Raw genomic sequence first — 204,577 nt, forward strand, 5'->3', positions numbered from 1 at the left:
ACTCTGAATTCCAGTAATAAAACGAGGAACAACAGCTTCAAAATACCAACACTGACTGTAGCAAATCTTTCCTGTTTGACTATAACAAACATATAACACTTAAAATCACCATTGTGCCTCTACAGGACATTTCTAAAAGCAGATCGTGGGCCATTTACAGTATAGTAATAAGGCTAAGCTGGTCACAGTTTTTATATTCTACTCTACACAAAAACACTTTGCCATTTTACATTGAAAAGAATCTCAGCGGCGGGTGGATTCATTAAGGAGAGCACTTATTCAGCATAATCGATCTCACTTGTTTGTGGTTGTTTCATCTCCGAAAAAAGGAGATGTTGTTCTTGACCATCTATTCCCATAAAACAAAAGATCCAAATTATGACAAATGACTGTGTGAAGCAGGACGGCGGGTAGTTTGGCATAGAACCTGAGCAAATTGGCTTGATAGCGTTCAAAAACATTAGAAAAGAAATTAGCAATAAGAACATCCTCTGAAAAATGAAAAAAAGTAAAAGTTACAAAACAAAAACAAGGAAATAACCTCAGAAAAGTGCTTAAAAATTATTATAAGAATAATGAATTCTGATAATTCTAGATATAGTTTTTCCCTAGAATTTCTATTTTTTCCTTTAGATGAAAAAAGATTTTCTAAAAAAATCTTCTAAAAATCTTCTTGTTCTACTTCTTGCAATTTGTGGAGCGTTTCTTACAAAGTTGCTCATTGCCTTTTTTCTCCATGTTTTTGAAAGTAATTGCACCAGTTTGCTCAGGATTTCTCAAGTTTCTTCTGTTTAACCCTTTGAAACCTGGATCAACGTCATTTTTTGTGCTGCTATCAGAAAATTGAAAAAAAGTATTTTTGAAAAAGCAAGGTAAAAATATCTAGGGGAAAAAGGAATAAAGCTGGCCGTAAAGCATATTTTTATCATAATTATCATAATTAAATATTTCCAATTATGCTCCAAAGTCAATATAATTTTTAAGCATTTTTCCAACGTGATTTCGTGATTTTCTTGTTTTCTTTTTCTTTTCTTTGGCTTTTTTTTTTTTTTTTACTTTTACTTCTACTTTTGCTAATTTCTTGCTAATTTTGGGGTAATTTCTTCTTTCATTAAAAAATTATTTTTAAAAATCAAGGGGAAAGATGTCCAGAAAACCATATTTATTTTTATCTCAATTATATATATATTTAAAATTGTGCCACAATATTATTATTACATTTAAGCACTTTGTCGCTTTGTCACTTCTCAGGTCTTTTTTAAATTTAACTTTATGTTTTTTATTTGTTTTTATTTTTTAACCAGTTTCTTACAAATTTCTGGGTCATATCTTCTTTAGTTGCCCGCCCCGGTATTTTGCTAATTTGCTCAGGTTGTAAAGGTTTAAATACCTGTGAAAGGAGTCTGAAAGCAGCACAAGTTAAGTTAAGTCGCTTCAGGTTTCAAAGTCCTTGATTGGCCAAAGGTTTCAGTGAATGTTTTCAGACGTGTGTGAAATATCTTTGCAAGAATTTTTGACACCTCCTCCTCAGTGCAAAAATGATCCCCAATGACATCAGCGTAAAATCTGAAGGCTATTTCCTCGCCCCGCCGTCAATACATCCCCCAATAAGTGACCTCCATTATAAATGCATGATTCCTGACAGATACCCCACTGACAAAACCCATTAGTGAGCTAATGAGAGCTCTGCACCGTGAACGTCGCCACCTTCCCACCTCCCCCCATCCCCCCTTTTTAAAATGGAAAGCTACACGATGCCATGAAACAGCACATTATGACTCGGTTATTGTCAGAAATGATGTCTGGAAAGAGGTGCTTAAAGAGCTGGAGGTAAAATAATGGAGGAAATCTCAACAGGGGAATGTGGAACGCAAACGGCCGTTACTTTAAATGAGCCTATTCATTTCTTTTATTCGACTCTCTTCGGCACTGTGGTCTCTCTTTTGCTCTCTTTCCGTGTCTCTCTCTGTCAATCTCCAGCTTTGGTCTTCGTAAACAGCGAGTCTCGGCCCTGACCACACAGCTTAACCTTGTCTCCGCGCTGATGAGAGCTTTTGTTTGCGGTCGTTCATTGGAAATGTAATTAAAAATGCAACTTTGTGCAGAAATAAATCCTCACCTCCCTGTATGTGAAAGCTAACTAGGTGCATCTAAAAATGAGTTCTGCCCCTCCGAGCTGCAAACATTCAGCTGAATTTCACATCCTTATCTGACTCGGCTTTGAATATGGAACATTCTGTATGCAAGGTGAGCTTAGCGCACCACACCAAAGAGTGATTATCGGCTCTCTTTGAAGCACTTGACGGCTTAGAGCTCTGCGTAAACAATTATCTCTTCACCATACTTTGGATTGCCTGTCGCAACAAATGCCTTTCCCATCACCTCTGCCGGCGTTCTCCTCCAAGTTACCTCCACATCGCAACTTACTGTGGTACACAGAACGAAGGAAATAGTGATGCAGCCTCAGATCACGTTAAGATGCTTTTCTGAGCACGCCTGCCTGCCCTTATATTGTCAGTCGTGTGGATGAGCACTGTGACCTGTCAAGATTCTGCCTCTTGGATTTTCGGAGCTGTCTTGTCTTTTCTCAGCTTCACAAACTGAGAAAAGCTGCTCAGTAAAAGTACCTCTTGTAACAGGTGCTATATCTGGGTGCGACTATGAGGACTGTCTCAAACTATTCTTTAAAAGCGAGCAGAGAACTTTCTTCGGTCCATGATCACTGCTGTTCTGTCAGTTTTTCTAACCCCTCAATTCATTGCAATGAGAATCATATAACGCTCCTCACTCCCTTAAACGCCCGGTCACACCAGCAGATTTATTCCCATACTTTGGTGAAATTTGTTGTTATAGAGGCTTGGTGACGTAGGGACTATTAGCCAGTTGGCAAAGTATAAGTGCTAACAAGCATGTGTGTTTCCATTAACCCTCAAATTGCACAAATTGAAATTGCAAATGTAAAATACGCCTATTGCAAAGACATCAATTTTGAAAAAAACCCCCAACTCATTTATAGCAAAATAGTTTTTACCCTCACATGAGGTCCTTTTTCAGGCGATTTGAAACAGTCGTATTTCGCAATGCTGCAATGGGAACACATTTTCCGCTTTTATAGGGCACATGATGTACAACAAAGCAATGTACCGCCTCATCAGTTTTGTGCATATAGCCTGGCAAACACCATACACACACCTGTGGACAGTGGTGTTGCTAACGCCAAACATCTCAGCCACTACCCTGTACTCTGCACAGGTAGCCAGTTTATAAATAGCTATGGCTATGTGCTTGTCCGTAACTGGCTCCCTCAGGCGTGATGCAGCAGGTGCTAAAAGAGGTGTTATTGCATTGCAAAACTTTTCAAAAGTTGAGCGGATCATCCGAAAGTTTTAAATCCACAATTCCTCTGTGAAGTCATGGATTATCACCTCCCAGAAATCCCTCATACGTGGCTGTTCCAACATAATAATACAGCCTACATGGCTGATGTTTTGACATCCATCGCCATGCTTCTTGGTATGTTATCGCGAGGGGAGAGGTCGCTTAACATCACTTGTTTCAACGACATTTCAAAAATATTGCTTAAGTTTTGCACAAATTTGTAGCTCTTCTAGTTTTTTTCTATTTTCTCCCTATTGGGCTAATTATGAAATTATGACTGTGAACTAGCAGTTACTCAATCACTAACAGGAACAATACGTTCACACAGTTCTTGCTAATTCCAGTGCAGGTGTGACCAGGCCTTTAAAGTGTTTCCTATTCTTCTCAAACAAAAGAAAAACGCTCCTAATCTGATCATAAGAAAAATCTAGATATTCACCCTCCTGCTGATCCTCATCCAGTGATTCCAGTGTCTCCACATTGACTTTCCTGCACTATCGGCTTCTGTTTTGGATATATACATTCAGTATGTGTGGTTATACAGTAGGGCTGATGTCTGCGGTTACATGAAATCGCTCTGAAGCTACACTGTGGCAGGTTGCGGGGGAATAGTCTATGAAAGATGGTCGGTTTGGAGAATGCTGCAGCGATGGGGATCAATGCCCCTTTAATTTGGATCAGGGACAACACTGTGAACCAGTTCTTTAGATGGGGACTTTGAGAGGTAGGGCAGGGGAAAACCTTGACTTGGACCACTTGGGACTACTCTTGAGTCTCCTCTGGGCTTTGTGCGGCCTGCGAATCCATCACGATCTCCTTGGCGATGACCTCCACGCCTGCTTGTTCCTCTGCCTTGCGTTTGATCCCGATCTCGTCACCCTCGTCTTTCTCGTCATCCGTCTCCACCCCGTTTTCGATCACAGCCTCCACTTCCATGTCCTCCTTTTCTTTGGTCTCGCTCTGTGTTTCGACTACGATTTCCGTCACCTCCTGGATCTCTCCGTTTTCTAAAGGCTCTCCGTTCTCTTTTGATCTCTCTTCATCCAGTGCTACCTTTTCCTCTCCCTCTTCCTCTGTGCTGTTTTCTGCTCCCTTTTCTTCTGTTTCTGCTCCTCCATGGTTCTTTTCATCAGTCTCTATGCTGATTTCAATGCCCTCTTCATCACACCTCACCTCCTTCGATGTCTCACTTTCTCTTGCTGCCTCCACACCTGTTGCGTTCACCCTTTCATTCCTAATCTTGCCTTCCTCTTTCTCCACCTTTTCTCTTTCATCGAGAATCTTGGGATCCTCTGCCTCCCTCTCAGTTTTTGTTTTTTTCTTCTTCTTGTTCTTCGCCGCATCTTTGATGCAGTTCTTGTTGGACTTGCCTCGGGGCTTGAAGATCAATTTCTGAAAGTTTACATTAGCATGTTAGTGGAATGCATTGCAGCTCTTTAAATATGCTTTTGGGCACAAAGCAGGGCGCACAGACTTAATTAAGAATGGATCACAGTGGATCTAATATTGCATTGGGATAACGAGCTAATTCAAATGAGTCTCATTGATGCCGAGACGGAAATTGAAGCCATTTTGAGGGGACTTATTGGTGGCCTCCAGGCCTGCAGTCTGACCAAACAAACAGGCAAAAAATTTAATGCAATATGTCCTCAATTACTTGAACAACTTCTGCAGGGTTCAACACACTGCAGGGATATAGAGAGCTCGGATAGACTGCAAAGAAACGGCCAAGAAAATCTTGTTAACGCTAGCAATTCCCTGAGTCTTAAGGCCTATTAAATTTGTTGTTGTGATGGCAGTTTAAATTCGGGTCACAGAAAGCGACAACATGGATTCATTCCACTGCGGACAAAGGTTAGCTTTAGAGGTTATCGCCACTATTCAGGGTCGCCAAAAAAGCATTACCAACCCTGCTTCTCTAAACAACACATTTGTCTGTTGCTGAAGAATTCCTGATATCTCAAAGAGAAAAGACTTGGACCAAATTTGTCCAGCACTGTGTGTGTTTGTCTACTTAAAACAAAAGCAGCTGTGGAATTGGAGGTGGCAAAAGGTGATGTTGGCCTTGGATATATGGTGAGCTGGTGATGCAGCGACTGGTGGGAGACCCCACATCCACTTTAGCCAAGAAATACAAAGAGGAATGCGAGGTCGTGTACCTTAGATTCCCTCCTCTTTCGGCCCAAGACGGGTCTCTGCAGGAAAACAATCTGTTTGGTGGACAAACTTCCATCACTGAAAGAGGAGGACAGAGAGAAAGAGAGAAAGGGAAAGAAAGAAAGGAGAGGACATCAGCTGAAAATGCTTGCAGTTCACCAAGAAAGTTTATTTCTTTAACTAAACATTTTTTACATTTTTGGTACTAGTTTATTTAAAGGTTCAGTGTGTAACATTTAGAGATATTTAGTGACATCTAGCAGTGATTATTACAGGTTGCAAACAGCTGAAACTTCTCAGAATTTCTACAGCGTTAATTCTTTAGGAGCTACTTTATCGGCTGAGGTTTCATGTTACAAATCAGTGTTTTTCTAAAGCTTTTTGGCATATTGGAGATGGTCAGTTTGCCCTTGACATTCTAATGTGTACTCATCTTTTTTCTCTTATAACTCATTTTCACTGGGAGCTGAATGATCCAGAGGTCTCTTACTCTCCCAAACAAACGGGACCCGGTGATTTAAACCAATAAAATCACTGAATAAAGCAGTTTCATGTTACAAATCAGTGCATGCAGTTGGGCTTCCAACAATGGTACAAATGCAAATTGCTTTTCCTCGAGCCAGTGATTGGTATGTCTATATATGGGCTCCTGTAGAAACATGGCGTTGCAACATGGAAATCTTCATAGAATATATAGATATAAACAGCTCATTCTAAGGTTATTTTCAGGTAATTATGCATTAAAGAAAACATTATATTATATTTTTTTTTGCCAGTAACCCCAGTGAACACTGAACCTTGAAGAAATGCTTCAACATAAAATGAGAATACGAGATGGAAATAAGCTTTTCTCTCTTGTTTTTCAACATTTTAACATTTAAAGAACAATGTTACAAACAATGACAGATTCTTCATAATTTATGAATTTCTTTTGCTTGAAAAATTGCTGCCGAACTCCAAGATAAATATGTATAATTCATCTGAGCTGGGATAACACAGATTGATCCCCACTCTGTCTGACCTTCCATCAAGATAGTCGAACGATTGCTGCTCACCGCTCATGCTTCACACTCTTATCTGACAGTTTAAGGATATGGGCTCGCATTTGTGGCCCATCCTCTTCACTGCTGTCGTCTGTCAGTGTCATTTCCTCCCTTATGTTTGAGCCGTGCAAAGAAAGATTACACATGCAAAGAAGTCGATTTGAAGTTCGCCTGAATGTCTGTGTGCGACTTGTGAGCATCTTTAACTTCTCAGAACATGTATTTTTATTCTCTTCCTCAATGCTCCCCCAAACATAATCCCCCATCCCATGCACATGTCACACTCCTGTGTTCTGAGAAGGATAATCTGCACAAGGACTTGTGCTGACAGATTAATCATGGTAAGAAATGCAGATTCATTTCTGAGTGGGCTTCTTGTCTCTCACACTCGCTCCCGCTCCTTCGTCTGCTCGTCTTCGTCATTCACAGCTCTTTTTATAGTCCAGCATTCGCTTTCCAACTCGGTTTTACCTCTCTGCCTTTATCTCCTGTGGCAGCCACATTTTTGACAGTTTTATTGTTTGTTTCTGCTTTATTCCTCCTATTTATCTTTTGCTATTATTGGACACGACTTAAAAGGAGATATGTTGTCCTGTACTGCTATCTGACACAAGTCCAATAACACATGCACACGCGCGCACACACAAATGTTAGGTGCTGTCTAAAGTTAAGCTGCCAGCTCAACCTTGCACATGAGGAAAGATGGCAGGTTTATGATTGCTGCAGAACCCTAAAAGCCTGCTACAAATCTCGCCTTTCTCAACATCAAATGGACTTGAGACTCCTCCAGCAGAAGGCTTACTATCTAAACCATCCAAAGCCCACCACAACTTCTTTTTTTTCCATTACCTTCTTCCTTCCACCATTTATCCATAAGCTATTTTCGAGGCTGTCAAGAATGCTGGACAGCTTCCTGGCAAATCAAAGCTGAAAACTAACCCGAATTCCCAGCAAAAGCCCCAACCCATTAAGCCAGAGAGGAGTGGATGGCTTAGAAAATTACAGGCCTTTACTGAACCTGCTCTTGGCTGTCAGTGTCAGGCGCACTTTTATAACTAGAAGCCACATATAACAGCACTGACCCGTGTCTGTCTGTGGGTGAATGTACCTGTTGGCAGCTTCATCAATAGAGAATAAAAGTCTACTGCACACCTCTGCTGCAAACTACCACCTCCAATAAAAAACAACAACTTGACAAATAAAATGCTGCGCTCAAAAAACACAAATCTTCCTTCCAAAAATAGTAAGATTAAAGGTTCCTTATCTTAAACATTTAAATCTTAAATCTTTTTTTTATTATAAAGCGGGTGTTGGTGTTATATGAGCAGGGCTGGCCGATAAAACAATAACTGTCTGAATATAATTTTCGTCGATAGTGATATAATAAATGTTTGATAAATTAAACCACCCGTACGTCCATAGAGCGGAGCGAAAATGCATCCAAAATGCCAGTTAACACCCGCCATTAATCAGGAGGAAGAGGAAGGAAAAGGAGTAGTAGAAGAAGAAGAAGACCAGGAGACGTCACGTAACACTGAATCCATTAAATATACACCTCTGACTGAGTGTATGCAGATATATTCAGGCAGACCATGTGAGAAAAATCATTATCTTTATCACATTATCTTTAGCTTATTTTTCATGAAATAAATATTGCTCTATATGTGATTAAAAAGTGACTTTGAAAAATTGCACAGATTTAAATTTATGTTTTAGAGCTAAATGTGGAGAAATGTTGCTGTTACTTTCAGAGTGCACAATTTTACAATCTGCACTCCATAATAAAATGATACCTTTGAGACGCTAATGCAGTGTTAATCAACCTGCAGTCGAATCTGGCCCCCAATAGGGTGCCAGGTGAGCCCCCAGCAATTTTCAAATTCACAGTAAAAATAAATTGATTCACACTGGAATTTTTTGTTGTAATTTTTACATACATAAGATGCCAGAGTGCATAAAAAAGCATCAAAATACAGCTAAAAGTGTTAGCAGAGGATCCTGCATCCCTTAAATCCTAGAAATGCCCTTGCATATATGCACGGGGCTGCTGGGAATGGCCCCTTGTCTCCTGTCATTTTGTAAAAGTGGCCCCCAGGCAAGGCAAGTTAAGTATCCCTGCTCTAATGTATATTTTGATCACTATTTAGCAAATTTAGATAATTAACTAATTAATCTGAACCTTCTTGTTTCCCTGTCGTTTGTTCACTCGTTCCATTGTTAATGTAGAGAAATTCACATTTACTGTAGTTAATGGCTCTAAAATGTAATTACCGTCTACATTAATTGAATGCAGCGAACAGGAATGCATGCTCCGAGACAACTACATGAATTAATGTTGTGTGGAGAAGCTGCCGAGCACCAGTTAGCATTAATTTCAGACGCGGCTGAGATCACTGACACTTATCCGACCCCTCCAGATGAAGTGCAGTCTGCAAGCCCCTCAGACTACAAAAAAGGGCGCATTTGCAAATTTGCTGTTTAAAAATGAAGGAGTTAACAGCACAAAAACAAGTGTAATGAGTATTGCTAATCTGAAATAGATCATCAACCATTATTTCGGCGCGCGAAATGTTTTCAAGGCAGGGAGAGAAATGAGCTCCGTGTTGTACTGTATCTAGGCCGACTCTGATTAATTAGCCATGTTGGGCTGTTGTGTTGTGGCATTTTGAGGGAGAGGAAAGAGGGAGGGAAGGTAGGAAAAAAAACACAAAGGATGAAAATAGAGAGGTAATTAATCAGCTATGCTGTGAAAGAGCAGTAAACATGACCAGCAGAGGTGGGGGCAGAGCAAACAATCGGTCAGTGCACTGATGGAAATACTGCATGTGCACTTCATCAGTTTGACACCACGTTATATTAAAGAATAGCTTCACATTTTTCAAGTCTGTCTTAAAACAATACGTATATGCCTGTATTTATATACAAATTGCCATTGGCTGCTGTAATCATTTGTCCAGTCCAGACAGGCAGCATAGAAATCTCTTGGGACAGCGATTTTATTGTTTGGATGGGGGACAAAATTCTCGTTATGTCCAAAAATGCATTAAATTAAGCAACAAACCAGGTAGGGATCCTCCAAATTTATGCCCTTTTTAATGTGAAATTCCTTCTTTGTTGTTTCTTTTCTAGACTGTCTCCTGTAGAGGGGCAGGAATTCGGCATTAATATGTCAGATCCTCCTGAACTGAAGTTATTCTTGCGTCATTTTGACCGACAGTATCATAAATATTCTGTCCTAACCTTTCATGACCCGCCGTTTTAATTTGAATTTTTTAATTATCATACATTATAGGAAACTGTATTTCCCTGTCAACAATACGTGAAGCAGATGATTTTTAACCCTCTCTTGACTCCTTGCTGCCACTTGCTTGCCCCAGCGTTAAGTGTCTGATGAACATTATCACAATTTTACAGCTGGTCTGTACTTTAGTGAATCCAGTTTCACACTCGCTTCAACCGAATATACATATGTTTATACCGTGATAACTAATATACTCAATCAGATCATTAGTGTCAAACATAATTTGATGGCATTTAAAGCACAAACATCTCTATTCAATGTTGAAGGCTATTGAAATATTGCCTTTTTTTATTCAGCATGAGAGGTTTCTAAGACTGGTCTGAGGAGACTCAGCCTCACTGGAGAGACGTATTCAACTGATACGTTATCAACATGTTGAAGAACAAGTTGTGTCTTGGAGTGAAGCTCATTGAGGGAGCCTGAAGAACATGCAAGGCCTTTGACCATAAGCGGATGTACACTCATTCAGCAGCCATGAGTGATGAGTCAGCACAGGCTTAGCTGAGGAACCGTTAAATTTAAGTGGAGAGATTTTCCACCAACAATCAGAGCTGCTGCTTTTAAACTTTCCCAGCTGCATGCTCGCCTCGAAGCTCAGCTTTAAATTGGCTCAGATTTAGGTCAATTTTTTTGAAAAGCCGTCATATTTCTTTGAACAATAACTTGAAAAGACGAGGTGTGTGTGTTGTAACTTCTACGGTTTTCACAGGGATACTGTGGCATACACAGTCTGGGTGTCTGCTACAAGTTTATAATATCTGTGGATTTTAAGTTGTACAATAACTTTTCACACACACAAGTTTTTCAGCCTCACATTTCTTAAGAAACACTTTGTAGTTCTTGTGTGAACTTCAGAGCCGCCTCCTTACAACAAAACTAAAAGATGGCTGTAGTGACCTAATTTTTATTCACAGAACTTTTGACAAAAAGAAATGTATATGTATTCTTTGTTAACAATGCAGTGACACCCATGAGACCACTATCTCTGGTCCCTTTGAAACGAGAAGTCAACTAAGTGATGTTAATAGCAACATATTGTGCTAGTATGTGTGGCATACTACACAGTGAACTATGACTCATGACCTGACATTATCAGTAACGAACACACTTTTTTAAAGCCAAATCATGATGCTTTTTTCTAAACCTCACCAAGTATATCTGTTGCCTAACGCTAAAGAAGTAAACCTAAACCTAAAGTTATTCAGTTCGGGTGTGGGTTCTCGCAAATTTAACTGTGTATTTTATTTTATTTTATTTTATTTTTTATAAATGAAACTGGCATCTCTTTTGTGTAAATGGCAGGAGTTTTATTGGCTTCATGAGAGGTGATATAGGGATGGGGAGGCCGTGTGACAAAAGGAGAGGGGCTGTAAAGAAACATGTCAGCTTTTAGCTTCTAATAAATGTTTAATGTATAAAAATATGTACTGAAATAAACAAAATATAGCATTTTTTTTTTCTCTTACAGTAGAAATTCCTGTTTTTATGAAGGCTCGGGCCCCAAACTGCTGCCTTGGTTCGGGCTCGGACAGAAACTGTGCGGGTTCATGTAGAATCGGGCTGATCAGAGCTCTAATCTTTATGAAATAATAAAGTAAACTTTATATCTACAGTAAACGTAACTAAAGTCTATTAGTTACATTTATCTTCTTTTTTAAATGCAGTTGGTTCTCTAGATTTTTTTCAGCAAGATCGCTTTGTCAGATTTTTGTGTATGTCTTACTGTATTCTATTTCATTCACTCTTGTAAATTGTAGCAGATTTTTTAATCTTTTCTAATCTAATCATGTTTACTTTTTAAAATCCTATTTACATGTATCTTTTTAATGAAGACATCTAAATGAGTTACATATATAAGATAAAAAGTACATGTGTACATAAGTATTACCCTGCAGGAAATAGGAGACACATGAACCATCTGTGGTCAGCTAAAATTAATCAGAAGCCACATGATAAGTTGAATGGAGATTTTTTATGTGCTCTAATTGTTGTTTGTAAGCACTTTGGTAAAAAGTAAGACAACAGCTTGCAGTTGCTGCTGTTGCAATTCCACCCGATTGCCAACAGGTGTCGTTAGAGGTCAGATTACATTACGTCCCTTTAGTAGTCAGATGAGGGTCATTACCTGTTAGTCTTGATTACAGGAGTTGGCAGCACACAGGTGAGCCTCCATCCATACGTGGCCAGGGACTGTAGCAGAGGAACATAATCCGCCTTTACCTGCAAACCCTGTGGAGAAAATAAGATGTCCATGACAACCTGCAATCAACCCAAACAACCTGGAACCTACACAAAATCCCCCTCCTGCTCAGCTTGAGCACCACGCACACAGCACAATGGACAGTATGCATTCATATTATGTAGCTGAGTGCATTCACTGCTCTGATTACAGCTGTGAAGCATCAAGGTATGGGACGCAATCAAGCGCTGTTAGCATCACTTCAAATCTCAGTTAAGAAAATAACCTCCCCTCTCAGAAATGATGGCTTTAACAGGATGAATGTGCGCTGACTGAGAGGCGGTTTTCTAAAGCAAAGTACACAGGAAAGAATACAAACTAAGACATAAATCAACTGCTGCAGAAGCTCCCTGGTTGCTATGAGTCAACATGGCAACCATCTCTGTTCATGACAAGCATTTGTCAGAGCAGTAAGTCCTTGAGCAAATAGACTGCTCATGTGAAACTGCTCACTTTGTAAACATTTTACTGCTGTTTGCGCTATTAAAATACCATCATTGTCTCAATGACAGATTTAAATTCGAGAATGGACAAAACACAAACATTTATATGCTTATTTTGACTCAGGGACAAGGAGCCTGTTGGTGATTCAAACTGAAATACACACAGATTACTGAGTGTTCTTTCAAAACACACACACACGCTCCGTTTGGAAAGGAAGTGTGCGTGTGGTTTGCTGTTATTGTCATGATAGGCACCTGCTGAAAATGAGAAACCTCAACACGTGCCAGTCAGAATGCTAGTACCAACGGCAATGTAGGCATTTGCATGCACACACACACACACACACACACACACACACACACACACACACACACACACACACACACACACACACACCACACACACATGCACAGAGCTGCCGGTTATTAAGAGACATAAAGGGACAGCTCCATATTCTCCAAAACAATTCTGAAGTTTTGGACTGTGCAAAAATAAAAATAATGTGAAAGACAAAGAAATAAATTGGTCAATTGCAGAAGTGGGACCAAGTTATGTTTTGCAAGTCACAAGTCTTTGCACTTAAGTCCCAAGTCCTGGTCCCAAACAAGTCATAATGCACTCCTCACCAAATTTAATGCCATCAACGGAGTAATAACATTAGCTAAGCATTAGCTTGCTAAAATTAGCCTCAACTTATTATGTTTTGGGTTTTTTTGCAGCTTCATGAAGTTTTTGCAGCTCCAACTGCAGTTTTTGACCTGCGCGTTTTGCATGCTGCAAATCTTTTCTCTTTTTTTGACCACAGCACAGTTTTTCTACGCAAACAAAATCATCTTTGGTATTATTTTTGTCCAACTGACATTCAGTAAAGTTATTTCAGTTTTTCATATTTCTCTTCTGTAGCTTAACTGGATGCTGTAGCATTGGTTCAAACAATCAGGAAAATAAGTCTGGACTCATCGTTAGTTAACCCAAGAAATTAAGTGAAATTAATATAATAATTCGTTGTACACATAAAATTAAATAACATATTTTTTCATCCAAGTCGAACTGCAAGTCTTTTTAACTTTGTTGAGTCAAAAGTAATCAAGTTGTGACTCAAGTCCACACTGCTGGTCTTACACATATTTCATTTACAAAATTCCATCCAAATGAATCAATTAATTCTAACTTAAACCAAAAAATACCATTAACAAATACAATCATATGTTGTAACTGGCAATGTCATGTTATGTACTTAATGTATAGTTATGTGGGTTAGTTTAGGACGGTAAAGTTATGTATATCAGGTTCAGGAAAAGAAACATGGTTGGGCGTTGTCACATTCAATGTAAAGTTATGGACGTAACATGACAATATGAAGATGTACCTTAAAATAACTCAAAGATACTTAAGAGTCACTTTGTTTCACACAGTAATTCAAAGTTCACTTGGTTTAAAATGTGTTAGGGTTATGTTAGTCTTTTGGACTTAAGCTCTTTCTGTTCTTTCTTCACTACTTTAAGCGCATTGGTCACTGATCACAGCTGTCGCAATTATGTTTGAATTACCAGCTCATGATTATGTGGGTGATATACAAATTCTGGTGTATTACATTTGGCAGATATATTTACAAACAGTGGTGAGAACAGCCTGCATCAACATATTTGTAATGCATAGAATTTATATTCAGTAAAAAGTAAATTCAATTAAATCTATGAACTATAGTCACACACATTATCATTATCTATTCATCTCAGATGTATTTGATTTAATTATATAAATGGTACATTGTTGATTTATATTTGAATTACCTGATTTGATCTGATGGAATTTACATGTAATTGAAATATGTAAACCTGACGCAAGAGGCCAAATGATTTCATTGAGTGCAAGAGTAAAATAAAAGCCGTTACATATATTTACATAAATTCCAGACCGTTACACACAGCAGTGCGGTATGAGTGCAGCTATGAGTCAGTAAGGCAGTGAACATGAAGACAACTTTAGTCTATTCATAGTACACCGATCAACTGTACAAGAAACGAGACCTGAGAATACATCACACCTACACACGCCACATTAGCCTTCACTGTACTGTGAACTGTGAAAACCTTCTTCTAATCTAATTAAAGCTGCACCAGCCCAGGTTTTCATGCAGATGTACACGCACCTTCGTCAGCTAACAGAGAGGCCGCCGTAGAAAACTGTCCCCTTTTGTCCCTGAGGGAGCCACACCACACATTCATGGAAATCCAGTGACACATAAAAATACAAAAGCAAAGCCTTGAAACCTTTGGTATCCTCTCTTTTTTTCTTTTTAATGTAGAAAGTGCAGACCAGAAAAGCTTTTATTATAGTAACCAGGGTGCTTGGTGATCTTGTCTTGTTTTATGCTCTTACCAGTTTTCTAAGTTATGTGTGTAATGTTTCTTCACGCTCAGCTCTACACAGAATTATCAACTCTCTGAAAATTTCTATATTTACTGTATTTTTAAAGCATTTATGTTATTGGAAATAACATTTTAAAGGGTCAGTTTCCTCACATCGCATGATATTGTAACACATTTTGTGGGAGGGGGATAAATTATTGTGGTATAAATATGAAGCTGTTGAGATGGATGACTTGTGACAATGTGTGGCAGAATTGGTTCTGTTTGTTTGACATATAAAAGAAGAAAAGGAGGTTATTGTACATGCTGCTTATAGTGCTGTGTTTCTGTGTCGTGTAAAGTGCAGTTATAAATGACTGTACACTTTATATCTGGGGTATAATATCAGTTAATTCCAGTAAAATAAAGACGTAGGTTATCACGTGTGAATGCACTTGCAGCTGCAGGGGTTAATTCCTAAATTATGAGCACTGGACCTGTGCGAATAGGGCTACGTTTTCTTTTTAAGATGTTTTCCTTGTTTTTCTTTAGAATATTATTTTATTTTTTTTGCATTTTCGCTAAAATTGATTGGATTGTTTGTATCAGCAAACGTCCCTTCTTTATCAAAAAAATGTAAGTGAAGGATCCCTCCAACCCCCGACAAAGGTCTTTCCAAAGCCTCGAATGTCCTAAAGTCCCCCAAATGTCTTAAAATTGTAGAAATGTCCTAAAATCCCAGAAATGTCCCAAAATCCTAGAAACATTCCAAATACCCAAAATGTCCTGAAATCCTAAAAATGTCCTAAAATCCTAGAAACATCCCAAATCCTCAAAATGTCCTTAAATCCTAGAAGCTTCCTAAAATCCTAGAAATGTCCCAAAATCCTAGGATTGACTTAAAATCCTAAAAACAGCCTAAAAATCCAAGAAATGTCCTTAAATCCTAGAAACAAATGTGGGGCTGCTGCGACTGGCCCCTGGCCTCCTGTCATTTTGCAAAGGTGGCCCCTAAGCAAAACAAGTTGAGTATCCCTAACAGTAGTATTACAATAACTACAGCTGTTGCTGTAACTCCTGCAATCGTTGTAACTACCACAGAAGCTACTACTATAAAAACTGCAAATAGTATAACTGTAAATACTGCTTTTCCTTGAGCTGTAACTGCTCAATCGATTGCAGATTCTGCTGTGACTATAAAGTACTTTTCTTCTACTAAAACCTTTAAAACCCCGAAAACTTCTGCATCAGGGTCCAGTGGGTGGTCACAGAGAGAATAAAGAGTGAGAGCATTTCTGAGACAGTGAGAGGTTGATCAGCATGCAGTGCTCATTGTCTGCCATGAGACAGACCTCAAGTCAAAACACTTAAACCCACTCCACCACACAACGCCTCATTTTTCTTCCACAGAGCCGTATTGACCGGGATGACAGAACACGCACAAACAGACCTAAAGCAGTCACATATCAAGTTGTAGGTTGCAAAGAGCTAATCGTTAGAATACAAGACACTGCTCCAGACATTATTTACACAAGCATTACTTTCTAAATTCCTACAGGGAGCAGCGCATCTACATTTTTTCGGGGGTTTATGTTGGAACCACTCCCAGAAACAAGCTCTCGTTCAAAGCCTGCCCTGAAAGTAAATTGAGAAATAATTTTTCTGTAATGGCTTGCTGTTCTTTGGAGTAGGTGAGAGTTAATCACAGTCCCCGGAGTCTGGCTCCCCTCTCTGCCTGACTTATTATGCAGGGCCACCTCGCTGCATCAGCACTCTGGCACCAACCTGTGAGCCTAAAAAACAAAGTAATCACGACACCATCTTTGTCTGTGATGCTATCTGAGTGACTATAAAGAAGGACCACACGGTACGAGGAGCTGCAGTTTAACCGCCTCGGTTAAAGCTGCTTTAAATTAAATCCAGGTTTTTCCTGAGATCATCTCGTCACACCGATAAACACATTTGTAGCTCGGAGCGGCGTAGTCCAACCACCTTGCTAAAGGGCATCTTAGCAGGAAGAGGAGAATATGTCAGGCACCTTCACTATCACAGTTTCCAGCTGATAACGCGAGCTGAAACAACTGCTGAGGCAACGACACACATCTTACCTGAACGTTTCTGATGCTAAACCTCTCTATCATATTTTAGAGTAGGCATGAAGGGTGTTTGGGAGCTTGAGCCCACACTCTTAGAAAAAAAGGTTTCAAAAACGTTCATCCTAAAGGGCTGAGGTTCTACACAGAAACGTTTTAATAAATCATTTTTTGAAGAAAGGGCTCTCTGTAAGACTAAGTCCCATTAAGAACTAAAAACATAATTAGTGGGGGGGTATCTATAGATAATGTTATCAATAACTATTTTTAGAGCCCCCCTGGGTTAGTTCTAGATGAAACCTTTGGAAAAGAAAGTCTTCTCTGTAAACTTCCTGGGTGCACTCTAGTTGAAACTATAGAATAAAAATGATTCTCAGTAGAACCCCTTTGGTGGGCTTTGAAACCCTTGTTAATTTGAAAGGGTTTTCAGTAGAACTCCTGGGTGTGTTTCCGATGAAACCTTTGGAATATGAAAAGGTTCTCGGTAGAATCTCCTTGGAGGGTTCTAGATGAAACCCTTTGGATTATAAATGGGTTTTAAGTAGAACCGCCGGGTGTGTTCTTGTTAGCACTCATAAAAGATGGAAATTTTCTGGCTAGCACTCCCAGAAAGGGTTCTGTGTGGAACCATTAAACTGTAGAAGGTTTCTCTGTAAATCACTCACAGGGGGTTCTGGGTAGAACCTCACTAGTGGCTCTAGGTATGTTTATGTAAGGTTTTTATAATATCCTTCTGGAAGGGCTCCATAATAAAAGGTTCTACATGAACCAACAAGGCTTTTCTCACGGGAACAAGCCGAAGAACCCTACATGGTTCCAGTTAGCACCTTTATTTCTGTGAGTGTAGGACAGTTTGTTTTGAGGCGGAGGAGGGTGCAGCTGCAGGTCAGCTGGAGGTTCAGAGTGCACTCTGAGAGAAACACCAGTGTATTGTTTTTCTTCAAACCCCCTCCACCAACTCTGCAGGGTAGACATAACAAACCATAATTTCTGTTTTGCAGCAGCTCTGAATGCAGCTGTAATTTTGCAGACCACCGGGGTCAACAGGTTCTGCAGACACAGTCCAGTAATGATGAAGCAAATACCTTTAAAAAAGGGCATTCAGATGCTCCTGATAGGCACGCTCAACCTGGAGCGTTGTCACAGCAACAGAAAACTCAGCATCCTCTGTGTTGCAAAGCCTAGAATAACCTCTTCGGCTGTTTCAAAAGCATTCAAAAATAAATACCTAATATTTGTGTTATTTTGTGACACATTTTTCTCACTGTTACATCTGATCGTACCTTTTCTTGCTTTAGACAATATATTGGCTTATTGATCAGAAATGATCCATGCCTCCTGTGTGCTCGATGTTTCCTTCCCTCCCAAGGACATCTACTCACCATCGTTTTCTTGCTTAAAATGTTATTGTTTCAGCGGTAATACAGCCAATTTAAGAGATCCAAACTTTCGACTTTTACGAGGCATTAGTCTACCATCCAGTCAAGACTAAACTATGCAGCCTGATAACAAAGGATGAGGTAGTTAGAAAAACAAAAGCTCAGCCAGTCGTTTCTGTTCCTCCTGTTCTGTCAGTGAAAACTTTTATCATCGACTTTTTAAGGGGGAAGAAAAATATTAGTATGTGATGATTGAGACTGATGACTGAGATGGGGGTTCTGAGACAGATCACTAGACAAATCAACTTAAAAACAGCAGCCATAATTACTTTAATTTAGAAAAGAAGAGAGGGCTCAGAGCCAAATCCTGACAGTGGAGCCCAGAGGTCCTCCCTCCGCTGCAGCTTTGTTAAATTAGCCTGCTGGCTAGTTAAGAAGAAACATCTATGTTTTTTTTTTTTTTTTACTGAGCTGCCTCTTCTAACCACAACCTACTTTAGAGAGGAGAGGAACACGAGATGAAGACAAGCCAGTTTCTGTGTCATGCTAACCTCAATTTGGGCTCAAATCTGCGTCCTTACACAGTTCACTTTTGCTCATTACTCAAATTCAGATACTTAACTTAAGTAAAAGTGCCAGTACAACAATGTAAAATGCTCTTTTACTTGTGAAAAATAAAGTTAACATATTATTATTATTACTACTACAATGTACTCAAAGGCTTAAAAGTAAAAGTACTAGTTGTACAGAAAAGGGACCCTGTGACTGATATATTTTTATGTATTACCTCATAAGATTGTTATGAGTTTGTAAGCAGAACTTTTCAGGACCTGAAGCTCCAAAAGGTCACGAGACACCCCTAGATTTTTATTTTTATTTTTTTTTAGAAAAGCTGTAAAAGTGAAAGTCTAATACACATTTGTATTTATTTATTTCACTTTTATATAATCCATTTTTTGTGAATTATTAGAAACATTTGACCTCTTGAGGCCTCAGACTGTTTTATAATTGAAACTTGAAGCGTGTTGTCATCTGACGCCGTCCGGTCATGTTGCGGTTGGACGCGGAAGGTGGCTTTTGGTGTCATGCTCGTACGCCGAAATCACTGATAGAGCAGAGCTATTTAACAAGTTGAGAGTGAGAACAGGCTGGATCAACAGATCAAATATCCGCCTCAGGACTCAAACTCTAACTAAAAACTAACTTATATTATAAAGTAATATTTCCCTCTGGAGTAGAAGTAAAACGTAGGATAAAAGGATAAAAGGAATTTTACTTCTACTATACTTGTGTAAATGTTATTATCTGCTAAGCCTCTCCTCTTTCAGGTGCATGTTATTACTTGTTTCCTATACCTTACTACGCCCGATAAACAACTACCCCCTCCAAACCAAAACCTCTCCCTCCACCCCGGATCTATCAGCATCATCGTCACGTTGTCTGACAGAGCGGGCGCGATCTCTCACTCGCAGGGACAGTGCAAATTACTCTGCCTCTATCTAGGTCACCTCTTCTTTCACCTCAGTCAGAGAGGATAGAGATATCATGGACAGGCGATACATGTTAACCACCGGCGCTCTGCACAGCACGGCAGGCCACACTGCTTACACAGACACAAAAAAACACATCAGAAATCATGTACTGTACGTTGCATAATGCACCAGGTTTGATGTTAGGAAAAAAAAACACAAATCTGCATCCTGTTGTTCTTTGCATCAACCGCTGAAGTGATTCCAGTGAACCCAGAGGAAGACGCTCTGTTGGTGGCTTTTGTATGAACCTGATTTCAAGATGATAGAAGCGACTGAACACACACATGCGATGCGTTCACGTGCGTGTGCCACTGTCCTTGTCTACGTCTTAAACTATTTCTTCAAAGCGTCCTCCCTGCCATACCGATGCTGTGATGTGAGGCCTTAATCCCATTTCTTTAGTTTGTGAAGACTGTGAAGTGCCGCTCTTCAAAGCCGAGGATGCAAGTGAATTCTGGGAATGAGTGACAACAGTGTCAGCGCTGTTAAGCTCCTTTCACTTGCTTTGACTTTGGACTGCCATTTTTTAAATTTGAACTCCACTGATATTAACTTTTCAGGTGTCTTTCTGCAGACACTCACCCACTCTCTAAACTCTCCATGCAGTTTTTCTGGTTTGTCTTTCGGGTTACGAGTTGTCGAGATCAAGGAGCGAACAAGTGTGTGACATCAAACTGCAGGGCTTGAAGTGGTTGAGAGAACGTTTTACTTCCTGACAATCACGTTCTTGTATCTATGTGCAGACAGTACATGCTCAAAAAGCTATAAATTTGAGAAAATAAAGCATACAGCTCCTTATTAAATCTGCTACTCAACTGAAGCCGGAGAGAAAACAGTTATTTCAACTTTAAATCATTTTGTGAACAGCAAACTCATAAAACAACAGTTATTTTTTATGTTCAATCTGCGCTAATAATATCCATAAACAGCTTTTCTTTTGGTAACCAGGGAGTTACTTCGCAATCTGTCTTGCTTTCTGCTCTTACCATTCTTCTAAGTTATGCATAAAGCACTGCAGTCTTTTTCTTCTGGATTTTTTTTTCTTTCTGGAGTTTTTTTTCAGTAGTACAGCAGTAGAGCTTAGCTGCATCTCTGCTGTACCTAATTAGAGTAACAAACACCCATGCCAGTATTATTGCTCTGGTAAGGAATATTTTAAAGGGTCAGTAAGTAAAAGAAAAACAAACAAACAGAAAGCTTTTTCCTCCAGTGGCCTTGCAGGATAATTTTAGTTTTATGTGCTGAGGTTTGGACATTTGTGCTGCCACCCAGAAATGGAGGTTAAATCCATGAAATCCATTCACCTTCTTTTTGCATAGGGGAAATATTTAATACACCAAGATTATATGCATGGCTACATGCCACTGTAGGTGTAAGTGTAAGGATCTGTTTAAACCAAAGCATTTTTTCTGAGGTCTTTCTGAGGTTTTTAAAATTCTTTGCAATGGTAGTAGTGCTACGGATTTTTTTGCTATACAAGGGCATAAGTTTGTTTCAAATTAGGAGGCTTGGATACAAATAAAAATTTAAAAAAACATAATCAAACCCTCATTTTCCTGTATTCTGGGTCAGTTTTATGCAGTAATTAGTGTCTTTTCTGGATTAATTTATTGTGCTAATGGCTTTAATTTTGACGAAGTAAAAGTCCAGTGCTAGCTTTCATATTTTTATTGGGGTTGGAGGACGAATGCACATCCTCTATAGTAAATACCTATATATCAGTAATACTGAGGGGAGGGGGGGCATGTGTCACCCTTGAAATCAACATCTATGATGCTATGCTACTATAGACTATATAGACAATTATTTTGGCTTGGTTTTTTGGGTCTTAGGAATTTACATCCATGTCCATTCCTAAATTATGTATTTACATACATAATTTAGGAATTACACCCCCACGGTTGTCTTTCATGGTGTGTATTTACATGCGATAAGCAAAGTCTGTATTTTACTTGAATTTACAGACGTTATGCTTCAGTTTCAGCCCTGGAGGTTTCCTCTTGTACACTACAGACACCAACAGCATAATGTATATTTTGTGCCTAAAGCTGCATGTTTGGATTTTTTTTTCTTCTGATTGCCAAGGGTTAAAAAATGTTCAACTTTGCAAAATCTGTCTTCCAACTTAGCTATATAGAAGTATAATCACTACGGTGCTCATTTAAAAGAGTACTTTACCTATTTAGCATTGCACTATCACTGTCACACTCACAATGAACATTTTAAAGAGCAGCAGAACCAGTGATACTGCTGTTTTTTTTCCTCTCATTGCTTCTTTTCACATTGTGGCACCAAGATTACCCACAATGCAACTTATCTGCAGACAGCTTGGTATGTTATGCTAGTAGTGAGTATTGTAGCCTCAAGCGGCGGCTAGCCTCCAGCAGAAATGAAGAGCGGGCTGCAGAGGTCTGTTAAACTCTTTGAAGCTTATACTTACATAAAGTAAAATATTCAAACTGGGGATGTTTTTGAAAGCTGCACCGTGACATCAGATAGAGATATTCTACATGTCTGTGCACAGTTTAATAAACATTTCCCCTTTGGCATGACATGTTAGATATATTTGTAAGATTTTAGTGTGATCTTGGGAATTCAAAATAAACCTTGTTGCAATGCATTCAATTGTGATAATGGACCAACTGCTGTGTCGGGCAGAGTTGAAGTGGCTAATGGTGCTATAAACAACATATTAGGAGGAAGGTATGAAAAAGAGCTTCTAAGAAACATCAGGCTCCTCAAAGACATCAGCTGTGCTCAGGTGAATATCTGTTCATCTTTTAATAAAATACATGGATGTTTTTGTGACTTGGATGCTCCTTCACTGTTTTATCAGGATACACAAAGACAAAACAAACACCCTCCTGCTAATGCACTTTGTTCCACTTGATAAAGAAATTCTGCTGCTGCAGCTCATGGCGAGCAAACATATTAAGACCAACCCTCGCTGAGGTCTCAAGGAGACCATGTTTTGTTTGCTCCTTAAAACTCTGCGATTGGAGAGAGGGCTTTCAGTACATTAGTTTCAAGGCAGCTCCTGTATTGATTTCCCCACAGGACACGAGAGATGCGAAGCTGGTCCTAATTGGAGTTTCATAGCAGAGACCCTTGATGAGTTATTCATTTGGAGCTCTCCACCACCTTCCATATGGTTCCTATTCAGGTCATTGTCACATTCAGGCGACTGCTGAATCAAATGTATTCAGCACATCTGTTAAAAATCTTAGTTGTTTTGCTTTTCATGATAAAGCTGTAAAAAATGTCCGTATCAGCTCTTCAGCACTGATGGCATTATGGAGCCTAATCCATGCGGAGCAGCTTGCACATACATATGCTTATTTCTATTGATTGTCATTTTTTTCATTTCATTGTTGTTGTGCTGTTTTTCTTCCTCTTTGTTCTGCTGTCATTTAGTAGAAGTGGTTTTCTTGGCACTTAGATCTTAGTTTGTCAGTTTGGCATTTATTTTTGTTTCTTGTTTTCTTGTTCAATTTCTCTCTATGATTTCTTCTGAAGTCAAATTTTTGACCCATGGGATTTTGTTTGTCTCATGCAACATCTGATTTGTTGGCTTTTTATCATGATACTTCAATGCTTTTTAAAAATAATTCCTGTCCTATTACACTTGGGTGGTATGACAGTATTACAATTTAGCAGGGTATTTAGAAATCCTGATGTTTGACAATACTGTCATAAATACAGGAGCTCCTCTTTCTATTAAAGTCATTGTATGTAGTGCACAGCACGCACCACCAGAGCTCAGTCTCTGGTCTCTACTGGTGGAACAGTCAGCTGAGCTGAAAGACACAGCGACACCAAGTGGTGGAAGGAGAAGTTACAGGACTGTAAACAGCCGGTGGCCAGCAATGGTAGTGAGAGGATGTGGGGAATAATAGCATGTTTTTTACATCTTATTCCATAAATTAAGGATTGATTTAATCCAATCCAGAGCTGGTGATTGTTTGAACAGTGGATTTACTTACTGGGTTACAAACAAAAATAAACAAAGATGGTTTGGTTGAGATTTATTCTGTGTCTATGTCAGATTTGAATGAAGTGTGTTTTATGATGCAGTTGAATTTCTCTATTTGATAAGGTAAACTGGTCTGAGTATATTACTTTTCTTATCATTTTGTGGGTTTCTTTTGCATATTCATTAGTCCGAAAGTAGAAAGAAAGTAGTGCATTCGTGGTCGGGTAGGGGTGGGGTTAGCTGCCTAACCCCCCCCAAGAACTCCAGAGCTTTCAAACACCACATATATTCTGTATTTAACATATCATTATAAAGTAAAATAGTTTCTCAGTTTTATAAACGGTATTATGCATCTGTATTCACAAATAAACTGCTGTGCTGCAGCTCATCACCATGCACTCTGCTGCTTCGCAAACACCTGTAGATCTGACGCCATTTGAAACTCATCACTTTTCACATGCAAATCTTCTGATTAGTTGTTACTCATTTATAAATGGAACAATTAGAAACTACTTTTTTCCCACTTCAGTGATGAATAGCCACCGTCCCTGAGATGATACACCCCCACTTGACGACAATATAAATGATTGCTTGCCCTCAGTGAAACAGCTTGTTTTCCTCTTCTTCTCTGAGCGTCATACATCCAAACCACCTGTTAGACTTTTAGATAAATACAACTGTAAAGCACCAGGGGGAAAAGAGGATGACGCATATGAAGAAGAAGAAGAAGAAGAAGAAGAAGAAGAAAAAAACTCATGCAATCAATATTCTGCCTTATTTTTCATTGTAATTATCCTGGCACAGAAACAATAATGAGCTGTGAGGATACTTTGCATATCAATTTTAGGTAGTTATCACAATGAATGGGGATGATGTGGGGCCCTGATCACCCTTTGTGAAAGAGTGTGTTGTCAATCTGATTTGGCATGGTGCAGATTGCTCGGGTGAAACGGTTTTTGATAAAGTCCCAGTGGAAGAGTTGATTGGATCTCCTGGAACGCTGGGTGTCGGTTCAGCGTCATTCTCTGTTGACGTTTCTGAGGAAGCCTTGAGATCCATTAAGCTGTAACACTATTACCATTCATCTCAGAGGAGGGCCGGCTCTGCTGCTGCTGTCAGACAACCACGGGAGGCTTTTTTTTATTGGCACATGTGGCCATCAGCAGTGGGCTGGACAATCAGAGAGCCACATTTGGGGGACAAAAGTCTCCTTTCACACTTGGACAGCCACAGGCCGCAAAAAAGTCTAAATTCAATTACGGAGATAGCATCGACAAACACGCACAGACACACAAACTCATCCACACATGCACATACGGCTGCATGCACAAACATGTATACACGCAGACACACATGAATGGCAACGAAATGGCCGCAAACCCTTCAACTCTAGACAGAAATCAATTTCCAACTTGGAACTTGTGCTGAGGAGAGACGCTAATCGGTGGGCAGATAAGGGCTTGTTTGCTCCTGATAAGACAAGCAGCCACGACACATGTCCCATAAATTGAGATTTGCCAGATTTGCCTTTGGGGTTGTGGGGGGAAAGGGTGCCTGTAGAGTGAGGAGGGGCTGTAAGGGCACAATGTACGAGTGACAACTGATTTCAGTGCAAGACAAACGACTCTGCAAGAGGATTTTGGCTCATAGCAGGATTGGGCAACATGGATTACATAGATCATTAAATACAACAATATCAGTAGGTGGGTTTCCGTTACAGAGTTGCACAAAACTTCAGCGATATTTTTTGAAATGTGGATGAAACAATATTGCGAGATGACTGCGTTTCCATTGAGTGAGGTTATGGGACTTTTCTTGCGATGTTATGCGCCTTTTCTCCTCTTGTGATAACATCATTGTTTATATTTGACATGTGCTCTCTGTTTAGCAATATTTTCTCAGAAATGCGAATATATTTCCACACTGCAGATTAATTTCCGAGTAAATAATGTTATCATCGTCATTTTTCCGCATGATTGGCCGTTTAGGTAAGCACACGAGAACACAAACATAAGGAAGTAAACTAACAGCTGAAGGTAAGAGGGAGGTCTAAACAAACTTGTTATATAAGGTAAGTTTGTTTTTATTTATACATTGAGCTTTAAACAAAAATGTTTCCTAAGGGCTTGTGTTGTTGACTGGTGCACAGTTAATATGTTTTGTTCTTTCAGTATAAGGTTTGGTTGTTAATGTGCTTACTAGCGCCGTGGCGGTCTTCCAATCCCCTTTCTGAATGATGATTACAGACCTCTCATGCAGATGCAGAACATACGTGCTTGTTGGCTGTCTGTTTGGTGTGTTTTTTTTTAAAAACTTTCTGGCTGAGACACGAAAATGTGAGGGCGACGCAGCAGGGGGCTTTCATCGCCGCCTCTACAGTCATTATTTGCTCCTTGAAAAGTTGTCGCATTGGTGTACACTAACCGGTTTTCAGAACGTTGCAGAGTTTTAACTCGTCTCGTTGTGACTCTTTGGTCTGAACAGGGCTTTTGTCTCTGAACTTCGCTGGAGGGATAAACACTATTCTTCTAAAAGATATTACCTCATTTGGTGTGTTGATGTGGTGGAGAGCGCTGTTTAACACGTCATTTCGTTTAGCGTCGTCTCTCCTTCGTGTTTATTTGGGTTGAGATGTGGTGACTGCGAAGGCCACAGCTTATGATTCACATCATTTTCATTCTCATCAAACCATTCAGTGAGCCCTTGTGCCCTGTACAAAAGCATCTGCCTTTCTGCTAATTAATTCAGGTTTAACTTTTAATTAACAACTGGTAGATCAAGATATGGCTGCTGATTTTAGGTCTGTAGTGAGACACTCTGGTCTCTTGTCTCCTGCATGGTACTACACACTTATTCACCACCCCAAACTCTACACGCTTGACTTTACTCCTCATCCACATAGGTCACTCCGCTCCTCTCACTGGAACTGAACGCTGTAAATCCTGAGGTGTATAATCGTCTAATACGTAATTTGGATGTGTAATTCCTTGGATACTAAGCTGCTTTAATTACAAATAGCCTGGAATCAGTCATTTGGACTGCAGAATTATTTTATGCAACCTTTTAGACAAGAGTACAAAAGCCCATGACACTTTAAGGAAAAGACAAATTTCTCCACTCACGTTAATGACGGTCCACTGCTCCACTACGATGGCATCGTATGTCGGGGTGGCAGCGTTTTGCTCGCCCTCGCTCGCCTCCTGAAAGATGAAGACACTTTCCACCGACTTAGGCAGCATATCTGCGGAAAAGGAGAGAAAAAACCCAGCCGTGAAAAGAGTATTTACTGGATGGAGCATGTCTGTCTTGTCTCTGCGGCTCCGTTAGGCCCTCCAGGCCAGAGGAAATGGAATGATATCACTCAGCCACATTCACACACAACCCCTTTATTACATAGCCAGTGGTGTGGGCCATTTGTATGAGCAATGTGTGCTTATACATTATGCAGGGAGACAGTGTAAAAGAAAAGGAGCAGGTATTCCCCTTCTGGGATGTTAAAAAAGAAGAGGAGACATTATGCGCTACATCAGTGGGTTTTCAAGACCCGCAGCCCTGCTGGTTTTCATGCTCGACAGCTAAACAAAGGCTAATTACAGCTGGGAAACAAGGCGAGTGCAGTAGCTGATAGGACTCAGAGAACCAGGAGTGAATGCCACCACTTAAAAAAAAAGATGGACAGATTTTAGTGAGGGCAAAATGTAGCCACTGATTAAAAGTTAGTCGATATGGCATTAAAGCATTAAAGCAGTGTGCTCACGGCCCACAGGCCAAATCTGGTCCCTTATAGGATGCCGGGTGCTCCCCCAACCATTTTCCAATTCACAGTAAAACATAAAATGATTCACATAGGGAACTTCTACTTCTACTTTTAGTACACACAAGGTGCTAAAGTGCATAAAACAGCATCAAACTAGAGCTTGCTTATCAAAAAGAGGTGCCAGTGGAAGATCCCTGCACCCCACAACAGGCCCTAAATAAACCACTAATGTCCTGAAATCCTAGATATGTCCTAAATTACTAAAAGTGTCCTAAAATTCTGGAAATACTCCAAAATTTGTGAAATGTCCTAAAATCCTAAACACATCCTAAAACCAGAGAAATGGTTAAAATCTTAGAAACATCCTGAAGTCCAAGAAATGGCCCTAAAATCCTAGAAATGTCCTAGACATGTCCTAAAATTCAAAAATGTTCTAAAATCCAAGAAATGTCCTTAAATCTCAAAAACTTCTCAACCCGAGAAATGTCCTAAAATCCTAGAAAAATCCCTAAAATCCTATAAACATCCTACAATCTTAGAAGTGTCCTAGAATCCTAGAAATGTCTTAAAACGTAGAAATGTCTAAAAATCCTAGAAATGTCCTAAATCTTAGATGTCCTAGAAAAATAGAAAAATCCTACAAATGTCCAAAAATCCTAGAAATGTCCTAAATCTTAGATATCCTAGAAAAATAGAAAAATCCTACAAATGTCCTAAAATCCTAGAAACGTCTTTAAACCTTTGAAATGCCATGAAATTCTAAAAACATCTTAAATTCCTAGATATGTCCTGAAATCCTAGAAACATGTATAGGGCTGTTACAACTGGACAGTGGCCTTCTGTCATTTTCCAAAAGTATCCTTCAAGCAAAGCAGGTTGAGTATCCCTGCACTAAAGCATAAATCCTTTTGATAAGCCTGCATAATTCACCTTAAAAAGACTCAAATTAAGTGAGCCACACAGAGACGTTGACGTTGATGCTTCAGGCCACTGGTGAGATTGTGTGCTGCTGACCAAATAGATTTTCTAAGCTTCTCTTCTGTTGGAAGCTAACAATCGCAGGATTGGCATCCGAGACATAACACCACACCGGCCCCTGTGAGCGGGGACCCCTCTCCACCCAACGTCTCTTGTTATTCATTTGATGCCGTGCACATTACGTGCAGTCACACACACACACACAAACACATGGACACAATACGCGCCCCGTGGTCCAGTCTTCCCGGCTGGCCTGAGTGCTTTCTCATTACTCCCACACCATTTACACACTAATGCAGTTTGCCGAGGCCCAGGCAGCAATACGAGACACTCCACATTTCATTACTGGGCCCTAATAATAGGGGGATGAGAGGCGGCTGGAGAGCCCGTGGAGAGAGGGAGGGAGAGGAAAGATAGAAAGAGAAGGAGGGAGTGAGCAAGACAGTAGGAGAGATGGAGCAGAGGGATGACAGGCTCTTTTATTTCCCCTCCCTGAAAACCTATTTAGGACCCGTGCACGCTCAATTGAAGACATCTCTCAGACATCTACTCTCTCAATACAGACATTGTCGTTGTTCACCCCCATCCACCCTTTCCTCTACCTCCGCTCCCTCCATCCTCCCCCAGTTCAACGCTTCTCCGTCTCATTCGTCAGCCCCTTGGCACATAATTGGAAAGAAGCCTTTCCGGAAAATGCGAGGCGCCGAGGCCCACCATCGGTTCCCTGCCGGCGCGACAGGGATCACTCAGGTGAGATCGACACAGGGTTTCTGTCTCGGTGCTCTAGAGGGAGCAGCCTGTCTCTGGTGATAATGCAGACAGAGGCAGAGCCGAGCAGAGAGAGAGAGAGACAGGGAGAAGTGGATGAGAAGGAGTTGGTTGCTGGGGGCGTCAAGTCCGTCAGGGGAATGCACCGGTTGCGTGCACGAATAAACATTATCTTGCGCCTATTGACTGAGAGCTGAGCCGAGCAGCCGGCGGGCCGACTGAGAATAAGTTGTTTACACTTGCAAAAACCACCGTGCGCCCTCAGTAAAATTGCTCTCCATCCCCCCGTGACTCACACAGTCAAGGTCGCAGGGCGAGGCATGCAAATACAGTCGCACTAAAAACAGGGAGTGACAGCGCTGGGACTGAAAGACACAGAAGCAAACCAAAGGGAGAGAGTCAGATAGCTGGAGTGGCAGGGTGACAGAAAAGTGACACACAGCAGCTGAAATCAGCACCAAAATGACAGAGGAGAGGATCAGCGACAGACAGCCGGTGCACAGTGCTGACACACAGAGACTGAAACTTAAAGTGTCGAGTTTGTAGTAGTTTTTGGTGTGTTGGTGTTTGAATGTAGATCTGAGTTCTTTGGCTGCACATATCAAGTCAGTTTGGAAGCGGTTTGTTCCTAATATTCACGGACATGTTCGCAAACCTGCTGTTGTTCATGGATTTCTCGCACACAGTGTTTGAAAGGAAGTTGTTAGCTTGAAGCTGTCAGCCTGGCCTCAGTATAGTTATTATTTCAGCTAAGGCTTCAACTGGTAATTATTTTCACAGTTATAATTCATCAATGAGGTACAGATTATTTTCTTTGTTAATTGTTTGCTCTGGTAATGATCAGAAAACTGAAAAGTGCTCATCACACTGAAGGTGATGTCTTAACATGTTTTGTTTTGTTCAAGCACCTGTCAAAAATGTCATTTACCGTCATGAAGCTAGAACCGTGAAGTGTTTGGTAGTTTTCATTGGAAAGTTGACTTCAATGATTAAAGGGAAAGCTCACCCAAAAAATGAAAATTCTGTCATTATCTACTCTCCCTCATGCCGATGAATAGTTGGATAAAGTTTTAAAGTTCACAAGAGACATTTCGTGGTTTTATTATGTATTTTTTTAACGTTTGAATCCAGGTAACTGTTGCTTCATTTTTTTGGGAGATGAGTGCAATGCCTGTTCCTCATGAAAATTTGGAAGTGTTTTGTGGACTTTAAAACTTCACCTGACTTCCCATCAGCATGAGGGTGAGTAGATAATGACTGAATTTTCATTTTTGGGTGAACTATCCTTTAAATTGATCTTCCAATCTAGTAACTGATTCATTTTCTGTCGATTGATGGTTGTTTTAAGTAGCTAAATCCCGTGAAACCACTGCCATGGCCCTTTAAATAACCATTCAGAGCATAAAGTTGTGTTACAATAAGCTATTTTTTTGGCTTTTTTCACCTTTATTTGAAAGGACAGAGTATACGTGTGAAAGGGGGAGAGAGAGGGGACGACATGCATGAAGGGCTGAGTTATAAATAATAATAACTTGGTTATTATTTCCATATTATTGAGTATGTAGCCCCTGTTCATGGGTGGTTTTACGATAAAGGAAAGCCCCAATAGTTAACTCTTCAATATTGATATCAAGGTCTTTGGTCAAAAATATTAATATAAATTGACCATCCCAAATTCACAATGTGAGCATTTTTGTGCTCACTGCACTTTCACAGATCAGTGTATACTGTATGTGTTCACGTCCAGCTGTCGGCTGCCGAGCCGAAAAGTGACCCAGCCCAAGGTCACGTCTGCTGACATGATTTAAACATGTGTGCCAGGCGCTGCCTCAGAGAGCTGGAGACAGGCTGCTGACAGCTTATCTATATTTCAAACAGAATGAGTGGACACCCAGAGAGAGGGACAGAGAGAGACAGAGAAACAGAGACCAGGGCGTTTAATGTGTGTGCGTGTGGATTGGATGTGGCTCTTCCCTGCGGAGCCAAAGGTTTGGCAGCTGGCAGGCTCGTACCTGCAGGTTACCAGGCAGACTGTTGCTGGTAGAGAGGGAGCAGAGGATTGGTTACCGGAGGGTGTTTGCAAATGTGTATCATGTTTGTTGTGGTTTAAATTAGAGGTGAGCGATATATCAAATATACATCGAGGTATCACGGCTTGTTCAATGTGCGATATAACAATTGTCACATGGTTTTTATGAGCCACCAGCATTTAAGTTCCCTCACTCGCCACCTCTCACAGACACACAAACCAAGCAGCGCTTTTGCAGGGCTCCAGATAGTGACTATTTAGTCACATTTGCCACCACATTTTCAAAGTCACTGCTCATATGTTACAAGTCCAGCCATGTGCACAGCCCAGAGTGAACCAGGAGGTTGAGTGTGAAAAAATTTGCCTTCTTACAGCTGAGGAAGGGATTTGTCCTCCATCCGTGATAGGAATTACATGCACCGACAATTACACAGTGTTTTAACTTTTTAAAGTTTTTTACTCTTTTTAACATTGTGAAACTTAAAAGTAATTGCATTTTTGTGACTAAAGCCTATGTGGGAGTAATCATTTCCTCCACTAGACACAAAGGACTGAATTTCAGTGTGAAGAAAACAAAAACAAAATTCAACATCAGTAACTTTTGTGGATCATCGCCAACGCTGTCAAACTCTATGTTGGACTTGTGCCTGTTGATTTACCAATGTATAAGGATTATCCCAGAGCTCGTACGAATCTCACTAAACAAAAGGCACCCTTTCACTTTACAGACATTTGAACGCAGCAACTGTGAGCATGATGTACTTTTATATTCACTGAACTGCACTGTTTGAACTACCTGAGCTAAGTGAACACAGACCTGTCTTCTGACTGAATCCCAGAGACGGAGGAGACACATGCTGTGCTGTCAAAACCTGTCGTCACATAGAAACACATGCATGCATCCTGAAGACATGCACATACACAAACATGCACAAACATTGCAGTTCTAATTCCACCTCTCGTCAGCTTTTGTCTCAGAGAAACGCATGTGGTTTCCCTTCCCCAAATTTCTTTTCACAGAAAAAAAACCTTATTGGAATTTCATATCCCCTGTATATCTCTTGCTCTCTCTCTCCCTTGCTCTTTTTTCCTCCATTGGCTTTGCCCAAATTTAGAAACCAGTGAGGGCTGACTGTCATGCATATGAATAGCTCAATGTCTCACAACGGGGCTACAAATCCTCATTGTGGCTCTGGAGATAGCTTAAGCTATACAAGTAACAAAGGCAAACTCCCCGTCAACACCATTACTGTCAGTTCTCCAGTAAACAAACTGAACCCCCCACGCTGCTCCAGACTCCAGGGAGGGAGCGCCAACTTAACGTGTATTTTGTGCATGCGTGTAAATGGGTGTATGTGCGTGTCTTTTAAGGAAAACTGTACGTCGATGCATGTAGGCCTACTGTGCGTGTGTGTGTGTGTGTTTGCAGGCAGTGCCACAGTTAATATGAATCTTTAATGCGTGTCTTATGACAGTGGGGCCTGCGTGCAGCTCGGGATCAGTAAATTCAATATTACTATTGCACAGGCGAGGTCTCCACTCACTCACACCAGACAGGACCATCTGAGCGATCCGTCGAACACACACGCAGATACACACATGCAAACAATGCCCCCTAATGCTTTCTCATCCAGCTTCACCATGGAAACCCATCTTTAGAAGGAGCACAGGGACACGGTGCGTTTTTGTGTGTAAATGTGCATCCCCCTGGACCATGCCAAACAGCCGACTGTCAGAGACGACAGAAAGGTAGCACAGTATTTCGGAAAAGGCTAGAACTGGTGGGCAGTGATGCACATAAAACAGAAGGCTCAAACAATCAGCAATATAAACAAAAACCTCCTCACCCCTTGCATTAAATGCAAGATATTTAGCTCTGAAAAATATATTTTAGGTTTTCAAAAGTCTTTAAAAGGTTAATAAATTCCCTTAATAATGCAAATTATTAAGGGAATAATTTGCATACAAGTAAAAGGAGGTGTTAACTCCATATCTAGTTCATGTATAAATACAAGTAGAGTAAAAACATAGAGATCAGAGACATTGAATTATACAGAAGCAGCAAACAATTCAGGACAATAAAGCACTTTATATGAGGGTCACATACTGATCTATGACCATGGTAATAGGCAGATTGGCTTGATCTCTTTCAAAACTACAGGGAAAAGGCAATGAGCAACCTACAGTAAGAAGAAATGACCCAGAAATAAGTAAGAAAAAAAAAAACAACTCCAAACCCCACAAACAAACAAACAAACAAAATAATGGCAAAGTGTGTGTTTAAAAAAAACCTCGATACACAAAAGAACAATGCCATGACTTGAAACAAAATGCTTGAAAATTAAATTTTGTAAAATAATTTAAAATATATAATCATGATAATTATGGCAATTATAAATATAGTTCTCTGAACATTTTTTCAAGATAAACAATGCATTTCAAGTTGCTCATGAGCTTTTGTCACATTTTTAGAGATCAATTCGCTCAGGGTTCAAAGGTTTAAATATTTGTGAAAGGCATCTAAATGCAGCACAAACAAGTGAGTCAACTGAGTTTTCAAAGGGTTAAAGGGGCAGTTCATGTCCGAATCAAAAATAAATGTTTTCTTCTTACGTGTAAAGCTATTTATCAGTCTAGATTGTGTTGGTGTGAGTTGTCAATAGTTTGAGATATAGGCTGTAGAGATGTATTGGAACTATTTTCTTTCTGCTGATCTGCTAACTTTATCACCATGCAGAAGAAAATTAGTGTGCACCTTCTCACGGACAAGAGGCTCGTACTCGTTACAGCGCGACATGTAAACATCAATGGCGTTAGCGAGCTCAGGGTGCTAGGTGAGCTAGCAGTAGATGCACACTTTGTTTTGCTCGGTATTGTGGTCGGCAGGCGTAATTCAGTAGAGAGAAAATAGTTCCCACATGAAACTTCACAACAAGGTCTGTGAATTACCTTGAGTAAGCAGGTCATGATTTGTGTAAAGAGACATTGCTGTTGAGTTTTCCAAATGTATTTTTTTTCATGCTTAGAGCACCTCAAGCCGAGTACCATCTAGTTCAATTATATTGGAGAGAAAGCAGACATCTCTACGGCTGATATCTCAAAAACTCGACAGCTCACACCAGAACAATCTAGACTGATATGGAGGCTGAGTTGTTCCGTTAAGGTACCATGCAACTCTTTAAGTGCCTGCAAGTGGATTATAAATTATGTTATTATTTGAAATGGTGGCATTAGGTGCAATGAGCTGCATGGATAATTAATTTCAATCAGTTACTGAATGATGGCTTTTGCATAAAAACAGTGTAGTTATGAATACTTATGGTTCACTTTTAGTGGTTAATGCTGACTCACAGTAAAAATGCTCTTGGCACTGAAGTAGATCTTTATTGTATTTGGGTGGATGACTGATGGAAAATCTGTTGTATTTACAAAGATGCCAAATTTTATAATCTGTCTCAGATTATACGGCATTACAACTGCTTAAAACTTTCCAATCAGGGAAGCTTGTGGGATTTTTCTGATGAGAGTCTGTGGTTCAAATAAGGACCAGCATCTCTCAGATCTCTTCCATCCTTCAGGCTATTTTCCTGTGAGCAAGGCACTTCAGAGGCTCTTAGAAGTAGAGGGTTGAAGTTATACCAGCCAGCTCTCAGATATAATAAAGTGTGAAGCAACACATTGCTAAAGAATTGAGAAAAAGCAAGAACTGAGAGTCTACAGCCATGCCAGCAACTCTTTGAGGCTGCACTTCACTTCAGGTGCCTTCAGCTAAATGCCAATGTCAGCATGCTAACATGCCCACAAGATCATGAAACTATATACAAAATGTGAAGGGATTAAACAAAGATAGTAAAATTTATCTTGAGGGCAACATGAATACTGAATTTCATTGCCATCCATCCAATAGATGTGGAGACATTTCACTCAAAACCACAAATGTCAACCCTCTGGTGGTGCAGGAGGAAATGTCAGAGGATGACAAAGATCATTAGGACTCGCTCTTTTGTTACTATTTATATCTATACCAAATTTCATAGCAATCCATCCATCAGTTATTGAGATATTTCTATCAGAACCAAAGTGGTTTACTAACTGATTATTTCCATACATAATAAAAAGCAGGCGTGCTCTACAACCATTCATCTAAGGGATAAAAGAGTGTATCAACAATATTAGTAGAGCAGAATAAAAGTTAAAAAAAAAGGACAGAAGAAGGTCAGCCTTTGAAAAAAACCCTATTGCACTCATTAGACTGTGCGTGTATCTGTCAGTACATGAAAGCTGAAGTCCGCTGGTTTGCTCTGTGTCTCAAAACAATGCTGTCACTGTCTCTGCCATCACCCATCCAACTGCCTCCGTCAGCCCATGTCCTTTCGTGTGCTCTTTTGCTGTCATGCGCGTCCTTGATGTTTATGAAGTGGAGATGGTCTCCTGCTTCGTGTCGAGCGTCTCCTCATGAATTTAGAAACTCAAAGAAGCTGCTAAATATGGAAATGGCAGGAATGGATGCTGATTCTAAAGCCGAGCTGCACGGCTGTTTGATGTAATTAGCTGCGAACAACAAACGGGGTGCCGCTTTGATGTCACACTGCCAGCTACTCCCAAGAGACCAAAATCCACAAAGTGCAGCGTTCACCTCTGTAAAGTTGTCTGTTTTCTAAAGTGGCTGAGCTTAAGCTGTGAGCTGAGTCCTACAAGTCAGCGAAAGCAGAGACGGTTTCACAATGCAGCTGCTTTCAGTCCTACCCAGTAATTTCACTGTTCAAGAGACGCATATCTTAGCAGCGCATGAAAAATGCAAAATATGTTAGAGGACCCTAATAAGCAGAAAAAAATTGAATCATAATAATACACTTCATTACTCCATTCTCAGGAATAAAATATGCAAGGAGGCACTAATTTGTTATCAGGTTAATTATCTATGTTTCAGAGCTGCTGAGGCGTTCACTTTCCCAGATTAATGAATTATGACTCTTATTTACTCTGGCTGGCTGATTTCTCCAGTGTCAGAGAGAAGCACAGAGCTGCCGCCGGGGTCTGATGGAAGAGGAAAACCCAAACAGGAAATAGTTTAAAAGAGGATACCAAATGGCTCCATGAACTCGAGCTTCTAAAGCATCCGCCATAAAGAAAGAATGTCAGCCGCACAGCGCCGGTGAAAACAGACTCCATCCTTCTGTCGATTTGTAAGACACCACTGCAGCGTCTCAGCTTTCTTTAAAGCAGAGTGCCAACATTTTACCTTTGTGGAAGACTCTGAATAACTTCACATGTTACCCACGTATTTGATGTTGCCTTCATCCAGTCTTATAGCAACTGAACTGAAACGGGGCTTTTTTTATGAGTGAAAATACCACACCACGATGGTGGTAGGTTTGCAACTTTGTCAGCAACATGCTCGCAATGACACGTTGGTGTGAAAGGTTCTGTGCGTGACATTCAGAGCACTATTAAGATAAGATAAACCAAGCTTAGCTAAGATGAGATAAGACACGTTACAGCAGCTCAAGAGTCAGAAACAAAAGAAAAATGCAAATGATGAAATGAATTGATTTTAGAGCTCAAAAATGATGAAAATATCACAAAAACATAAATTTGATCAGATAAAAAAATTATAGAAAATCTATATACCTTATTTACACCTTTCACTTATACAGATATTGTATATATTATACAGATGATTGATAGTTGTTCAGGATTATTGTAATACACACATGGTGTGTAAGTATATTTTACTGTAAAAGTATAAAAATATAGTCTATAAAAATTATTGCACACTCAGATGTTTGTTACAACACTTAAGTATTTTTGGGAGTATCTATACTGGAGTTTTTATATGTCTGTCAACTTTCACTTTTACTCCACTACATTGACCCTGAGCATCTTAGTTACTGACTGCAAAGAAGACAGATTCCTGATCATTTTCTGTGAAAAAAGTAAGCTTACACAGGTTTTTATCATCAACACAGCTGTTTTACCATTGTTTTAAAAATAATATTAATAAATTTGCCTGTGTGGTGCTATTACACAGGATATAACTTGGTTACAGTCATACTGCTTGGTTGGGAAATAGTGGCACTTGTGTGAAGAGTCTAAAAAGCAATACATTTTTACAGATATTACAATCAGCACTGTTGTCATCTTTGTTTGTCAAATGAAGTCATGCTTCTGATCATTTCTTCCTCTCCACTGTGAGCTTAGAAGCATGACTTTTGTGTCATTGTTTTGCACTGCGCAACTGTCGGGAAAACATGCCATCATGAATAAAAGGAGGTGATAACCTCAGAGGCATACGATTCTGAGAGATCAGACAATTTGGAACCAATTCCTATTCCTATCCGATAGCTTTTGAGACACTTAAAGCCACAAATGTAAACCTCAACTGCTAGAGGAAAGGAAATCAGTCAAATTCATCCTCAAAGTTGACCCTGTGTTCATGTGGTTACGGAATAAGTTCCCAGCTGGGAAAAATTAACTTCGGAAAGTCTATGAAAATTTTGGTACACCAGTTGCCGTGCTTACATCATATATGCAGAAAAAAGGCGGATGAGTAAAGGAAAGTTAATGTTAACTTGAAGGCAATAAACTTCAGTTAAGCAGTATTGCAGTAATTTTAGGGGATGTAGTGGTGCAGCAACAAATCTGGGACAATATCACTGTGTAATACAGAGCTTCAGTTTTTTTCACGGTACTTAGATGGCAACATGAATCTTCACTGGGACACTGAGCAATGAAATGCAGCACATCTTCATAGCTTCTGTTTTTTTCCACATTATGACTTAAAAGATCATGAACACACTGAAGTCAGAAAAATGATTGCCGAACTCAGGAAATGGGACCACCCGAAGAGCACACAATGCAGCATAATATTGATGATATTGTTTGTTGTAGGCTACAAAATCCTGCAGAATTACACCACTACCTGACAGTGAAGGAGGAAGTATTATCATATACAAGTGCTATTCAATATATTCTGATTGTTTCCTGGTAGAAAATGAATGCCAGTTAATGCATAATTAATGCCACACAGGCTAAGGTGCATCATTATCTGCTCCGGGCTTTTTATTTTATAGATGCTGATGAGATTTTGGCTTCTGCTTGACAGTTTTTACTGTGAATGAGGGGAAAAGGAGGCAATTTGGGAACCTTTTTGAGAATTCTTAACTATAATTGTCTGAGCTTTAAGAATACCTGCAGTGGAAGACCAGAGGTGAAGGCTTTTTTCAGTATTTAAGGGACTAAAACTATATTATTTGAATTGTTTGTTCTTTTGAACCTCTCATTCTGGTTCTTTTATTGTGTGTGAGATGTAACCTAAAAACAGCATGTGTGGTTATTAAAATTGCAGCAAGTTTTATTTCTCATGAGACATTTTGTCCCACATCTTTTTCCTGGTAAAACTCTGTGTTTGTGCAGAAACAGCAAGTCTTGCTGCCTTACCATTGACGTTCCCCAGGTGGAAGTATCCATCGACCAGCGAGGCTCCGTTGTTGAAGTGCTGGGTCATGTGATCCAGCCAGTTGGCCTCCACGCCTTTGACCCCCTCGTCACAGTTTTGAACTCGCAGTGGCACCTTGACAGTGTAGTACTTCACTTGTCCCTCTCGGACCGGCGGGTGGTTGTACAAAGCGAGCAGTTCCACCCCTGTAGAGACACGGTAGAAAACAAACCCTCCGCTATTGATTTAGCTCAGTATGGGTTGTGACAATACAGATGTAGCCCCTGTGGAAGTCCCACGTTTTACTGCACGATTATTGAACTACTGCTGTACATTGGCCACAATCCAAAGTGCAATTTGGCAACGTCTGTCGAGCACTTTCTCTCTTCGGCTGCCAGAAGTTATAAGAAATGGCTCGGTAAACGGTTGGCGGAGACACAGCAGAGTTCTAGTTTGAAACATAAAACTTTTGTTGCAATGCAAACAACTATCTGCAGTATTAATTTATGAACCACTTCTTTACAATCATCTTGATTTGGGAGAATTTAGATTCCTGTGACTTTAGGACACTAAAAACACAACCACATTGTAAGCAATGTGGTAATAACCAATTGGAAGGACATTTATTTCCTATGAGAAAAGCAAACAAGGAAACTGAGCCAACATGAGGACACTCAAAAAGCTTGTTTGGCCAAGAGAAGTTGGCCACCGTGTTCCTGGTCGTCAGCAGCAAATAACAATTTGTGTGCTTTCTTGTTTCTCAACCAGTTTTTCTTGTCCTGTGAAAAATGTGTCATTGTTGGAAATAAAATTTATCCAAAAAGAATGAATGATGTAAAAAACCAGCTAAGTAAAGTGAATGGTCTGCTTGTGTCCTTGGAAACAGATACGAAAGCTGAGCTCCAGAAATTGGCTGTAGAAAAACAGGCCGGCATTGACATGGAAATTAGTCCACTAAAATTGGAGGGACTTAAAGCAAAATACAGAAAAACAGAAAAAGGAAAGCTGAGGCCCTCCAACAAATTTAACCCTGACTTGTCAGCTGTCTAATTGTGTTTAATGTAATTGGTACCTTTCTCTGAAAATTTCAAGTTTTGGACTGTTTTTCTGATCTTTTTAATCTTGAATTTTCTTGTATATAATTACTACAGGATACATATCCAGTTATGTGTTTGTGTGAAACTTGTGTTCTTTAAATTTTTGAACTTTTTGTATTATTTGAAGTAGGGATTCACAGATTTATCAGCCGCGAATTGGTATCAGTGGATATTCGTCTTGTTGACTGTCATTAGCCGAACAGCAAATAAGATGACATTCAACGATGGCAGTGGCCGATGTTTTTCTGCTGTAAAAAGCAGAACTTGGGACAAAAGGATGCTGTCAACTTACGTTTGAACGGTCAAGGGATGCACCCTTTTGTTTCAGTGATAATGCTACATTGTGAACAACATATCCATGTTGAAATCTGCAGGAAGAGCGCTAGTTAACATTAGCACCCGATGGCCAGAGCTAACAGCTGGCAGAGTTTGCATTGAGATACATTGTGATGAGTTCGAGCTTTATTCAGTAAAAAGTAAAAATTGGGTGAAGGTGAATTATTACGTTCTTACAGAGTGTTTAAATGTTATCTTGTATATTTGGTGAGAAACTTGAATGCATACAGTTTTTTGAAGGAGAAAGGGAATTATGACATATATATTTAGTAAAAAAGGCATTTTAAGCAATTATTTTTTATGTTTGTCATGTGAAAGGAGGTTATTTTAAATATTATATTTTTACCTGACACAAAAGGGTTACAAAATAAACAACAGCACCAACAAAAACATTGGTATCAGCTCTCTGCTCATTTTTTATTTTAGATATCCATATTGGTATCGGCCCAGAATTTCGGTTCATCCCTAATTTGCAAAAGTATGCTGCACTCTGCAGCTGCTTTAGCTTAACTTCTGGGGTCTTGTGAGCTCACGCACACAGAACAAATTTGTATGCAAGATACTGTAATACAAACTTCAACATCATTATCATATCCTGAACAAAAGTTGCACCTGGCAGGTGCAAAATAGACGAGAAATGAAAAAGTAATACAAGATGAGATTTGTGTTGCCCCGAGCTGGACTCACAAATGCGCTGAAAATCTTTTCCAAGGCTGTTGCCTCTTTTTTTTTTTCACTTGGTGCTTTTTTAACAACAAACGTGAAGTGAATCAAAAGCAATTTGATCGTATTCATGCTACAAGTCATCCTCATATTCCTTTTAATGTTTTCCAGAAGTGATGTTACCCTGCTGATGCTGAACTTAAAAGGGACCATTTCATTGTAACTGAGTTAATTCATAGTATAACCTTGAATAATGCATTAAAAGCTCTCCGGATAGCTGTTGTTTACATCAAGCAGAAATATACATAATGCAGAGGGCCTCAGGAGAGAGAAACGAGCTTGGAAATCTGCCCACAGTACGTATGTCGCTGCTCCTCGCTCATATCATCCTAAATCAAAGTGGAAAGAGTTTTATTTGTTGTGATGTGAGTGAGTGAAATATTTGCTCTGCTTAGCTTTGAAGAGGAAAAAAAACAACAACTCAAAACGTGAGATGTGAGCGAGTTCAAATCGGGCAGAGAGCGATTCAAATCCGGTCTGGTAACATTTTCCCCTTTCTTTCGAATGCAAATGTCGGACTGTCATTCCACAAGTGAACCAGATGGATGAGCAGAATGTGTGGCACTGCCACCCACCCGTCCACGCACACACTTTGACGTGGAGTGGTGGCGGTTGGGGGTGGGGGGGGGGGACATGGCTGAGTCGCTTCGGTTCCTCCGACCATCCATCCGTCCGGCAGACACCCAGAAAGAATGAATCATTTATAACCATTTCTCGTCTGGCTCGTCTGACTGATGTGACAGCTGGCCACCAAATTCCCTAAATCTTGTCATTTGTCACTCTTGAGAAAAGTCGAATCACAGCAGAATATTCGCACACCCTCCCCTCGTCCCTGCCTATGTTAGCCATGTTACAATGAGGACAATATGGCAAACAAATCTTGGACGTCGCACAACAACGAAATGACTTCCCATTCAACATGCCCTCGACTTGCCAAAACGCCACATTTTTCCTCACCGCGAATGATTTTGTAGCGATCTGTATCATATAAACTGGTTTACAGTTTATGTGCACAAGCCTGAGATGATTTATCGCAGCGGTTCGTCCCATGAATCCTCTCTGTGTCTCTGTAAGCTCGGGGCAGGTCATGAAGAAGACTGCTTTTGAAAAATTGTGTCATGTATACTAACGGATTTAGAGACGCAGTAAAGCTTTGGGGTCACAGCTCTTATGTTCTGTAATCACGGTGTAATTAGATAACTAAAACATGGTCAACACAGATGATTCCATTGCTGCTGATGGGATTGTTATAGACAGAGGTCAGATTTGTTCCATTTATAACAGCTTGACATAAAAAAAACAGCCAGTAGCAAGAAACATGCTACTCTGCCTCTGTTTTTCTCATAATATTCAATGTTTTCTGAGAGTTTTCTATGAGTTATATTTCATTGCAGTCTAATTACGCTGTGATTACAGCACCAGGGCGACTGTAATTCAGATGGAGGGGTAGGTAGCTCATTTTCTAACCTTTATATTCTCAGGAAAGACTTTCTGGGTGTGTAAACATCTTTTCAGCAGTGCTCTGTTCACAGGAGATACTGTATGCCGGAGCATCAGAGGGATTAAGTACCATGCCTAAAGGGAGACTTCAGCAGGGCAAAACGGGGTGGGGGGGTTACCAGAAGCTATGAGGACTATCTTAGGGAATTTATATATAGGTTTTAAAGAATCCGTCTTTCTGATATCGATCACTCTGGTCTGCAGGATAATAGTAAGTCAAACTGCAGCCGTGCTTTCATCTGGCATTCTGGAGTATTTCAGAAATCATTTTTGATAGAAATCTGTAGAGCTGCCCTCTAAACGTCCATGATTTATATAATCAGTCAGGAAGCGCCCGTGTCGACTCGCAGTTTGTCAGTCAAATCACTGTCAAAGCCTGTTTTTTTTGCTGCACTCTTTTGCACAAACCCTGATTTAGCCCCAGAAATGTGATTCTCTATGTGCAGACTTTTTGCAGCTGAAACAGAAGTCACTGCATTCAAATCGCTGAATTTCACTTGTATTTGAGGAACAGCATGGTGTTTTGTTTGAGGCTATGTTGTGATCGACTAGTTGCATTGCTGTAATGTATTGTAGAAATAATTAACATAACAAAATTGTGCATCAGAATTGGTAATATTATATAAAATTACAAGATAACAGATGATTGCATACCTCATCATTTTCTCTGTCAGCTCCCTTTTCCACCAACATGGAATGGGTTCTGTTCCAGTTGCTGCACCTAATTTTGAACCTCTTAGAGCATTATGACCAAAATTAAGTTGGTTTAGAACCCAAAAAGTTGTTTTTCAGTATGGTTGGGTGATAAATTGGTTTTATTGACTAATGCAAGTTTGTGTTTTAGGATGATTTTTAATATGAAAATCTAGGTTTTCTCTTCACTGCTCTCTCTGGGCTTCCGTAGTTCATATTTGGATATCTGTAGTAGCAGAACAAAAGTTTGCAGTTAACCAATTCGATCCATGATTTTGCTGTTACAGTTTTCTTCTGTTTGTTATTAGTTCTGCTTAAAACTGATGGAAAATGCAGATTTGTTTGCTAAATAGCACCAAGTTTCCAGGAATACCGAACCAAACCAGTTAAAGAACCAAAGCTAATATAGTAGAACTAAAAAAGAGGTATGTGTGGTTTTACCAGCCGGGACTTGACCCACCTGCAACATGTTCACAATGATATCTTATATTTTCTGTGAGAAATCCAGTGCAGCCTGCAGAGGAGCAGATACTTTATTATTATAAAGTACATGAGGTTAAGGTTCTGTGATCTTTGAGAAACTCCATTAGTAACCAACATAAATCTGTAAAACGCACTCTTGGCCAGCTCGATACTCCCCCTGTCCCCTTGTGCTTCAGTGGCCTGTAAATGACACCAGCAAACATTACTGTGTAATAGAAGCGGAGCAAAGATCTGCTGGAGGTGATATTTTACCAGACACAGTGGTAATACTACTGCAGTGTCATTTCCTTTTTGGCTGTGTAACAACAATAAGATGTGAAAGCCAGAGACTGATCAATAACCTTATTAATCTTTTAGGGAATTATTATGGTCATTATGTGCTATAGGGCAGTGAGATCTTACATAATGCCCCAATAATTTGATATTTATAGCTATACTTGTGCATCACAAACACACAGCCACCACAGTCTAAGTCCTGTGAACCTAATCTCTGGAAGTCATTACCTCAACAGACGACCGCTAAGCCGTTCAGAATAAAGTCTGCACAGCTAACCTGGATGCTGTTGCCCGCAGTTCGGCTAACAAGAAAATGAGCGTCTGAGTGTTGTTAGGACGTTGAAAGCATGTAGCTTCAAAGGCTTATCTGATGGCAGCCCGGCTGTCCAAATGACGAGGTCGGCAGGCAGCAAGTGATCTTAGCAGCGTGGCTTTCCAACATGACATGTCATCATTTCTACGTCTGTTTCCATAATCTGAGAAGCTGGACACTGATCCCATCAGAGCAGAGCGAACACTGATCTCAAGGATAAAACCCGGCAGCTGAAAAGACTCCCTCTGCACATTGACTAAGACGCTGATGATTTCCGACTGATATTCCTCAGATTACACCTCTGATAAAGCTCTTAATTTAAGCTCTTTGCTTCATTTTATGCTGTTTGTTATGTTTGTAGCTTTGATAAACTTCTCAAGCAATTTAATCAATGCATTCAGCATCAGAGGGAGAGATATCTCAGGCAGTTAAAACACCTGCTTATTACATGTTGACAATGCAATAATATCTTTATCAAGTCTTTTTGAGTGTGTGTGTGTGTGTGTGTGTGTGTGTGTGTGTGTGTGAGTGTGTGTGTGTGTGTGTGAGTGAGTGTGTGAGTGTGTGAGTGAGTGTGTGAGTGAGTGAAAGTGATTCCTCATTGGCCGTGGCACCTTTACTGCTTTACTCATTTTCTGTGACCAGCAGAGGCAAAGACGTGTAACTTCCACTAGAGGCACAGATTTGAGGACTTTAGACTTGACAAAATAAAAAAAGACTTACAACTTGACTTGGACTTTATCAACAATCACTCTTGACTTCAATCAGACTTGAGCCTTTTGACTTGAAAGTATGCCTTCTTGATACCTTTAACCCAAGCCCAAAGATTAAAAAGCAGCCTATGTTATTTAGAAAGAGCGCCATAAATCAGTTAATTTCCCCTCATTTCCTGAATCAACTAACATAAAGGCTATTCGCTGTCAGCAGGTCTATACTGCACGTCCCTCATCCACTTTGTTTGAATCAATTCATCCAAATATAATTAATGTGCAGGAAACAACCATGAAGAACTAACCTACTTTACAGAGCACCAGATGGAAAAAAATGACACCACAGATCATTTGGTTCAAAAACTACACGCAGTAAATTACAGATAACGACACAGCAATTCTGAATTTGTTCAGTATTTACAGCTGTACAAAGAACGGCCTATTTAGGAAGAGTGAATGCTTTTTTTTAAAAGCATTCTCGATTTTTGTGAATTTAATGTTGGCATTATGTTTATTTATGAGCAAATTATGACTTTTTGACGATTAGAAATTAAAACTTTAAGACTTGTAACTTGACTTGGGACTCGTCAGTTGTGACTTTGAACTTGACTCATCACTTGATTCTGAATTGGGTACATCCCTAGTTTCATACATAGTCCAGCCATATACTGGGTTTGCACCTAGTCTGGTTTTCAGTTTTATTTTATTTTATTATTTTTTGGGGGAGGTTGGTGTTTCACGATCTCCCCTGTATACTGTCTTCCCAACTCTCTTACAGAATATATTCATACTCTATGTATAGTAAGTATTTATGCCAAAGGGGTCTTTGATAATCATTTTTCAATTCACTGTTTTCGTCATATAAAAAAATTCTCTTTATCCCATGACAGCAGACTTAACTGGTTTATACCCTTTGCTTTTCATACTCCCCCTCATGACACTGTTATTTTCCACACTCAAGGACATGGATTTGGTTTCAGTTTTACAGGAACTTCAGCGGATAAACCAGCTAGACTGACCATCACAAGCTGGTATGACCTGCTAAACCATCAAAAACGGTGCCAAAACATACTTTAAATTGGTCAAACAAGCTGGTCAAGCTGTTTTTTTTCAGCAGGGAGGTTTTGACGTCTTGTTTTCTGCTCTTATGTGTGGGCTTCTTTAGTTTCATTACATCCCCTGCACACCCTTTTATCACTACTTTCACAAAATACCTCCATACTGTAAACCACTGATTTGCATTGAAGGTAATGTTTTTCAAACACAGGAAAGGTGACATTGTTGTAGTGCACAGACGTTGTTGGGAGGAAGTAAGGCTAAAATATGTTAAAATATTAATGTTTTCTCAATATGTTCATAAAAAGTAACCCAGGTGGCATTTAATTCCCTACAAAACGTTATAGCTCATGCAAATCGTTCTATCTGAAAGTGATTTTTAGGATGCACGGTTGTCTTATTCAGACTTAATTGTGCAGCTGTCACTACCATGTTACGCTTCCCGTTTGTCTTTCCACCAGAATCCCTTCCCTTCAAACCATCCAAGCATTTCAATCTCCAAACTTATGGGCTCAGTATCTATCCAGAGCTCCAGTCTCGGAGACGGTGATCATCTTTCAATCGTAAGCCCCAGACTCCCGCCAGCTCCACTGCCAACACTTGCACGGCGCTCACCTCGAGATCTGAGGATTAGCGAGGACAAGCCAGCAGCAGCCGAGACTCTCCGGCCTCTTCGGCAGACTGGGCATTAGTAGAGAGGGACATGGGAGTTTGGCAGGCTCCCCTACCACCCCGGCTGGCTGCTACACCAGCGCTGCTGGCGTTGTCGCAGGGATTCAGGGGTATGGAGGTGGGGGTAGAGAGAGAGCTGTGAAGCTGAGGGAGGTAGAGGACGAGGCAGTGGGGGATTATCTCGCTGCGAAATGCACTGTAGGGAAGCCCAGATGGACCAGTGGGCTGTGGTCTGCTGTGGTGCCAAGAATGTGTTACTGCTCACAAATATACAGAAAGACACAAATAAAAGCTCGATGTATGAGCGCACCGGATTCACTATGCAACACCCACTATTAGGTGCTTTGAACCTAAACGCTTTGTACACTGTACATTCAAATATACAGTACACACACACACGTTAACACTCCCACTGAGATGTGTTGCCAATGCACAGTTTGCACATTGCACCGGCACATATCACAAATAAGTTCGGTGAGAGGCGGAGAGACTGTGGGAGGGAGGATGAATGTGGTGGGTGTCTCCATCTGTCAATCCAAAATGCTCAAATAAAGCAGAAACTATAAATGTCTGTGCTAATTTTTAACAGCGTTCCCACAGAAAAAAGGGGGGCTACCATCATGAATAACTCAGAGAGGTGCAGCTCACGCGCCTCACTTTCTGGAAAGACAGAAAGCCATGAAATATTCAGTTTCCCAAAAACCCGGCAAAACGGTTGTGGTGAATTTCACAGACTTGGCGTCATCGGCTAAGTGTGAGTGTGAATTCGTATGCACCACAGCTATAAGACGAGTCCCTTTGTGTAACAGATAGAGAGGATTATATCCCAAGGCAGCACATTGTTGTGTAACATTGAGGCAATAGCACGAAATGACACCTCCGCAGTTGCCAAGTGTTTCGAGAGGGATCTGCGGCACCACGCTGTTCTTTCGTTAAACAGCCAAAAGGTATGGCTTCAAATGAAACCACAACACAAAATTACACAGACACCCAGAGAGATACTGGCTGCAGATTAGAAGCTGCCAGTTTGTAAATCTGAGACACAAGAGGCTGCAGTTAAGAGTGAGCGCAGGTTTTAACCCCGGCTGCTCCAACAGCTCTGCACGCAGAAAAAAAGATGCTAACTAGAACCATATAGGCTTCATCTGCTTGCTCCTGCAGGAGAATCCTTTGTTCTGCAGATGGATATGCTCAATTTAAGGGGTAATAGCTAGAACCATCTGTGAATGGTTCCACCCAGAACTCCTGTCTGGAGGTTATATCCAGAATCTTTCTACCTCCTAAGGTTGCTATCAAGAACCCACTCACTTTATATTCCAAGGATTTTACCTAGAACTCACCCAGGGGATTTTTATTGAGAACCCATTTATAGTCCAAGGGTTTCATCTAGATCCCACACAGGTGGTTCTGCAGAAAACCCATTTATGTTCCAAAGATTTCATCTAGAACCAATCCGAGAGGTTCTAGAGAGGAGCCGTTTATATTCCAAGGGTGTTATCTTGACCCCACCCAGGGTGGTTCTACAGAGAATCTATTGTGCTGTTGAGAACTCATCCAAGTGATTCTTCCAAGAACCCTTTCATATTCTAAAGGTTTTATCGAGAACCCACCCAGGTGGCTTTACCAAGAACCCATTTATTTTTTGAGGATTTCATCTAGAACACATCTGGAGGATTCTACCAAGAACCCATGTATTTTCCAAGTGTGTCATCCAGAACCCATCAAGGAGATTCTATTGAGAACCCTCCCTTCCTTCCTTATGGATGTCTTTGTCTTACAAAGAACCTTTTAAGAACCTTATTTTCAAAACAGTATTTTTCAAAAAGCAAATGGTTCTGGGTGGAACCTCAGCCCTCCGGGATGAAGCCTTTTAGAAGCGTTATTTCTAAGAGTGTGGGAGCAGTGTGATGAGGGAGCTCACAGGTGTAAATTTGTATCAACATGCAACATAAAAAACATTTTGAAATGATAAAACGCTCCGACAACATTCATCTGATGTCCATAAATGGTGCAGAAACCAGCCTCATCAACACGGAGCCGCTCACAGTTTGAAGTTTTGACCTTTAATTATCTTAATTATCATCCCTCATTAGGCCTTTCTGTGTAATTTGTACGGATAGCTGTGCGGCAGGCCTCGTGTCATTTGGAATAAAGACTCTTGTCAAGTTTTAAAGCTTTGTTAAGATTTCAGATTTTGACATTTAATTATGGAGCCCCTGTTGGGCCAATTAGTGCAATTTTCTTTTAAGGGTCTGTTCATTCAAATAACAACATAGCATTTCCTTACTCACCTGATATTTAGCCATGCAAATACTTTAGGTTTTATACGCTGATATTTACCTCTGAGGTTTCTGCCCCCACCCCAGTACAATGTCAGGGAATAGAGGGTTTTTTTGTGGTTTTTACTTTGTTGTCATGGTACTGAATTAGTTCAGGAAAGGAGCAAAATTATCTTTGCTACATGTACATTAGAGGTGGGAATCACCAGCGTCCATGTTTTCACAGACATGGATGGAAACTGAAAGTGCAACTCGAGTGGTGTGCGGAGGATTACAACAACGTAGCGATGGCTCTAGTTTAATTCCCCCCTTTATGCCCTACCATTTGTGCAGTGTTGGTAGTTTTTGCCTCCAGTTGTCCGCCCTCCATCGTGACAGCGGAACAATGATGTATGATTTTATATGTAAATAAGCTATTTATTTATTGATTTATTTATTGTTTATTCAGTATTCTGCAGTACACGACTTTTTTTTCCTTGGCCGTCCATAACACAGAATAGGAATCATCCATTAAAAACATAACGTTACTCAGCTATTACCTCATTACGTCATTTAGCCCTCTCCCCCTCAGATTCATTCATTTTTCGCAGCATGTAGGAGTTCTCCAGACCTAATTTGCATGTTTTTTTTGCTTGAGACATCATTTTCTTTTAGTTTGAATTCATGATGGCAACCATAGAGACCACTCACCGTCGCCCCTCCGCAGGCGGTATCTCAGCCGCTCCTTTGTGTCTCTGCCGCTGTCTTTGTTGTTATTGTGACATGACGACGACTCCTCCGTCAGCTCCTCCGTCAGCTCCTCCGTCAGCTCCTCACTGTGTTCCAGATCTGGTACTGGAGATGCCACAGACGAGACCTCGCCCTGGCTGCCCTCCACCCCGCTCCCTGAATGGTTCCCAGTATTCTCACTTTGATTCTTCTCCCCATTTGGCGCTCCTTCTCCGGCCTCCTCATTTCCCACTTTGTCCAAAGCGTCAGCTTCAGCTCCAGGTTCTGCGTGGTTTATGGGGCTTGAGGGGTTTGAGGGGCTGCAGCTGCCCAGGGAACCGAGCACAGAGCTGGGGCTGGAGTGCAGGGAGAGGGAGGGGGTGTCTGGTTCTCGAATCCTGGTACAGGGGGCCCCGTAGGGTTCCTGGACGAATCCCACGAACATCACCCCCTGGTCAGCTGCATCTTGGATTTGCTGTTGAGAGTGTCAACAAAAAATTCAGTAATCAGTTAATCATTTCAGTCACTTTTTAAGCAAAAAAGCCAAACATTCTCTGATGCCAGCTTCTCAGATATGAATTTTTTCTTATTTTCCTTGTGATACATAATCGTAAATGAATTATCTTTGGACAAAATGTCCCCTGCTGCTCTGAGAAATTCTAACAGGCAGTTTTCATTATTGTTTTGTACAATTTACAGACTAAATGATTTAATTCATCGCTCACTGGACAAAAATCACATAATAAACTTTGAACAATAGACGTAAATCCAGCCAATCCCCATGAATTCTGTGCAAATTTGCATTTTTTTCCCATTCACTGCAACTTAACAGGAAATTTTGCCATTTAAAATGTGTAAAATCTAATTTTATGTAGAACTGTAGGCAGCGTATTACTGTCCAGGCATATGATAACACTGTGGCTGGTTCTGTCTGGCCATGTTCTCAGCTGAGGCTAGTCAGCAAAATATCATGCATATGGGAAAGGTGGCTTTTGGCTTCAAGATCTTATGCAGAAAGCACTGACAAAGTGGTGGTATTTGATAACTTCAGAATGAGAACGGGCTGATCAAAGATCCCATAATAAACTTTCAGCATATTGCAGCCCCACCAGGATGTTGTGATGTTGCGATTGCAACGGTTAATGCAAATTAACTGCAAATTTGACTGAAGTAAAATCTAATTTCATTGCTGGATGTGGGCAATATATCGCTTCTTAATTATGAAACTGCTGCTGCAGGAGTGTGAGCTCCACGCCTGTTGCTCACACAGTGGCAGGGCTAAGAAAGTGGCATGTGTGCTTACAGTCACACACGCCAAATGTTACCCAAAGGTTATTAACAGCAGAGTCAAGCTGTTTTGGTGTGTTCGTGAGATTGTTGGGATTGTTTAACGGGCCGGTGTTCAATCAGCAGGAGGAGAGTGACTCATGGAGACAGTCAATCGGGCTGTGTTGAATGGCAACAGCACTCAATGTTTATAATAATAGGCTTCAAATCCGAAACAGCAACGTAACTATTTTTATAATTTTCACTTGCCCTGGCAACTTCATGCAAAAAAAGATGCCTATGAACATTTCAGCATGCATATTTTTGCAATTTTTCATTTAAAAACCTGCTGGGAAATCAGGCACTTCAGGCTGCAACAATCTCAAAAAAACAGGCTGCAAAATCCTGAAGGGACTGATAATGTAATTTCAGTGAACTGAGAGAAAACTAGACTCCTGCACCTCCTCTTGGCTCTATCTTCAGGCTTTAGAAAATTTAACCCATGTTGGGAGACTTTGGCCGATCACAGGAGGGCGTTCCTATTGACTGTTCTACAAATGTAGATGCGTGTGCATGTCCTTTCGATGAAAGCCTGATTCAGCGGCGCTAAATCCTGCAGAGGAAGTTGCTACTTAAATATCTAATAATAACTGCCTTTAAAACAATCCGAAAAAGAAAGATGAACTTACGAAAAAGACTGTACAACACAGTCTGACATTAAACAAAATAAAACGTGTCAGTATTACCGAAGCGTTTCAGAGATGGAGTGAAAATATCACTTATATTTTAGGTTTCTGCTAAGAAATTTTGAATTTTTTCAATTTTTTGTGTTTTCCAGATTTCTGCCTACCTCAGCTTCAATCGATTAATGATCTTAATAAATGACCATGATTGGCAGACTAATCAATGATAAAAAATAATCCGTAGTTGCAGCCAGGATTTGAATGCATCTCCAGGCTGAGATCTTAGATGTTAAGCTGCTTTTGCACTCATTAGTTTAAGATTTTGGTGTATCAGAAAAAATGCCCAAAAACGTGAATTTAAGTTGCAAAATCAGAGCGACCTATGAAGCAGAACATATACAAAAAGTTATTTCCCAAGAGACCTCAAACTGAAACCAAACTTTCAAAATTAGTTTGAGATCAATTATCTTGAAATTGCATTGTTTTCCCCCACAATACTTTTTGGGGAGTCCCCTGCATCTGTTGGATCTTTGTTTATTCTTCCCCCTCTGTTTCTGCTCACCCCAACAGCTTCTCCAATCACTCAGATGTTGATTAGATTGGAGCGGCCACAACCCTAGTCAGGCACGGGCCGCATCACAAATCCAGTGCTCCACTTCTTTTTTTTTTCTCTCTCTCTCTCTTTCTCTGTCTGTTATTGTCATCTGGCATTTTATGTCAATATTGGGTTTCTGCCACGGAGCGAGATTGAAACTTTAACTGTCAGAGAATGTTAATGATGCCATTCTCCATCTCTGCACCCCCTCCGCCCCTCCGCACTCCCCAAGCAAAGGCAGTGCCCGTCTCTATCTCGAGCCACAGTGAGGGAAGAGAATGGAAATCAAATCAAATCGCAGGTTATTCACTATGAAATTAAATTGGAAAACAGTCACATTGTTTCCAGCCATATTGTTTAATAACAGTGAACGCTCTCTGGGTGCTTCCACATCATATTCCCCATACCAATATGTTGAAATGGAATTGCTGAGATAAAAGGGAACTGTTGTATCTCATTTAATGGTAATGCAGGCAGTCAGAGAGAGAGAGAGAGATGAATGGCTTTGACTGTCTAATGTTGGTGCAGTTGATCGCAAAGTAGATTCCAAGAGTGCGCTGTAATGATTGAATTTATTTTTAGTACCATTATCATTATAATTTTATCAAACCCTGTGTTTGACAAAGTGGAGCGGTTCAGATTAGATTTCTTGCCAACAGTCCAATATCATCACTAAGATTGCAGATAACTATAAATATACTGTAACATTTTAGTGAAAAGTCAAATGTAGCGCCTATTTTTCTTTAAGAAGAATTCAGTGTAAATCAGTAAATAACCAGCTGGTTAAATAGTGCTGAAATGATGATTTTATTAGCTGACTAAGAGAAAATTAATTGACAACAATTTTGATTTTTTATAAGCCATTTGAGAAATCTGGAGAGAAGAAAATTCAAACATTTGCTGGTTCAGGTATCCTAAATGTGAGTATTTGCAGCTTTTCTCAGTTTTGTAAAATAATTAGTATTTCAATTTAATGTAATGATGCAACCTTTAAACACTTTTGGTCTTAGATTTTTAGAGTTTTTCCCTAAGTATAAACATCATATAGCTTTAATTAAAATGTGGATCAAGAAGAAAAACAATATATATTTTATATTCTTTTGGACAGTATTGAATAAGACAATTTTAATAACCTTAAAAGCTAAAGGGGAAAACTGGATGCTATTTTTGTCTCCTAGAAGTTTTTATCCCACTAATTTGAAACAGCAAGTACATTTTTGAGTGAAAGGTACTTGCGATAGGATCACTCAATCTGCAATACAGCCATCCGCATCTTTAAATGCATGTCCGCCAGGGACATTAAATGTGATCCTATCCTCCTACTTCTGATTTTTTTTTAAAAAATCTTTCCGTTTTCTATAATTCTGTGTCCACTCTCTTAATTTGGATCTTTTTATAATTCTGTGAACACTGAGCATGCTTTTTTTCTCCCCAGCAGCAGTTTGAGTTGCAGGATGAACGACTGATCTGTCGATCTGGCCAGAGCTGATCAGACTGATGGATGAAAGGAGCAGCTAGTAGACCTAGTGCTATAAACAGTTATGTATCACTGCGTCTGGTGTTATGCTGCTCTGTCTGTGCCCAGAATGGGCTCTGCACCACAAAAGTGTGGTGCAATAAAAAAAAGGCACATATGTTCCAACAGTGCTCCTAATGAACGTTCCAGTTTCAAAAATATAAAATCAATACATGGTCGCAGATGTTTTAATCGTGGTGTGCCACCAAAAAAACAGAATGTCTGGGAAACGGATATATTTAATTGGTTTTCCACCAAAACAGGCATTATTGCAGTACATTATCCAGTCGTAGTGACCACAGCATTATCTTTTTTTTTATTATTATACCCTTTTTAATGAACATTTAAGCTAATTTGCAATCTTAACCAAATATTTTTTTTGCCCAACCCCAACCACAGACAGGAGTCTGGGTGTGAGCAGGGATTCTGGTGTCACCGCCCTGCACTTTGCACGTCTGCAATCCATGCTGACCTCCTCCCTGTAAATCCAGCGCGATAAATAAATGTAGTATTCAGTAACTCAAAGACATGCTGTCCCTGAACATAATATAGACAGAGATTAGGCCTACGTTAACAAATGTAATTTTTCGGAGACAGAATTGCTTCATGATTCCGGTTTACACTATTGGGATCTACTGTAATTCACTTTCTGCAGCAAAAGAACAGAAAACATGGAGGGAGGACAAAATCAAAAATTAGCATTCTTCTAAACATCTTCATCTAAATGAACAGATGTTGCATGGGCTCAGATGGAAGCACCTCAGGTCAAGGAAATGAGGTTTCGAGGTCAAAGAGGAAACTTTGCATCGCATCATTTCTCTTCATTAACCAAAATGATGCCGAGCGCGAACTTGATGAAAAATATTCTGGAAGCAGCTTCCCTTATTCTGCCACCAGAATATCAACAGCCTGCAGTGAAAAACCCATTTCAATTTTGACTTGAGACCACATTTCCTATTTCCCCCCGTAAGTTATTAAAGTGGCACCAGGAGGAGGTGTCTGAAGGTCAAGATGAAAACCCCGGATAGAGCGAGAGAGAGAGATTGAGCGGGGCGGAGAGAGTGAGCGGAGAGATAATGGAGAGAGAGACCGAGGGATAACGACAGAGATTGAGACGGTGAGGAGGAGAGAGAAGGAAAAAAAGAACATGAAAAGAGAGAAAAATAGAAGGAAACAGAGAGGGAATGGACTTCTCCGCTGACTCCTCTACCACTCATCCATGTCCACTTCCCTTTTAATAGATTTCAAGCGTGGCCTCCTCCTCCAGCAAGCCTGTAGCAGCTCAGTAGATTAAAATGATAACCAACAGTAATGAGGTCCTACAGGACTGCGGTTGCATGACTAATCGAAGGGCAAAACGCACAGAAAGGTTCAGGAGCGAGGCTTCAAAGGCCGACATAACGGTCGGTAATATACAGATTAGGCAGGGAGGGTTGAATCATGATGACGCAGCATAACCAGCTCACAGGAGAGGAGGGTGCGTTCGTATATATCATCTGAAGTGCCATTTCAAACAGGCTTTCCACAGCAGTGCATTCATAACTGTGACATATGCTTCAGAACCAATTCATTATCAGATCAGTGGATGGGACTCTCGCTCTTTCTTCACTGCTCGCCTCTGCGAAAAAAAGGCAGAAATGTCAAGTTATTTAGTTTGCTAATTAACATTAGCCTTAGACTGTTATGGAAACACAGCTTTTAGTATATTACATACTGCCTGAACTGGACTCATGATAAACTGCAGCATGGCGAAACTATCTATCATGTTTTTTAGATGGCTGTGTTGGTACTTTGGGGCTGGAAAATGAAGCCAATAGCAGCTTTTACACAGATCGCACTATAGTTCCCCCCTTCATATCGTCCCTGCACTTTTACACAAAACCAACCGACGGTGGCATCATTCTGCTCCAGTGTGTGATTTTGAACTGCATTACATCTGTTATCAAAGGAGGCATGACAGGCATGACGTTTAACATACAAGCGTCCGCCTCTAGTGTGACATAAAACGTGTCAGCAGCACTTTCTAAACAATAGCAAAAGTATACCATGTCAATTACAATCATTTACCATCTCTGTTCTATGGAGGCTGATCACGTCCTCTGCTCGGAGGGTAAGGAGCGGACATTTATGGCCGCTTTTCTTCTTAGCAGAATTAGCAGATGCTTTTCATATCTCTCCCGCATACATAACACACTGTCAAAACGTCACTCACGTCTCTTTGGCTTTATGTTTTACACAGACCTTGTTTTGGGGCTGTTACAGCCTCTGAGGCGAGACCACTCTGTCCTCCCTTTCTGTGATCGGATGATTTTACAGAACGGCGAGGAGGCATAAAGGCGTAATATTCCTGCCTTGAGCTGGCAGTGTAAATGCGGCTAATGCATAAGTGTCAGAAGCTGCAGTTCCTCTAGCGGCCACTTGAGGCTGCCTCCAAGAGCGAGTAAATCATGACAGAAAACCTCAGGAGTACTTTAGCACCTGCGGTTCCTTCGTCTCAGAGTCAGTGGGTTTTTGGTTAGATGCCTGAGATAAGGCCTGTGGTTAACACAAGATGAAGAAACTTTCACGTTTTGTTCTACAACGTCAAATATGTCATCAAATACCCCACTGTGAACTTTAAAGCTTTTATGTGTCTTAAAAAAGGCGTAGCTAAGTGAGATGACAAAACATCATCACAACAAGCTGTGCTGAACACGGCTTGGCGGGACTGTAGCGACTGAATAGTTGTGTGGATTATTTATAGCCTGAGAATAGCTTTTTACTTCAGGTGATTACATTTAGGCTTTAAAAATCCTAAAAGTGGTGTTCATTTGTGAAGATTAACTTGCTGAACAAAGCGTGAATCAAATGTTTGTTTGATTCTTACACGTCGTCAAGGTGCATTTATAAAAGTTCATCCAACCAAATGGGACTTTTGGACTAGCTAGCCACACCAGTGATATAAAACCGCACATTATGGTGTGTGTGTGTTGTATTATGTAACAGAGCCATATGGAGAGATACAGGAAGAGATGTGAGTTTGGATATCAGTGAGATTTTCATTTCCAAAACAATGTAGCGGAGGTCTAATTCATTTATCTCTCCCTTAGTGAAGTGAAGGAGGTGCATGTGGAGCCAACAGACCGCTGCTGTAGCTTCAAATTACACTAAACTCTAAGCCTGCCCACTTTTTAGAGGTACAATCAAATGCAAATGATTTGTTTAAATTCTTCTTGTGACTCCTTCAAATATTAAGTTTCACAGGAAAATACATGACAGTACACACGCTATAGACGCTCTGACTAACATAGCGGAAGTCAGCAAACCAATGGGTGAAGTAACAGTGTCTGTTATTCTGTGTTTGAGACTCTTTTGGCCACTTGGGCTTAAACTGTAACTTTTAAGATGATGTTTGAATGTCTGATGCTTTATAATCCACCTCCAGCTGTAGTAGTAGTAGTAGAAACCTGTCAACACGTCTCATATTTGAGGAGACGCAACACAATCAAAGTTGTAAAGTTACCACTAATTCATACCTGACAACTCCTGAAATACACACATGCGTCACCACCCCTGTGTTTTCTTTATCTTTTTTTGAAGCAGCAATTACATAAAATAAGCAACCCTTTTTAGTGTCACTCCTCCGGCATGGTGTGCTTCATTGGCAGCTGCCTCTGAGCGTTCTGTGACAGGCTGCAGTTAAAAGCCTTCAGCCTGACAGCAGCGTGCTTACAGGCAGGTTTAGCCATGTGGTTGATCCAATAAAATACCGTTGTAAACATACAAACACGGCATCCTCTGAACCTTCAGACAGGGTGACATGCTCAACAAAGTAATTTGAGTTTTGTCAGCAGGCTGAGTTTTTGAGATTTTTTGTTTCACATGCGCCTCTACTGTACGTCTGCTTGGAATCTGTTGATGCTAGAATATGCTAGAATATGAATATGAATATGGATTTTAGGAAATTAAGGACTTAGATAGGACCTCTGTTGGGGGTACAGGGTATCCTCCACTTAAACTTGCGTGATAAACAAGCTCTATTTTGATGGACTTTGGCAACTTATGAATACTAGAAGTACCAAAACAATTCTCTATTATTTTTTTGTGAGTTAGAAAATGGTTGGGGGGCTGCCCGGCACCCTATCGGGGCCAAATTTGGCCCACAGGCTGTGAGTTAAATATCACTACACTACGATTCCTCTGCATTCGTCCCTCCCTTTCTCTTGCTCCCATCCTTCCTTCCCTGCATGAGTCCTTCCAGCTGGGAACAACCTGACAAACCCCTTCAGCTTGGCATTTATAAAGCAGACCTACCTTCTTGACGTAGCCCTGGATGAGCTCTGGGGTGGGCACCTGCTCGGCAGACAGACACTCCTCCAGCTGTAGTTTGTACGGTGCGCAGACAGACTGGCTCCTTTCCACCCTGCAGGCAGGCGACACAGTGGGGAAGAGAGAGGACAATGAGTTTCAGCCTTTCAGCAAAACCAGCCTGCTGGTCAAATGCTCCCGGCACACGAGCGTACCCATGCATTCAACCTACATTTTAAAACATTACATCCATAAAACATCCACAAACAGGCATGCTTTTCGCAAACATCAAATCTATAATACAGAAATAACCCCCTATCAACAAATTACACTGCATCAAGAAGCTTTGCTAATGTTATTGTTGCCCTGTGGGGGGCGAGAAAAAATACAATAAAACACTTAAGTGAGACAAAGATCCACATGGATGAAAGAAAACACACGGGGAGCGCAGAACGCAGGAAATTCAATGCAAATCTCGTCCTGCCCCCCTGCCTGCAGCCCTCCCTGCCGAGGCCATATCTGTATTTTGAGCGGGGAGAATCTATTTATATGGTGTTGTATTTTCCTTTTCTGTCCTCTGGAGGAAATCCCAGAGCTAGCCCCGAGGAGACGAATGCCCCAGCTTCCACCTCCGCGCTTCTCATCCTGTTGACAAGGGGAAGAAGCCCCACCCGCCCTTTTCCTCAGTGTGCTTTGTGCATATACAGCAGGTGTGTGTGTGTGTGTGTGAGGGCTGTGTGTGCGCTCTGCGAGGGCTCTGGCTTTACACGGACACCTGATGTGTGGGAGGGTAAAAGATGCGTGCATGCTGGTGTGTCTTTTAAAGGCTGTGCTTGCAGCTTCCCAGTTCATGCAAAGACTCCCAGTGAGTGCACATACATGTCAGTGTGTGCATGTCAGCGCCTGTGTGTGTCTTCTTGATGCTTTATCACTGTGATTTTTCCGTCATTCCCGCCATGATGAGTTGTTTGGATGAGCTATTTCATGTATCAAGTAATAACAATACTTTGGAAAATAGTAGCAAGCCAACAGTTTAAAGTAGGGATGCAGGTTAAAATTGGCACATCAGCAAACAACGGCAATTTCGGCACTGGTTGTATATGAACTTTTCTGCACTTACGACAGTGATTATATGAGTTTAATTTGTTAAAATAGGTCAAACTTGCCCTGGTTTTGGCCATTGTCTGGATTATCTCATCATCCAAACCTGTTAAAGTGGGAGGAATGTTACACTTTTTCTTCAAAATTTGTTGCATAAGAATGAATATGGCATGATTTACATGTAGCCTAGTTTAGAGTAGCTGTCTTGTTTTGCCCAGTGAATGTGTACATTTTAAAGAACATTATATTTTATGTCCGCAGCCAGTGGGCCATCAGGGTAAGAGTAGGCATAATATGTTAATTCCACTACAGAAGACACTTGAGGTTGTCTGCAAATTGGTGGAAAAACATACGTGCGTCTATCGGTATTGGCAGTCAGAATTTGGCCAATATGAGTACGAAAATATCGAAATATTGGAAATCAGCAAAAATCCAACACCCTGTAGTCGTAGTTTAAAAGAATTCTTTTTGGGAAATATGCTTTCTTGTCTTGCAGCTGTCCAAAAAATTGTTCAGGGCATAACTGCCCTTTTTACATTTGGATTGTGTCAGTAAGTGAACTTAAGAGGTTCTGTTACTGAAAGCTGATATTACAATCCAGGTAGGGAGGGTCTAACTAAAGAGGTTTTTGAGCTGCATTATAGGAAGTATAGGATCCAGTGTCTTTGGATCTTGGCCCATCAGGATGGATCGTCCCTTTAATTTGCATTTTTCATGAGAACAGCAATAACACAAGTGAAGATAATATGAAAAAATAAAGTTGTAAACAGTGTTTGGGTTTTTTTCCCAGGAAAATAACACTGAAGGAAACATTTGGCATTTTTCATTTGCTCTCTTGCTGTTAAGTGACAAGACTTTCATATCTGTGTGCCAAGTATGAAAAGCTGGAACCAACAGCGGGTTAGCTCAGCATAAAGACTGGAAACATGGGGAGAAAAGCTAACCAAGCTCTACAAGCATAGGCAGTTTTATTTTGGTGTCACTGAGCAAAAATACCATAATAAACTTTGCCCATATTATAATTCCTCTTGGCTGTTTTCAGACTTTAGAAAATGTAGCTTGTGATGAGACATTGTGGCCAGTCACAGGTCATTTCAAAGAAAGGGCGTTTCTATTGGTTGATAGAAAATGCAGATGCATGTGCATTGATAATAGTTTAGCCTAACAAAGACTCACTGCTGCAGCTAAAATTCACATTTTTTATAGCTGACGCTGACTAACGTTGAGCCTCAAATCACAGTGTGTCCTCTGTCTGTCCCCTCTCCTACAGACCACCTTGCCGGGAGGAGAATGGGCAGCAGCTCCGGAGACGGACCCCCAGTCAGTGGCCGCAGCAACCTGAATCCGGCCAGCACAAACCCCCCGGACAGCCTCGAGTCCCTGCTGGGTCAGCCAACAGGTTAGTCCCAGTCCTGCTGCTGGCCACCACTTTGCTGTTTGAGTTTTTATACATAAAAGACACCAGCCTCTCCTAGTTTGTCCTCAGAGAACCTGATAGCAAGATAAGCTTTTTCTGATGTTCTCAAAGCTTGATGAGCTTCACCGACTTCTCTTTTCTGCCTTGTCTAAAATATGCCAACATTTCAGTTTGTGTGTCAATTTCCTATCTGAGTAAATGTTGCTAACCTGAATGATTATGTCTTGTTAAAGTGCGAGCAGTCTTTAGTTTTCCCACGTGAATCAGAGTCCCACAGTTTGAAAATCACTGCATTATCACTTTAAACCGTGGACTAAGTCTTTCTGTTAGACTTAACAGTATAACCAAAAGCCCTCAATTATGTCATCCATTCAAACAACAGCAACAAAAAACGCCACAGTCACCACACATCTACTCTGCTGTCACTGACACCCGTCGCTATGCGTGTATCGCTGTCGCAGCACACAGCGGAGCAGAAACTGGGCCGAGTGACTCGTTAAGAGCAAACTTCACACACTCTGTGAAACATTCATTACAACGAGCTGAGAGCTACGCAAGTGTCGTTTTTTCGCAGCGTCATAACATTCAAAGGCAGAAGCCTGGTGGCACTGTCAGAAAAAGGTGGATGTTTCCCCTGTTAGTTACGAAACAGATCAGAACCAACCAGCTTTGTGCTTCAGGCAGAACCTCAGGAACGAAACAGAGACAGAGATACAGACAAACAGCAGGGTTTGTGCAGTATAGTCAAGTGCAAACCATTTGCTGTCTTTCTTTTATTGCATTTTGAATTATCATACTTGCACTACAGACCTTATACATCATGTTGCTGGTAATATTGTACGGAGAGGTCTGCAGATTCCCTTGGTGCTGCGAGTTAAAGGGTAACTGGTATTTTCCCATGTTTTTGTGTCTTAAGTGATTAAAAGTAGCTGTAATTTTCTGAGCTGGTCCAGTATTTAGCGAGAGGGCTACAGCCGGCAGTGACAAAATAGGCTGCAATGTAACTACTTGGGGCATTTGAGCACACTCAGTTAACATTCACAAAAAATGCCACTGACAGGCTCATAATGTTATTCTAAGAGTCTGACAACATTATGCAAAGGATCCTTAAGAGACAGACCTTTTTATAAACTCTTTGAAACCTGAAGCAACATCAGTGTCCACTAGTATTAAAACCTTTTAACCCTGAGCACATTAGTGTTATTTCTTTTAAATACATGGGTGAAAAGTTAATAAGCAACTTGGTAGGAAATGTTACACAAATTGAAAGAAATTAGTAGATTTAGAAAATTATTTAAAAGAAAAAAGCAAGGTAAAAACATATTTATAATTATTATAATTACATCTTTAAACATTGTAATGCAGAATTATTCTAATTTTCTTAAGCACTTTTTATACTTTAATTTTCATGATTTTTTTGTTCCGTTTTGGTGTTGTTTTTTTTTTGTTTTTTTTGTTTTTTTTCTTTACAAATTTCTTGCAAATGTTTGGGTCATTACTTCTGTCCTTGCTCTTTGCCTTCCTCCTTTTTAAGAAATCATGCCAGTTTATTGAGGTGTCTCAATCCAATCCTTTCCATAATATTGTAAGACACTTATCATAACCTGAGCCTGTCGGTGGCGAAAACAGCCACTTTAAGTGTACGTACATTGATGGTGCACAGTGCCCTGAATATTTACATTGCAGCCTGTTTTGCTGCTGCCAGCTGCAGCGTCTTGATCAATACCGGACCAATTTCAAAAATTGTTGTTCCCATTAGTCACTTAGACACAAAAACATGTGAAAATAGGGCCCAGGTTGAAAAATACCAAAGTTAACCTTTAAAAAACAGCTTCGGAGGATTAAAAATGAAAAGCCCTTTTTTCATAGTGTTATAAATCCATTTTAGAGATAAATTAATACTTCAGTTTATCAATAAAATAAAAATGACTCAACTCTTATAAGGGTTTTTTTATAGGCCAAGAACTCTCACTTAAGCACAAGAATTTCAGTCCATTTTGTGCTATCAAATGTTTTGCACCGAGGTGTCACTTCTTTTTAAGCGGCAAATAACTCATTTTGGAATAAAACCCTGAATGGAAGGAGACTTCTGCAGACAGAGGAGTCAGAGAGGGAGAGAGGTGTGTGTGTGTGTGTGTGTGTGTGTGTGTGTGTGTGTGTGTGTGTGTGAGAGAGAGAGAGAGAGAGAGAGAGAGAGAACAACAATTCGAACAGTGCACTCAGTCCTGGAGGGAGGCCTCAGGTTAAAAATAGCAGCTGCATCACCTGCAGTCCATCTTCTCTGTGTGAAACGATGACTTTTCATGCAGCGTGCAGCACCGGCTGTCAACCTCTGAGGTCTCGTGTGGTTAGACTGGTGTCAAATGCCTGCTTGCCTGAGCGCTCGCCCACCTACCTTGAGCTCCCTCCTGGGTGAATACACCTGCTAACCCCCTCCTCCTCCCCCTCCCTCTTCCTTGTCTGCCCCACAGATGGGTCACATGCTTTGTTTCGCCATAGAACATCTTGTGTTGGACTAATCACTCCCACTGGAGCTGAACGTTCACATGGTAACTAATTGCGAATTACCTGTTAATGGCTTGCTTTGGGATTTGTTTTAGCAGTGTAGCGGCTACATCATTTGTAAATGTGCGGTTTCCAATTACCCTGTGTTCACTGGGGTATGGAAAGGGACTGTGTTGACATATTATTGTTTTTCAGTGGAAGTCAAACTGTAAAAAATGTCTACGACCAGTTCAGTGTTTCTTTGTTTAAACTTGAAAGACTGAACTGAACAAACAGGGAGCTCTAAGTGCTCATTGCTTTTGTGTTTCTGTTAATGGAGTTTGTCTGCTCAACCGTAGTCACTATCAACGTTCACAGCAACATACCAGGGATACAGATCTGATACTTAAAAGCCACAGTAATGAGGACTTTTAAGGACTTTACTTGAGACCTGTACTACTTAAAATGAAGCAGCTCTGTAAACTCCGTTCTCATGTGCTGATGTCAGACTGTGCTTATTCACAGTTCCTACCTATACATATGAAAAATAATACATTTTATTTTGTATATAATGTACGTAATTGTGAGCAGGTTGGCTGTGATCATGTAACCTATTCACTGCAGGCTGAGCTATAAAAGTGGCAAAGTTGACATTGGCAGTCTGCGTGGTGGAAGGGTCAAACAAACACAGGACTTCGACCGAGGAAAAAAGCCTCTCGTGTCTCGTATGAAACAAAAAGTCAATGTAGAGTTCACCTTAAATTGACATAATGTGGTGACGCCAAAGTATGATTTTGTGCTAATTTGTAAGATATCAAACCAACTGTTTTGTGAGGATATGTTTCTGAAGTTTAGCTCATAGGTTTGAAAGATAATTGACCTGAGTAATTTAAAATGGACTTGCGATTTGCATATGACCCTACTCCAGGTCTCTGCTAACTATACGTGCCATCTTGTCTGTGTAGCCTTTACTGCTGACACAGTCTTAACTGAATCACTTTTTGGGCTGTATTCTTCAGTAAAGATGTAGCTGAATCAAGAACTCAGATCAGGTTCTATATATTGTTTAAAGCGATCCTCGCCATAGAGTGACAAAGTATGCCTTCAGTAAAACGTTTTAAATTATTACTTTAATGTTACCTGTTTCATGAAATTGCCTGAGAGGAGCTGAATGGCACAATAAAAGCTTTCTCTCATGCAACAGAAAGATAGTCAAGGCTGAATAAAAACCATTTTCACATCATTGTCAGTGAATATGAGTGAAAATGTGAATTCACTCCTGTTTTTCGTGCATCAGGAGCACAGCCGTGTCAGACCTCTCACCCACCTCCATCACCCACCGCCCATCTATTGCTATGACGACACAGTCAGGGGGCAACTGAACCCGTGTTTAGCACTCTGCTACTGCGGAGCTTTAATAATAGAGCATACCTCTCCTAATGTCACATTTTCACACATTTGTGAATAATTTCACCGGAGCGAATCCCCCTCTAATGGTTTTCTAGTCCGCACCTCTTTATTTTCCTTTTTCTCCATCTCCCTCTCTCACGCTCTCCACCTTCTCCTCCCCTCTCGGCCCATCTCTCTCTTTCAATCCCTCTTTTTTCTCTGCCTGAGCATGCGGGCGCTCCTTGCAATTACCCAATAATGATGAATATATCCCATCAGACATTGCCTGCTGAACTGTAACCCTATTCCATCGCAATCAAATTGAACACCGGGAAATTTGACAGTTGACATTTTAAATTTTCAAACGGTCCAATCCATTCTGTCTGCATTGCAGGTTTTTTTTTCTTCTTCTGCTGTGCAGCAGGTTGTAACGGGGGAGGGGGGACCGCCGCCGGTGACAAATTGCCTTCTGAGGTTGCTAAAGTTATAACCCACTTAACCAGACATGTCAGTCAGGTGAAAGTGTTTTAACATTTACAGATGACATGCCACTGTGTGTACACAGCCTCTGTGTACTTCCTGACTGTGCACTGGATTCCTGCAGCGTCACCCCTTCCATGTAAAGTACCTTGTTGTTGGCTGAGCCTTTCACACTGAGGCTAATACTGTAGAGACTTGACTGTGATTGTGTCCGCAGACGTAGCGTGCATGCTAAATAAAGACGCCTGTGTAGCTGCTGTGTAGCTGCTGTGCAGCTGCTGTGCAGCAGTCAGCTCCTCTACCTTGACTTTTGCTTTGTTTTCAGTGCAGTCGCAAAAAGCTGTTCGTTTTGGAGCGACATATGAATGGCTGCTCGCTGTCATGCTTTCAGTCCCATTCACTGTATTCACCCCCCCCCTTCCCTTCCCTCCCCCCTGTCTTCTTCTTCTTTTGATTTCTGGGTCTGACAGCAAAAGAGAACTGAAGAAGAGATGCTTTTTTTGGTTTCTCTTATTTCTCTTCCCTCATTTTCCCCTGGTGGAGATTTGGATTCCCCTGGGCTGGTGCTGATGTGAGCAGCTGTCTCCACGGTGACAGACACTGGAGATAAAGCCTGGGCTCCGCTTTCGGCCGAGGCCATCAAAGGATGGTAGACTCCTATGCCCTTTTCACTCAATATATCTCTCTTTCTTCTCCTCTTTTTTTCATCCCATTCAGCCTCCTTCTGTCTTTCTCTCTCTACTTCTTCAAACTACAGCTGTGATTTTCTTTTCCTCCACTCTCCACCGTCATGGTGTCTTTTTCTCCAGAGCTAGGCAAGCATGTCTTCTTTAAAAAAAAAAAGAGAGAGAGAGAGAGAGAGAGAGAGAGAGAGAGACACAGAGACACAGAGAGACACAGAGAGACGGAGAGATGCAGTCCATTCAGCTGTAGCATTTTCATACAGAATCAATATTTCTGTTGTCCAGTTTTGCAGCCAGCGAGGAGCCGCTGGACTGTTTGTGTGAGTGTCTGAGCATGCCGAAAGTGAACCTGAGGTGTTTTACACAACAGCATGGGAGGTGATTACTAATGCCCACAATCTGCAGGAAAGAAGGGCAGATAAGGTGCCATGCATTTTAACTATATGACCTTCTAGAATGTGGCTGACAGCCATATTTTTGCCCCACAATATGCCTTAGAGTTTTGTGTTTTTATGGGCATTTACAAAATAGGTGTAATATGAGTTGTTTTTAGGGATTTAGCTTTCCAGAAGTAAAAGTCGTGTTCATTTCAGTTAAAAAAAACATCAAGTTTTGTGATTTAAGGTAAAAGGTACGAGCCTGTGTTCATAAAAAGGAGACATGTCAACTATGTCTCCTCTCTGAGCCTAAAACTCTGTTCCACTAATGCTGAGCTGATAAAACATTTAGCAGTTTAAATGAGACTTTGCTCCTCCAAAATACGTCCATGTAGCTCGTTTGTACAAGCTGCTATATTGCAATATTTATGTAATTGTTAGGCCGTGACCTCTTGTTGCCTTAGTAATTATGACAGGAGCAAAGGAGGAAGTCAGGTAACGTAGCAGAAAGATGAGACAATCCTTTATTAGTCCCACAGCAGGGAAACATGCATCGTTATAGCAGCAAAGGGGATTGTGCAAAAACAAGAAGCATCACTAAAGAAAGCCCTCAAAGCTTTATAAGAAGTGTACTGTATTAAAAAATAACACAATATAATTATTAGACAAGCAGAATGGCTTAATTTAAAAAGAGCTCATTGTGTCAGAGTGATAGTCTCTGCAGGAAAGAGGTCGGGGGGTAAAAAAACACAGGACTTTTGTTCATTAAAGCTGTGACCATTAATGACCATATATGAGCTATTTTGACGTGTAGGTATGACACTGTTATGTGTGATATTTTAGGAAATGCTTCTGTATTCACGGGTGGGAACCAAGGACTTCGGTGGTTGTGTGTGTTGGAGGAGTTGTTTCTTTAAATCCTTTCCTGGGCTGTATCTGACTCTGAATTATGCCTGTTAAATTAGTTTTGTCATCAAATACAAATATTTGGCAATTATTTTTTTCCATGTAAGTTTAAAAGTTTGAAGAGGACTCAGTGGGACATTCAGTGTGGCAGTGGCATTCATGTGATACAGTAAACAAGCTAACAGCGCTAACAAAGGGTCGGCAATGTCCAAGAACAGTTTTCGCAGACAATATATAGATAGAGATATCAAACAAAAACGAAAAAAAGAGACTGTCATATTAAGTTGCTGTGACCTGTAAATTCACCACTTCTAAGCCGGAGAGAGAAGATAATATTTTCTCAGAGCGTTACAGTGCAGAGTCTCTCCTCATCTGTGCTGCTGCCGGCATGGCCGAACCTCCCTGTACCAAAGAGTAACGTGAAAGTCACGAGCGCTCACTCTGTAGTAAAATCTTGGGACCAAAATGTCCAGGAAGTGTGCTGCACACCAAACTGACTACCAAAAAACAAAATGGAAAAAAAAAAAAAATCTTGATTTGAAGCAGTCTAACTCTACTGAGGGGTCTCTGACTGATGAGTTGAATCTCTGACTTCCAGGGGGCAGCCCTAATCCTAATCCTGTCACTTTTGGGATACTGGGTCTGTTTTGGATGAATTCAATTGTTGGGCTGTATTTTTTGTCCCAATTTCAGTCAGTGCATTTACATGGACACGATTAACACTTTTATTAGGTTTTCGGAGTACTCCTTTTATGTGTTTGAGAACGTAAACAGCATTTTTCTCTTTATGAGAAACCTGAATATGTTAGCTGGAGTACTCTGAAAGACATACGCAGAATGGGATAACCCGATTTCTCTGTGCTCATGTAAACACCATATGGGGTTATGTAACTACAGTCAGTGATGAAGAGTTCTGAATTTGTGCTCAACGTCTCCCTTAAACACCCAATCTGTGTGGACAGATTGGGTGTGGACTGTTTTTTACTAATAACTTTCTTATTCTTTTAACCTTCTTGTTTTTATAGTGCACTTGCACACATTATTTTGCAAATAAATTGGGGATGTCACCTTTCTGGTCCATTTAATTGGGATGTAAACTGCTCCGATCCTCTGAATCTAATCCTGCAACTCCACTGGGTCCCCCTGCGCCTCTCAGGCTCCACCTGCCTGGCCTCTTCACCTGGCCTTGCCGCCGTGTCTCCTCCTTCCCTCTCCCTTGACCCCCCCCCGCCGCCAGCGGCCTGCTCTCCAGCTCTCCAAGGTCGTGTACACTTCCTGGCTTCTCAGACTCTCACCTGCCCGCCTGGTGGCCTCTCCATCTGAGCCCTCTGCCATATCTCCTCCTCCCCTCCCCTCCGTCTCTTTATTTCTCTCACTGACATATGCTTGTGAATTGGATTTTGTCTCCCTTTATGTCTTTGTCTACAACTTTGTGTTTTTCACTTCTTAATCTCAATGGAATCAACCGCGTTAAACAGACGTTTAAAAAAAAAAAATCTTAAACGTAACCAGACCTTAACCAAAGATGTGACATATCAGAAAACAGTGAAGCATTTTTTCTGTGGCAGTCGGTCGTTTTGTGATAAACTGACAGGATGATTTTTCTGACATTAAGGTCTGAGGACTTGATTTAAGGGAAACATGACTTAATGTGAGATACTCTTTTAACATTTACCTTTTTAATGAAAAACTTCATCTCGAAAGAAACACAATCTTAAAGAACCGAGACGCCTCAGATAAGACGACCTGGACATGAGGAGTAAGACTATGAGGCAACAATTTTTTAAAGAAAATGTCTTTCTGTCAAAGACTTCAGTTTCTTCCTGCAGCTGTCAGGTGATTGACAGTAAGGGAGGCGTACTCTTAACACCTTGCACCTCGCAACTCTGGCAAAATTACAGTAAATAATGATAAAAACAGAAATTCTGACAAACCCAAATGAAGTTGTCATGTTTGCTGTGAGGAATTATCTCACGCTGTTGTAGGTTGCTTCTCATACTGTACGACAAGAAAAAGCAAGAAATGTTTTCTCCCTGATATCTCCAACAAACACCAGCAGGGATGAGAGAGGAGAGAGGCGCGTTGGCACTAACTGACTTGGAAACAGTTTTTCCTCGGGACACAATTTCTGAACGCTTTCACTGCACTTAAAACTTTAAATTATCATCAGCATACATTTGCACGAAGCAATTAATTGCTTTCCTTTTAATTTATTCCATTATGATTGTATTATTTTTACTGCTCTTATCTTGTGTTATGTTTCTGTTTATTGCTTACTTTGTATTATATTTTTCTATTGCTCTGTCGAATCCTCACGTTTTCAGTTTAGTTCTCCCATGAGGATCCACAGAGTTCTGTCTTATTTTATCTTAAATTCATCTTTTCACCAAATTCCCCCCGGTCATTCTCCATCTCCCTTCTGAATCGCATCCTCTATTCATTAATTTTTTCTGAAAACAACAACAACAAAAGCCTCTCACAGCGAGTCTCTCTTTAGTTTTTGTTTTATGTCCTCCGATTCGTTTTTCTTACATGATCAGTTTGTGGTTGCAGCAGAACTGTCAGGGCACAGCAGCTCTGATTATTACACTCCTTACTCTTGGTTGCTTGTAATATTGGGTATTGGTTTTTCTGCAGTTATTGTACTGTCGCTGTGGGTGAGAGCGTTAGCTAAATGACTGAAATGTCAATGTAGATTAGTTGCAGTGGAGTTGTGTTTGTGCACTGCAGTGGAGAAATTACAGAAATGGTTTGTCGGTGTTCAGAAATGTGTTTTAAGCTGTGAGGAGTCTGTGGGGGAATCCACTGGCGAACACCAGAATAGGGAGATTTATCTTGAACAATGTCCTGATTCACATAAAGCTTCAAATACAACCCGATCCCCAGAATAAACGCTGGCATCGTGTCACAGATACGTCACATTTGAACATCATTATAATGTCATTATACAGATATGTTAAAATATAGCGACAAGTGCATAGCCATAGCATCATGTGACCGGTAAAAGCCAAAAAAGTGTTTCAGTTTTGTGAAATATTACTTTTTTCGAATCGCCTTAAATACCACCTCATGCAAATGTAAAAGCGTTTTTTGGCATAAATAGTAGTATTTCAAAATAGACATCTTCCCATTAGACATATTTTATATTTGCAATTTCAATTTGTGCAATTTGAGGGTTAATGGAGATCCGCCTTCTGTATCCGTGGTTTGCGGCAACATCCAATGCCAACATTTTCTTCTGGCAATTGTCCTGACACAGTACATGCGCGAGATGAATTTAAAAGCAACACGAAAAAGTATGTGAGCTCATGAAACACTCCAAAGAAGAAGGATGAGGTGCTGTGCTCTAACCTCCTCAGAAAGGGGTAAGATGCACACACACACAAACACACACACAGAGCAAAAACACACCCTCAGACACATCCATGCCCTGCAGCCAGGAAACAGTGTTTTGGTAAACAGGACTGGATGTTTGCTGGTCTTGAGAGCCAGACAGAGCAGCCACTGGGGCTTCAGCTGCCGGACTCCGCCTGTCTGGATGTCACGGCTGCCAGGAAGAAAAATACAAGAAAAAAAAACTTTTCCTCACAGCTTCAGTCTTTGATTGTCATGTTTTTACTTTAACTGACTTTACAGTACGTGGTCTTGAATAAGCTGATCAGGTTTCATGACCCCCGGGACTGTCAGACCCTTTCAAAACTGAATTTTCCCAAAAGCTACAGCAGAGTTTTTATACAAAAGTCTACAGAAAGTGATTTTTATAGGAGGCGAAAAGCCACCACCACTCACACCCGTCCATCACTCCCCTTACATGCCCTTCAACCACCCTTGGAGCCGCTCACTGGCGTCCTGCCCTCACCGTAACATGTGCCCACCCCCATATTTCCCAGGACAGAGGGGCTCAGAAACAGGGCTGCAGGGCAGATGTAGGGGGCGGCGGTGACTTTGGGCCATGCAGCCGGTTTTTGGCCGGAGCATTGAAAGAGCTGGAGATGGAGGATTGAGATTATTGCTGACTCAGGTCCAAATGCAGCTGCCCACATGACAGCTTGCTGAGCTACAAACAGATGTTGTGATGCTCTGGTGTAGATACTGAAGAAACACCGAAAGGTTGTGCGACTGATAAAAAACACAGCATAAATCTCCACTTGGTTATTTTTTTAAGTGGTAGCCATCGTGGACATCTCTGCTCGCATGTAACCCAGATTATTGAGATAAAAAAATAATAATAAATTCTGAAACATAAAACAGTTATAAACATGTATAATCATTATATAAATCATAACTACCCAGCCTACCACTTTTGATCCATTCAACATATGAAAATGAAGCAAAATCTGATTCCCTTCAAGTGTTTTTCTGCATAATGACACCAATTAAGGTGCATTAGCGTTTGCAACATATTTTCTTAAGTGACTGTAATGGCTGCATTATTTTGTGATAGCGGAGGTCTTATTCTCAGGGGTGTAGCTAAGAAGTCTGAGGCCCCTGAAAGATGATTTCCTCATGGCCAATCCCCCCGCCTTTGTTTGGTAAAATACATTTATTTTAATGAGGACCCTTTCCTTGAATTGTTTCAACTTTTCACCCCACGAATGACAGTGAGGAATATTACAGTAAAAATGCACCTTTGTGTGTACTTGTGGACATGGAAAAGTTGTCTGCAATACATGAATTTATTTTTTGCATTTCACTTTTGGTTACTTTTGAGTTGTTTTTTAATTTGTTTTGTTTTGTTTTTTTTTTACTGCATTTCAATAAAAGACAAAAACAATTAGCCTTAAATACCAGTGCATATATTTATACTGTGTGGTGGAAGAAGTATGCAATTCCTTTACTTGAAACTGAAAATACTGTGTTACAAGTAAAAGTCCTGCACTGAAACTTTACTTACTAAAAGTAAATATAATCAGAAAAAAATGTACTGGAAGTATTAAAAGTAAAAGTGCCCAATGCAAAAAAAATTAAATAAAGCAAAAACAACAAAACAACAACCCTATAATAAATAGAATATAAATGAAATAGTAAATGTCTATTAAAATGGTTGGCAATTAATTTTCTGTCAGTTGGCTAATTGATTAATAAACTAATCAATTACTTGAGTAAATACACTTGGTTACATTCCACCACTAGTTATACTGTATATAACCTTTACCCTCTTTGAGCAGACAACATAATAGAAATACTTTACTATTAATTCCCTACATACATTATCTCACCGGAAACCTTTAATGGCTCAGTTGTCTACAGAAACTGTAGGTGGATGTTGAGTTTCCATTAGCTCAGGCTGTATGGAAAGTAATGTTTAACCCTTTAACCTTCTTTCCATGGTCAAATACTTACATATTTAAGTCAAGATTCAAATGAAAAATGCCTTTTTTTCACCCTTTTAGATAACATCCCCGCACTTTTGTGCACCTATTTAATGTATGCCAAAGAAATTTTTTTAAAAAAATGGATCTCTTCATATTCTAATGACAAAATCTAATTGTGTTTTCTATCATTTTTTTCCCCATTTTCAGTTTTTTGTGGGGAGTTTTTCCTTTCCTGCTGTTAAGGTCAAAAGACAGAGTGATGTCATATGCTTTAAAGTCCTCTGAGGCAAATTGTGATTTGTGATTTTTTTGGCTTTATAAATAAAATTGAATGGAAGGTTTTCTTCCTGTAAAACAAAATATAATGTGTTCAAACGGAAGCAAGTACCGACCAGTTGCTACCAACAATATCACAACATCCATCCCTCAGTCAACCTGCAGCCGGGGCTGCTTAGCTAACTGGCAACAGCATGCAATGTCAGTGTGTTTTTGTATTCCCAAAATGCCTTTTTCCACAGGCCGCAAGCTAAAATTATTCACGTGAAGAAATGTTATCTGTATTTAACAGTTGACTGCTTCAACAAGTAACGTTACATGGACCACAGGGTCCCTCCATCACATCTGCTTATATCATGGGGGCCTGTCATGCCCACCTTTCAACAATCGAACCTTTGTTTTCATTTTCATAACAGTGCGGCTGAGGTCTTATTTATTCATTCATTCATATCTCTTTTGTCCTCATCCTGATCTAATGCTCAGGGTGCTTTAAGTGGAGCCTGTTGTAGCCGTTTGTAGTTTGTAATCAAATGTAAAAGATATGATTTAAATCCCTCCTGTAACTTTGCACCGATGAAATATTACATTTCATTGGGAAATATCTTACAGTACAGAAGCCAAAGACGCTCTAACTTCCATTTCACTTGGACTTAAATGGTTAAAAATTGCTCTCATGGCTCTTACCCATCGTTGAGTCGGACCAGTATGGCCCGGTAGAGCTGGTGCTGTGGGCTGTTGGACTCTGGGCCACAGGGGTGGATGAATGGGTGAACAGATGCCAGAATGAAGCCCTGCTGGTAAAGTTCATGCAGCTGTCCGGGCAGCTCTCGCACTGACGAGAGACGGAGCGTGGACGTCCCACCTGAGAGACACCAAAGGGGGAAAGAATATGTTAGATAAAAGAGTTTGCATGTAGAATGACTGAAATCTTGTGGAATTTATTTGGACACATTTGCTGCTGATATCTCTTTTTCACCAACATGGGACCGGTTCCATTCTGGTTCATGCAACAAATGTCATACCTTTTTTGAAACATAAATAGGTTCAGAACCCAAAATGTTGGCTCCTATATGGAACCAAAACTTGATAGGTTTTCCTTGACGCGAAGTGCAAACCATGATAGCATCAGTGGGCGTGTTGTTTTCTATAGATTAGAAAGATAAAACTGGGTATTGCATTTAATACTTTACTACATCTTCTTGCTAATAATAGTTGGACCAGTGTGATAAGCTGTGTTGATACTGCTGTTTACCTCCATCGTGTATTGTGTAATGTCCTCTGTTGATGATGTGTCCTTAATTACGATGGTTCAGTTTAAAACTGGTGGATACGTTTTGCAGTTGTACATTTTCTTATGAAAAGTAATACACCCAAATTCGTACTTAACCCACGTAATCATGAGCTAGTAATTTGTGCATAACCCATATATTTTAGAAGGCTGCAATCACCATGTTTCATTTCCCTAAACCTAACCTCCGTTACTTTATGTTTATGACGTTAAGGACGTAACATCATACATGAGGCGTTAATTCATAGGACATCATACAGGTCGTTCTATGGCGATACGTTGCTGGATAACGCCAAGAATCCTGAACAGAATTGGTTCAAGAAGCATAGCTGTACCTGTTTTTGCATCAAACTTTCTGGACACAGTTTCCTGCTCGCACTCTGTTTATGAAATTTGAGTTCTCTGGTTCCTTGTCAGTCTGCAATAGTGGCGGCCACTGCTCATGTTCTCAATGTACTTAATCCTCTGTTTATTCTAAACAAATCCATACTGAATCTGAAAAGCACACTCTTTAGTTACAAGAAAGATTTTTTTCGTCTGTAGAAAAAGACACATTTGCTTTTCTTGTTGAACTTCCTGCAGTGCAAATCACTCAATTTGCAATAGCAAGTATTTAAATGAACATTTCTTGTCACTATGTCTTTTTTGTTGTCTACTTTTCTTCTCCTTTGGCCTCACAACCTCCATCTATACCCTCCTTCCTTTTCATGGACCTCTCCAGACCTCATCTTTCCCCACCTGTCCACCAGATGCCCTCAGATTTTCCTGCCATTTGCCAATCACCTGATCCCGCTCCTCTCCTCGCACCTGCCCTCTGCTGCCTCACACACTCTGTCCTTTGTTTCTTGACATGGCACCAACATCCAGTTAGTTTATATAAAGGGAGCACTCTCCAGCCTTCTTGTTGCAGAGGAGTTTTTTTTTCTGCTCTGCCAGTGTCTGAATTTGTGTTTTCTCCGCTGTTGCACCTGGTTTGTGACATTTACTGTATGTACAAAAACATTAGTGAGAACAATTTAGCACCGATTTAGTTGTTCCAGCTTTCATGCAGCTCAGTGAGAAATACCCAGTGCACACAGTTTCAGGTGCCTCTAAAGCAAAGTGAAGAAAGGGAGGCACGCGGTGATGATGTTCCCCTGCAGTTCTGGGTATCCGGACTATTTTTGTCACACTAATTATGTAAATGACAGTCCTTTTTTTCATAGCAGTTAGCCTCTTTTTGATTTCTTCCGTTTAGTTTATGTGTGAGGTCTGTATTATTGTGGAAAGGCTCTGGTACAGACAGAAGTGATTTTCCACATTCTTTAACGAGAATACCAAACAAAGATGATGAGGCGGAGCGAAGGAAAATTGCCTGATACAAAAATAAAAAAAAAAAACACCACATGAAGATTTGCAATTCAGATCCCAGCACTGATTTTAGAGTCATTCCCGGTTTGTTTTGGCAATTAACATCACGCTTTTCGCTCCATCCCCTCAATCTGGGAGTTAATAAGAGTGGCTCAAAATCCAATCAGAGCTGATTGCTTCGGCTCTGTATCACGGCAGCTCTCTATATTCTGACACTTGCTTTGATTCCCTCTCAGCTCAACTTAACTGTCCAAGTACAGTGTGCAGGGGCCTGACATTAATGAGGTGCAATCAGCGAGTGGCCAGCTGCTTAAAACAAATAAAAGTTAGTTGCGTAAAGCCCTTTCTCAGCATTATTTTCTCCTGGCGGCCTCCTCACACGCCCCCGAGGGATGAAAACGTGCAGCAGACAGCCGCTGGTGATGGCCTGTTTTGGGGAGCAACCAGCTGTGTTACAACAAGCCACACGCAGCTTCTGTCAGGCAACATCAGCCAATCAGGATGTATGGTAATGAGTACAGGAAGGCAGAGTGGTTCAGGTTCAGGAATGGGTGCAATTAGATTAGAAAATAAAGAGCTTGATGGAGGGAAACAGAGGAGGATGAGCAGGAAAGACTGAGGAAGGGAGGTTAAAACAGAAAGTTAGAGAGACCACCATGGAGGCAGCGCTTGGCCCCAGTTGCACGACTGCTAGGATCCCAGCAGCACGTTGTACGAGGCGACATTTACTGCAGGCCAAACAGCTGGGGCGCGTGGGAGAGCGCCAACACAAAGAGCTGGATGCAGAATGAGAGACCGGGGAGAGGAGAGGAGAGGAGAGGGGGGAGGGAGAGAGGGGAGCGAGCGGAGGTCTGGTTGTCTGTATGAGCTGTCACAAGACGTGGGAAATGCAGCTATGGTTAATTAGAGTCAATGAGACTATACAGAAAGAAACGTACGGATCCATGGGAAAAGTCAAAGTACAGAAGTTCAATGGGAGGTCAGAGAGAGGGGCAGTGTGGGAGGAGCGGCTGTTCTTTGTGTGTCTGGTCTCAGGTAGAGTCAGAAACACTGACCAGCATTACAGATAACTGCAGTAAAGTCCAGGACGAGGCTCGAAAAGCTGCCTTCAAGATGCTTTTGAATGCAGATGACTCAATATTCTGATTGTGGATCAGGGTTAATTTTAGCAGCTATTTTAGATTTAGTCTTAGTCTTTAGACGAAAATACTTTTGGTTACATTTTTGTCATTTTTTATCCTTCACAGTTTTAGTCTAAGATTGTCTGATTTAATCCATAAAAAGTGCTGGCATTTTAGTTAACTTGTATTTTATTTTTTATTAATTTTTCTTTTTAAATATATTGGTGAAATAATGTGATAAAATAAGTGACATATATAGAAAAGGTGAATAGGACAAATGCAATAGACATACATACATACATACATACATACTGCACACATACATACTGCACACATACATACATACATACATGCAATAACATGAAGCAGTTATGATGTAGGATGTGTTTTGGCAGGAGTCCAGGAGTAGAGATTATAAATTAGATTATATTAGATTATATCTATTAGGGTATATGTGGGTAATGCATGTGTGCATGGTTTGATGTTTGTGAGACTGTTGTAGACATAATTTTTTCTACAACTACAAATAATTTCTAACACTTGCAAACTTGCATTTCTTTAGCTGAGTTTTTGACAGGTTTAAGGCATGATTAGTGAGTACACTGATGTCAAAATCTCTATTTATGGCCCCAAAAACGTATCTGAATTATCAGTCTCATCGTTGAGAAGCAGTAAAAATAACCTTATATCAGCCTGAATTCTTTCTAAATCTGCAACATGTTAGCCTGGAGGTTTAAACTCATGTCCCCTCAAAGAGTTGCTGATTAAAACTTTTAGCTCTGTCAAAGAAAACTGCTCTGAGTTCAGACTGTTAGCTACTACACACAGAGCCTCATACCTGCCTGCCAAACAGCAAATAAACCTCAAACTGTCTTGAGACTGTTCTGGACGTGCCTCAAAAATCTGCAAAATCTAAATGTAATAGTTTAGTACTACAACTTCCTATCATTGCACTGTATAAATAAAATTATTTAAAATTGTTTGTCTTGACACCATACAGTGCAGCTATTCTTCCCCACAATGCAAATGCAGGCATTTAGGGCCATATTCAGGTCAGTCTGTCATCTCACATTAAACTCCTGACACCAAACGGCACACACTCACACATACTGAGTGTTAACGTCTTGTTAATGTCTGCAAAGCAGCTCTGCACAACATCTGTGCCATTTGTTCATTTGGACAGTGCAAACAAGCTCCTGTGTTACTGTGATATAACACGTGGATCTGTTGTTCTGTTCATATACATGCAGTGCTGCTAATGTATAATTTCTGCTGTCTACTGGTCTGCATGTGTTGACATTCATAGTGGCATTTCATACATAATTTATCTAAGAAGCCATCGAAGCATTTTATTGCAAATGTGTACTTGGTATCACCGTGGATGTGACAGAAAATAATTAGAATTTTTTGTGTTGGATGCATAATTGTATGCACATCACTTACAGGGCCAAGACTACGGGAAACCAACATTAAACAGAAAATACTGCATGCTCATTTTCTCCAGTTGAGTCACTAGTATTTGTATATGTAATGGGTGTTATGCAAGAAGCGTTATTCAAAGTTTGTTTAGTTTTTGTTTGTATCACAGTTTAAATTATAGTCCCCGTTGATTTCTGGTATTCACCAATGTTTTCATAGTTTTGCACTTTTAGGACATTTTTTTTTAGTGGTTGAGAGCACTCAACCCAAGATAAGTCCCAAAATTGTTTGTCCAGGGCAAAGAAACATAACTTTTATAGTAGAAAAAGATCATTTTAACACAGTGTGAGGTACTTTTACTTTACTTGAGTATATTAACCCTTTGAAACCTGGAGCCACATCACTTTGCTTGTGCTGCTTTCATTTGCCTTTCACAAGTATTTCACCTTTGAACTCTGAGCAATTTGATTTCTGTCTAAAACATGTAAAAAAGGCAATGAGCAGCTTGGTAAGAAATGTACCACAAACTGCAAAAAATGGAAAATTAAATGTAGAAAGAGAGAAAAGAAAAAGCTGGGGAAAAACTATATTTATCATTATTACATATTTAAAATTATGCTATTTTTAAGCACTTTCCCAGGTAATTTATATTTTTCTTTCTTTTGTTTTAATCATTTTTTGTACCAGGCTGTAGACGTATTTCTGCTTTAAAGTTGGACATTTTAATACAGGGATCTATGAGGATCAACTCGCTCTTAGAGCCAGCCTCAAGTGGTCATTAGAGGAACTGCAGTTTTTGGCACGTCTGCATTGTCTTCATTTTTCATCCTCGGAGGTTGTCGCTTGACTCCGCACACGTATATCATTCTTGTATATATTGCTGGATATCTACAGCTGACGTCCGTACAGTCGGTACATAGGCTGCTTGTGGCAAATAATTTTATGAATAAAGAGATGACAAATGTTTATAACAGTTGATACAATCAGTAATGCCAGTTTCCTGACCTTTCCTTTTAATGTCTTTTGTTTAAAAGAAAGGATGCATCAGGTTGTATCTCTAATCTGATTTCTGTCTTTTCAATATCTGTAATGGATTCTGTGCTTCTTTCAGAGTCAGATCATTATAATCCTTTTGCTGTGAGTCTGCCTTTACACGTCGACTAACCACGCTTTCTCTGGCAAACAAATTCAACCAACACTCATACGTGTTACATTGTTCAACCATTTTTGTGCCGGCTGTGTAACACAATGGTGTGGCGTGCTTTCAGGGTGCGTCACTGCATCATCAGAACAGCAATAGAGGACGAAAAAAAAAAAGAATTTCTGGAAGAAGCCTGCTAGCGCCAATCAGGAGGCGGCTCCTGTGATGTAGCTAGAGAGCTGATTCAGTTCGGATCCCATCTCTTCCTCCCGGGCACAAATCCAGAGGTTCATTGTGAAACCACGAAAGAAGCAGGAGAGGAAGGAGGGGAGGGGAGGAGGGAAAAAAATCATGTGCTGTCCCCTCGGGGCAAGTGAGTGCTTTGGCTAAAAATACTTCCCCAAATTTCTCAATCACACTCTGTCCTACTGCGCCACAATGCAGGAGCTTTAGAAGTTAAAAGGCGTGGAGGAATTAACACAAAGAAATAGGCCGCCATTGCACGTTACGTGAAACGTATCCCCCCCCACCCCCCACCCACCTCTGCTCCTAATCTCTCCCTTCCTCCACCGCTGGCTGCCTTTAGAAATGGAATTAATCCTTCTGTGATCTGTGATTTTGTTTTTCTTCTCCCCCCATCTTCATTTTGGTGCGACACGAACACCCTGTCCTCTCCCCAGAGGGATGCTATTGCGTGTGCGTATGGTTCACGAGGCGGTAGATATTAAGTAGAAAATGAAACCGTCTTTGCTTGCTCTCTGATCCCCTTAGTTAAGATGAGTAAATAAGGAATGGTTTCAATTAGGCGGTGGGAACACAGCCGCTGGCGACTTCTTAAGTTGCCTTTAATCGCTGTGTGAGCTGCTAATAATCTCATCCAGAGGCCTTTAAATACACAGGCTCTACATTTATTTATCAGACCAATTTTTATTTATCGCGCCGTCCCCAGAGCAAAGTGTTGCCCCGTGCTAAGTTTCTCCTCATGCTGTTGTAAGGATGTTTACTATGCCCTGAAATCGTGTTATCCAAGGAGAATCTCTTTGTTTGCGCGGATGAGAGCAAATGAGCTGCCATATAAGCAAGTGTCAGCGTTGATGTTTTATGCTGCGAATATTTAGGCCTTTGAAGGGGAGTCTGTGGTCGATCACGAAGGCAATCTGGTAAACCTTACATGGCAAACTGGCAGCCAATTACTTCACTCAGTCTTTTTGTTTACCCTGGAAGAAAATTCTCTCTCATATCAACAGAGAAGAGCCCTAAACTCACAGAAACAAATCGCTTCGTGACAAATAATGAGAAAAAAGGGGCTTCTGGCTGACAACCAACAAATTGGTTTTCTGGAAAATTGTGTTAGCGCCGAGCCGTCAAACAGACACTGCCATTAAACACAGAGGAGGAAACAACGGAGGGGGAGATGTATGTATGAATGTATGAAGAGGGAGTGATAGCTGTGTCTTCAGGCTAATGGAAAGATCAGGGGACAGAGTAACTTTTATGTTTTGTGTGTATCAAGAGTTGTTTAAATGTTGTAAAGCCCTGCTGTTGTGTAGTCAGTGCCATTTAAAGAGAACACAACACAGCATCCAAAAAATGTAGAAGAAATGCTGATGCTGCAGTGATGTAGCTCAGCCTACAGACGACTTGTTGATCAAGTACATAGACTGTATAAAAATAATAGTCATGAGAATTTCACCCTTTGGTTTGTGCACTTCTGTTTTGTGCCTCAAGTTTGGCGTTGTTGCCATTGCCAACTTGGATTTTTGGAGACAGAAATGGTCACATTTTAGCAAGAGAGTGGAGACAACCCTAATGCTAGCTGCTAGCTTTGTTAGCACGGTGCATTACAGTTTATGGTTAACTGCAATAATGCTAATTCAGCATATTGAAAATGAAATAGAGGCTTAAAAGTGTAGTGTGTAGGATTTAGTGGCATCTAATGGTGAGGTTGCAGATTGCAACCAGCCAACACTTCTCCTGTGTGCCAAACGTGTAGGAGAACTACAGCGGCCGATGTGAAATTGCAAATGGTCCTGTCTAGAGCCAATGTTTGGTTTGTCCATTCTAGGCTACTGTAGAAACAACATGGAGGAATACATAGGGATCTGCACTCTGTGTAGGAACGGATCGTTCTAAGGTAACAAAAACACAAAGATGCTTAGATTCAGGTGATTTTTTTAGGCAAACAAACTGTTACTAAACTAAAAATGCACTAAAATAGCCACTGCTACTGCTTTATCCAGCTGATAACATGTGAATTTGGGGTTAAGCCATGGTTACATCACCTAACCAGTGTTGTCACCATAGTGGTAACTTGTCAACAGATGGCATCCACCTACTGTTCAAAGCAGGAACTCCCTTGATAACGCAGAACTTAGAGCCGTTGTAAAACACTATCTTTGTACAGTTGTCAAAAATGGGGAAAATAGCTATACAGATGGAAACAGTGTTTTTGTACCAGACTGTTAATGTTTATTTCTGCTGTAAAGTTGGTTATTTTAACATGGGGTTCTATGGAGATTGACCATAGATTTATGATATAAAAAATAATGGCAACATTTTTTTTAGCGTCTTGGTTTACTTCCACGATATGCGGCCCACTGAATATGCACAGTAATGTTTACCACACTGACCTGGCCCGCGACTTCATAGACTTTACATTGGGATGACTTCAAAGACTTTTAAATGGCTTTCTCAGCTTGAGAAAAGATTTATTAAAACCTACATGGGTCAGAAAACTCATAACAGAAAGAGTCATAATTGAAGTTGTTTGCAGTTCAAGGCATTCTTTCCATTTTTTTACAGTGCTGGCTAAGGGGAAAATGCTTATTAGGCTGCAGGGGATTTTTTCGCAGCAATACCATGAGAAGCCTCTGAAATAAATCATGTGCAAGGATGAGCTGCTTTCCTGGGAATCTCAGATTGACTCCCTTTTATTGCCAAGAGATTCAAAAAAAGACACACATCCTGTAGTGGGTGCTGCATCCAAGATAAACCAAAATGTGAAAAAAACAGAGGTCCACACACTGCGGACCTCCCCTTAAAGGATTTATTCTGCAAAAATAAGTGAAATTTCAAGCCAAAATGCTCTTCCTCAGACTATTATAGCCAACCTTAAGTGGCCGGTTAATGAACTGCAGTTTTTGGCACTTCTGCGTTAACTTATTTTTTCAGATGTTGCTGCTTGATCAAATAGTGTAAAGTCTTTTTTATGTCCTCCTAATTCTTACAGCTCAAAATGTTTGCTGTCTTTTCCTAGTAGAAGTACAACCAGGATGTGTTTTTTTATGGATGTGTTTATTAAATCAACATGCACATTTGTGTTTAAGATCCTTGATCGTGGAGTCAGAAACTTCATCACATGGTCCTCTTTAATGTCGTCGTGAAGCTTTTCATCACATCCCATGATCTTCATCAGAACATGGGGATGTCTCCAAGGTCAAGATTTAATTTCAGCTTTTAAGCCAGCATGGACAAGAAGTCCTTGAAGTTCTGAGTGGGAAAAATGTTAACATCCATGACAACTGAGCAAACTCCATCTACTGATCATGAGATATGATCAACAGCTCCAGAGCAGTGCGTGCTGAGATTATTTTCTTATCAATGCTCAGATTGAACAATTTTATTATCTGACTGTAAAAATTTAGAAAATGTGACGTTAACATCTGAGCCCAAACTAAAAAAGCAATTCAAGAAAAAGATGACAAAGCAGAATAAGGTCATTTACTTGAAGAATTTACAAAGAACACCAAGGAATTAAAATCATTTAAATAGTCTTGATTTACTGAAAGAGTTTAGTACTAACAGACAGGTGGTTGTGTGTGTGTGTTCAAAGAGAAAGCAGGAGGGAATGTATGTGTGAACGAGCCCTCGCCCGGCTCTGCATTCAGTTCAGAGTGAAGATGTAAACATGCATTTTGAATATGCATGCATGAGAGAGTTCATCTGAGGAGCAGAATAAATAATAAACACCCGTTCATTTTGTTCCTCTGACGCCGTCCTTCCACACATGGCCACACATATTTCACTGACTCATCACTGGGAATTAGCAGCAGCTCTAATTTCACGTGTCTCATATCTGGATAAAATCCAAAGATGATTAATTACACATAAAGAGAAGGAGATGAAGAAAATTATATAGGAGGGGAGGAAATGAGCACGGAGACAGACAAGAACAAGAAGAAAAAGGACAAGAAGAAAAGTAACAAAAGAGGAGAACAAGGAGATAATAAAGGAGGCGGTTATATCATGATATTTTCAGGCTGTATTGCGATACATGATATTTATCTTGATATTTTGAAATCTCCTGCAAACTACTAAAATGCAAAATTATAAAATCAACTACAATTATACAAATAAAGTAGCTACTATTATAAAGTTACAGAAACTACTGTTACAGTAAAGTTTAATAAAATACCGTTATAATGTTAAGTAAAGTATAGAGTTAAATAAAATGCTGTTATAGTAATATTAAATAAATTAGTGTTATACTTAAATAAATCAAAGCAGAACCCATAGTGCATTTATGAATTTTTCAAAAAGCGGATAGAAAAAGCTAATTCTATAATGGATGGATACCAAGACTGCATTTCAGCCAATGCATTCATCTCCCCACGCGGCTACTTACCTGCTACTCAAACACGATCGGTCGATACTGCTCGGATCAAAATGGACTACAAATTCGAAACAATGCTTGCGATACCAAAATCTTACGCTGTCACCTGTAGATTCTGCATACATTTGCAGAATTTGTGATTATAGAGATTGACATTTGGCAAAAATGCCTCTCCAACAACCTCTTGAACATTTTGATCATCTGTAACGCTCCTTGGTTGCATTTACGCTCGGATAGTTAGCTGATCTAAGATGCATGAAGTAAATAGAGGCACAATAAAGACTTTGCTACTGTAAAGCTGCCATTTTGAAACCTTCAGAAAGCTTGAAAAAGACACACATTGGAAACATTTTCCCTCTCTTAAAAGATGTTGTCAGTATGCCTTTGAGCAGGGCATTTGAGGTCCATACTAATCAAGTGTAGCATTTGTACTGAAAAACGAGCACAGTAAGACGGCATGTACGCCCAGTCAACTTTCCACTGATAATTCTCCCTTTCCATGAATAATAAAAGAAAAAAGATCCGTCAACTTTGAATTGAAAACCTTGCCTCTGACACTGGCTCACTTCCCCTTTTAAACCCATCTGCCATGTAAGCACCTCTGAGCTGCAGTCTGCCGCATTTCCATCACTCAACACATTTAAAAATAAATGAGTAAATATGAAATTAATAAGCTGAAAGATTGGAGCGCCGAGGCTCTGCACACACGCGCGCCATGCACCGCCTCTGGGAGAAATGGTTCGAGCACATTTGCATCGGGGAGAAAATAGCCCAGCATATATTATCCACCCGCTGCAACTGATTTCTGATCCTGCTGCTCCTATCCGCCACATCTCTCGTTGGGTGATATTGCCTCGCCTTATCATGATTAGAGAATTGTTTGTTTCTGCTAATAGTAATGGCTCAATTAGAGGTTGACATGTTCATATTAACACATGACATCTTAGAGGACAGAGTGTTTTTGTTTTCTGTCGGATGAAAATACGGCTGTGTCACCGGAGGCGGGAGGAATTTATTTATTTTATTTATTTTCACTTTTAGTACATGGCAACACGGGAACTGATATAGTCAAGTTCAGTATTTAATCTCTGAGATACATCAATGTTTTGCTTAACTCAAAATCAAATTCTACATTAAAAATGGATTTCAGGGATGCTTGTATGTGAAAGGGGTTGATCATAGTGATGAATCTACAGGGATTTATCCGCCGATGCTGCAGTTTTCCTCAGCTCTACGCCAACACACTCTACCTCTCAACTCATCAAATACAACGCTCTCTCATACCTAAACAACAGAACAGGTCGGATCGACTGACTTCCAAAACAACTTAAATGACTGGCCCCAAAATGACATATATTACCGTTATAATAGTCACAGTTTTAAACATGTCAGTTCTGCTTTAAAACTATGTGGTTAGATTTAGGCAACAAAACAATGTAATGAGTTTTAGGTAACATAATTATGTGCATGAAGCAAAAAATGCTGTATTTTCACAGTATGAAAGTAGTGATATTAATGAAATGAGTCATTACGTGAGAGTTTTGACGCTAACAAAAAATGATCCAGATGACCTGAAGTTAATGCTAATGTTGCTCCATTTCTTGTATACAGATTAAATAGAGAAAAGTGTTGAAAGTGAACTAAAACAAAAAAAGCTGAGGCCAAAACAATACACTTAAAGACAGTGAGAACTGAGGGGAACTCAAGATTCAGCTGATTCCCATTATTGTTCCTCACATTACAAATGTAACCAAAAAATGATTGATTTGTGCATCTTTAATACATATTTTTACTAAAGACGACTGGTCTTTTTCTTCAGCATGACCTGCATGTACCACATAATTGCAGTACTCTCTCTGCTCTCAGCAGCAATTGTGTATTTTGTGTGCTTGTGCATGTGTATGTGCGTCCTAATGTTCATGCTAGAAGTCAGTTCCCCCACTTGGAGCTGGCTATTTATAATTTTAATGTCCTTATAATTGTTTTCCATCTCAAAGCAATCACTACAACATATATATATATATATATATTTCCCCTGAGCAGAAGTGGTCATAAAACCCGAACACAAACCTGTGCATCTTCACAAAGTCTTGATAAAAGCAATGCAACATGAATATGCTGTAATTGGCCTTTTGGAACTGAAAGCACCACCCCACTATTTCTCTCTGTGAAGTAGTCATATCGTTATTCAGTGTCCAATTAAAATGGCCTTAGTCTCGTCAGGAGCTCTCCACTCCTGTGAGGACCACCTGCAGAACGCTCGCTCGGTCTCAGCAGCCCGCCTCGAGTCATTAGCCTTCATACAGGCTCAAAATGGAAATGCCAGTAACTCCTCCGTCCTCCCCGCTGCCGCCTCCTTTATTTTTTTGTTCCTCTCCCTCAGCTCAGATTTCTCTCACCCCTTTGCCACAGAAGGGGGAAGTTTCTCAGCTTGGCTCCTCTGCACATTTAGCCTATTTTTCTGCCTCTGCTCTCTGCAGGGAATCTGCCCCACTCTCTTCAACTCTCCTCTCTCTGTCTCGCTTTTACCACTACTGCTCTCTGCTACCACCCCTCCCCTACCCTGCCTCCATTTATTCCCTACACTGTGTAGAGAAGAGCAAAATCTTTGAAGGGTCTCTTGTGCTCTTAACCTCTTTCTCTGCCTCTACATGTTAGTGTCTATTTTCTGTATTTTTCTGTCATCTCTTCTCCTCAGTGTCAAGACAGTGGAGCAGGCCAGGGCAAGGTATCAGTGGTGAGATGGTGAAATGAAAGAAAAAAGAGTGAGCCAAGTTCCCCAGTTGGTCACACACTGGCTCTTGTAAACAAAACCAACATTTTCTGTATATTTTCAGAATTTGTGTTGATTCAGTTCTTGCTGTTATTAAACAAAAGTCTCTTGTGCCATAAAGTAATAATGCATTTCCTGCAGAATACATACCAGGCTGTACACAGTGTAACAGACTGTACACAGTGTAACAGACTGTAAGTCGACAGCCATGCTGTCTGTCAGGATGTACTAACAGAGATTTCGACTAAAGGCAAACACCAGGGGTCAGAAGCATAAACAATGTTTACGCACAAAAACCATGCGTACCAAACATAAACTGTTATTGAGAAAGGAGGAGTGTGTGATGAGAATGTGCGCAGTTCATCAGAGCAGATGTACACACAGTTTTAGCTGAAATAGCAGCAGGTAATATGACAAGAAGGAGATTAAATATAAGTTGAGGTCTTTTTTGCAGTCCTTTTTGGTCGATTTCGATGTCATTTGAACATTTTGGCCAAGGATATATGAAAAATTCAAAGGATAAAATCGTGTTACGTTTTATTGTAAATAAAGAAAACGTTTTTAAATCAAGTTGTAGATGAAATGCTGCGGGAGCCTGAGGACCATGCGTCTGTTTCATTCGTGATCCGGAAGTCCCTTCTAAATATAAGTTGGCAGATGAAAAATAATCTCTTAAGGTTGTTTGCCAGTTTCACAGACTGTTTTCTTTATTTTGCAGCTTACATTGTGCTCTGTAAAATGTCAGTCAATCAAAGGCGCATTTATAAAGTTAATCTTAAATTATTTATGAGTGATACATTTCAGCATTATTTTTATGTACATTTATCTCCCTGTTAGAGATCGTTTATTTTGTAATGGGGAGCATGTTATACAGTTAGTTTCCACGAGTGCTCTGAATGAAACATTGATCCCTCTGACATTTAATAATAATAACGATTGAGATTTCGCCACAACAATGATTAGCAGAAATGTGATGAATTGGTGTTATGAACGCTACAAATATCCACAGCTGTGCGTAATGACAGGTGCTCTGGCAGCGCTTTGGAAAACCTCGCCGATGCAACATGGTTGGTAAAATTGCATGTTACTTACTGTATTTTACACTGACAGGTCTGATGAGTGGTGAAAGGGAAAGTGTCAATATGAAAATGGGTGTTTAAGGACATTTCTACGTCCATTTATGGTGAACTGTCGGTGCGGAAATGAGGCTTGTGCCAGCGCACCCATCCGCACAATGATTGAGATTTATAAAACACAATCAGATGTACACACGGCTTTATAAATCTGATGAAAAGAATGCGTTAAAATGCATCATGAATGTAAAAAGAGTTTCATGCTCTGGCCCCAGCGTGCCTGCATGCTAACGGCTGTGACATGGTGTTGTTTAGCAGGTGTAATGTTTTGCAGTGCAATCAGATTAGGAAAACACTAAAATAATCTGAAAAAAATCAATCACTTAACAAATTTAAAAACCTGCAAAAAGGCACAATTGTAGATATATCTTGATATTGCAAGGAGCCAAACAATAAACTTTAAATATTCAGTATAAATTTGTTCTGTAAGATGAAATTCCACCCAAAAGTCAACAGCATAGAGCAGCTGAACCAAGAACAGCAAGTAGGAGAAGAGAAAGTCATTTATGCAATAAGGACAACACACGTCTTTAACAATAATTATTGTAATTGCACCAATTTAGCGTGATAGAAAACATGCAGCAAGTAGCACATCTCAAAGAACCTAACCACGTTACATCTGGGTAAAGTACAAGCCATAAAGATTTATGTTTCATTTCATTGATAAGGTTACGAAGTTGAGTGAACTCTCCATTATTCTGCAGATAAAGACAGAGTTTATGTGGGTTTACTGTCCATTACTTCCCAGCAGGCTGTGAGCGGTATCGACCTGTCCGTCTTTTCTCGTCTCTGTGTGAGGAGCAGTCGGGGGCAACCACAGTGCGCACTAATCTATGTCTCTCAGCCTATATCTTCCTTTCTCTCTCTTCCTCCATCTCTCTGAGGTCCAGGACGGCGTCATTAGCAGTCGGGGCTCAGAGTGCAGCTCGGTGGAGCCCTGGGGCCGAAGCTTTGTGCCTTAATTACCCACCTAATGAGTCACTGGGAAAGTCACTGGGTCTGCTGGTGCTTCCCTCCCTCTTTTTTCCCTTTCTCTCTCTCACACACACACGTACTGTTTTCACTTCATTCTCTTTGACTTGTATGCTAATTACTCAGTCACTCATTAGCGCACACACACATTTACACACATTTTCACACTTGCACTTGGCCACATTCACCTAATGACTGCTGTTGTACTCACTCGCTTACTTTCGCTTGCCTCCTCTCTCTCTCTCTCTCTCTCACACACACACACACACACACACACACACACACATTTATTAGCTCACTCAGTTGCTTATTTGGACCCTCAGACTGTATTCACACTAAAGGCTGATCTATAGTTTTACCTATGCTATTGGAATCATTTATACGATACGATACGATACGATATGATACAATATTAAATAAGACGATGTGATACAATGTGATATTATATGGTACGATACGATACGGTGCGGTACGCTGCGATTCGATTTGATACGACATAAGGTACAACGTGATTGTCAGTTTAAACTGAGATTAATTTTGCATGAAACTACAGAACGTCATCATTCCGAGCCGAGCGAGACAAAACTTTACAGCCTCGTAGCAGCGGCGGCCAGATGGTAGTGTATTTTGTTATAGCCTAACGTTAGCTTTTTACTTCTGGCGATTGCATTGAGGTTTCTAAAATCAGTGTTGTTCTTTTGTGAGGATTATCTTGCTGAACAAAACGTGTAAGTATGATAAACATCTTGGTACTGTGTCAATTTATTGCAGTAATCTCACTTGTACTGACTGAATCTAGTGAAGCTGTTTAAGTGTGAAAATGATAAGTCGATAGTATTTTCCACACCAAAACACTTAAACAATAACTGCAGAAAAACTATTTTCTTCTTCTTCTTCCTTACTTATTTGGCAAACAGCAAAACTGCATCACAGCCAACATATGGTAAAGAGCTGGACAAACAGTTACTCAGCTGGATAAACTTCTGTTCTCTCTCTGATCACCTGCAGTTTTTTTAAAACAGCCAACTCATGATATAATTGTTCTCATACGTTTTTTTCCTGCTTCTGTTGTCAGACAGTGGGAGAAGCATAAAATAGTCGTTTGATTGCAGCTCACAGATGCTACCTGTTAATCAGGCAAACAGTTTAATATCAACACCTGTATCAAGTGATAAACTACTCTGACATTTATCCTAAAATGTGCTGCGGGTTGCGTTTACATGTGCATGACATGGGTGAAACACAAGCCATTAAGCAGCCTCTGCAGACAGCTGGGTTGACTAAAATAGATGTGTATCTGTTACCGGACGCTTGAGATGGAAAACGGAAAAACCTCCTGTATAATGGAGCTGTTACTTGCTGTGCACCAAAGGGAACATATAATTCATTTCAATTTAACTCCCTTCAAAAAACTTTATTAACCTTTAGGAACTTCATTTGTGAAAAACAAACACAGTGTCTGTGCGACTCACACACCCAACAACAAGCACAACACGCCACACACACATATCACACACAACATACCACGGAGCAATCAACAAGTGTCTGACGGATGACGGATCAGTCATTATTTTTGTTATAAAAGAGGTAACCTTCCATGTGTTATTTCTACAACCCTGATTTATCATTATTTTAATAGTAACTTTAAATACAAATCACACAAGATGCCCATTTTAAGATATATTAGTATTTCATAACTTTTATTCATAAAAAGAACACTTGTTCATTGGCGTTACTGTAATTTTAACCACATGCTACTTTGTATATTAATGTAGTAGTCATGTGGCAGGAGAGTACATGGTGCGAGGACAGGTAGCTCCATGGAGGAACTGGAATAAGAAGAAATTAAACCAAGTTTAGTTAAATCCAGAATATGTTTTTTGGCTGTCATTTCCAAGTAGCTCATATTTCCTTTCAGTTACAAATTAAAAGAGAAACATTTTACATTGTGTATTTTAAGTGTATTTAATGCAATAATACAAGTCATTCCCACCACTTTGTTTACAGTAATGGAAAAGACTTATGGAGTGGAAATAGCAATGCTCTTACCACCACAGCGGCATACGTGGATGACGCACTCTGACGACGTTTTGTTCTTGCGTATTGATGTCAATGGATGTACGTTGTGGCCTGCAGTTCAGTATGTGACGTCATGTGACGCAGAGTGTAGCTTGCACTAAATTTATAAGATTGCAGAAATCTGACAGTCTGCAGGAAGCTTTAATGTGTACATTAACAGCAAAGTTTGTGAGAAAGCTGCCAAACTCCAAATATACCTAGAACTCTATTTTTGGCCAAATCTTAAGGTGTCAATATCTTGAATAATTTAAGACTGATATGAAAACCAACACTACTCTTAAACCATGATTAATTTGTGTTTGTTGTCAGTGTAACATTCATGGCTGAACCTGTTCAGTAGAAGCACTTTGTGGCTGTGGGATCTGACCCCTGCCAGCAGTTCAGTTCCACATTATTAGCGCCGCAAGTGTCATCATGTCCACTCGCAGCATCTGGGAAGTGAACAGGAGCAGACTGTTCTGCTCTACATGCAGGTGTGATCCCATCGGTCTGAGTGATACTGTGTGAAATCGAGGTGGGAGAGCGCAGGAGGTGTGAAGGCACAGGGAGAGTGTGTGTCTCTGCTCTGTGTATGTGTGTGTGTGCGGGAAACTGTGCTCTATAATGTAATATTATTTCATTTGAATTACTGCACTCTAATGTACATTATTTGTTTTGTGGATATGGTGCATGCGATTGCTTCTCTGCATGAAGTGAGCGAGTGATTAAGTGAGAGAGAGCGATACAAAGAAGGTAAAATAAACTGAGCAAATGCATGGATGTGAATGAGTGTTCAGACCGAAAATAGAGCCCTGTGTTTAAAAAAACTGCGTGGGTGAGGATGTTTTGTTTGAAGACAATGAAACAAGATCCAGGAAGGCCAGTTTGTGTTATAAATGTATGAGTTTTGAAGGCTTATCAGACCACAAATAATACTGAACATCGCCTTATAATATTAACAGGAAGGATTTTACAACTAAGTTATCACAGAGACAATTTTATCTTATTTGCAGTGACAGCAACGCAGAAAGTGCTTTTTGTGAGACAACTATGGGACAGTCGGCCCCTGAGCACAGATGTGTAAAGGGCCCCTCCATTAAACATAGCCAGAGGGATTAGTGTTGTGTCTACTGGTAACAGAAAGAAAAAATAGGAAATGCAGGGACATCAAAATCATTAAAGTCACCTTTATATCTTTTAGAGTGATGGCGACTAATTTCTCCCATAAATTTACACTGATGTAAAATTTGATGTGAACTCTCTTTACAAAATAGTCAAGTCTAGGGATGGATACTGAAAACTGGTATTTAACGGGCTCCTGTGCTAAATTATTTGAGACCAGAGAATCGATAAGCTCTGACGTTAATGGTTCTGCCATCTGTATCGGAGATTTTAGGAAATCATATTTCTTGTTTATTTAGGTAACATCCGCTTCATCTTTTATTGTTTTTATCTCAAAAACTCCATTTCTAATATGCAACGAGATTAAAACATTCATCTGTGATCCATTTTCCCTCTTCAGTCCAGTAGACTTAAGGACTCAGCTCATAGGGAGGTCCATAGACATTAAAACAAAACTATAGAAATAATAATAATAATAATAAATAATGATTATTATTGTGTTTGAGCCTGCAGCCTGATACATGTAAAAGGGGCGTGGTCGGCTTCAACACACACACACACACACACACACACACACACACACACACACACACACACACACACACACACACACACACACACACACACACACACACAGGTGCCCTGTTCTCATTGACATGCTCCAAAGTCTAGTTATACTTCTTAAAAGTTGATGGCGACACTTCTCATACAATAAACTCTTTTGCCCGTAAGGGCAAAAACATGAGCAATCTTTCAAAACATTGAGCAACATCTAGTGCATCACAAGTGTCAAAATGCACCATTTTTGACTGCTTAGCTCATAGTTCATATGCCCTTAAGTTAACCGTTTGTTAAGTTAATCAACCGAAGTGTTATGTTAAAGTCTGACAGTGATTTACTCAATTCAGCGCTGTTGCAGAATGTTAACTTATATAATGTTCTCACATACAGTACTGTGCAAAAGTCTTGGGCCACCTTAAACTTTGTTATTTTAGTGAGGTTATAACAAAGATACATATTTATTGCTCAGTAGTCTCTTTGCTAAAATACAACCAAAATATACAGGAAATATGTATAAATACACAATTACTTCAGAATAAATAAATTTCAACAGACCAAAGTTGCAAGTATTTAGTCTGACCTTCCTTTCCACTAAGCATGTCTTGGGCTCTCTTGGAGAGGCAATATGAGATTAACAATAGTAATCTTCTGGTGTATTTACACCAGATTGCAGTCAAGACATGTCAAAACTCAATATTGATCGTTTGAGCTACCTTTTGTCATGATTGTGCGATTCCATGTTTCACACTAAAGATTGACTTCAGTCTAAAACAACAAATCTAAGGTGGCCCGAGACTTTTGCGAACTACTGTACATAGAAAATAAAGCAATGTTGATTCTGTTCTTAATTTTTTTTGTTTTTTTAAATCTAATCCCCCCAAAAAAGAACCAATTAGACTCCAGTTAAAGTACCACATTGATGAGCAGTATCAGTAAGAGTAGTAGTAATGGTAAAATCTTAATGATACCCATCTGAAGCAAAGTTTGTTCTCTTTTTGCAAATGTACTTTAGCAGTTGGTGATGTTGACAACTCACACATTCACATCGCCAGCTTACCATTAGGGTAATGGCCACCAAAGGATGGTTCAGAGTAAAAAAAAAAACAAAAAACAAAAAAAAAAACAGGAGGGAAATGGGAACTGGAAAATTGGTGGAGCATCTGCCCTGAGGCAAACATCCGAAAAGCAAATTTGTGACCGGAGGAGCGAGGAAAATCTGGACGCGGGGAGTGAATGAGACACGCTTCTATGCTCCTTCAACAACTCCTGTTAAGATGCCCTTGAGCAAGGTGCTTAACAGCCGACTGCTCAGATGGAGCTGCTGACTGGCATCAGACTGCGGTCGTACTGGGCAGCTCCCAGGTCTTAATGTCTGTAACTGAGCGAGTGTGAAGGGCGTTGCTGAATAAGAGCGCACAGCAGAGCTTTGCTGGGTAAATAAAGATAAAAACAAATAGACTGGATGGCCGGCTAAATGCTAATGCAATTGCCTTGTCTTTGTCTAGACGGAGCATTTAAGGCTGCCTGGGCAAATCTCTAAATACATATGTGTCTCTCAATCTGTGTCCAGAGCTCCGGCGGAAGCTTTTACTGGAGATGGGGAGAAAAGGGAGCCAAATAAATCTACTGTTCCCCTCGCTAAATGGCTGGAACACTGTATTATGAAGGCACACGGCTAAATGAAAAGGCGCCGTGTGTCTTGATGGGAGAAAACTACCTGTAATTTGTTCAGTTGGTAAAAAGGTTACATATATATATAGAAAGAAAAAAGCTTTGTGTCTTTTCCTTCTGTTTCATTCTCTCTCTCTCTCTTTCTCTCAGGGATTTAAGTGTGCCTCCATCACCAGTCTTCAGGCTGACAGGAGGCCTCCAGAGTGCGTTTTGTCCGCTCGACGCCATCTCCTCCGCTGACAGCCCTCAGTTGCCTGGAGACGCGGCTTGAGAGACAAGCTGTGGTAAATGAGCAGGTTGGTGATCAAAGCCCACGACGGCTGCACTGCTGCGTTTGTAGCAGCGCGCCACTCGGGCACCGCACACAACTTTGACTTCCTGTTCTCTGCAAAGTACAAGTTGTGGGCTGTTTTTTCAGCACAGTGCACCCTGACATTAGCCTCCTGTCGAAAATCGCATTCGGAGCCTTTTTTTTGCCGAGACGTGCCGGCTTGATTGGGGGGGTTTCTGCCATTAGCATTGCAAAAGAGCGCAAATTTGAATTTTAAAATACGGGTTCTGCGATGATTAAGTTCTCTGACAGGCGCGGGATGTTTTGGTGGCACCGTGGGTCTGCCATTAGATGCTTTGTGCTGTTGATTGTGGTGCATAATTTGCTGAAGACTGCAACCAGAGCAAACAGCCGGTGTTGTTATTGTTGTTACCTTTCAGGCAAAAAGCTAAGTTCAGTGTAAGAGAGGGGGGAAAAAAATCCCAAATTAGTTCATGAGTGTTTTACATATGTAGAAATGTTTTGAGAACTTTGTTTGCTGGTTGATGCTAAGGAAGATAATTTAAAGTGGTGTCTGTTATTGCAGGTATGCTTTTTGGAAAGAAGCAGGGGCGTAGCAGCTTATTCTGGGCTCTGCATATGCAGTCTCTGTCCCCTCATCTCTGAAACTGAAGGTCATATGCTTTATGATGTTAAGTTCTGACATACATGATATGACATTAGCCGTGATGCTCATTAATGATACTGATTGATTTATGTTATTGAAAGCAAATATTCTGTAATCAAGATTTCTGCTGCTTTTTAATCTCAACAACTGCTGATACTGGCCAAATCCTTCTTAAAGCGTGTTTCATTGTGCTCACCTTTTTTTGGTAAGAAAAAAGTCAAAAGCTTTTGTCTTTTCCTTTGCTTTCTTTTCCTTTTTTTGGAGCCCCAATTTCCCTTTCTTTGGGAAAGACATGACAGTGCACGCTGGTTATTGAGTAACATAATCTCCCTTGACCTAAACTATGTTTAGAGACGGATCATTTATTCCACACTTCAGTCCAGTACATAACACTGCTGTCAACACAGGGGCTTCACCATGGTTAAGTTTGTTTTAAGCTGGATATTCGACAGACTGTCACTCACGACCCAGCAGCATCGTTTAGTTTCACTTTCACACCATGTTGGCAATAGTAGGACGGTAAGCTCATCTCCCAGCCTTCCCATTTACTGCCAGGGGCTGACGTGGACCGTCAGTTGTACTATAAATAGAACTGCGTGAGTGTGACTGTGAGCGTGATCATGAGCGTGACTGTGATCGCAGATGTCCGCAGACCTTTAATGCGAAAAGTATGTCCGAGCCTTAATCAGCCCCACTTTCTCGCCCTCTACAATGCTCCTTCCAAAAAGTATTCAGCTCCTTTAGCTGACTAAAGTGTAGGGTGGGAGAAAAAATCGATGCAGCATAGTATTGTGATCTTTCGCATGGCACTATTGTATGGAGTCATGGATGCCAAGTATCAATTTTGTAATTGTATTATTGCAAATATGAATTAAACTTTTTGTATACTACCAGAATAATGAAATTAGTTTCTTTTTCCAGTCCATTAGATGTATTTTGCTGCAAAAAAAAGACTTAAAGTGAGAACAGACTGAAAAATGTTACGTTTTTTGATAAAACAGATGAAAAAAAAAGGCCCTTTTTGGAGACATAATTTGCAGCTGAAAAAGGTAACTCAATATATGTTATTACAATGTTACAATAATATGGCATTGTGGAGCCTCTAGTCATCCCTACATAGTGAAGGTGCTTTTAGAAACAAAGTGTGTCTGTGGCACAGCGATGTCTGTGTTATATTTTGAATAGTGTTTGCTACATTCAACCAGTGCAATACACAAAGGCTGTTGCTATCCTCCTCTAATCTCATCACAAAGCCAAATAGAGCAGGTTAAAGCTTAACATAGAGAAAACTGTTAGCAATAGATAAGTTAAACCATTATGAACTCATAATCAGAGATAATTAGCTGTGCACATTCATAAGAGCAGCAGCAACCCTTTTTCTTCCCTTGATGCTGCCACCTACCTTCGTGGAACTGGTGCCATTGTGTTTGTTTACACTGCAAACAATGAGGGAAACAACAACCTCACTGTCTGAAAGTAGGTTAAAAGTACATGATTTTGTAGCCTGCATATCTCTGCTTTAGTAGTTACTACAGCTGACAAATTAATGTTGTGGAGTAAAAGTGCAATGTAGCATCGAAGTGAAGTACAAGACTTGAGTAACTGCACTTAGTTACTGTCATCGCTGTGTGTCGGTGTGCAGCGATTTGATTGTGTGCATATTCAGGTTTGCATGTCTTAAAGGCAACACCTGCACTGAAAAACAACCAAGCAATGCAGAGTTGGACACACACACGCATTTAAAAACACTCTCCAGTCAGCCCCGAGCCCTTGACATTTCTCCAGTCGGCCCGTTGAAATGTCTGCAGTGAGAGCTGTGCTTGCCTCCTCAATTACTTCAGGAGCCCTGACGGGAGAAGATCCCAACATGTCACTTGAGATACTCTGCTAGCGGAAAGCTTGTCCAAACTACCTGGCTGGGAGAAGTTCAGCGTCGGTGTCGAGTGACGGCGAGCGTGGGCGTGCTCGGGAGTGTCAAAGGTAGCTTTGGGACATCACGATTTACTGCTGGATGTGTTGTGATCTAGATTCAAGGAAACATCTGGGAACTTGTACATGGAGGAGCTCACTTGTCACATTACCTGCTTTCCTCTGACATCTGAGCCAGACTTTTACAACATGGGATGGTTTGTACCTCAGATGCTGATGCTTTACTGAGGAGTATGTGGGCAATGAAAATACAAAAAAAGAGTTCTTTATAGGTAAAGAATGTGGTGCAAAATTAGAAATGTGAATGGTTATAACTTGTCAATTTTATATCGATCAAGTGGTCAAATTTTCAAGTGGCATTGTGACGTCTGTCCTAAAAAGCCAAGTGTTCTTTGATGAAGAGTTCTGCAAAATTTTGGCATGTTGACAGCGGAAGAAAAAAAATGCCAACACTCCCAAACAATTGTTCAGAAAAGTAATCCAACCATCATTTTAAAAGGTGGTTTGGCTGGTGTAAACGTTTTTAAACCAATATGAATTTAAGCCAAATACCAAACAGACCATTATACCGAATTTTACCACTAGGTGTCACACTTGACTCTGCAGCCGCTCCCGAGTGGAATATAATGATACCACGTCCCAACAGTTTTAGTTTTGTAGTGCAATAGTTGACATCATGTAGACATAGATAAATTCCTAATTTCAGCTTCAATCAGCCGTTCCTTGTCAATGATCGCACTTTCAAAGCGAGCGACAGGAATAAATACAAAACAGGGTGTCTGACCAAATTTTAGCTCAAAATGGTAAAACGTGTCGTTCTTTCATTAGCTTCAAATCCAAAATGTTGCAATTTTGGTGCAGTTGTAGTTTTCTAAAGAGACAAACTCTGCCATGTGTCATCTATTGACACCAAAAAACACACAAACATTTTAGTAAACAAACACGTGTGTCACTGTCTCCTCACTTTACCCCTTTTACTGAAATTTGATTTCCTTAATGTTTCTGGTGCTCGGCTAATGGGCTGTCAGACTCATGGATTTGGCGCCGTGACACCATCAGCAAAGGTTGCTGATATAGGCTACTTTTACAACTACGTTTTGGCAGAACATTTCACGCTGACAAATGCTGGCTCAACTGATTTGCATGAAATTAAATCAGTTTAAGCTTGTACACCAGGTCCGTCCGGCAAAATCGGAAATTAAACTAACTCTTATGTGGTGGACAGAGAGTAGTAAGTTTATTAAGTGTGAAGAGGTCAATCGAAATTCATAAAACAGTGTTACTGAAAATCAGATTTAAAGCCTTAATATGACTCTAGATATACTTTCTCTTTTAAATCCTCCACCAGCCAACTGTTTGCCAGCCTGTTCCAAACTCACAAGATGAGGAGTCGACCTAAAAATAACAACAAAGTGTGAAATGGTTTGAGGCTTGCAAATTGCTCTTGACTGTGAAACTGTACAGGGGCCCTGGTGACCTGTTTGTTGCAGAGCAGAGCAGTTTAAAGTTGGTATCTGGGTGTGTTGTGCCCGGAGTCTCTAAACATCATCCCTAGACGAAGCTCAGGATTATAATCTTCTTTCATTCCACATTTTCAGAAGGGTTCTACTGTGAAATAGTGAGGGTTTCCTTGTTATTCAGGCTACCTCTGATCTATCATTGTATTTAATTTAAATAACATACAGTTAAAATGCTTCTGTTGTGTACAGCAGTGGAGGGGAGTGTGCAAGGTAGAGATCAGTCAGACGGTTTCAGCAGATGGTCTGTTGATATGCCAACAAATAGCTGTTGCTCATTACTACAAAGTATTAACTGCTTAAGCATGTCGTCATAATTTGAATTAAATTTTTGTTTACAATGAGCTGTAGCAATTAGAAAGTCATTTTTTTTCAAATGACACATTAGCGTTCTAGCAGTTTTTGTACGCATTTCCTCTTGCAGTAACATAGTAGTAACCAGTAACCATAGCGATGGATGTCCAAAACATTAGCAGGTTTATTTCTATTGCAGCCACTCAATAAAGCCAATCTAATATCGCCCTTATTTCTTTGTCTCATATAAGACTTAGAAAGATCTCGGTCTCTTCCTCCGTCCACACATACCAAGTCATGTTTTGTAAAATGTCATGTGAATTTGCTGTACTTTTTCTTCTTCTTTTGGTTTAGAGGCAGTTGTCATCTATAAAGTCACATTAGCGCAACCTGGTGTTACACATCATATGAGCTATAAAAGTGAAAAAGGTGCTTCCATTGCAGTTTTGCGAAATATGGCTTATTTGTATTGCCTGAAATGCCACCAAATTGACGTGTTTCCATCAGGCATATTTAGTATTCGCAATTTCATTTTGCGCAATTTGAGATGTAATGGAAATGCGCCTACTACAGCTCGTGACGAAATAAAATGGACAAATTACGGACAAATGGGCCCACACTAAAGTCAAGACTTTACTGATTATATGTGCAACTATGGGAATACTGTATGATTTTGATTCGTCAAAGCAAAAGTGACAATGCTATACCAACCTCTGGCTGACTTACAGTACTTAAACATTACTTTTGGCAGTGCAAATGCAAACAGTGAAAAAAACCCTTGAGGATATGCAGTTCTCTGGGCAGCTCCCCAGAGGGCAGTTCCTCTCAGGGAGTCCCCAGAACTGTTGCAGTTGCAGTGGTTTGGGTTCCTTCCATTTGAAACCAATTAAATTACATCTTACAGGCTCAGTTCAGGTGTTGCTTTAGAATCAATAAAGTCGTTGTAAAGTCAGCACCATAAGCTACAGGACCAGTCAAGGTTCGAGCACCAAATCGCTGTTAGACTGATCAAGGCTGGGTGTTAGTGAAGCCAACTTTCATTTGTGAGAGACGCAGATCATGTAATTTGTTCTTTCAAATGTTAGATAATCTCACTTTAACCTTGAAATGTAACAAAAACTCTACAGTTTAAAACCAAAGCTGATTAAATTCTCATAGCGTTAGAATCTCATTAAAGTCAGGGACACTTATCCAGCGGTAACCTTGAGATACGCTTGGCATTTAAATACTAAATATAATAAAATATATTTTGGAGAAATTCAATAATTGAATATGATGGTGAATTTTCCTGAACACTGTAGTTTTAATGTCTTTGTTGTCTGAGAAAAACATCCATCACGTTAGGTATGGATGACATCAAGTGGTCAATATCAAGTAGTTAAAGGCAGACTAAGGAGGATGTGCTGGTTGCAGTTTATAAATATGACATTCAAAGTTGGCTTCTCCTTCTCGGCTCAATGGCTCCTCTTAGATGCGTGTTTATGATCTGTAATGTTATCTGTTATGTAATTAAATAAAACAAAGTTGGACGCATGGTGCTTTTATTTTGAGGGATCTGGCTCATCTCAGGCAGGAAATGTTTTTGATTTGGACTTGAAGCTTCTGACCTTGAAGGTCAACAGTAACATGTTAGCATCAGCAGACAGTTAAACAGAGAGTGTGGCGCCTTTAACTGTGAGGATTCATTCACTGTGAGCGAGCAACAAACAAACAGCTCTCCATTTCTGATATTACTAATATTTTCAATATTTTTGTGCTCCGTGGTCACAAAATGTGACTAAATAGTCGCGATCAGAGCTCTGCAAATACAAACACATGCCTCACCTGCTCCCATAGGCTTTTTGACGAGGGATCTAGGGCGACGATAACGTCTGCCTCAGCCTACAGAAAAATATCATCCTTGTGGCACTTTTATCGTTGTTGAGCCATTTCACCCAAAACTACAAACCTCAACTTCATGGTTATGCTACAGAGGAAAAGTCAGGAAATTACCAAAGTCATCAGGTTTCATCCTCTGGGGACCATGACAGCCTGAACAAACTTTAATGGAATTTCATCCAGTAATTGGTGAGATATTTCAGTCTTTACCAAAGTGGAGGACCAACAAACAGCCATCCTTAGAGCCCTGCTGCTAGAACAGCAAAAGAAAAACTTAATTTCAGCCTCACATAGGAGCAAAACAATATATCATCTAATCCTGATTCAGACTTCGAGTTGGAGGAATATGGATGGATGCTTTTAGACAACTGAGGCGGCAGTGGAGGACCATTGGGAACCAGAGACCGAGCGTATGCTAATAGAAACAAAGTACTAATCCATCACCCAGTCTCTTCAGAAGTAATTAAGTCAAATTATAGACGCCCCCCACACCCGCACTTTAATCTCCCGCCAGATGGGGACCCTGCTGAGCAACAGGTGGCCTCTCTTCATACGAACCTGCATCCCACCACTCTCATATGACTCCTCGGAAACAATAGTGGACCTAAAGAGAGCCAGACACCCGCGTGAAATATGAGACGAATGTGTAATTATGACAGAGTGAGTGCTTGTGCTTGATATCTATTTCATAATTGACTACCCGCTGTGCCTCTGTGACACCTGTCTCTGTCTTTTGTCCATAATTATAACAATGGACTGAAAAAGAGATGCACACAGTTATTACACACAAATAGCTGCCCCACATATTTTATAGTTTGAACTACATCATGTACTTTTCAGGAGCGTAACAAAGCAAAGATGGCACCTGCAAATGAGTGAACGCGGGTTTTGAAAGCACCCTTTAAGCCAGCATTTTTCAATTTTTATTACTAAAAATTCTGGGAATTAAATAGTAGCTCATTTTTATTTCCACTGAAAATATTTTTTCAGTTGTGCTCTTTGCAAATAGCCTTGAAAAAAATCTGTAAAAACTCATTAAATATACAACATGTAATTTTCTGCTGCCAGGAGTCTCTCAGCCAAAACAATAACAAAAGACAGAGCAATGCCATCATTGCAGTCAGCTCCTTCCAGGTTAGGATTCCTTTAATGTTCATTTTTCAGGAAGTTTTTACTAATGAAGACACAGTTAAAAAAAAACATGGAAAACAAAAACACTTTTTTGGGCATTATAAGACGTGATGCTGTGGCTATGATCTTGTCGGTAGGAACTGGCTTCCTCGGGCATGATGCAGCACGCACTTCAAGAGGTATTATTACATCGCATAACTCTTCAAAAGTTGAGCGGATCATCCCGAAATTTTAAATCCACAATTCCTCTGTGGATTCGTGGACTATCACCTCCCAGAAATCTCTCATTCGTGGCCGCTGCCATGTTTAACGGGCTTACCTTTCCTTTATTGCTCGCATAACACGCCTACATCACCTTCAGTTGGAAATAATGATGGCTAGTGCAGTGGCTGCAATAAAAATAAACCTGCTAATGTTTTGAACATCCATCGCCATGCTTCTTCAAATGTTATTGCAAGAGGAGAAGTTGAAAATATCGCTCAAGTTTTGTGCAAATTTGTAATGGAAACCTGCCTATGGACTTTCTCTCTGATTAAAAACAACACGTTTCTCTGAGTTTGAATATTGTTGCAAACATTTTAGATGATGCAAAGACCCAACTCAAAAAATGATATAACATTGTTTTAGTCGTTTTAATACAGAAAATGCAGAAAAGTTACACATTATGTCTGTAAACACACTGCAGTTAGAGCTACATGTATGTGACCAGTGCACTTTATATTGTTCCACAGCATGTGATATGTTCTGCACAGTGTTTCACATGTCATCACGCAGTATGAACTCTATCAAGGTGCTATCACAAGTCGTCACACTACAATAGAGAATTATATGTTCACGCTGCAGCTGTGGACGCTGAACTCTGATTGCTTTTCCCTCATCTCTCCTCCATGACTGCAAATTCATCACACCGGCAAACCGCTGAGCATCCCACGTGGGTGTAAGTGCAATCAAACCATAGCGCGCACGCAAATTGACCCCAATCAGCGCGCTATTTTTCGAATGCCACCCCTTGATGTGATGGGTTGAAAACACAAGCAGCTTTAAAGCGTCTCTATTCCCGTTTGACAATGGCTCCGGGCAAATTGTTAGTCCGCGCTCACAAGAATGAAATCACATTAAAGGTCTGCAGGGCCACTGTGTATGCGGCTAGTTGAAGCATTACTCACAGCACCCTCTGAAGATGCTGCTCTCATCAGCGCAGCTTCAGAAAGAGTTAATTCAGCTTTGCTCAACAAACATTTTCCATGAATTTTCTAACCCCATTTGTCAAATGCACTTAAATAAAACAGCTGCGTTTTTCAGTTATTGATGCCGCAAGTTCTCGAAGCCTCGCTAGAGAGCCGCTTTCTGAGTGAGGAGGGTGTAGCAGGCGGTGGGAGTGGAGGGCGGTGCAGCAGAAAGAGGCACACTGCTTCTTCCATTTCATAATAACTAGAGGAAACTTCAAATGTGCGTTTGAAAAATGCCCGGTTCCAAACTCCCTAACATGTCCAGAGTGGTGGGAGGGGTTCGCATAACTTCAGAAGCTCTTGGAGTCTCAGCTGGAGCTGGTTAATGGGAGTGGGAATAGATTTGGCACAAGGAGAGAGACAACCACAACTGTCTGGAAAAAGGACTATTTGGATATCTCTAAATCGCTGTTTCATGGTCTATGTACGAGATCCAACACTCACAGAAACTGACAAAGTGTGAAAACAAAATCATTCAGTGAAAGAGGAGAAGAATTCTGCCATCTCAGATCAATGCAAAAATCATTTATCACTTGTATGTATCATTTCGTGCCAATTCCAGAGATGTAGAAGCGATGCCTCTTAATTACACTTTTGTCAAACTTTTCTTTTAAACATGATGTTGTCCACACTGAAGACACAGCCTGAAAAGCCAAAAACTCACATGAGCACTTTTATATTTTCCCAGTGTTAATGGAAAAGCTTCTCCACAAACACTAAAGCTCATCTAAGCAGACACTTGTTTTGTTTTCAGAGTCCATTATAATCAGGGTTCTTACAGTTATGGAAAACCTGGAAAAGTCAAAGAGTTTGCAAAAAGTAATTCCCAGGCCTGCAAAAGTTTTAGAAAACATAATATACCGTGAAAGTTTTGGGAAAGCCATGGAATTTTGTTTCACAAACCTGTATGGTAACACGATGTATTCAAGGACGGTCAGAAATTTTATAATCCAAAGATAATTTCTGTTTTTACAGTTTCTGGATGTGATAAATTCTGTAATTTTTGGTGATTTTTAAAGAAAACATTCCTTCCAAACCCTCTGGAAAAAAAAAAAAAAAAACTCGGCAAAAGTTTTTAAAGAAAAAAAGGCCATTAGAAACATGTTCTCTTTAAATATCGGCATCAAAATAAATAGAAAATGTACATATGCCCTTCCCCTAAAGCCAAAATAAAAAACGTAAGCCCCTCCCCAGTGCTTAAAAAAATAATTTGACACCCCCCCCTTTTTGCATCAACCCCTCTCCCTCATAAATAACAAACAGTCCCTAAGTTATATTTAAATATACAACTCCAAACCTGTTCTGAATTCAGTATTTTTTGAAAAATAATATATATTTCAAAAAGCTATTACATAGTAATGAAAAAGAGTCGATAAGGAATATTGATGGCCATTTCAGAGAATGTCTGGTCTTTAAAGTTTGCATTAAAGTCATGGAAATTCATAGGTAAAAATATGCATGAACCCTGTATAATGACAAACCTGAAGACTTTCATTTCACATTCAGATAACTGCCTCTGAAAAAATGACACCTATTCCAAAAGGTGATTGATAGCGGCTATTTAAAAAAAAGTGAAAAGCAAACTTTTTAATATTATTGGCCATCCATGCTAACACACTGTTGTGTTTTTGAGGACGGAAAGACTGTTTTTGGGTAACTGCTGCATTTCAGGTAGGGACATGTTTCCCGAAATGAATTCACAGCATTTTAAGACAAATATCTACCACTTTATTAAAAATTGCAGCCTCTCCTTCCTCTGTCGTAAATTGATTTGAAGAGGACACAGACTTTCACAAGAAGTGCAATTTATAACTTTGAGTGGTGGGGGGGCGGCACAGAATTTCATTATCAAGCTGACAAATCATAGTTATTCACAGTGTTCACACGGTTTTCTTCCTCGCAAGAAAAAGTATGGAGATGTTGAGAGTGTGTCGTCTAATGTCATTGTGTGAATACTTTTCGCTGCTGGAAGAAAACTCATAACTCAGATTCTGATGATTCTCGGTTTTCACTTGAGCTGATCGAGACCACATTGTTCCTCTATAAGCTGAGAAAACTGTCCGACCTTTTGAGCAGTGGTGCCCCAACAGGGGGCCAGGGAGGACATGGCCCCCCCGATAATTTGAGGCCATCATTACCGCCTTTAGGAGGGTGTGATTCTATCATTTTTAAGCTAGTGTTAAGGCATGGCAAATTTATTTATAATGCACACTTTATACCCAGAGGTGCATTCATCACTGCACTGTTGTAAGATTGTTGTCAACTGTGTAGTCAGCCCTTTGTTTGTTGTTAGCCTACCAGCTTATGTTAATATTGAGATATTGTTGTCATAGAAAAAAAACCTGTGTGCACGTCATATGAAAAGAAGCGCTTTTTTATGAAGTCCTATGAAGTTCTGCCAAAGAAAAACGCCATGTGGACACAGGGCCTAACGTGCATACAGATACATAATATATTAAAACGGGTTTATCGTGTAACATAAAATGTGAACTTTACTGGTATTGGTTAGTTGATGCTGATCATAGCATTAGTAAAAAAAAAAAAAAATCCTTCAGGGGTTATGAAATTATTAGACAGTGAAGTAAATGCTGGACTAATAATAAATAAACAAGAAATTAAAAAAATAAATAAGAAATTAAATAAGAAACTGAAGTATGTCAGTGCTTTTCCTCAACTATCCATATTGACATAGTTTTCAAATTGTCATAGACTTCAACAGCCAGAGTGAAAATGTCTAATAATTTCATAACCCCTGAAGGAATGCAAAGTATGTGTTTTCCCAAAGCTCAAATCAGCCTTTTTGTACTTAAGGTCACCAAACAGTGGCTGTTTGCACACGAGTTTCATTTTAGACAGTTTGTCCGCTAACTGACTTCTGTTTTGCTTTGACAACATGCTGCAAACGCCTGCATGTCAGGAAGTGAGGTCAAGGCTGAGGTCACTTCCTGCACTTTCTGCTTGTGCGGCCTCACAGGCTTCTTAAAGAGAGCATCTAACAATAGCAACGGCGGCATGGAGGATCCTCTTTTTTCTCTCCACACACATAAATACATTTGTTCCTCTTCGTGAGGTGCTCTCAGGGCCGGGCTGAAGGCCGGCGGAGGTGTTTTGTTAAATTTAGATTGTTTGCTCCTCTGCTATGGAGACCCTGATTGCATTTCAACACAATCAATACTGGCATATTGGATCTGAGTGCGATGGCAATAAGAGCCAATAAGGCTTTGAGGGGGCGCTCGGGCATATTGTCTGTCAGGCGAGCAGGAAAACAGCAGAGGCCGCGGTACAAGAGGCAATAAGCAGGCAGGCTGGATCAAACACAGCTGTGTGCAAACACACCTAAACACAAGACAAACCAACACAGAGCCAGACACAGAGGTTCTGAGACTTTAAAAAGGACATTTCAGCCGACTACATGTGTACACATACGAACCGTGTGCACCACACACAGACTTTATCTGGCTTCTATCTTTCTCCCCTCATTTCCTCTTTCTTCAAGACACTCACACTCACTTACTCATCTAATGACGCACACAGGTTCCTCACCCAATGCAGGATCTCAGAAATACAAGCCCAAAGCAGTGATACTCAACTCAAGGCCTGCGGGACACATCTGGCCCCTGATAGGGGCACAATAAAAACTAAAGTGATTCATTCATTATTTTTAAAAAAAAAAAGTGCAAGTCCTTGAATCCTAGAAATGTTCTTAAATCCAACAATTTTAGAAACATGTATTGACCTGCTGCGACTGGCCCCCGGCCTCCTGTCTTTTTGCAAAGGTGGCCCCCATGCAAAGGAAGTGGAGTATCCCTGTTCTGTGGATCTTTTGCTGAAGCGCTGGGACGGCTGACGACAAGGTCGTTTGGGAAAGTGCAGTCATGATTGGAAATTGAGGAATCTTGAGGGATTTGAAATTAAAATCCAAGTGCCCTTCCTGATTTAGCAAAATATCTTTGAATCTTGTTGTTGCACGTCTGCTGTTTGTTTTTCTCTCATTCCCTGACCCGCTGACCCTCCGTCTTATATTCATAACACCCAATGTAACACCCTCGTGGTGCAGGCCTGAACATCCTGAATCAAATCATGAGCAGAATATTTCTGCGAGTGAGCGAGGGGAAATTGCATTTGCTGCAACAGCATTCACACACAAACACAGCGTGTATGGAAACAGAGTTCAGTTCGCTGCAATAACAAAGCCTTCAGACACAGGAAATAGTCTGCACAGAATATGAAGCATTACAAGGAAAGCTAATCTTGAACATACTGCTGAGCGAGAGACAGTGAGGAGGGGGAGGGAGAAAGAGGAAGGAGCCGAGCAGAAATCTGCGTTTCCTGTTGCTGAAAACTTTGTCAGCAGTTGCAGCCGTTTGAAGCTTAACGAATGGAACCTGCTGAGCTCTGGCTCTGTCACCCGCCTAAAATGCTGCTCTGACATCTTTGTCTCAGCAAACGATGGCTTGGCATTTTGCTGCCTGACTGGCTCGAAACAATGCGAGGAGCATCCACTTAGTATGCCGCTAACTACGGACGGAGGCAGAAACAGGAAGCAGCGACACGAGTCTGAATTTGTACTGTCGGGTTTCAGACGGCGGCTGATGTATATTTCATGCCAGTTTCTCAAGCGATTCCACAATTTGCCGGTAATTACATTGAATAACTTCATCAGGAGCGAGCGCAGACTGGCCTGAACCGAAAAGAGGGCCGGATTATTAATTCAGTGTTTTCCGATACATAATCACCGCTTTTGATTTCTCAAACACATTTCCCATTCATCTCACCTCTGTGGTGCATCTAATTTACAATCATGTTGTGATTTTAAGCGGCACGGACACACCCTGGGCAGCGGGGATATAATGGAAATATAATGTAAAAACCAGATGACCGTGAATTTAGTCCTCAATGTCATTCTCCCCTTCAATAACTGCGATTCAATTCCACCTCTCAAGCTGAGGAGCCAGGGGATAAATCCCGGCTCCCCCGCCATCCAAGGACTAATCTCCCTTCGGAAAGCCACTCCGGCGTGCGGCGTTCCTGCTGACCTCTCCTGCAGCTCTGTCTTGTATCTGAGTGGAGTGACGGAGGAGGGGGATGGCTGCTCCTGCGTGTCACTCACCTGCCGCCACAGCTACAGCTCATATTAACAAGGGGACTCGGGGCTCTGGGGGTTTTGCATATAAATGATGTGTCTAGCTCCTGAGATGATATCAAACGCTGTGTGTCTGGGCCTCTGTGTGTGTGTGTGTGTGTGTGTGTGTGTGTGCAGGCCTCACACGTCTGCTTGCTGGCTTTGATGTCAAGGGCGACATCTTTATATTTCCAGTATTTCCCGCACCTGCCTGCCTGAGAGGACGCGACGCATTGAGCATGTTTTCAATTTCTCATTTCTCCTGGCGTTTTTAACATTTCAAAATCACATTTCGGAGGAAATAAGATTCATGCCACACACACACACACACACACACACGAGTCTGTTGTGCTTGTGTTTATGATGAAATGGCTTCTTTCCACACCATCTAACACAGCAACAGCAAGGCGCTTTCTCAGCTCCCTTTAGGGTCATGATCTCAATATCAAACAGACTCTCCGTTTTGTTTTTCTGCAGCTCTTTCAGAGGCGAATGAATGGTAGCAGAGTGACCATGAAGCTGAATGCGTGCTCCAAAATGATACAGCAACATGAGGCAACAACTCATTGGTGGGCTGACGCTGATGTTCGGTGCAGAGGAGGTTTATTACCTACAGCTTTCCACCGATTTACTCTTCCTTTCATCACTGTTTCTGCAGTGAAAGCTGTTATTTTTGTACACTTGGTGGCTGGTTAGTAGCTTGAGGGGCCATTGTGGTGGCGGTTGCAGAAAGCTATGATCTAACACTGTGGCAACAAATTATTGCAAACATTATTCACAATGCTGTAGTCACAGTGAAGTGAACTCAGCGACATGAGGGCATATTTCCCGAGAACAGAGGGCTGAAGGGGAAGCAAAGAGTCAGCCTTAATTTTGTCCCCAGCTAAAAATGCTGATGTAGAACATTTTTCTGCTGCTTCTGTACATTAACTTTTTTACAGAGAGGCTTTCTTTTGTTATGCATAATGAGACAGTGACAGTGATAATGGTTCCTGAATAGAAGTGAACAAGGAAAACGATTTCCCGCTGCAGTTGCTCCTGTTTTTCGTGTGACAGTGTAATTGTTTCTGATGCTGCCTACAGGATCAAACAGACATGGATCTTTTTTTTATGTGTCACGACACACTACAAAGTAATTAATAAATGTAATCATATTACCTATTCCTGTAACATAATGAAATATGCTGCCTGTTCTCACTCCCAATATGTCAAAAATAGACAATTTTGCATGTTATATTGATGCCAAAGGCACCCTTACAGGGTTAGTTAACTCAAAAATGACAATTCAGTCATTAGATACAAGGTTTTGTAGTCCACAAAACACTGCCGTGGGAAAGTGCATTGCACTCATCTCCCAAACAATTGAAGCAAATGGTGACCAGGAATCAAACGTTAAAAAAATACATAATAAAACTAAAAAATGTCTCAACACTGCTTGTCCAATGTAATACAAGTGTCCTGAAGCCCCAATGTGCCAAGTTGTTTTGAAAAACTTAACTAGTGTCATGTTTTTAGCCTTGTTGTAGCCTGTTGCTCCTAGTGTTGAGGCTGCATTCATGTATGCCTGCTGATGCAAGACCAGCGAGAGCTTGTGCTATCTGCACACCAGTGTTTACATGCTACCCAGAAGCATTTAAGTTTGTGTCCCGTGTGAAAAGTTTTTGCGGTGTGTCCCACAGCATTGGCATTAGTCAGCCCTTGTCGGCTTTTTTTTTTTCCCTTATTCAGTATGTTGAATTGATGTTGGAGACGGTGGAGCCAGTTGGTGAATAAATCACTCTGAGTTGCCGATCGGCTCAATTCACAGGAGGAAAAAACGGACGTGGGTAAAGCACAGAAATAGCTAAAGTAAAGAGGGCATGACATGAAAATAAAACTTGTTATATAAAGCAAGATACATGTTTTGGCTGTAGTCTTGGCGGAGTGTTCAGGTGCCACTTTTGAGATACACTGGTTCTTTCATGTTGATTTGGTTTGTCTTGGCCTTAAGGGGAAGATCTTGTTCCTTTTCTTTCCGTTTCATAGCCTTGCTTAAAAGGTACTTCATTGAGTTTTCAGTAATACTATGGTGCAACATTTGTTTTTTGTATCTTGTGCACATGTATGACAGTGCAAATGATAATGCAAAAATGACAATACACATTGCTGCCGATAGCTTCAAACTATTCTACTGATCAACAGGTAACATGCCAAAAAAAGTAGTGATGTAGCTACAAAAGACAGGGAAGGTGTAGACCTCTTATAAGCAATTGTGAAAAATGCAGGTTTCAAATATTTGAAAAAGACAGCTTTGTGAGGGTTTTATGAGGATAGAAACGCTACAACAGAACTTGTTTTGGTGACAGTTAATGTCCAGAACGAGAACAAGTTAATTGTCATAATTCACTATTTTTGAGAAATGTATGGGACTGTCAGTAAGTATGCCAGTTTCAGCTGTGAGCCAATTGTCTTGTAAAAAATGATCCCTGATTTTTGAAGCAGCTCTCACTGTGAGTATCTGTATTTATGTTCAGGGCTATTCAGCTCCAGAGACCTTTTCCATATTCATAATCTTTGCCTGAGTCTTAAATATTTCACAGGTTTCCTGTAGAAAAAAGGCCAGACACATGAATCATTACCTACACTTACATACCTGGTACAAGGTAATTACAGTCATGAGTAACACGCTAACCCTTCAACCCGAAAATCTGCTGATGTAGTGAAATGATTCAGCCATTGGGGCTGCGCTGACAGACTCTGATTTCTCATACTTAATGTGCTCCTATGGGAAACAGGCTCACACACACACACACATTTTTTAAAGATATGAACAATAGAGAAGCAGACAGAGGCGTACTGACAGTGACAGAGTGACAGAAAGAGGAAACTGATTACAGTAAGTACCAGCCCCCACCATTAAAGGCAATAGTAGAAGATAATAATGTGGCCGTGAGCCAAAGCAACACACACAGTTCAACAAAAGGGAGGCACCCGTCCACCTCCGGCCTCTTCTTCCAGCCCCGCCCGTATGTCAGAATCCTGTACGAAGGGGGACAAAAAAGCCCGCCTGGCCCCCAGACGCCCACGTTCCCCGGCTCCTTCATCCATCCAGCCGAGTCAGCCTGACAAACTAATGGAGACTAATCAACTGTCAGGACGAACACTCTGCGCACTACATCTCCCGGCTTCCCGTACCATCCCCCTCTCCGCCTCCTCCTCCTCCTCAGCGCCCTCCCACCGCCGCCTCCAAACTCCCCTCCCACCATCATTTTAAACTATAACTGTCATGAGCAGAAATAACAGAGTGATGGCTATATATAGCACCCCCCATCTCCTCCCCGTACTACAACACACACACAAACACACACAAACGCTCCAGAGCACATTAATTTCCCATTTGCACCTTCACCTTAATGACCTCCATTATATATTTAGCCTCTATTCTTAATTCTGCACCTAATCTTTAATTTACTTTGACCTCGGGTACCCCAGTGCTGATGTCTGTCTTCTAAGCAGCTATCAAAAGTTTGCAGATGACATTACACTCTACTTAAATCAATATCTTTGACAGCTTCCTGCTCCGCGCTGAAGGACTCAAGTCAGTGTGTTTACAGGCAGTCTCATAATTTTATCATAATCAGCGTAAGCACAATACTTTCGATTATTGCAGCTGTCATTTAAACATCAGGCTATCTTACCAACACTCAAATAATGGAGTCGGATTACTTTTTAAAATGGCTCGATATTGTTATGCTTTAGTCTTTTCTCTTTTTTTGTTTTGCATGTAATTGGGAAAATGTCACGGGAGGCACAGCAGTGTGTCTGAATAATGAGTCCAGCAGTATAAGAAGACTAAGAGGGTCTGTACTTTACGGGGAGATTAGTTGAATTACTTTGCTGTTACGGCTATCGTCAGGCATATCAGACCTGTTAAAGTGCTTTGTGACTTCATCAAAATTACACACTTAATCTGAATATTCAAGGCAAGCAACCTTTTTCTCCTTATTTCTTTATTTGACTTCTTTGAGAGTCAATGTATAACCGTAGTGCTTGACTGTCCCATAGTCTCACAATAGCTGCATTGTTTTTGTTGTTGTCTTTGGCCTCTTAGAGGCAACATATCACCTTTTTCATTCTTACGGTGAACTTGTAAGCAAACAGTTGCTCATTTAAACATCCAGCAGTTGTGGATGTACCATATCTTATGTTTCGAGTCACGTTTCTGGCCAGCTCATGTATCTGAGATCTTTTAGCTATGTTTTTGGTCTGGAACCAACTCCTGAGGGACATATCTCTTTAGTTGCTAAATGCCCCACTATACTCAATAGCAAGTCTCTAACTGTGTCTGTCTGAAATTTGGTGCTGAGCAGGTAGTGTTCAGTGTATTTTTAGCACTTTGTCAGTAAAAACATGTCATTTCTGTTGCTAAAAACCATGACATGAGGGCAGTCAAAGTGAAAAAAGTTGCGATCAGATAGCTAAACAATGAGCAGAAACCAACATCTGAACACTACCTTTTGCATCGCCTCCTGTTACCTGATTCCAGGCCAAAAAGTTGCAAAAAAAAAAACACTGCAAAGACTACAGGGCTGTATGGCCAACTAGTACATACGCTCTATGCATACATAAGAGGAGATAAGTGCTCATATCAGCAGACAGTGGTGATTTGTATTTGTCATTCAAAAAGGGAAACCAAAAAACCAACAGGATGGATTCAACACGCTAGTTAGTCAGTTAACAAATTGACAACAAAACCTGATGTTGAAATAACAAAGCACGTTTACTGTGTGCTAGTGAACGATGAACAATTTTAAACCATTTCTGCTAAAAAGCTTGATGACTAAAAGGCATAATGTTAGCTAATGTAAAAAGTTTGTTTAGATTTATTTCTGGTGTCACTAGGTCTTTAAATAAAGTATCTAGAACTAGATTTTAAAAAGCTGTAAAACATAAAGAAATGTAAGCAGTAGCTTCCTTGAGTGCAGTTTATTAGCACATTTACATGTGACATTCAGTGCAAAATCTGTTTTTAAATGGATTTTACCTAAATTAACATAACTCTACCCTATCCTAATTTAGCTTTTCATGTCCTTATCTAACCTTATTTAACCTGTTACCACCTAATCAAATTTCTTCATCTAAATTTAGAACATAACAACACCAGAATACTCATCACATTATCAGACACACACACACACACACACACACACACACACACACACACACACAAAACAAAGACCCCTAAGCCGGTACTTTAGTTCTCGGCATCTCAGGAAGCAACACCCACCTCCTCTCTCAGAAACACCTCAGACTGAGGAAAGGAAGGAGAGGAAGGGACTCTACTGGCCTTGTCTCTCTCTCTTTATCTGTGTGCGTGTGTGTCTGTATGTGTGTGTGTGTGTGTGTGTGTGTGTCTGTGTGTGTGTGTGTGTGTGTGTGTGTGTGTGTGTGCCTCAGTGGAGGGATGCTATCTTCTATGAAAAGGAAAGTGATTAATCTCCATATTTTCATGCACAGCACAGGGAGCCTCAGATTCTGTTTGACTGTCAGAGCAACATCTTCATAGTAAACTTGTTTACATATTTGCAGCTCAGCAGGCTTTTCAGAGCGCAGATTCAGTCAGACCAACATTTCCTTAAGTGAAACTACCTGAAACATTTTTTTGTGAGCTTTACAGAATAATAAATACATAACAGAAAGCCACAAAATGTAAAAAAAATTCTCACACCTATTTTTCTTATTAAACAGAGAAATGCAACTGTGCACCTTTTAAATGCAACTTTCTCTCAGTCATGGAAAAGTAACTAAACGCTGAATTGCCTCATTAACTCATCCTAAAACACACTTAATTCAGACTCAATGGAAACAAAATAACACTCACCCAAACCATCTTGGTTACTCTTGTTAGTAACGTAGTTAGTAAGTCCACTGTTACAGCGATCACCAGCTCTGGTTTTGTTGAAATAAATCCTTTATTCACAAAGTTAGATATAAAAAACATGTTGCTTTTCCCTCCACTGACCACCAGCTGTTTACAGTCCTGTAACTTATTCCTCTACCACAGGGTGTCGAGGTGTCTTTCAGCTTAGCTACCTGTTTGACCATCAGAGACTGGAAACTAAACTCTGGTGGTGCATGCTGTGCACTACATGCAGTGAGTATAATAGAAAGAGCACCACCTGTATTTATGAAAGTATTAGAAACAAAATCAACAACACCTTTGGGATTTCTAAAATACCCTGGTATACCATAATACCATGATACCGCCCAAGCCTAGTGAGACTCCAACCTGTGACTTTGAACAAAACTGTCTCCAGCCAGCAGGCCAAACTTTACTTTGGTTGCATCCCCCTGCTAGTGATTAGGACTCGTCGCTATGTATATAACTGATTGCCGCCAGCAAGATGTTTGCCGTGAATTGGTTCTGAAAAAATTCTCTATCATTAGCAGAACGTGAAAGCGTGACTGACTAATTGTGAGAAAAGAAATTACAACAGTGGCTGCTGTACAGGGAGCAGGCGCTAATTAACACTCCATCATTCCAAGAAATACTGATGAAAATTAAAGCCAGTGTGCTGTTATTCCATTTACATGATAGATTTATCTTGCATCTGAATCCTTGATGTTTTTATTCTGGGGACACGCAGGTATAATGGCATTTTCAGACAGATTAATCACACTGGAGGCAGCATTATTCAGTAAAATACTACACACAGCAAAGAGTTGTAGATTGCACATCAGCCCCTCGCAAAACTTGTGAGGCATATTGCCTTCTCATCCCGCTGAGGTATGATGCAGCAAAATGCCAAAGGCCTTGAGCTATTCATATAATTTCAACTGTGCATGTGGAATGGGCAATAATTTAGATTTTTATGACCCAGGAGCACAAAATGACCATAACATCGCTGCAAAAGGGGGCTGTGGGGATTATTGATAAATAGGAACTACTGCTATGCTGAGATTTCAGGCTTTTAGTGCTCACATAATTGTAGGTAAGTTGAATATGTCAAAAACAATAAAGGTCACATATTATGAAACGCCACTTTTAAAGGGAGAGTTTAAAATTACACATCTTCCTCTTACTTATAAGGAAATTAATTGGAATGGTGGATGGCGTGACACTTGGGCAACCTGCCAAACTGCAGACCACTGTTTGAGGAAAACAAATAACAAAACCATTTGTTTGTTGACGAGTCGTCCTTGTGTTTCCAGCTGCTGTTTTGCCTCCACACGTGGGTTTATTTAGCGGCCTGTGGCTGTTTTTACACTAAGCATAGTGCCATGAAAAGAGATTGTTCTTTAACGAGACATTGCTGCGTCCCTACTTGGATAGTGCTTCAAATACTGGTTGTTATTTTGCCGAGACATTGCTGAGTTTCTAGTCAGGATAGTGCCACAAAAAGCAGTTGATTTTTTACCAAGCATTGAGTTTTTAGCAAGTCATTGAGAATAACCCACTTTTTGACTGCGACCCACCAGTCAGGAACCACTGTGCTGCATAAGAACATACCAATGGCCTCCTGTGCTTTGCAGAAAAATACAATTCCAACATTTTTTTTCTGGCGATTGGGTTAATTCTCTTTTTACTGAACTACACCCACCAATCGTATCATCACACAAAAGGAAAAATGCATTTATATTATATTTGAGCGAAGGCAGACATTTCTGCAACACTCGGCAACTCACACCAAAACTGTGTAGTTTGATAAATAGCACTACAGGTAAGGGAAAGAACATGTGTTTTTGATTTTCGGGCAAACTGTTCCTTTAAGCGGTTTGATAAAAAATCATGTCTTACCATCTTTGCCGATGAGGAAGTCCAGGTAGCGGTAGGTGTAGGCCACGCCCACCTTAGTCTCCACCTGTGGTCTCTTCAGGGTGGAGTAAATCTTTCCCGGACTGTTCTCGTCCGACGTCGGCTTCATCTTGCGCAGCCCGCAGCCCATGGCTCCACAGTGTGTCTGTCTCTCTGTGTACGGATCCTACCAAGCAGACAAAACAGAAGGAGACAGTGTTTCATTGTCACTTGTGTGTCTGTGTGTGGTGAGTAAATGACTAAGTGCACATGTGTTAGTGTTTGTGTGGGTGTGTGGTGTTAAAAATTGGAGGTCACCTGTGGTGGAATAAATGCTCAGATCCTTTAAGTAAAAGTAGCCACACCACAATGTACAATTGATTCCTTGCGGATATAAAAATACTTACTTGATCAGTTTTAGCTCTTACTATAAATCATTTGTAGAAATTTTATCAATCAATTTAAATATTTCTTAATCAAATTATCTGCATTTTTTAATATCTACCATCCCCCGCAACCACGGGTTTCCATTCATATCTTTATGATATGAAAATCAATTAGACTCTTGAAACTTGCTTAAGATGCATAATTCTTCACATTGAGCAACAAGTCTGCATTGCAACATTAATTGCATGGTAATGAGGTTTAAGAGCATATTAATCTTTATCTTATGATTTTAATTATCATCATTGCCTCACAATAATTATAAAACTTTTAAAAATATCACTCTACATTATTCTCTGAGGTATGTTGGCAAGATAGCAATGGCTGAAATGCTGAACTCAGGACTTCAAAACGGCAGTCTACAAACCTGTTTATACAATCTATAGTTTATATCAGGGGTTCTCGAACTTATTATTCAAAGGTCAGGATCTGATTTCTATTCAAGGCCAAAGGTCCAGAATGACAAGTTTTCGCCTGGCACCCAGGCCACTCGAAGAGAGGCTTCAGTGTCATAGATTCACAACTTGTTTGTTGATTCATAGGAAGATTTTAACTGTCAAAGTTTTGTTGTCCTCACCTCTATATTCTCAGGATATTGCTGTTCAAAATGGGCTTTGTGTCAAAGCTGCGTTCAACATTTCCACTCAGGTGTCTCTGTGCAATCAAACACATGGGCTTCGTGTTGTTTTGGGGCAAAATGACCGCATGTTTCTCTGTCCACTTGTCTTTGAAAACTTGTTTTTCTTGGTCAGCTTTTCTTTTCTTAGTACATTTGGACAGTGATGTAATGTACAATGACAGAAGACAGAATGTGAATCCTTGTTAGTTGTTAACTAACTTTTCAACGGACACCTGTTAGCCAACCTTCGAACTCTAACACGCGATGACTTAAATGTCATAAACTTGCCGGCTGTGGACGTTGCCATGACGACAATGTCAAACAGGGAAGCTATTACGTTTAAGGCGTAATCTCAGGCTAGAATCGCTGTAACGTTCTCCAAATAGACTATATTCTTCAAAACTAACAATTTATTGATAAGTGTAAAAAAACATAATCTTCATTATATTGTATTATTGCATTCCTACTACAACGTGTGGGCTGGGATTGACTTGCTGAGTCCGAACTTTGAGAAACTCCGGCCTTAGATTTGTTTCGCCTTTTTCCTTTTTGCCTTTTTGCCTTTTTGCCCTTTTATGTTGGCCACCAGATCTCCTACATGTTTGGCACACAGGAAAAGACTCAGTTTTGCAGCCTCACAGCTAGATGCCACAAAATCCTACACACTGAACCTGTAAGTACAGTATTTGAGTAAATGTTCCTATTTCCTTTGTCCCCACTGGGTATAGCTGACCCTGGTCAATCTGGATATGATTGAGGGCCAGATTAAGCTCTCTGTGAGATGCTGTACACACACACACACACACACACACACACACACACACACAGAGACATGTACAACAATACGGTGTATGAAAGCAAACATTCATGCTCTCTGATATCCATGATTCCTCCGGGATTTCAAAAGGAAAACCAATAAAGAAGAACATGCCGGATAAGCATCCGTAAATAAATAAATAAAAATGACTAAATGAGCTTGATTTTTCACGGGTTCCCTCTCCCTCGTTCCCAGGGAGACCAAATTAACAGAGACAACCGTGGAGGAAGAGGAGGCCTTAAAGAGCCGGCGCCATGGGCGCCGCTTCACCCCAAATGGTTTGTGACAGCATCACTGCCTCTCTCTAGCGACCGTGTCTGGGAGCAGGTGACATCCTATTGTGTGCCACTGATTAAACTCAAGGATGGATGGATGGATGGGTAGATGGCGGCGCTGCCCTCCCCTCCCCTTCCACCTCGGCTGATGAGGAACCCTCTCTATTATGCTCCTTACTAATTACAGGACGTCGCAGTGCCATGCCTGGAAACTACGAATCCGAGCCGGCCGACGCTTCAGAGACAGGACAGGAAGTGAGGAGGGGTGGAGGGGGGTGGGATGTAGGAAGGAGTGGGAGACGAAATAGGAAACGAGCAGACGGGGGCTCCGTTAATGAGGTGAACGGCAAGAATGGAAAAGGTGAGAATCAATCAAGGGAGAGAGAGGAAATGGGGGTGGCCGGGTTGGATATTGTGCATCGGAAAATGGGTACGGGAGGGGGGAGGGCAGTGGGTAATGCATGGCAAGTAGAGTCTGGAGAAGAAAAAGGGCGTGCAATTAGAGTGCGCTGAATGGAAAAGGGGTGATCAACACACGGCGAGGGAGAAGGGAGAGAGAAAGATGAGGCAGGAGATTCATTACGGTTGTCATGAAAGCCAGTGTTTCCAGTGGCACTTACATGAATGTCTTTGTTGGGCTTTATGAATCTCAACGTGCATCACAATCGTATCTCTGCAAGCCTGAGAACACCTCGTTGAAGTGGACCATGGGCTGATGGACTCATGATTAATACCCAAGCACACAGAGTCCTGCAGGCCTGAAACTTCAAAAGCCTTTAAAAATGTGTGGGAGATTTAAAAAAAAAAGTTACCTTTTGGGTCCGTGGGGTCATGAAAAAAAAAAAAAACAGGGAAAGTCGTGGCATTTGCAAATAGCAATTTCCAGGCCTGGAAAAGTTTTGGGAAACCAAATATACTCTGAAAGTTTGTGAAAAGCTGTGGAATTTTGATTCACAAACCTGTACAATCACACATGATGTGGTCAAGGACTGTCTGAAGTTTCAAAAATCCAACGCTAATTTCTGTTTTTACAGTTTCTGGCTGTGATACAGTGTGTGTTTTTGGTGATTTTTAAAGAAAACAAGGCATGTAAAAAAAAAAAAAAAAAAAAATCACAAAAAAATGAAAAAAGACAAAAATCATCCAGCATCGCCAATTTTTTTTAGACAATTAAAATAAAAAAAAAACTCCCAAAAGTTATAAAGAAACACAAAAATCACCAAAAGATTTTTTAAAAACATTTTTTAAGAAAATAGAAAATTTTAAGTATAAAGAAATGCCAAAATATTTCAAATAAAACATGCCTTCAAAACAGGCATTTGACAGTAAAATAAATAATAAATGCAGGCATTTAAAGTTGTATGCCCCTCCCCTAAAGCTAAAATAAAAAATGAAGGCCTCTCCCTAGTGCTTAAAAATTAGGTGACATGCCTCCCCTTTTTTGCACCACCCCCTCCTTTTTCTTAATTAAAGAACAGTCCCTAAGTCATATTTAAATATTCACTCTTAATACAGTATTAAGAGTGAATATTTAAGAATCTGAATTCATACTTTTTTGAATAAATAAAAATTTTAAAAAAGCTGTTATCTACTAATAAAAAAAAAACCGACAGTCATTTTTAGAGAATGTATGGTCTTAAAAAAATTGCCGCAAATTCATGGAAATGTATTGGTGAAAATGTGTACGATCCCTGTGCCTCTGCACATGTCAAGCAGGACTGATGTCTTCCTTCCGTTTCCAAGAACAAAAAAGCCAAACACAATGTGCTGAAGCTGGCATAGTCAAAGTCCCTAAAAGCGCTTCAGTCCCCCCTTAAATTGTCACTCAGGACTGTGCTGCAGTTCACCGCAGCATCACAAATGGCTCTGCCATCAAAGAAAACAGGGCGAAAAAAAAAAAGAATTTTTCCAAGTCTTGGATTTTCACTGTTGCCTACAGTTACTTGTAAATAGCTTTTATCATTCCTACCCTGGAGAGAGCAGGAACAACAAGAGGGAAGGCGAGGCTCTTGTCATGTCGTCTACAAGAGCTGGAGAAGAGGTATTCAGAACAATAGGACGGGGGGCTTTGAGGGAGGGGTGTGGAAGGAAAACAAAGTGGATGAGAAAAAACGGAGGGGCTTGTATTTGCATAGCTCCTTGAGACCGGGGAAGAGGAGATGTGAGGCGAAGGCGAACAGGAGTATTTTTAGAGCTGAACTGACAGAGGAAATGTGAGATGTTTATGATTTTTTGAGTCACTGTTTCTTGCCTCGAACCTCTCCTCTGAGGCTCCGGGCAGTTGCAGCCCCGACAACACACCGCCTCAGCTCCTCAACACCCCTTTTTTTTTTTTGGGAGATTGACAGGCGGGGAGTCAGGGATGCTTGACAGCGTAGACAGACTCTGGGTAGCAGAAAAAACAGGAAGAGCGCCATTGATTTCCCTTTTGCTGAATTAGCAACGATCCTTTTGCCATTTTGTTCTATCTTTTTCCCTTGCTAATGGCATTTTGAGGTTTTATTTGATAAGAGGTTTTATTCGATAAGATTTGCTCCTCGTAAGCCGAGATTGACGTTCGGATGCTTTGTTGTAGCTCGGATGCACTTAGCTTTGGCCCTTACAACCAAAACATCCCAGAGCACTTTGTGTTGTGCTGAATGTGAGAGGTAACCTCAGGGAGGTGCTTGTCTTTCACTGCCATGTTTTCTATACGTCAGTCAACAACCATTTGTCAGTCTGAGGTTTGATTTGTTTTCTGTGCTCACATTGATCACTGGGGTCACTGCCTGTTGGCTCTCTGGGGATTTAGCACTTTATGAAAACTGAAATAATCTATTTTGGAGCACTTTGGGGCAAAGGTGCTCTACTGCAAGCTGAAAATTAAATGGCCTGACATGTTATCACCTCTTAAAGATGTTATTGCGGACTTATATCTAACAGTTGGTTATTCACACACCTAGAAGACATTGGAAGTCATTTAAAGCTGTTTTTTTGGCCACCGAGCAAATTTAAGTGTAATAATTAAACTCATTTTAGCTCTGTTCTGGTCTACATCAACTCCTGAGAAAAGTATCTGGCTCTTTAGATGCTCCACTATGTTCATGAGCTAGCTGCTAACTCAGTTTGTTTTGTGTTTGGCTGGTAGCGCACAGCTGGTTCAGACACCTTCTCACTCCTAACTTGTCAAATATGACGATATCAAACCCCTGCATCTTCACAGGAAACAGAGGTTTCACCACTGTTGAAGGTTGAGACAATAAACCTTCTTGGCCAAATTAAGAAAAACAGTCATTGTTTAGGTTAAATTAACTGTTTGTTATAGTAACTTAATTGTTTTTATTGGGTGTTACAAGATTATACAATAACTAAAATCACCTTTTATGGTGTCCCATCAGCGATCAAAGACGTATTTTTGTATAGAAACGAATACTGGTCCCGCTAGACCCAGAACAGTAACACACATACAAAATGAGGATGTTCAACAGTACATTAAGGTTGTACCTCTACTCACAAAAAGAAAAGGAGACAAAAACACAACAAACATAAAACACATCAACAACAACAAAGAAACTAAAGTAGCCACTTGTTACCCCTAAACAATAGTTTAAGTTGGAATTACTATTTTTCCGACTATTCTTCATATAGGTGAGAAAAGGGCCCCAGACCTTGACAAATGCATTAGACCTTCCTTATAAAGTCTTATTTTCTCTAATTTAGGAAGGTATAGCACATCTCAAATCCAATGAGTGTGAGACAGAGGTATAGAGGACCTGACATGATTGGCAAAACTCAAGAAGACTTTAGCTTTAACGCAGGAGATGAACTCCTCCTGTCTCCCAGGTAAAAGTCAGGTGTGTGTGTAACCCATGTACCACTCCTCCATTCTGTCCTACTTTGCCTGTCTTACTCTTTTTACGACAATATTACCTCAGATAGATTACATTAGATTTAGCTGAAAGCCTTGAACATCTCATACAGATGCTGTAAGATGCCTTGTGCCGTGTTGCAGACTTCCAGGTCTACATATTATGCTCTAAGTATCCTTCTGCGTCTGCTGTTGACGTACTGGGATGCAGCTACCGTGATGTCAACACAAGCACATGGTAGAATTACACTGCACCTGGTTATGTTTAGGCAAAAAAAGCACATGGCAAACCAACGCCAGGACGTCAACAAATGCACGTGCTGGCATGCATGATTAGGTTTAGGCAGAGAAACACGTGGTTAGATGTAGAAAAAGACAACAGCATTCAGACGGGAAACACTGGAATCCCGCATGAAAGTCTGGGGTTTGTTGGATCTGTCCACTGCCCCTCTTGCCCACCCCATAGGGACCTTTGTGCTCCTTATGTAATGTCTTTAACAGCAGCGTTTCAACCTGATGCCATACAGCAGTGTATCATGCGGACGTAACAGGTTACAGGTCAACTGACCCCACCCGTCTGTGTATCATGATGCCGTGTGTCTGGCCAACGGTTCTGTCCTGCTGCATTCTCAGCTGATGCTGCGTAACATGCAGACGTGAAAGGTGGCTTTTGCCGTCGGTATCTTACGCCAAAAGCACTGCAAAAGCGGCGGTATTTGACATATTTGGAATGAGAATGGGGTACTTGTGCATCTGTAGCTGAAGCCAAGGACCACTGACCAGGCTGTCATATTTGATGGTCTGGGAATTAGACCAGACTGGTTTGTCAGTGCTTTTCTGTTGAAAACAGGTCCCAGTTGCTGCTGAAAACGACATAATGAGAGCGGGGAAATGTTATGAGAAAAATATGTGTCTCTAACAGTTAAAGCTCCTTGTTAATCTTGTGTGTCTCCTGTTTGGTGCTCAGCAGGTAGCATACAGTTGGAGCTTTTTGGGATTAGAGCTAAATTTTGGGGCCAAAACAACAGGCTTAAAGAGGGTAAAAAAGCCTTGTAGAGCTGCAGATTTGGATAACAACGCTTTGTGGGTTTGTAACTACAAGTGTTAGTCTTCACATTATGTTGTCATTTGAACCACTGATCTGACAAAAACTACTGAGTGGTGGAGCTTAAAATTATTCTGAGTAATTGGAGCTATTATCGTTATGCTTTTTACATCAGTGTAGAAGATGATTGTACAAAACTCCACCTGAAGTCTGCACTTAGAGACATCACAGCACCAGCAGCAAGAAGCAGCTGCACCCAATGATTTTAATGCTGTCTGACTGACATCTTCCCCATATTACAAGACCATGATACAAGGCTTTGATAGCAACATTGCTGAGATCAAACCCAGCAGCATGGGACGCTTCAGAGTGGATTAATGGAGGAGGACATTAATTAGGACACTGTGTTCTTGTGTTCTTCGCCATGTACTCTCGCTTTTAAGCCCGCTCTCTTCCTCTCTCGTGCTTTATCTCCCTCGCCCCTCTTTGCCTTTTTCCGACTTTTGATCTTCTTAATCTCAAGTGGAGAGCTAGCAAGGCTGCGTTTGCTGGTGGATACTGCGGGTTCAGTATCATTGTGCGGAGTAGAGTCAAGGGCTCTCCGAGGCGGGGAGGCTGAAGAGACCATCACTTAGGACAAGACTGACCTCAGAGGACAAACAACAGCACTGTTTGTTGGTTGAAATGCTTGAAATTACCTGTGTTTACAGTGTGTTTTCCTGACAAGCAACCTCCTGGGAAAAATTACAGTATGGGTAATTTTTTTGAAATGGCATTTTAGAGGTCAAAAGCAAGGGCTGAAATAACATACCACTGCAAAAAAAAGTGATGGGTTCATGTGTCTATTCACCTTATGGGTTGGAAGTGCTCCATTATTTTGTCTTTTAGCTTCCTGTCTTCCCCGAAAATCGGAATGTGTTGCTTTGTAATTACATTTTAGCAAACAAGACCAGTTGTATAACGTAGCGTATAGTGTGAAGAGCTGCCAGAGCTGGAAGAAAAGGAGACACTTTCTTCTGCAGCACTCTTTACAAAAGGGTGCCAATTAGATCATTTCTCCCACACAGCTCTAATCAGCTGGCCATGTACTGATAGACAGAGTTACTGCTTAAAACGTCAAACATGCATCAAACCGCTATTTGCTTTGTATAGATATAGTGACATTATGGGGTCCTGAGCAGTGAATGAAGTCATGCTTCCTCTGTGTGTGTTGCAATCTGAGCTTCTCTGTGCTGTGTTGTGGTTAGTCAGCCCGGCAGCACGTGCTCGTACCGTGGTTACCTCGTCCATCTGGAGAATGTTGTTGTAGAAATGTAGCACCTTTCCCCGATTCCCGACTTTGCATTTCCTAGGATACCGAATGACCTGCCCTACTTTGCCTTATATGGTCTCTGATGGCTTACCCTGAATTTTTAAAACAAAAAACCAAGACAACAACTGGCACATCTAGAAAGTTTCACTTATTTATTAATATGGGCAACAATGAATAGAGATGGGCACATTTAATGTAAAAAGACCTCTTTTTCTGAAATGTGCTGTTATATTTGTCTTCTGATTTTGACACAAACGTGCACATATTTATAAGGTCCTAAGATTTTTGCAGTAGTGTGCACTGTTTTTCTTCATATTAACCCTGAATTCGCACCCTCACCCAGGGGCGTAAGTACAGAAAGTAAATAAAAAGTGTGACGTAACTGGGGCCAGTACTGCACAGGGGTACATGGCGTAAGTGAGCCACATCAGATCGGGAGATGCCCCCTGGCAAAACTGTATAAGTTTCTTAACAGAAAAGGCATCAAAGAGGCTCCTCCTCCTCTTAAGAAATGATTCCATTTGTTATATACACACTCAAATGTGCAAACCCATCTTCATCACGGTTTTAAAAAAGTTAGTACCAAGCAAACTATTACAAAATTAAAGTCTAATTCTACATATACTACAAAAACTATCAACAAATATTAAAAGCGTTTCAATTAAATTAATATTTTTTTAATTTTCTTTGATATTTACGTCATGTACAGATGCAATGATAATGTTTATGTGTGGGTATTGTTTATGTTGTCCAGTCTTAAGTCTCTGTTTGATCATGTGACAAGACGATAAGACTCCAGTTAGGTGAAGCACAAAATCCATCGAGACTAACAAGCTGAACACACCTCGGCAAACCCAGCAAGCAGTCAGGCCGATCAAACACAAAAGAAAAGACAGGAGAGAAGAGAACAGGAGGACAAGGTTACAAAGCTCCCTAAATCAGATTCTTTTCTTTCTTTTTCTTTTTTTACAAACAGTCGCCAGCCAGCGGACAAACCCCTCGCTGCTTCCCTCCAGGATGTGTCAACAAACATGCAGCAGGTAAGCTAACCTTAGCAGAAAGCTATGTAACTCTGGGCTAAATAACCGTAACATTTGGCTGTTCTCTTAGACGTACATGAATAATATCGTCTAAGCTGTAGGCTGCTAATACATTAATGTCTCTACCAGGTGGACAGCCAGCTTATGACCTATTATGGAAAGCTAATTAATATCCTAGTAGATGCTGGCTATTCCTAAATAACCTTTACATTTGCATATTTTCTGTTGCAGGCCTAACCAGTCAGAGACAGAACCTTTCAAATAGGTGAGTACTAGTGCTTTTCCAAGGGGATTTGAGGTATCTGTCAGGCCGCCGTGCCCCTGTTTTTTGTGTGTGTGTGCGTGTGTGTGTGTACTTTTGTGTGTAAACTGTGTGTGTGCCGCTGTAGCTGGCCAGTTTTCGGGACATGGTGTTGCTTGTTAAGTATTGAAGCTCTCAGCTCTCTTGTTTCTGTCGAGGAGTGCAGTTGTCGTAAGGTTGTTTTAATAAAAATGCCTGAAGAAGTCTGAGGTCATTTCAGCAAAAACTGCTCTGCTTTCAGCTGCTTGTTGTCATGTTTGTGAACTCTGACTGTCACAGCTCTATCAGTGTTTCTCATCACTTTCTCTGTGACCTCTGTGCTCTGCAAATACAATAGTGTAAGTAACACATTCCCACTGTAAAATCCAACACATGGTTGGTATTGTATATACATCTAATTGTGTGTGTATATCTAAGTGTGTGCATATGTGTGTACTCCGTAACTGTCCAAGGACCCGTCATAATAGCCTGCACCGCGACCTGTATTTACTAACTTATGCCACTAACCCGAAACAATAATACTTCTATTGCCCAAAGTTAACAAACCCAACATATGGAGGCAAAGAGCATTGGCCACTCAGAGGGAGAGCAGAGCAGATCATGGTTTTGCTTTAGGAAATGCAGATTTACCTTCAGTCGCTAGCTGGTGACTCAGCCACCTCCATGTTGAGGACCGTGTCTCATATTCTCTGAATTTTGCATAGAGTCCCTTCAAAAACAGGCATCATCATCTTGATCATTTTCATTGTATAAACCAAAACATTTTGGTTTTGGTTTACTGGTTGAGCTGGTTTGAATCTAGTTAACATAGAGCGTAACTTAAATCATCTTTTCAGTGTGATATCTCTTATATCTGAATGATATCAGGACATTTAACCTCCTTAAAAATGTGAAAAGAAAATCCATAGATTAGGCTTTGAAAATCAGGATTGCAACTTTTGACTGTTGTATTTACTATAGACAGCAACAGCAACTGAAAGTTAGGAGACAGAACGTAAGATCATTTAAGTCAGTAACTCTGCAGCACTGAGACTGCGTCTCATATCCTGTCTCCTACCAACAGTCAGTGTTGGTGTCTCTTTTACTGATAAAGACGATTTTCCCTTAACCTTTGACATGTTGTTTTCAGGTGCTTTCACATTTGTAGTTAATTTTATTTGTTATACATATATATCAATCCTTTTAGCTTTCACATTATTTTTTCATGATGAACTAAGAAAAATGAGCTTGATATCATATTGACTGACACGTGACTGATTGAGCCGTTTTGTTTACTGTCCTCTTGATTCATCTGCACTTTATGGACACGTGGGGAATCTAACTCTGAACACTGACTGCAAGCCATGCCGCACTTCATTGACCCTCATCGTCTCTGATGAGCTCACGCAGAAATAATTGATCATGAGCGTTATTAGTTGAAGCTGTAAGTGGACCTCATATATCATATTGTGTATAAATAGTGCCAAACAGACAGAAATGGCACAAGAAAGAGGCGATGTGTGCTGTAATGTTACAGGAGGACTGTTACGGTCTCTGCGTTTGACTCACTTTTTACTGAGGAACTGGAATATTAGACAAGTAGGACACACACTTAACACACTTCTGGTTTCAAGTACTCTTACATTTTGGTGAATCAGGGAAATTCCTTGCACTGATACACGTCAGCATTACCATGGTTACCAAAATACCTTGCATAAATATGCTGTAAATAGGATATACATCATGCTTGTGTCATCAGTGCAGATCAGAAGATGGCTTTCTTCGGCAGTTCAGTATCATCTCGTAGATTATATACAGTGGTGCTGTATTTGAATTCATGTCTAAATCACAAATCTATTATCATAAAATCCTGAGTTTGTTCTGCTTTGCTTTCACACCACAAAGTTCAACTGCCAGCACTCACACCAGCCTAAATGAAAGACTTTGACTGAACTGAACCAAACCGATTATGTGTGAAAGTACCATTTGCCAAACTTTAACCACAGCCTAACTGTTGAGCTGGCATCCAAGAAAATGCTCACATTAGCTCTTTTTTGGGAACATGATCTTATGAACAACAAGTCACGGGACACACAGTCAATGTGTCCAACAGCCTGATATTCTGTCAAAATATCTTGTAACCCTCTAAACCTCACTCTCTGCTGCTTTTGGTGACAGCGTCAGCTGAAAATGTGAACACATTCCCTCTGGAAATCCCCCACTCTTCCCTCTATTCCTTCCCTCCGTCCTTACCACCTTGAATCCTCACCTAAGTGGGAAAGAGAGTGGAAAAACGAGGGACCCAGGAGACAGAGAAACAATGGACACTGAGGCAGGATGTTAATGCTGTAACCTTTAGTGATTACAATTCTTTAAAGAGAGGGACCTGCAGTGTGGAGCTGCATGCACTGTGCATGACATTTACAGGACTCTTTTGTTCAAACTGTTTTAAAGATAAAATCCACTAAGAACCTGTGGTTTAAATATAAAGCTGTCTGCTGCCTGTGGGCATGAAAGGTAGCTTGATGCTGTGTGGTTAAATATATAATCAGTTAACTGTTTGCCTTCTGCACACTCCTCTTGTGAGTGTCGGACATAAAAAGCTGTAAAGATAAACCATGTTTCTAACAATATTCTGTAAACTGAGGTGAAAACAAGACTTTTCAAACCAAACCAAGCAATGGCATTATTATTGAATTGCCCCTCTACACTGCCTGTTTAAGGGGCAAATTTTGCGCCATTATTCTACCTCACTGTTTTTTATAAAAGGTGCTATCTTGCAATCATGGAAAAGGGGGGGACAGAGTGGTCTTTCCTTTAAGCCAGCAGCGGAGGTAGTAACAGCGCCAACCCAACGTCAAACAGAACAGCTGGCAGGAAAGGCACATGGACGGGGAGGGGTGGGGTGTTTGGACGTTGTATTATGTGTGTAACCACGAGGAGATTCAAAAAGCAGCTGTCAGAAGTTTGCAGCTAACTCAAAAAGAAAAATGGTAGAAAATATCAGCAAAATGGGGAGACAAGGATGTCCTGTTAACTCCTTTTTCTTCCAAAGATGAGATCGGCCGCCATGACAGGGACATATAAAATATTGTTATTTCCATGTTATGCCATTGTTATTGTTTATAAAGCTCCGCATCACACTAGAGGCTGACAGTGTTGTGTTAAGTGTCACACCTATCATGTCTCTTTTGTATCAACGATTCTGGCATTTGGTCTTAAATCACACACTTGGGCGGCATCATGCCAAAGTCGGCAGAATGAAGGGACTTTATTGTGACTTTGTCGTGCAATCTCTTTGCAAAGCTTGTGCAAGCTTGGCCAAATCGGGTTGTGGTTTGAGTCCAGTAAAGACTTTTTGATTAACGTTGATAAATTTGGCGCTATGGCTGCTAGCGGTGGTGCTGATCAGAGGCTGGTTTGCAGGTTGGGAAGGACGCCCTTGAGTTCAACAACTGGGCTGTTTGAATGCATGCTGGCAGTGTAATTTGGCTCTACTCAAGAGCGTAGCTGTCAATTTAGCTAGCTCAAACATCATTGGGGCTCTTTGTACCGCTGCGACTCCCTACCCAATTTGCAAACTTTTTGTTGCTGCCGTCACTCAGGCTACACCTAGCTCTGCCGCTCATCACCAGCCTGCTGTGAAAATGGGAATTTGAATTTTAACTACCTGGACGGGGCGCTTAAGTAGAGCCCATGTGCCACGGCTGAGCCTCAGACAACTCTTGTGTTTGGGTGAGGGAAGGGCGCCACAAAAAAATATTTGCACCAGGGCCAGTTACAATTGTGTTACACTGCTGAAACCAATGATAGAAATGGACAGATGTGGATTTAAAAGCTCCTACAGACACCTTTACACTTCACCATCATAACAGAAGTGACACCGTGGGCAGAAGGTCAGTTAATGAACAAATACAGTGGATTGAAAAACACTCATAAAACAATATTGTTTTCTTATTTGTGTTACTTATAAAGAGAAAAGTGTATCATTATAATTTCATGGTAGTGTAACATGCAGAATGGCATAAATTCAAATAGGTTATTGTTTCAGGGTCTTAAATTTAGAAGAAACATTTGTTAAATCTTGGAATTGCACACTGGTTGAAAAATTTAAAAGAATATTTTACTTTTAAAAGGCCATCACACAGAGCTTTAACTATTGAGAGTGAATACATTATAATGTGAGAGGCCTCTGATCCATTTCTACCTTGAAAATAAAACACAAAAGCTCAAAATTTGTTTTTGGAGACATCTTCTCCTCTAAACCATTACGCACTCCCAACAAGGAGGCCACGGGTGCCAAAGGTGGAATTGCTTTTTCAACTGGCTGAATTTGTTATATTTGCTTTGAATGCCCAAGGACGATACAAAACGGCAAGCGTGCAGGAGGAGAACAAAAAATGGAAGATGAGGGGTGATGAGTGAGGCGGAGAGAACAGGCGAGTAAACAGTAGTGTCTGTCTGAGATTCTCCGCCGTTTCAAGGCTCTGGGTGGCTCCGCGCTTCGCCGTGGCCTCGGCCAACCTCGTCTCCGTACAGTCTCAAGGCCCGGTTACAGTCTGTCCACATACACACACTCACAAATACACACACATGCAGATGCATCAAGAGAGCTATTGCCATGGGAACCAAACCCCTCTATGACTGTTCCCTTCTCAGGAGAATAATAGGCACCAATCTTTCTCAACCTCGCTCTTTCATTGTCAGTTTCTTTCTCTTTTTTTCTTCCTTTCTGGTTGCTATAAGCTCACACCCCTCTTCATCAGCAGGACTGGCTTTCTCCTCCCTCCTCCTCCATGTGCAGGAGCAAACACTCATGTCCTCCTGTTTCTCTCCTCTCTCCTCCTCTCCTCTCTGCATGTCTTTGACAGTCATAAGTTTGATTCATTATATGCATCCACGCTGGGATTTGTACAGTTCTCACAAATGAAAAAGCAAAACATTATCTCAACACAGCTTGCACAATCATCACGTTGGATGTTTTCAAGCTGCAGCTAAAGAAACACAAGCTTTTTTTATACAATAATCCTTCCCTCAATATCTTCTGGTGCCTTTGTATTTTTACACAGAATCAAACAGCGACGGCATCATTCTGCTCCAGTTTGATGGTAGACAGCATGCCAGCGTTGCGGAAACAAAAGAGGCGTGACCAGCGTGATGTTTAACATAACAGGGTTTGCCTCCAGTGTGACAGTTACCATAATTGTTGGCAGTGCTTTCAAAACAATAACAATGGCATCAACAGAAAATTTGGCATCAGACACCAACACCAAAAGCCACTTTTCACAACATTATGAAACATAACATCAGTTTATACCACTGATGGACGGCAGTGGTCACAGCCATATGATACAGTGCTGAGCAACATCAGCTTGAGACACTGTCGGTAACATTGTTAAATAAGGAGCAGGGAAATCACTATGGGCCTGGTGGAGAGAAGTAAGCGTAAAGGAAAAAAGTAAATTTATAAATAAGTGTAAATATGAGGTGTTTTACCAAAATTGTATTTGTTTTTAAATATATGCGTCTGATGAGCTAAAGTTTACATTTCCTGTGAAAATGGAAGTGTATATTGAAAAGACACAATGCATTTAACAGGCGTAAATTGACATGCTGTCCCAGAATGTCAATTTACGCACTGACCAAGCGGCAATATTTGATGAGTTGTGATGAGAATGTGTTGGCACAAGAGTATGATATTCCCACCTTGATCAGGGGGTGTAAAAGGGGCTGCAGGTAAAGAAGGATTGTCATTTTGAAAAAGAAATACCTGGTAACAAAAAAGAAAACTCTTTAGTTGCCCCTTTTGCAATTTTTCTCTAAAACACTGAGGGGTTTGGAGAGATTTTCCCTGAGTGACTCATTGCTTTGTGTGAACTTGCTCCAGGCAGGTCATTTTTTATTAAAGCCAGCCGAAGCCAAGTTCTTAGGTTTTCAGACACCCTATCGACATGTCCATGTTGGACATTACCCAATCAATACTGCTGCAATTTTCTTGACCACCCATTACAACAGGAGTCAATTTGCCTTATAGAAATATCAAGGGGGATGTTTTTTTTTTTTTTTCTTTCTCTTTGCTTGGAGGCTAAGCTACTACACAACCGGCTGAATATTGGCTCTTTTGTTTTCCGTCTTGCCTGGAGGATTCATCCTAATATGCCGTCTCAGGTCTAGGGCAATGCCAGAGGCTTGAATAACTTAGTATCTTCAAAAGCACGATCACTGTCACCTCACAGGGGAGTGAGGGAAAATAATCTTTGCCCGAGATCTTGTAACTGAGCATTTTCAGAGGGAAAAGATGTGAGACTTGCAGGCGGAGGCTGCAATCTAGATGACACCCCTGTCATGAGAACTGCAAAACTCACACCTTATCTACCAGTGTGTCATTTCGCCATGTTTACTGCCCAAAGTTTTATATCACTGCCAGCGAGAAGGCCAATTTGGAACAAATCACAGCAGAGTTTCTATCCAAAATGCACCAAATCATAAAAAAATGCATTTTTAATTAAGCACTGAATACTTCTAAAATACAGACAACTCTGCCAACCAAAGACTAATATGTTATCATTATCTAATTTTTGTACTTGCTTTGATTTTGTAAGAGTAAAAGTCACCTTTTGGCAATTTATTTTGGAATCAAATCCTTCACATATTTTTATGGTGTCCCAAATGTGAAGCTTGTGCGAGTTTCTCTCTGGCATCAAACAGGCGCAGCATGAAATGAGAGGAGAATGAAATTAAAATGGTTTAAAAATAACTACCTTTCAATTAGACTTACCCTAAATATTTCAGAGTGTAAAATGTTCTTGTGTTTTGTTGTGTCTGTCTGTGGGTGTTTGTCTATACATACTGAGTGGAGAGGAGTACACATTATGGTTTACACCAGCCAGCGCTTGCCAATTACCTTAATCAAATTTCACACCACGCTGGGGGGATTCAGTGTGCCCGGATCAGATAGCAAACATAAGTTGATTAAAATACATGTTTGCTAAAAGACTGAAGCGAAAGAAAATCAACACAGGCTCAGAAAATACACAACGTGATGGCTGAGAGAAATAAAACTCTGAATCACAATGAACGCTACTGTATGTTATAATAGACACTATTGTCCTTTCAGTGTTAAATAAATTAATCTTGGAATGATTTTAAAGAGGCAACCCATCAAAGATGAGTGTTTTCTCACTTTTTTAAAATTGTTTTTAGATGTGCAGTTATCTTTGTTTTTATGTGCCTAAGTTTAAGGAATCCTCCTTCTAAAGGGGCACTCTTCTTATTTACATGATGTTCGGTTTAATCATCACAAGGGGTACTCTACCATTAAAACAACTGAATAATGTCTAAAAGAAACAACCCAATCACCAGAAAAAACATTGGCATTGCACATTTTTGCAAACCCCAAATATGTTGCATGTTATGATGTAAGGGATACATTGAAACTTCATGTTTCAACAGTGCTGTTGCCATGGTTTGGAAAAGATCATGTTTTGGCTTAAAATACCTGGTTTTGGGTGGCAGAAGCAGCAATGTTGCAGTAAAAAAACAATATCTTTTTGTGCCAGTACTGCTGAATAAACAGCAGTGGATCACTACAAAACAGCCATATTTGGTGCCTTAAAAGCTGCTGGAAACAAAGCAATGAAATAACTAAATTACAAGCGGTGGTCTAATGGATGTACCTACATGAGGTTGTCTGGGTGAGCAAATTTCAGCACAAATGTCTGCATTCTAGGTTTATGTATAAAATGAAAAACACACAGGTCTTAGTGTAGACTGTATGAAATGATGGATGCAGCTTTGACTGCAGTTGTGAAGCTTCAAGGTCAGTATTTGAGCTGATGCCATCTTATTTGTTTGTGGTCAGAAGTGACCAAATTGGATTAAAGGTTGCAGATGTGGAGGAGCAAGGGATGGATCTGACTCACAGACTGTAGCGTCACCTCGCAGACAGCTTGTCACTCACCCGCCCTGCCCTTAATATACATAATAAAAGGTATGCTGGTGTGTTATTTAAAAATTCACACCTGTACAGTTGTCATGAATATTGAAATTGGCTATAGAGACCAAAACTGTTTTTTTCTGTCAGGCTGTAAACATGTTTATTTCTGCTGTAGAGTTGGACATTTTAACATGGGGGCCGATGGGGATTGACTCTGTTTTTGGAGCCAGCCTCAAGTGGCCATTAGAGGAACTGCAGTTATCTGTGGCTTCATTTTTCAGCCTTGGAGGTCTCTTAACCGAGGTGACACACGATCAATGTTTGAGGTGTTGATATCATACATAGGAAATCATACATGCTGGCTAAAAGAAAACCTGCAATACAATCGGGTTGTTTGTAGCTTGAAAGAAATCTATATTTACCAGTCAGGAAATCACGTAAATGTATTTAAGTTGCATTATGGGAAGTGTAGGAGTTTGAACCATACTAGAGCCTAACAGTCATGATGTTTTGGCCTCTGCTGCTTCATGTCCGACTCTTACAGGTTCCTCAACTTAATTAAAGTGCAAATCACTGCAGTGTTCCTGCATGTTCTAACAGATCATTAATAAAGGGATACAAGACTGCAGTTATATGTGAGTAAAGTGATTAATGAAGAGTCATGACTTTATCACTTTCTAATAAGCCATCACCAAAACTTACTAACTCATTTGTAGTTATACATGTTAATAAATCATTAGTAAAAAGGCTTTTACCACAATCCATCAAGTAAAGGTTAATAACTTGGTAATAAATGGATTTAGGTCCTGATGCCCTGCAGCCCTTTTCAGAAGGTGAGCGCTGAGCTACGGAGCTATAGCTAAAATAAAAGAAAGAAAATTTGGTCTACATATTAATGGACTTTTATCTGAATCATTAGTTAAAAGTTTTAAAAGTCTTTTCAGAGGAACCGTAAAAGAAAGTGGTGCCTAATTTTTCAACCCTGCAAGTACGTCAAATTAAATTCCATTCATCCCCATGGTATTGGATTGGCATAAAACGCCAATACAGATATTTGAAACCATAAATAACTAATAAATACATCATAAATACATATATCATGCACAGATGTTGTCTATGTCATACAAATATGTTCTATTTCTAACTTTACTTACTAGTTTTAGACATTGTACTGTAGCGTAAAGCACATAAGGTTTTAGATTTTTACATATTTTACACACTAAGCATGTGATACATATTTATAATTTAAAATATTTACATTCTAGTGATTTTAAAAAATATATTTTTACGGTATTTCAATTTAATATAACTTACTTAAAAACTCTACGATCTATAATTCTCTATGCTCAGCATCAGAGCAACTGTGACGAACCACGATTTTCCCTCGGGGATCAATAAAGTACTTGTGATTCTGATGACAAAATTAAGTTAGAAAATGTGTTTTTTGTCATTTGGGTGAATTAGCCCTTTAACGTAATGGTTTCTTCACCTTTTGCCCTGTGTAATGATTCCCATTTTCAACATGACATTGTAGTGCCGCGAAGCCAAAACCACATACCCTTCCACATTTTCAACCGAGCTGCAGAGCGGCCAGGAGCCATATGGGGTTTCTATGGAGTGTTTTCCTCTGTGTGTGTGTGTGTGTGTGTGTGTGTGTGTGTGTGTGAATGTGTGTGACTATGCTCTCATGTCATGTGCAGCATGTATGCATGCCCACATTTGGCACTGCACGAGTTCATTGCATGTTACATGAATTCACTGCATTTAGCCTTTGATGTACACACTTGACATGGAGCACAAGGCTGTTTCTTTCATCTGTGTGTGCGTGTGTTTAAAGTGTGCTTTTGTCAGTGAAGCATAAATGTGTTTTTATTTGTATTTGTTGGTGTTTTTGTCACGTGTTCTGCAGATGTTGGTGCCTTTTTGTTTTCTAGTTTGTGTTTATGAAGCTACATGTTTTATGTTTGTATGTATCTTTTCTTGTTTATGCATTTGTGTGTGTGTGCGCGTGTGTGTGTGTGTGCGTGCGTGTGTGTGTATCATGTTTCAATGTTTTTATTTGCGGTGCTGCTCATATGCTCTGAGCTTTTTAGGTGACCTCTTACTTAGGTTTCTGTATGTGTTTATTTATGTATGTTTTCCATGTGTGTATGTGTGTGTTTGTGTGTGTGCGTGCCTGTGTGTGTGAAACAGACTGAGACAGAGGCAACTCCTGACCCACCAACACTGTAGAGTTAACGCAGCCCGATGCTCCACAGCTCACCAGCTGGAACTAATTAACAGCAGTTCAGTCAGACTGAGCTTTCTCACTCACTCACTTTCTCTCTCTCTTACACACACACACACACACACACACACACACACTCGCAGCTTTCCCCTCTTCCCCCGGCTTTTCCTCTCTCTCATGCCCTCGTCTTCCTCCTCTCTGACATCCCCCCGCCCTTCCTTCACCTCCTGCCATCGCTCAGCTTGTTTTTCCCTTTAAACCTCCTTCTACACACACGCATGCTTGGATGAACTCATGTACCGGAGCACATAGTCTTAGCATGTAAACATCCACTTGTACAGACAGACACGGATGTTCAAGCATGCATGCACACACGCGGGGAAACCCATACTTTTGCCCTTCGTACATTCGTACAGTACAGCGGCTCAAATCACCCCTGCCTCTCTCCTCACTGGTGGGAGTGGTGCGATACTGTAATCCTGAACATCTTGAAACACTGTCAGGGTCTCTGATTGGATCCAGGTAGACATTTTTGGCATTCTCAGCCCACTCGGTACCATCCTTCAGGCATGTGAGTTCAAAACAAGCAGACCTATTGATGTGCATGATGAATGGTGGGAGTGTGTGTGTGAGCATGGGAATATGTGAACGTGTGTGTGTGTGTGTGTGGTGGCAGTGGATTTAGAGCTTGTTGTCGAACACGCTGCTCAGAAGCCAAACTTGTGGCTTGCGGCGTCGTCTAATGAATCAACTCTCTGTGGTAAACAATTGCCACCACGCTGTCCAAGTTTACAGTGGCTGCAGTCCAGAGAATCGGGCGCGAGTACGGTCGCACATCTGCGCGGAAGTTCATGCACATGCTGAGGAGCTTTTAACTGGAGGCAAACGTACCTGTTTCGCAAATCTCGTTGAAAAGTTCACTGCTCGGACACAGCAACTGGACCAGAGTTTCCAGCGGAGAAACGCATTCTACTCAGAGGAAGGATGGAGGTTGAAATCCTGTCCGATGAGCTGATTGAGGTTGGAGCTTTAAGGAATCCTCCGGCAGGCAACAGAGAAACCAGAGCAGCAGCAGCAGCAGCAGCAGCAGCTCCAGCGGTTTGCTTCTTTTTCCCCCTCGCCACCTAACGGAGCTCAAACACACTTGTAAGCGCGGTGTGTTTAGGTCATGCTCAAAGTATGCCTCTATGCCGATGTTCTGCAAGCTCAGGGAAACCACATCCTGTCACATATTTACCTCCCTCCCCTGTCTTTCCCTCCCCTTTTCTCTCTTTTCAGTCTATCTCTCTGTGTCGTCTCTGTCTGTGTGTCTCTTTTTCCTGTGTCTTTCTCTCGCTCCCCTGTGATTGTCTGAAGCAACTGAGCGCTCTGACCCAGCGTCTGTTCAGCACAGCCTCTCTGCCGCTCTGCCTATCTCTCCAGCAGCCGCACCAGTTCCACTCGGCTGACTGAAGAATCCATCTGAGGAGAGGAGGGGAGGGAGAGGAAGAGGGAGGGGGTGACAGAGGGGAGGTGAGGAGGGGGCTTCATTGGGAAATACCAGAGTTGGAGAGAAAAGAGGAAAGAAGGAGGAGGAGGAGGAGGAAGGGGGGTGGGTGTTGTTTAGGGAGTGGAGGACTAAAGAAAGATGGGCGGACAGAAATAGAAATCAATACTTTGTTTGAGAGAGATATGGAGGAAGAAAGCAGGGGAATACTGTGCCACATAGTTAATAGACACACACTAACACACACACACACACACACGTGCACACTGTGGAAAGTGTGTTTGGGAGCTGGTGAGCAGTTTGACTAAAAAATGGGGCTGTCAAACTATTTTTAAAATTGTGATTAATTTCAGGATTTCTGTAGTTAATTGTGAATAATTGCATGTTTTAATCACATGTTTCTACCATTATTTTTGCCTTACAAAACAGTTATGAAGTCCATATTGACAAGATGAAGCATTTGTTACCAGATTGTCTTGATTAGGAATCAAATGACAGAAAAAATCAGCATGAGACTGGCATAAAGCGGGCATGTCTGTAAAGGAGAGATTCATTAGTACCCACAAAACACACTTTCATTCAGATATCTTGGGGTCAGAGGTCAAGGGACCCCTGTAAAATGACAATGCTGTTTTTCCATCACCAGACTTTATGGGCTGTTTACCCTGCAGCGGTTCTTGCACGAAAGGTTAAACTTTTGTTGTGATTTGGCCTTTAGTTCACATGATAATGGCGTTTTGGGAGGCCTGAAAATGCAAACTTTAACAAGGTTACAGAGTGGAATTTTTTGAAAACGCCACTCCTGTCACCGTGTAAACTGGCAATGTGTGGATCCTGTGAAAATAGTGATGTCACGGATGCACTTTGCGCATATGCATTACATTTCAGGGAAATAGCCGTACGCGAATGAGAGGACAACAATAACAACAATGGCGGGCTACAGCGCCGTGTTGGTGCTGCTGACCCTACTGAGTTTAGTAACACTGCCGGTTCTCATGTGTGCATTCGCCATCGTCTTCTTGTTTGTTTATACTCACCGCGCTGTGAAAAAACGCCTTAATGCACAGATGTGTGGTGTTCTTCTAACAGTGTGTCATCACAAAGTTACACCGCCAGCTTGGTTGTTTTTGCGGATCCATGTACACACGAATCATTTTCTTAATGTTATCATATGAACGCAGATTTTTTTAAAACGCAAAGGAAAGACTTTTTCATTTTTAGTAGGGCTGTTCTTTTCTAATCGTGGCCTTAGCCTAGCTTTGGAGCGTTATTTATCCCTTCCTATAAAGCTATCACAACATTGGTACCACTGGATTCCAGTGTACCAGTATCATTACTCTAGCTTTAAAACTCAGCTCGATACAGCCTCTAAAAGACAGAAACGTTGGCCGACAATTAATGCTTTTTTAAAAAAAAATTAATCACGTTATGTACGGACCCTGATCACGTGTTGATTAACATGTTCATGCTGACAGTCCTACTAAAAACAGGTTAAAGGTGCATGTATGATGGTTGTTATGTGTGTTTGTGTGTAATCCTCAGTACTTCACTCCTCCGTAGTGGTTATGCATATTTAATATGTCCGGGTCAGGACCCCCTATAGCTCTGTATTTATTATTTAAGCCTGTTTGTATGAGGGACCTCCACTCTAACTTCTGTTACATAAACTGTGATTTCCACGACAACAACTACTACTACCATGAGTTAAGCTGCACCAACAACAGCAGCAGAGATCCATGTCTGTACAGAGTATCCTCGCTTGAGGCAAAGCTGCATCACTGCTGACATCAGGGAAGAAGTTTCCATCACTGTCAGTCTGTACCATTAACTCTCTGCTCTGCTGAGGATCTATTGATGGATTTAGTAAATGACTGTGATCCTTGTTTTGTGCTGACAGTGTTATTGAGTTTGACGACTGTTTTGTTTATTGGATAATTATTTTACCCTTTCAGTTTTTAAGGTAACGTAGAGCAAACGTATGGCACAAACACAGCTCCGGATAAAATGTTTGGAGGAATAGTTTGGAATTTTTGAAGTGGCTTTGTATGAAATACTTATCTGTAGTCGATGCTTTGTATACATTAAATCTCAGTCGGCACGTCACCAGTTTGGAGAAGCAGGCCGGAGACATCTGCTGTGGAGGGCGGTCAACAATGAAACATATATTAGCCACCTAAAAAAAATCAATAACAGTTTAAGTGTATGCTGAGAGTATTTTCACTGCTTTGTCTTTCCATCAGACAGCGTGTTCCAGTGGGAAAACCACTAACAGCATCAGGAACCCATCTGTGCTCCCGTCAAATCAACCAGACTCCACTGAGAAAACTGTAATTTTAGCTCGCTGAACACAGAAGCTGCTGGTCTAAGTCTGTCTTGGTCAGTTAGTTTGTTATTGTGTGACTTTGGTAAATCTAAAATAAATCCCACCTTGTGCATGTGTTGACATCTCAGTAATGACATCACGGTAATGGCATCCTGAAGCGTGAACAGCTGATGCAGAAGGATGTCTAATATGTCATGAGTGGACACGGAAGGTCACTGATAGAGCGGCACCATGTGACATTTTGGGATGAGCACATGTTACAACTAACGAAAATGACAGGAGCCATCTTTGGGAAATATTTATTGGATGTGAGATTTTTGGGGTTTTTTTGGCCTTTGTGCCATTAGCTATCATGGAGGAGGTGGGGCTTACCTATACTGCAGCCAGTACACCTGCACCTCACTTTGAGTTTAACACACTGACAATGATGTGATACATTTACCTATTTTTTCATAGCACGATGTTAAGAAATCCTTTACATGATTATTTTTAGATATCCTGCCAGTGCGACTGAGAGCATATCTTCCTTGAATGCAGCTCATATCTGCAGTGTGAACTTGAACAATAATGCTTGTCAAAAATATCCTCATTGACAAGCCGAGAATAAAACACATCTGAATAACAAGCAACACAAAGGATGACTTCCTTTTTGATGAGTTGCCATAATTGCTGGTGAAAAGCTTCACATACTGTGATTAGACTTATTCGTCTTACACAATGTGCTCGTGACATTGGGCTCTTCTCAAAGTCATTTTTTGCCTAATGGGGGGATTCGCTCGCTCATTTGTCGGGGTTGGAGCTGCCTTTTCAAGGAGAGTCCTCGTTGTGTCGCTCAGATGTTGCTACGAGAATCTCCGGGCTGCAAATTAATGAAAGGTCTCCTTTAAAGATGGAGGTTTCCTGCGTCTGTTTGCTGTCACATCAGGAGCCCCATTAGAATTTAATCACCCTCCCTGAAAGCATGACCGGACACTGCCAACATGCATCTAGATCTGGGCAACGTGCAATTTTGGAAGGGCATTTTTCTGCAGTAGACCACCTTCACATGAGGAAGGTGCTGGAGGGGAAAATGGTTGTTCTAGTAAATTATATCCTTTTGAAACACCCGTGGAGAGACCTGAGGTTAGAATTAACCTTTTAACGTCCTGCTCAGCTGTTTGGCAGAGCACATTTTGAGTCAGTATATCTTCATGCAGAATGTGAATGAACGAAAGCCATCTTTACCATTTGGTTTAGGTTTGTTTTGCTAAAAAAATATCCACTTCATGTTGCTGTGTCTTTAAACAGTCTGCCTTTTCAGTTCACTTCACAGAGAAAATTTGTAACAAGACATGAGGGCTCTGTGTGGTGGGGTTTTCAAAGGTAGGAGTATTGATTTGACATTTATGCAGACTTTATACAAAAAATACATCCCGTTCTCATTCCAAAATCTTAAAAAACTGCCACTTTGACAGTGCTTTTAGAAGAAGGTCCCAAAATCACCTTTCGCGTGTGCATGAAATGTCGCTAGACAACGTCAGGTAATATGCTGTTATACGCTGCCGGATGGCCAGATGGCACCTGCCACATCCACATGATACGCACACGGGCAACATCACTTGCGAACACAGTCGAATGGAACCTGTTGCGTCTGCATGAAACGCAGCAGGATGGCATCAGGTTGAAACATAGCCGGTAACAATGTAATATAAGGAGCACGAGGGCGCGTAAAGGGCTGGTAGGAGGAGGGGTGGTAGAGGGGTACACCAAACCTCGGACTTTCATGCAGGAATCTGGTGTTCACTTCCCTCTGAATTTGATGTTTTTTTCCACACCTTACCATGTGCCTGTTTTGCCTAATCCTAACCATCCGTGTCAGCTTGTGCGTTTATTGACATCTCAGCACTGGCTGCCATGTGCTGTTGTTGCCCAAACATAAGCATGTGAAGCGTGATCCCACTATGTGCTTGTGTTGACATCATGGTGGTGATATTTTGTAAGTATTGTTTTTTGCTGCTTTAAGCATATATATATATATATGTACACTGTATATGTGTGTGTGTGTGTGTGTATATATATATATAGTTTAATGGTAAATCTCTATAATACGTGCATGACAATAATAAAGGTTCTTGTAATACTACTAATTCACAAGTAGTTTTGTCACAAATGGATTTATGTTTGCATACTTACATATTACAAGCACTATAACAGTAAATGATTCGTAATTTTGATTTTTTTTCTGTCTGTTTTAATATTACCATGAACGGCCATCTCAACAGTTTGGTAGAATGCTATATTTAAAAAAGGATGGGGTCTGTTAAAACAGTAAACATTGATTTTTTTGTTTTTATAGCCCCAAGCATATGAAAAAAATGCAAAGAAAAAAAATTTCCATTGCTTATTTCTTGGTGAGGACTTAGAAGGAATACAGTCGAAGTGGAATTGGTAATGTTTGGGATGCTTGACTGCTTTTTCAGCCCTTTAAACAGAGTGAAATTAAACAGATGCCAAAATGTGGAAGCCGTCCTGGAGCTGAGGCTTGAATGACACTAATGATCACCCACAGTGTAATTGCCAACATGCTGCTTTGGATATTAGCTTAGAAAACATGCCAAAATCGAAAAAAAAAACCACACATGGAAAGATGACATTTATATGATGTAATGTTCAGATCTTACACTTCAATACGTTTATTGTTTAGGTCTGAATAAGGCGTGTTTACTGATCTGTAACTTGGTGGAAACTTGACCTTACAGCAAAAAACTGACACAAAGCTGCTGAATGTCCCACTGGAGGTCTGTGGGACAACTGAAACGGGACAAATAATGTGAGACGAGTTGTAAAGATGAGCAGCCAAGCATAGTGTTTGTGCAGGCTGCTGTTTGTGGAGCCATCAGTCTTAGATGAGCGGCTGAGGACTCAGACAGACAGCTGATTGGAAGATGAGACTGTGAGTGAAACAAAACACGTCTCTTAATGAGTCCCCTCGTTCTGCGGTGAAATAATAACGTTGTTCACGGCGTCTATTATATTCAAGGTTTCATACAAAGAGAACAGTTCTGTCAGTGGAGCTCAGCTGCTTCTTCAGCTCCTCTGTGACCAGAGATGTGACAGTGCCCCCCAGTGTTGAAGATGGAAAATTCGTCTTTTAACCCTTTGAAACCAGGAGAGACATCAGTTTTCTTGCACTGTGTTCAGGCACCTTTCAAGAGCAAAATCTTTTAAACCTGAGTAAATTTATTTCGAAAATGTGAAGAAAAAGGAGGCAGAAGCAATTTGGCCATACATTTTCCATAAATGACAAGAAAATGGCCTGAAAATTTGCTTTGTAAAAGAGAGGGAGAGAGAGAATTACTGCAAAATTATTTATTTAAAAATAGGGGAAAGTGTGCTGAGAATTCCAGTTATAATTATTTTTAACATAATGGTTAAAGTGTTGTTTCATTTTAAGTTGATCTTTTTTCAGTTTTTGCTATTTTTTTTTTTTTTTTTTAATTTTTGGGTCATTTCTCAGTAAGTTGCTCATTACGTTCTTTTCATGTTTTCGAAAGAAATCAAGCCAGTTTGATTAGGTTTCAAAGCGTTAAAAATCTGTCAAATGGTGCGGACAGGTCTCTCATTTTGGTCTTGCTTTTATTGTGCCAAAGTGATTGTGTCTCATTTGCTTCTGTGTTTTTCAATTAGTAGCTGATGACAAGGCATAATGACGTCCTGGAGGGTAAATATTACCCTATTATCCCCATTTTTCAGTTGCTTTTTTTAGGGTGATTACTGCATGTAACATCTGTCTGTCTGTCAGTGCCATGTAGAAGACAATCAGCCTGTGGGCACAGATATGAAAAAGGCCTCACCTCTCCTACACAGGAGTAAAACACGCAAACTTTATGATGGTTTTGTCGTTTTCTTTATTGTTTTGCATCTTTCTATTGTTTGCTATACATATTATTGTGGTTGTGTCTCTTTGGGTCATTTTATATATCTTTTTAGTTCTGCCTGTTTTGTAGTTATTTAATGTATCTTTTGGTCATTTTGTTTCTTTTGTAATCTGTAGTTGTCCTGTCTTTTTGTAGCTTTTTTAAAGGTAAATTTGTGTCTTCTACTTTTTTCTCCTTGTTGTCTCTTTGTGGCCTTTTGTGTCTATTTCTGGATTTTTTAAAATCTTTTTAATGACACATTTGGCCCTTGGGTTTGTGCCACAGTAAGTCCTTTCAGTAACCCAAACATAACAGTTATGTGACACTGACATGAATGATGCAAAATAACAATTATTCATATACAAACGATGCCTGGCTGAAAAGGTGGAAAAGAGTACACACAGCGTTTGTTTATCATGAAAGAATGAAACTTTAAATCTATCAATGCACTTCTTGTATGAGAACCTGTGAGCTGTATGGACTCAATGGCAGTACTTTTTTTCCTTCCTTAATGATTAGATACCTACCTGAGTTAAGTATCAGGAGTGAACAAGAAAAGATTTCAGACAAAAGAGAAAAGCCTTTCTCTCATAATTCCCACAGTGCCTGCTGCATTAGGCTGTCAGTGTCCGCCTGTAGCTGCACTCAGGGCTGTCTTGCATTCTGCTCTATAATGGTTACCATTACTTTAAATGGTGCTCCTTCATTCTTGCCTCATGGGAGACGTTTTGTTCCAAGAAAAGCACATCTGAATGTATACCGAGCCATAAAAGTAGCACTTCACTCATGCTGTCCATCAAGGCAGAGAACATTTAACATTGTTGACAGTGGAGACAAAACCAACTCTGGTTTGCTTTTTGTGTTGGGTTCACACGCTTTATCAGATTTCTTCATTTTTTGCCATTTTTGAAGAGACAATGTCCGTTCGTTGTTGGTCAAATGATCTACTGCTTTGGTCCAGACGGAAATTCAGCAACAATTCGAGGGATTGTCTTGAAATTGACTCTTTGCTAAGTCCCGCCTCCTGACGGCAGACTGGCCAATCATAGTGTAGTAGCGGCCTGCTTTAACGAGGGTGTGACATCTACACAGCTGTGCTCCATAGACTCCTGCAATCTTTCCAGATTTTCTTAATTTTCAGGCTCAGCGTTGCCAGATGTATAATAATTATCATATTTGTACGATAATTTTGCCCGCTGTGCGATCAATAATTCCAAAATTGCTGTAATGTATAATAATTTGAACATTGTGACACTAACAATAAGCATTTAGTGTAGTTTACACATTTCATTTTAACCCATTTCTTGGCTTGTGCATCTGTGTTTTCGCATCACTTCACATATGATGATGTGAACGGGTCACGTTTGTTGAACATGCATTGCTGTCCTTTGTTTTAGAAATACTTGGCCGCCGGCCGTGTAGGCTAAGAAGTAGCTTTTCCTAAGGCAGTGGGTATGGGTAGATTTATGGATGTGTCAAAAAGTTGTTTAAATACTTGTTTACTAGTTAGAAATTTAACCTATTTTTTGTCGTGATTGTGACTGGCGTACAATAATTTTACTCAAAATACGATAATTTTGAGCCTCTGGTGTCATAGTTTCACATTTCCAATCTGGCAGCACTGTTCAGGCTGGTTTTGTGGATTTTGAGCTAAACTTTGTGTCTTGGGCACCTGTAATAATAGCCACTTTTACACAGAGATCGCGCTATAGGGCCACAATGAAGCCCTCCACTTTATTCTGCCCCTGTGGTTCACACAGAGCCAACCGATGGTGGCATCATGCTGCAACGGCATGTGATTATACACTGCATCGAGACGTCCCGCGATCAAAGGAGGCATGACTGGCGTGACATAAAACAGGCTACACTTTCTAAACAATAACAAAGACATAACATCCCAATTATAATAATTTACCTTCTGTTGCAGACACATTCCTACATGTTTTTGAAAGAAATCGCGCCAACTTGCTCAGGCCTCAAAGGCACAAAATGGTGTAATTGAAATTCATGTTCCCAAAGGAGAAATCCTGATTATTTTAGTGATCCCTGACTTTTCCTTTAGCGTCATCATGAGTTACACATTTGTTGTTTGCAGTGAAACATGCCAATAACTGCTCCATCTACTACAATGAAATAATACAGACATTCATGAAATTACATTCCAATGATTTGTCAGACTTTTTTTCTTCCCAAAGTGACTTTAAATAAGTGCATTCAAACTCTAAAGGACCAAGAGCTAGATGTGATGAAAAATTGGAAAATAAACTGCGAAAATGTATTAAAAGAGCTCCGTCTTGAGTGCCTCTTCAAACTTCTCTGTTCAAAAGAAAGAAAGCTCAAGTGGAACTTGTCTCTGACCACTCAGACTGTTTGACTCCAGCTACCTATTGTACTGCATAACAAATAGCACAATAATGCATTAAGCAGCGAGGCGATAGCAGCATAATGCTCATTGTGCATTAAGACACATAATCAAGAGTCAACAGAGGAGAATGTGAATACGCAAGGTCGCTCCAAAGATAAAAATTCTGCTTTGTTCACACAGAGTTTCTCACAGCGTCAGCAATCCGAGTCGTTTCTTTATTTATGTCACACAGCTAATCTGCATAATCTACAGAGAAACTGCATTATCATTCATTATGATTACTGGAAGCAATATATTCTAATACTGCATACTGTATGTAGAATTATCAAATAAAACAAAGGCTTTTTACAGTTGGGTTAATATTGAAATATTTGATGTCTACTTTTAACACACACCCTACGATACTATGTTGTAGTCCTCCAGTGGATTATTTGGGGTTTTAGCACTTATTGTGAAAACTGGTTTCATCTCTTTTTATTTCAAAGATGTGTTTAATTGTTTTGCTAGAAAAAAATAAAGCAGCGTTAACTGATTTGAGGCAGCGGAACAAGCGTGAATGTTTTTGTGGATAGTGTGTAGTGTTGCCCCCAATTTACACATCCAGCTGACACAAAGCACCATTAACAATCATTAAGAATTGAGTATCTGTTCTCCCAAAGAATGTAGGAGCAATATTCAACAACCTTTTAGCTCTGTTTTGGTCACAACCAACTCCTGAGACAACTAGTCAGAATTTTGGCAGCTAAATAGCTTCACTGTAGGTTTACCAGCTAGTTGCTCACTCTGCTATTTGGTGCTGGGAAGAAGTGTACCGTGGGTTTATTGGAGCTTTTTTGGTGAAAACAGCTCCTTGCTCTGCAAATGGAAACAAGGTTGATTAGAGAAGTAAAATGTTTGTTTTGGGCCATTGCTGCGCATTTGTCATGTAGGCCACCGTAATTATTGGTCATAAAAGAGGGATAATTTTACCTTATATTTGGTTGAAAACCCCAGACAAAGAGGTGAAAGACAGTAAAAGTCAGATGGTAATTATCTACGAACATCTTTAGTCATTTGATCCATCTCATATAAAAATATCAATTAGTGCAGCTTTAAACAACTTATTTTCTGTAACCTAGGTTCGGGTTTAGTTTAGCACCAAAAACCCCTAAAACTAATGTAAAGGTTGTTAAATATTTCCTCCCTGAAAGAGATATGATAACCTTTAAGATTAACCTTTAAGATTAAGATAACCTTTGCAATGTTAACAAGGTCTACATATCATTTTTTATTTTATAACATTTAAGATATGTTATCATATATTTCACCTCTGAGCTCAAAGACAGTTGTTCTGCATCAATCTGTGTTTGCTTTATATGGAAAACAGGAAACAGCCATAGAGACCTTTTACACTCTCTTTCTCCCTCTCTCTCTCTCTCTCTCTCTCTCTCTCTCTCTCTCGCACTCACTCACACACACACACACACACACACGCACGCAAACACACACAGACACACAACAATTCTAAATGGCAACACTGTATTGAATGTCTTGCTGTCCCTTCTCTGTCGTGTTGGTCCGAATCATTTTTCTTATATTTTGCATTTTGTGCCAAAGCAAGCAATGGGTGCGTCTTCAGTTCATGAGCTTTAATCCTTTTACATACAGGACCAAACGGATCTATATTATATTCTGCCAATGGTCCTTTTATTTACCTGTAGATGCCTTTCCATTCTATGCTGTGTAAACATGACCCAATGCATCACAAAGTCACACCCTCTGGCTTCACAATTCCTTTATTACTATCTGTCAGTTGCAGTCTTTTACAGCGAATACACTCTCATATTATAACAGGGTTTCCACGTATTAATTTATTAATGGCGGCCTGCCACAATTTAAACACCTGCCGTAATATATTGATTTTATATTTTGGAGTTGGACCATTAGTTGGGAGCACAGTTAGAATATTTACCATTCTGCTATTCATTCACCACACTCTTGGAGTGCAGAGAGTACTCTGGGCACAGACGGAGCAGCAGAACGTCAGGCACTGACAGTAAAAATGATTTTTCACTTTTTTTCTGGATAATAATTTAATTTGTGCTGTTTTTAAGTGTGTTTTAAATTAGATAAATGTTTGTCAGTACATGTTTTAGTTATAAATGCTTTTGTTATGCAAGAAAAGACAACCTTTTTTATTTTTTACACACGTTGAAGAACATACGAGAACCCATGGAAAAGACATGCATAAAAATATAAACATCATCAAAATAGATAAAGAAATAAAACACAATAAAATAAATGTTGTGAAACGAACCCTTTTTCCACCTGTGCTGCAAAACCAAGCTGAACACAGGAGGTTAACCTACATTGCTAAAAACATGAAGTTAACTCTGCTATGTAAAAAGTTCTATGTGTAAAATAGTAATATTATAGTCCCTGTATGATCACTGAAGGACTATTAAATCTTCATCATAATGCGTTGTTTTCACATACACATAATCAATCAATATGCCCTGACCTGAACATACTATTTGTCTGTTATTTATTTGCATATTGCTGGTTTATTTACAAATAACATAATTCAAATCTCCTCCTGCAGTAAATATTTTGTTAAGTGACAACACAGCTCTATCAGCAGTAATGCCTTGTACTTAGTTATTTACCTTTGGCGATTGCTGGAGATGCACAATATTGGATTATTTTGCTAATATCCAATATGCTGATATATAACAACTCATTTGGTTGATAATCGATACCGATAATGATATATCTACTTTTTTCCCCACCTTTTTTTAATAACATAAAGTCTTGTCTGTAGTGGAATTAACATCATATTATGGATACTCTTATCGTGATAGTCCACCAGCAGATGGAGGTATGAAATACAATGTCTTTCAATGTATATGGAATATTCATCCATTGTGCAAAATAAGAAAAATACTTCAACTTAGGGTTGATGTTTTTCTACATATATATATGTTTGTATGTGTCATCAGCAGAAATCAGCATGTTGGCCAATTCAGAAATTTAATTTTAAAGCCAATATCTTGCCGATACCAATGACATACCGATGTTATTTTGCATCCCTAGCAATACTATTGATGTGTCAAAAATCCTAAAAAATCCAAAGTGGTGTTTATTTGTGAAGATAATCTTGCTGATCAAAATATTTTTTTGGCCCTCACTTCCTGCAAGATTCAAAAACTAAGAAATAACCCAGGCTATTTCACAAGGAAACCAGGGTGACGCTAACTTTTGTGGTGGCTTACAGACAAACGTTACTCTTTAATCTTGTATTTTAATCTTCATAAAATACACCCAAATTCACGAGTATGTAAGATATTACTGCAGGCGTTTCTGTTATCTCACGTTGCAGTGTGTGCTGTGACGGCAGATACAGTAATTACTTCACATGTCAGTGACAATGGTGCGTTACCATCCAGGGGACGCGTCGTGTTGAATAAATATTTTCACATTGAATAACTCTGCAAACACAGCATCTTTCTGACTAACAACAGTCTTTACCTGGACAACTTTAAATACATTACACCACAGGTTAACACCTACATTGTCAAAATACATGGGCGGCACTTTTATTGGAGGCAACCACATTTACATTACCAAACATGGAAAAATCACTTTGTTTGATCTGCTAAAATCTGCAATGCACACATTCAGTTAGTTTATGAACAACTATTGATATTTCATCAACTATTAAAATTTGCAGATTATTTTGTTTGGCACCCATACCGTTGATATCTTTCTCCACCCAAAGATAAATAAGCTACTTTCATTGTGCCAAGCATATTATAAATTGTTAAAGCAATTTGAATAGTCCGCAACAATGCCTGTTAGAGCAGTTACTATACACACATTGTGTCACTGTTGCCTCATCCTGTTGCGCTCTAATTAAATGGCTCTTTTGTGTCCCTGCACATGTTATAAAAACTTAAAAAAAAGATTTTTACCACAGATCTTGTCTAAGCTTCATTGTCTTATTTAATCGTTTTGAGGTCGGGCAACCTCAGAATTGTCAAACAAACCAAACAAATTAGCATCCCCAGATTAGTTTGAAACAAGCGGCAACCTTCAGGGCTGAAAAATGAAGCCAACAGTTCCTTGAATGACCACTTAAAGCTCGCTCTGGAAGCCAGCGAGTCCAATAGATTGTACACAGAATGGACGTTGCTACCCAAACGTCACCCATTGGTTTGGGAATTCATGCCTCAAATTGGGGCATTTGGCAAGGGAATTTTTGTATAATTCACTTGTTTACAATTTTATTAGGGCTTAAAATTACAAATAATTAAGGGTGAGCCGCTCTTCGCTTCTCCACAGCACCAGCCTCTCCCCAATATGGTTACTTGTAGCTCCAATAGACCAAGATGGTGACGGCTGAAATACCAAACTTGAGACTTCAAAATGGGAAATGACACCTGAAATGTTTTTGATTTTGCTTTATTGTCAAAAAAAAAAAAAAAATTAAATGTGTTCCAGGACATCAAAAGTTTCATATGTACAGAAATAAATATGAAAATACCAAACAACAAAATCATACAACAAACATATTACTCATTACCAATTACAGTCAGTGTTTGACTCAAGGTACTTAGAAACCACACTCTGATTTAACAGGTCGACTGTTTAATGAACCTGTGGGACTCTAAATCTTTTGCATGATGGCAATAGTTGATATTCTTAAAATAATGTGTGAGAAGGGTCAGACGTAATATTACAAGCCAAAGACGACATTCATTTGTGTACGCTGTTTGTTTCAAATTTAAATGCATTTCAACATTATTTATTTTTTTCAACCCTTTATTCACCAGTCAGTGCGTACATATAATGAAATACAAAGTAAACAAAGAAATGATAAAAGTTTTTTTTTTTAAAAGTAACAACTTTGTTTAAGAAAGAAAATAAAAAAGAAAAGAAAAAATGAGGAATAACAAACTTAAGAACTGAAAACAAACGAATAAAGCGTTGTTTGATTGGGTTCCATTGCATTGCATTTTTACATTATCCCCGGTGGACTGGCGGTCTTCTTAGATTTGACCTCTCATGCTCCTCCGAGGACGAACCGACTGAACTCCTTATCTGAAGGTAAACATGGTAAGTATTTTAGAAACTTCATGATCTTCTCATAAAATGCAAAAACTGCTGTATTATTACAGTTCTGCCTGATAGGCTTGTTTTTTTCCCAGTAGCCGTTATGTAAACTGCTGCATCATTAGCAGCTGGAGGGGAATGTGCCTAAATCTATTCTATATTTAGCAGCTGAGCTGCGTCTATAAAAGGAGGGAGAGGAACGTGCCAGCACACCTCCACCTCCTGACGACCCAGCAGCAGGTATGCCTCCCAGTACAGAGGTTTTCCTGAACATTTTTAAACATTGATTTTATATCTTATGATAATACAAATAGATAGATTTAAGGAAAAATATATATTTCGCAGTAAAGAGGGAGAACCCAGTTCCTGGAACAACAAATGTTCCTTATTTAAGCTTTTTTTTTGTTAGATTTATTCATTTATTAGGAATTTTTGGACTGACATTCAGTTAAAATAGAAAGATCCATTCAAGTGAAAATAAGACATTATTTTTATAATTAAACAGCAATTATATGCTTGAATTAACTATAAAAACGTCTTGCCAAACCTTTTTAACATTCTTACTTTCTTTTCATTTTCACTGCACATAGGCATCTTCCTTTTTTGTCCAGGAGCATGTTTGTGTTCCTGATTTGCACCTTAACACTGTGGCAGGTGCGCTCTGCCTGCATTGTGGTGAGTAGAAGCGTAAACAAGTTTTTGAATATTATAGGATGCTGTGGTGCATCTTGTTATGCATTGCAACTGTTTTTCCATATTCTGGAAAGTTGTTTATGTGTTTACTGAAGCACAGTACCTGATTGTAGTTTTGAGGCAATAATACTGCACTAGAGTATTTTGATTTTGTGAGACCAGTACATTGAAACAGAAATATTGTGTATTTTACTTAATTTAGTACTTTGCAAAAAATAAGTTTTTGCACGCAAAATAAATCATGAGCTAATAAAAGAGTCTAATCGAAGTCTGAACAATTAAAATAATAATAATAAAGATAACCAGATAAACATATTCTAATATAATATTATTTGTATAGTTGTTGTTTTTTTTTAAATACCACATTTTCAAAGAAATATGTCTAACATTGTGTAGCTCTACTTTAGAGAACCTTAGAACTTTGAACATTATTATTATTATCATTATTATTATTAGAAGCAGGAGTAGTAGTAGTAGTAGTAGTAGTAGTATCAGTATTAATATTAGTATTATTTTACTGCTAATGCTTTAAATTTTGAACGAAGCAAAGTTTTTGTTTAGTTAAATACATTAATTAAAGTTAAGTTCCATGACTGGCTTTGCTATTAATTAAGAACAGTAAGTAAACTTGTGGCACAAGTATTTAATAAATAAATTAGTGATTTGATTTTTTTTTTTCTTCTTTCCAAATGCACCTTTCTGCATGCCATGGTGTATCCACAGCCAGGTAAGCACAATGTTAAATGCAGCACTTCTCAGAAGCATTGTATTTTCCAGCATGGACTCTGAAATCATGCCAGTAAGTTTCCCAGTAAGATTATGGGATTTGCTGCAATGCTTTCTGTATGTTCTTTTGTAATGTCAAGCCATTTCAGAGTAATTATACCAGGACATGTTTGTTAGTCATATCGTGGATATTAAGCCACCAAAGTAAATATCACTTATTATATCTTAAATCATTTGTTTACCATTGATTTTAAGTGTGTGTGTGTTTGTGTATGTGTTTGTGCAGACATTTGCACAGAAAATCCAGCAGTTCAGGCGGAGATCGTTAACATTCACAATGCCTACAGGAGAGAGGTTCAGCCAACCGCTTCTGACATGCTCAAAATGGTCAGTCTTGTTTTCTGCGCACACAATAAAGATATTTGCTAATGATGATAAACACTTGTTCTCCTCTCGCTTGTTTGAAGAAAAAACAAAACAATACAGTGGGTGAGGTTTTCTGCACAACCCCTAAAAATATCATACTCTGAAGTAGCATTGTATAGATTGGTGATTAGGAGCTGACTCAACCTTTGGCAAATAGCACAGTCAATCCATCAACTGTAATTACATTACAAATGCTGTTTGAAAAAATGCATTTTGACTATAGTATGTCATCAGTAAATATCATTAGTCTCATGTCAACATAATGTAATATGATTAATAGGGAGCCAAGCCCAGCCTTTACAAACACAAAATATGTCAGTCAACAAAGTGATAAAAGATGTTTTATTTCCTTTGTGTCTTTGTCTTGAGGTGTAAGGTTTCTGCACCAAAGAGGAAAAAAGAAACTATCTCATGCTTGTTTTGGAGCTCAGTTTTGGTTTTGGGCTGAATGAAAAAGCACACCAGCAGGTCTCAAAGGGGACGCCTGGTTCAATCACAACCTTTTCATATTTTAAGGGTTAAAGTGGAACTTATTTTTAAATTTTATCACTCCTCCAAATAACAGATGATCCTGTTTTTAAAACCAATATCTTTCAAGAGAATAGATCATTTTCTGCATTGTGGGTGTTTTGAAATGATTTTATTTTTTTTTCTTCTTTTTTTTCAGAGCTATAGTGATGAGGTAGCAGCCAATGCTAAAACCTGGATTGAAAAATGTATTCTGGCTCATGGAAAACCCGAAACCCGCATGATCAATGGTATATTTCTCTTCCTTTACTGCTCCTCTCTCTTTTAACCTTGTGAAACCTTAACAAACTGGTATGAGCTCTATGGGGAAATAAGGCAATGACCAACGACATGTCCAACAAATTGAGAAAAAGAAAAGTTAAAAGTGTTGAAGAAAATGACCTGATTTTTTTTTTTTTTTAAAGATAAGACAATTATTAGAAAATTATCAAAACTGGGAAAAATGACCAGAAAAAAAATATTTAAAATCCTTAGAATTATATATTTAAAATTATGTTACAGGGAAAAAAACACGTAAAAGTTTTTTTTGTGTGTTTTTGTTCTTTACCTTTTTTTTTAATTGCACATATATTTTTTAAATGCTTATTATTGCCCTTTTCTGGTGGCTGTATGTTTTAATTTTTTACTTTGCTTTTTTCTTTCCTTTTTTTGGTCTATTTTCAGGTGATTTCTCAAGAACTTTTTACTATTTTTTTGCTATTTTTGGATGCCATGTGTTGTCATGTTTCTCATTGTCTTCTCCCCATGTTTTTGAAAGATATCAAACCAGTTTTCTAAGATTTTAAAGGGTTGCTCCACACATACCTCAGAGGTACATTCAGTGAAAGGTTCACTGTGACATGACCAACCTTGTGATAAATTGTCAGAGACACAGCGGACTATATCTTATCTCCTGTCTTAATACCTTCTTTTAATGAAAAATTACATGGAGCAGGATATGTTACCATTAAGGAGATTATCATCAGTCGGCCTTTTAATGAACCCTGTTTTATCTATATAACTTAATCTACTAGGACATGAAAATAAAACTGTTTGCAGACTCCCATTAATCATGCTGCCGTGTGTTTCTCACCAATGAGCAGGATATGAAACAGGTGAGAATCTGTTTTATTCAAGCACACCTGCCCCGTGGTCGGCCGTCATCGGTGCCTGGCATAGAGAGGTGTCCAACTACCAGTTTCCCTTCAGCTCCACCAACAACAGAAGTATTGGGCACTACACACAGGTAACATTTGACGGTTGCCAGGGCAACAGTACTGTGGTGAAATACGTTCATTCAGCAAGTCAGTCAGTCAGTCACCAGGTCACCAGGTTGCAGTCAGTTTGTCATATATAAATTATTAAATGAATAAATATATGAATGAAACAATGAATAAATCCATAAATAAATACAAAGAAACAGATTTGTAAGCAAATAAATAATAAATAAATAAATAATACAGCATAATAACTGTTGCCTGAAAACTGCATTTCAGACAGAAAAATTGGACTCTGTGTTAATTATTGTTCTAACTTACAGCAAAGATCAGACTAATCTGACTTTATAATGAAACCACTTGATGAACACAGAGTCCTATTTTTTCGTCTGAAATGCAATTTTCGGGCTTGCGTTATTATGTTTTATTATTATTTAAATGTTTTATCAAATATTAGGCATTGTGTTGTATTTACTCAGTTTTTCAGCCCACAGCAGCCCTGTTTTTGTTCACTCTCAGAGGTCTTATAGCATTGTTTTCAATAAAAGGGCTCTTAAACAAAGTGAACAAAGATAAGCATTTATCAGCTGAAGAGCCAGACATTTCTCTCAGGAACAACAGTGAAAACAGAGCAAAAAGGAGGGTCAATATTGGACTTACATTCATCAGGTGACCAGAAACACAACTCCAAATGAGTGATAATGTTGCTCTGTATCTGCTGGATGTGTAAATAAGAAACTGTTTGCTAACAAGTAGTTAGATTAAGGGTCAACATTCATGGCAGGTAAGAATGTTTCTGCAGATTCTTGCTTTAAAAGAGCCTTTTCTTGTCACTAAATATTAATTTTATGGTAAATTGTACAGAATAAATGCTACCAATACATCTTTCATTTCAAAAACCATTGAAGAAATAGCCTTTTTTCACCACCATAAACAGTCATTTTCGTGTTTTAAAGGAGATAAATTCACATATTTTGGCAAAAACAAATAGGCTGACATGTCCACAATGACCTTTTATTTTGTCGTCAGGTGGTGTGGAACAGCTCCTACAAAGTTGGCTGTGCAATGACATTGTGCCCAAACAACATTTACTTATATGGCTGCCATTACTATCGAGCGTATGTTACCCTCATTCACTCTCCATACACTTAAAACTAGAGATGGCAAATTCGAAACTTTGAAACGTTTCAGTTGAAACGTTTCAAAACCTGCTGGCTCTACATTGGCATCTACTGGTAGAAGCTTGCATTGCACCCATTAATCATTGTTTTTGTTGTAAGCTCCCTTTTCCTCAGCCCAAAAGCCTACCTCGATAGGTGTCATGCAAATCCAATCAAACTACTGATTTAGTTCTTGTAGGATATGGTGACTGTTTCATATCATTATTAGCTATATGACCATATGACATTGGTTTTATGCTATGCTACAGTTAGTTTGTAGAACATTTAAATGGTTTCATTTATTAATGGAGACTTAATCTGTCAAGGTTTGGTGCCGATCACGTTTCGAAACCCCTCTCAAGCCATGTGTCGAAGTGAAATGTTTTGAAACAGTTCTGTCTTCGGTGTCGAAATTGCCATCTCTACTTAAAACCCAAGATTCTTTTTTGCATGTGGGTCAAGTGATGTTAGGTAAAAAAACCAAAACGTGCATTTTCTTATTTGTTTACTAGAGGAAACTTCAGGAGATGGCCACCTTATAAGGTCGGGCCCTGGTGTGGTTCCTGCCCCGATAACTGTGACGACAGACTCTGCAGTAAGTCAGTATGACAAGTACACACTGTTGTTTCTATATATAATACTGTAGTAATAGCAGTAATATTGTCTACAGATGGAGAAAAAATGAGCTAAGCTGTTATTTTTTTGTTTTCATCTTTTGTTTCAGCCAACCCATGTCCTTACATAAACCGATACATCAACTGTCCACACTTAAAGGCCATATTTGGATGCGGCCATAACCTGGTGAAAACGAAATGTGTTGCTTCATGCGAGTGCACCGATGAAATCATTCCAATATACTAAACACGAGCATTTGAGTTTGCAAATGTTACTGTAAACTGTAATCAATTTCCTGTAAGCTCAGGAACATACCCGTGGCATGCAGACAGTGAGTGTCTGTAAAAATGTGATTTAGTACTGATTGCCTTAAGTTAAAGGGGAGTTTTGGGAGCTTTGAAAAAGTTTTCATGTCTAATCAAAACCCTGTGGGACACTTTGTCAGAGTTTTGTGAGATATTCCCAGTGTTGGGCATCGTGTCAGATTATACTCAACCTCGGGGCCATGCAAAATGTTGTATACTGTTCTTACACTCAAAAAAACCCCAAACTATTTGGCTCAACAACAAAAAAATTTAATGTAACAGTTTGCATCAGTCTTTTTGAGTTATGACAACCACTAATTAAATCAAGTGCAAAAAATGCTTGAGTTAGGGGAAATAGTTTCTCTTGTACATTTAAAAGCATTTTTAAGTCACACTCACTTAACTAATAGCAAAACACAAGTTTTTAAGTAAGAAAATACTAAATAAAAAAAATACTAAATAAGAAATGTCCTTTGTTTTTGTAGTTGTTTGGCCTGCAGGTCAATACCTCAAAAAAATAGCAAGCAAATGAATAAATAAAAAAAGAAAAAAAGGAAAAGTCAAAAACAAACAGGAAAATGCCCTGAAAATAGTGCTTTAAAATCATTATAATTCTATTACATGTTTTTTAATATGGAATTCTGATAATTATTATGAAATTCTCTGTACATTTTTCCTAGTTTTTAAAAAATAAAAAAATAAAATCTAAATTCACTAATTGCTTGCCATTAGCTGGAAATTTATTGCCAAATTTCTCATTGCCTTTTTTTCCCAATGTTTTCAAAAGATATCAAACCAATTTGCTCAGCGTCCAAAGGTTTAAATACTTGTTAAAAGCCACACAACACAAAAAAGTGACGTAAATGCAGGTTTCACAGGGTTAAACTCTCTTGGGCAGACAATATGAGATTTACAGTACTAATCTTCTGGCGTATGCACACCGGGTTGCACTCAAGACACGTTCAGTGTATATCCAATGTAATGATTCTGACTAGTTTTGAGTAGCTGTGTACTGTCAGAAGAAGACATACTAGCGTAATACTAGAATCTGCACTGCACAATAATGGAAAAAACTCAATAGCCCGTGTTGACCAGCAGATGGCTCTGTTGTACAACTCTGTTGAACTCTGTTTCTCCTCCTTGTTTTGAACCAGTGGTCCATGAATAAAATGCATCAAATCATATAGAACATCGTTATGCTTCATCAATCACTCTCTGAGTCTCTTATGCAAGAGGCCGGTATTAGGCTATGTGAGCTACATGTATGTGCCCCGCAATGTGTGACTGATATTTTAATGCTCTCATTTCCAAGATTTGATGTTTTGTGGTGATTCTGTTTCATTAGTTAGTTACAGTGCAGGTTTTCACAATAAGAGAACAAGAGGCAGTGAAAGCTGTTACTTCACCGTTGAGATTAGTCCATCATCTCCATGACTGTCCTCATAAAGAGGAAGACCTGACAAACAATGTGACTTGACAAAAAAATAGCCACGTGAGCCTTTGTGGGAGTTAATGGCTGTCCAAGAGAAATCCAACAGCAACAATATTACAGAAAAGAAGACGTTATACAGACACATTTAGGCAGAATTAAGTCTGGTGTGTTGGTTTAAAACTACTATATCCACACTGATTAAGACCCAGTGAGCTCTTTGTTTCAAGTCCATAAAGGCTTTTAGAATAGCTTCACTTTGTGCTCTGTTTAAGAGTCCTTGAAGGAAATCTTCTTTTTAATGGTCACATTTTAGTTTCTTCAAGAGCACCTTAACTTTCTGGGACTTACAACATGGAAAAAGTGTCTGAGCAGTTGGTCTTTTTTTATATTAATAACTGAATCTTTGCCATGTGTGGGGCATATTCAAATATATTTCAGCAATTAAAATTGTTTGTTTATTGGCTATTTTCTTGCATACTTTTGAGCTGTTTTGTGTGTATTTTCTTTAAGACTTGCTTTGACTTTTTAGTTGTTTTGTGTGTATTTTCTTGAAGACTTTTGCGTTGTTTTTAATGTATTGCGACATTTCTGTTGTTCTTTAATGTCTCTAGGCTGCTTGCTTACTTTGGGAGCCTTTGCTGTAGGCATGTGTCTGTATTTCTATTCATATATTTAGGTTTTGTGTGTTTAAAAAAACACTCAAGGACAGGCATTGCAAACTATCTTAAGCTGTAAATGCTGTAGTACTGATTTATACCTTATAGCCTATTGTCCCTGCACATGCAAGGAGATATTATATGGATGACATTAAAGTATAGTAACCTTTAAATAAATAAATAAATAAATAAATAAATTATATATATATACATATATATATATATATATATATATATATATATATATATATATATATATATAATTGGTATTTATTATATAATATTATATACATACACACACACACACACACACACACACATATATATATACATACATACATATATATTATATATATATATATTTATAAATGTACTTTGGTGTTTGTTATATGACCTACTATTCTATTTTTTAGATTAGTTTTTAAAATGTATTTTCATTTTTATTTCTTCATCATTATTTTATCTATTTTATAATTTATAATCTAATTAATGTATGTATTTCTGTTGATTCGCAGTGTTATTTTTATCATTGTTAGTGTCATTGTTAGTTTTATTTCCCATGTCTTTGGGGGTGTGTGACTGTGTATGTAGGGGATGTATATTTGTACATTGATGTGCATTTTTTTAAATGCACATAAATATAAATATATATATAACAATATAACTATGGACAGTAACAATATAAATATTGTTAAAAAATGTACTTAAAAAGATCGAGGGTTAAGACACTGTCATGTGAAAGATAAGCATGTGTTTGTGTGTTTTGGACACAGTTTGGTATGGAGATTTAGTGAAAAGTGTCCTGCAGGAAAGTGAAAGGGGGCGTTTCCTGGGGGGGTGAAAAAAAAATCATTCGGTTTGATTGACACCACAGCCTGTCTGCCTGTCGCGAGACATACACAACTTTGTTCCCTAGAAACGAGTTTTATCTGAGAGGTTTATTAAGATGTGTGCGTTAGACACCTAACGGGAAATCACCATTTGAGGTTATTTCTTTTTACTTTAACGGTGTCAGCACTCACTAAACCGCTGAGATTGACTGACGCTGGAGGAAATTTCCACCTTTGTTTGCTAACAGGCTGTTTTGACTGGACTTTGAGTTGAAAACTAACTTCACCGAGCTAGCTCGAGGTTAGCCGGTTAGCTAACTAGCTCTGCTTCAGACAGCAGACGGGAGTCCGGCTGCTCAGTTTGCAGCAGCAACTTTAGGAGGAAGAACCGTGCTTTCCCATGGAGAAACAGGGCAGCTTAAAAGGCAAGTAACACACAGATACAGCACGGTTTAAGTAATAATGAGTTTTTGTGTGTGTGTGAGTTGCTAAACTTACAACTTAACGTGCTTTTCGTGTTTAACGTTAACGAGCTGAAGCGGTTTACCACAGTACAAACAACACGGTGGGATGGAAATGTGCTAAAAAAACGTGTTGAAAAATGCAACAATGAAGGGGGAAGCGCGTCGTTTTCTCACGCTGCATTTACGATGACAGCGGACTCTGATTGCGAGTTAACATCCGCTTACAATGAACGCGTCTTTTTCAACGCTAAAATATTATGTGAACTGCTGTTACTAATGTCATGTTGCCTGATTATGCTAATCGCCGTGGTCTCTCTCCACAGAGCCCAGTGCACGGAGCAAGCCCCGCTGTCTGTAGGAACCTGACAGATAATGTGCACCGAGAGATGATATGGCAGAATCGCGTGCAAATGTTTCAACGAGGCAATAGGCCAGGCAGGAAATTGGAGTAAAGCTGAAACATAAGGCTTTGCTACCCAGCCAGCTTGCCAGCTTGTGTGTGCGTGTGTGCTCGAAGTGCCTATGGCGGAGTTTGGGGAGGACGGCAGCCTGCCTCCATTGAATCTTGGGGATACTGCCGTGCCCAGCGACGAAGCAGCTGGCAAGACGCATTGCGAAGTGTCGGTCTTGAATGGAGACTGTGGGATATCAGAAAATATGGTCGGCTCGGGATCCCTCGTCGCACCTGGAAGCCAAGCCGGGGTGGATACCGCCAACACCTCTGTCGGAGTGGATGCCAAATCTGAAATACCACGCAGGAGCAGCATTATCAAGGTAAACATTGAAGTTAAAATCTCGGCGTTGTGCCATTCATTCTGCTGAGCTAGCTTGCACAGTAGGTTGGTGGTTGGAAGTTCCTATTTAAACCTCATGCTCTAATTTAATTAGTCTCCTTTGTGTGCATCTTTTGCGTGATTTTTATTAGCCTCGCCTGGTTTCAGTGAGATAGTAGTCTTTTTTTTCACAATACAGGCCGGTGATGGGACCATCACAAGCACATCTTGTACTTTGTCTGAATATTTTGCATACACGAGCTCCTTATTTGATCTTGAATGTCAGTGATGTAGTTATATGTGCATGCCTGTAGAGACAGGCTCAGATATGATGCTATTTATTGTTCCCAGAAGGGGGAAAATATAGTGTTACAACAGCAGAGAAGTACAGGAATAAAGCACTAAAATATATGAACTCTTGCATAAGATAGAAACATGTGATACTGTATTCATTAACCTTATATAGAAGCAAACAAATGCCTTGAACACATTTTAAAAACAATGATTGGATGAAAGTGGACTGAAAGGACTGAGATAAATGGGATGGTGTTTTTGTAAAGACAGCACATACAATTAAACAATTGCACTTCAAAGAGATCGAGAGGGAGTGTCCGTTAAGTGAATAGCATTATATACAGTAAGAGAGTTCAGTACAGCAGCAAATAATGCAGAGTGATATTTATAGTGACTTCTTGTAATAAAATAGCATGCGGGGCTCCCAAATGCTTTGTATCATGACCTCACATATGCACAGATGAATGATAGGGTCTGCCTTAACACTGTTAACCCTTTGAAACCTGGAATAACACAAATTCTTGTGCTGCGTTCACATGCCTTTTGCATGCATTTAAGCCTTTTAAGAGCAAATTGGTTTGATTTCTTTTGAAAGCATAGAGAAAAACAACAGCAAAAAATGCCCTGAAAATTGCAAGAAATTAGATAAAATAGGGAAAAGAAAATGACCTTAAAAATTGTACAGCGGAAGAGAGATTGTTAGAATATGATAATTTAAAAAAGGGAAAAATTACCAAAAAATGATATTTAAAAAATATTATTATAATTATTATTAACTATTCATACATATTTATTATTTTGATAATAATAACAGCAATAGTAATGATAATAATAACAATTATTAGTATTATTATTTACCTTTTATATTGTCTCGTCTTTTTACAGGTAATTTTCTTATAATTTATCATGTCCTTCCATGTTTTTAAAAGAAATTAATTTGACCAGGTTTTAAAGGGTTAAGGTTTAGCCTCATGAATATTAGTGAGTTACACACCAAAGTATGTCATATTGCTGAAAAAGAAACATAGGTAATCGGAGACGATCTATGAGCAAGACATGCAAGTCTTAACCTGCTCCAGGTGCTGATCCTGGGTGCTCCTATAACTGATGAAATGCATTATTGTGTCAGAGTGATGTGTAAACTCAAAACATACCTTTTAACAGATTCATATTTGTTAACTATTTGGTCTTAAACCTTTCACAGTTTTGGTTTTCAGTCTAAAGCTTTGAACTTTTACTTTTCTTGCCGGTATGGACGGTGGGGATATTACCTAAGGGGTAACAAAGATGATGACACTTCCTCCGGTTGCATCAATCTACTGTATGTTGAAAGCCTCGGAGACATCGTCTGTAGCTAATGTCAGCAGCTCTGTAATGTAAGTCTTGCCTCTGCTGCTGTAGCTGTCATAATGTCAGCCATAAAACTGTTAAGTTTAAAAATGGTGAAGGGGATTATTTGGCTGTACTGGACAAAGGATTCATTATTCTTTACATCAGGGATACTCAGCTTGCTTTGCTTGGGGGCCACTTTTGCAAAATGACAGAAAGCTGGGGGCCAGTCGTCGCAGTCCCATTCATGTTTTTAGGATCTTAGAACATTTGTAGGATTTATGGCGTTTCTAGGATTTCTTAGATTTTGGGACATTTCTAGGATTTTAGGACATATCCAGGAATTAAGGATGTTTCTAGGATTTCAGGATATTTCTTGGATTTCAGGATATTAGAGACTTAGCTAAGACCTCTGTCGGGGCTTGCGGGGGATCCTATACTGGCATTTTTTGGTTAAACAATCTTTATTTTGATGCTGCTCTGTGCACTCTGGCACCTTATGTATATTAAAAGTACAAGACAATTCCCAGTGTGAATCATCACTTTATTTTTATTGTTAATCAGAAAGTGTTTGGGGGGGCCACACGGCACTCTATTAGGTTCCAGACTTGGTCCGGGAGCTGCAAGTTGAGTACCACTGCTTTACATTATTCTTCACATTTACTCTGCCCCTGCATTTGATTACTATTGCATAGCAAATCCTGTAAGAGATGTCAGAAATGTGGGCCTCTTATTCTGATGTTGTTTACATTTGGCTTTTAGGGGTCAGCGAATCAGTAGTCAGACTCAGAGATTTCACTCCCTCTAGAGCCAGCTTGATTTAAAATGCATGAGCTGTGTAAGGAATTTGTTGAGACATACTTTTCAAATGGCAGGTTCTGATGTGTATTTGAGAGAATTTGGTTGCTTCATCTTTTTTTTTTAAAGATGTCCACAATCAATACCATTATTAGGCCTCTGATGTGACGCTTTGGTGGGATTTCTCTGCTATGGGGTCCAGCTGCTCATCTTTTTCACCGGCAGGTTTTACAGGCAATGCATTCTTGGCACATTGTGGGTGTTGAACTTTGACATGCCCTCCACCTGGAGATTGATGGGGGTAATATTGACATTTCTGCCTTGTAAAGTTCCAAGTAATCCCTCACTACACAAGGATCTGTCTCAGTTCCCAGGCCATTTAAATGTGATTTTTTTCAATGAGGTGTCCACTCCTGTGAGCTATAGGCTTTGTTGAAACCTGTGGAAGCTTATTTGAATAAGAGAAATGTCAATAGATGTATGACTCCTCTTTAAAGACATTTTGGATTCAACTCTGAACCTATTCAATAAGAAGAGACAAAACAGCTACTTTGTGGCACTTGTGGATGTCATGGTTATGTTAAGGCAGATGCATTCTTATTGTGCTGGCAGAAAAACAGCTCAAACGAGTGCAGGGAAGTGGGAACCAGAGAGAAGCCTTAAATATCTCCGTAATAAAAATGTCTTGATGTGCCATTGGATGTCAGAATAGTAATACAGAAAAAGATAACCTTCATTTTAATAGAATACCTTTGTTGAAGATGCTGTTTGAAGCAGATGGAAGATGTTTATGGTTGCGAGATTTTGATGTAAATAAAACTAGGTTATATCACATAGGCAGTTCATAGAGAGCATACTGTTTTAGCCCTACAGTTACAGCATAAGGTAATATTTCGGCCTTTATTTTACATACACCCAGTAGCAGCAGCATTTACATTGTTCTTACATACGTTAAACACATAATAAGTCATCAGTAGAAACCCAGCCATGAAAGTGCAATTCGCCGTCAGTATATAGTTGTTTACCTTGCTAAGAGACAGATAACTAACAATTTATTGAAGACAAAATGAGTGTCATGCTAAGGTAGCTGCGTTTTATGTCCTCGATGCTGGCGAAGCAGCCCGTCTGTCCATAGTTCTCAAAAATCATTTGGCAAAGTTCAGTATTTAACATCCTGGACTGCAAAGTACATAATTGTGTGCTTTGAGTTTTTCTTTCGTATAGACTCTGGGATTTTTCACAAAATATATGAAAATGTTTGGCCACTTGAATTAGCTGGATCCTTAACCCAGTGACCTGTGAGTGAGTAACATTATGGGTTTTGAAACTTAACCTCATTGCTAAGGGTTAGCTTGTTAGGGTAAGACAGCATATCTTCTGCTGCTTAAAAATCATCAGAGAAGGTGCTAGATGATCCATATTCTTGTGCTTTATTTGGCGTGCACACTCATTATTTTTACACGCACAGTTAAGTGGAACTATGGCTCTTGTTTGATTAGGCCATTTATTTGGACTACTGTCCTTGTCCCAGTGTACAAGCACTGGGGGCGAATCGATTTATCAACCGAAGTATGTCTGACTCTGGCCTTTCAACTTATTGCTATTGGACCGTCTTTTGTTATACCCATTATGTCACATACCAAACAAGTTAGCAAGCACCAAACAAGTTGCATGCTGATTTGGGGCTGTGCATTTAATCTGTGCTCTGTGCTTTACTTTACAGGTTGATACCTCGGCCTGTGTATCAAATTGTGGTGTGTTGTTTACATTTTTCACTTTTGCAATGTATTTTTCATGTCTGTCCATTACTTTATGATTGTCTTTTTTTTTCTTTTGTACATGCTTTTTTCACATGTTCAGAATAAACTACTACTACTACTACTACTACTACTACGACTACTACCTTAGTCTTGTTTTGTTTTCTAATGTTCTTCTTCTTCTTTTGTTTCTCCCAGCTTTTTTCTAAGAATTTATGTTGTTGAACTTCTGGGTAAAAGCCCGATGCTGTAATCATGGAGCTTGCACAGAATGCCTGGGCCAGTCAAAGTGCCGTTCAGGCATATGCATGAAAGAGTAAACTGACCCCCAACTGCATCCTGGTGTGTTAGTATGACTTTGAGAAGTTCAGCTTTGTACCATTTCAGTCGGACTAACATGTTTAGATGTGTTTTTAAAAGTTCAGTTTTAGTCAGACTAACACATCATGTAAACATGCTGACTGACAGTGCTACTGTCCTTTTCTGCTACCAGTTCGGCTCTGTCCACAAAATGCATCAATGCAACAAAAAAAGGTCTTTAAAACCTCTCATTCCTGTTGCTGTCAAGATTAATGCCTCTGTTCAATTAAATGAACTGGTCCAGAGGTTTTCACATGTTTGTCCAGAGCCAGGGTATCCATGCAGATAAGAAATCATGGTGAAATGCTCAATGACCTAAATTCAATAAGTGACACATCAGACTACACAATGAACGCCTTTATGACAAGGCATAAGCAATAAGAGAAATGCACATCAAGTCAGTTTCAAATGATTTTGTGGCGTTTGCTTAGCAACACAGCACACAGACGGATAAACATGCAGTGAGTCACAGCAGAGATGACTTCCAATTGGTTGGAGCTGAAATGAATGTCATGCTAAGTTAGCATTACGAGAACATGGCCTGTTACCAAGGGTTGATGCAGGAAGTTCTTGATCAAGATAGAAAAAAATGATCCATAATAAATTTGTTATGTAATACTACTCAAACACCAACAAACCAAAAAGTAAGAGTTCATATTCTAAATTGACACGTTACATAAACTCTTGACTTCACACAGTGAACACTCATGTGAATAATGTAGCTTGATGGTTAAATGTGGCTTTGGGTAGTGAAAGTAAAAATATGATGTCATGTGGCTCACTTTGTATTCATGTACTGTGGATTTCCTATCTGTAGGCTATTAGGGAAATCAAGTATGCAGCAAGTCGTGCTCTTGTCGGCATGCCAATATTTTCTTGAAGGCGGTTGTTTTTGTTTTTGACGGCTATAACTGATCAAATATTGCACTGAGATGGTGGTTGTGAAGGGTTGGACGAGTGTTAACAAGGCAGCCTGTTTCACGCTGTCAGTCAGAGCCTGCAGTTCTTGGTAAACTGCTTCTCTGAAGTGATGGGAGGATGTGGTCGGGACAACAGCAACACCAACCACAGTCTCATAGTAACAGCTGTCATACTTTGCACATGACAATAACCTGGCTTAAAAGGTTTCTGTTGAACGTTTTGGGTGGCAGGGTGTGTCTGGGTGTGTGTGTGTTGTGAGGGGGAACAAGCTAAAAGCACATCAAAAGTGGCATATTGAGACCTTTCCATTAGAATGTGCACTGTCTGAAAATGTGAAGTATGCAGTCCTTGGTTTCACAAAGTAGCACCTCTGCAGATCTTTTAATATGGTGGCTGCTTAACACTGAACTTAAAGTGATACTCCACCCAAAATCTACACTCAACCTCACTCAAGACAGAGAAAAAGGAATATGACCTGGAAAAGGTGCTTACTTAAAACTTAATATTAAAAAAATAGCTTTTTAGTATAATTTTAGATATGTAACTAGAAAATTTTTCATTTTTCTGCAGAACATGCTGCAAACGTTGACAGCTGAAATGAATTCAAAACCATGGCTGAAAATGCAGAAATGTAAAAATAATTGCGGGAAACATGTGAAAACAGCTGAGATTCATTACTAGAAAAGCTGGAAGTTAAACTGAAATACTGTCAAAGGAGCAAGTTTAAATTATCTGAAAAGGTTCAAAGATAAATGCTCCATACTTTATATAGCAAAAAGGTTGAAAGAAATGGATAGAAGCTTAAACATCATTAAAAAGAATGGTTTCTGCAGCTAAAAATATGCAGAAGTAGTAGTTACAAAATGGACAGAGGTATACTACTACTACCACCACTACTAGCCTACTATTACTAGTAGTAGTGGCAGAAGTAACGGCAGTAGTAGAAGCAGTTGTAGTAGTCATGACCCATCTCATGCTGAAACATTTCTTTTGAAATGTGCACTGTCTGAAAAAGTGAGGCTTGCAGTACCTGGTTGACAAAATAGCACCTTTGCAGATCTTTTAATTTGATGGTTGCTGAACACTGAACTGAAAGTGACACTCCAGCCCACACCCTCACTCACCACCCCACTCATCCCTCTAACGGTGGCAAGTTTTCAAGTGCCAGTACATTCATAGAAGCTTATCTTAACGCTTTGAAACTTGAGCAAATTGCCTTGAAACCTTTCAAAAACATGGGAAGAAGACAGTGAGCAATGAAGGACAAAATGACTGAAAGATTGGCAAGAAATTCATAAAAAAAGTTCAAGAAAATTAGTTTAAAAAACAAAGAAAAGAAGAAAACAATGTAAATGACCTGGAAAACTGCTAACATGAAAAAAATCTAATAATTTTTAATGCAATTTTTCATATGTAATTATGATCATTATAAATACAGTTTCCCCCTATTTTCCCTTGACATTTTTCCCTTGCTTTTTTACTATAATTTTCAAAATCTACCAATATCTTGCAATTAGTGAAACATTTATTGCAAAGTTTCACATTGCCATTTCCCCCAAGTTTTTGATCAAATTTGCATCACTTTGCTCAGGGTTCAAAGGGTTAAATACTTGTGAAAGGCATCTGAAAGCAGCACAAGAAAGTGATGTTGCTCCAAGTTTGAACGGTTTAACCCTGTCACTGTTACTTTGTATTCTCAGTATATATTTTAACTGTTTTTTTAAAAATCAAAATGTATATCTGTGTGTTGCCCCTTATGAAAAGCAGAAGCTCCTTTTCTTTGATATAGTTATGACTTTTGGGTCATGCTAAATATAGATTACAATGGAAAATAGTATTATGCTGCAGAAGTGGTTTAAGAAGTGTTCATGGATGTTTTCTTTGAAAACCATTTTAACTGATGTGTTTTCAAGTTGACCACATCCTCTCTAAGGAAGATGAAGCTACCATCTTCAAGCTATCTTTCAAATCTCCACAGAATAAATGGTTCAAACTCCAAATATAGATTTCGGGTTGAGTACCACTTTAAGATAAACCTCTGTTTCATCAGATATTCAACTGTTTTGTAATTTCCTCCATTGAGGAGGCGGTGGCTCCACTCTTGTGCTTCTCCGTTTGTTTGTTCGTCAGCTGAATATTTTAAAAACTTCATGGAAAAAATTTCACTCCACAACTATAAATCGACTCTGTTGTGAAATAAAAATGACAGATTCAGTGTTTAAAGCCATGCCAGAGGTATGCACACTTTGAGTGATTTGTAGTTTGAATTAGAACTTCTCATGCACTTAAAATATCACAAGCTACTTTAACCGCTGCATAAAAGACAGAACAGCATATATTTCGGTAACATAGTAACTATATCATACTAAGGCACTTTTGCACAGCTTGAGTTATGGCTTAGGTTTTTACCAGTCAATTTAAAACACTCTCCTCCATTAAAGTGTGACCATTTTGTATGTGGGTGGCCAGTGGCAGGAGAAATAATGAGCCCATGGCTACACTTTTCTTCCCACCTCAAGTCTCACCTCAGATCCTCTGGAACAAAGAGGATCTTCTCAGTGTTTGGTAAATAACACTTATTTCACAACTCTTCTGGGAGACCAAAAACAAACTGAGTTTGTGATATCACCCTGTTAGAAGGGAAAACAATATGGTATTAATTATGGTGGACCAGCAGTGTTGTGAGTCCAAGACCAGTTTGTGCTTCATATTGTATCATATCTTTCAGTCAGGCTCAGTAACAAATGCCTGCATTAGTCAGACCAGTGCAACACAGCTAAAGTGTGATTTTTTCCGTTTGTAATCATGCAGAATTATTTTTGATGAACTTGACTTTAAGCATAGCTAAAGGGATAACAGAATATTTGCTCCTGTTAAGGCAACAGCAAAGAAAATCAAAATCAACAACACACACTGAATACGATGTTAGCAGTGTTGGTAATTTTGCCCTGAAGTCTTAGAAATATCAACAACTGTTCTTTTGCTTTTTTTTGGCATAAGAGTGATTATATGTTGTCTGTTATTTCTATGTCAGATTTCAGAGAGCTTCCACAGTACATCTTAACACACTGCATTGTGCATACCTATATTTACATTTGACAGTATCATTTGAGATGGTAGATTGACTTATTCATACTTATCATAAATGTATACTGAAGTGTTTTGGGAGTGGTTTTCCTTGAGGTGATAAAATGTTACATGTTCACTGTCAAAGAAGGATGCTCTCAACATGTCTACTTTATATCAAGCGCTTTATGCATGCTGTTAATGCTGATGTAGTCATCAGTGTTCAGTGTTTTTAAATAACTTCTAAATACGTCTACACTCTGCAGTCTCATGAACTGTGGTAAATAATCATTGTGTATACATTTGTGCCTGTGAGTACCTACACTAGAGAAAAGTAAATGTAGTCACTGCTTGTCTAATTTTGTAGGACAAAGTAGACAATTGAAGCAAGTAAAATGAATTCAGGGAGTTCAGTGTGAAACAGAATCTCTTCTAAAACGACTGTTGAATTGGCCTTGAGCAAGAAACCTAACTTTATAATTCCTACACTGAGCATCCAGGTTCAGCAAATTAGTAAAAAAAAACAACTGCACATTGTGTTTTACTGAAGTGTGTTACATTAAGTTCCTATCTAAAATGTGCTGATACAAGTGTTGTTGATATTGCCAAACATTGCCAATTTAATTATTCATAATTTCACTCAAGGAACTGCCACTTAAAGCATTATTACAGACCATCACTTAGCCCAAATCTTCCAACCGCAGATTGTTGTTTAACCCAAAATATCTTTAAGCAATGTATCTTGCATGCCTGAGCGTAATCCACTTGCCCAACCCAGTGCCACTGGCAGTTGATGGGGTAATATATTAAAGATCTTTTGACAGTCATCCTTCATGCAGGGTCCTGCTGCTGTCCCGTGTTCAGGCATTGTTACTGCGTGTTCAAGACAACTCGTGGCCACAGCTCTCAGTCGCTTACCTGAACTGTGCTTATTCATTAATCAGCTCAGGTGACACTGATTTACACAAGTGCTGCTTGCCTCACCCTGCTATTTCAAGGGTAGCTCCAATCACTTGGCAGTGATTACAGTTCTGTGGTATTAAGGGGAGAGGTGCCTCTATGCCTTTGGAGAGTTGCATTAATATTTTACTGTAGTACGCAATGGAGCACAGAAAGTAGAATACATATTTAAACTATTAACATGGAGTTTAGTTATCAATAGATAAGTTTTCTACATAACTATTATGGAATAGAATCCACAGAATCATCTGTGACTCTAAATATGCAGAACAGCAAAACAGCAGATTTATTTTCTGAAGCTGTCGACATAGTGCAGCTCTGACACGCTTTGATGGGTGACGTTTTGTTTACAATCACATACTTTTTTTTCCAGTTTCTCCCTGCGTTCCATCTCTCCCTCCAAGTATGCCAGCAAGCCGAAATTACATTTACGGGCAAGTAAGACAAGAAAAAAAGGGTCTTTTGAAAGTCATGGAAAAGTTTTAAAATTATGTTCCTGAAAATTTGTCAGAACCCTGAAAAATACAGCTTGGAAATGAGCTTGTTTTTGGTAATGGATCATGAAAATGAATTATTTGCTTGAGATGAAGAATGAGAAAAAGAATATCTGAATGCCTAAATCAGGCATGTCAAACTGGTCCACAGGGGGGCCGGTGTGGCTGCCGGTGTTTGTGCCAACCAACCAAGACCACCCAGTTTGACCAATCAACTGTCTGAAGACGGAGATCAGTTGATTAAATGAGTCAAGTCTGGTGTGCTGCTACTTGGTTGGAAACAAAACCTGCAGCCACACCGGCCCCCCTGTGGACCGGTTTGACATGCCTGGCCTAAATTAAAAACCAGATACCTACCCATATAGCACATACTCCAATAGCCCAATATTTGAGTCCAGCCTACTAAAAAGTAACCACAGTATGATGTTTTGCATATTGTGCAATCATACATGATGACATTACCCTGGGTTCGTAGAAACTGTGATTGACATTTGATTAATCATTAGTTGCAGCCCTACTGTAGACTCTATTCTACTACTGCAGCCTGTCGCATCTCTTATCTCCCAACAGTGCTTACATTTGGATATTTTCTCTGGATAACAATAGTCCTTTCCTGCACACAACAAATATTTGAATATTAAATAAGATATGTGGTGAAAGGATATGTGTTTGTGTTATCTCTGACTGTGTTTACTTTAGCCCTCTCTCATTGTAATTTGATCTAGATGATCTTGATCTTATTTACTTTACAGACTGTAAAGCTTTGTTTGATGAAATCACAGTCTGAAGTCCTGCCAAAGTCTAGATCTGTTTGCAAATAATGTGATAACAGCGATTTGATGGGAACTGTTGCATTAATATAACAGTAACATCATATTAGCCATAATGTAGCACTACATTAACACTGTTATTAATTTGTTCCTGCGTTTAAATCCTAGAGGGAACGGCCTGGTTTGATTGGAATAAAACTGTCCAAACAGTTGACATTTCCAGTGCATCAGCATTGTCTTGCTTCTCAACTTAAAGAGGCTTCCAGGATGAATCAGCTGAGCTGTTTTGTAACAGAAACAATGTTGGCTGTGAAAATCTTATGAAATTGGCAGCTAATATGTTAATTTTTCTCGAAGTGCAAGCGGAGCGTTTGAAGCCTGCCAGTGTTCTGAAACTGTCTCATCATGGATGCCTTATCAGATGCTGTGCTGCGCTGATGCAGTTCACTCTCTCCTCTGTGAGTCTGAACTGTGACATGACAATTTTGCTTGATCATTTCCCGGTTGAGGTGTGATGGGAATGGGAATAAGATCATTTTCTGCAATCGCAGTGTTGACCTGACTTGAATAATGTGTAACTGCTTTGAAGTCTGACCCGATTGAACACATAAGTGGGCCTCACAGTCATTACATTGCACAGTTCATCAATAAATGGGTAAACAGGTCCTAGTTTGTCAAGGCTCAGATTAATCGAGATCGCATTTTTTGATTGTTTTTAGTGTGCTTACGCTGTAACAGTCTAGAAGTGCTTTACAGGCTGGCCTCATTTTGAGATGTTTGGTTCCTTACTGTGTGTCACAACTGTTAAAGAAGTATTTCACCGATTCAAAGAGGCTCCTCACTTAAAACTAGGTTGTCTATTCAGTAGAAAGATGCAAATACTTTTGACGTTTTATGACATTATATCTAGATAGCTAAAGAAAGGCGACTGGGTTTCATTTAACCTTTGGCATGATCCATGTACACTATATCAGATCTTCTCTAGTTTTAACAATGACATCACCTTCTAAGTCCACTGTGTAAAAGATGGTGGCTTTTTTTCCTTCTAATTAAACAAGATAAATCGATGGGCAGGAAGAGAGGCAAATGAAGTTGCCCTAGTTGCACCTAGGACATTCTGGATGGACAGATAAATTTTGGCCAATTTATCATTGGAAAAATGGAGGCGGTGAAATATTTTAAAATGTATCAGATTGAGTCACACATAAAGATGCAGTGTGAATCTGTGAAATGGGGGATTTGCAATCATATGTTTGCTAACTTTCCCTTATGTGTGTGTGTGTGTGTGTGTTTTTTTTTGCCTATCAGTATGGCCACAGATGAATTCAGCATCCTGGCAGACTTTTCAATTTCTAAATTCATCTACATTTCAAAAAAGATGTCATTGCATTGATATTTCCCAGAAAAAACAAAACTTATTTAGTTAACCCTTTAGAACTGTGAATCACAGAAATAAGAATTTTGTCACGATACAATTGTGTGGTGAAATGATTTAGAGATGATTACATATTGAGTTATTTTCTACCCTTATTGCTGTTTGTGCCCAAAGAAAGGGTAGGTAGGTCTTTTTTTTCATTGCAGCTGAGAATTTAGTATTCATTTTCTATAGGAAGATATATTTCATTTCCAGTAGCCCCAGTAGTTTAGGTAATCCTATTGTTTTAGGTTAAACAGCCATGTTTTAAGGTGGAGGCTTTTTGCAGCTGAAATAGTTAGGAGTGGCTTTACATGTTTGCATTGTAATGTCAGAGACGACCAGCTGAGTAATGTTCCTTATCTTGTCTCATTCCTTCTGAAGAAAGCTCATCACACTGATTTGGAAGTGATGTGCTCACCATGAAATGAAACATAGTTCTGATAATAAAAGCCTCATTGTTCTTGGCTTGCTGGCTGACATGTCTCTCAAGGTCCCATTACATTTTTTTCTTCACACAAGCCATAAAAATGTTTCAGAGGGTTACACGGTTAGGGTTAAAGCTGGCTCGAAGGACAAACAGGCAATAAGCTTTTCTTTTCATTCGTCTGCAGGCCAGAGATCACTGATTTTTCCACAAGCTTAAATCAATGAGCAGGTTATTAGTAACAACCAATCATCCTCTCCAGAGGCTATGAGCTAACTACTGTGTGTTGTTTCGTGTCCTCTTCTCTATCCAGTATTTAAAAGAAACTTAGTAAAGAAAGTTATATTTTAATGAAAATGTCACATGAGAATTAGGTAGAGGCGACCCATTTGTATCTGGGTGTGTGTTATGTAATCCCATCGACTGACCAGCTTGCCCTAGGCAGTAGTTGGTGCTACTGGCGTTACATGGTGTTGGGGAATACACAGATTACATTACACACAGTTGTGTGTGCTCCGTAGAGCGGCAGCAGAGTAGCAGATTCAGATTTCACTTGTGACGAGTGAGGAGAGTTGACGGACAAGACGATGGCTGAAGGTTTGATGTCAAAGCAAAAAGCAGAAGCGCCCGTTTGGCAATATTTCTGACTGAAACCCAATCCTTAAAGGGAACCTGATAATGTTAATGAGAGAAAAGGAGTTGGTTACATCACTTAGGATGTAGGTGTGCAGCTTGTCACCTGCAGCCTTTCTTCTTATAGCTCACAGTCAGTTCGTTTACATGCACAGTGTCCCAGTCAAGCTGTGGTCATAGCTCATTAAGGCCATTTTATTGGACTTCTGTCCTTGTCCCAGTATACAAGCACCAGTGGAGAATCGATTTATTAAGCATGTCCGACTCCTCCAAGGATGGTGGACGTATGCCCCTTTCAGCAAGTTGCAAATCTATATGATTCATACAATCTATGACATAAACTGAATCACAGTCACAACTGTTAAAGTAATTTCCGGGTAGAAAACCGCCCCATCGCGTCACTTATAATCAAACGGCGCTGAGCAAACTCTACCTCAAGTGATTCGTTTTAAGCCACCTTAAAACACAATATTAGTTTAACTGTACACGATATTTACAATATTTTCACTGCTTTTCCTTGCTGTAAGACCGCCCTTACCATTGGGGATTTAAAGCCGTTATATCAAACACACCAGGATGCGCTGTTGTGTAAGCAGAGCAAATATTCAAATATAGTGTTCACTTAAGCTGATAAGCTAAAATATCGTTTAGATTCCTGTCCAGTGTTGTGGGACTGTGCTTTGTTTTTCAAACGAGGGGGGTGGCTAAAGGGTGACTTTTTATTTAAAACAAATATAAAATACCACCTTTTAAAGTTGTATGTCTCACTGCCAAAATAAAAAACACAAGTCCCTCCACAGCGCTTTACATTGCTTTAAACGCCTGACCTGTTTTGCAGCACCCCTTTTCCCCTCAGAAATACCAAACAGTCCCTATCCCTAACCACTGAGGGAGGCCGGAGCAGCGACCGCAAACACACGCAGAATGCCTAGTCCAGTTATAGTCAGACTAAGGTGTGCACATGACGGAAGAAATCGAGTTACAATCGCATTATCTGTATGTATTGGTCCGATTTCGAGAAATTCACTTTAGTCCGATTTTATTCAGACTAACGTGTACATGTTACAAGTCTCTTAAGAGAAAATTCCCTGACTGTGAAATCCTTAGCATGCCCTCATAATATCATATAACATTTGGCTTTTTGCTCCTTCAGGCATAATGCATAGTCTGCAACTTAATAAAGCATCAACACTGTGTAGAGGTACTTATTAATATGACTGAATTCACAAATGATTTTTTTGTAACTGTGGTTAATGGCTCAATCAATATTTGAGAACATGAGAGTCTCTCTCCCAAAGCCTAGAGCCAAAAAACTAAGAGCTGATGATGTAAATCCTGGAACAGCTCCAGAGAGAACAATGAACTGAGACCACCCAAGGCGAATTTCACTCTATTTAATTGTATATTTTCCTTTTTTTTAGAGGTAAAATATTGTCATAGAAAAGTTCACTTGAGTTAAAATTTCGAGGAAACATTTTATGGTATATGCACTTTCAGTGAATCCTTTGGTTACCAGCTGTAGGAAAATATTCATTCTGATAAATAGGGCATTTCTGGACCATATGGACGACATGCCAGCTGCTTATGTAATTTTGTTGTGTGGTTTTGTCACTTGTGTGTGTCCATCCACCAGTGTTGCGCAATGTGATCCTAAGAGGTCACACCGTCCGGTGACTGAAGGCAGCGATTCTTTTGATCCAGCTCTATGGCAAAGACCTAACGAGTGATCAGTCTGTTCGTCTGTTGCATTAAATCAACCAGAACTCAACAAATGGTCTGAATACTCACCAAATATAGAAAATCGTATATACTAAAGGAAAGAAATAAAATAATAGAAAACCAGTCAACAAATCAAAACATTAGGTCAAAAACTAAAGGAAATGGATGTTGTAAACTCTCACTGAACTCGAGTGACTGATGATTTTTAGATACAGCCACAGTGCTCCAAAGATAGACATGCGACTTTCATTTATGTTCAGGAAATGCTAGAGCTTTAAAAGTTTAGTCCCAGGGTGGTCACCTTTTTCACACTTCATTTGACCAACGACTGATCTCATATGGTTCAGAACAGAAGCAGCTGGGCCTTTACTAGGTTTGAACTCCTGCGGGATTTGACTTGCAGTGCAGCTAGAGAGCAAAAAGTCTCTGTATGCGTATTTAAATCAAACAACAAGCTTTTTATTGCAAAATTGGTTTGGCTATATTGAATAATGTGTAAATAAGGTGTGTATTGTGTGGTTTTGTGGGACAGATTTTGGTATTTTTATTTGTAAAGTCCTGTAGTTCTTTGGTTTTGATTGAAATAATTAAAATTTTAGCTATTTTCACATAAACTTAATCTCGAGAGGTCTCCATGTATTTTATGAAAGAAAATCCATCTACAAAGGGGTTGTAAAGGTAGATTTACTGTAAGATTTCTCTTTTGCAGTAGTTTACCTGGTTGTTTGAATTGTTACTGTGGTTGCAGTGTGTGCAAAGTGTCTGTCATCACCGTTTTTGAAAAGTTTCATACCCTTGTTTGGAATCGGTGCAACATTTTCATCAGAGCTTGCTTTCAAAACATTTATTTCCTCTTCCTTACTGTCACCAGTTGTGTTTCCTTATGACTCATTTTGTTCTAGTTTTTGTTGTTTCTCCAAAGCTCTTCCTGTCACCGTGTTACTCTCCCACCCTTCTTTCTTTATACACATTTTGATTTGTTTTCATGTCAGTGTTCTTCTCTGCCTGCTGAACATGACGTGGTTTTAATACAATCTTGATATTTGATGATGCAATTCAGAAATCCTTGATTTGATGCAACAGATTGTTGTCATGTGAAAATGACATTATTTGATAGAGACAGACCTTAAAACTAACTTTAATGAACAAAATGAAACGAAATGTATTTAAAAAAGTTATTCTGCAGTACCAAACACTTACCCAAGATCTGTGGTGTGTATTATTATAACGCATTGTTTTAGCTTATTTTGATGAAGTATACTATACTTACATGTTATAGTTTTATGACTAAATGGAGAGACATTAAGTGATAAAGTTGAATAATCTTCCTTTCTTAGAAATGTGTGAAGGGAATTTATGCAGCATATGAAGTTCAGACTTGCATTGTAGGCAAGAAAAACCCATAATCTTACATTTCTGTGGCTTGGGCTGTAACCCACTAAAATGATGTCAGTTGAATCGGATTTGGCTGTTCAATATAAATGTGTGACGATTCGTTTTGTTTTCCATAACAACATATTTTGTCGATACTAGATATCAAACGAAAGCCAGAGACTGTGTGTTGTGTGTATTGACTTGCTGTGAGCTGTAAATTTACCACTTCTTCACATTAAGTGCGGTCTCTCTCTTCCTCTGTGACGCTGCAGCATGTCTGCACCTGCAAAGAGTATCGTGAAAGTCAAGAGCACACTGAAGCAATCTCGTTTGACTGAGGGTCTCCGACTGATGATTTGACCCTCCGACTCTCAAGTGGCAGCGTAGTCAGTACTTCTCTATTGGTGCCTGTCCATATATCACACTCTTTCCCCCAGTGCTCATATGATGGTTTTCACTGATAATGCCATAGCGACTGGGGCTGGGAATCACCAGAGGCTCCACTAAACAATATTGTCATGATACCTGAGTCATGATAAAATATCATAGTAGTTTACCTTTACCTTTTTTTACTGCAAGTTATGTTCCTTTGTCAAAATCTGTTTTATCTAATAAGATAAAGCTGTTCATCTCACTTCAGTTATTTTTATTACAGCAAAATGTATCAAGCAATCGATTTTATTATAGTAGTATGTTACCAGGTTTAATTTGTATTTGTAATAAATAATCACATTTTGAAGACATTGTTATATATTTAAAAAAAAGATTTCCCCACGGAAATACCAACCTATGTTGGCTTCTTACTCGATCTATGCTACACCGCTCTTCCAAGTTACAATAAAATCTGTCCTGTAGTTTTTCTGTAATCTTACTGACAAACAAATTGAATCGAAAACATGGCTTCCTTGTAGGGTTGTACCGACAGTAGATGCCATTGTCCATAACCAGTGTCTGTCAGGTATTGACCACTAAGCCCATCATGATTTAAACACCCCCCCCCAGTCCACACCAACATCAGGGTGCAGGTTTGCAGTGGTGTTAAAGGCATTCATTGTGTGCTTAAAAAGTAAGATTTCTGATTTATCTACCAGATAAACTGTAGCTCCCAGATGGGCAAAGTGTTTCTCTTTTTAGCAACTAGATTTGTGACCGCAGTCATGAAGATATGTCAGCATCACTGATTAGTATCTACCAACATCCGCTTGGCAAACTGCTGTTTTTTTTTAGTTCACTGTTAATGTTATTTAAACACCACAAGTTCAGACACATTAGTCAAGAGGCTACAATGCAGAGTTATAAATACTTAGGCTTACAGAAACATTGTATGGATTACTCAAACCTTACGCCTGTTCCTCTCTCTGTCTTTCTCGCTCTTAGACATCACCCAACCCCACCTCCTCAGTAGAGGTAATGAAAAAAAAAGAAAATTAATTGTGGAAATTGTGAAATCATGGTAAAATTCTCTTACTCACAATCCAATACACTGCTTTTTCTTTCATACTAGATTAAGTTTTTAAGGATTACTTTGTAAAAACCTCCTTAGACTAACTGATTCCTAGCGGTGGCCAGCTTTTTAAATCCCTTTGTTATGTACTTTTATGTTGGACTATAAGTCCTAAAAAAGGTACATATCCCACTGTTAGAGCTGTGGGATATGTATGAGCCTCTTAGGTAACCATGCTGTTGCCTCGGCTTGCTTGGTGGGTAGTGGAGGAGACTTGAATGCAGTCTTGGGTCTAATCCAGAAAATGATTCAGCATCTGCCTCTTGATATCAGGAGTGAGTGCTTATTTTGTGCCATAGGACATGATAAATCTGACTGTTTCCGGTTCAAAGAAGAATATGTGCAGGATGTCAAAATTTAACTTTTATAGTTTTATAGCATAGATATTGCATGGAATCATAAACAGAGCTACAAAATGTTTTATTGAAAATGTGGTTCTAGGGAATAAGAAATGTCGTTGTGTTTCTGCCAGTATGACAGACCGATATCTTGTTTTTTTTTTTACATTCAAAGTTAACAAGCAAAAAAACATTAGATAACATATCTGAAAGATATGCAAATATGATACAAGTATGTATGAAGAATATAAATGACAAAAATTAGACAGATAATCAGACAGTAAAATAAGTTAATTACTGAAAATACATAAAGAAATAGAGATTAACCCGGGGTACAGGAACAGATGGGGAAGCATACTCAGTCAGGGGATTTGGTAGAGAAAGTTGCATAATTTTCAAAAAAAGTGGATATATCAGTTAAGGGTTGACAGATTATAGGCCGATTATCAGGGCGGATATTTGGCATCTTGGTGATTGTCTGTATCAGTGTTGTATTTAAATGATCGCAGATAAAATTATTTAAAATGTTCACTATTTTTATTCATTCATTTTTAATGTAAAATTTCACACTATTTTTTACTATATTCCAAATTTTAAATTTTGACAGAAAGATTTTCATTTTTATAGTAAATGCATATTGATTCCAAATGTAGGTTATTGGTTCCATTAACTATTAATAATCTGTATTAGTATCAGCCCTGAAAAAATAATATTTGTCAACTCCTAATATCGGTATTGTCGACTATGTAAGTTGTTACATATCGACATATCGGATATTGGCAAAAAATCCTATATCGTGCATCCCTAAGGTGCAATTGAAACCATAGAGATGCATTTTGAGTAACAATAGGCCTCATTTGTACTGGTCTGCTTGCCTGATTGCATTTGTATTCTGATCAAATTCCTCTCATGAATACATTTAGGTTATTGTGAATTGGAGCCAATGCTGCTCTGGAGCTGAAAGTTTGTCTACGCTGCAGTGTGATTCACGTTGCTTGTTGTTGGGGGTGTAGGTAGAACAGCAGAGCAGAGAGCAGCGGGACCCCTGCCATATCCTCAGTTGTACAGACAGTTCATAACTGCTCGCTGAGCCAGAAAAAATGTGGGATTCAGTTCACGAGGGGATTCAGATTCCTATGGGATCTGTGAGCAGGTGGTTGTGTGCTAATGCTGCTCTGGAGCTGAAAGTTTGTCTACGCTGCAGTGTGATTCACGTTGCTTGTTGTTGGGGGTGTAGGTAGAACAGCAGAGCAGAGAGCAGCGGGACCCCTGCCATATCCTCAGTTGTACAGACAGTTCATAACTGCTCACTGAGCCAGAAAAAATGTGGGATTCAGTCCACGAGGGGATTCAGATTCCTATGGGATCTGTGAGCAGTTGGATGTGTTTTGTCTTCCTTATTCACTTGCCGTTTCATTTTCTCTGTCGCTGACTCACTCTTTGCCTCCCTCACTCACTCAAACACCAAGCAGATATCGAAACGGTATTTAAAGGCATAAAAGTAATATCCACTGTCAGGGTTAGCTGATGGGATTAGCCTTGTTGTTATCTCTTTATTATGGAACACTATGAAAACATCAAGTATCTTTTTTATGTTTTTCTGACTTGTTTCCAAAATGTTTCAAGGTTTTTTTCTTTTTTCAACATAACTAAAAAGGAAAATAAACTCACTAACAGATAACAAACACTGTTGAGCCATAGTTATGCAAGAGCTTGTCTAAACAACGAAAGACTTTCATTCCCTTAATTCCATTATATTAGAGTTGTCCCTCACCAAAGATTTTCTGAGTTGACTAGAAGTCAACCATTAATCAATTTCCCTAAAAAACAACATGTAGACTCATATAGGAGTAAACCCTCTTCTGGTGGTGTATATTTCGGCAGAAACTCTGCCCTCTGCCTGTATTTTCTGATATTCTCCTTATTTTCATGTGCTGGACATGTACTTCCTAAGCACTTTAGTTTAGGTCGGGGCAAGTGCCAGACTGTTAGCAGCAGGCATCCAAGAGACCCAGTGCTGAAAAAATGCACATATAGAACGGCAAAATGCAAAAAGGAAGTGAATCCAGGGTTAATTTTTACTTTTGCTTTTGCAGGCAAGTGTGTTTATAAACCATATCTGCTAATCCTGTATTGCAAACCTTTAAATATGTTTATTTTAAGGGCATCAGGGCATCATCAGAAAATGGTGTGATTCAGGAAAGATAAAGATAAATATATATTAACTATAGCAACAAACATCTAAATAAATATACTGCAAATGTAAATAGCTAAAGAGAAATATCAGTGCAAACAACTGAGAAGAAGCCTCAACATGCAATGAAAACGATGTGAAAGTGATGTTTTTCTGTGGTCAGAAACCAAACAAAAATTTAATTTTAACAGAACGGGCCAACCAAATTATCAATGAACCTAAAGCCCATATATTTATTATATTAAATAAGGCTACTAACTTCCCCACTGTCCCTGTTTTTTCCTCGGATTTCAGTCTTTTCATATTATGAGAAAGGGACACAAAGTTTCCACGTTGTCAGTCTCATTTCTGCGAAAACACAGCAACCTTTTAGAAAAGATAAAGGTCTAAATTAAGGCTGCGTTGCTTACATTACTTGGTCTTTTTGGGGTATTCTTATTTGAAAGCTTATTTTGGTTCTGTGCTCTGTCCCTGCTCACAAAAACAGTCTTGATCACAGTTCACGTCGATGATAGAGTTTATTGTTGGGCTTCAAGAAACAGAGATTAACATAGATGATAAGTGATATTTATGTCTTTAAGAATATGTAACCCATAAAACAAATATCTGATTAGACTATAAAGAAACAATCTGATGATGGCCAGCCTGTCTGAGTGCCATTTAAGGACTATTAAACTGCAAAAAAACACCCGAGGCCATCTGACTTCCACCAGAGACAGAGAGGGGACTGTTGCATAAGAAACATGTCCCCTCAGGAAATAATAACAAATGCTAAGACAGAGATGGGTGTGTGCAGTATTGTTTGTCGTTTTGGTAAAGGAAGCTGAGGGAAATCCTGAGGAGAATGCCTAGCATGGCGGCCCTGGTAATAAATACAGCAGGAAGCAGACACGTACTGTCAGTAAGATGTAACCATAAGGTCACATTCTTGCCCAGATCATAGGGATTATCTGCAGTCATGCATTGAGGTTTTCAGCTCTTCTTTTATATAAAGAACTCTCCTTAAGCAGCAGACAGTGTAAAGGAATGTGATGATGATGTTTATGTTTTTTTTTTGGCACGGTACATACATGGAGAGGTGAAAGATTTCTGCTCTGCAGACAACAACACTGTTGGAATTTGTAATGATTGATTAATACTGAAAAATCTCAACATATTATTATTTTCGCCCTCTTTAATTTTAAAATTATTAACTACTATTACTTATAATAATAATAATAGTAGTATTACATTATATTTGTAAAGCACTTTTCATGGTACTCAAAGACACTTTACATAAGTTAAAATGATCATAAAAAGAATACACAAAAGATATTTAACATACATCATTAGGCAAGGCAAGGCAGCTTTATTTGTATTTCGCATTTCATACACCAGATAAATTTAAAGTGCTTTACAGAGCAATTAAATATAAATTATAATAAAAAGGTACAAATTTAGAATAAAATACTAAAGAGAACAGATATAAAAGATAAACTTGATAATTAAATGCTTCATGATTTTAAAAAGTCACTATCAAAAATAAAAGTGCAGGAAAGAGGTACAAAGAACTTTTTTTTTTTTTTTTAATGATATAAAACGAAGTTCAAAAATAGTTTCCAGTCATTTCTGGGTGGGGTAGGCAGTGTAAAACAGGAATGTTTTTAGCTCTGACTTAAAATTGGAGTCAGAGCTTGTCGGACATCATCTGGGAGGTGTTTTGTATTTGAGATGTTTCTCTTGTTGCTGAAGAATTTTGTTGGCCTCCTGTCGTCTGTACGTCATCCATTTAGCTTTATTATTCTATTTCATCTACTGTGATGTGTATATTGCGCAAATATATAAGTATTCTGACTGTTTCATCAGGCTTCACTTGCTCTTGCTCCATCTTGTAGCTCACTTCACCCAAACAGCAACTCGAGACACGGTCTTATGGAGAAACAATAGGAGAAACAGTAAGCAGACAGACAGGAGACAAAAAACAGTGATTATGAAGAAACTGCTCCAGAAAATACAAAAAAAGGCTCCTGTGTAAAAATGACAGCTCCACTGTAATCTATCCACGTTGGAGTTGTCACATTTCTTGTCATTAATGTTAACGGCTGAATGGATGAAGTAAACAGAGGAAGATGTAAATGTCAGACAGAATGTGTGAAAGCTGCAATCCATTTATAGACATGTAGAATAAGACACATCAATCATATGTCTAACTTATCAGTTCTCTTATTAAATCACATTTTATGACCTTGCCCATCTTTTCGTGACAAAGTTTATGAGTACTGGTTCCTTCAGGTTGTAAGGTATAAACATGTTAGCTTGATTACATAAAAGGCTGTCTGGTAAAGTGCCAAACTGCTGGGATATGCTTCTTTTTTACCGTGGTAAAAAAAGAAACCAAACATCTGTACGGTCACAGTGCTAGGTTTTACTGGAGTGCAGCATAAGGAATTCTTAACTTGGCAACATTGAATAGTTGACAAAATGATGCATTGCTTTTATATAAAGTGGTACCATTAAGCTGCCACATGATGATTAACAAGCGTTTGGGTTTGGCTGGTGCAAAATTTGTAAAATGAGTTCAACTAATCCCAAATATAAAACGATGTCCTTGTGCTAAGGGAACCTGCTGCAGCAGAAAGACCAGGATTCATTGAAAATGTCAGAAATGTGGCTGCTCTTGATGACTGGATTTGTGTGGGCGATACTTTCTCGAGGGAGAATTCCTGTTCGACCTCCGTAATGTACAGTGACAGGTACCTTAAGTCGCCCAACAAAGTTGCTACTGTTTCTGCTCAGACAATCTTCAGAGGGAACAAAGAGGGACTGGGAAAAGAGGACATCACATGCAAACACCATCTCCGAGGAGACAGCATGTTGTGTTCTCTTGTACTATTATGTAAGGTAGAGATTTACTTCGTCTGTATGTTGAAACTTAAATGCAGAATATTTAATCTTGAATCTCTAAACACAGTTGTCACACTCAGAATATTGAAGTGAAATTGGTGCTGCTGAAAGCAAAACAAGGAATGCCTGTTTCTTTTCATTCCATTTATGCCTATGTTCAGATTTTATTCCATTTTAAAAGTAATTGTTGTGGTGTGCAGGCTAGAAGTTAGTGGAAGGAATGATGGCCCTAAATAAAAAATTAAGCTTGGGTAAAAACACACTGCAGTGAGCAAGTGGAGCTTCGCTTTATTCCATCATTGGTTAAAGTAAACAAGCGTCCTTGTTCACCTTATTCACATGCAATGCATTGGCTGTCCTGTGTATGAATGTGAAATAGTCCCAGGGTTATGCTTTTCATTAGTGTTAGCAATGGTGGAAGAAGTACTGAGGTCTTCTACATAAGTGAAAGTATCAGTACTATAATGATAAAATACACTACTACAAGTAAGTCATGCATTAAACAATCTTACTGAAAACACGTTGATTGTCATTGAAATGTAATTGTGTTCAACAAGATGACTTTCTGTAAACATGGACAGTGGAGTCACCCATAAATATATTGTTTACTGTCTCTTTAACACATCACTCTATCCGTTGTGCTGTATGTTTCAGAAATACCTCTCAGAATCCAAGGTTGACTTTAGTTACTAAAACCAGTTTTGGGCTAAAAGATTTAAATAAATGAATAAAATATTTCATCAGTTATATATATCTTAATAGAATATTAAGATATAAACTTAACAAAACTTCATTAGAAAAGTATGCAAAAGCAAGATTCAATAATTCATAGCTGTATCAGCATAGTCGATTTGAATGTTTAGGTGAGCTCCACGCATAGACAAAAGAAACACTCACTCGAAATACATTACAAAGATAAAAGCAAATACATAGAATAAGTGAAATTCAACCAAGCAGAGCTAATAGAGCAAGGCCAAAGCATCAGGTAGAAGAAAACACTGAATGTGTTTAAAACAAAAGGCCTCTTAAGTAGGTATGAATGTATTATAGTTAAAAATTAAAAAACAGATATTATGAACAGAATTGTATAAAATGTTCCTAAAAAATATTTGGAAAACTAATCTCTGATGCAATATTCGCATGAAATAACCAGCTCAACATTCATCCAAAACTGTTAAGCCAATGATGAGAAGCAAAACACTGTTGGGAAAAACTCTTCAATCTTTGAACCGTTCACTTTTCAGAGATCAAGAAAACCCTGTGTCTATGCAGTTGGACAGATATGCCTTATATTCCTTCAAGTTGAAACAAATAATTGAGGTTTCAGGGTTTTCAACGAGTGTTTTTATTTTATGTCTGCATAAATTGTATGACTCTATTTACCATTCAGCATCTACAGAAGGGTTTTTATTTATGCTCTGTTTTTTTTGTTTCTCTGCAGGATGGCTCCAGACAGCGTAAAGAAAGAAAGAAGACTGTATCATTCAGCAGCATGCCCACTGAGAAGAAAATTAGCAGTGCAAGCGACTGCATCAATGCAATGGTGGATGGCTCTGAGCTGAAGAAAGTACGATCCAATTCCCGCATCTACCACCGCTACTTTCTCCTTGATGCTGACATGCAGTCTTTGAGATGGGAGCCCTCGAAGAAGGAATCAGAAAAGGCAAAAATAGATGTGAAATCCATTAAGGAGGTGCGCACAGGTAAAAACACGGACACTTTTCGAACTAATGGAACCTATGATCAGATATCAGAGGATTGTGCCTTCTCAATCATCTTTGGTGAGAACTATGAGTCTCTGGATTTGGTGGCAAACACTGCAGATGTAGCCAACATTTGGATTACAGGGCTGAGGTACCTGATATCCTACGGAAAACATACCTTGAATATGATAGAGAGCAGTCAAAATAACATGCGCTCATCTTGGCTAGGTGAACTTTTTGATGAGGCAGACGTCAACAACAGCAAGCAAATAACAATATGTGCCGCAGTGCAGCTTATCAAAAAGTTGAACCCAGGACTTAAAAATGTGAAAATAGAACTGAAGTTCAAGGAGCTTCACAAAGCAAAGGACAAAGCAGGTTCAGATGTGACAAGAGATGAATTCATTGAGGTCTTTCATGATCTTTGCACCAGACCAGAAATTTATTTTCTCTTTGTTCAGTTCTCGAGCAACAAAGAATTTCTGGATACCAAGGACTTAATGATATTTCTGGAGGCAGAGCAAGGTATGGCACAAGTGAGCGAAGACACCAGCTTAGAGGTCATTCAGAAATATGAACCGTCTAAAGAGGGCCAGCTCAAGGGTTGGCTGTCTCTTGACGGGTTCACCAACTATCTTATGTCTCCAGAGTGCCATATATTTGACCCTGAACAAAAAACAGTGTGCCAAGACATGAACCAGCCCTTGACCCACTATTACATCAACTCATCCCACAACACATATCTGATAGAAGATCAGTTCAGAGGTCCGTCCGATGTGACAGGGTATATCCGTGCCCTCAAGATGGGCTGCCGCAGTGTTGAGCTGGATGTGTGGGACGGGCCTGATAACGAACCTGTCATTTACACTGGTCACACAATGACATCACAGATAGTTTTCCGCAGTGTCATTGATGTCATCAACAAGTACGCGTTTGTTGCATCCGAGTTTCCCCTGCTGCTGTGTTTAGAAAACCATTGCTCCTTAAAGCAGCAAAGAGTCATGTTTCAGCACCTAAAAAAGATCCTCGGGGACAAGATCCACCTAGATCCTCCAAAACCGGAAGACTGCTACCTCCCCTCGCCCCTAGTGCTGAAGGGAAAGATACTGTTAAAGGGTAAGAAACTGAGCACGAACTGCACTGGTTCAGAAGGTGAGGTAACAGACGAGGACGAGGGGGCTGAGATGTCTCAGAGGATGAGCATTGAATCCACGGAACAACAGACTATCGCACCCAAGAAATTCCAGCTGTCAAAGGACCTCTCGGATCTGGTGACCTTGTGTAAATCTGTGGAGTTCAAAGACTTCCCAACGTCTTTCCAGAACCAGAAGCAGTGGGAGCTTTGCTCTTTTAACGAGGTCTTTGCCAGTCGCTGCGCTAGCGACTTCCCAGGTGACTTTGTTAACTACAACAAAAAGTACCTTGCGCGAGTTTACCCAAGCCCCATGCGGATTGACTCAAGCAACATGAATCCACAAGATTTCTGGAAGTGTGGCTGCCAGATTGTGGCGATGAACTACCAGACGCCTGGCCTGATGATGGATCTCAACATCGGCTGGTTCCGTCAGAATGGGAACTGCGGCTACGTGCTGCGTCCAGCGATCATGAGGGAGCAGGTTTCGTATTTTAGTGCCAACACTAAAGATTCAGTGCCTGGTGTTTCCCCACAGCTTTTACACATCAAGATCATCAGCGGACAAAACTTCCCGAAACCCAAAGGCTCAGGTGCCAAAGGAGACGTTGTGGACCCCTATGTGTATGTGGAAATACACGGCATTCCTGCTGACTGCGCTGAGCAAAGGACTAAAACAGTCAACCAGAATGGGGACAACCCTCTCTTTGATGAGAGCTTTGAGTTTCAGATAAACCTCCCCGAGCTCGCAATGGTGCGCTTTGTGGTGCTAGACGATGACTATATTGGTGATGAATTCATTGGCCAATATACGATCCCCTTTGAGTGTCTCCAGCCAGGTTTTCGCCACGTCCCGCTGCAGTCTCTGACAGGAGAGGTCCTGCCACATACCTTGCTGTTTGTTCATGTGGCTATAACCAATCGAAGAGGAGGCGGCAAGCCACACAAACGAGGACTGTCTGTACGAAAGGGCAAGAAGAGCAGAGAGTATGCCAGCATGAGGGTGCTATTGATCAAGGCTGTGGATGATGTCTTCAAAACAGCCATGCTGCCACTGAGGGAGGCGACAGACCTCAGAGAAAACATGCAGGTAAGACATTTAAATCAAACTCCATTAATTCAATGTCCTCTGATGTGTGCACATCTGAGCCCACAATGTCATGATGACTTTTCCTTCCATCTTCCAGCATTGAATGTTTTTCTGTGGAAGGGCAGACTGAAGAAAATATAACCCCACGTCAATTTACTACAAAGAATCTCGAGCATCTAAAAAAGGCTCCCACTCTGGAAAGAGAAACACAAAACCGCCAGGCTTGACTGAATTAAATTTGATCTAATCCTTATGTGTTGCGCAATAGTCAAAACAAATGCAGGGAGACATGTTTAAAAACACTGTGATAAGATCCCTTCCTGTTTGAATAGTGGATTTTTTCTAGGTTGAAATCACTGCAGCTACCAGAGATGATGGCCTTTCGCAAGCTGTTTTAATCAAAGTATTTGCTATTTTTAAGAGCACCAAATCTAGACAAATTCAGTGTCATCCCAAACTTGTTTTCTTGCTTGATATTGAGTAAGCTTTGTCACCACAGAAAACAGAGTAATACGTTCATGTTCACATTTATGTCATATTTGTGGTCTTCAGTCCTCATTTGAAGCCTCATTATGTGAGAAATGCTGTACTGGAGTGTCACAACACTCTGTGGTTGGTCCCATGTTGTGTCCCTTCAGGCATTGTATTAGGATTTATTTTGGTAGCCCTGTTTATATTGCAGTCATTGTGTGATAACAAGCCACTGGCCTTGAGACTATAACACATCTTGGCCGTCCTGTCACAGTTTGTCCCTCCGGTTGTTTATGTAGGGGTTTAAATTTGGGCTTTCACAGGAAGGGTAGGATTTGTGAGTGTGTTTGTTCCACTTCCTTGTGATATGTCCAAAAGGTCAGTCCAAATGACGAGTGTTTATGAGTAGTTTACAAGTCCCAAAATGAAAATTCTGAGTGAGCTTCTACTTACTTCCTCTGATTACTCTTTGGGGTTGTGGTTATATATTTAATACTTTGAAACCTGGATCAACATCACTTTTCTTGTGCTGCCACATACCTTCAAAAGTATTTACACTTTGAACCCTGGGCAAATTGATTTGGTTTCTTTTGAAAACATGTGAAAAAAGGGCAATAACCAACTTAACATAAGAAATGTTCCTCAAATTGCAAGAAATTAGTAGATTTTGAAATTATTTGAAAAAAAAAAAACAATTTCCAATTATCATAATCATATATTAAAATTATTTTACAGAATTATTATTATTTTTCTAAGCAATATCCTTTTTTATTTGTTTGTTTTTTATTGTAATTTTTTGTATGTTTTTTAACACACTCCTGCAGTAGATGTCTCATGGTAAACAGAGAGAGAACAATGTTACCCATTTTAGATTTAAAAAAAAAGTCTTGTTTACATGTGGGAGTTATGGCAGCAATTACTCTGTATGCTTAACAAATACTGATGTCCAAATCAAGCATTTGATTATTCATGCTCATCCCTCGTTATTTGATTAGATATACTGTATGTTTTTTTTTCGTGTCATGCCAGTATAAACCAGTTTAACTGCATGCAAGCCCAGCTGTAATGTCTGTCCTCTCTCTGCAGAATGCCATTGTGTCCTTTAAAGAGCTATGCGGCCTTTCAGCAGTGGCTAACCTGAAGCAGTGCATCTTGGCCCTTTCCCCTCGACTGAGTGGACCTGACAGCAGCCCGCTTGTGGTGTTCAACCTCACTGACCAGTACCCGAATTTGGAGCCCCAAGGGATGCTACCAGAGGTCCTCAAAAAAGTCGTCACAACCTATGATACGGTGAGTCTGAAAGCGTTTCAATTATGCACATTAATAACTCCTGGAAAAAAAAGTAAAACAATCAGATGGATCAGACAAATTTCCATAATTAAAAACATAAGAGGATGAAACAGAAATGATTGATCTGTGTGGGTAAAATATAAAAGAGGAATTTGACTTTCAGTTATATTGACCTCAAAGAATATAAAAGATACTAAGAAACAAATCAGTGGACATGATTTAATCTGCTGATGTTTGAGGTAAATGTACTTTTTCTTGATGTCCATCCTCATGGTTCTTGTGTGGGCAGCAGTGCACAGAAAAAAAAACTTTATTTCTCAACATATGAACTGTAGTTTCAGAGGGTTGTTGGCAGTGGTCCTATCTTTTTATCTATCTGTCCATCCTTCCATCAAAGAGAGAAAGACCATTGACACCAATCAAATCAATACCTTGGCTTTACTGGACTTGATGGGGGCATACACAGAGGTTAGGTAACATTGCTGGAGCTCTGTTAAGTAATAAAATCAATGCTCACAAGTTATGCAACATGCCATGGAGGCTATTCCCAGATGACGCCATTACCCTGAACACATCCTGTTCTCTTACATTGATTTTCAGCCCTTTTTCGCCACATTTCCACTGCGTGGTACAGCAGAGTTCTACTCAACTCAATCCTTTTTGGATTTTCATTAGCAAAAGTTGCGGGTAGTTCATGGTATTTATCTGGTACCACCTCGGTGACGTTCCAAGGGAGCTGAGCAGATACTAGAAGGTGGAGATAAAACACTGCAGAACACATGTTGGTTAGAGAGAATTATCACTAACATGACACAAGATGTTTTCCACAAATCTGCCATTTTTAAATAGCCAAACTACCATCAGTAGTGACCGCTATTTTTATATTCTCTCATCCTTAGGGTTGCAATGGTATGAGATTTCCCTGGCGCGATAACCGTCTAAAAAAATATCGTGGTATCACAGTATTACATAATAATAATAATCTTTATTTATATATCACTTTTCAAGCTGAAGCATCAAGTGCTTCCCAGATTAAAAAAGAATTACAGAATAAAAATAAAATATCAGAAATTTCATTAACAGTCTCCCTTTTAAAACTAAATAAATATTCAGCTGTTCCTCTGTTTAATTGCCAATGAAAGGATCCAGCAACTGTTGCATTGATAATAATACATTGGATTTATATAGTGCCTTTATTGAACTCAAGGCCGCTTGAGAAGATGATGTCATGGCAGTTTCACGTGGCATCGCTTGGTGATCTGCTGAGAATCTGCCCGCACTGAGGGGCATGTGCATTAGGAAATGAAAGAGAGAAATGCTCCTGGTACCAAAAGTGAGTTGAGTCGAGTTGCGCCTAACCATGTAGTGGAAATGAGGCAGACGAGCAGATCGACTTTTTATCATAATTTCAGACACGAGGCAAAAATCCGCTGCAAAAATCAAACGGCAGAAGAAGAGCAACAAGTTAACTACTTTGAATAATTTTGCATCTGGTAATTAGAGTATTTTTTATCAGATTTATCTCCATCCTCTTGGCTGCAGCGTTATGCTGCCAGAATATTTATTAAACTCTGTTAGATCAGCTTCAGTGTTTAGCATCAGTGTCTGAGCCCAGCTGGTTTTGGTGTTGCACATTTACTGTGTGCACAGACTGGGGACACACGGTAAGGTGATAACATATTGGCGATGGCACACATGGCGTTGATAGCATCATATTCAATATTTAGTTTGATACATACCTTATATACTCTGACAAATTGAAGGGCACTTCACATAAAGATGAGCGGCGTCAGACTCGTGCAGGGTCGGTAGAAATTTCACATGTAGTGTAATTTGTTGTAGACACAATACAAAGAGGCACAATTAAGTGTTAGCTGCACAAACAGTGTTTATTAATGGCACACCTTGTCTGTTGGGACTCAGAGATAAGAATCTGAAAAGGGGGATGATGCTGAAGATGAGACAGATTAAGGTGACCCCTATGTTGGATTCAGACACAGGAGTGGAGGGCTAGTTAATTGGGCCTGATGGAAGGAGCGTCAGGAAAATTGAGTTGAATGGAAGAAAGGAGCAAATGACGAGCGTTTGGGGACCAAAATCGAATAAATTAAGCGCAAGGGCTTAAGTTGTGTGAAGCCGCAGGCCTTGATCATCGTCAGCAGAGTGCCAGAGGAGCAAGAAGGTGCACAGTTGAAGAGGAGCTGACAAATACAGAGGCGTAAATGAAAGGAAGAGATTCAACTTTAAAGAGTTTTAAATAATGTATGGAACAGTACAATTAGAAATTCAGGCACTGTGTCAAAATCCACCACTGGGAGTAACCACGCTTTTGCTTCCTAATTGGCAAAAATAGAATCTGGGTCTCAACCCCTGCCCGTTTGTGTGCTGGGAAAAAGGTGTAGAGTCTCAGCGTGATACCAGCTTGTGGTCTTAGATAATATGCTCTGATTTCTGCTTTTGTTCACAACAGATGAACTCAGGGCACAGCCTGTAAATAGAGATGAGCTGGGAATGCTCAATCTCTAAAACACGTAACCAAGGGGAATACAAAGCCCATATGTTAGTCATTGATTTGTCTGACAGTCAGCCAATATTAATTTTTCTGTGGCACTTGAATTTATTAGAACTAAACATAAATATTAATTTTATGCATATCTCCAGTAGCTTTTTTTGTTCATATAAGTAAATAAGGTTGATTTTGTTATGATTTCGGCTTGTCCATCCATCCGTTCCATTCACATGGATGCGATGTCTGAAAAATGCCTCAAGGGAGTTTCTTCAAATTTAGCAGAAACACCCACTTGGGCTCATCAATATTCTGATCAGATTTTGATGGTCATAGGTCAAAGGTCAAGATTACTGTGACCTTGTCAGTGCCATTCTTGTGAAAGCGATGTCTCAACAACACCTTGGGGGAATTTCTTAAAATTTGACACAATCGTTCGAATTGACTCAACAATAAACCGATATGTTTTTGGTGGTCAAAGGTCAAGGTCACTGTGACCTTGCATTTGTCTCATTCTTGTGAAGGTGATATCTTAAAGAGGGTTTTGAGGGAATTTCCTCAGATTTGGCACAAACGTCCACTTGGATTTAAAAATAAACTGATTAGAATCTGTCAAAAGTCTATGGTCAAGGTCATGGTGACCTCACAAAGGCCTCATTTTGGCCTTAACTCAAGAACTGAGGCACTCAAATATCTAACAGGATATAATGATGATGCCTTGTTATTTTAAATTCAAGAGGTCAAAGGTTACTGTGACATCATAATGTCCTCCAAAAACACTTTCCGGGCCATTACGCAATGTCATAATCTCCCATTCTCAGGAACAGAATGGGAGACATTTGGGCAGATACCGAAGTGGTGACACTAATCTTGAAACTGTGCTGATTGTACAGATTTTCTGCGTGTGAGATCCATGTTTTCACAGACAGTGTAAACTGTAAGTGCAGCTTGAATGGTGCATGGCGGTATTTCTAGTTTAAAATGTATTCCCTTTAGTTTTAAAAATCACATACCTGCATAATGAACATTTGTGTCTTTGTTAAATGTGGGTGGTCATAATAATAGAATTAAACAGCACTTAGAAAAGGTCATCTTCTGTACCAAAGGGGCACAGTCCGCCCACTTACCTTGAAATGTATCTTTGAATACTTTGGAGATGCCGCCTTTGCCACCAAGATGGTAATTTCTTCTCCCATCAGGGAAGTAATCACAGCGTGTGCGACAGCTCTAAGTGCCGCAACTGCAGCTGCCGAGTGACACAAAACAGCCACAATCACTTAGTCATGACTGTTTGCAGCGTAACGTGGTGACTCACTTCATGGCTTTTTGAGACTGCGTCTGTGTCCCGTACAGCACACAACATCAGGGGATGGACGCTATGTAATCATGCTCATCAAAAAAAGGCTGCATGTTTATATTTGGTTTTGGAAAATCCCTCTGTGTCATGCCCTCACTAATTTTCTCAAGAGTTCTAAATCTAAATATGATGTAATGGACAAGGTAGTCATATGAACATACTGTAAGAAAAAGTCATAACAAAAACAAATTGCATCAGATCTCATGACTATCCAGTGGCACTTGGTAGAATAAGAATAAATAAATAAATCTTCAGCATGAAGGAGTTTCTAATTAACTGTTATCCACAGTGCTCTTTAATGATGAGTCTGATGTTATTCTTTATCTTTTTTACTGTCAACAAATCAAATTAAGACATCAAAACTATCAATATGTAAGCCAGACTAGATACTCTCTGACTTCCTGACCCAGAGATATTCACTCTAATCATAAAAATATGTCACAATTATATCCATTTATTTAAATTTTCAAAACAGCTCAGTAATTCCTTAAAACATCTGCATACTGTACTTTTTCAAATAAGAATAACCAGTGCATGTGCAGCAGATAAACACACATTTGGTGCTTTTTGAGCATTTCCAGCAGCAGGATAGTGAATGTGGGATTGACTCATCATAAAGGTACACGGTAGATTTACTTGTCATTTTTCTTAAACGGTTTAAGAAGAAATGAATGTAAAATTGACCATAAATCCTGCTACATCTTTTTGGCATTGATGGAGGATTTTAGGAGTCTCACAGCCAGGGGAAAGAAGCTGGTCTGTATCCTGGTGGTTCGGCAGCGGATACTTCTGTATCTTTTCCCAGATGGCAGCAGGTGAACAGACTGTGGCCAGGGTGGCTGCTGTCTTTCAGTATCTTTTGGGCTCTGTGCAGACACGAGGTATCAAGATTTTTAAGTAGGTATCATATCAAATTTAGTTTTGTGGTATCGTCACAACAGTGCAGTACCCATGTCATACAATCATGAAGGACACATTACTCAGTGCAGTTCAGTGGCTTGATGAGGAATATGTTATTTTGTGCTTAAATTCAAAGGATATACTCTGTTTATTGTTGGTTTTGGTCTTTTTATTTCTGATTTGACAATAAGAGAAATACAGAATGTCATCAGACTTAACCTTTAATAAAACTAAATTGTCTATAGGAGTATTATGAAAGTGTTACTAATTCAAATGTTTGCTCACCTGTATTTATGAAAGAAGTTTCCATCTTTTACATTTTCCCCCCATGCTGTTCCTGACGCCTTCCTGTTTTCTCTCTCTTCTCGCTGGTCTGCCACAGAGCTGGCATGCTCAAGAGATCGATCTCAGGTTCATGATGTTGGTCACTGCTCTTTTTTTTTCAGTCTTTGTCACACAGAGCTCGATTAAAATGTTGTTTTCCTTTCCTTCCTTTCTGTCTTGGCAGCAGAGCAGGGCAGCTTGGCGCTGTGACATGACCTTGTGTTGCACTTAAGTCACTTAGGGAGTGTACAAGTAAATGTACAAGTCAATTACAGTAATCCTGCATACACAAAGGCCCCGTTGCCCAACAGACTCTAATTGAAATGAAAAGCTGAGGAACATTTGAGAACAATATAATCATCTCTGTCTGTGATAATTGTTTCATTTAGGATAATCAAAGAGAAAGATCCAGATGGTCTGTCAGGCACCTTGCTAACTCAGTGCTTATTTACCTCTATCTGTGGCAGGCTACTTATGCACCATTAACCTCATGAAACACCACTGGGCTGCTGTCCTTGTGTGAGGAAGCCAAAGGTTTTTTAGGGTTTTGAGAAGTGGTGCAGTGTTGGCATTTAATATGTAAATGGATTCCCAAAGTCTTTGAGTCTGCTTTAACAGCCACCATGAGACATTTTAACAGTCTGCAGGTCAGCAGAGTTTGTGCACTCAATTAAGGCTGAGCATAACACCACAGGAGCTAAACTTAGCATCCTTCACAGCTGCAATTTCACAGATAACACGGTAGAGTTCTGCTTCAAAATGACTCACATGTTAACGTTTTACTCTCGTCATCATCATACGACAGGAATATCTGCCTTTTCTGCTTTCAAAGAACAAATATCAAGATTGACGTTTTTATTTCCTGAAGACGAGACGCTGTTCCTATTTAAAGAAAAAAATGTAACTTTTAATAAGCACCCTAATTGCTTGTCTCTCCTTCCCTCTAATTTTGGCTTTCAAAAAAGCAATTCAGCGACCACGCCCACAGATGTGCCTGTAATAACAGCTTGTGTTTCTGAGTCCTCCCTGGATAGAAACACCCGGCCACCAGACGGAGACGGCTCCCTGCTTTATTGTGGGATGCCAGTTTTTCTCGTGAAAAAAGGCAACCAAGAAACAGTATGTTTTGTCTCGTTTCAGGTGATCCAGACCAGCAAGACTCTGCTCGAGAACTCTGAAGGGGTGTACGAGAGAATCCTACAGACCCAAAAAGCAGGTAAGAGACGGTCAGATGGCAAAATACAGTAACCATAAAAAGTTGTTTCCTGACACCATTAAACAGCTCCTGAATGCTTGCCCGATGGCCCCACTATCTCTCTGAAGCCACACAACACAGATCACTCAATATGAAATTCAATAGATGTTATTATTCTTTGCTTATTTGCATAAGTGGAATTACCATTTGAATCATGTTCAAGTATGTGATCCAGTCACCGCTTCCTCTTTGAAAAGCTGCGGATCAGACAGAGGTGTTTAATTCACGCCCGTTAACAGCCTCTGTGCTGTATTCTAATTGCAAGGTTTAGTTTAGGGTTCAGAGAGACGAGTGAACTGGACGACATCAAAGCTAACAGATGGCAGTCCATCTACAGTTCCCCTCCACCAGCCGCTCGATGCTAGTTTAATACTCTCATATGTGTGTTTAATGTGATTATTGAGTTCTGGCTTTGTAGCTTTTTGTAACAGAATGACTTGGGGTCAAGTAACTCCATTCATTTTCTCTGGGGAGCAAAGTTTGATCGGCAGCTCATCAGCGTAAGCTCTGCTTGATTTAAGAATATGGACACATGCAGTGAAAGGATGGACAGCTCTCTTCTGCTATGTTCACTGGTGGTTTTTGCACATTTGATGCTATAGCAGATGCCAGTGCCAATGTTTTGATATTGTTGTTGTTCTTCTTTTTTTCAGGGTAACAAAGAAATCTACACTGTAAAAAAAAAAAACAGCTGTATTGAAGTTGTTTAGCCCTTTATTACATTCCCTTGGAATGACCACAAATTCAATAATAAACTTTTATGAATCATGAAAAACATCTTTGAGAAAATAAAGCCTTTGTACAATACATAATCCATGAGAATTTATTTTTTCTCTCTAATATTTATTTATTTTGCTGTGAAAACACATTTCTCCTTCAAACAGCTGTATGTATTTATTTATTTTTTATTGACTCACAAACGGAAAGACCAAAAAAAGTGAAAGACATAAGAACAAAATACACACAACTCTAGCATTCATTAATGTGTAAATGAGTCCTGCTACTTCTTACTCCCATCCAAACAAAAATTAAAATCACAATTGAAATCAACTCCTCACCAATGTGCTCCTCAAATAATATTAGTCCCAAACATAATTCATCTCAACAGCTGTATTCATTACAGATTACATTGAACAAATGATGAGAACATTATAATTTACCTTCATCTAATACTCATTTTTACTGAATAGAGCTTGAATGCATCGCTGTGTTTTTAATGTAACCTCCATGAGCTGTTATTTGCGTTAACAGGCTGCTGAGAGGTAATGTGAATTAGCTCCCCTCCTGGATATTTCAGCTCTTTTATTTTATTCTATTTTTCTTGGTTTTATTTTACTTTTTATTGTTATTATTTTTTAAAATTATTCTCCACATACACTACTCCTCTGATGTCCACTTGACATAACCTCACTTTAACTTTGACATTACCCATCAAATATGGTGTCTCATGTTGTTCTGACTGTGATGACTCACTTTAACTTTTTTCACCACGTAATTTTAGAAATTCATAGAAAGCGCCGCCACTGGCAGTATTTTATCTGTGCCATTGTTGTTGTCAGATGTCAGTCTTAACTCTGCAGCATTTCTTGTTTAACGTAACTCGTGTTGCAGTCCGTGCAGACGTATGGGTGAAACGTGTCAGTGAGAAGACACTAAATTTTGACATTAATGTGCTCTATAATGCAGCACTGTCTGGCTAAGAATTCCATCTAAGTAGCACAGAAGGTTAATTTATCACTGAGTAAGCCTGCTGGAAACGCTCAGTGAGAGTGGGGGGGGGGGACCATCATTACCACGGCTCAGCTTTATTGGTTTCCAGATGGATGGAGTTATAAAATATTCAATTTCTATTGTCTTGGCACATCAGAGAGGATGAGGACTGTGTCTTTTAACCAACTCGATGATCAAAGGAGGCATGCTGTCTTTTCCTGGGTGTTTTCAGTTCGACCACCTTTCCAGACCTTAACAATTAACCAGCCAGTGGCTTTGGGAAAAACATGTTGTGATGTTGAGCTTATTGGTATCAGAAACATCCCCCGAAGCCTCTGCTCACATCTGTGCAGCTGGGAGCTTTATTTTCTGCTTGATTCAGATTCAGCTGTAGCATTTGGTATTTAAAATTGTTAATGTATGAAATGAGTGAGTTGGATCTGAGTTACAATTTACAGCTTTTGTCTACATTTGTCTCACTGTATTTTGAAGAATACTGCTGTTTTGCCAGCAGTTACAGATCTACAGCATGATGTTTTTTTTGTTTGTTTGTTTTTTACGCACAATGTGCAAATGTGTTCTCTCAATACATTAATATTGGACAATGTTTGTTTTACAGAGCACATGTGCGAGCGTGAATTGCCTGCCTGTTGCTCAGCTTCCATGGGACTTATATAAGTCACTCTTTTGAAATATTTCAGACTATTTAAGGCTGAGGGAGAGATCTGCCAGACATTACTAAATCTTTCTCTCGCCGATGGTGTGCTGTCTGTCAGTGTCGGAGCACTGGTTAGCGTTTGTCGCCCCAGTTTCTGTGGTGTGTCCAGCACCATTGGCCCTTGTAGGCTTCTTTTCAACTAATTCTGCATGTTAAATTGGCATCAGAGAAGGTAGAGCCAGTCAGTGAATTAAATCCCTCTGATTGGTGGTACAGCATGAAAAAAGAAAATTAAGTGAGGAAAGTAAAGGAAGGGAGATCGAAACAACTTTGTTACGTAAGATACAACTTTTTTTTTTTGCCATTGAGCTCTTTTGCATAAACTTGTAATGGTTGGTGTGTTTGTTTGTTTACCAAGATGCCCGTATGCTTCTGTGTTAAGCAGTAACTACTCTTTCCTGGGTCTCCATTTCATTAACAATATTTAATTTACCAGGTTACATAAATGTACATCCATAACTTTCATACTCACACTTCAACTAAGGACAGTACAACACCAGTACTACACACAACAATTAACACAGACTCAAAGACTGTCTAATACATACAGTTCTACATAATGATTTATCTCTTCAATAGCTGAGAAAATCAATTACCTGGAAACCGATTAAATCACATATATAGTGTTCTACACTATTCCCTGAGTAAATAAGTACAGTGGTTTGTTACTGTTCAACAGAGCACGTTTAATATGCTTTGTTCTTTCAATATGAGGTTGTGTTGTTAATGTGCAAACTTGCTAACTTGAATCCGTACCGTCGTTCTTCACGGTTTCCCTTTTTAAATGACAAATACAGACTACTGCCACCTGCTGCTATTGAGAGTTAATTTTCTCTCATGCAGGCGCAGAACATACGTGTAAATTGGCTGCTGGCTGTAGTCTTTGTGATGTGCTCAAGTGCAACTTCACCTCTTTAATATCGGTTTGGTGTGTGTGGACCTTTAAACAGGAACACCACCTAAATTAAGGATTCCAATATGTAATTTCCATGGCTTTGAGAATTTCAATAAATAATTGTGAACGTGGGCAACTCTCTTTCAGAGCCAAAAACACAGAGACACAGGCCTCAGACTTGTGACGTCATCAAGTATACAGTCTAGAGCTGCTCCGTGGAGCCTGATTTTGTGGATACTTTTTTTCTTTTTCATACTCATATGAGTTTTATTGTCTCGTGGTGTTCTTAGTGCTTAAACAGAAAATGTACCCATATTCTCAGAACATCCCCCGGCTGCTCTTACTGTCATCTATAACATCTTTACCAGTGCATTGTCTGTGAGGCAGTTCCAGACACAACACTCGATGTTGTCACAGATTGGAGATTTAGTGCTCTACTTTTTGGAGAAGTAGAGTTTTACACGTTTATTAAAATGTTTGGCCTGTCTTAGATCATAGGAATAGCTTATATATTTTGAAAATGTGCGTAGTTCACCTTCAACAAAGTGGCTTCATAGAGGACTCCATTTCACGATTTGTGCATTTTGAAACAACAGGATCTGTTGCAATTGTCCATTGTGTTGCACGGTGAATCCTGGCCCTGATTAATAAACACTTTGTCAGAGTGAATCATTAGTTTTTCTAAAACAATAGTCACATGAATAACACAGCAAGTAGACCAAACCTGTTTTCCAAAAGCTCCCGCAGAAGCTTTGTAGTGCTTTTGGTCCCAAAGCACCATTATATATGATTATCTAAAATCAGCTGGAGACAATTCAACAGCCAACAATTGCAAACTAGGACACAACAGATGGCAAACTGATGATCTTGAGCATTGATTTATTTTCCATCCTGAACTGACATAATATTTTCCCAGTGGTGTGTGTGTGTGTGCGCGTGCTCATGTACTTGTTTGTATTTCAACGTGTGCACGTGGCGTGGTTTCGTGTGTGGCTGTTGTGTAGAAACTGGGTCAGTGCAAACCCAATTCCCCCTTTACAGCAAGCGGAACGTTCCAGCAGCAACAGCTATTAGAGTTGTGAATAATCCATCACATCAGCTCAGACAGGGCCCACTTTCCCTTCAGAAAAAAATTTAAAAATGACCCACTCAGAGGCAGTGTCGGGGAACAGTCAGGTGTCAGCAGCTCAAACATAGATGTCACTTCCCTCACTTCCCTCACCCGACTCTCACTTAGGTTCCAATTAGCATTCAGGTCAGATGGATACCTGAACCTGCTGCACACTAACAAGATCAGTACAGGACATGTTCTTAAATGCCAAATGTAAATTTATAGTCTGGAGCTGCAGTGACATTTTGCAGAATTCAAAGCAAAGGGCCAATGTTTGAATTAAATAAGTTAAAATACCTTTTAAGGTGGCTTCCTCATGATCAATTTACAGAAGTGCATTACTATAATTTCTTTTGCATGTTTAGGGTTTTATTCTTGATTATCAAAGATTGTACCCTTTTATTTTTTCCTTATCCCCCTTGAATTTTATTTGATAATCCTGTTTTGTTAAACAGTTTGCACTACATCTCCAGTGGGATGCTGCTTTGCATTATAGTAACAGTAATGCTGAAACAATTTTGTAAAAACAAAAAAATAGACTACAACAATTAATAGATGATCAAATTTGTTGACAAAAATGATAAAAATTCACTGATTCCATCTTCTCAAATGTGAGACTTTCCTGCTTCTTTTTGGGTGTTAGCTGGTTTCTTTTGCAGTGGGAATGAGGCTTTAGTGGCCAAAAGTGGAACTACAATGACAGGGTTTGTCTCGTGATGCCATGGGGCCCAAAAAGTCTTTTTCATATGACATTGTGAAAGAGATGTCTGTAAATCATCGTATACATCGTTTGGAGCATTAAAACCCCTGCAGGACGACATTGAGATTAAATCATTTTATTACCATTTAAGTTAGCAGAGCGCTAAACATGACTCAGCCACTGTAAGTCTCTCGTATGCTTGCTCTATGGGCCTCATATTGCAGAAGACTCTGGTATTTAATATCACGGAAATCAAGCTTTTTTGGCTTTATATACCACTGAGCAACTTTCATAGAACTGAACGGGGCCACGCCTCGAATGCTGTATCCAGGTATCTTCACATTTCCAAGAAATGAAGAGACGCTGGAATAACAATGACCAAATCAAAATAAATTGGGCAGAAAACAAGTAATCTCAAGATGTCATCTTGGGCTCTGTGATGTGTTCTTTTTTCCACATTTCATAGACTAAATTACTGAGTTAATAACCAGCAGTTTAATTGTTAAAAGAAACAGTTATCATGCTTGCTGTAATTTTTTTTTCATTGATCAGGATGTACAGGGTTTCGACACTATTCAGTGTCTGATGCAGTTGCAGTCTGTAGCATGATTAGATACGATCATCTCCTGTTGAAAGAATTATAAATCTGATGAATAATTTAGGTCATGCTCCTCTGATCTGCGATTCCATACTGTAGTTGTTTCACGCCGGAGGCGCGTGAACATCAGCCTTTATTTTACAGTTGCCGTCTTGCAGCATTACCTCACAGATCTCACTCTGAAATGCCTCGCTGCGAATGAGCTTCCCCCTTTTTTTGCCTGCCAGACTCCATAAAATGTTGCTAGGCAACCTGCAGTGTGAGTTAACCCTGTGTGTGCATTTGTGTGTGTGTGTGTGTGTGTGTGTATGAGATAGAGGAAGCTGTTCACCCTTCAGCACAGTCATGGTCCACGTGCACACCAGCAGCAGCAGCTCGGTGGTTACAGAATAGCGACCTGAAATTGAAGAGAGAAATAATTGTACATGTTAGTTATAACACAGGAAATGAAAAAAAAAAAGTGTCTGTATGATTGATGAGCAGCGGTGTGATGTCACGAACAGAGATGATAAACTGTCAGTACGTTCTGTCAGTTGTCAGAGGTTATATTCACGCCTGAGCTCTGGTGGCAGACCCAGCTGAGAGGCTCTAAAAAAGCCCACACCTATTATGGTGATTACACAGGAAAGGGGGTCTCTCTCATGTGCAGGCCATGTTTCCATGGCAACAGCACCAACAGGGGCCAGGACTGGTTCTGGCTGATATCAGCGCTTCGAATGGAAACGTGTGTATTCTCGCGAGGAATTTCCAGTGCAGGAGTGTGTTACGCAGCTACAGGCTTTAGTGCGTAGTAGGATCTCTGCTCCATCTCCCTTTGGTTTATTTACCTCACAGACTGCGGTCGCCTGTTGCTGCCGTGTCAGACCTGCACTGTAAAACCAATTCAACATTAAACATGTCCTTACTCAGACTCAGTCATGCAAAGGGGGAAAAAAGAAAGGGAGAGGGAGAGAGGAGGTGGGAAAGCTCCTCAGGAGACAAATCCCTCCTCTGTTCGATGCCTTGATGCTAATCCACAGTGAAAGAACGTCATGTCTGTCTGCCTACGCTGCATCTCTCCTCTGCTTTTCTCTCTGTTTCCGGGGCTCTTTTCTTTTCCCTCTCATCCTGCCTCGCTGCTTCCTTCAACTCTGCTTTTTGTTTTCTTCAAAGCCTCTGAGTTATCTCACCATTTTGTTTCCTTTCTCTCTCCTTTTTATGACCAATTCAGGGTGGAAATCTCTAGGCACCTCACAATTTGATTCGACTACGATTTGATGATAAAACAAATTACTGTTGCTTTATGATACAAGGGCAATGGCAGCATGGGTGGTGGACAATATGAAAGTCTGTGACCCATCCCTAGATTCAGATGTTTTTGCGGGTTAATTGATAAGTTGATGTGGTCAAAGCTGATCACATCAATGGATGAAAGGAGAAGCAGAAGGGGGAATGCAAACTTTCAAACACAGTGCAATAAATGATTAAATTTTTACTGTCACTGCACCCGGTGTTCTGCTGCTCCATCAGTAAAAACAGTACGCCTTGTGCTTGAAAAGTGCGGTGCAATGAATAACCCCAGTAGCACTAGAAAATAAGTGCTGGACTGCCACAAATAAATGAATATGTGGGGAAGCCTTTAAGCCAGTAGAAAATCGTCGAATTATCCCTTTAACATCTTGATGGCAGGAGCTTAAACAGTTTCACTTCTTCATGTCTGAAATCCACTGGCTGTCTCATTAATCTGTTCAGAAATTTGCACCTTCTTTTCTCAGTCCTGAAGTGCAGTTAGACCTGCCACTGCAGCGACTGCGATCCATTATCACACTGCAGACGTACAGTAATGAGAGAGGAATCCTCCTCCACAGCCAGAGAATCTCTCGACTTTCACACACTGAACCCTTCTGCTGCAGCAGTGGACTGTGAAATGTTGACAGTACATGACAGTGTCTTTGCTGTAATGTGTTTCCTCACAGTGACAACAGGCCTAGCACCCAGTCATATCTCCCAGACTTCAGTCACCTCACAGCTGCTCTTCTGTTTCACAAACCAGCATGAATTCCAACTGTAAAAAGTGAATCGACACTCATTCTCATCTGTCTTTGTCTCGCAGCGATGGAGTTTCACGAGAACCTGCATGACTTGGCTGTGAAGGAGGGCCTGAAGGGCAGGAAGCTGCACAAGGCCGTGGAGAGCTTCACCTGGAACATCACCATACTGAAGGTGAGGTTTTTAATTCACAGCAACCAGGACACTAGTGAGTAATAGTGGTGGAATGTAACTTATATAAATAAAACTGAAATTGAAATTGAATTGAAGCTACTGTCTACTTCTATTCTACTACATTTCATTTCAATATTGTACCTTTTACCTTTGTACAATTATTTTGCAGCTTTAGTTACTTTTCAAATTAGATTTTGTATTAATTACTAACCAACAGTATATAAATGTAATATTATTAATTGAGAAATTAAAGAAATTGCTTTTTCTTTAAAGAAGATATATATGTATATATATCCATCACATCCCTGTTTAAAGCTTAAGTATTATTTGACGTCAAAACAAATTGGCTGAAACCAACATATTGCAGCTTGTCGGAATGCTTAGTATAAAATATGAATTGAAAAGGCCAAAAAGTACTTAATTTAGCATGTTGGAAAAATTGCCGAAAACGCCATAGTATAGTATGTCGAAAAATGTCAAATTTGGACATATCATGAAAATGGCTGAAAATGAAACATTATAGCTTGTAGAGACGCGTCATAGTATACGAAGTGGAGATGAAAGCCAAAGAAGGCCAAGAACTTCATAATTCAGCATGTTGAAAAAATGCCAAAACGCCATAGTATACCATGTAGAAAAATGGCTGAAAACTACATATTGTAGCTTGTACAGACCTGTCACAGTATACAAAGTGGAAATAAAGGCCAAACATGCCAAAAACTTCATAATTTAGCATGTTAAAAAAAATGGCCAATAACGTCATAGTATAGTATGTCGAAAAATGTCAAATTTTGAGACATCTTTACAATGGCTGGAAACAACATATTACATCCTGTAGAGGCGCCTCACTGTATACAAAGTGGAAATAAGAACCAAAACAGGCCAAAAACTTCAGAATTTAGCATGTTAAAAATTGCCAAAAACGCCATAATGTTGCATGTCGAAAAAACTACCAAAAAAGGCAAAAATGTCAAAAAATGACATATCATAAAAACAGCTGAAAACACCTCAAAACAGCATTATATAGCGTGCTGAGAAACGCCATAGCAATAAAACTTG

At 39.7% G+C, this 204,577-nt stretch overlaps 3 protein-coding genes across 3 annotated transcripts in view; 2 read left to right on the forward strand and 1 right to left on the reverse strand.

Moving 5' to 3' along the window:
• Positions 1-3,377: 3,377 nt before the first annotated feature.
• LOC121945724 (raftlin-like) lies at positions 3,378-136,764 on the reverse strand. The gene is made up of 10 exons (XM_042490029.1): positions 136,248-136,764; positions 115,518-115,701; positions 73,166-73,343; positions 58,060-58,168; positions 49,689-50,181; positions 38,863-39,066; positions 27,013-27,131; positions 12,005-12,108; positions 5,538-5,613; positions 3,378-4,770 (listed from the first exon to the last, which is right to left on the reverse strand). Exons 2-10 carry the CDS (start codon positions 115,663-115,665, stop codon positions 4,141-4,143), a joined length of 2,061 nt encoding a protein of 686 aa, XP_042345963.1. The 5' UTR covers positions 115,666-115,701; positions 136,248-136,764; the 3' UTR covers positions 3,378-4,140.
• Positions 136,765-151,126: 14,362 nt separating this feature from the next.
• On the forward strand, positions 151,127-156,107 carry LOC121945320 (cysteine-rich venom protein). The gene is made up of 7 exons (XM_042489441.1): positions 151,127-151,196; positions 152,223-152,323; positions 153,030-153,120; positions 153,973-154,115; positions 155,116-155,204; positions 155,759-155,841; positions 155,971-156,107. Exons 1-7 carry the CDS (start codon positions 151,133-151,135, stop codon positions 156,105-156,107), a joined length of 708 nt encoding a protein of 235 aa, XP_042345375.1. The 5' UTR covers positions 151,127-151,132.
• Positions 156,108-159,871: 3,764 nt separating this feature from the next.
• The window catches only part of LOC121945445 (inactive phospholipase C-like protein 2), a 76,440-nt gene continuing 31,734 nt past the window's right edge, over positions 159,872-204,577 (forward strand). Inside the window, exons 1-5 of the mRNA XM_042489603.1 lie at positions 159,872-160,322; positions 184,998-187,481; positions 189,039-189,242; positions 195,470-195,545; positions 203,409-203,518. Coding sequence (XP_042345537.1) covers positions 160,071-160,322; positions 184,998-187,481; positions 189,039-189,242; positions 195,470-195,545; positions 203,409-203,518 — 3,126 coding nt within the window. The 5' untranslated portion in view covers positions 159,872-160,070. The remainder of the gene's footprint in view (positions 160,323-184,997; positions 187,482-189,038; positions 189,243-195,469; positions 195,546-203,408; positions 203,519-204,577) is intronic.

Source organism: Plectropomus leopardus, chromosome 7 (genome assembly GCF_008729295.1).
Source record: "Plectropomus leopardus isolate mb chromosome 7, YSFRI_Pleo_2.0, whole genome shotgun sequence".
Taxonomy (NCBI): Eukaryota; Metazoa; Chordata; class Actinopteri; order Perciformes; family Serranidae; genus Plectropomus; species Plectropomus leopardus.

What these genes read in the sequence shown, in the direction of transcription:
- LOC121945320 (XM_042489441.1), top strand. Translation starts at nt 151,133, where the DNA reads ATGTTTGTGTTCCTGATTTGCACCTTAACACTGTGGCAGGTGCGCTCT. An exon ending in CTCTGCCTGCATTGTGGTGA is followed by an intron (nt 151,197 to 152,222) that starts GTAGAAGCGTAA and finishes GTGTTTGTGCAG; the next exon opens with ACATTTGCACAGAAAATCCA. An exon ending in GGCTGCCATTACTATCGAGC is followed by an intron (nt 155,205 to 155,758) that starts GTATGTTACCCT and finishes TTTGTTTACTAG; the next exon opens with AGGAAACTTCAGGAGATGGC.
- LOC121945724 (XM_042490029.1), bottom strand. Translation starts at nt 115,665, where the DNA reads ATGGGCTGCGGGCTGCGCAAGATGAAGCCGACGTCGGACGAGAACAGT. An exon ending in CTGGTCCGACTCAACGATGG is followed by an intron (nt 58,169 to 73,165) that starts GTAAGAGCCATG and finishes GCCTGCCTGCAG; the next exon opens with GGTGGAAAGGAGCCAGTCTG. An exon ending in GAAAGAGGAGGGAATCTAAG is followed by an intron (nt 4,771 to 5,537) that starts GTACACGACCTC and finishes GTAAACTTTCAG; the next exon opens with AAATTGATCTTCAAGCCCCG.